The sequence below is a fragment of the Giraffa tippelskirchi genome, chromosome X (assembly GCF_054371585.1).
Source record: "Giraffa tippelskirchi isolate mGirTip1 chromosome X, T2T-mGirTip1v1.2.pri, whole genome shotgun sequence".
Classification (NCBI taxonomy): domain Eukaryota; kingdom Metazoa; phylum Chordata; class Mammalia; order Artiodactyla; family Giraffidae; genus Giraffa; species Giraffa tippelskirchi.
In genome coordinates, this window is record NC_137289.1 from 80,369,104 (window position 1) to 80,657,461 (window position 288,358).

The 288,358-nt window shown below is 37.5% G+C and overlaps 1 protein-coding gene and 1 pseudogene across 17 annotated transcripts; one reads left to right on the top strand and one right to left on the bottom strand.

The window, feature by feature from the left end:
- Window positions 1-74,897: 74,897 nt before the first annotated feature.
- Window positions 74,898-229,145, top strand: BRWD3 (bromodomain and WD repeat domain containing 3). 17 transcript variants are annotated; one of them, XR_014075866.1, is made up of 42 exons: window positions 74,898-75,121; window positions 75,248-75,306; window positions 75,510-75,539; window positions 75,944-76,003; window positions 87,431-87,581; window positions 89,246-89,344; window positions 126,802-126,962; window positions 128,308-128,529; window positions 135,170-135,270; window positions 136,194-136,264; window positions 137,231-137,331; window positions 139,561-139,601; window positions 143,034-143,138; window positions 144,132-144,285; window positions 147,610-147,744; window positions 148,982-149,110; window positions 150,016-150,241; window positions 153,664-153,831; window positions 156,114-156,297; window positions 159,660-159,753; window positions 161,731-161,880; window positions 164,175-164,251; window positions 164,840-165,008; window positions 166,421-166,534; window positions 178,106-178,213; window positions 182,878-183,002; window positions 185,191-185,273; window positions 186,650-186,761; window positions 187,722-187,783; window positions 187,887-188,042; window positions 188,724-188,844; window positions 190,164-190,289; window positions 190,377-190,455; window positions 194,782-194,838; window positions 201,732-201,872; window positions 202,749-202,823; window positions 204,244-204,396; window positions 205,716-205,879; window positions 206,253-206,350; window positions 210,259-210,417; window positions 217,403-217,611; window positions 220,246-220,379. XR_014075866.1 is itself a non-coding variant. In XM_081565929.1 (42 exons), exons 7-42 carry the CDS (start codon window positions 108,369-108,371, stop codon window positions 220,998-221,000), a joined length of 5,091 nt encoding a protein of 1,696 aa, XP_081422055.1. In that variant the 5' UTR covers window positions 74,898-75,121; window positions 75,248-75,306; window positions 75,510-75,539; window positions 75,944-76,003; window positions 87,431-87,581; window positions 89,246-89,344; window positions 108,365-108,368; the 3' UTR covers window positions 221,001-225,901. The 17 variants fall into 17 exon arrangements, 13 of the variants coding, with proteins under 13 accessions (XP_081422055.1, XP_081422053.1, XP_081422059.1 ...); XM_081565929.1 differs by lacking the exon at window positions 217,403-217,611 and adding an exon at window positions 108,365-108,486 and having other exon boundaries at window positions 148,982-149,114; window positions 150,023-150,241; window positions 220,246-225,901; XM_081565927.1 differs by lacking the exon at window positions 217,403-217,611 and adding an exon at window positions 108,365-108,486 and having other exon boundaries at window positions 220,246-225,901.
- Window positions 178,567-182,388, bottom strand: LOC145536478 (tubulin alpha-1B chain-like; annotated as a pseudogene).
- Window positions 229,146-288,358: the final 59,213 nt, after the last annotated feature.

Here is a 288,358-nt window from a genome sequence, read left to right on the forward strand (position 1 = left end):
AGCTAGATCTTAAAATAACATCACATAAATGAAAACATAAACCCAGATTGATCAAGGCCAAGAGGTATTCAATTCTTTTGGAATTATCAGACTATTAAGATCATTAATTTTTTTGTTGGAATCTAGACGAGTGATTCTTAACTAGTGTTAATTTTGCCCCCAGAGGACACTTGGCAATGTCTAAAGACTGAGATGTTACTGGCATCTAGTGGGTAGAAGAAAAGAATGCTGCTAAACATTCTACAATATACTGTAAGATATCCCCAACTATATATATATATATATATATAGTTGCATTATATGCATATAATGCAAAATGTCAATAGTTTGAGATGGAGAGAACCTGATTTAGACAAAAGGAGTGACTTATCAAACAAAAAAATTAGATAATAATCAGATTTTTCAATAGCTACAGACTTTCAAACAGCAAATTCTTTAAGACAGAACAATATACAGAAATGCATTTAAGATATTCAAAGAAAATTTCAGCCCATTTTTTTATATCTAGCAAAAAGTGACTTGCAAATCTAAAGGGCACAAAACTTATCAATGTGGAAAAACTCTATATTATTCCTATGTTCTCTTCCTGAAGAATCTTCTAGAGAAGACTTTTCTGACAGACTGTGTATAAACACAATGATATAAGGATTGTTGATGAGCACTAAGCATATAGAACATATAGTAACTTGTAGAGCTAATACAAAACAAGGGCTAAAATAAATGTAGTGTAAATTTTAACGAAATTTAAGGGCTATCTGCTCAACCAGTTTAGATATAGTATAGTTATTTATAAAGGGGTAAGAATAGATTCTTGGTGTAAAAAAAAGAAGATTTATGAGTTTATGATGATATCTTAAAAGCAAAAATAATTTTTCACTTTCACAGAATGATAGGGAATAAATTAACTACCTTGAAAACTCGTAAGTAAAGAGAAATAAGCATTTCTCCTATATTCCCCATGTGAAATGTATCTCTGTGTAATCAATTAGTAGATTAGACAAAGCAACTACATAAAGTATTCTATGTAATTTATAAAGAAATATAGAATTAGAATAAATCATTTTGTAGCACCCAATGAAGTAATGAATCTATGAAAAGGGACACAACCAGATATTATATGCATTCTAGTGAAAGAATACAACATTATACATAGGCTTGCTGAAGAGATCCAACATGAGTCAGATGAAGCCTCTAAAACCAGCTGCCAATTTGTGGAAAATATAGATAAAAGAAGTACATGTAGCACTCCACCAGACTATCAAATAGTCCAATACGTTCAAAAGAGAGATTGTAAGGAAAAGAATGAATGGAAACATATAGATTAAAAGAGGCTTTTTAAGGCTGAGTAATATTTCATTGTATATGTGTATCACAACTTCTTTATCTATACATCTGTTGATGAACATTGTGGTTGCTTCCATGTCCTGGCTATTGTAAATAATGCTACAATGGACACTGGGGTACATATGTCTTTTAAAGTTGTCGTTTTCTCCCAGCATATGCCCAGTGGTGGGATTGCTGGATCATATGTTAGCTTTTGGATCTTCCCTGGTGGCTCAGCAGTAAAGAATCTGCCTGCAATGCAAGAGCCACAGGAGACATGGGTTTGACCCCTAGGTCAGGAAGATACCCTGGAGGAGGGCATGGCAACCCACTCTAGTAGTCTTGTCTGGAGAATCCCTTGGACAGAGGAGCCTGGAGGGTTATAGTCTGTAGAGTCTCAAAGAGTTGGACACGACTGAAGCGACTTAGCACGCATGCACACACACATGGTAGCTTTATTCCTAGTTTTTGAAGGAATACTGTTCTCCATAGTGGTTATATCAATTTACATTCCCACCAACAGTATAAGAGGGTTCCCTTTTCTCCACATCCTCTCCAGCTTTTATTGTTTGTAAATTTTTGGTTGATGGCCCTTCTGACTGATGTGGGGTGATACCTCACTGGAGTTTTGGATTTGCATTTCTCTAATAATGAGCAATGTTGAGCATCATTTCATGTGTTTGTAGGCCATCTGTATGTCTTCTTTGGAGAAATGTCTGTTCAGGTGTTCTACCCATTGTTTTATTGGGTTGTTGGTTTTTCTTATATTGAGTTCCATATAATTTGAGTCAACTAAACTGAGGTGGGTGAGCCTAGAGCCTGTTATGCAAAGGGAAGTAAGTCAGGAAGAGAGAAACAAATATAATATATTAATGCATTTATATAGAATCTAGAAAATGGTTCTGGTGAATTTATTTGCAGCACAGTAGTAAAGATGTAGACATAGAGAATGGACTTGTGAATATAGCAGGGGAAGAAGAAGGTGGGATGAATTGAGAGAGTAACATTGAAATACATACCTTACCATGTGTAATATAAATAGCCAGTGGGAAGTTGCTGTATAACACAGTGAACTCAACCTGGTGCTCTGTGATGACCTAGAGGGGTAGGATGGGTATGGAAGGAGGGTCAAAAGGGAGGGGATGTATGCATTCCTATGGCTGATTCAGGTTGTTGAATGGCAGAAACCAACACAACATTGTAAAGTACTCATCCTCCAATTAAAAATAAATAGACTTAAAAGGTATAGTATTTTTAAATGGACATGACTGAACTAGACTTTAAACTGCATATTCACGAATGTTAGCCAATACAAAATCAGCACCTCCTTCACTGAGAACAAATTACTGTCAAATCTCGCTAATCATAAATCTTCATTCATTCAGTTAATATTATGTGTTTCTCCAAATTCATATTGGAAATAATTTCCTCTTAAAAATTTTAAAGGTCTTAATTCAGGAGATGAAATAGCCTTAAAATTATTCTTTTCAATAGAAAGGTCATATATTTACTTCAAGTTCTGCATCTAACAACCAATTTCTCTGTGTAAGTTTTATACTTAAGGGATATCATTTTGTTACATGGGACCAGTAAGAGTTTTAATTTTGCTAAGCTATGAAACAAGAAATGTCATAATAATAAAAATTAAAATCATATCTTCATTTTGGTGGTGATAAAACAAAGCTACTGATGTAACAAAATCACATAGAGTCACACACACACACGCACACACAGTGTATGTATATCGGGACTGGGAGAATAGCATTGAAACACGTATATTATCATATGTGAAACAGAACACCATTCCATGTTCGATGCATGAGACAAGGGCTCAGGGCCGGGGCAATGGGATGACCCAGAGGGATGGGATGGGGAGGGAGGTGGGTGGGGGGTCCAGGAAGGGGAACACATGTAAACCCATGGCTGATTCATGTCAATGTATGGCAAAAACTATTACAATATTGTAAAGTAATTAGCCCCCAACTAAAATAAATAAATTTATAAAAATAAATAAATTAATTAATTTAAAAAATCACTAAAAAAAAAAAAGTAAAATCAAAGTACCAATGTCAATTTCTTGGTTTCAATATTATACTGTTGTTCTCTGAGATGTTGGTATGAGGTGGTGAGAAGAAAGCATAAGACTTTCCTATGCATTTATCTGCAACCTGCTGTGAATCCATACTTAATTCAAAATAAGAATCTTTTTGAAAAGTCAATTCAATGAGGCTCTTAGAATTTATTGACAGCTGATTTTACTACCAAACTCCTTATTCAAATTATAAGAAGTTCTAAAATTTTTCAGTGGCAATTGTTGTACAGAGTGACAGATATCACTAAAATAATTAACTGAATGTATTTTGCTTCAGTGGTCACAAAAACTAGTGATGAACAGACACTTGAGGAGAACAGGATTTTTCAATGATTAGGAGGAAAAATGCACTTAACACAAAACAGGGATCATATAATGGAGACAAAATGAGCACAATGAAGCTTTGAAAAACACACCATCAAATGAAGACAAACTGGATCCACAGCAGAATTACAAAAAAGAAAGGGAATTTTGTAGCAGTTGTTACTCAGTTTTCATAAAACATACAGCAGCTTAGTAATAGAGTTTGGCCCATAAAAGCACCAGTGATGCCATGTGAAATCATCTGAAATAACAAATTATTGCCTTAAAAGCCTTGTACTGAAGTAAGTGAACTTGAGGCTGCTGATCTGGTATGGAAAATGTCTGGCTGAAATAAGGGGCAGAGGGAATTAAGCTAATTCTGTCCATCATGTTTGTATACTGGTTACCTTAGGTTCTGGCCAACATGGAGTAACAAGGACCAATTTTACTCTCTCATGACAAATGAAAAAAATAAGGGACTATTGTTGTTATTCAGTCTCTCAGTTATGTTTGACTTTTTGTGACCCCACGAACTGTAGCAGGCCAGGATCCTCTACCCTTCACTATCTCCCGGAGTTTGCTTAAATTCATGTCCATTGAGTTGGTGATGCTAGCTAACCATCTCATCCTCTGCTGCCCCATTCACCTTTTGCCTTCAATCTTTACCAGCATCAGGGTCTTTTCCAATGAGTCAGGTCTTCGCATCAGGTGCCCAAAGTATTGGAGTTTCAGCTTCAACATCAGTTCTTCCAATGAACACCCAGGACTGATCTCCTTTAGGATGAACTGCTTGGATCTCCTTGCAGTACAAGGGACTCTCAAGAGTCTTCTCCAATACCATGGTTCAAAAGCACCAATTCTTCGGTGCTCAACTTTCTTTATAGTCCAACTCTCGCATCCATACGTGACCACTGGAAAAACCATAGCTTTGACCACACAGACCTTTGTTGGCAAAGAAATGTCTCTGCTTTTTAATATGCTATCTATGTTGGTCATAACTTTCCTTCCAAGGAGTAAGTGTCTTTTAATTTCATGGCTGCAGTCACCATCTGCAGTGATTTTGGAGCCTAGAAAAATAAAGTCAGCCACTGTTTCCACTGTTTCCCCACCTATCTGCCATGAAGTGATGGGATCTGATGCCATGATCTTAGTTTTCTGAATGTTGAGCTTTAAGCCAACATTTTCACTCTCCTCTTTCACTTTCATCAAGAGGCTCTTTAGTTCTTCTTCGCTTTCTACCATAAGGGTAGTGTCACCTGCATATCTGAGGTTATTGATATTTCTCCCGGCAATCTTGATTCCAGCTTGTGCTTCATTCAGCCCAGTGTTTCTCATGATGTACTCTGCATATAAGTTAAATAAGCAGGGTGACAATATACAGCCTTGACATACTCCTTTTCCTATTTGGAACCAATCTGTTGTTCCATGTCCAGTTCTAACTGTTGCCTCCTGACCTGCATACAGATTTCTCAAGAGGCAGGTCAGGTGGTCTGGTATTCCCATCTCTTTCAGGATTTTCCACAGTTTATTGTGATCCACACAGTCAAATGCTTTGGCATAGTCAATAAAGCAGAAATAGATGTTTTTCTGGAACTCTCTTGCTTTTTTGATGATCCATCAGATGTTGGCAATTTGATCTCTGGTTTCTCTGCCTTTTCTAAAACCAACTTGAACATCTGGAAGTTCACGGTTCATGTATTGCTGAAGCCTGGCTTGGAGGATTTTGAGTGTTACTTTATTAGTGTGTGATATGAGTGCTATTGTGCGGTAGGTTGAACATTCTTTCGCATTGGCTTTCTTTGGGAATGGAATGAAAACTGATGTTTTCCAGTCCTGTGGCCTCTGCTGAGTTTTCCAAATTTGCTGGCATATTGAGTGCAACAATTTCACAGCATCATCTTTCAGGATTTGAAATAGCTCAACTGGAATTCCATCTCCTCCACTAGCTTTGTTCATAGTGATGCTTTCTAAGGCCCACTTGACTTCACATTCCAGGATGTCTGGCTCTAGGTGAGTGATCACACCGTCGTGATTATCTAGGTCATGAAGATCTTTTTTGTACAGTTCTTCTGTGTATTCTTGCCACCTCTTCTTAATATCTTCTGCTTCTGTTAGGTCCGTACAATTTCTGTTCTTTATCAAGCCCATCTTTGCATGAAATGTTCCCTTGGTATCTCTAATATTCTTGAAGAGATCTCTGGTCTCTTCTCAAAATAGAAGAATTGCTTTTAAATCACGAAAGTGTTTGTTCTGTGCAAATAGTGTTTTTTTAATTTTTTTTTTTATTGTAGGATAATTGCTTTACAGAATTTTGTTGTTTTCTGTCAAACCTCAATATGAATCAGCCAGCCATAGGTATACATATATCCCCTCCCTTTTGAACCTCCCTCCCATTTCCCTCCCCATCCCATCCCTCTAGGTTGATACAGAATCCCTGTTTGAGTTTCCTGAGCCATACAGTAAATTCCAGTTGGCTATTTTGCATATGGTAATGGAAGTTTCCATGTTACTCTTTCCATACATCTCACTCTCTCCTCCCCTCTTCCCATGTCCATAAGTCTATTTTCTATATCTGTTTTTCCATTGCTGCTGTAAATTAATTCTTCAGAACCATTTTCCTAGATTCCGTATATGTGTGTTAGAATGCAATATTTATCTTTCTCTTTCTAAATCACTTAACTCTGTATAATAGGTTCTAGGTTCACCCACCTCATTAGAACTGACTCAAATGCATTCCTTTTTATGGCTGAGTAATATTCCATTGTGTATGTGTGCAAATAATTTTGACAATTGAGATTAAAAAATTCAAAAAATTGAGATTAAAAAAAATGGCCCAGCAATCCCACTGTTGGGCATACACACTGAGGAAACGAGACTTGAAAGAGACACGTGTACCCCAATGTTCATCACAGCACTGTTTATAATAGCCAGGACATGGAAGCAGCCTAGATGCCCATCAGCAGGTGAATGGATAAGGAAGCTGTGGTACATATACACAATGGAATATTGCTCAGCCATTAAAAAGAATACATTTGAATAAGTTCTAATGAGGTGGAAGAAACTGGAGCCTATTATACAGAGTGAAGTAAGCCAGAAAGAAAAACACCAATACAGTATACTAACACATATATATGGTATTTAGTCTATCAGTAAAGATAACCCTGTATGCGTGACATCAAAAGAGACACAGATAAATAGAACAGTATTATGGACTCTATCAGAGAGGGCAAGGGTGGGATGATATGGGAGAATGGCATGGAAGCATGTAAATTATCATATGTGAAAGGAATTGCCAGTCCAGGTTCAATGCATGATACAGTGTGCTCGGGACTGGTGCACCAAGATGACCCGGAGGGATGGGATGGGGAGGGAGGTGGAAGGGTGGTTCTGGAAGAGGAAAACATGTACACCCATGGTGGATTCATGTCAATGTATGGCAAAACAAATACAATATTTTAAAGTTAAAAAATAGAAAATAAACTAATAAAAAAAAAAAAAAAAACCTTTTTAATGCTACTTACCAAAATTGACCATAGTGGAGAAAGTCTAAGCTACTATAGAATAAATAGCTTGAAAAGACCCTCTGAAAACAACAAAAAACAAACTAGCCCATATGTATCACAGGGGGGATTCTAAGAATTCTAGTAAACTTTAAAAGATGTTTATTTCAATGTAAATTAAATAATTCAGAGCATAAAAAAAGAAAATTGTCAAATTAATTTTACAGAGTATAACACTGATTCTTAAACCTGAAAACGATTATACCAAAAATGAAAATCATAGACAAACATTAGGCCTAAATTTTGATGCAATGATATTTGATAAAATATTGGCAAATGAAATCCTACAGTCCACTTAAAGATTATATATATAAAACAACTGCTGCTACTGCTAAGTCGCTTCAGTCGTGTCTGACTCTGTGCGACCCCATAGACGGCAACCCACCAGGCTCCCCCCTCCCTGGGATTTTCCAGGCAAGAGTACTGGAGTGGGTTGCCATTGCCTTCTCCGATATCACAACTGAGTAGGGTTTATTTCATGAAAACAGGAGTGGTTCAATATTAGGAGATCCCCTCAATCCTTCCCAGCATCAGGGTCTTTTCCAATGAGTCAGGTCTTCGCATCAGGTGCCCAAAGTATTGGAGGTTCAGCTTCAACATCAATCCTTCCAATGAACACCCAGGACTGATCTCCTTTAGGATGGACTGGTTGGATCTCCTTGAAGTCCAAGGGACTCTCAAGAGTCTTCTCCAACACCACAGTTCAAAAGCATCAATTCTTCAGTGCTCAGCTTTCTTTGTGGTCCAAATCTCACATCCATACATGACTACTGGAAAAACCATAGCCTTGACTAGATGGACCTTTGATGGCAAAGTAATGTCTCTACTTTTTAGTATGCTATCTAGGTTGGTCATAACTTTCCTTCCAAGGAGTAAGAGTCTTTTAATTTCATGGCTGCAGTCACCATCTGCAGTGATTTTGGAGCCCAGAAAAATAAAGTCTGACACCGTTTCCCCATCTATCTGCCATGAAGTGATGGGATCTGATGCCATGATCTTAGTTTTCTGAATGTTGAGCTTTAAGCCAACATTTTCACTCTCCTCTCTCACTTTCATGAAGAGGCTCTTTAGTTCTTCTTCGCTTTCTACCATAAGGGTGGTGTCATCTGCATATCTGAGGTTATTGATATTTCTCCTGGCAATCTTGATTCCAGCTTGTGCTTCATCCAACCCAGTGTTTCTCATGATGTACTCTGCGTATAAGTTAAATAAGCAGGGTGACAATATACAGCCTTGACATACTCCTTTTCCTATTTGGAACCAATCTGTTGTTCCATGTCCAGTTCTAACTGTTGCTTCCTGACCTGCATACAGGTTTCTCAAGAGGCAGGTCAGGTGGTCTGGTATGCCCATCTCTTTCAGAATTATCCACAGTTTATTGTGATCCACATAGTCAAAGGCTTTGGCATAGTCAATAAAGCAGAGGTAGATGTTTTTCTGGAACTCTCTTGCTTTTTCGATGATCCATCGGATTTTGGCAATTTGATCTCTGGTTCCTCTGCTTTTTCTAAAACCAGCTTGAACATCTGGAAGTTCACGGTTCACGTATTGCTGAAGCCTGGCTTGGAGAATTTTAAGCATTACTTTACTAGCGTGTGAGATGAGTGCAATTGTGCAGTAGTTTGAGCTTTCTTTGGCTTTGCCTTTCTTTGGGATTGGAATGAAAACTGACCTTTTCCAGTCCTGTGCCCTCTGCTGGCTTTTCCATATTTACTGGCCTATTGAATGCAGTACTTTCACAGCATCATCTTTCAGGATTTGAAATAGCTCAACTGGAATTCCATCACCTCCACCAGCTTTGTTCGTAGTGATGCTTCCCAAGGCCAATTTGACTTCACATTCCAGGACCTCACACCAATCAGAAGGGCCATCATTAAAAAAAATCCACAAACAATAAGTACTAAAGATGGTATGGAGAAAAGGGAACCTGCCTACCCTTTTGGTGAGAATGTAAACTGTTACAACTAATATGGAGAACAGTGTGGAGGTTCCTTAAAAAACTAAAAATAAAACTACGATATGATCCAGTAATCCCACTCCTGGGCATATACCTAGAGAAAACCATAATTCAAAAAGACACATGTGCATCTATGTTCATTGAAGCACTATTTACAGTAACCAGACCTAGAAACAACTTAAATGTCCATCAACAGAGAAATGGATGAAGAAAATTCAGTACATATGTACAATGGAATATTACTCAGCCATTAAAAAGAACAAAATAATGCCATATGCAGCAACATGGATAGACCTAGTGATTGTCATACTGAATGAAGTAGGTCAAACACAGAAAGACAAATATCATATGATATTACTTATATGTGGAATCTGAAAACAGGACTAGAAATGAATTCATTTACAAAACAGAAGTAGAATCATGGATATAGAAAACAAACATGATTATCCCGAGTCTGGAGGGGGGTTAAATAGGGAGATTGGGGTTGACGTATACACACTACTCTGTATAAAATAGATAACTAATAGAACCTGCTGTAAGGCACAGGGAATTCTATTCAGTACTCTGTAATGGCCTTTATAGGAAAAGAATCTAAAAAAAAAAAAAAGAATTGATGCATGTATATGTATAACTGATTCACTTTGCTGTACAATTGAAACTAACCCAATATTGTAAATCAACCTTACTTCAATAAAAATTTTTAAGAAGAAAAAACTAATTACACTATATTTAAAATTATCTGACAATCAATAAACACAAAATTATAATGTCCAACACTGGTTACATTTAAACATTTCCTGAATTAGTAATTTATTAAAATGGCTGCTGCTGCTAAGTCACTTCAGTCGTGTCCGACTCTGTGCAACCCCATGGACTGCAGCCTACCAGGCTCCTCCATCCATAGGATTCTCCAGGCAAGAGCACTGGAGTGGGGTGCCGTTGTCTTCTCCTTTAAAATGGCAGCTAAATACAAAATTGTATGTGATAAAACTCACACACACACACACACACACACACAAAGGCTCAAAAAATTAAAAAGAAATATTCCGAGACAACTCATGTTATTTTCCAATTTGGTACTCTCAGTATGCTGAGATACCAAGGAACTGACATCATTGGCTTTAAGGGTTAAAGTGAGAAGCAGAGTGATGGCAAGAGATTAGAGTTACAGAGATAATTAGTTTCTTAAAGAGATTAGAGAACTAAAGAATGACAGAATACTTAAGAATAAAGACAGTAAATGCAACCGTAATTTTTCTTAATTAAATGACATTTATGACCTTTTGTAAAATGCAAGTCAAAAAATGTTTGATCTAAGATTTTTCCTATGTATAAAGTTGTAATATTTTTGTGAAATAATGAATATTATAATGAAAATAAATAACAAATAAAATATTTCCTTTAAAATATTCATTATGCATGGCTGATTCATGTCAACGTATGGCAAAAACTATTACAATATTGTAAAGTAATTAGCCCCCAACTAAAATTAATAAATTTATTAAAAAAATATTCATTATGTATCTATTGAATATGTGTAAAGAAAATTTAATTCAAGGTGTCTTATGTTTTTAAAAGTTTCATTTATTTATTTATTTAGGCCATGCTGCAGGGCTTCTGGGATCTTAGTTCCATGACCAGGGATTGAACTCATATCCCCTGTGTGGAAGCACAGTGTTCTAACCACTGTACCACCAGGGAATTCCCAAAAGCTTCATTTTTTAAATGATGTACCTATTGTTTAGCAGATCAACAGAATACTAAACATTGAACACCGATTAATGGCTGGTTTCCACTCTATGGGAGAGGGCGAGGGCGGGATGATATGGGAGAATGGCATGGAAGAAAGTAAATTATCATATGTGAAACGAATCACCAGTCCAGATTCAATGCATGATACAGGGTGCTGGTGCACCGGGATGACACGGAGGGATACGATGGGGAGGGAGGTGGAAAGAGGGTTCTGGAAGGGGAAAACATGTACACCCATGGTGGATTCATGTCAATGTATGGCAAAACAAATACAATATCGTAAAGTTAAAAAATAGAAAATAAACTAATTAAAAAAAAAAGAAAGGAGATCAGTACACAGCAAAACAGATGATAGTATTCCATGCAGATGGTGGCTTGTGCTTTATTAAATACATTTGTCAGATGTATTTATACATCTTAGAAAAATATATTTGTAGTACTGGTATCCTATAAATTGTGACACTGATAAAATATAGTAGAGAATTTGGAGCCAAAGAAGAATGCATTCTTGAATAAGAATGTTTATTAATAGCTTCTGGCCTAAAAGGAGTGATTTTGGGTTATGGAGCACCATCTAGAGGAAATATGTGAAAAAAGTCCTTAGGCAAGAATGGAGTTAAAATAACAATTATATCTAAAACAATTAAAAAACCTAAGGAATGAACAACTTTATGATTGTGAATATATAATTTTGAATTTCTACTTCCATCAAATTTTGATTATTTTTTACTTAAACAGTGACTCCTTAAAAGTGTCATATATGATATTTATGATTTCTATTTTTTTTCAGAGAAATTTTCTACAACACAGATCTTTTTAGAATGCCAGAGCCAAAAAAAGAGCTTAGAAATCATGTGGGCAAGTTAGGAGCCTGAGGTCCAGCGTAGAGAAATAACTTATTCAGGGTCTTAATTACATTAAAAACCAAGACTAAATCTCTGAAGTCTCCTGATTCCCAGAATAGCACTTTCTCATTCTACTACACACCAATTAAACTATATCATAAGCAAATACATGCTACTGTTGACTAGGGGGAAAAAACTCTGCAATAGTACTGAAGTGTTTACCACAGAGTGATTAGATCTTTATCCTTCCAACAACTTTGATTTCAGTTCAGTTCGGTTGCTCAGTCGTTTCTGACTCTTTGCGACCCCACAGACGGCAGCACGGCAGCAATTCCTGTCCATCAACAAGTCCCTGAGCTTACTGAAACTCATGTCCATTAAGTTGGTGATGCCTTCCAACCACCTTATCCTCTGTCATCCCCTTCAACTCCTGCCTTCAATCTTATGCAGCATCAGTGTCTTTCCCAAAGAGTCAGTTCTTCACATCACGTGGCCAAAGTGTTGGACCTTCAGCATCAGTCCTTCCAATGAATATTCAGGACTGATTTCCTTTAGAATCTCCTCGCAGTCCAAGGGACTCTCAAGAATCTTCTCCAACACCACAGTTTAAAAGCATCAATTCTTCAGCACTCAGCTTTCTTTATGGTCCAGTTCTCACATCCATACGTGACTACTGGGAAAATCACAGATTTGACTGCTGCTGCTGCTAAGTCACTTCAGTCGTGTCCGACTCTGTGCGACCCCATAGATGGCAGCCCACCAGGCTCCCCCATCCCTGGGATTATCCAGGCAAGAATACTGGAGTGGGTTGCCATTTCCTTCTCCAGTGCATGAAAGTGAAAAGTCGAAGTGAAGTTGCTTAGTCGTGTCCGACTCATAGCGACCCCATGGACTGCAGCCTACCAAGCTCCTCCATCCACGGGATTTTCCAGGCAAGAGTACTGGAGTGGGGTGCCATTGCCTTCTCCGACAGATTTGACTAGATGGATCTTGGTAGGCAAAGTAATGTCCCTGCTTTTTACTATGCTGTCTAAGTTGGCCATAGCTTTTCTTCCAAGGAGCAATTGTCTTATAAATTCCTGGATTCATTCACCATCTATAGTGATTTTGGAGCCCAAGAAAATAAAGTCTGTCACTGTTTCCACTGTTTCCCCGTCTATTTGCCATGAAGTGATGGGACCAGATGCCAAGACCTTCATTTTTCAAACGTTGAGTTTTAAGCCAGGTTTTTCACTCTCCTCTTTCACTTTCATCAAGAGGCTCTTCTGTTCCTCTTCACTTTCTACCGTGAGGGTGGTGTCATCTGCATATCTGAAGTTATTGATATTTCTCCCAGCAATCTTGATTCCAGCTTGTGCTTCATCCAGCCCGGCATTTTGCATGATGTACTCTGCATATGAGTTAAATAAGCAGGGTGACAATATACAGCCTTGACATACTCCTTTCTCAATTTGGAACCAGTCTGTTTTTCCATGTCCAGTTCTAACTGTTGCTGCTTGACCTGCATACAGATTTCTCATGAGGCAGGTTAAGGTGGTCTGGTATTCCCATCACTTGAAGAATCTTCCACAGTTTGTTGTGATCCACACAAATGCTTTGATGTAGTCAATAAAGCAGAACTAGATGTTTTTCTGGAACTCTGCTGCTGTTTCCATGATCCAACAGATGTTGTTAATTTGATCTCAGGTTCCTCTATCTTCTCTAAATACAGCTGGAATATCTGGAAGTTCTTGGTTCACCTACTGTTGAAGCCTCGCTTGAAGTATTTTCAGCATAACTTTTCTAACATGTGATATGAGTGCAATTGTACAGTAATTTGAACATTCTTTGGCATTGCCAATCTTTGGGATTGAAATGAAAACTGACCTTTTCCAGTCCTGTGGCCACTGCTGAGTTTTCCAGATTTGCTGGCATAATGAGTGCAGCACTTTCACAGCATCATCTTTTAGAACTTGGAGTAGTCAGCTGGAATTCCATCACCTCCAAAAGCATTCTTCATAATGATGCTTCCTAAGGCCCACCTGGCTTCAGATTCCAGGATGTCTGGCTCTAGGTGAGTGATCACGCCATTGTGGTTATCTGGGTCACGAAGATCTTTTTTTGTATAGTTCTTCTGTGTATTCTTGCCACCTCTTCTTAATATCTTCTGCTTCTATTTGGTCTATACTGTTTCTGTCCTTTATTGTGTCCAGCTTTTCATGAAAAGTTCCCTTGGTATCTCTAATTTTCTTAAAGAGATCTCTACTCTTTCCCATTCTATTGTTTTCCTCTATTTCTTTGCATTGATTACTGAGGAAGGGTATACAAAGGTATACCTATTTGAAAGATATTCAAATGGGTATATCTTTCCTTTCCTCCTTTGCCTTTCACTTCTCTTCTTTTCTCAGCTATTTGTAATGCCTTTTCAGACAAGCATTTTGCCTTTTTGCATTTCTTTTTCTTGGGGATGGTCTTGATCACTGCCTCCTATACAATGTCATGAACCTCCATCCATAGTTCTTCAAGCACTCTGTCTATCAGATCTAATCCCTTGAATCTGTTTGTCACTTCCACTGTATAATCATAAGGGATTTGATTTAGGTCATACCTGAATGGTCTAGTGGTTTTCCCTACTTTCTTCAATTTAAGCATGAATTTTGCAATATGGAATTCATAATCTGAGCCACAGTCAGCTCCTGGTCTTGTTTTTGCTGACTGTATAGAGCTTCTCCAACTTTGGCTGCAAAGAATATAATCAATCTGATTTCAGTGTTGACCATCTGGTGATGTCCATGTATAGAGTCATCTCCTGTGTTGTTGGAAGAGGGTGTTTGCTATGACCAGTGCGTTCTCTTGGCAAAACCCTATTAGCCTTCACCTTGCTTCCTTTCATACTTCAAGGCCAAACTTGTCTGTTACTTCAGGTATCTCTTGACTTCCAACTTTTGCATTCCAGTCCCCTATGATGAAAAAGACATCTTTTTTTTTTTTAGTGTCAGTTCTAGCAGGTCTTGTAGACCTTCATATAACCATTCAACTTCAGCTTCTTCAGCATTAGTGGCTGAGGCATAAACTTGGATTACTGTGATATTGACTCGGTTGCCTTGGAAACAAACAGAGATCATTCAGTTGTTTTTGAGATTGCACCCAAATAATGCTTTTGCGACTCTTTTGTTGACTATGAGAGCTACTCCATTTTTTTCTAAGGGATTCTTTCCCACAGTAGTAGATATAATGGTCATCTGAATTAAATTCACCCATTCCAATCCATTTTAGTTCACTGATTCCTAAAATGTTGATGTTCACTCTTGTCAGCTCCTGTTTGACCACTTCCAACTTACCTTGACTCATGGGCCTAACAGTCCAGGTTCCTATGCAATATTGTTCTTTATAACATCAGACTTTACTTCCATCACCAGTCACATCCACAACTGGGTGTTGTTTTTGCTTTGGCTCCATCTCTTCATTCTTTCTGGAATTATTTCTCCACCTCTCTCCAGTAGAATATTGCACACCTACCAACCTGGGGAATTCACCTTTCAGTGTCCTAGCTTTTTGCCTTTTCATACTTTTCATGGGATTCTCAAGGCAAGAATACTAAAGTGGCTTTCCATTCCCTTCTCCTGGTGACTACATTTCATCAGAACTCTCCACCATGATCCGTCAATCTTGGGTGGTCCTACAAGACATGGCTCATAGTTTCATTGACTTCAACAAGGCTATGGTCCATGTGATCAGTTTGGTTAGTTTTCTGTGATTGTGGTTTTCATTTTGTCTGCCCCCTGACGAATAAGGATAAGAAGCTTATGGAAGTTTCCTGATGGGAGAGACTAACTGTGTGGGAAACTGGGTCTTGTTCTGATGGCCGGGGCCATGCTCAGTAAATCTTTAATCCAATTTTCTGTTGATGGATGGGGCTTCATTCTCTCCTTGTTTGGCCTGAAGCCAAAATGTTGACCCATGCCTCTGCCGGAGACTCCTGGACACTCATACGTAAGTCTGGCTCAGTCTCTTATGGGGACGCTGCTCCTTTCTCCTGGCTCCTGGTGTGCACAAGGTTTTGTTTGTGCCCTCCAATAGTCTGTTTCCCCAGTCCTGTGGATGTTCTGTAACAAATCCCACTGGCCTCCAAAGTCAAATTCCCTGGTGGTTCTCAGTCCCTTTGCCAGATCCCCAGGTTGGGAAATCTGTTGTGGGTCCTAGAACTTTCTTAACAGTGCAAGAATTTCTTTGGTATAACTGTTCTGCAGTTTGTAGGTCATCTGCTCAGTAGCTCTATGGTGAAGCTAATGGCGACATTCTCCAAGAGGGCTGATGCCACATGCAGCATGGGTCCTGGTGTGCACAAAGTTTTGGTTGAGCCCTCCGAGCATCTCTGGTGGGTATGGGGTTTGATTCTAAATGCGATTTTGCCCCTACTACCAACTTGTTGGGGCTTCTCCTTTGCCCTTGAACAAGGGGTATCTTTTTTTGGTTGGATCCAGCATTCTCCTGTTGATGGTTGTTCAACAATGAGTTGCAATTTTAGAGTTCTCACAGGAGAAGATGACCGCAAGTAAACTCTTGATGTACTTGCATGAAATGGAAATCTCTTTCCCCTTCTAGTTTAGAAAACTGTTATCAAAAGCTGATTAGTTTTTGATAGTTTATATCACTAAGCAACATGAAATTGAAATAGTGGGACATAGAACTGAGAACATTAAGAACTGTTCCCCCAAAGTAAGAACGGAAATTTTTTGACCCACCAGCTTCTGCTGGTATTAAAATTTACTCTATAACTCATTCCTAGTGGTGAATTACTCAGATGAAAGAAAGATCAATAAATGTGAAAGTAAATGATTTCTGTTATCAGAGTTTTGGATTTGAAACCCATTTACATGATGAGCTACATAAATTTAGATAAATTATTTGAGTTTTCTAAAAGACAAGTCCTGATCACATGGACCACAGCCTTGTCTAACTCAGTGAATCTATGAGCCATGCTGGGTAGGGCGACCCAAGACGGATGGATCACGGTGGAGAGTTCTGACAAAATGTGGTCCCCAGGAGAAGAGAATGGCAAACCTCTTCAGTATTCTAGCCTTGAGAACCCCATGAACAGTATGAAAAGGCAAAAAACTAGAACACTGAAAGATGAACTCCCCAGATCAGCAGGTGCCCCATTTGCTACTGGAGAGAAGTGGAGAAATAATTCCAGAAAGAATGAAGAGATGGAGCCAAAGCAAAAACAACACCCAGTTGTGGATGTGACTGGTGATGGAAGTAAAGTTTGATGCTGTAAATAACAGTATTTCATAGGAACTTGGAATGTTAGGTACATGAATCAAGGTAAATTTTTCTCTCTCTTTCTCTTTAGTTACTAAGTCATGTCCGACTCTTGTGACCCCATAGACTGTAGCCTGTCAGACTCCTCTGTCCATAGGATTCTCCAGGCAACAGTACTGTAGTGAGTTGCCATTTCTTTCTCCAGGGAATGTTCCTGACCCAGGAATCGAACCCCGGTCTCCTGCATTGCAGGCAGATTCTTTACCAATTGAGCTATGAGGAGAAGCCCTAAATATTGTATGAAAGTGAAAGTCATTCAATCATATTCAACTCTTTCCAACCACATGGACTACACAGTCCATGGAATTCTCTGGGCAAGAATACTGGGGTGGGTAGCTTTGCCCTTCTCCAGGCAATCTTGCCAATCCAAAAATAGAACCTGGTTCTCCTGCATTGCAGGCGAATTCTTTATCACCTGAGCAACAAGGGAAGCCTGAAATATATAGGGCAATCAAGTGAAGTGAAAGTTGCTCAGTGCTGTCTGACTCTTTCTGACTCAAACCAGGATATTGGAGTGGGTAGCCTTTCCCTTCTCCAGGGGATCTTTCCAACGCAGGGACTGAACCAGGGTCTCATGCATTGCAGGCACATTTTTTTACCAACAGAGCTATGAGGGAAGCTTCAAAGTAAATTGGAATTGGTCAAACAGGAGATGGCAAGAGTGAATATCGACATTTTAGGAATCAGTGAACTAAAATGGACTGGAATGGGTGAATTTAACTCAGGTGACCATTATATCTACTACTATGGGAAAGAATCCCTTAGGAAAAATGGAGTATCCCTCATAGTCAACAAAAGACTCTGAAATGCAGTACTTGTATACAGTCTCAAAAATGACTGAATGATCTCTGTTCGTTTCTAAGGCAAACCATTCAATACCAGAGTAATCCAAGTCTATGCCCCAACCAATAATGCTGAAGAAACTGAAGTTGAATGGTTCTATGTAGACCTACAAAACCTTCTAGAACTAACACCCCCAAAAGATGTTCCTTTCATTATAGGAGACTGGAATGCAAAAGTAGGAAGTCAAAAGATACCTGGAGTAACAGACAAGTTTGGCCTTGGAGTAGAAAATGAAACAGCATGAAGGCTAACAGAGCTTTGCCAAGGTAATGCACTGGTCATAGCAAACACACTCTTCCAATAACACAAAATAATTCTCTACTCATGGACATCACCAGATGGTCAACAGACAAATCAGATTGGTTTAACTACTGCACAATTGCCCTCATCTCACACGCTAGTAAAGTTATGCTCAAAATTCTCCAAGCCAGGCTTCAGCAATACATGAACCGTGAACTTCCAGACGTTCAAGCGGGTTTTAGAAAAGGCAGAGGAACCAGAGATCAAATTGCCAACATACGATGGATCATCAAAAAAGCAAGAGAGTTCCAGAAAAACATCTATTTCTGCTTTATTGACTATGCCAAAGCCTTTGACTGTGTGGATCACAATAAACTGTGGAAAATTCTGAAAGAGATGGGAATACCAGACCATCTGACCTGTCTCTTGAGAAACCTGTATGCAGGTCAGGAAGCAACAGTTAGAACTGGACATGGAACAACAGACTGGTTCCAAATAGGAAAAGGAGTATGTCAAGGCTGTATATTGTCACCCTGCTTATTGAACTTATATGCAGAGTATATCGTGAGAAACACTGGGCTGGAAGAAACACAAGCTGGAATCAAGATTGCTGGGAGAAATATCAATAACCTCAGATATGCAGATGACACCATCGTTATGGCAGAAAGCAAAGAAGAACTAAAGAGCCTCCTGATGAAAGTGAAAGAGGAGAGTGAAAATGTTGGCTTAAAGCTCACCATTCTGAAAATTAAGATCATGGCATCTGGTCCCATCACTTCATGGGAAATAGATGGGGAAACAGTGGAAACAGTGTCAGACTTTATTTTTGGGGGCTCCAAAATCACTGCTGATGGTGATTGCAGCCATGAAATTAAAAGACGCTTACTCCTTGGAAGGAAGGTTATGACCAACCTAGATAGCATATTTTAAAGCAGAGACATTACTTTGCCAACCAAAGTCCGTCTAGTCAAGGCTATGGTTTTTCCAGTGGTCATGTATCGATATGAAAGTTGGATGGCGAAGAAAGCTGAGCAGCGAAGAATTGATGCTTTTGAACTGTGGTGTTGGAGAAGACTCTTGAGAGTCCCTTGGACTGCTAGAAGGTCCAACCAATCCATCCTAAAGGAGATCAGTCCTGGGTGTTCATTGGAAGGACTGATGTTGAAGCTGAAACTCCAATATTTGCCACCTCATGAGAAGAGTTGACTCATTGGAAAATACCCTGATGCTGGGAAGGATTGGGGGCAGGAGGAGAAGGAGACGACAGAGGATGAGATGGTTGGAAGGCATCACCGATTCGATGAACATGGGTTTGCGTAAACTCCGGGAGTTGGTGATGGACAGGGAGGCCTTGCATGCTGCAATTCATGGGGTCGCAAAGAGTCGGACACGAATGAGCGACTGAACTGAACTGAACTGATAGTCTTTGTAGCCGAAGATGGAGAAGCTCTATACAGTCAGCAAAAACAAGACCAGGAGATGACTGTGGCTCAGATTATGAATTCCATATTGCAAAATTCATGCTTAAATTGAAGAAAGTAGGGAAAACCACTAGACCATTCAGGTATGACCTAAATCAAATCCCTTATGATTATACAGTGGAAGTGACAAACAGATTCAAGGGATTAGATCTGATAGACAGAGTGCCTGAAGAACTATGGATGGAGGTTTGGGACATTGTACAGGAGGTTGTGATCAAGACCATCCCCAAGAAAAAGAAATACAAAGAGGCAAAATGCTTGTCTGAGGAAGCGTTACAAATAGCTGAGGAAAGAAGAGAAGTGAAAAGCAAAGGAGGAAAGGAAAGATATACCCATTTGAATGCAGAGTTCCAAAAAAGAGCAAGGAGAGATAAGAAAGCTTTTCTCAGTAATCAATGCAAAGAAATAGAGGAAAACAATAGAATGGGAAAGACTAGAGATCTCTTCAAGAAAATTAGAGATACCAAGGGAACTTTTCATACAAAGCTGGACACAATAAAGGACAGAAACAGTATAGCCCAAATAGAAGCAGAAGATATTAAGAAGAGGTTGCAAGAATACACAGAAGAACTATACAAAAAAGATCTTTATGATCCAGATAACCACAATGATGTGATCACTCACCTAGAGCCAGATGTCCTGAAATGTGAAGTCAAGTGATGCGAACAAAGCTACTGGAGGTGATGAAATTCCAGCAGAGCTATTTCAAATCCTAAAAGATGATGCTGTGAAAGTGCTGCACTCATTATGCCAGCAAATCTGGAAAACTCAGCAGTGGCTGCAAAAGGTCAGTTTTCTTTCCAATCCCAAAGAAAGGGAACACCAAAAAATATTCAAACTACTGCACAATTGCCATCATTTCACATGCCAGTAAGATAATGTTCAAAATTCTCCAAGCGAGGCTTCAACAGTATGTGTACCTTAAGCTTCCAGATGTTCAAGCTAGATTTAGAAAAGGCAGAGTAACCAGAGATCAAATTGACAACATCCGTTTGATCATACAAAAAGCAAGAGAGTTCCAGAAAAATATCTACTTTTGCTTTATTGACTATGCCAAATCCTTTGACTGTGTGGATCACTACAAACTGTGGAAAATTCTTCAAGAGATGGGAATACCAGACCACCTTACCTGCCTCCTGAGAAATTTGTATGCAAGTCAAGAAGTGACAGTTACAACTGGACATGGAACAACAGACTGGTTCCAAATCGGGAAAGGAGTACATCAAGGCTGTATATTGTCACCCTGCTTATTTAACTTATATGCAGAGTTCATCATGTGAAATGCCAGGCTGGATGAAGCACAAAGTTAAATCAAGATTTCCAGGAGAAGTATCAATAACCTCATATGTAGATGACACCACACTTATGGCAGAAAGCAAGGAAGAACTAAAGAGCCTCTTGATGAAAGTGAAAGAGGAAAGTGAAAAAGTTGGTTTAAAATTCAACCCTCAGAAAACTAAGATCATGACATCAGGTGCCATCACTTCATGGCAAATAGATGGGGAAACAATGGAAACAGTGTCAGACTTTATTTCTTTGGGCTCTAGTATCACTGCTGATTGTGATTGCAGCCATGAAATTAAAAGACTTTTGCTCTTTGGGAGAAAAGTTATGACCAACCTAGACAGCATATTAAAAAGCAGAGACATTACTTTGCCAACAAAGGTCCGTCTAGTCAAATCTATGGTTTTTCCAGTAGTCATGTACGGATATGAGATTTGGACCATAAAGAAAGCTGAGTGCTGCAAAATTGATGCTTTTGAACTGTGCTGTTGGAGAAGACTCTTGAGAGTCCCTTGGGCTACAAGGAGATCAAGCAATTCAATCCTAAAGGAAATCAGTCCTGAATATTCATTGGAAGGACTGATGTTGAAGCTGAAGCTCCAATACTTTGGCCACCTGATGTGAAGAACTGACTCATTAGAAAAGACCCTGATACTGGGAAAGATTGAATGCACGAGGAGAAGGGGACAACAGAAGATGAGATGTTTGGTTAGCATCACCAACTCGATGGATATGAGTTTGAGCAAGCTCCAGGAGTTGGTGATGGACAGGGAAGCCTGTCTTGCTATAATCCATGGGGTCACAAAGAGTCAGACACGACCAAGCGACTGAACTGAACTGAAAAGACAAGTCAGTGGGCATAACTGTCCCAGGCTTCAGACAATACTAAAAAGATACAGTGATCAAAACAGGGTAGTACTGGCACAAAAACAGCAATAAAAATCATTGGAACATCATAGAGAGTTCAGAATTAAACTCACAAACCTAAGGTCAATTTAAATTTAACAAAAGAGGCAAGAATACAGTATGGGGAAAAGGCAGTCTCTTCAGCAAGCAGTGCTGCTGATTTACAGCACGTAAATCAATGAAGTTACAACATATTCTCACACCATGCACAAAAATAAACTCAAAATGACTTAACAATTTAAACATAGAACATAACATCTTGAAACTCCTAAAAGAGATCATAAGCAAAACATTCTCTGACATAAATTGTACCAATGTTTTCTTATGTCAGTCTCTGAATGCAATAGAAATAAAAACAAAAATAAACAAATGGGACTTAAACTTATGAGTTTTTGCACAGCAAAGGAAACCATAAACAAGATAAAAAGACAACCTACAGCATGGGAGAAAATATTTGCAAACAATGCCTCTGACAAAGGCTTAATTTCAAATATATACAACAGCTCATACAACTCAGCAACAACAAAAACATGCAGTCATATGAAAAGATGTTCAACATTGTTAATTATTAGATAAATGCAAGTCAAAACTACAATGAGGAACCATCTCATACCGATCACAATGGCTATCTTTAAAGTTTACAAATAAATGCTGGAAAGGGTGTGGAGAAAAGGGAACTCTCCTACACTGTTGGTGGGAATGTAAGTTGATGCAGCCACTATGAAAAACAGAATGGAGGTTCCTCAAAAAACTGAAAATATATTTACCATATGATCCAGCAATCCCACTCTTGGGCATATATCTGAAGAAAACTATAATTCACAAAGACACATTCACCCCTATGTTCATAGCAACACTATTCATGATAGCCAAGACATGGAAACAACCTAAATGTCCACTGACAGATGAACAGATAAAGAAGATGTGGTACATATAGTCAAAGCTATGGTTTTTCCAATAGTCGTATATGGATGTGAGAGTTGGACCATAAAAATAGACGAAAGAATTGATGCTTTCAAACTGTGGTGCTGGAGAAGACTCTTGAAAGCCCCTTGGACTGTAAGGAGATCCAACCAGTCAATCCTAAAGGAAATCAGTCCTGAATACTCATTAGAAGGACTGATGCCAAAGCTGAAGCTCCAAAATTTTGGCCAGCTGATGCAAAGAGCCAACTCATTGGAAAAGACCCTAATTATGGGAAAGATTGAAGGCGGGAGTAGAAGGGGATGACAGAGGATGAGATGGTTGGATGGCATCACTGACTTAATGGACATGAGTTTGAGCCAGCTCTGGGAGACTGTGAAGGACAGGGAAGCCTAGAGTGCTACAGCCCATGGGATTGCAAAGAGTCGCACATGACTTAGTGACTGAAAAACAACAAAGTACTTGTATACAATGGAATACAACTCAGCCACAAAAAGAACAAAATAATGCTACTTGCAGCAACATGAATGCAACTAGAGATTTTCATACTTTGTGAAGTAAGTCAGAAAGAGAAAGGCAAATACCATATGGTATTACTAATATGTAGAATCTAAACTACAGCACAACTGAACCTATCTATGAAACAGACTCACAGACATAGAGAACAGACCTGTGGAGAGAAACAGGGGGAGAGGAGGAGCAGAGGGATGGACTGGGAGTTTGGGGTTAGTAGATGCAAATATATTACATATAGAATGTATGAACAACAAGGTCCTACTGTATAGCACAGGGAAATATATTCAATATCCTGGAATAAACCATAATGAAGAAGCATATGAAAAAGAATATATATGTATGTATAACTGGGCCACTTTGCTGTATAGCAGAAATTAGTAAACATCATAAATCGAGTATACTTCATTAATTTTTAAAAATTATTTGAATTCCCTGAACCTCAGTTTTATCTGCAGATATAATACCAATTTCTCAGAGTTGTCATGGGAATTAAAGTGAGATAATACATGTATAACACTTGTCACAGTGTGTAGCTAATAAATGTGAGTTTTTACCTGAAAGATAAGTAATGTCAAAAAAGGAGTAAATTCCACACTCATTTCTAAATATATAAACCTTTCTTGTGTATAATATACTCTGTATAAAAAGGAACTGCAATTTGTGTGTGGGGAATTCTCAGATCTCTTCTCAAATGCAAATACAGTGGTCTTATTTTGAATATTGGAGTAAAGGTCACTGTATTAATTTTTACCATGAATCTCAGAATAAGGTTGCAGTGTTTCTGAACTAGGATTATTTTGCTCCATAGGGAACATTTGTTAATATCTGGAGACATTTTTGGTTGTCACAACTGGGTTAGGGGTTGCTACACACAACTGGAAGGAAGAAGCCAGAGATGCTCTTAAACATTCTACAATGCACCAGCAGCCCTCACCCAACATACAAACACATCACAAACAATGTCAGCTCTGGGCCAGATAATTTAAAGTGGGCTTCTCTGGTAATTCATATGGTAAAGAATCTACATGCAATGCAGGAGACCTGGGTTTGATCCCTGGGTTGGGAAGATCACCTGGAGGAGGGCATGGCAATCCACTTCAGTATTCTTACCTGGAGAATCCCCATGGATAGAGGAGCCTGGCGGTCTACAGTCCATGGGGTTGCAAAGAGTAGGACATGACTGAGTGACTAAGCACACAGCACAAAATGTCAATAATGATGAGGTTGAATTAATGAAATGAAGTTAGAGTTTATTAAAGCTAATAGATGAATATATGTTTAATTGATAAATGTTTAAGATATTTGCTGTGATTTGCACTTGTAAAAAATGAGTGTTCATCTGTAAATTATTTGAAAATCAGAATACATTATGTCCTAGATAAACGTCCCATTTTCTACAATATGTGTCCACATTACCTAGGGATATTTTTAGGAATGTTACTAAATTTAAGCCTTTCAGATGTTCTTTTTTTTTCATTTCTATTATTTTGAGCTCAGACACATTTATCACAAATTTTAGATCATAGCCCTTGACTTCAAGGAGCTTACAGTATAGCTGAAAAGGAAAGAAATGCATTCAGAAAACTCTACTATATTATCAGCCCCACGACAGCAAGAGTCCTATCTATCTTGTTCACTCCTGTGTCTCTTGTGCTCAGCACAGCACCCAGAAATATATGAATAAAGCAATCAGTGAACAAGGTACAAGAGGTGATGTGAAATAAATAGTTAATGATATAGGATTGAGAAAAGGGAAAAATAGAATATAAGTATGATTTCATACTGAACAGGTCATAAAGGTTTCCTTTAAAGAGGAAGATACCAAATAAATGATAAAATTGAGTCACTAGAAGTCAGACAGAGAAGGAGAAATATTGTATGACATCCCTTATATGTAGAATCTAAAAAGAAATGATACAAATTAACTTATTTACAAAACAGAGAGAGACTCACAGACTTAGAGAATGAATTTATGATTGCCAGGGGGAAGGATGGGGGGTAAGGGAGAGTTAGGGAGTTTGGGAAGGACATGTATACAGTGTTATATTTAAAATGGATAACTAACAAAAACCTACTGTATAGCACATGGAACTCTGCTCAATGTCATGTGGTAGTCTGGATGGGAGTGGAGTTTGGGCGAGAATGGATACATATACATGTATGGCTGAGTCCCTTTGCTGTTCACCTGAAGCTATCACAACATTGTTAATCAGCTATACCCCAATACAAAACTAAAAGATTTAAAAAGATTGAGTTACTTGAGAAGATGAGAGTGGGTATTTCAGAATAGAGGCAATATAGTCAAAGCAAAGGAATAGCAATGATCTTGATAGTAGAAAAATGGCATAAAAGGGTATGATTTCTATAGAGAAACAGAAAAATAAGAGGTCAGAAGTTGAAAGGATGAACAATTTAAGAAAAAAATGTTGAACTGTTTTTTATCATTCATACATAGTGATTGACATTTGCAGAACATCACAAGAGAAATGTCTAAGAATTAGACTATCTGAATTTCTGATTTCTGCTTCATTTGAGTCACTTTCCCCTTAAACTTTATAGTCTGGCTCATTGATTTATAATTTTATTATCTGAACTAAGTGAAGCCCCCCCAAAACACTATGCTTTCTAGAATACTTAGGCTTTTAAACATACTGTTCATTCTGCTTGAAACTATCTTTCTAATCTCTTATTCCTTTTCAAGCCCTCTCCCTTGGTTAACTCCTACTCATCCTTCAGGTCTCTGATTACATCATTCCTCTGGGAAGTCCTCCCTGACCTCCTCCAAGATTAGGTTGGATGTTCTTTTATGCTCCCATAGTACTCTCTACTTCAATTGCAGCACTTACCACACTGGATAGTAATATTCTGTTTACTGTTTTTATTTACCACCAGTCAATAAACCTGTTGTATGCAGGAACTGTGCCTTGTTCACTTTTGTATGTCCAGTATCTGCCAAAGTCTGGCACATAGTCAGAACTCAGTAAATATTTGTTGAATAAAAGAATGAATGATATAGAATTGAAGTTAGAAGAAGTGAAATGACTAAAACATAGGTTGAAAGTAACTATATCAGAGATGGTAGCTGAAGCCATGAGAATATGAGTTATCTAAAGAAAAGAAATAAACTGAAAGTAGCCAAAGACTAGTCAGACTTTAATAGTGACGGCTAAGAATGTGAGGACTAATTAGAGATAATAAAGAAAACACAGAAGGGAATATTGGAAATTTTGGAAGACAATTGGAACAACAAAACATCATGGAAGCCAAGGTAGGAGTTTTAAGAAGTTTCTGCCATAAGCAGCAAAAAAAGGGGGATGGAGAAAGATGATTGGGTTTCACAGTTTTTCAGTAGCAGTTGGAATAGAAGCCTGACTGCAAATAATTAAGGACTGAATTAAGCTACAAACAAATAGAATCATCTGCATCAGTTCAGGCCCACACAGCAATTTGAATAGGGAAAATTGAGAGTAAAGAATTATTAGCTATAAGAGTGAATGGTAATGAAGGGATTGGCTAGTAAGAAGTAAAGCCTTTAAAGACACAAGCTCCCCCAACCAGGAAACCTTGACAAGCCACCTGTCCAACCCCAACCGCAGTGAGGAACCTCCACAACAAAGAGGAACTTCATACTACCAGAATACAGAAGGGCCACGCCTAACACAGCAATCTAAACAAGATGAAAAGGCAGAGAAATACTCAGCAAGTAAAGGAAAATGAGAAATGCCCACAAAGCCAAACAAAAGAGGAGGAGATAGGGAATCTATCTGAAAAAGAATTTAGAATAAGGATAATAAAAATGATCCAAAATCTTGAAAGCAAAATGGAGTTACAGATAAATAGCCTGGAGACAAAGATTGAGAAGATGCAAGAAATGTTTATCAAGGACTTAGAAGAAATAAAAAGGAATCAATATAGAATGAATAATGAAATAAAGGAGATAAAAGACACTCTGGAGGGAACCAACAGTAGAATAACGGAGGCAGAAGATAGGATAAGTGAGGTAGAAGATAGAATGATGGAAATAAACGAAGCAGAGAGGAAAAAAGAAAAAAGAATCAAAAGAAATGAGGAAAACCTCCGGGACCTCTGGGACAATATGAAACGCCCCAACATTCGAATCATAGGAGTCCCAGAAGAAGAAGATAAAAGGAAAGGCCATGAAAAAATACTCGAGGAGATAATAGTTGAGAATTTCCCTAAATTGAGGAAAGAAATAGTCACAGAAGTCCAAGAAACCCAGAGAGTTCCAAACAGGATAAACCCAAGGCGAAACACCCCAAGACACATATTAATCAAATTAACAAAGATCAAACACAAAGAACAAATATTAAAAGCAGCAAGGGAAAAACAACAAATAACACACAAGGGGATCCCCATAAGGATAACAGCTGATCTTTCAATAGAAACCCTTCAGGCTAGAAGGGAATGGCAGGACATACTTAAAGTAATGAAAGAGAATAATCTACAACCCAGATTACTGTACCCAGCAAGGATCTCATTCAGATATGAAGGAGAATTCAAAAGCTTTACAGACAAGCAAGAGCTGAGGGAATTCAGCACCACCAAACCAGCTCTCCAGCAAATGCTAAAGGATCTTCTCTAAACAGGAAACACAGAAAGGATGTTTCAACACGAACTCAAAACAACAAAGTAAATGGCAACGGGATCATACTTATCAATAATTACTTTAAAGAATGTTTTTAAGGAATATTCTTAAATAAAGAATAGCAGAAATAAGGAATAACTACTACTCCTAGGGCTGAGATAGAGCACCCAAAGTAAAACATGCCTATCCCACACCCTGGCCAGTGTTGAGATCCAGACCTCATTGGACTGGGCACTACCATGACAAAGAAGTCACTGTGGTGGTATGCTGATGGAACTTGCTGGAAATTTTCCCTCAAAGGTTTACCAGAAACCACCCTCTAAATTACCTAAGAAAGTTGATTATGTGTAAGTATCACTAGAAAAATGCCCATGGGGAATGGGGTCAAGGGAAGCTGTGGGAACTGAACACTGAAGAAGCATCTCTGCTGAAGGAGCTAAGTACTTGGGAGGCTACACGTGCTACAGGAGCCAAGTACTGGAGAAACTGCCCATATGCTGCATAAGCTAGGCACCAGGGAGGCCACATGCACTGAAGTCTACCTGTGAAATCTCCAGTGAGGCAAATCTGGAGAGAAACTGATATCCTCTTGTGAGAACCAGATTTTGTTAGGCTGATAAAAGATTTAGAAAGAAGTAGAATTTGCCTACAACCATCGGGGTCTCCATAAAGCACCCTAGAAGAGAGGAAAGGGGGAAAATGCAGAATTGAGAGCACTATAGAGTAGGGTAGGGACATGTTGGATGAGTATTTGTATCTTAAAGGAGGTAATAGAAATAAGAGATTGCATCTTCACTAGATGGATATTGAAAACTGAAATGGATAAAGTAATGGAGTAGAAGCAAAGATTATAGTCACAGAATTTTAGAGTTAGAAGAAATACACTCACTATATAATTGTTTTCTTAAAGCCTAAATAAGTTAAATGATTTGCCTAAGTTCATGCAGTTAATGACAGAGCCAGAATTAGAACAAAATTTTTCTGCCACTCACACTATTCATTACTGTTTGAACAGCATCATGCTGGAAAGATCTATTAATATTTTGAGAGAAATAAAGCTACTAACAAATTCATAAGAATTTCAAAGGACAAAGTGTATTTTGATGTCATTAGCTCAGGTAGAAAACAAGTTTACTCAGAATAAGAAATTCACATTGTCAGGAATTTTTGTTTGTGATGCACGTAGAAGAAAGAATAGATATTTGGGGATTAGGTGATTTAACTTGGGCTATACCATGTAAAAATGTAAAACAATAAATTTAATGGGCAACATGGACTTTAATGCATCTAAAGTTAATTACAGTGAATTTTCAGTTTAATCAGAGAGCTGGGGAAAAGAGGAATTATGGCTCATAGTACCTGATTAATCAGAATTATCCAAAATGTAATGTGAAAATTTTGTCTTACAGTAGTAAATAATAATGCTAAAATCAACAATATTTCTTTGAAGACTAAAAATTCTATACTGGGGTTTTATATTATCACTTTTAGTGGAACATTTTACAGACTCGTTGCATATACAGAGATTGAACTATATTATCCTGACCCTCAGACATTCCCTAAAAGTATAAAACAAAATTACTTCTTTATTTTGCTAAAGGTAAAAAGTTATATAAATACATGTTTATAATGAAGGTTCTCAATTAGCTGGATATGAATGCAAATTTAGTATGACTTGTTCTGTTCATATTTGTAGACAACATCAATTAATAGTTAAATAAGTGGACAATTTTTAAGGGTTCTTTAAGTTGTGGTTATAATTTTTTAATAACACTATATAATTTGTCCCCAAGTAAAGAAAGAAACTAGGCAAAATTCAAAAAAAGAAATCCTCTATTCCAGAGACAGAAAACTGGCAGTTATAAGCCAAACCCAGCCCTCAGATTCTCTGGGGATTTGTGTTGTCTTGTTTTATTTTGATTTTCCTATACAGATTTTTAAAACAATTAGAATTAGATGTTAATATTTAAAATCTAAGAAATTTAGCATAAAATTCTAGATTCACGGCATCTCAAAAAATCATATCTGACCACACTGGGTCTACATTCCTGCTTTACAACAATCAACTGGCACTGAGTTATGGCTGTTCCATTTAGACAGGGTATGAGTTATTTTGTTTGTCACAGCCCCCATCACTTTCTTTGCTACAGTTACAGAGTTTCAGCCTTCATGCATCATGCAGTTATATAATAGACCCACCTTACTTAAGAATACAGGTGCAAAATTCCTTATGCAACAGTATATTATACACTATGCTATATGCTAATATCATATGCAATTTAATATATAATAATATGCCATTCACAAATAGGGTTTAATCCAAGAATGGAAGGATCATTTTATATTAGGAAATCCATTAATATATAACGTCATATCTGGAGAAGGAAATGGCAACCCACTCCAATATTCTTGCCTGGAGAATCCCTTGGACAGAGGCACCCGGTAGGCTACAGTCCATGGAGTCACAAGAGTCAGATATGACTTAGCAACCAAACCACCACCACCATATCTATATTATTCATGGAAAGATTTTTATGTGGCTCAAGAGAGTACAGCTGATAAGATAAATGAAAAATGAGCAGAAAAAAAGGAAAACAAAGGATATAAAATGACACCAACACTATCAGCTCAATAAGTACCATAAAAATCTATTCTTGATTTATAAAAACAAACCCTTCCAGACAGAGTAGGGGAAGGAGTAGGTGGGACAAATTGAGAGAGTAGCGTTGACATGTATACACTACCATGCGTAAAATATTAACTAGTGAGAAGCTTCTATATAACACATAGAGTTCAGCCAGATGCTCTGTGACAACCTAGATGGGTGAGATGGCAGGGGGAGGCTCAAGAGGGAGGGCTGATTGGCATTGTTGTACAGCAGAAACCAACACAACATTTTAAAGCAATTATCCTCCAATTAAATAAATAAATAGAAACTCTTCTTAGAAAATGAAGAATAAGCATGCTTTTTTAATCTGACAAAGAATAGCAACCTTAAATCAATAGTCAATATTATATTGAACACTAGAAATACTCCTAATAAAACTGAATTTTTAACTGTTATAACCATATTATTATTAAACATAGCTTGGAAAGTTTTGATCATTATACTAAAAAGACGTGAATTAAAAGACTTCCCTGGTAGTCCAGTGGTTAAGACTCTGTGCTTCCAACGCAGGGTGCATGGATTTGATTCCTAGTCAGGGAACTAAGATCCCGCTTGCCATGCTAGGTGAGGGGGGAGACATGAATCAGAAATAAGTATGGGGAGTTCCCTCGTGGTCCAGTGGTTAGGACTTGGCACGTTCACTGTCCTGGCCCAGGTTCAATCCTTGGTCTGGGAATTAAGATCCCTCAGGCTGCATGGTGTGGCCAAAAAAAAAAAAAAGTTATAAAGATAGAAAAGGAGATTAAACCATGATTAATAGATAAATAAACTACCTAGAAAGCCCATCAATTGTAAAATTATTATAATGCCAATAATAATAAATAACAATTTTTTAGTGCTTACATGTGCTAGGTGGGTTTCCCAGGTGGCTCAACAGTAAAGAATCCTCCTACAATACAGGAGACATAGGCTGGATCCTTGGGTTGGGAAGATCCCCTGGAAGAGGAAATGGTAACCCATTCCAGTATTCTTGCCTGGAGAATCCCATGGGCCAATGACCCTGGCGGGCTACAGTCCATGGGGTCATAAAGAGTCAGACACAACTGAACCAACTTAGCATGCACATGGATAGATATACAGATAGATAGATAGGCTGGATGAAGGATTTTTAAAATAGCATTCCCAACTCCAAGTAATAACCAACTAAAACAATACAAAGCATGTGTGGAAAGACCTCATTCACAATAACAAGAAAATTAACTACTTAATCAAGAGAGTCCTGACACTTAGTAGTTTTGTGTACTTGGCAAGCCACTTTAGTCTCTTAGAGTCCTCATTTCCTTATCTCTAAAGTGGGGATGATAAGGGACTTCCCTGCTGGTCCAGTGGTTAAGACTCCATGCTTCTATTGCAGAGGAGCAAGTTTGATCCCTAGTTGGGGAACTAAGGTCCTTCATACTGCACAGCACAACCAAAAATAAATTAAAATTTATTAATTAATTAAATGGGGATGATAAATCCCTATTATGCATGGTTCTTGTGAGGACTACCCATAATACATATGAAGATCTAGCCCAGTGCTTATTAGCACATAATAGGAACAATACAAAATTTTTACCTGGATTTATCTGGATTCCAGAGGAACTAAGATGAGACAAACTGAGAAAGAAACATTGAACATATACATTACCATATGTAAAATAGATAGCCAGTGGGAGTTTACTGTATGACGCACGGAATTCAAATCCAGTACTCTGTGACAACCTAGAGAGGTGGGATGGGGTGGGAGAGAGGTTCAAAAGAGAGAGGACACATGTATATTTACAGCTGATTCATGTTTATGTATAGCAGAAACCAACACAATATTGTAAAGCAATTATCCTCCAATTAAAAATAAATACATTTTTAAAAAAGGTTTTAGACTGAATAATTTTAACAGAGACTATATGGAGTCTTAAAGAAAATTTACTTAAGAAATATATATATATATATAATTGAGTTAAGAAAAATGGTATACATAGCACAATTGCAGTCGATAGTCCAACTTAAAATTTTGCAGTAAAAAGCGAAAATGTGACAAATTTTTTATGAAATCCCCCTGGGAAATTAAATAAGAGACAGCTTAAAAATGGAAGACAGAAAAAAATGATGTGTGAAGGCTAGTTGTGTCAGATGCTAAAATTTAATATAATGTAAAAATTAAATCAACTTGATACTGACACAAGAATGACAAGACAGATCAATGCAATAGAACAAATAGCAAAGAAATAAACTTTATTATAATGTTTTAATAGATGATAAAGGCAATAGGATACTATTTTGAAAGTAAAGCTAGTCAATAAATAATGATAGAACACTGGTTAGCTATTTGTAAACAATCCTTTCACATCACACAAAATAAATTCCCAGTTGGGAAAAAAAATTGGTTATACGTTTAAAAAGGAAAATTATTACAAAAAAAGAACAAAACTGGGGGAAAAAAACTTGCAAAAAATATGACAGAAAGGTTGTCATATTCTTGATATACAAGTGATTCATACAAAGTGATAAGAAAAATACCAAAGATTCAGTAGATAAATGAATGAAGGATATAGGTGGTTCAGACAATCCATAGAAGATGAAACATAAAAGGCTAATAAACACATAATAAATGTTTAATTTCACTAAACGAAAGAATTTCAGTAACTAACAAATTAGAAAATTAAGTTTAGTGATACAGGAAATTTCATGAACTGCTGGAAGGAATATTACAATTAGTGGGAGTATAAATTAATACATTTTGGAAGGAATTCCTTGGCAGTCCAGTGATTAGGACTCTGAGCTTTCACTGTAAGTATAACTAAGTCACTTTGCTTTACACCTGAAATTAACATAACATTTAAATCAACTATACTTCAATTAAAAAATTAAAAAGATAGTATTGTTTTTACAAGTTTACTTGAAAATATAAATGAATGTACAATAGCTTTCAAAATGAATTTATGAGAAATTGATGATCTTTTTTACCTTCAATTTTGTGTACAAATATTTACATGAGACCTTCTTTGTAATGCAGGTGACACAGTTTCAATCCTTGGTCTGAGAACTAAGATGCCATGTCCCACATGCCATGGTGCAGCTAAACCCACCTGCCACAACTACTGAGCCTGCCAGCCACAGCTAGAGTCCACATCACAATGAAAGATCCCACATGACACAATGAAGATTCTGCATGCTGCAACTAAGACCTAACACAGCCAAATAAATAAGCAAATTTCTCTACTACATTTCCGTTTTGTTTTTCTGAATCTTGGATTCTCTCTAGTATTTTAGACTTCTGGGTGATATCTAATATTGACAATAGAGGGAAGCATCAAGAGTAGAGTAGATTTTGTCCTGTTGTTGATTGTAAAGGCCATTTTAATTAAGCTGGGCCTGGCTTAATATACAGTAATTAACTTCTAGGGAATTCCTGTCAGTCCAGTAGTTAGGACTCAGTGTTTTCACTGTGATGGTCAGAGTCCAATCTCTGGTTGGGAAACTAAAATCCCCCAAGATGTGTGTCTTGACAAAAAAGAAAAAAGAAATTAACTCCTAAATTAGGTCTTCTTTTACAATTGATTCACAAATTGTCCACTTGCCATGAAATTAGTTCCCAAATTTAAACTTGCATTTTCATAATCACTATTTTTTCATGATACAATTATCATATTAAGCAAAAATCATAATAGTAGAAGACATTTATCAGTTTTCAGAATCAATATCTAGACAAAAAAATAGAAGATCACTATAATTGCAAGCCATAATGGAAACATGATTAACCTAACAATATAAAATAATTACATACAATTTGAGGGGTCAACTAGAGTGATGTGGTAAGTGGAAGTGGATACATGCACATGTTTTCATATGCCCAGCCAATTTATTTCTTTTGGTTTCAGCATTTAATCCATTTACATTTAAGATAATTATCAATAAGTATAATCTTATTACCATTTTCTTAATTATTTAGGGTTTATTTTGTGTAGGTCTTTTCCTTGTGTTTCCTGCTTAAAGTTCCTGTAGCATTTGTTAAAGCTGGTTTGGTGGTACTGAATTCTCTAAGCTTTTGTTTGTCTGGAAAGTTTTTGATTTCTCTGTCAGATCTGAATGAGAGTCTTGCTGAGTAGAGTATTATTGGTTCTAGGTTCTTCTCTTTTATCACTTTAAATATATCATGCCATTCCCTTCTGACTTGTAGAGTTTCTGTTGAGAAATCAGCTGACAACCTTACAGGAGTTCCCTTGTATGTTGTCTTTTCCTTTTTGTTTTTAAAATTTTGTCTTTGTCTTTAATCGTTATCAGTTTGATTACTATGTGTCTTGGTGTGTTCCTCCTTGGGTTTATACTTCGTAGGACTCTCTGTGCTTCCTGGACTTGGTTGACTATTTATTTCTTTGCCCCACATCAGCTATTATCTCTTTAAACATTTTATCAGGTCCTTTCTCTTCTCCTTCCAGGACCTTGAATCTTGGTGTGTTTAATGTTGTCCCAGAGGTCACTTAGGCTTTCTTCATTTTTTTCATTCTTTTTTCTATATTCTGTTCTGCCACAGTGATTTCCACCATTAAGTCCTCTATGTCATTCATTTGTTCTTCTGCCTCAGTTATTCTGCTACTAATTCCTTCTAGTGTATTATTCTTCTCTGTCCTTTAGTCCTTCTAGGTCTTTGCATCTTCTCCATTGTTTTCCTGAGACCCAGAATCATCTTCACTATCAGTATTCTAAATTCTTTTTCTGAAATGCTGCCTATTTCTCAAACATTTAGTTGTTTTTTGGGGTTTTATCATGTCCTTTCTAGGACACACAACACACAACAGATTTCCCAACCTGGGGACGCGGCAAAGGGACTGAGAAACCCCAGGGAAATTGACTTTGGAGGATAGTGGGAGACTGAACCATACTTGGCTGTGAGCGTCCAGGAAGCTCCTGCAGAGGTCCACAGTTTTGGCCTCAGCCCAAACAAGGAGGGAAAGAAGCCCCACCCATCAACAGAAAATAGGATTAAAGACCTACTGAGCATGGCCCCGCCCATCAGAACAACACGAGTCTCCCCCTCAGTCAGTCTCTCCCATCAGGAAGTTTCCATAAGCTTCTTATCCTTATTCATCAGAGGGCAGACAGAATGAAAACCACAATCACAGAAAACTAACCAAACTGATCACATGGAACACAGCCTTGTCTAAGTCAATGAAACTATGAGCCATGCCATGTAGGACCACCCAAGACGGACAGGTCATGGTGGAGAGTTCTGACAAAATGTGGTCCCCAAGAGAAGGCAATGGCAAGCCACTTTAGTAGTCTTGTCTTGAGAATCCCATGAAAAGTATGAAAAGACAAAAAGCTAGGACACTGAAAGATGAATTCCCCAGATTGGTAGGTGTGCAATATCCTACTGGAGAACAGTGGAGAAATAACTCCAGAAAGAATGAAGAGATGGAGCCAAAGCAAAAACAACACCCAGTTGTGGATGTGACTGGTGATGGAAGTAAAGTTTGATGCTATAAAGAACAATATTGCAAAGAAACCTGGAATTTAAGGTCCATGAATCAAGGCAAATTGGAAGTGGTCAAACAGGAGATGGCAAGAGTGAATATCAACATTTTAGGAAATCAGTGAACTAAAATGGACTGAAGTGGGTGAATTTAATTCAAATAACCGTTATATCTACTGTGGGCAAGAATCCCTTAGAAGAAATGGAGTAGCCCTCATGGTCAACAAAAGAGTCCGAAATGCAGTAGTTGGGCACAAATCTCAAAAACGACTGAATGATCTCTGTTTGGTTCCAATGCAAACCATTCAATAACACAAGTCTATGCCTTAACCACTAATGCTGAAGAAGCTGAAGTTGAACGGTTCTGTGAAGACCTACAAACCTTCTAGAACTAACACCAAAAACAGATGTCTTTTTCATCATAGGGGACTGGAATGCAAAAGTAGGAAGTAAACAGAGAACTGGAGTAACAGGCAAATTTGGCCTTGGAGTACAAAATGAAGCAGGGTGAAGGTTAACAAAGCTTTGGCAAGAGAATGCACCGGTCATAGCAAACACCCCCTTCCAACAATGCAAGAGACGATGCTACACGTGGGCATCACCACACGGTCAATACCTAAATCAGGTTGATTATGTTCTTTGCAGCCAAAGATGGAGAAGCTCTATACAGTCAGCAAAAACAAGACTGGGAGCTGACTGTGGCTCAAATCATGAACTCCATATGGCAAAATTCATGTTTAAATTGAAGAAAGTAAGGAAAATCACTAGACCATTCAGGTATGAGCTAAATCAAATCCCTCATTATTATGCAGTGAAAGTGACAAATAGATTCAAGAGATTAGATCTGATAGACAGGGTGCCTGAAGAACTATGGATGGAGGTTTGTGACATTGTACAGGAGGCAGTGGTCAAGACCATCCCCAAGAAAAAGAAATACAAAGAGGCAAAATGCTTGTCTGAGGAGGCCTCACAAATAGCTGAGAAAAGAAAGAAGTAAAAGGCAAAGGAGGACAGGAAAGGTATATCCATTTGAAAGCACAGTTCCAAAGAATAGCAAGGAGAAATAAGAAAGCTTTTCTCCGTGATCAATGCAAAGAAATAGAGGAAAACAATAGAATGGGAAAGACTAGAGATCTCTTCAAGAAAATTAGAGATACCAAGGGAACATTTCCTGCAAAGATGGGCTCAATAAAGGACAGAAATGGTAGGGACCAAATAGAAGCAGAAGATGTTAAGAAGAGGTGGCAAGAATACACAGAAGAACTATACAAAAAAGATCTTTATGACCCAGATAACCACGACAGTGTGATCACTCACCTAGAGCCAGACATCCTCGAATGTGAAGTCAAGTGATGCGAACAAAGCTAGTGGAGGTGATGGAATTCCAGCTGAGTTATTCCAAATCCTAGAATATGATGCTGTGAAAGTGCTGCACTCAATATACCAGCTAATTTGGAAAACTCAGCAGTGGCCACAGGACTGGGAAAAGGTCAGTTTTCATCTAATCCCAAAGAAATGCAATGCCAAAGAATGTTCAAACTACCACACAATTGCCCTCATCTCACATGCTAGCAGAATAATGCTAAAAATTCTCCAAGCGACGCTTCAACAGTATGTGAACCAAGAACTTCCAGATGTTCAAGCTGGATTTAGAAAAGGCAGAGGAACCTGAGATCAAATTTCCAACATCTGTTGGATCATAGAAAAAAACAAGAGAATTCCAGAAAAACATCTACTTCTTCTTCATTGACTACATCAAAGCCTTCGACTGTGTGGATCACAACAAATTGTGGAAGATTCTTCGAGTGATGGGAATACCAGACCACCATACCTATCTCCTGATAAATCTGTATGCAGGTCAAGAAGCAACAGTTAGAACTGACATGGAACAATGGACTGGTTCCAAATTGTCACTCTGCTTGTTTAACTTATCTGCAGATTACATCATGCAAAATGTCAGGCTGGATGAAGCACAAGCTGGAATCAAGATTGCCGGGAGAAATATCAATAACTTCAGATACACAGATGACACCACCCTTATGGCAGAAAGTGAAGAGGAACAGAAGAGCCTCTTGATGAAAGTGAAAGAGGAGAGTGAAAAAGCTGGCTTACAGCTCAACATTCGAAAAATGAAGATCATGGCCTCTGGTCCCAGCATTTCATGGCATATAGATAGGGAAACAATGGAAACAGTGACAGACTTTATTTTCTTGGGCTCCAAAATCAGTGCAGTTGGTGACTACAGCCATAAAATTAAAAGATGTTTGCTCCTTGGAAGGAAAGCTATGACCAACCTAGACAGCATATTAAAAAGCAGAGACAGTCTCATCACAGAGACTGGCCAACAAAGGTCTGTCTAGTCAAAGCTAAAGTTTTTCCAGTAGTAATGTATGAATATGAGAGTTGGACTATAAAGAAAGCTGAGCGTTGAAGAACTGACTCTTTTGAACTGTGGTGTTAGAGAAGACTCTTGAGAGTCCCTTGGACTGCAAGGAGATCAAACCATTCAATTCTAAAGAAAATCAGTCCTGAATATTCTTTGGAAGGACTGATGCTGAAGTTGAAGCTTCAACACTTTGCCACCTGATGTGAAGAACTGACACATTTGAAAAGACCCTGATGCTGGGAAATATTGAAGTCAGGAGGAGAAGGGGATGACAGAAGTTGAGAGGGTTGGATGGCATCACCGACTCAATGGACATGAGTTTGAGCAAGCTCTGGGACTTGTTTATGGACAGGGAAGCTTGGTGTGCTGCAGTCCTCAGGGGTCACAAAGAGTCAGACACGACTGAACGACTGACCTGAACTGTTCATGTCCTTTCATCTAGGACATAACTTTTTGCTTTTTCATGCTGATTAAGCTTCTGTAATGTGTTTTTGTTCTATCTACTGTAGGATGGTTGTTCTTACTTCTATAGTCTGCTTTCTGATGGAGGAGGCTAAGAGGCTTGTGTAAGCTTCTGTGGTGGGGGAGTGGGGACTGAGTCTTGCTCTTGTGGGCAGGGCTGTGCTCAGTAATGTCTTAATCCAATTATCTGCTGATAGGTTGGGTTGTGCTCCTTCCCTGTTAATTTTTTAGCCTGACACGACCCAGCCCTGGGGTCTATGGTCTCTATGGTAGGGTTAATGGAGACTTCCAAGAGGACTTACGCCAAAGGGCCCCTTTCAGGACTGTTGCTACCAGTGCCCCCTGTCCCTGCAGTGAGCCACTGCTGACCAGTGCCTCCACATGAGACACTCCAGCACTAGCAAGTAGGTATGGTTCAGTCTCCTGTATGATCTCTGCTTCTTTCCTCTGGGTCTTGGTGCATGCAAGATTTTGTTTGTGCCCTCCAAGTGTGGAGTCTGTTTCCCCTAGTCCTGTGGAAGTCATGTAATCAAATCCCACTGGCCTTCAAAGTCAGATTCCCTGGGAGATTGCCTGTCCCTTTGTTGGGTCCCCAGGCTGGGAAGTCTGATGTGGGGCTCAGAATCTTCACAACAGTGGAAGAACATCTTTGGTATTATAGTTTTCCAGTTTGTGGGTCACCCACCTGGCAGATATAGGATTGACTTTGTCATTATTGTGCCCCTGCTACCGTCTCACTATGGGGTTATCATGTTTAATGCTGATATAAACATTCAAATACAAATTTTTGAGTAGACATACATTTTCAGTTCTTTGGAGTACATATCTAGGAGTAGAATTGTTTTAACTCTGTGTTTAGATTATTGGGGAACTGTTGATCAGTTTTTCAAAACAGATTCCACATTTTATGTTCTCACCAGCAGGGTATGAGGGTTCCAATTTCTCCATATCTTTGTCAACATTGTAAATTCCAGTCCAAGGTCAGGGCAGGATGAGATGAGATGTCCCAGCTTAACAATAAGACAGGGAAAAACAGATAAATTTCTCTTTCTTCTGCCTTTGTTCTATTTAGATTATCAAGGGATTAGATAATCCCCATCTAAAGTTCACAGATTGAAATGTTAGTCTCATCCAGAAACACCCTCCCAGACACACCTAGTTTTTATTGTTGTTGTTCAGTCACTAAGTCATGTCTGACTCTTTGTGACCCCATGGACTGCAGCATGCCAGGTTTCCCTGTCCTTCACTGTCTTCCGGAGTTTGCTAAAACTCATATCCATTGAGTCAGTGATGCCATTTAACCATCTCATTCTCTGTCACTCCCTTTCCCCTCCTGCCCACAATCTGTCCCAGCATCAGGGTTTTTTCCAATGAGCTGGCTCTTCTCATCAGGTGGCCAAAGCATTGGAGCTTCAGCTTTAGCATCAGTCCTTCCAATGAGTTTTCAGGTTTGATTTCCTTAAGGATTGACTGCTTTGATCTCCTTGCAGTCCAAGGGCGGAGAAGGCAATGGCACCCCACTCCAGTACTCTTGCCTGGAAAATCCCATGGACAGAGGAGCCTGGTAGGCTGCAGTCCATGGGGTCGCTAAGAGTCGACCACGATTGGGCGACTTCACTTTCACTTTTCACTTTCATGCACTGGAGAAGGAAATGGCAACCCACTCCAGTGTTCTTGCCTGGAGAATCCCAGGGACGGCGGAGCCTGGTGGGCTGCCGTCTGTGGGGTCTCGCAGAGTCGGACACGACTGAAGCGACTTAGCTGCAGCAGCAGCAGTCCAAGGGACTCTCAAGAGTCTTCTCCAGCATCATGGTTCGAAAGCATCAATTCTTTGGCATTCAGCCTTCTATATGGTCCAACTCTCCCATCTGTACATGACTCCTGGAAAGACCATAACTTTGACTATATAGTCCTTTGTTGGCAAAGTGATATTTTTGCTTTTTAATATGCTGTCTAGATTTGGCATAGCTATATTTGAAGCTTTTGAACTGTGGTGTGGAGAAGACTCTTGAGAGTCCCTTGGACTGCAAGGAGATCAAATCAGTCAATCCTAAAGGAAATCAGTCCTGACTATTCACTGGGAAGACTGATGCTGAAGCTGAAGCTTCAACATTTTGGCCACCTGACGCGAAGAATGGACTCATTGGAAAAGACCCTGATGCTTGGAAAGAGTGAAGGCAGGAGGAGAGGGGTGCGACAGAGGATGAGGTGGTTGGATGGCATCACCAACTCGATGGACATAAGTTTGAGCAAGCTGTTGGAGTTGGTGATGGACAGGGAAGCCTGGCATGCTGCAGTCCATGGGGTCACAAAGAGTCGGACACGACTGAGTGATTGAACTGAACTGAACTGAGATTTGACACACCTAGAAGTAGTGTTTAATCTGGGCACCCCTAGGCCATTCAAGTTGACACACAAAATTAACCATTAAAACCCCACCCCTGTCAGTTTAAAACCATATTTAACTACCAAATAAAGACAATAACAAGACCTTATTTCTAACATGATAAAAATATCCTGCAAATAACTGAAAACATACTGACACCTAAAGAGGAAATAGTCTTTGAGTGATGTTTAGTCCTCTTAATTTCCCATTATTTAAATGTTATAATGTAAAATTCACAATACTTAAATACTATGATATAAAATCAATACACCTTACATACATACACACACACACCTGCATTCATAGCAAAATAAGTAGAAAATCATCCATGATAATTACAGTTCTTGTTTCTGTCAATTATCAGTGGACATAGCTGGTATTTTATAATTACCTTCTTCTGCTATCCATTTTGTATTCCCTTTGTCTTCTCTAAGTACTTCAGCTGGTCAGGGTTCTTTACCTGGTAGGATGATTCAAACCTTCATTCCTGAAAGATCTGGGGCATTACTAATTTTGCCTGGATTTGTTTGTTGTAGTTTTCCATTGATCTTAACCACAGAACATGGTAAACAAGAGAAGCACTAAGGGATCTCCTGTATACCAGACATACTCCTCTTTACCTCCATTCTGGAGTAACAGTCCAATATTCCCTTCGTATTCATGGTCAAACACCTCAGTCAGTCTAATAATTCCCTTATTTGCCTGTTGATTTAGAGGCATTAGGGGAAATTCCCTTTCAGTCAGTGGTTAGGACTCCCTGCTTTCACTGCCAAGGTCCTGGGTTTGATCCCTGGTTGGAGAACAAAGATCCCACAAGCCACACAGCATGGCCAAATAAATAAATAAGTAGAGGCATTAGGAGCCCAAAGTGCCTGGGTGACAGTCTTAATTTTCTTTTTAGCGGAAACATTGTGTCTACTAGTGGAAGCGTTCTTCCATTTGGAACTAAGATCTCCGGCCCAACAAAGCATAATATCATGGTAACAAGAATCAAAAATCTTGCTAACAGACCACTAAGGGTAATCGTAAGTGATGCCACTCCTATTTTTACCCCTTGATTCTTGGATCCATAAATCCTGGCTATTGGAGCAACAGTTATCATATATTGGATGTTGATTCAAAGCATATACAGGTTTCTGGAGAACATTACGCTCTGAAAGATATCGCCATCTAGTGGGCACTGTAACTGAATTTTCAAAAGTCATTACACTGTACTATCAAGCAAGCTTGCACAGTGATAAAGAATTAGCCTGCCAAAACAGGAGATGCAAGAGACCTGGGTTTGATCCCTGCATCGAGAAGATCCCCTGGAGTAGGAAATGGCAACCCGCTCCAGTATTCTTGCCTGGAAAATTCCATGGACAAAGGAGTCTCACAGGCTGCAGTCCATGAGGTCTCAAAGACTTGAACATGGCAGAGTGACTAAGCAAGCATTAAGCCAGCTGCCTCAGGATAGCAGGTAACATGATAAGATCAGTGAATTCCATGAGCACGGGCTCATTGACACACTTATTTACTGTTTCTTGATCAGAAACAATGCTGTGTAGTATACCATGATGGTGGATAAGGCATTCTGTTAAGTCCAGAGATGATACTGATGACAGAAGCATTGTATGCTGGAAAGTCAAATCCACATTCACAGTATGCTATTTGAGAAAGAACAAAATGCTTTTACTTCCATGATAGAAGTGGTCTGATGTGATCAACCTGCCACCGGGAAGCTGGCTGATCAACCCAAGGAATGGCTTCATAGCAGGAGCTCGGTGTTGTTCTCTGTTGCTGGCAGATTGGGCAATTCAGTGGTGGCCATAGTCAGACTGACGTTGGTGGGTAGAAATCTATGTTACTTAGCACACCTACAACCTCCATCCCTGCTCGTTTTGTTCATGAGCCCATTGTGCAATGATAGGTCTGACTGGTAGCCAGGGAATGGATCATACTATCAATTAGGTTATTAAAATCATGCTCTGCTAAGGTTACTCTTTGGTAACAATTCATATAAAACACAGATATGTTCACATTTTTTGCCCATTCAGAGAGTTCTATCCACATAGCGTTAGTCACCCAACTGTCAGTGATCCCATGAACTGTAGCCTGCCAGGCTCCTCTGTATGGAATTATCCAGGCAAGAATACTGCAGTGGGTAGCCATTCCCTTCTCTAAAGGATCTTCCCTACCCAAGGATCAAATCCAGGTGTCCTGCATTGCAGACAGATTCTTTACAGTCTGAGCCACCGGGGAAGCCCTCTTTCCACATACCTCTTCCCCAAATGCCTTTGTTACCATTTTCCTGATCATGTTCCTTCCAAGCCCCAGACAATCCAGCCAAATCAGTGGTTACAGCCCATCAATTTATATATAATCACACATTTGACCATGACTCCTACCAAGTTAAGTGAACAACCAGGTGCACTGATCAAAATTCTGCACACTGGGAGAATGTCACTTTATTAGTGGTCTTCAGCAATGTCTCAGAAAGGGCCTGTAGTGCTGTATTTCTCCACTTTCAGGTGGTTCCTTTATGTTGTCTAGAACCATTTGTAAACCAGGCTGGAGTCTTCTCTTTTTCTGTCAACTTATCTTATAGAACTCCCCATAAGGCCAAATGGATCAGAACGGGAGAAAGAAAGTAATTTAAAAGGAATGGATTAAAAAAAAAGAGGAGTGGAGGCCATGGGCATTTGGGCCACTTCACATAACTTACTTGTGCCTCTAAAGCCTGCTTCAGCCCAATCTTGTATATACCACTTACACTTGATAATGGTGTGTTGCTGTGAATTCCCAACTTTATAGCTTTGTGTGTCAGATAACACCAAGTTCATGATTGGCAGCTTAGGGAACATGGTAACTTGGTGGCCCATAGTAAAGCATGTAGTCTCTGCTAAGGCCCAGGAGCAGGACAAGAACTAGTTCTCAAATGGAGAGCAGCTATCTGCAGATGATGGCAAGATCTTGTTCCAAAATCCTAAAGTTCTGTGCTACAATTCACCTAGACAGGCCTCTCAAAGGCTTTAAAGATTATCCCTACCTGCTTTAAGCACCACTGAATATGCAGGATAATATAGTCCAAGTGGCAGAGCAGTTTTCACAGCAGCCAGGACCTGTTGTAGAGTCTTCCCTTGTTCTGGGCCCCACTTAAAAGTAGCAACTTTTTTGTTGACTTGGTAAATGGACCAGAGAAATACACCGAAATAGGAATATGCTACCTCCATAATACAAAAAAGCTCACTAGGTGTTATGCCTCTTTCTTGGTTTTAGGAGGGGCCAAATGCAACAATATATCTTTCACCTAGAAAGGAATTCTCAACATCTCATATCACAAGACTCCTAGAAATTTCACTGAGGTAGAAGTCACCTGAATTTTAGTCAGGTGTATTACCCATTCTCTGACATACAAATGTCTTACCAAGTTTATAGTAGTTGCTATCTCTTGCTCTCTGGGTCCAATCAACATAATGTTATCAATGTAATGGAATAGTGTAGTATCTTGTGGACAGGAAAGTTGATCAAGGCCACTGAGAACTAAATTATCACATAGGGGTGGAGAGTCCATGCACTTCAGAGAAAGAACAGTGAAAGTATATATTTGGCCTTCTCAGATGAAAGCAAAATGCTTCTGGTAGATTTTTATGTCCAAATATGTAGAAAAAGACATTTGACAGATCTATAGCTGTATATCAGGTACCAGGGGATATGTTAATTTGCTCAAGCAATGAAACTACATTTGGTATAGCATCTGCAATTAGAGTCATCGCCTGATTAAGCTTATCACGATCTATTGTCATTCTCCAAAACCCATCTGTCTTCCTCAAAAGCCAAAGAGGAGAGATGAATGGGGATATGGTAGGAATTACCACTCAGATGTCTTTCAATTCCATGTTGGTGGCACAAATCTCTGCAGTCCTTCCAGGAATGTGGTATTGCTTTAGATACACTGTTTTTCTAGGTAGAAGCAGTTCTAAGGGCTTCCATGTGGGCTTTCACATCATGATAACCCTCATTCCACAGATTATAGAGAACCAATGTGGGAATTCTACCATTTACTAAGTATGTCTATTCTAATTATGCATTCTGAAGCTGGGGAAATAACCACAGGGTATGTTTTGGGACACACTGTGAGATGGATCTAAGCTAAAACACTATTGATCACCTGACCTCCATAAGCTCCTACTCTGACGAGAGGACCACAGTGACATTTTGGGTCTCCTGGAATCAATATCAGTTCAGAGCCAGAGCCCAGTAGTCAACAAAGGTCTAATTATTTCCTTTTCTTCAGTACACAGTTATTGTGGTAAAAGGCCATAGGTCCTGTTGGGTAAGGTTGAGAGAAAAAATAACAGTATCATTTTTAGTGGTGTACTAGTCTTTCGTTGAAGCAATGTGCCTTTCCCTTTATTCAAGGGTCTCTGGGTCTGTAAACTGGCTTGTCTGGTAATTGATTGAGTGACTATGACTCCATTTCTATGACTTAAGTTGGACTTTGGTTTACCTGACTTAGAACTTTTCTGCTCATATAGATCAAGTCAGGTTTTAGTAGGTTTCCTATCACTTTTACTTCTAAGAACACTATGATCAATTAGCCAATGCTATAGGTCTGGCAATCATACTTTTGTAATTGCAGCTTTAAAATCACTGCAGGTGGTGATTGCAGCCATGAAATTAAAAAATGCTTACTCCTTGGAAGGAAAGTTATGACCAACCTAGACAGCACATTAAAAAGCAGAGACATTACTTTGCCAACAAAGGTCCGTCTAGTCAAGGTTATGGTTTTTCCAGTAGTCGTGTATGGATGTGACAGTTGGACTGTGAAGAAAGCTGAGTGCCAAAGAATTGATGCTTTTGAACTGTGGTGTTGGAGAAGACTCTTGAGAGTTCCTTGGACTGCAAGGAGATCCAACCAGTCCATCCTAAAGGAGATCAGCCCTGGGTGTTCATTGGAAGGACTGATGTTGAAGCTGAAACTCCAATACTTTGGCCACCTGATGCAAAGAACTGACTCATTGGAAAAGACCCTGATGATGGGAAGGATTGGGGGAAGGAGGAAAAGGGGACAACAGAGGATGAGATGGCTGGATGGCATCACTGACTCGATGGGCATGAGTTTGGGTAAACTCCGGGAGTTGCTGGTGGACAGGGAGGCCTGGCGTGCTGCCATTCATGGGGCGGCAAAGAGTCGGACATGACTGAGTGACTGAACTGAACTGAGTACAGTAAACTGTAGTTCCCACTGTGAGGTGTGGCCTACAAAGAAGAGTGACCACAGAGCTCTTCAAGGATGCTGCGGGTCTCCTTACAAATATATGCCTCACAACGTTGGTAAAATGTATGTCTTTTGAACCATCTCAGTTTGGGTGGGTTGGTCTTTAATGACAACCTCCACCATTCCAACCTCTTTAAGCCCTAAGTCTTTGTAGCCCTTCCTCTGTTAAACCAAAGCATGTCTAGCATTTTCAGCTCACTCATGCTGGCTACCTTTTAGTTCTACCAAACAACAAACTAAACAAACTGTTAAGAGTCCTCTCTAACTTCCTGGGCTGCAACATTAAACATGTAATTTCTGTTTAATGAGTCCATATCAAAAAATTTGTCTTGATTCATTATGTTCCATTCATTATTATCCACACCCTTCCTATCCATTTCTACATAGGTTCCCAGAATTTTGGTTTGTATAATTAGAAAAGTCAAGTAGCTCTTTTGGAATACATACACCTCCTTATGGGTCACACACACTGTACCTCATCTTTAGGGGCCTACAGGTATTCCAGTCTAGTTATAGGTATAGAAGTAAAGAGTGGTGGTGGAGGTGGGTCCTTAGGAGAATCACCATTGTCTTACATGGCAACTGCCTTAGAAGGGATCTTTACAATTTCTTTTGGCAAATGCATGATTAATTCCTTTAGGTGGAAGAGGAAACCCTGATACTGCTATTGATGGAAAAGCTGATACCAATCAAGGTTGAGATGTTGCTGCTGCTGGAGGTAAAAGACTGCTTCTGACAGGAGTTGGGAAGCCAATTCTGCTGGGATTGAGGAGGGCACTTTCCACTGTGGAAAGGTGTCCCTTGGACTAGTAAATAAAATTAATCAGAATTTAGGGGCCCAGTGTCCTCAGCTTCTTCAGGATCTTCCCACATTTCCCTATTTGAATTTATGAGATCTCATTCTTTCAGAATCTATGTCCTCACTTGAACCTTGCAATGCTTGGAGTTCAACTTGCATTGTAAGTCAGCCAGTCACAAGATGGCATTCTGTATTTGATTTTCAGCAATTTCAGCTCTACAGCTACAAGAAATAAGAGTTCCCTCATGGCACATGTACACCTTCTTAGGTCATTTCTGTGCCTTTTTTTTAAATTAAATTTATTTATTTTTAATTAAAGGATAATTGCTTTACAGTATTGTGTTGATTTCTGCCAAGCATCAATATCAATCAACCATAGGCATACTTATGTCCCCTCCCTCTTGAACAACCCCCCCACTTCCCTCCTCCTGCCACCCCTCTAGGTTGTTACACAGCCCCAGTTCGAGTTTCCTGAATTATACAGCAAATTCCCATTGGCTATCTATTTTACTTATGGTAGTCTATGTTTCCATGTTACCCTCTCCATACATCCCACCATCTCCTTCCTTCTCCCCAGCCCCATGTCCATAAGTCTTTTCTCTATGTGTCTCTGTTTCTACCCTGCAAATAGGTTAATCAGTACTGTCTTTCTCTATTCCGTATATATTCATTAAGTATATGATGTTTATTTTTCACTTTCTGACTTCATTCTGTACAATAGGCTCTAGGATCACCCACGTAATTAGGACTGACTCAAATGCATTCCTTCTTATGGTTGAGTAATATTACATTGTATGTATGTACCACAGCTTCTTTATGCATTCGTCTGTTGATGGATATATAGGTTGCTTCCATTTCCTAGATATTATAAATAATGTTGTAATAAACATTGGGGTACATTTGTCTTTTTCAACTTTGGTTTCTTCAGGATATATGCCTAGTAGTGGGATTTCTGGGTCATATGGTGGTTTCCTAGTTTTTTAAGGAATCTCCATACTCACTTCCATAGTGGCTGCATCAATTTACGTTCCCACCAACAGGGCAAGAGGGTTCCCTTTGCTCCACACCCTCTCCAGAATTTATTGTTTGTAGATTTTTTGATGGTGGCCATTCTGATCAGTGTGAGGTGATATCTCATTGTAGTTTTGATTTGCATTTCTCTGATAATGAGGGATGTTGAACATCTTTTCATGTGTTTATTAGTCTTCTGTGCGTCTTTTTTGGAAAAATGTCTGTTTAGGTCTTTTGCCCACTTTTTGATTGGGTTGTTTACTTTTCTAGTATTGACTTGTATGAGCTGCTTGTATACTTTTTAAATTAATCCTTTGTCAGTTGTTACATTTGTTATTATTTTTTCCCATTCTGAGAGTTGTCTTTTCACCTTGTTTATAGTTTCCTTTGCTATGCAAAAGCTTTTAAGTTTAATTAGGTCCCATTTGTTTATTTTTGTTTTTATTTTCATTAATCTAGGAGGTGGGTCATAGAGAATCTTGCTATGATTTATGTCATAGAGTGTTCAGCTTATTTTTTCCTCCAAGAATTTAACAGTTTCTGGTCTTAAATTAAGGTCTCTAAACCATTTTGAGCTTATCTTTGTATATGGTTTTAGAAAGTATTCTAATTTCATTATTTTACATGTAGCTGTCCTGTTTCCCCAGCACCACTTATTGAAGAGGCTGTCTTTGCCCCATTGCAGATTCTGTCTCCTTCATCAAAAATAAGCTACCCATGGTGCATTGGTTTATCTCTGGGATTTCTATCTTGTTCCACTGGTCTATATTTCTGTTTTTGTGCCAGTACCATACTGTCTTGATGACTGTAGCTTTGTAGTAGTGTCTGAAGTCAAGAAGGTTGACTCCTTCCAACTCCATTCTTCTTTCTCAAGATGGCTTTGGCTATTTGGGGTCTTTTGAGTTTCCATATAAATTGTGAGTTTTTTGTTCTAGTTCTGTGAAAAATGCCATTGATAATTTGATAGGGATTGCATTGAATCTGTAAATTGCACTTGGTAGTATAGTCATTTTCACAAGAGTGATTCTCCAACCCAGGAGCATGGATTGTCTCTCCATCTGTTTATGTCATCTTTGACTTCTTTCATCAGTGTCTTATAGTTTTCTTTATATAGCTCTTTTTTCTCCTTAGGTGAGTTTATTCCTAGATATTTTATTCTTTTTCTTGTAGTGGTAAATGGGATTGATTTATTAATTTCTCTTTCTGATATTTCATTGTAAGTGTATAGGAAAGCAAGTGATTTCTGTGTATTGATTTTGTATCATGTGACTTTGCTAAATTCATTGATTAGCTCTAGTAATTTTCTGATAGTACCTTTAGGGTTTTCTGTGTATAGTATCACGTTATCTGCAAAGAGTGAGAGTTTTGCTTCTTCTTTTCCAATTTGGATTACTTTTTGTTTTTCTTCTTCTCTGATTTCCATAGCCAGAACTTCCAAAACTATGTTGCATAATAGTGGTGAGAGTGGGCACCCTTGTCCTGCTCCTGATCTTAGAGGGAATGCTTTCAATTTTTCACCATTGAGAATAATGTTTGCTGTGGGTTTATCATATATGGCCTTTTTATGTTGAGGTATGTTCCTTCTATTGGAGAAGGAAATGGCAACCTGCCTCAGTATTCTTACCTGGAGAATCCCATGGACAGAAGAGCCTAGCAAGCCCCAGTCCATGGTGTTGCAAAGAGTTGGACATGACTGTGCTACTAACACTTCATTTCACTTCATGTTTCTTCTATGGGCTTCCCTGGTGGTGTTAGTGGTAAAGAATCTGTCTGCCAATGCAGGAGATACAAGAGATGTGGGTTTGATCCCTTGGTCGGGATGATCCCCTGAAGGAGGACATGGCAATCCACTTCAGTGTTCTTGCCTGGAGAATCCCATGGACAGAGGAGCCTGGTGGGCTACAATCTATGGGGTTGCAAAGAGTTGGACACAACTGAAGGGACTTAGCATGTTCCTTCTATGACCATTTTTTTGAAGAGTTTTTTTTTTTATAATAAATGGGTGTTGAATCTTGTTGAAAGCGTTTTCTGCATCTATTGAGATTACCATATTGTTTTAATCTCTCAATATGTTACTATGGTGTATCACATTAATTGATTTGTGTACATTGAAGAACCCTTGCATCCTTATAGTAAACCTGACTTGATTATAGAGTATGATCTTTTTATTGTGTTATTGAATTCTGTTTGCTAGAATTTTGTTGATGATTTTTGGATCTCTGTTCATCAGTTATACTGGCCTGTAATTTCTTTTCCTGTGTTGTTTTTGTTTGCTTTTGGTATCAGGGTGATGGTGGCTTCATAAAATGAGTTTGGAAGTGTTTCTTTCTCTGCAATTTTTTGAAAGAATTTTAGAAGGATAGAGATTAACTCATCTTTAAATGTTTGATAGAATTCACCTGTGAAGCCATCTGGCCCTGGGCTTTTGTTTTGGGGAGATGTTTGATCACAGTTTCAATTTCAGTGCTTGTAATTGGCTTGTTCATAATTTCTATTTATTCCTGGTTCAGTTTTAGAAGGTTGAACTTTTCTAAGAATCTGTCCATTTCTTCCAGGTTGTCCATTTTATTGGCATATAGTTGTTCATAATACTCTTTTATGATCCTTTGTATTTCTGCGTTGTCTGTTGTAACCTCTGCCTTTTCATTTCTAATTGTCTTGATTTGATTCTTCTCCTTTTTTCTCTTGATGAGTTTGGCAAGTGGTTCCTCCATTTTGTTTATCTTCTCAAAGAAACAGCTTTCAGTTGTATTAGTCTTTACTATTGTTTCCTTCATTTCTTTTTCTTTTATTTCTGCTCTGCTCTTTATGACTTTTTTTCCTTTTAAAAACTTTAGGGTTTTTTTCTTCTTTTTCCAGTTGTTTTAGGTGTAAAGTTAGATTTTCTATTCAATTTAGGCTTTGTTGATTCTTGAGATAGGATTTTATTGCTATAAACTTCCCTCTTAGAACTGCTTTCAATGCATACCATAGGTTTTGAGTTGTCATGTTTTCATTGTCATTTGTTTCCAGAAATTTTTATTTCCTTTTTGATTTCTTCAGTAACCTATTCACTATTTAGAAATGTTTTGTTTAATCTCCATGTGTTTGTGGTTGTTTTTTTTTTTTTTTTTTACAATTTTGTTCGCATAATTAATACCTAGTCTCCAGTACTCTTGCCTGGAAAATCCCATGGATGGAGGAGCCTGGTAAGCTGCAGTCCATGGGGTCGCTAAGAGTCGGACACGACTGAGCAACTTCACTTTCACTTTTCACTTTCATGCATTGGAGAAGGAAATGGCAACCCACTCCAGTGTTCTTGCCTGGAGAATCCCAGGGACGGGGAAGCCTGGTGGGCTGCCATCTATGGGGTCGCACAGAGTCGGATACGACTGAAGCGACTTAGCAGCAGCAGCAGCAGTCTCACAGTGTTGTGGTCAGAAGAGATGCTTGATATGATTTTGGATTTCTTAAATTTACTGAGGCTTGATTATTTGACCCAAGATGTGGTCTATCCTGGAGAATGTTCTATGTGCACTTGAGAAGAAAGTGTATCCTTCTGCTTTTGGGTGGAAAGTTCTAAAGATATCAATTATGTACATTTGGTCTAATGTTTCATTTAAGATCAGTGTTTCCTTATTAATTTTCTGTTTCGATGGTCTGTCCATTGGTGTAAGTGGGGGCTTAAAGTCTCCTACTATTATTGTGTTACTGTCAATTTCCCCTTTTGTGTCTGTTAGTGTTTGCCTTATATATGGAGGTGCTCCTGTGTTGTGTGCATAAATGTTTACAATTCTTATGCCTTCTTCTTGGATTGATCCCTTGATCATTACATAGTGTTCTTCCTTATCTCTTATAATATTCTTTATTTTAAGATCATTTTGTCTGCTATGAGATTTTCCATTCTGGCTTTCTTTTGATTTCCATTTGCATGGTATATCTTTTTCCATCCTTTTACTTTCAGTCTGTACGTGTCTCTAGGTCTGAAGTGGGTCTCTTGTAGACAGTATATATATGGGTCTTGCTCATATATCCATTCAGCCAGTCTGGGCCTTTTGGTTGGAGCATTTAATTCATTTACATTTAAAGTAATTATTGATATATATGTTCCTATTGCAATTTTCTTAATTGTTTTTGGTTTGTTTTTGTAGGTCTTTCCTTTGTCTTGTGTTTACTGCCTATATAAGTCCCTTTAATATTTTTTGTAAAGCTGGTTTGGTGGTGCTAAGTTCTTTTCACTTTTGCTTGTCTATAAAGTTTTTGATTTCTCTATCAATTTTGAATGAGATCCTTGCCATATAGAGTAATCTTTGTTGTAGATTTTTTTTTTCTTTCAGTACTTTAGATATATCATGCCATTCCCTTCTGGCCTGCAGAATTTCTGCTGAAAGATCAGCTGTTAGTTGTATGAGCTTTCCCTTGTATGTTGCTTGTTGCTTTTCCCTTGATGTGCTTAAAATTCTTTCTTTGTGTTTAGTCTCTGTTAGCTTGATTAGTATGTGTCTTGATGTGTTTCTCCTTGGGTTTATCCTGTATGAGACTGTGCTTCTTGGACTTGATTCAATATTTCCTTTCCCATATTGGGGAACTTTTTGACTATAATCTCTTCAAAAAATTTCTCAGTGCCTTTCTTGTTCTCTTCTTCCTCTGGGACCCCTATAACTCATATGTTGGTTCATTTAATATTGTCCAGGAGGTCTCTGAGGCTAGCCTCAATTCTTTCTTCTTTTTTCTGCTCTTCAGCATTTATTTCCACCACACTATCTTCCTGTTCACTTATCCATTCTTCTGTCTCAGTATTCTACTATTGGTTACTTCTACAGTATTTTTAATTTCAGCAACTGTGTTATTCATCTCTGTTTATTCTTTATTTCTTCTAGGTGCTTGCTAATTGTGTTAATTGTTTACGTTTTCTGCATTCTACTTTCAATGTTTTGGAACATCTTTATTATCATTACTCTGAATTCTTTTTCAGGTAATTTGCCTATTTCCTCTTCATTTATTTGGTCTTGTGTGTTTCTAGTTTCTTCCTTCATTTGTGCAACATCTTTATGCCTTTTCATTTTTTTAATTTATTGTATTTGAAGTCTCCTTTGCTTAGGATTCAAGGTAGAATTCTTTTCTCCTTATGGTTTCTGCCCTCGGTGGGTAAGGTTGGTCCAGCGGTTTGTGTAGGCTTCGTGTTGGGTGTGACTTGTGCTTTCATTTTGCTGCGAGGAAGTGAGTTTTTTCCCTCTGATGGGCAGACTTGTATGACATGGTAATCCTGTCTGATGGTGATTTGGTTTGTGTTTTTGTCTTGTTTGTTGTTTGGGTGAGGCTTCCTGCACAGGTTGCTTTGGGCAGTTGGGTGATGTCAGGTCTTGTATACACTTGTCAGGTCTTGTATACAGTTGGAGACCTTTGTGGGAGTTCTACCTAATTAATACTCCCTGGGGTTATGAGTTTTCCCGCAGTAAAGAGTCCTGTTGTCAGGGCTCCCACTCCTAAAGCTCAAGGCCCTATCTCTGGCTTGGAAACTGAGATTCCACAGGTGATTTGTTAATGGCATTAGAGGGGATTAATACACACAAAAATAATAAACTAAATACAAACCCCTGACACATGGGAAATACAATATCAGGCAAATAATAACAAAAATAATGGAATGTACACACATATATATACACATAAACAAAACCAAAACAGTCCAAAGAAAAAAAGAAAGCAGAAGTGATTGACCTAGTGAGCAAAGGAAGGCAAAAATGGTATCAACCAGTTAAAAACTAAACTAACTAAACCACAAACTGGAAAACAAAACCAAAGCAAGGTGCCAACTTGGGAATAAAGTAATGAAAGCAAAACAAACTAATAAATATAACAAGAAAAAGAAAAAAATAGAAGAGCAAAGTTAAATAGAGATGAAGATTTATATATATTAAAGAATAACTACAACAGGAAAGGGCTTCCCAGGTGGTGCTAGTGGTAAAGAACCTGCCTGCCATTACAACTTAGGCATAAGAGATGCCTGTTTAATCTCTGGGTTGGGAAGATCCTCTAGAGAAGGGAACAGCAATCCACTCCAGTATTCTTGTCTGGAGAATCCCATGGACAGAGGAGCCTAGTGGGCTACAGTCCATAGGGTCGCATAGAGTCAGACATGACTAAAGCAACTTAGCATGGCACACAGCACAACAGGAAAAGAACAATAAGAAAAGCCAACAAAATCATATATGTAGAAAAATAATAATAAATTTTAGAAATTCTAAAATAAAAAAAAAATGTTAAAAGATAAAAACCGCATAAACTCACAAATGGCCAACACAGAGGCAGAACTACTTAAAGGAAATAAAAAATGCGATTAAAAAATTCTCTAAAGCATAAATAGATTTAATAGTACTAATAAAATCAACAACTTCAGCAACAGAAGGGCAACAAAGAAAAGAAAAAAATTCAGAAGCAACAGCAGAGCAGGTCAAAATATAAGTATAATAAATGTTTTTCTTGGATCTCAGCTGCCAGTGTCCTTTTTCTTTGCTGTGAGTCACAGTCCACCTCACCTCCCTAGGATGCCCTTGGTCTGTGAACCTGCTGTGAGGGCAGCTCAGACTCTAATCTGGTCCTACTCCTGCATGTGCTTGCCTACAATGTCCACAAATACCAGGGCTAGGGCATTTGTTTTTTTTGTGTGTGTGGGATTTCTCATTTTCCTTTTATTTATCCCATAGACACAAAGTCTGCCAGGTTGATCATGTGGATTTAGTCTGCAGCTTGTACCACTGTTGTGAAGGTTTTAGGTCCTCTTCCTCAGCCACACTGTCCCTGGGTTTCAATTGCGGTTTTTAACTCCAAATCTTCATGCGAGTCATCCACAAGGTTTTGCTCCTGAGGCTGCCCTAGTGAGGACCGGGTGTTGTGGTGGTACAGCTGCTTGGATCACTGAGACCCTGGCAGCATCAGTTACTCAGGGAAGCTGGAGGCTAGGGCAGCAGGAAATATGGTGATCTTAGGGTCTTTTTCTAGCCTCTGGCAGCACTGTCCCAGTGGAGATTGAGTGTGGAGTTTGGGCAGTTGCTTGGATCATGGTGACCCTGCCAATGTGCCCCTTGAATGTGTGAATTTGAATCTCATCCTTTTCTTTCACCATTAGTTACATTAAGAGCAATAAACCAACATCATTATACTCATTAGTTTTCCAAAAATACTGGAAAGTATCATATGCCAGTTACCAAGCTCTTGCTCAGTGTCATCTTTCAATGTAATCGATTAGAGATTTGAAAAGCTTAAACCCTAGAACCAAGGAGGTTTGTAACATTGTATCGGAGGTGGTGACTAAAATCATCCCCAAGAAAAAGAAATGCAAGAAGGCAAAATGGTTGTCTGAGGAGACCTTAAGAATATCTGAGAAAGAAGGGAAGCAAAAGCAGAGGAGAAGAGGAAAGATATACCCATTTGAATGTAGAGTTCCAAAGAATAGCAGGGAGAGATACGAACGCCGTCTTAAGTGAACAATGCAAAGAAATAGAGGAAAATAATAGAATGGGAAAGATTAGATCTTCAAGAAAATTAGAGATACCAAGCGAATATTTCATCCAAAGATGTGCCCAGTAAAGGACAGAAATGGTATGGACAAAACAGAAGCAGAGGAGATTAAGAAGAGGTGACAAGAATACACAGAAGTACTGTACAAAAAAAAAAAAAATGTCTAAATGACCCAGATAACCATGGTGGTGTGGTCACCAAACAAGAGCCAAACATTCCAGAGTGTGAAGTCAAGTGGGCCTTAGGAAGCATCACTAAGAACAAAGCTAGCGGAGGTGATGGAATTCCAGCTGAGCTATTTCAAATTCTAAAAGTTGATGCTGTTAAAGTCCTGCACTCAATATGCCAGTAATTTGGAAAACTGAGCAGTGACCACAGGACTGGAAAAGGTCAATTTTCACCCCAATCCCAAAGAAAGGCAATGTCAAAAATGTTCAAACTACTGCACAATTGCACTTATTTCATATGCTAGCAAAGTTATACTCAGAATTCTTCAGGCTAGGCTTCAACAGTTATGTGAACTGAGAACTTCAGATGTACAAGCTGGATTTATAAAAGGCAGAGGAACCAGAGATCAAATTGCCAACATCTGTTGGATTGCAGAAAAAGCAAGAGAATTCCAGAAAAACATCTACTTCTGCTTCACTGATTATGCAAAAATCTTTGACTGTGTGTATCACAACAATCTGGAAAATTCTTAAAGAAATGGGAATACCAGACCACCTTACCTGCCTCCTGCAAAACCTGTATGCAGGTCAAGAAGCAACAGTTAGAACCAGACATGGAACAACAGACTGGTTCAAAATTGGGGAAGGATTACGTCAAGCCTGTACACTGTTACCCTGCTTATTTAACTTATTTGCAGAGTACATTATGCAAAATGCCAGGTTTGATGAGTGGCAAGCTGGAATCAAGATTGCCTGGAACAATATCAACAACCTTAGATATGCAGATGATACCACACTAATTGCAGAAAGGGAAAAGGGACTAAAGAACCTCTTGATGAAGGTGAAAGAGGAAAGTGAAAAAGCTGGCTTGAAACTCAACATTCAGAAAATTAAGATTGTGGCATTTGGTCCCATCACTTCATGGCAGTCAAAGGAGAAAAAATGGAAACAGTGACAGACTTTATTTTCTTTGGCTCCAAAATCACTGCAGATGGTGACTTCAGCCATGAAATTAAAAGACACTTGCTCCTTGGAAGAAAATCTATGACAAACCTAGACAGCATATTAAAAAGTAGAACCATTATTTGCTAACAAAGTTTCATCTAGTCAAAGCTATGGTTTTTCCAGTAGTCATGTATGGATGTGAGAGTTGGACCATAAAGTAGGCCGAGCATGGAGGAATTGATGCTTGCAAACTGTGGCACTGGAGAAGACTCTTGAGAGTCCCTTGAACAGCAAGGAAATCAAACCAGTCAATCCTAAAGGAAATCAACCCTGACTGTTCATTGGAAGGACTGATGCTGAAACTCCAATACTTTGGCCACCCATGGTGTTATTGAAGGAGCCTATGTGTGGAGTCTGGCTTCCATTGCTCAAAAGCCAGTAAGCAGGCCAGGTTGTGGAAAAGAAAGTTTGCTTTATTTCAGATGCTGGCAACTGGGGGGTGGGGGTTAGGGGGTGGGGAGGGTGACAGACATATGTCCAAAGGCCAACTCCCCCTACCTGACAAGCAGGGGGTGAGAGTTTTAATAGTGTGTGTGTGTGGGGGGGCGGTGCTACATGCAGAAACAGCACAGTCATGTCTATCCACCTGAGGTTTTAGTATCTGTAAGACATCTCACAGGATATGGCTCAGAATATTGTCTACAGACCTTAAAGAACCAAAGGTCCTTGATTATGCTTACTGACTACATTATTATTATTTAATCTCCTTTGGCTGTCTTCCTTTGTTTCAGCATTTCACACTTTGATTAAACTTATTCTTTTCCATAGACAAAAGCCAGGTAGAGGATGTGCTGTGGGGGGTGGAGGTATGGACAAAGTCCATATGATCCTGCTCTGTTTTAGTGGGAAGAGCCAACTCATTGGAAATGACCCTGATGTTGGGAAAGATTGAAGGCAGGGGAGGTGATGACAGGGTAAGGTGGTTGAATGACATCACCGACTCGATGGACATGAGTTTGAACAAACTCCAGGAGATGGTGAAGGACAGGGAAGTCTGATATGCTGCACTCCATGGGGTGGCAAAAAATCAGACACAACTTAGTGACTGAACAACAAACCCCATAACAACTTCAGAAAACAAACAGATTCATAAAATTCTGTTCCTCTAGGAATTGACTTACATGTTTACCAAGTCTTGAGAAATCCCAGTTGTCTCCAGTTTAGAGACTGTGGTATAATTCACTCTTAAGTCTGAAGCCCTGAGAATGAGGGAAGACAATGTTGTCATATTTATTCAGAGGGCAGGAGAAGATGAGATGAGATGCTCCAGCTTGAAGAGTAAAATGGGAAAAGGGGTCAATTTTCTGCATTCCCTGTCTTTGTTCCTTTTAAAGCTGTGAATGGATAGGATGATGCCTACCCACATTAGGAGGGGCAGTCCACTTTACTGAGCCTACCAATTCACAAGTTAATCTCATCCAGAAACAGCCTCAAAAACATACCCAGTATTGTTTAATCTGGTCACCTATTTCTAGTCAAGATGACACAGTAAATTAACTATCACAATATTCATAGGAGATACTGTCTATAGTTTTCTTGTGATGTGTTTGGTTGCTTTTGATGTCAGGGTAATTCCTCATATAATGATTTATAAAGTATTGTTTCCTCTACTATTTTTTGAGGAATTTGTGAAGAATCGCCATTAATAATTTAAATGTTTGTTAGAACTCAGGAGTAAAGTTAACTAGATCTGGGCTTTATTTTTTGAAAGTTTTTTGATTATTTTTTGTTTCTGTGAGTTTGGCAATAATGCTTCATCTTTCATTCTTGATTTTAGTAGTGTGATTCCTCTTTTTTTTCATTTTTTTTTCTTGGTCAGCCTATCTAATTTTCTCAGTTTTGTTGGTTTTTCACATTATTAAGTTTTTCTTTCATTGATTTTTCTCTACCATTTCCCTATTTTCCATTTCACTAATTTTTCTTTAATTTTTATCATTTCTTTCCTCCTGTGTGTTTTGTATTTCATTTGCTTTTCTTTTTCCAGTGTATTGTGGTATAAGGTTAGATTATTGATTTTGGAGTTTTCTTCTTTTTTAATATAGGCATTTACAACTTTAAATTTCCCTCTAAGCACTGCTTTAGATACATCTAATACGTTTTTGCTTCGTTGAGTTCATCTAAAATATTTTTAATGCAATTGAAGAAGCAACAAGACTATGGCTATGCACTTAGCATGGTAAAATCACCACTAGGACACATTCTAAAGTTTTTACAATGCTTTTCAAGCTTATGTTAAATAGTTTTGGACAGTCTCAATGAGAGGTGATACATTATCTTTTGTATAGTTCTTCTGTGTATTCTAGTCACCACTTCTTAGTCTCTTTTCCTTCTGCTAGGTCTTTGCCAAGTTTGTCCTTTATTGTTCTTATCCTTGTGTGAATTTTTCCCTTGGTATCTCCAGTTTTCTTGAAGAGATCTCTATACAAAAAAAAAAAAAATGTCTTAATGACCCGGATAACCATGATGGTGTGGTCACTCACCTAGAGCCAGACATCCTGGAGTGTAAAGTCAAGTGGGCCTTAGGAAGCATTACTATGAACGAAGCTAGTGGAGGTAATGAAATTTCAGCTGAGCTATTTTCAATCCTAAATGATGATGCTGTTAAAGTGCTGCACTCAATATGTCAGCAAATTGGGAAAATCGGCAGTGGCCACAGGACTGGAAAAGGTCAGTTTCATTCTAATCCCAAAGAAAGGCAATGCCAAATAATGTTCAAACTGCCAGACAGTTGTATGAGACTTCCAGATGTACAGGCTGGATTTAGAAAAGGAAGGGTCTTCTCAGGAGGTGTTAATGATAAAGAATTCACCTGCCAATTCAGGAGACATGAGACACAGTTTCCATCCCTGGGTCAAGAATATCCCCTGGAGAAGGACATGGCAACCCACTCCAGTATTGTTGCCTGGAGGATCCCATGGACAGAGGGGGCCTGATGGGCATAGGGTCACAAAGAGTCAGACATGACTGAAGTGACTTAGCATGCACAGAGACAACTTATTAAAAAGCAGAAACATTACTTTGCTGACAAAGGCCCATATAGTCAAAGCTATGGTTTTTTCCAGTAGTCATGTATGGATGTGAGAGTTGGACCATAAAGAAGGCTGAGCGCCAAAGTATTGATGCTTTCAAACTGTCGTGCTGGAGAAGACTCTTGAGAGTCCCTTGGACTCCAAGGAGATCAAACTAGTCAATACTAAAGGAAATCAACCCTGAATATTCATTGGAAGGACTGATTCTGAAGCTGAAACTCCAATACTTTGACCGTTTGATGCAAAGAGCCAACTCATTGGAAAAGACCCTGATGCTGGGAAAGATTGAAGGCAAAAGGAGAAGAGGGTGACAGAGGATGAAAAAGGTTAGATGGCAACACCGACTCAATGGACATGAGTTTCAGAAAACTCCTGGAGATAGTGAAGGACAGAGCAACCTGGCATGCTCCATACAGTTCATGGAGTTGCAAAGAGCTGGACATGACTTAGCAACTGAACAACATTATCTTTTGAAGGTGAAACTAGTTTTGGAGATATTTCAAAAGTAATTCAGAACCAAGTCTAGTGAACAACGTGTGTGTGTGTGTGTGTGTGTGTGTGTGTGTGTGTGTGTGTGTTAGTCACTCAGTCATGTCCAACTCTTTGCAAAGCCATGGACTGTAGCCTGCCAGGCTTCTACATCCATGGGATTCCCTGGGCAAGAATACTGGAGTGGATTGCCATTCCCTTCTTCAGAGGATCTTCCTGACCCAGGGATCAAACCCTGGTCTCCTGCATCGTAGGCAGATTCTTTACCATTTGAGCTACAAGGAAGTCTACAATGGGAAGAAGAAAGTGAACAATGAGGGTAACACTATTTTCGTTTGAAAATTATGTCATAGAGAGGACACTGTGAAAGCAGAGTAATACAATTCTAAAGTCAATCAATGATTTAAAGTATGTTTCTGTACTTCACAGATACCCTCGGATGTCTACAAAATGAACTTGAATGAAGTTTTGAGAAATTTTGTACAAAGACTACTACTGAAGTCGATGAAAAGAATCAATATTTTCTCTTCTTGTTCATCTAGTTAGCAATCATTTACTGAGTTTATAACTGCATGAAAGAAAATCTCAAGTTTCTACCGAAGGTGTTGATGTTCTTTGAAGTCATACTGTTCATGTGGTTCTCATACTTTTCATGGGCTTGCTCCTTGGAAGAAAAGCTGTCACCATCCTAGACAGCATATTAAAAAGCAGAGACAGTACTTCGCCAACAAAGGTCCGTCTAATCAAAGCTATTGTTTTTCCAGTAGTTATGTATGGATGTGAGAGTTAGACTATAAAGGAAGCTGAGAGCTGAAGAATTGATGCTTTTGAACTGTGGTGTTGGAGAAAACTTTTGAGAGTCCCTTGGACTGCAAGGAGATCCAACCAGTCCATCCCAAAGGAAATCATTCTTGAATATTCATTGGAAGGACTGATGCTGAAGCTACAACTCCAATACTTTGGCCACCTGATGCGAAGAACTGACTGATTGCAAAAGACCCTGATGCTGGGAAAGATTGAAGACGGGAGGAGAAGGGGACGACAGAGGATGAGATGGCTGGATGGCATCACCGACTCGATGGACATGAGTTTGAGCCAGCTCCGGGAGTTGGTGATGGACAGGGAACCCTGGCATGCTGCAGTCCATGGGATCACAAAGAGTTGGACATGACTGAGCGACTGAACTGAACTGAACTGAAGTCATACTATAAACATCTTGTTTTATCACTAGGTACTGATTTCCTCAAAGACTAGTTTCCTTAAAAGATCAGAATATCTGACATTTCACGTATATTACCTCTTGAAACATGGACAAGGACTGTCCCTAAAATCTGGTTCATAATAAAAGAGAAATGTAGCTCACATTTCAATTTCTTTTTAAAAGAAATCCAATTTATTTAAATGCAACAATCACTGGATAAATATTCTTTGGGAGAAATACAATTTCAGTGATTTCATCAAATAAATGAATAGATAAAATAGATTTAAAATTTCCCTTTTGGTTTCTTCTTCCATGGTAATATAGGAGTGTGCTGTTTAATTTCCACATATTTTTAAGTTTCACATTTTTTTAAATTTAAATTATTTATTTTAATTGGAGGATAATTACTTTACAATGTTGTTTGTTATTGACTTCTAATTTCATTCGATTGTGGTCAGAGAACATAATTTGTGTTACAGACCTTCCTTGACTTATGGTGGAGTTACATCCTAATAAACCCATTATAAGATGAAAATATTGCAAATCAAAAATGCATTTAATACATCTAAACTACTGAGCATCATAGCTTAGCCTAGCCTACCTTAAACACACTCAGGGCACTTGCATTATCCTACACTTGGGCAAAATTATTTAACACAAAGCTTATTTACAATGAAGTGTTGAATATCTCATGTATTTTCTTGAATACTGTACTGGAAGTGAAAAACAGAAGACTGTGTGGGTACAAAACCTTATGTCTCAGCTGTTTACCCTGGTGATTGCATGCCTGACTGGGAGCTGCAGCTCACTGCTGCTGACCGGCATCATGATAGAGTATTGTATTATATACTGCTTGCCCAGGAAAAGATCAAAATTCAGAATTCAAAGTATAGTTTTTTCTTTTGCACCGTTGATAATTTGAAAAATCATAAGTACCAACTTAAGTTGAGGACTGTTTGCATTTCTATCTTTTACAAATTATTGTTGTTCAGTCGCTCATTCATGTCTGACTGTATGTGACACCATGGACTGCAGCACATCAGGCTCCCCTGTCCTTCACTATCTCCCAGAGTTTGCTCAAACTCAGTGTCCATTAAGGTCAGTTTTATGGCCTAGAATATACTTCTTCCTGATGTATTGAAACTTCTATTATAAAATGTCCCTCTTTATCACTAGTAACATTTTTTGTTTTTAATTTTATTTCTTCTGATATTAGTATAGACTCCAACTTTTTTATGGTTGCTGTTTGCATGATATATATTTTTTCCATCCATTTCATTTTAATCTGTTTGTATCTTTGAATCAAAAATGTTTTACCTACAGACTACATAGAGTTGGATAATGTTCTTTTTAAATCCAGTATGACAAACTGCTTTTTCACTGGATTGTTTAATCCTTCATATTTAATGGCATTATTGATATATTTGGATTTACATATCATTTTAGTTTTTCCCCAGCTTTACTGACATATAACATTGTGTAAGTTTAAGATGTATAATGTGATGACTTGATACAAATATATATTGTGAAATGATTATCATATAAGATTAGTTAACACATCCTTTACATAATTACAATTTTTGTTGTTATGGTAAGAATGTTTTAGATTTATTTTCTTAGTAACTTTCAAGCATATAATACTGTATTGTTAACTATAATCACCATGTTGTACATTAGTGTGAGGGTTTAGTTCAAGTACTCTACAACATCGCTTCCTTGGTATCCATTTTGTGTAGCCAAGTGGCGTCCAGGGTCCCTGAACTGACACTAGGTCTTGGTCTTCCTGGGAGCATCTGCCCTAGAAACAACTTGCAGAGTCACAAGCAACTACAAGTTCCTGACATGACTGCCCTAAAGGCCCTTGTGATAAACAGTCCCCACCACCTCGCAGCACCTTCCCCTTGTGCACTCTTCAGATAAATCCCTTGTAAAACAGACCAAGCACCTTCTCTTTTTGGTTTGAATTGATCAGTCTGACTTTAGCCTGGAAATCTCAAAGCACTCCACCCTCGGACTCTGATAAAGGCATGGATCTTAGGTGTGCTACACATGATCCCTTGAGGCATGCGGTGTACCTCCTCCAGGACTTGTGAGGAATAAACTTCACTAGTTTTGTTTTTGTTTGATGGCTTCGAATTGCAAGGCTTGTGGGATCTTAGTTTCCAATCAGGAATTGAACCTGTGTATGGCAAAACAGATACAATATTGTAAAGTTAAAAAGTAGAAAATAAACTAATTTAAAAAATAAATAACTAAATAAATAAAATTTAAAAAAGGAATTGAACCTGTGCCCCCTGCTGTGGAAGGGCAGAGTATTAAACAGTAGACTGCCAGGGAAGCCTTCAAAACTTCTCTATTGTAATCCTCTTGTGGCCTTTTCTTGAGCTGAGGCTCACCACCTGACACTGAGGCTCTACTTAAAAATAACTTAACACAGCAATTAGATTCCCAGAACTTCGTTATCTTATAACTAGAAGTTTGTACCCTTTGACCAACATCTCCTTATATTCCTACTCCCTTGCTCCTGGCAGCCATCATCCCACTCTTATTTTTATGTTTAGCCTTTTTAGGTTCACATAAAATACGAGCTTATACAGTATTTGACTTTCTCTGCCTTCTTTCACTTAGCAAAAGGCCCTCAAGTTTTATTTATGCTGTTGAAAATGGCAGAATTTCCTTTTTTTTTATGGGTGAATAATGTTTTTTATGGATGAATAATGTTATATATATGTATACATCAGTTTGTTTTTTTTTTTTTCCATTTTTTTGGCTGCACTGTGTGGCATATAGGATCTTAGTTCTCCAAGCGGGGATCAAACCAGCATCCCCTGCATTGGAAGCGTGGGACACCTTCCTACTGGACAGCTAGGTAAGTCCCTATACCAGATATATTCTCTATCCTTTGTTGATTGACACTTATGATGTTTCCCTGTCTTGGCTATTGAGGATAATGTTATGAACATGAGAGTGCAGATATCTGCACAAGACAGTGATTTCATTTCCTTCAGATATATACACAGATGTGGGATTGCTGGATCATATGTTATTACTTTTTTTAATTTCCTGAGGAAACTTATACTGTTTTCCAGGCTGACTGCACTAATTTAGATTCCTACCAACAGTTGTGTCATTTTACTTTTTGTTCATTTTTGTCCCTCTACTCCTTATTTGTTTCTTTCTTTTGCATTAAAGTGAATATTTTCTGATGTAGCATTCAAATTTCTTTAATAATATTTTCACTGCATTTTGGGGAGTTATTTCCATAGTGATTCTGAAGCTTACTATGTACATTATAAATCATCAGAATTATCTTAAGATTTATACTGACTTAATTCTGTGGAGATATAGAAATGTTATGCCAATATGGCTCTACTCCATTCCCCCTTTGTGATGTTAAACATATTACATTTATAAATTTTTTAATCCACACAATATATTATTATAACCATTACTTTATGTAATTTAATCTTTTAAAGAAGTGAAGAGAAGAAGAACTAGTATATATTTATAGCTTTTGTTATATTAATGTGATTGTTTGTTATTTCTTGCACTCTGCATTTGTTCCTACAGATCTGACTTACCATGTGGTATTATATTCTTAACCCAATGCAGCTTTGTTCTCACCTTCTTTTTGCTGATATCTGCAAATATATTACACTTCTATATGTGATATGCTAAACATTTTATTTTATACAATCATAAAATAATTCAACAATGTAGGAGAAATATATATTTTGACTGTCTTTTGTAATTTACCCAGTTATCTTTGCCATTGAGTTTTGTTTTCTGTGTGGATTTGAAATTTTTTTTTCATCTGGAGTCAGTTGCTTTCAGCCCAAATAACTTCCCTTGATAGTTTTTGTAATATGGGTCTGCTAGCAACAAATTCTCTCACTTTTTATCTGGTAATTTCTTTATTTCACCTTCATTTTGAAAGATAGTTCTCTTGGATATAGTATTCGCTTTTAATTTTTTTTTTCCCTTTGAGCACATTAAATATGTTGTCCACTGCCTTCTGTCCTCCATTATTTCTGATGAGAAATCAGCTTTTAATCATCCTTTGTAAGATAGAAATCATTTTTTTTTTTTGCTGCTTTCAAGGCTTCCTCTTTGTCTTTATCTTTCAGAATTTGTACTATGATGTGACTATTTGTGGATCTCTTTGCATTTGTCCTAATTGCAGTTCACTAAGCTTCCTGCATGTTTTGAGTATTGTTTTTCAATAAACAGTCATCATTTTTCTAACTTTTTTATTCTCTGTTTTCTCACTCTTCTTTCCTTCTAATACTCCCAAGTCACATATGTTAGTACTGTTTCTTTAAAAAATTATTTATTTATTTATTTATATTGGGCTGCACTGGGTCTTCAGTGCTGCACGAGGGCTTTCTCTGGTTGTGGTGTGCAATTGTGGTGGCTTCCCTTGTTGCCCAGCTCTGGCTCTAGGTACACAGGCTCAGTAGTGGTGGCCCGCGGGGCTTAGTTACTCCAAGGCATGTGGAATTTTCCCAGACCAGGAATCAAATCCATATCCCCTGCGTTGGCCTGGAATTCTCCAGGCCAGAATACTGGAGTGGGTAGCCTTTCCCTTCTCCAAGGGATCTTCCCAACCCAGGGATCGAAACTGAGTCTCCAGCATTGCAGGCAGATTCTTTACCAGCTGAGCCACAAGGGAAGCCCAGCAAATGAACTTGGGGGTGCATATAACTTTTTGAAATAGTGGTTTCATTTTCTTCAGGTAAATACCCAGAAGCAGAATTTCTGGATCATATGCTAGCTCTGTGTTTAGCTTTTTAAAGAAAACTCTATACTGTTTTCCAAAGTGTCTGCACCAATTTACATTCCCCACAGCAGTGCACAAGGGCTCCCTTTTCTCCACATCCTAGCTAACACTTGTTATTTCTTTTCTTTTTGATGATAGCCATTCTAACAGGTGTGAAGTGATATCTCATTGTGTGTTTCTTTTTCTCATTGTGGTTTTGATTTGCATTTCCATGATGATTAGTAGTGTTGAGCATCTTTTCATGTACCTATTATGTCTTCTTTGGCATAATGTCTATTCAGATTCTCACCCCCCCCCCACTTTTCCCCCTGCATCCTGTGGCTTATGGGATCTTAGTTCCCTGATCAGGGATTGAATCCAGGCCCTGGAAGTGAAACCACTGAGTCTTAACCACTGGACCTCTAGGGAATTCCCTCCCTGCCCATTTTTAAGTCAAATTGTTTATTTTTTGTTAATGAATTGTATGAGTTCTTCATGTACTTGGATATTAACATATTATGAGATACATGACTTGCAAATATTTTCTCCCATTTAGTAGGTTGCCTTTTTAATTTGTTGATGGCTTCCTTTGCTGTGAAGAACCTTTTTAGTTTGATGTAGTCCTACTTGTTTATTTTTGTTTTGCTATTTTTTTATTCTGCCAGTTCAAATATACTTTTGTTCCCTCTAGTGAGTTTTACATTTTAGTTATTGTTCTGTTGAAATCCAAAGTCTCCATTTTTTATAAATATAAATTATCTTTATATTCTCTATTTGATGTGACATTGATGCCATACTTTCCTTCTTTAATCATGGCTTCCTTTAGTTTTTTGAGCATATTTATAATGGTTACTTTGAAGGCTTTGACTGTTAAGTCTAATATAACCTGATCATTTTCACAGGAAGTTTTTGTTGCCCCCCTTTTATTTCTGGTGTATGGTTCATACTTTCCTATTTTTTTTTTGCATGTCTTTTTTTTTTTGATGGAAACTGGACATTTTAGACATATTGCAGCAACTCTGGGTACTGGTTTTTTCCCCCACCTCCATGTCTTTGTTATGTGCTTGTTTACTTCCCTATGTGAAGACCTTGATGTTGACCCTCAGATGATGTAACTTTGAATATGCATACAATCACCCTGGGATGACACTAATTTTGGCAGGGCTCTCTTTGTCTTTCTCTGACCACTTCCAGCTCTTAAATTTCATTATTTGCCTGCTGTTTGCTCTACTGTTTTCAACAATACCCTTGGGTATTATTGCTTCACAGTCTGATCCAGTCAAATTGGGCTCCTTTGAAGAGATATTTCCCTAAGCTAGTGTTTGAAATTTGCTCTGACTTCAGGAGGGATTTTTTTTTTTTTTTTTGGCCTCACCACACAGCTTGTGGGATCTCAGTTCCCCAACTAGAGATCTAACCTGGGCCTTTTGCAGTGAAAGTGCAGAATCCTAGCCACTGGACCACCAGGGGATTCCCAAGAAGGCTTTTTTCAGTTGTCTTTGTCCTATGTTTCTTTTCTGCAAGCTAACCAGCCTATGGTTTAGCCCACAATTTCAAAGAATATACCAATTTTCTTAAAATCCTCTTTTACCACTATCTTCACTGTTTTTTAGAGTGCTCTTAGGTTTGAATTTCTTTATTATGTTGCAAATGAAATCAGTTCTTCTGGGTGAAGATTAAGAGCTCTCTATTCTTAGCCCAGTTTCTCCCCTGGGACAAAATTTCTGAGCTATAACTCTGGTAACTGAGGGCCAGGGCCAGGACACTTCTCTCTGACATCTCTGCTTTTGGCGATGAGTGCTCTGTGTAGGAAGGGAGCAACAGGCCTAGGTCTCTTTGCCTTGCCTATTTAGCATATATCTCCTGTGCCTCAATCTGGTGCAAGGGTGATTGAGGCCCCAATATTCTCATCGTGTCCAAGATGTAGTCCCATGACTGGGGGTTGGGTAAAAGAAGGGGGCTCCCACCTCTTGGTTATTCAGAAGGTAGCCTCAGCAATAGGTAGTTGGGAGAAGTATGAGAAATACTTATGTCCTTTCCCACACAAGAATATAGCCCTTCAACTGAGAAGCAAGGGGAGAGGGAGCCCTGCATTCTTGGCCATTCCACTCTGCAGTGATAAGCTTCAGTAGGCAGAGGAAGGGAGTGGGTCTTGGTTCAAATACCATAAACTTTCACTGTTCTTAAAGTTTTAGTAGATTTCTTCAACATGTGTTTTTTTTTTTAATTGTTTTATGCCATTAGGACCATTTTCAGAAATTTTAAATGATTGTTTACATTTTACAATTTTTACTAGTTTAACTGGGGAGCTGGTCTACAAAGCTCTTCATGCTATCATGCCAAAAGTGAAACTTATCCATCCACATGTAATGTTTTTATTGATGTAGTTAGACTTATGTCTACCATTTTAATATTTTTTTTCTATATGTCTCATGTCTTTTTTGTCCTACTCTTCCTTTTTCCCTTTCTTTTGCACTAAGCAAATACTTCTTAGTGGAACTTTACTATTTTTTTGAACTTTGAAAAATTTTTAATTTTTTTCACCATTTTAAAAGTTATTTTCTTAGTGGTTCATCTAGAGTTGACTGTGTACCTCTTAATAGAATACAGTTTGCTTTTATACCAAATTCACTCTTTTGAGATATACAAATGATACTGTTCTATAGTTCTATTCCCTCTTCTTTTTTCTCTATTTTTGTTATATTACACCTATGCATGTGTTAAAATATATTATTAATAACATATTATAATGCACATGATATGTTTTTAATGTAAGAGCATGTTATTTTAATTATCATACTATATAATTTTGTTATTTTAAGAAATGGAGACAGGAAAAGAAAGCAACTATTTATTTACAAAGTTTGTTACATTAATCTTCTTTTTTTTTTTTTTTTTTTAGCTTTTTTGGCAGTGCTGAGTTGCTTGCAGGATCTTAGTTCCCTGACCAGGGATTGAACCTGGGCCCACAGCAGTAGAAGCATGGTGTCCTAACCACTGGAAAGCCAGGAAAGTCCCTTAATCTCCTTATTTACCACTTCTGTCCCTCCATCTCAGAATTTCCTATTTTTTTTTCTTTTTCTTTTTTTTTTTGGCCATCCTGGGTAGAGCTATCAAACTTTCAACTTTGATTTTCCCTTAAAATGTGATTTTATAGAGTTAGAATAAAATAAATATTTTGTGGGTTTAGTTATTCATTATCCAAAAAACATGTCTATGCCTTATCCTCCAGTATCTGCGAATATGACCTTGTTTGAAAATAGAGTCTTTGCAGATGTAGCTACGTTAAGGTGCTCAAGACCCAATGACTGGTATTCTTGTAAGAGAAAAAAGAGAAGATTTAACACAGAGATACACAAGGAAGAAGGCCATGTGAAGCCAGAGGCAGAGATTTGACTTCATGCATGCTAAGTCTCTTCAGTGGTGTCCAGCTATTTGTGACCCTATTGCTGGTAGCTCGCCAGGCTCTTCTGTCCATGGGATTCTCCAGGCAATAATACTGGAGTGAGTTGTCATGCCCTTCCCCAGGGAATCTTCCTGACCCAGGGATCGAGTCCACATCTCTCTTAAGTCTCCAGCATTGGCAGGTAGGTTGTTTACCACCAGCACCACCTGGGAAGTCTGAGATATGAGTTAGAGGCAACCATAATTTCCAGGAATGCCAGGAACCATCAAAGCTGAAAAAAGGGTTCTTCACCAGAAATTTTGAGGAATTCTGGCCTGGTGACAGTTTAATTTCAGACTTCTGGCCTCCAGAACTCTCATAAAACAAGTTTCTGTTATTTCAAGCTGCCCAGTTTGTAGTATTGGGTTAAATACCACAAAAGGTTTGTTTGGTATTTTCCTTAATATGGCTCTCATAGTGCTTAGTTGTCTTTAACTTCATTTGGAACAATTTTGTTAGATTGTATTGCAATGGCTGTCATATCAGCATGAATTTAAAAAAAAAAACACATCAAAATACGTGAATTTTTGTGTAGCCATTTTAATATTGAAGATGGAAGAGAAAAAGCAACATTTTCAGCATATTATGCTTTATTATTCCAAGAAAGGTAAAAATGCAACTGAAACATACAAAAAGGATTTGTGCAGTGTATAGAGAAGGTGTTGTGACTAATTAAATGTGTCAAAAGTGGTATGCAAAGTTTCATGCTAGAGATTTCTGGTTGGAAAACACTCCATAGTCAGGTAGACCAGTTGAAGTTTATAATGATCAAATTGAGACATTAATTGAGAGCAATCGATGTTAGACAACACAGGATATAGCTGACATACCCAAAATATCCAAATCAGGTGTTGAAAATCATTTGCACCGGCTTGGTTTTGTTAATCGCTTTGATGCTTGGGTTGCAGTAAGTTAAGTTGGGGGGGGGATGGGGACATTCTTGACTGTTTTCACATATGATTCTCTATTGAAAGGTAGCAAAAACATTCCATTTTTAAAACAAACTGTGACCAGTGATGAAAAGTGGATACTGTACAACAATGTGGAATGGAAGAGATGGTGGGGAAAGTGAAATGAACTACCATCAACCACACCGAAGGCTGATCTTCATCCGGAGAAGGTGATGTTATGCATATGGTGGGCTTGGAAGGGAGCCCTCTATTATAAGCTCCTTCCAGAAAACCAAATGATTAATTCCAATAAGTACTGCTCCCAATTAGACTAACTGAAAGCAACACTTAATGATAAGCATCTGGAATTAGCAGAAAATGCATAATCTTCCACCAGGATAATGCAAGACCGCATGTTTCTTTGATGACTAAGCAAAAACTGTTCTAGTTTGGCTGGGAAGTTCTGATTCATCCACTGTATTTACCAGACACTGCACCTTCAGATATCCATTTAATTTCAGTCTTGACAAAATTCTCTTAATGGAAGAAATTTCAATTCCCTGGAAGACTGTAAAAAGGCACCTGGAACAGTTCTTTGCTCAAAAAGATAAAAAGTTTTGTGAAGACGGGATTATGACGTTACCTGAAACATGGCAGAAGGTAGTGGAACAAAACGGTGACACACTATTCAATAAAGTTCTTGGTAAAAATGAAAAATGTGTCTTTAATTTTTACTTAAAAATCAAAGGAACTTTTTGGTCAACCCAATAATTTGTTATGGCAGCCCTTGTAACTAACACAACCTATCAGGTAAACATTCCTGACTCTCTACATAAATTCACATTTGTTTTAATTTGTAAAAATTTCCTTCTCCTCCCAATTAAGCCTTTAGCTACAGGGTTAAAACTTTAGCCACAGGTGATTTTTTTTTAATAATTTTATTTATTTATTCATTTTTGTCTGTGGTGGGTCTTCTTGCAAAACACAGGCTCTAGGGCATGTGGCTTTGGTAGTTGTGGCTCCCAGGCTCTAGAGCACAGGCTCAATAGTTGTGGCACATGGGTTTAGTTGCTCTGAGGTGTGTGGGATCTTCTTGGATCAGGGATCGACCCTGTCTCCTTCACTGACAGGTGGATTCTTTACCACTGAGCCACCAGGGAAGCCCCACAGGTGATTTTAATTGCAACAAAATAATTCAAAGCATTAGCCTTTAGCCTTATTCTAAAAAATAGATGCAGGGATTCCCAGGTGGCTCAGTGGTAAAGAATCTGCCTGCCAATGCAGGAGACAGCAGGTCTGATCTCTGGGTTGGGAAGATCCCTTGGAGTAGGAAATCAAAACCAGCTCTAGTATTCGTGCCTGGAAAATTCCATGGACAGAAGAGCCTGGCAGGCCACAGTCCATGAGGTGGCAAAGAGCTGGACATGACTGAGCACATTATATTATATACTATGTCTTCTATATTTTTTTTGTTCTCATTACACCTTATTAGGTAATTCCTCATTATTCCAATCTTGTTATTGTTTATAATTTTGTATCTTAAACTTTTTCTATTCAAATTACTGTGTGCTTTTTCTCTCCAGTGTGCACCCAGATTGATACTGAGGATCATGGAAATAACAATGCCCTATAAAGTTTGAAATATGACACAAATATATTCACATTACTTTTACAGCAGTTCCTTTTAAGTGGGATGGCAAGTACTATTACATTTTATACATGAAGAATATGTAAGTGAGTTGTCCAAAGTCATACAGTATTTTTATCATTTGTAAAATGCAGATAACAATAGAAACTACCTTCTAGTGTCATTATAAAGATTAAATGAGATAAATTTGTAAAGTGCTTTGTACATGGTAATGGCTTTAATGTTAACTGTTATATACATTATACTTGATCTGTAAAATGTATTCAGTCTGGTGTTTTGCTGAGCTACTTGCAATCACTTATATAGGTCTTATATATTTTTGCAATATCTAATTTTTTTTTAGTTAATGGCATTTGTCTTATCAAGTACTGTAGCATAATGACCTAAGACAGACCTATCATATCACTTATCTTGTGTGGTTCTCTCTGAAGGGAAAATAATGGCCAGAGTGAGAGCTAACCAAGGTATGCTAAGTTTATGTCAGTATGATGTAATTCTAGGCCCACTGTGGTCACTGGCTGAGCTCTGTGGGAGGAAATCAAATTTCTAAGAATCTAGCCCTAACCTTATAAGGTGAACCTTCAAATCGGAATATTTCTTTGTAAATAGTACATGTAGCTTAAACAGCATTTCTGGTCTCATCAGGTTCAGCTTCCATTAAGTACATTTTGGTCAGGGCTTGAGGTGGGAACATGACATTACATAAGAGAAAATAAGAGCCTTGATGAACGTTAAAGAGGAGAGTGAAAAGGCTGGCTTAAAACTCAACATTCAGAAAACTAAGATCATGGCATCTGGTCCCATCACTTCATGGCAAATAGATGGGGAAACAATGGAAACAGTGACAGACTTTATTTTTTGGCATTCCAAAATCACTGCAGATGGTGACTGCAGCCATGAAATTAAAGCTATGACCAACCTAGACAGCATATTAAAAATCAGAGACATTACTTTGCCAACAAAGGTTCGTCTAGTCAAAGATATGGTTTTTCCAGTAGTTATGTATGGATGTGAGAGTTGGACTATAAAGAAAGCTGAGCTTAAAGAACTGATGCTTTTGAATTGTGGTGTTGGAGAAAACTTTTGAGAGTCCCTTAGACTGCAAGGAGATCCAACCAGTCCATTCTAAAGGAAATCAGTCCTGAATATTCATTGGAAGGACTGATGTTGAAGCTGCAACTCCAATACTTCGGCCACCTGATGTCAAGAACTGACTCATTGCAAAAGACCCTCATGCTGGGAAAGATTGAAGGCAGGAGAAGGGGACGAGAGGATGAGATGATCGGATGGCATCACTGACTCAATGGACATGAGTTTGAGTAAACTCCGGGAGATGGTGATGGACAGGGACGCCTGGTGTGCTGCAGTCCATGGGGTCGCAAAGAGTCAGAAACGACTGAGCGACTGAAATGAACTGAAAGAGAAAATAGGGAAGAAGACTGTTCATTATACGTGTCAATTACTCTACAAATCCTTTTTATCACTTAAGAGTTCAGTAACCAAATACTGAAAATCAGTATTATACTAAGAGTTTGGCGTTTTATATTAAATAACAAATGTTGCCCCAAACCTGTAAAATACCTTGCATACAGATATGAAATAATGCTTAAAAACCCATGGTTAACGTAAAAATATTTTGGCAGTATTTGAAGACACAACTGAAAATTATCCTATACGAAAGGGACAGATATGGCACGTGTTAAACTTTCAGAAGTGGAAAAATAAAATGCTTCTTGTCTGACAGCAAATTCTTCCTGAAATATTTATCAGAATCAGGGGACATTTGATAGCTGCTCTTTCTCTGTAACAATATGAGCCCTGCCCTCTGGACTGCTAACTTTTCATCTGGTACAAAAATCATTTTAAAGAAAAACAAGTGACCACGAAGTAGGGGATCCTTCTCTTTCTCAGTCACAAGATCCTTTAGCGGCTAACCTCCTTTCTTTAGAAGAGAGGCAAAAAAAATAAAGCCTCTTTGGTGCCGTGAGGAAATCTAAGAAAGAAGCTGAGTCAAGTTGGCTCCTCACAAGTCCCTCATCACAAAGCCAGAGGGAAAAGTCCTTAACAGGAAAGGACCTGATTGCTCTCACAGGAAGGGCAACGGATTCACGAGCTCGCGGAAGGGAACGTCACCACCGAGTTCTGCGGCGGCTGCCAGAGCGTCGGCCATCAGTTAGCACCTCCCCTTCCTTCTGGAGCAGTAGCTAGGCAACCGTGGCCATCTAGGAGAGAGGAGGACTGGCGGCTGCGTTAGTGCCCCTGGTGGCGAACAGGAGCGCTGCAGTTACCTCTTACAGTTTTTACCCTCCCCTCTCTCCACCCCCTTTGCCCCCGCCCACCCCTCCGCCACTTCGGCTCCTCCCTCCTCTTCTCTCTCTTGCTCTCCTTCCTCCTCCGCCTCCTCAGCTCTTGGGCTAGAATATCTATGGGTCGAAACGTGATGCGATGAATCCGAGAAAGACCGAAACTGGGACGCGGAGTGCGGCGGAAGCGGCGGGACTCCTGGGCATGGGGGCTTCACCACAATAGAGACAGCGCCCCCACTCTCTCCCGCCAGCCCCTCTGGAGCGAAGCCCCCAAACCCCCTCAGGAAAAGGATGGCGGCGGCACCTACCCAGATCGAAGCCGGTGGGTGGCTGTGTCCGGGGTTTAAGAGGATGGGGGCTTAGCGCGGCGGCTGTCAGTTTCTTTTGAAAAAGCTTCTATTTCTCTTTGCCTCCCTCTCAACCTCTCCCCCCCCCTCCTCTTCCTCAGAGCTGTATTACCTGATCGCTAGATTCTTGCAGTCCGGACCCTGCAACAAATCCGCTCAGGTGAGAAGGGGAAGGAGATCTGGAAGTCTTGGGGAATGGTCCCATTGGGGAAATCGAGGCAGCAGAGTGTGCGGTTTCGTTGTGGTTGAGGTAAAGGCCGGCCTTGAGTAGCTCTACAGTCAGCGGCTGGGTTCGAATTGGGGAGGGAGGAATGGGTGATGGCCCGAGCTGCTCGTCATAATCTGTGTTTCCCTTTTGCTCAGGTGCTAGTGCAGGAACTCGAGGAGCATCAGGTACGTGGCCCCTTTGGGAAGAGGTGGGTAGGGTTTGGGTGAGACTGGAGGAAGGGGAGGGCAAGTAAGGGGCGGAGGGCAAGGACTGGGAGGGAGCCTTGGATCTGGGCACTCATAGCTGTTGCTACAGGGGTGAACCGGCTTCTTCCCTCAAAGGGGGCGGATATCTCTGGGGTCCTAACTCACCCCATCTTTAAGCCTGTGGGAGGTGGTTTTTCAGGATTTCCTCCTCCTCGGCCTCCTTCCCCCCACACTCGTCTAGCTCTGAGACAACAGCTATCAGGCCAGAGAAATAAAGACGCCAAGGGTCGAGGACCCGGACCCAAGCTGGGTCGGATTGATGCGGAGCAGAGGCTTGGCCTTTATCGTTGCCCCCTCCACCCTTTCTTTTTGCCGGCCCCCAGCTTATTCCGCGCCGCTTAGATTGGGAGGGGAGAGAGCACCGAAGAAGCTTCGAGGATCTGGTGAGTAAAGTTTTCATTTCAACTCAACCCAACTCTTTCTTCACTCCCTTTCCACCACCTTGTACCCCCAACCTACCCCCGACCTTGCTACCGACGCGGCTCTAGAGCTCCGTGCTGAGCCGAAGAACGTCCCTTCCCCCCTCTTGCCGAGTCGGAGAAAGGGTATCTTGCCCTCCCCTTGGCCACGTTTGTTTCCACCCGAAAACTTTGAAGAATGTGAGTTGGTTATCACAGATGCCGTATTGTGGTTTATAAATATGTTACAAACATCAGGAAAGGCCCATTGTAGGAGGAAAAAGGAGAGAAACCCGGGGTTTATCTTAGGGCACGTACCAAGGACTGACGCTGGCCAATGACAGCGTTGGTAACAGCCGGGAGTTCCGGATTAGTGGAAGAAAACTGGTTTCTGGTTGGTCCTGGCTTAAAATACGGGAACTGAGGCCAGGCTTAGCCTTTTTTTTTTTTGGTGGGGGGGTGAGCAGTCGGGCGGCACGGCGAAGGGGCTTCCGAAGGGGAATTGACAGACCCAGAACTAGGGAAAAACGGCACAATAAAAAATAATAGGGAGCATCGAGCTAATTCCAAAATTTGCCAGGTTTAGATAATCGACTGCGGAATAATAGCATAATCGTTGTATATCTCAGATTTTAGAAAATAGCTTTAGTCATTATTAAATCGCGTTTGTGTAGTTAAAATTTCACTAGATAAGAACTATAGATTATGCGTTTTTTGAGGACTAATGAAACACGATTTGAGATTTACAAGGAGAAACCAATGGTTTTTAAAAATTTAAAATATAATATACTTTAGTAAAGGACCAAAAGCATTGGATTGACTGTTGTTTGTCTTATGGATATGATTCATAGTGTAAATGCACCTTCTGTTTGTCATTGACACACACAAAAAGGTGATCCTTTTTATTTGGGGGGGCGGAGGATGTTACCTTGTGTTATCCACTGGCACGGTCAGTTGGAAGGAAATGGTAGGAGAAAGGTATGATGTTACTAAAATCTAAATTCAGCTACTTTTCCTTCTGATAAGATCCCAATGGAGGAAAATTAAAGAAAGTTGGAGGGATATGGTAGACTCTAAAAATAAATAACATAACTAAAGTTTGCTTTCAGCAAGACAATATTTAAATTACTTTGGTGTTCATTTGATTTTTCTTTGTATTAAATTACAAGAATGAAGCCATGCTAATTACTGAATCTCAATTTTTTAGTTTTGCAAAGAACAGGAAATGGTATAATACTTGCGATAAGGATAAACTCCATCATCTGTACTATTATTAATGGCAAAAATTCTCAGATGGATAAAAATTATTTCTGAAAAACTGCATGTATTTCCGGTTTATTTAATTTGTAGTCAGACCTTTTTGTTGGACTGAAGTCCTGCCAAAAAGGCAAAAACAACAATGCCTACCAATATGTTTTAACACTTCATGACTAATGTGGTTTTGAAAATAGTGCTTCATACTAAGGTGTATCGACAAATTTTTTGGTTAACATTTATTTGTCTCTAAGTGTATCATTTTAAACAAGTAGCATTTTTTTAAAAGGAAAACACTTTTTAAAATTAACTTGATGTGGTAAAAAGTAAATGAGCATCAAAATTATTAAAAATACAGTCTTCTAACCACACACACATCTACACACAAACACACAGAAAAACAAAAAACTAAAAAAAGCCCAGTTTACTAGACTTCCTTTCCTTATATTGTAAAGGCATATTTTCATGTATTTGCAATCAGTATCCACTTCATGCTTTATATTTTCTTAACACTTTTACATATACTTATCTATATTTGAATAGCTATTGTTATTTTAATGGCAAGGAAAGATTCAGTTTTATTTAAGTTTCTGTGATTAGAACTCAATTGCTAGTTGAGCATTTGGGTTACTTGCAGTTTTTCACTAGTATCTTTGCATAGTTAAGTAGTCATTCTGCTTTTCCCCCCTCTTATTCCCCAGTTGTTTTCCTAGGCTATATTTCTGAAGTGGAGTTATCAGGTCAGGGGTCTCATCCATTTTATATATTATAAAATTGCTCTCCAGGAGATTGTACTAATTTATAATCTAACCATCTAGATACTTAGAATGAATTTTTAAAATCTTTTGGTGGCTTTAACAGGTGAAAATAATCCTCTTTATTTTATTTATTTAATTAGCTCTTTTCTCTGTTAGTGAGGCTTTAACTTTAGCAAGTTATTTTTTAATTATTGTTAATCCATTTGTATATTCCTGTGTATACTTTATTTTCACCTTTACTTTTTAATTTATTGTTTTTATAATTCCTTATACATTTTAAATTTTTATATACACAGAATTTCTCTATTAATATTATCCTTAGTTTAGATAGTGTTATCTTTTTCGTTTTTAACTTAATTTTTATTTTGTACATATAGGCTTTTATTTTTCCACACCAGGATCCAATTTTTCTAGGGATAATACATTTTGATAATATGGTTTTATTTTTAGTCATATGTCTGTTCTCTACCTATAGATTTCTTTGTAAGGGGAGATGAAGCAGAGCTGAATGAGAATTTGAACAGAAGGAAAATAAGTGGCTGAGAACTGAGTGTGTAGTGTTACATTGATTGCTAGTTCATCAGTTGTTGATAAAAATGATTTCAAATCTGATGTGAGATTTTGAGTGGCTTCATTGTAGGAGAGATGGATTTTTTCTTGGGGTATTTTTTAAAGTGCTGTTAGAACAATGGATTTAAATGGTGTGATTTTGATTTAGCTACATATTTTTGATTGAAATTTAAGACAAAGTGTTATTAATTAGTATAACCTTATATGTTAAATTATATTGCAGAATTTCAAACTTAAAATGTACTGGGATATTAAAAGGAAAGAATACAAATGCATAATGAAGAGGCAAAGGAGTATAAACAAGGATATCAAAATACTGAATTGAAGTTGCATAGTCATGTATACTACATACTTGAAACAAAAATCCTGCCTTTGTGTCCATATGTATATTTTTAATTGAATTGTAAAAAACTATACTGCTTAACTTGATTTATCCAGAAGAATATTAAGATAATATGTTGGGTTTCTTCAGCACCTATTACTACTGTTACTATTACATAGTCTAAAAATCCCTCTTTTTCTTTCTTAAATCTGATTTAGTGTTTTACTTATAATTTGGAACACCAGGAAAGGTGCTTTTTTTGTTAAACCTACTTGCAGCCAAATATCAACATGTTAGGATCTAAAGTGCCTTTTAAAAATGAGTCTTGGTGAAATGTTTGTCAGGATATATTGAACTGTAACATTTTTGATTATGACATTAGAAAATTCTAAATTAATTTTCAGAGTTTTGTAATGATACAGGGAGAGATTTGAAGTCAGGGTGTTTGTTTCTGAAATTTGATCTGAGTATTTTTCTTTATTTCTGTTGACTTATTTACAATATAATAGAATTAGATTTGCTTCTTACTTCTTAAGGTAGATAATTTAAGTAATTGCAAATGTCCTTTCCTTTGTGGTGACCCTGTTGAATTGTTCACTATTTTATTGCTTCCTCCTTGGAGCTTTACTGGGGATGATCATTGGGAATGACAGAGCAGTGAGGAGGGTGTGTGTGTGTGTGTGTGTGTGTGTGTGCGTGCGTGCGTGTGTGCGTGCGTGTGTGTGTTTAAATGAATCGTTTTTGTTAATATACAAAAACTTACATATTGGAAAGATGACTTGGAAACATTTTTAAAGACATACCTTAAGATTTTTGAATCATTTTGTGGGTACTTCTATCATAAGACTGAACCAGAGACATAATTATCTTTAGATGTGGTGTATTTTTACATTTATTCAGCATTTTTTATCCATAGAATTGAAAGCACCAATTAATGCTTACATTTGGAGTGGCATAGATTGTATTGCCTTTGTTTTATATGGAAAAGACTTGAAGAAGTTTTATGCTATTTTAAAAAAAAAGAAAACTTTATCAAGATTTTAATCTTCACTCGTATCTTTAAAAGTAATACATCTATGGTGATATATGCCATTATAAGAATTTACACCTGCATTTAACATATTTGAGTTTAAAAATGTTTTCACATTATCTCATTTGATCCTCACCAACTGCTTTAAAATACCATATTTGAATTCCAGACATACCTGTATTTTTTTCTCCTCTTAACCAGCTCTTTTTCTCTAGTTACTAGTAATAGCTTAAATTGTCTAGTAGAACTGTAGAATGATCTTTGAGTGCTAGTAGCATGGTTATTGCATCTCTAAGTGTGGAAGCAATTTAAGCATGTGTGACTTATTAACTGTTATGTGAACACACAGCCATAGTTAGGAACAGAATGCATCGTGGGAAACCAAAAGGCATGTGCTGCTTGACCCCCTTGTGGATATAATGCTAACTGACAGGTATGGCAGACAGCAATCAGTGTCTGGAAACTGGTATTCTTCGCTACTGATTTGCTTGAGCCACATCAGTTTTAGCTATTCATCTGGATTGATCCTTGGCTTTTTCCCCCCACACTTGGGCTCTAGGAATACATTTTTAGTGATTAAAATCCCTTTGGAGATTTCTCATCAGTCCTAGGAAAACTGGTATCTCAGTACAAATGAGATGGTATTAAGGAAATGAAGAGTGTAAGAATTTGGATTGGGTGAATGTTTCTTATAAAATTTTGTCCCGAAAGAACCTTTGTGACATTGACTATTAAATTTAGTTTGTGTGTTTTTGTTAAAGTTTTACTGATGTTGGTTAATGATTGATTAATAAATTTTTTGTAGTGATTAAATAATTAAATTAAATTAAATTAAATTAATTAAATATTTAATTAAATAATATAATTTTTTATAGTAATTTAATGTTTGTGTCATATTTTAGAAATGCCTTTAACATGTTTCAAATAGAATTTTGTGGGTAGTAGAAAAGGCCATAATATTTAGCCTGGGAGATAGCCATTACTTGCTGCACCACCCTGGGCAAGTTACTTAACCTCTCAGAGAATCAATTTCTTCATTTATAAAATAAGAACCCTTACCTGTTTTGCAAGGTTATGTGGACCAAATGAGTTAAATATGAAAGAATGCGAATGAGTGCAAATAAGTTGGTTAATACATTTTACTATATTTTAAAAATAGAACAGAAAGTTTGAATGGCCAGCATTAAAATCTGAAGAACTATAACTCCAGAATTTATGTTTTCTTAGCTAGCTAATTATCACTACCCAATCTTCCTAGTAATTTTTTTATAAGGTAAGGGGAATATAGAATAGTAACATTAAAAAAAGAGCATTTAGAAAGTGTCAGAATTGAGCCCAAAATGAGTGTTTTTGAAGTACATCTGTGTTAACTCAAAGAATGATCATTATGTCAAAAGATATTTAGTGTTATTTGCATTTTTATGAATTACAGAAAATAATTCAGTGTAATACTGGAACAGTATTCACTGATTTTTAAGAAGTGGGAGGTATATTTTTTTCATGTCTTGCTGCAGGGGTCCTCAACCCTTCTGGTTGATTTCCTCTTATCCTAATCTTATTTTCTACACATGATTGATAATTTATTTCTTGTACTTTATATTACCTTATTGAAAGTGTTTTTCTTATGCCTTTTAGTACCTACCATGGCACTTTATAACTAGCTAGTTCTTATTTGTTCAATTTTCTTAACTTTTTAAAAGCGTGTTTCATGGTATATACTTTTTACATATACTAATCTGCTAGCTGGTATGGAGTTCTTTTCATTGGACCTTTCTCTCCTGAGAAACTTCTAGAATGTGGGTGGGTCCCTAGATCTTGTCTTGATATCATCTGACCTCAAGGTTATAGTACTTTTAGTACTTTCTTGAGGCAGTATAACCCAGAGAATACTTGAGCCCTAGGTGTATTGCTCTGCCTGTTTCATTCCTGAGGAAATCTTAAAACTAATAAAAAGAAAAAGGTGCTATGAACAATGATTCATATTTTCAAAAGAAAGTGATAGGAAGTCGTAACACTGTAGCCCACCCTGTTAACCAATGATATTACTATAGTGGGGAAGCCTGTTTTCTTTCCTTTGCTGCCCAGTTTTTCATTTCTCCTTCAAATCCATCAAACGTTAAAACTAATTTTTTAAAATTATAAAGGTAATATTGGATTACTGTAGACATTTATATTTTACTGGAATGTATCAGGCAGAAAATAAGCTATTAATTTTTAATGTTCTCTTTCATTCTTCTTTTTTGTACAAGTATGTGCATTTTTTTTCTTCAAAATCAGATGGTACTCCGGATATTGTTTGATTTTTTTTTTTAACTTAATGTTGTGGAGGTGCATCTTAAACCTTGAGGAGATATATGTACTAGGCACTGTGCAAAGTGTTTTCTTTTTGCCTGGAATGCTTTCTCTTTGTCTCTCTTGTTAACTTTCGCTTAGAATCCAGGTGTGAAATTGGACATGAACCCCTACGCCCAGGGTGAATGGGGTACTGTACTTGATTCCTTTAGCTCTCTATACTAAACCTCTGGGCACTTGTAGATTTGATTTGTTTCTATCTACTAGTTTTCCCAACTCGGACTATGGATTCTCTTAGGGCAGCAGTTTAATCTTTCATTATATCCCTATACTTCAAACGTCTGAATAAATGAATGCCTAAGTGAATGGTTTTGTTTTTGTTTTACAAATAATATTAAGTAGCTATCATTACTCCCTGTTTTACAGATGAGGGAGCTCAGAGTCAGAGAGGCTGAATAACTTTGCAGGTCACATAAGTAGGAGCCTGGGGATGCTGGAAAAATTCAAATCCAAGTCTTTTCTACTGTATCACACTCCCAAAAGGAGTGACAGCTAGTCAGTTTTAGAACCTGAGTAATTCAGTCTCTTAGACTTAAGAGTACCATGCTTATCTTAAAGCCTTGCTGTGTTTTTCAAAATCTGTTTCGTTTTCTGTCCCTAGATATCAAAAAGTCCTGTGATAAACTGTGTATGTGCTTTTTCTCTTCCCCCTCCTCCACCAGAAAAAAGAACATTTTAAATCTCAGATAAAATGTTGCATTTTGCTTCTTCAGCATATGTTCTCAGTTTCATTCTTCATTTTTCCTGTGTAGTCATGATTTTAGTTAGAAAACAAGATACACAATTCTGTTTTCTTCGTTTTTTAGTTACTTGTCTGATCCTATTATTTCAAAACGCCAAAGTAAAAATACTGTCATGGCCATCTGAAAATTAGTATTTCAAATATAGCTCTTGGTGCAGGCCTGGCCCTCTGAGATTAGGGACCCTTTGTGTTTTATTCATTGCCCAGCTGGATTTCTTTTAACTAATTATGACTAGTAGGATCTCTCTGGTCTTCTCAGTTGTCATAATGATTCTGAAGTGTGGTAATTTCAGTTGTTAGATTTGCTCTTTAGGTCAGCCAGTCTTCCTGTTAAGAAGGTTTATAATCTAGGCTTCATTTAATTTCTTTCAGTTTATTCAGATTTATAGTTTTAATTTTCTGCAGTCTTTGTGTTAATTACCTTCATTTTTCAGCTGCCTTAATGGGACAGTAATAGAAATAACAGTGGACCCAGATTGCTATCCATTTATTGTGACCATTGGACATCACTTCTCTGAATCTGTTTTTCCTACTCAGATGTGGAATTAAGTTAATTATATTTAAGGATCCTTCCAGTTCAAAAGTTTTATAATGTAACTCTTTGGAGTTTTTTTTACAAAATAATACAGAAGTTTGTATTATACTCTTGAATTGTGTTTTTAGAGAATGGTTTTCTTCTTCCAATCTCAAAGCACTTGTCCTATTACATGTTGATCATTATATTCCAGAAAGATAAATTTGGTTAAATAATTGAAATTAGAATGCTTTGAGATTTAATCAAAAATGGCTTTTAATAAGGCATTAATTTCATAGAATATTTTTAATACATACTTTTGCTATTATATTTTATTATATATTGCATTATATTCACATGTAATTCTAATATAGAATTTTTTAAAAACTTAGAACTGTAATGTACTAATGTAATGTACTATCTACTAGTGTAGATAAGAGTTCTTATGTTTAAAAAGATCACCTTTAAGAAATTCCAGCTTTAATCAAAGAACATGGGTTGAAGTAAACGTTTATACCACTTATAAGTCCTGAAGTTTGATTTAGAAGAAACTATTATTGCAAGAACTGTGCTGATAAAGTCTGGAAGCCTGCTAATGTTATTTAAAGGTGAAGAGTATGTTCAAGCTCAAAAGTATTGTTATTGCCATTGTGTTGATAGAATCTATGTTCCTCTAGTACTGTTTTATAATCAAATTTTTTTTTATTTTAGAGGAATGAATTTTTGAATGGCACTGCCTAGAAGTTGAGTAATTTTTCTGTTGTATAGGGTGAAAAGCAAACTTGTGAACTTTATTTAATAGTTTATAATGCAAGTTTTCAAGGGGAAGAATTTGAGAGTAGATGAGCCTTGTTTTAGTTGCTTAATTAATGATTCTGTGTTTTAAAATAATTACTGAGGAAATGATAAAAAGTTTATATAATTGTTGGTGCAGATGGTAAAGAATCCACCTGCCAATGCAGCAGACACACACAAGAGGCGTAGGTTCAATCCCTGGATTGGAAAGATCCCCTGGAGGAGGAAATGGCAACCCATTCCAGTATTCTTGCCTGGAAAATTCCATGGACAGAGGAGCCTTGCAGGCTACAGTCTACAGGGTCACAAAGAGTCAGACAGAAATGAGCGTGCACATGCACACCTGCGTGCACACACACATACACACACACACACACACCTGAAAATCAAACATCGTTTTTTTTTAAAATTTGTTTTCATTATTTATTTGGGTGTACACACACATCCGTCTTAGTTGTGGCAGGCAGGATCTTTGATCTTTGTTGCTGCATGCTGGATCTGTAGTTGTAGCATTCAAACTCTTAGTTGTGGCATGTGGAAACTAGTTCTGACCAACGGTCAAACCTGGGGTCTTAGCCACTGGACCATCAGGGAAGTCCCTAAACATCATTGTTTTTATAAAATGAAGTAGCTAGGGGGCCTAGGATTTCAGTTTAAGACATGATTGTTAGAATATTCAACTTTAAGTAGTAAGGGTTTATTGAAGTAAGATTGTATTTATTTATTTTTGTCCTTTTCTTACTACTTGATTCTTAATAAAATTTGTATAATCATAAAAAAGACATAAATCTAACAGGTTTCTATAAGAGGGTAATTCTAAAAATTTATATCAGAGAGCTCCTATTTTCTGGGTATATATTATTGTGTATTGCAAGTTCTAGGGTAGTTAGCTCTTTGTAACTCTTGAGATGGTAATGAAATGAGGAAAAGAAAATTGATAGAATAGAAAATGCCACTGAAGACATCAACTACCATCATGTGTAAAGCCTTCTTATAACATTTACTTGGTGGAAAATGTTAACAGAAGCGCAGTTTATACAAGAGAGTTTTTTGGGGGAAAAAGCACAAACTATTATAGATGTTAATATGCTGAATTTTAAGGCTTTTTTCTTTGTGATGTATATATTTTTAGGAGTACTAATTATATTTGTGTGTAGGCCTATTTAGGAATGCCCTCTTGTGGAGAGGATGAATTACAAACTAGGATTCTAGGATATCAGTGTCTCTGAAAAGTGAAAGTCGCTCAGTTGTGTCCGACTCTTTGTGACCCCATGGACTATACAGTCCATGGAATTCTCCAGGCCAGAATACTGGAGTGGGTAGCCTTTCTCTTCTCCAGGGGATCTTCCCAACCCAGGGATTGAATCCAGGTGTCCAACCCAGGTCTTCCACATTGCAGGTGGATTCTTTAAGGGAAGCCCATCAGTGTCTCTAGGTAACAACAAAAAAAAAATGGCTTTTAAATTGGATCATCACCTGCTTTGACTTTAATATTACTTGTATTATTTTAGTTCTATGTAGTTAATTGCTTAGAAACACAACTAGAGTTGTGTGAAATAACTGAAAGAATTTACTTGATCCTTTGTCCCAATCCAGATGCAAATAAAAAGTAATCAGATTAAGTTACCATTCTTCCTGACCGTCATGACAGTTGCGCAGGCCCCAGTGATTTGGGTAGATCAAAATTGGTTTGTGGGGGCTTCTCCGATGGTCCAGTGGTTAATACTTCCACTGCAGGAGGCATGGGTTCTATCCCAGGTCTGGAACTAAGATCCCACATGGCATGTCATGTGGCAAAAAAAAAAAGTTTTCTGAGGGGGCTTGTAAAAAATAATTGGCAATAAATAATTTTTAAAAGTCATAGTAGATCACTTATCCCCAGATCCTACATACATATTGGATCGTAATTCTTCAACCTGTGTTTCCTAAGAAAACAATCTGATAGGAGAAACATTTTTCCTCTGTGAATTCTTCTGATATTGCTTATAGGTAGACTTTGGTTTTTATTTATTCATTGATTCAGTGAACCAATATTTATCAAGAGCACACATAATCTCTTCTCCTTGTGATCATTAAGGATGATTTACAAAATTATCTTTTGTACTATATTGTTCTTGATTTGGTGGTAATATATTGATGTGTGTCTTATGTGATGGCAGGTGTATATATACACACACACACACACACACGTGTTTCTCTCTCTCTATAGCACTTATAAAAATTGGCATTGTAACTGTATAACTAGATAGATTTTAGGACCTTTTTTCAAGATGAGAATGTAGAATCCTTTTTATCTAAAGATTTTTAATATTCTAGTTTACTCTGTTTACTGTTTTAATAATTAGGTATTTGTAAAACACATCAGTAACTTTAATGCTAGCTTATATAAAAAATGGAAACCACTTTTGTTGTTTTATTGTCTCATTCCTGTCTGCATTTGTTAACCATCTTCAAAAATTGTGTTTTAAAAATGAGTTGTTGCATTGAATTTTGAGTGCATAGCTTAGTTGTTTAGAACATGGTATATAAAATTATCATTAATTTTATACTCTTTTGAAAACCTATTAGCTTTTATAGGGAAAGAGTGCTGCTTTAATTAAGCAAATATGTACTGTTAATCCTAAAGGGGCTTAAGGAGGAGTTTTATGGAAGAAATACCTTTGTTTGCATTCTTATCATTTATATAGAATCTAGATTCTCTGATTCTTGATCGGTTTATCACTGCTGATCAAGTACTAGTAGAATTTTCCTACCATCTTTGTACTTCTTTGGGCTTTAGGCATGCTCATTTTTGCTGTTTTCTAACACTTATTGTATAAGATTAACAGCTAAGCAAATGATTTAATCAAAACATGTAAAAGTAAGTTAAACTGCCGTGTCATTTACATGTTAATATTTGTTTAAATGGTGCTTAATTCTTTGTAGCTGTTTCCTAAATTTGGTTGAAGTATTAAATATTTAAAATGTTATTTTCCTTGTTGTGTACTTTAAAATTGTACTTTGTTCCATGTTGCAGCAGTTTGGTAATGTTTTTAAACCAAATTTGTTTTCCTATATTTTATTTATGCTTTTTAGGTGGCAGCCAATGCACACATTCCTCCGGACTACCTCCTTAAAATTTGTGAGCGGATTGGTCCCTTACTAGATAAGGAGATCCCTCAGAGTGTTCCTGGGGTACAGACGTTGCTCGGTGTTGGTCGGCAGTCTCTGTTAAGGGATGCCAAAGGTAAGATTTTTACAGTTTTTAGAGAAAGGAGTATTTTTATGTGAATGAAATGTTCCCAGGCTTTTCTAAATACTAATTTTCTTCTAGTGTTTGTTATCTTGCCAATCTTGTTTTTATTTTCCTAGTGTACAAGTAAATTTCTAGAGGCCTAAATGGAGCCCTTTTCTGTAAAACAGTGAATACTGTAGAGGTAAAGAATATAAAATCTCTTTGTAATCCTGTGGAATAGGGATCTCAAAAGATCACTGCTCTGATTAGTACAGTATAAATGTGTAAAATATTCTTTCATTACATTTTGGTGTTCTTAATCTTTGAGTCTTGATATTCTAATCACAAGGGGTATTTCATAACAGGTAAATGAAAATTATGATCTGTCAAGGTGTTTATATTTAAAGATATTTAAACAAAAGTATCAATCCATCATTTTTCAGTAACAATTTCTCCACTCCACTGTTTTTCAGTCTTTTACAGATTTTCCCCAAAGTTATTTTTAATTTATTAATTGATTTATGGCTGCACTGGATCTTTGCTGCTGTGTGCAGGCTTTCTCTAGTTGCAGTGAATGGGGGCTCCTCTCTAGTTCTGGTGCTTGGGCTTCTTAATACAGCGGCTTCTCTTGTTGCGGATCACAGGCTCTAGGCTGTAGGACTTCAGTAGTTGTGGCATGCGAGCTCAGTAATTGTGGTACACAGGCTTAGTCGCCCTATGGGATGTGGAATCTTCCTGGACCAGGGATCGAATCTGTGTCCCCTGCATTGGCAGATGGATTCATAACCACTGGACTACCAGGGAAGTCCTCCCCAAAGTTTTACATGGAACCCCAGTATGTAAATTATATAGATAGAATATTCTGAACATAAAAGTGTGTAATTAGGTGTTAAGGATGCCTTAGTGAATTAAATACTTCAGGCCTATCTAGCAACCAATTTATTTCTGTTTTGCTTTTTTAGCATAATGCTTTTAAAAATCCTAATTCACAAAGATAAATAAATGGTTGCATAAATGATACCAGTTTTTTATTATCTCATTTTATAATTTAAGGAAATTCTTCAGTTAGCTTGACATCTTTCAGGAGATTAGTAGAATACTTTTGTTTCAAAGTTGAATTATTAAAAATATTTCATATTTGCTTGAATTTTGACATAAACATTGAAGACAAAAAACACAACTATTTTTACTCAGTTTTCATCTGACACATAGTGTTGTTACCTGTTACAGTACTGGCAGTCACTCCATAACATGAGCATACACAAAGTACAAATTTCTGAATTTTACTGGGCATACTTGTGCTGTATTCATTTCTGTGTTTATACAGTTTTATATGAGTAGATATGTGTAAGCCTAAAGATCCAGAAGGGGACCAATATAAACTTAAAACCTTGTTAATCCATGACATATTTACATAAGATTCAAATAATGTATAATAAGAGCTTTGATTCTAGATCAGCACAGAAAATAAAATATCCTGATGATAATATGAAGGCATTGGTGTTTACCTGTCATAATATAGATTATAGCATGTTTAAACATATGTGTTATTTTTTATTGTGGTTTTAATAGTTATAAATGTATTTCAACAAGTGAAATTGAAAATAGACATTTGCTTCCGAGGTACAGTTAAAAATATTCTATTCCTTGACTAACTTTTGAATCTTTTTGTATAGACTGTAAGAGTACACTGTGGAATGGCTCTGCTTTTGCAGCTCTACATAGAGGCAGACCTCCAGAACTACCTGTAAATTATGTGAAACCTCCAAATGTGGGTGAGTAATGTCCATGTGAGTTATAAACACATTCTTGATTTGTTCCTTCCTGAACTCATTATAAAGCCAAAAATAGGTACCAGAATTAAATTTGAAATGTAAATGAACTGCTTACATTTTGAGGTGTTTCATGGTTGGTCCAGAATTTTTTAAAAGCATTTTTACTTAAAGCAAATATAATCATAGTTTTGTAAAACATGACTTTCTAAAATTTATTTTCTTTCTTCCTCTCCCCTCTCTCCCCTCCCCCTCCCTCCCCTGTTCCCCTCCTTTTCCCCTCCTCTTCCATCCCCCTCCCTTCTTTTTTCCCTCCTCTCCCCTCTCCCTCCCCTCCCTCTTAAGACCCCTCCTTTTTCTCTCCTCTCCCCTCTCTGCCTCCCCTATCCTCCCCTCCCCTTCCACTTCTCTCCTCTCCTCTCCTGTCTTTTTCTTTCTTCTTAGCAGAATCATTTCCTTTTTTATATACTTCAGGTGTTTTTAGCCATATGGAAGTGTATTTGCATATTTCTGTGCCAAGCTCAAAGATTTTACAGGAAACTATGTAAAGACAGATTTTAGAAGGAAACAAAAGTACATTTTTCTTATATCTGCTTGCCAAACTTATAATAATGTAATAAGTTTTATCTTTATTAAGAGAAAGAAATATCACCTTTCCTATATGTAGTTTACTGAAATTCATATGTCCTTTTCATATTATCCTGGGTCATCTCTGGCCAGAACATTGTAAAGAAATGCTAGTAGTGGTTCCTGAGAAGATCTAGCTAACAAAACATTTATACTAAAGTTAACTCTTGCAAAGACTGTATAGAACCAAGCAGATAGATGAGTATCTGCCCTCTGTTTTCCTATTTTCTCACTCTTCTGAAAAATTAAATTATTTTTTTTAGTGCCTAATGCCTATAGAATATGCCTTAAATTCAAATTGAAAAATAAGAATACATAATTAGCTTATAGAGTTTATTTACCCAAAGAGTTTAAATAAATTTAGACTAGAAATAATTTTAAAAATATTTAGATGAAGTCATTGATAAAAGATTCATAAGCAATATTAAGATAATTTTGGATTCTTTGATCTATATTGCCAACAGTACTCTTTGATAGCCTGGATTTTACCAGAAAAAGTAGACTACTAGGTTGAATCTAATTTGACATGGTGTTTTTAACACTTTTTTTCATTTTCCGGGGTAGTTTGTTCACCATCCAGAATTTTCTGGTGTCCACTTTTCCCTTAAGCTTTATTGATAATTAATTGATTGAATTAAATTGAAATAGCTTTTATTATTCATGTATTTATTTATGTTCAAAAGATATAATAGTTTTAGCCACACTATCAATATTGTTTATATGCTTTTATGCTTCCTTCAGTGGTCACATGTGAAGCGCTGAAGAGCAGTCTTTAGAGTGTTAGGTTTTCAATATTTCCTTTCTTTTCTTTTAAAAAATTCTAATACTGCACATATGCATTTAAACTTCTGTTGGTTTTTTACAGTAATTTCATTGATTTAATCACTTTGTTATTCATAATGTTAATTGCTTAGGAATTTTAGTGTCCCTGTCATTGATGCTTTCACGTTCTTAAATCTGCCATGTTATTTGGGGAGGAGCTATTAGAATAGAGCTAGTTCAAATATGATATGTTTTCATGTAGTATATACTAGTCAAGATACTTAAGTTCAACATGTTTAGAATTCAGAACCTGATAAAAACTCAAGGGAGTTGACTAGGAAAGTAAATAAGATGAATAGGAGATCTTTTAAAATTTGTCCTTTTAAATAGTTTTCTCATGGTGGGGTATAGTTTTCCATAGCTACTTTTAAATCAGTTTTATAATTCCCCTATGTAAATAAATCTTAATCATTAAAGTAAGTCTTAAAGGTTTTATCAAAGAATCTTAGCACTAGAAAGAACTTTTATCAATATTATTTCTTATCTTGGTCAAGTAAATGTGAAAAACACTGAGTTTAAAAAATATGGGAAAAAATGACTACATGTAGGACTGCTCATATACTAAAATGCATTGTGAATCATCTTTGGGGGAACATTATCTAAATAATTTGACAGTGGTAATCCTTTTCCCTGTAACATTCTGAAAGTTTCCTGGTAACAAATTTGGGAAACTGGGTTGTAAACCCCTATTTACAGAAGAAAAATCCATAGCCCAGAGAAGTATGTGGCTGGCATACATTACACTGCTTGTCTTTCAGTTTATTTCTGAACCATTTCATGGGGAGGTCCCTGACAGTCCAGTGGTCAGGACTTTGTGCTGTCATTGTCAAGGTCCCGGTTCAATCCCAGTGCAAAAAAACAAACCAAAACCAAACAGATGTTACCAATACTTTGTAACAGATCTACACTTAGAGCCCTCAGAAGATTGAGAATTAGCCACATTACTTTTATTTTTTTTAAGTCAATAACATTACGGTGTATGTATGATTCACATAAAAAAGTTCTCCCCTTTTTTTCTTTCGGTCCCTGCCATGAGGCTTGTGGGATCTTAGTTCCACAACCAGGCCAGGGATTGAACCTGGCTGGCAGTGAAAGCTGAGTCCTAACCATTGGACCACCAGGGAATTCCCAAATTCAGCCTTTTTAAGTGTGCAGTTCAATGAGTTTTGACAAATGTATACATTTACGTAACCACCACTAGGACAATACAAATACAGAACATTTGTAACACTCCTTAAATTTCCTTCCTGCCTCCTTAGATTCAGTCCCCTATTCCTCAATCCCTAGAAACCACTAATCTCTATCTCTGTACTTTTGCCTTATTTAGAATGGCATCTTAATGCAGTTATACAGTATGTAGCCTTTTGTGCTTGTTTGATTTTCCTTAGACCGAATTCTTCTAATTCATGCATATCATTTCACCAAGTTGTATTCTGTTGTATGGATATACTACAGTCTGTTTGTTCATTCATCAGTTGATGGACATTTGGGTTCCGTATTTTGGCTGGTATAAATAAAGGCCTATAAATATACTTGTGCATGTTGTTGCATGAACATCTATTTTCATTTCTCTGGGTAAATAGTTAGGTAGTGGATTATTGGATCATATGGTAAGTGCAGGTTTAACTTTAAGACACTGTCAAATTATTTCAAAAGTAGCTATCATTTTGTATTCTACTAGCAAGGTATAATTTTAGAATTAGAGTATCAATTTCTATTAAAAAAAAGTGACGTGGATTTTGTTTGGGATTACTTTGAAGCTATAGATGAATTTTGGGAAAGTTAATATCTTAGCAACATTGAGCCTTCAATTCCAGGAACATAGTATAATTCTCCATTTATTTAGATCTTTTAAAATTTCTCACAGCAATGTTTTGTGAAATTTTTTTCCCTAAGAACTTCCTGGGTTTCTGATGGTATTTTAAATTCTGTATTTTAAAATTTCAGTTTTCAGTTGTTAGTAAATAGAAAATATATCATTAAATCCACAATTCCACTAACTACATCAAATAGCCTCTATTTTTTTGAGATTCTTTGGGATTCTCTACATGGATGATCATGTTGTCTGCAAATAAAAGCCGGTTCACTTTATCCTTTCTAATCTTGTTTGCCTTATAGTGATTTTTTGTTTTTACATTGAACTGCTAGTACCTCAAGTACGCTGGTGAATTGAAGTGATGAAACTGGATGTCCTTGCCTTGTTGCTGATCTTATAGGGAAAGTGGGCAATCTCACCATTAAGTATGATTATAGATGCTCTTTATCAGGTTGAGAATGTTCCCTTCTATTCCTACTTTCTTTAGAATTTTTATTGTAAATAGATATGTCCCATGTTTACAATTTTATTCAGTAATGTTAGAATTTTACTAGTCATTTCTTGGCACTCATTTTAACTGACATTTTATGTAGAATAGTGCTATCCAGTAGAACTTTCAGTGATAATGGAGATGTTCTATCCTGTGATATCTAAAACAGTAGACACTAGTCACATGTGGCTATTGTATCTGATGTCTAAGTTTTTGTTTTTAATTTTAGTTATTTTTTGGCGGGCTTTTCTCTAGTTGCAATGTGCAGGCTTCTCATTGCAGTGGCTTCTCTTGTTGTGGAGCACTGGCTCTAGAGCACAAGCTCAGTAGTTATAGCACATGGGCTTAGTTGCTCCACGGCATGTGGGATCTTCCTGCACCAGGTATAGAACCAGTGTCCCCTGCATTAGAAGGAGAATTTTTTTACCACTGTGCCACCAGGGAAGCCCCTAAGTTTTTAATTTTATGAAATTTTAAGTAATTTGACATTCTGTAAGAACATATAGCTAATGGACAGTGCATATCTAGACCTATGTGGGAACCAGTAAGCAGCCCTCTGGATAGGTGCATAATTTGTTAATAATCTATTGACTAATATTCACTCTACATTCTTAACCTGGAGTGTTTCCCATTTTTGTATTTAGAAGCTGACTTTAACTTTTCCTATTATGAGTTTAGTAATTCACTTTAAAAATCACATTGTGCCACTTTTTTCCAGTCAGAGTTTTACAGTTGTCTTTGGCCAAATCCAAGAAATTCTGACCTTATCTGGACTCTCTACTGTATTGGATTGTGTATTCAAATGTTTCCATCTTCTGTGCAGTTACTCAGCAACATTATTTAGTAATTTAATGAAATGGAGGGGAGGGAGCATGGAATGAAATTTGGGAGTTACTTCCCACATACTCTTCAGACTAACAACTGTAGCACTTTAAATGTATGTGACTTAAGTATATCAGGAGTAAATTTCCAAATTCCTTTAGAATAGGGACAGTGCCTATATTTACATTATCATAGGTCTAAGCTCCAGTCATTCTACCTCATTAACTGTATGCTTGACTAATCAAGTTGATTTTGCTTTGTGTCAAGTTAAATCAGAGGAAGAAACTTGAACTGAATTAAAAATAGTATTTTTTCATATTAAGTCTCTGTCTTAATCTTTTTTAACCTTTTTTTTAATTGAAGTATAGTTAATTTATAATGTTGTATTAGTTTCAGCAGTATAGCAAAGTGATTCAGTTATATGTATATTTATCTACTTCTCAGATTCTTTTCCATTATAGGTTAAGATACTGAATATAGTTCCCTGTGCTATACAGTAGGTCCTTATTTAATCTATTTTATGAATAGTAGTGTATATAGGTTAATCCCAATCTCCTAATTTTTCTCCCTTCCTGTCCACTATCCCTTTAGGTATTCATAAGTTTCCTATGTCTTTGAGTCCTTTTTTGTTCAAAACAGTATTAATACCTAATGCCACTCAAAGAAATCTTGGGGCATATGTAATTAATATTTGTAGTATTGTTTGAGATCTTACACTCTAGACACTATGTATTTTTACTTCTTTATCCCTTTAAAAATTAGTAGTTGTCTTGGAAACTGTGTAGTGGTCACACTAAAATTTGAAAATATAATTTCACACCAACACAAATCTGCTATGAGCTAGTTTTTCAGTACAGAAACAATTTTAAAAATCTGTTTCATGTCTGTTCAAAATGGGTATTTGGAAGAACTAGTATTATAGTTATTACCCATCATGGTAAAGATTTCAGAAATTGTCCTAATTATCACATTCTGAACAGTTTTCATAAAATTATAGAAATGGCAGCAAGATAGCTTGTTCATTTTAGTTTGCAGCTTAATGTATTACCCAAGGAACAAATGTACATTCTTGTATTTCTAAACTGAGTGAAGAGTATGATGCAGTAACACACTAAACCTTTTTTTGTTTTACCCCTTTTATCTTTAGTACAGTTGACATATAGCAGTGTCCTATAGTTTGCAGAGTAGTCCTGTAATTTATACCTTGCACAGCTCAGGAGACTTATATTAACTCTATAGACAAATTAATATTTATTTGTTTTCATAAGCTTCCATTTAGCATTGATTGGCTCTTGACTTATTGGCCATTGTATGATTATATGTCACACTTAAAGCCAGAATTCATCTAGAGGTGGGGAATCTGCCTCTTGTTAATATGTAAATATAAATTGAAAGAAAGGAAGGGGAACACATGTAAACCCATGGCTGATTCATGTCAATGTATGGCAAAAACTATTACAATATTGTAAAGTAATTAGCCCCCAACTAAAATAAATAAATTTATTAAAAAAAAAAAAAAAAGAAAGAAATATTTTCAGTAAAAAAAAAAAAAAAAAAAGAAAGGAGTCTAATTTATGCCTTATTTGGCTGAGGTGACAGGGTTTCTGCCAGGAATATTTGTCATCCTTCGTCTCTGATTTTATGTAGTTTTCATCTCTTGCCCATGGATCACTCTTTGGCTAGGCCTTGCTGTTTGTTGCTTGCTTCCCTCCACTTCACCTTCCTCCTTTTTTGTGCTTGATAATTGTGCATGAAGCAAGTTGCTTCTAAAGTTATTACTTTTTTTTTTGTATCTGGAGAGGAGCAAGGGATTCTTGTCACACCTGCAAGTGATTAGAAGTGTAATATAAACTCAGTCTTTTTGTATGTTCTACATTGTGAGTCCTCACTAAATATTAAATGAATGGAAGTGCTATAATTGCTGTTACAGTAGAAATGGAAGCATCCCTTTTAAAGGCATTTTTATGGTTTTTTATAGCTTATGTGAGTTTCTAGCCCCTTGTATCCATTTCTGGAATCAACGTTGTATTAATATTAGGGCAAATAATTTTATTTGCTTTATTTGAAGGAAAATAGATTTTATTGTCTTAGTATGATCATGTAAAGTATAATGAAAAAAGAGTTTCTGTTTAATTCTGTTATGAACACTTTTTCCATTCCTTATCATTCTTTGTCATTTCTTTAGCTTTTTCTTTCAACATACACAAAGTATTCTAAAAGGATCTTTTAGTACTTGTTATATACATTTTACTCAGTACCTTATAGAAATAGAATTTTATATTTATAGTTTACAAAAGGAAGCTGTAAACAGTTCCAGATTGGTTTACTTGGAGGAAAAGGCAGTCTAAAATGTCTGTGTATAATAACCAAATCAAATGAAATGGTTTAGAAGAATATAGTAAAATGAAGATTTAGAATATTTATTCTCAAATTATATTAAGTGAACTTTACAGAAAGGCTGAATGGAATTAGAAATACTGTTTCTTTGCCATATCTTAATATTATCTAGCAATAAGACTTTCAATGACCATGAATACCAATAGCCTTAGGACTTACTAGTTTTATTTAAATTGTACTGTGGATGGGTGTTAAGGGAGTGGGAATGGCATCAGCCTTAAAGATTGTAAAGCTGTTACTCTATGTGATTAAGGTTTCAGAGACCTAATTTGATTCATAGTAGCATCAAATCCATGAAAGAAATAGTTCTGTTTTGCTTCTACTACAGTTTTCAGGTTTTATTAAAATTCATTTTTCTTTTTTTCTGGCTTCTTTTGAGACTTTATGTTAATTTGCTTCTCAATTGACCCTAGTGGGAAAGAACCCGCCAGCCAATGCAGGAGACCTAAGAGGCATGGATTCGATCTTTGGGTTGGGAAGATGATCTAGAGGAGGTCATGCCAACCCACTTCAGTGTTCTTGCCTGGAGAATTCCATGGACAGAGGAGCCTGACAGGCTACAGTCCATGGGGTCGCAGAAGAGTTGGACTTTACTGAAGTGACTTAGCAGGCACTCATGCATGCAGAGCTATTTTGGGAAATCCCAAACCAAGCTTCACACAGAAAACACTACCAGTCATTTTAAATCTTGAGTTGACACTGAATTTCATGAGTCAATTTCCAATGTTCTTTTTTTATGTATACATTTTAAAATTTTACGTATACATTTTTAAATTATTTATTTATTTTGATTGCGCTGGTTCTTTGTTGCTGTGTGTGGGCTTTCTCTAGTTGTGAGGAGGATACTCTTCATTGTAGTGCATGGACTTTTCATTGCGGTGGCTTCTCTTGTTGTGAAGGACAGGCTCTAAGCACATGGGCTTCAGTAGTTGCACCTCTCAGGTCTCTAGAGTGTGCAGGCTTCAGTAGCTGTGGCACTTGGGCGGTTCACAGACTCTAGAGTTTTGTGGGCTTAGTAGTTTTGGCACAGGGGCTTAGTTGTTCCATGGCATGTGGGATCTTCCTTCCTAGTCCTGGGATCAAACCCATGTCACCTGCACTGGCAGGTGGATTCTTACCCATTTTACCACCAGGGAAGTCTGATGTTTTTGACAGAGTATTTTCTTGGTTTGTTATAGTCCTCTCTGTTTATAGGAGCTGATTGGTATGTTGAACTACATTTTAACCAATCAGAAAGTGGTATATATGCTATTATTCTATTTTCTAATTAAAATTAAAATATATAACTATAAATGTTAATCACGTGACTTTTTTTGTAAAAGAGAAAAGACTAATCCAAGAATATTTTAGCCCTCTTTAAATATGGCTTGCTTTCTGTAAAACTGTATTTGAAGATGTTGTTGATGGGTGTGGTATAAGGAGCCTGATCTGTGAACAATAATCTTTTCTGCCTTGTGTGTATAAAGCCTTAAGTCTTTTATTTGGTTAGCAGTTATTGGCTGAGCCTGGTACTGTTTTGACTCTCTTAAGCTTTTGCTGAAAGCAGGCTTCTCCCTGTTTCATCCTCTACCCTACCCCACGTTCCTGAAGTTTGTCTTTGAGGTAGATGTATAGTTACTATCTACTAGAAGGTCGCAACTTTGCTTTACTGTTATGGAGTTGTTTTAGTGGATTTTAAAACATTTCTTCTTGATGCTATAGGCATCATATTAGAGTGTGCTATCTCGAGCTTGATGCCAAGTTGAAGATACAGTGTTTTTTCTAGCAGATATAGTAGTTACCGGGCTTCCCAGGTGGTCCTAGTGGTAAAGGATCTGCCTACCAATGCAGGAGATGTATGAGATATGTGTTTGATTCCTGGGTCGGGAAGATCCCTGGAGGAGAACATGGCACCTCACTCCAGTGTTCTTGCCTGGAGAAGCCCATGGACAGAAGTGCCTGGCAGGCTACAGTCCATAGGGTCGCACAGAGTCAGACATGACTGAAGCGACTTAGCATGCACGCACGCATAGTAGTTACCTGGTTTTGGTTAAGCATCATTATCTCTTAGCATCATTGATATTTCCTGTGATATAAGGAGTAGAATTCAGTGTGTTGTTCATCTTTATTGGAAGTGGAAGTTTCTTGTGCTTAGTGATTTTCAGGTTTAGGTTCGTGAATTTTTTGTTTTGGAGTGGAGAGGGCTTTTGTCAGTACTAAACTGCTGAATGTGTAGGATAATTCAAAATAACTTACCTCGTTAAGGTCTCATCAGATGGAGACCACCAGGAACAAGTCTGACAAAAATCAAATTTACTGACTTATAGTGAGGGAGTGTATCCCTGAGGGACCATGGAAGGCCTTTGGACAAGAGGGAGGAGGGAAATGTCTTTTGTGAATTTTGGCTTACCACTGAAGAATTCTGAGGTCAATCTGAAGGAAGCCAGGACTAGTTCTGGATTGGTGGCTGCTTCTGAGGCAAATTGAGAGAAGTGGCGATTAACTAGGGGTTGGGTGCTGTCATGAAACAGGGCAGTATAGGAATTGGGTATCTCTTTCCAGTAAGAAATGAAAATACCAAAGTGAGGATGGGGGCATCATTGGTAAGAAAACAGTAATCACCCAAAGAAGGGGTCGTTTACAACTGCTGCATGACCTTGGGAGGAACAGTGTTTCCTGTAACTTTGCAGCTGGCTTTATCTGTGTCTGTCTTCACAGGATGATTAATTGCAGAGCTGCTTTTTTCTTTTTCAGCCCTAGCTGATAGTTTACTCTTTCAGTCCCAAATAGATTTTGATTCTTTCAACATTTGTTCTTATAAGTCTTTTAGAAACACATGGTCAGCATACAACGATTTGTTATTTTGTTTAAGGGCTTCTCTGGGCTTCCCTGTGGCTCAGATGGTAAAGAATCTGGTTGCAATGCAGGAAACCTGGGTTTAATCCCTGGATTGGGAAGATCCCCTGGAGAAGGGAATGACAACCCACTCCAGTATTCTTGCCTGGAGAATTACATGGACAGAGGAGCCTGGTGGGCTACAGTCCATGGGGTCACAACGAGTTGGACATGACTGAGTGAGCAACAAGGGCTTTTCTGGATGTTCTTGTTTGTTGAATCAAAAATCCGTTGTTTAGCCTAGAAATATTTTCTAGCACCAGTTCAATGTTCCATGCCAATGTAAAATAATTTTAAAACAAACAGATTTTTTTTCCAATGTAAATAGAGAATGAGTGGAGTAGAAGAGTGGTCTAACAACTCTGATGTGGCCGTTTCAGAATACTCTTTGGATCTTGGTAAACTCTCCAGTAAAACCCAATTTAGTAGATACCAGGATCCCTGCTGATTTTGTTCAGTGTCTTGCAGGTAGAGGGAATATTGGAGAATATAATATAGAATTTTTGATGTTAAAGTTATTTCCTATTTCAGGATTATATTAGGTTGTATTTCCTATAATGTCATTAAGTAAACAGCATTGAAATGTAAGAAGACTATTGAACTAGAATCAAGAGACCTGGATTGAACCAAGGGTCTGCCATGTATTGATGTTAGGCAAGACACTTAGTTCCTTTGGGCTTTAATTTCCTTATTTACAGATTGAACAGAATGCTTGCCTTCACATCTCACAGAATTACTGTGAACTCATGTAGAATTACTTTATAAGCTTTAAAATATTATGCAAATACAACATGTAATTAAGATTTTGGGTCGTGTGTGTGTGCTCAGTTGCTTGCTGCTGCTGCTGCTAAGTCGCTTCAGTTGTGTCTGACTCTCTGAGACCCCATGGACAGCAGCCCACCAAGCTCCTCTGTTCACAGGATTCTCCAGGCAAGAATACTGGAGTGGGTTGCCGTTTCCTTCTCCAGGCTCAGTTGCTTAGTTGGGTCCAATCCTTTGTGACCCCATAGACTGCAGCCCGCCAGGTTCCTCTGCCTATGGAATTTTGCAGGCAAGGATACTGGAGGGGGTTGCCATTTCTGACTCCATGGGATCTTCCTGACCCAGGAATTGAACCCCTGCATTGGCAGGTGGTTTCTTTACCACTGAGCCACTGGGGAAGCCCATAATATTGGGTCACTGATGCTGATAATAATGTTGATAATGACAATAATGACTGAAAGATTAAAGATCTAGTATTCAGGTTATCATCACATAAAGAATATCTAGCTCACGTGCAGCTGTAGTGTGGTGTTTTTTTAGTATTTAAACTTAAGTTTCGGGATCTGTTCTTTGTCTCCAAACCCAGTGCCCTTTCCACAAAAGTCTCAGCAAAGTAAGTAATATATATTTCCTAGTTGCCATAATAGAACCCCTTGTAAGAGCTTAGGGTTTGTAGTGGGAGGTGAAACTGGAAAGGGAGGTTTGTTGTTGTTTAGTCACTAAATTGTGTTCAACTCTTTTGCGACCCCATGGACTATAACCTGCCAGTCTCCTCTGCCCCTGGGATTTCCCAGGCAAGAATACTGGAGTGGGTTGCCATTTCCTTCTCCAGAGGATCTTTCAAACCCAGGGACTGAACCTACATCTCCTGCTTGACAGGCAGATTCTTTACCACTAAGCCATCTGGTGAGCCAAAGTGAGGTTCAGTTCAGTTCAGTTTAGTCTCTCAGTTGTTTCCGACTCTTTGCGACCCCATGAACTGCAGCATGCCAGGCCTCCCTGTCCATCACCAACTCCCTACATCCACCCAAACCCATGTCCATTGAGTCGGTGATGCCATCTAACCATCTCATCCTCTGTCGTCCCCTTCTCCTCCTGCCCTCAATCTTTCCCAGCATCAGGGTCTTTTCAAATGAGTCAGCTCTTTACATCAGGTGGCCAAAGTATTGGAGTTTCAGCTTCAACATCAGTCCTTCCAATGAATATTTAGGACTCATTTCCTTTAGGATGGACTGGTTGGATCTCCTTGCAGTCCAAGGGACTCTCAAGAGTCTTCCCCAACACCACAGTTCAAAAGCATCAATTCTTTGGCGCTCAGCTTTCTTTATAGTCCAGCTCTCATATCCATACATGACCACTGGAAAATCCATAGCCTTGACTAGATGGACCTTTGTTGACAAAGTAATGTCTCTGCTTTTTAATGTGCTGTCTAGGTTGGTCATAACTTTCCTTCCAAGGAGTAAGGGTCTTTTAATTTGATTGCTGCAATCAGCATCTGCAGTGATTTTGGAGCCCAGAAAAATAAAGTCAGCCACTGTTTCCACTGATTCCCCATCTATCTGCCATGAAGTGATGGGACCAGATGCCATGATCTTAGTTTTCTGAATGTTGAGCTTTAAGCCACCTTTTTCACTCTCCTCTTTCACTTTCATCAAGAGGCTCTTTAGTTCTTCTTCACTTTATGCCATAAGGGTGGTGTCACCTGCATATCTGAGTTTATTGATATTTCTCCCGGTAATCTTGGTTCCAGCTTGTTCTTCTTCCAGCCCACCATTTCTCATGATGTACTCTGCATATAAGTTAAATAAGCATGGTGACAATATACAGCCTTGACGTACTCCTTTTCCTATTTGGAACCAGTCTGTTGTTCCATGTCCAGTTCTAACTGTTGCTTCCTGACCTGCATACAGGTTTCTCAAGAGGCAGATCAGGTGGTCTGGTATGCTCATCTCTTTCAGAATTTTCCACAGTTTATTGTGATCCACACAGTCAAAGGCTTTGGCATAGTCAATAAAGCAGAAATAGATGTTTTTCTGGAACTCTTGCTTTTTCGATGATCCATCAGATGTTGGCAATTTGATCTCTGGTTTCTCTGCCTTTTCTAAAACCAGCTTGAACATCTGGAAGTTCATGGTTCACATATTGCTAAAGCCTAACTTGGAGAATTTTGAGCATTACTTTACTAGCCTGTGAGATGAGTGCAATTGTGTGGTAGTTTGAGCATTCTTTGGCATTGCCTTTCTTTGGGATTGGAATGAAAACTGACCTTTTCCAGTCCTGTGGCTACTGCTGAATTTTCCATATTTGCTGGCATATCGAGTGCAGCCCTTTAACAGCATCATCTTTCAGGATTCGAAATAGCCAACTGGAATTCCATCACCTCCACTAGCTTTGTTTGCAGTTATGCTTTGTAAGGCCCACTCGACTTCACATTCCAGGATGTCTGGCTCTAGATGAGTGATCACACGATCGTGATTATCTGGGTCGTGAAGATCTTTTTTGTACAGTTCTTCTGTGTATTCTTGCCACCTCTTCTTAATATCTTCTGCTTGTGTTAAGTCCATACCATTTCTGTCCTTTATTGAGCCCATCTTTGCATGAAATGTTCCCTTGCTATCTCTAATTTTCTTGAAGAGATCTCTAGCCTTTCCCACTCTATTGTTTTCCTCTATTTCTTTGCAGTGATCCCTGAGGAAGCCTTTCTTATCTCTCCTTGCTAGTCTCTGGTACTCTGCGTTCAAATGGGTATATCGTTCCTTTTCTCCTTTGCTTTTCACTTCTTTTCACAGCTATTTGTAAGGCCTCCTCAGACAGCCATTTTGCCTTTTTGCGTTTCTTTTTCTTGGGGATGGTCTTGATCCCTGTCTCCTGTACAATGTCATGAACCTCCGTCCATAGTTCATCAGGCACTCTGTCTATCAGATCTAGCCCCTTAAATCTATTTCTCACTTCCACTGTATAGTCAAAAGGGATTTGATTTAGGTCATACCTGAATGGTGTAGTGGTTTTCTCCACTTTCTTCAATTTCAGTCTGAATTTGGCAATAAGGAGTTCATGATCCGAGCCACAGTCAGCTCCTGGTCTTGTTTTTGCTGACTGTATAGAGATTCTTCATCTTTGGCTGCAAAGAATATAATCAGTCTGATTTCAGTGTCGACCATCTGGTGATGTCCATGTATAGAGTCTTCTCTTGTGTTGTTGTAAGAGGGTGTTTGCTATGACCAGTGTGTTCTCTTGGCAGAACTCTATTAGCCTTTGCCCTGCTTCATTCTGTACTCCAAGGCCAATTTTGCCTGTTACTCCAGGTGTTTCTTGACTTCCTACTTTTGCATTCCAGTCCCCTATAATGAAAAGGACATCTTTTTTGGATGTTAGTTCTAAAAGGTCTTGTAGGTCTTCAAAGAACTGTTCAACTTCAGCTTCTTCGGTGTTACTGGTCGGGGCATAGACTTGGATTACCGTGATATTGAATGATTTGCCTTGGAAATGAACAGAGATCATTCTGTCGTTTTTGAGATTGCATCCATGTACTGAGTTTCAGACTCTTTTGTTGACCATGATGGCTACTCCGTTTCTTCTAAGGGATTCCTGCCCACAGTAGTAGATATAATGGTCATCTGAGTTAAATTCACCCATTCCAGTCCATCTTAGTTCACTGCTTCCTAGAATGTCGATGTTCAGTCTTGCCATCTCCTGTTTGATCACTTCAATTTGCCTTGATTCATGGACCTAACGTTCCAGGTTCCTATGCAATATTGTTCTTTACAACATCGAACCTTGCTTCTATCACCAGTCCCATCCACAACTGGGTGTTGTTTTTGCTTTGGCTCCATCCCTTCATTCTTTCTGGAGTTATTTCTCCATCGACCCAATCCTGAACTGTCCATGTCAGGAGTCAGCAAAATTTTTGGATAAAAGGGCCAGCTAGTCTAATTTTTTGGCTTTCTGTTTCATTTGGTCTCTGTTAAAATTACTTGACTCTGCGGTAGTGTAAAAACAGCTCTAGATAATATGTAAATGAATGAGCATGGTGGTTGGCTGAATTTGGCCTACTCACCCTAGTTTGCCAACCCCTGTTCTACAATTATGAATTTAGATTTTATCTTTTAGGTACTGAGGAAATATTAGATACTTTTGAATGGGAAAATTATATGATTGAATTTTTTATTTTGATAAGGTAACTCAGGTGACAGAGGCAAAGTATAGGATAAATTGGAGAAGAGAGAGACTGGAGGAGGCAGGCTGGAAAATCAGAGAAGGCTGTTAGTGTAAATGTAGACAGACGATGATGAGTGTGGGGGCTGTAGCAATAGAAATTAAGATAAACAAATTGATTCAAGCAAAATTTTTGAGGTGAGATGAATAATACAGTTTGATTGGATATGGGGCACAAAGGAGAAGAGTAAAAAAAATCTATCAGTAACAAAATTAAGGAGAAGGAGAATATAGAAAACTTGTGATGAAATAATAATGAACTTAATTTGGGAACTCTCCATCTGTGGTACCTCTAGATAGAGGGGAAGAATGTCCATTAGGTAGTAGAAAATGTGGTTCTAGAGCTAAGGTGAAAGATAATGTTGTAGGTAAAAATTTCACAGTAATTAGTATGTGAGTAGGAAAGATTGTAGGGACAGCATGAAAACAGAGAAGGAAGCCCAGGATAAAATTCGAATGAATTCCAAGCATTTCATCAAGAGTGAGTTGGAGTAGAAAAAAACAATATAAGAAAGTAAAAAGCCAAGGTTTAGAGAGGCAGAGGGAGAAGCAGAAATGATATTTTGGAAGTCATAATACGAGAATTATAGATTTGATCAGTATTCCCTATAAAATTCGCTATTAAATTTATATTCTCAGTGGTTTTGGAAGGTTTAACACTAGAAATAATTTTTATTCAATTCAGCAAACACTTGAACACCAAATTGACACAATACCTTTTCTAAGTGTTCAGGGCAGCACTTGCTTTCAAGGATTTGACTCTTTGGGAATGTTTAGACATATGCTGGAGTATGATTATAGTACAAGGCATTGTCTCAGTCCTTCTAGATGCTATAACAAAATAGTATAGACAAAGTTGTTTATAAACAACATTTATTTCTGACTGTTCTGGAGCTTGAGAAGTCTAAAATTAGGCTCTAGCAGATTTATTGTCTGATTAGGACCAGTTTTCTGGTTCATAGATACCTCACATGGAGGAAGGAGCAAGGGAACTTTCTTAGGCCTCTTTTATAAGGCCACTAATTTACCTCCCTGAAGGTTCCGCATCCTTTGTTCAGTCACTAAGTCATGTCTGACTCTTTGTGACTCCATGAACTGCAGCACACTAGGCTTCTCTGTCCTTCACTGTCTCCTGGAGTTTGCTCAAACTCATGCCCATTGAGTTGGGGATGCCATCCCACCATCTCATCCTCTGTCACCTCCTTCTCCTCCTGCCCTCAGTCTTTCCCAGCATCAGGGTCTTTTCCATTGAGTTGGCTCTTCACATCAGGTGGCCAAAATATTGGAATTTCAGCTTCAGCATCAGTCCTTCCAATGAATATTCGAGACTGATTTCCTTTAGGATTGACTGGTTTGATCTCTTTGCTGTCCAAGGGACTGTCACAAAAGTTCAGTCTAAAGCAGACACAGACTAACTGATTTAAGGGAAATATAATAATGAACATTAAGGAAGAAGAGATGAAACTGATTAAGAGAAATAAGGAAAGATATTAAGGAATAAGTGATCTTTGAAATGAACTTAGAAGGATAAATTATAACTGAAAGAGGGGAACATTCCAGGTGAGAGTATATCTGCATAGGACAGAAAAAAAGGCTTGTCTGATTTTAAATGGAAAATTTATACCTTGGAGTAGTGTGAATTATGGTTGGATATTTTGGGAAAGATGGGACTGGATTAATTAAACAAATGTTTGAGTGTTTTTTGCTTCCAAGGGACTGAGCTCAATCAATTACATGATACATTAGACATTAATCTCTGTCCTTAAAGTGCTGGTAATTAATCTTAGATCAGAGATGTACACAAATAACTAATATTAGGACTATGATAAGTGAAGCTGGAGAGTTTACTTTTGGTTGAAGTGATTGAAAAATATTTCATGAAAAATAATGGTTTTAGGTTGTTCCTTCAAGGATAAGGATCTTGACAAGCTGAAATGGCTGAAGTTTGGCATAAGACTAAGGGAATAGCATAAGCAAAGGTGCTGGGTTGGTAAACTGGGAGAAGTTTAGGTTTGAAGTTGAGGTGAAAGTTAATCTTTTTTAATCAATAGATGTCTAGTTGCTCCAGCACCATTTATTTAAAATTATATCCTCTTCCATTGCATTTGATTAGTACTTTTTTAAAACATCAGTTAAGAATATTTGTGTGAATCTACTTCTTGGTCCTCTATTCTGTTCCATTGACCTCTGTATTTAACTCTTTATCAGTACTGCATTGTTTTGATTACTGTAGTTACATAGTAAGCGTTAACATTGGAAAGAGTAATCCCTCCCACTTTATTTCTCGAGAGTGTTTTCAGCATGCTAGGGCCTTCTAGGGCCAGCCAGTGCCATTCCATATAAATTTTAGGACAAGGATATTAATGTCTGTAAAAGCCTTTGGAAAGGAATTGCAGTAAGAGCTTACTTAATTGCAGTAAGATCATTTTGGGAGAATAGACGTTTACTTTGTGGAGACTTCCAATCCATGAGCATGGTATGTCTCTATTGAGGTCTCCTTTTATTTCTTTTATCAGAATTTTATAATTACAGCATACAGATATTGTACATGTTAAGTATATATCTAAGTATTTTTCAAGTGATCAAAAATGGTAATGCATTTTTAATTTTGGTTTCTGCATATTCATTATTAGTGTGTAGAAATGCATTTGATTTGTGTGTATCTTCTTTCCTAATGACCTTGCTGAGTCCACCTATTTCTAGGAGTTTTCAATCTCTTTTTAAACATATTCTATCTTGCTTTCTTATACTATAGTTTTGGGATTGGATGATTTGGCAGATCTAATTATGTTCTGAGTTTGTTTGGACTAGAAGTTAAGGTTTGTGGTGAAACCTATTACAGTCATTGTAGCATAGTTTACCTATTGGGGCAAATGATAATTTAAAAAAGTTTTTTCTCTTCTTCAGAAGAGCTATTATAGAATATTGGTGAAGAGATCAGCCTCTGAGGTCAGATTGAATCTTGTCTGTATTGCTTACTAGCTTGGGACCTGGGAGAAGTTGTTTAACTCCTTTATGCCTCAGTTTCCGTGTCTTAAAAAGGGGATATTAATAGTAATCATGGGGTTAAGTAAGTTAAACATATAATGTAGATGTGCTACAAAAATCACTTCACTTAATTTTCAAGATAGGTGGTATTATGCTTATAGATTTTATAGGTAAGGAAGAAGATAGGCCACTTGTTCTTTTCTCAATACTGTGTTACCTTTTTACTTCATCATTCTGCCAAAATAGGGGGATTAGCAGAACCCATTCTGCCAACACCTGTTGACCTACATGCCTGGCTCTTTGATTTTCCCATAGGATTACTGATGTATATATCCTTACCCTTGCTCTCCTTGCCCGTCAGACACATGTCCTCATTGTTTACCATTTTGTATTGAATAGTGACTTGGTACCCAAAAAAACAAGGAGATGAGTTCACTGCTTTGATCATCAATATCTTTTATTTGGTGGGAGATAAGTATTGCTGATACATTTAAACATAAAGCACTAACTGAAGAGGCAGCTATCATATAAGAAGAAAGAACATTGGACCCAAGTTCAAGCACCCTCCTTCTCTGTTTATTATCACCTGTATGACTTTGGAAAACTTGCTTCACCAACCTGAATCACAGTTTATTTATATGTAAAATGAGTGGTTGGACTAAAAATTAATCTTTATAAAGTCCTTTCAAGCTCTGGCAAAATTCTATAATGTACACTGATTCAAAGAGAGAAAGGTAGAGCATGGTTGCTTGTAGATTACTTTCTAGGGCCTCAGAGATGGTGATTAGCCTCTCAGAATCTTCACTAGTGTTGGTTTGCATTTTTCCTTTTCATTTTTGACAGATACATATTGTATACATTTAAGTTGTACAATATGGTGTTTTGATATATGTCTGTGATATGAAACGATTACCACATTTGTATGTGTGATGAGAACACTTAAGATCTACTTTCTTACCAAATTTCATGTATACACTAGATTATTATTGTTAATTATTGTCACTAAGTTATATATTAGATCTCCAGAATTTTTTCATCTTAAAACTGAATGTTTGTACCCCTTGAATAGTATCTCCTTTTCTGTCTCCCCCAAGCTTCTGGCAGCAACCATTCTACTTTATTGTTAGTATGAATTCAATATTTTTAAAAAAGATTCTACGTATGAGTGAACTCATGTAATATTTATCTTTTTCTGGCTTATTTCATTTAGCATAATGTCCACCAGATTCATCCATGTTGTCATAGATGGCAGGTTTGCATTTTCTCATTGCAAAAGGCAGCTGTTTTCCCTCTCTCCTGCATTTCCTATATCGAGAATTAAAGAGCACAAAGGTCAGTTACTTTTTAAATGTAAATCTCAATGAAAAATTTCATAAGACAGAAAATGATTACAAATATTAAATTTCTAATTGTACCTGTGGGAAAATGTTTCTTCATGTGGTTGAATCCAAAGCTTATTTGAGCCTATGCTTTTTACAAAAATGGACATTTTTAATGCACATTTTTAAAATTGAAGCAATTTGTTACACATATAGTGTAAATTTAAGGACTGCAACATGTTGATATGATACATTTACATATTGTAATAAGATGTCCATTGTAAGGATATTTAACACCTCTATCACATTACATAATTATCATTTTATTTTAGCGATTGGAATAATTAAGTTCTAGTCTTTTAGCAAGTTTGATGATTATAAATCAATTCTGTTGTCCGTATTTGCTGTACTGTGCATTACTCCCCTAGGACTTATTTACTACTTATTAGAAGTTTATGCCCTTAAATATCTGTCCTATCCTCCTAGTCCCCAGCCCCCGATAACCACCATTTTACTGTCTTTATGAATTTGGCTTTTTTAAGATTCTGCTTATAAGTGATATTGTATAGTACTTATCTTTCTCTGAGTTATCACACTTTTATTAAAGTCTTCAGGGTCTATACCTGTTGTCACAAATGGCAAGATGTCCTTCTTTATCATGGCTGAATAATATTCCACTGTGTATATATTTATATACCACAACTTCTTTATCCATTTGTCTGTTGATAGGTAGGTACATAGATTGTTTCCATGTCATGGCTATTGTGAATAATACCACAGTAAACATGGAAGTGAATCTCTTCAATGTCCTCTTTTCATTTCCTTTGGGTATATAATGAGAAGTGGAATTGCTGGATCATATTGTAATTCTTTTTGACTGCACCATGCAGCATGCAGAATCTTAGTTCCCCGAACAGGAGTTGAACTTGTGCCCCTGCAGTGGAAGCGCAGAGTCCTAATCCCTGGACTGCCAGGGAATTCCCTGGTAGTTCTATTTTTAATTTATTGAGAAACCTCCATATTGTTTTCCATAGTGACTGAACCAATTTATATTCTCACCAACAGTGGACAAGGGTTCCCTTTTCACCTCATCCTTGCCAATTCATGTTTTCTCTTGTCTTCTTGATGATAGCGTTTCTAACAGGTGTGAGGTGATATCTCATTGTAGTTTTGCTTTGCATTTCCCTGGTGATTAGTGATGTTGAACCTCTTTTCATTTACCTGGTGCACATTTGGATGTCTTTTTTGGTTTTAGTTCCTCTGCCTATTTTTTTTCCTCTGCCCACTTTTTAATAATATTTTTTTGTTATTGAGTTTGAGTTCTTTACATATATTGGATATTAACCCCTTATCAGATATATGGTTTGCAAAAAATGTTTTCCATTCTGTAGTTTGTCTTTTCATCTTGTTGATTACTTTGCTGAGCAGGAGCTTTTAAGTTTGAAGTCCCAGCTGTTAAATTTTGTTTTTGTTGTTTATACTTTTGGTGTCATGTCTGAATAATCATTGCCACAACCAATATCAAGGAGCTGCTTCCCTATATTTTCTTTTTAGAAGTTTTATAGTATCAGATTTTTGATACATTTTGAGTTAATTTTTGTGAGTGATGCAAGGTAGGGGTCTGGTTTCATTTTGTTGTTGTTGTTGGCCTGTGTTACCCAGTTTTCTTCGCACCATTTGTTGAAGAAACTGTCCTTTCCCCATTGAGTGTCCTTGGTTCCACTGACTTTGTTTTTGAACATTAGTTAACTGTACATGTGAGAGAATTAATTCTTATGTACGTTGATAAGAAGTCTCAGAGGAGGAGGAGGAGGAAAGGGGTCTGGGGTGCTCAAGGAAGAGAAAAGGACAAACTTTTTTTTCTACATTGCTTTGTCTTACTCATTAAAAGTAAAAAAAAAAAAAAAAAGACCTTAGTCAAAAAAAGACATTTTTTTCTAAAACTCTTGAGTTGTTATGCAACAATCTTTAAGACTAACTTTCTTTAACCTCAGAGCTAATGATTATACAAGTTCAGTTCAATTCAGTCACTCAGTCATGTCCGACTCTTTGCAACCCCATGAATTTCAGCACGCCAGGCCTCCCTGTCCATCACCAACTCCCGGAGTTTACCCAAACCCATGTCCATCGAGTCAGTGATGCCATCCAACCATCTCATCCTCTGTCGTCCCCTTCTCCTCCTGCCCCCAATCCTACCCAGCATCAGGGTCTTTTCCAATGAGTCAGCTCTTCGCATCAGGTGGCCAAAGTATTGGAGTTTCAGCTTCAACATCAGTCCTTCCAATGAACACCCAGGATTGATCTCCTTTAGGATGGATTGATTGGATCTCCTTGCAGTCCAAGGGACTCTCAAGAGTCTTCTCCAACACCACAGTTCAAAAGCATCAATTCCTCGGCGCTCAGCTTTCTTCACCATCCAACTCTCACATCCATACATGACCACTGGAAAAACCATAGCCTTGACTAGAAGGACCTTTGTTGGCAAAGTAACGTCTCTGCTTTTAAATATGCTACCTAGGTTGGACATAACCTTCCTTCCAAGGAGTAAGCGTCTTTTAATTTCATGGCTGCAATCACCATCAGCAGTGATTTTGGAGCCCCAAAAAATAAAGTCTGACACTGTTTCCACTGTTTCTCCATCTATTTCCCATGAAGTGATGGGACCAGATGCCATGATCTTAGTTTTCTGAACATTGAGCTTTAAGCCAACCTTTTCTCTCTCCTCTTTCACTTTCATCAAGAGGCTCTTTAGTTCTAATTCACTTTCTGCCAAAAGGGTGGTGTCATCTGCATATCTGAGGTTATTGATATTTCTCCCAGCAATCTTGATTCCAGCTTGTGTTTCTTCCAGCCCAGCGTTTCTCATGATGTACTCTGCATAGAAGTTCAATAAGCAGGGTGACAATATACAGCCTTGACGTACTCCTTTTCCTATTTGGAACCAGTCTGTTGTTCCATGTCCAGTTGTAACTGTTGCTTCCTGACCTGCATACAGGTTTCTCAAGAGACAGGTCAGATGGTCTGGTATTCCCATCTCTTTCAGAATTTTCCACAGTTTATTGTGATCCACACAGTCAAAGGCTTTGGCATAGTCAATGAAGCAGAAATAGATGTTTTTCTGGAACTCTCTTTCTTTTTCGATGATCCAGCGGATATTGGCAATTTGATCTCTGGTTCCTCTGCCTTTTCTAAAACCAGCTTGAACATCTGGAAGTTCACGGTTGACGTATTGCTGAAGCCTGACTTGGAGAATGTTGAGCATTACTTTACTAGCCTGTGAGATGAGTGCGATTGTGCGGTAGTTTGAGCATTCTTTGGCATTGCCTTTCTTTGGGATTGGAGTGAAAACTGACCTTTTCCAGTCCTGTGGCCACTGCTGAGTTTTCCAAATTTGCTGGCATATCAAGTGCAGCACTTTCACAACATCATCTTTCAGGAGTTGAAATAGCTCAACTGTAATTCCATCACCTCCACTAGCTTTGTTCGTAGTGATGCCTTCTAAGGCCCACTTGACTTCACATTCCAGGATGTCTGGCTCTAGGTGAGTGATCACACCATCGTGATTATCTGGGTCGTGAAGATCTTTTTTGTACAGTTCTTCTGTGTATTCTTGCCACCTTTTCTTAATATCTTCTGCTTCTGTTAGGTCCATGCCTTTTCTGTCCTTTATTGAGCCCATCTTTGCATGAAATGTTCCCTTGGTGTCTCTAATTTTCTTGAAGAGATCTCTAGTCTTTCCCATTCTGTTGTTTTCCTCTATTTCTTTGCATTGATTGCTGAGGAAGGCTTTCTTATCTCTCCTTGATATTCTTTGGAACTCTGCATTCAGATGAGAATATCTTTCCTTTTCTCCTTTGCTTTTCGTTTCTCTTCCCTTTGTAGCTATCTGTAAGGCCTCCTCAGACAGCCATTTTGTTTTTTTGCATTTCTTTTCCATGGGGATTGTCTTGATCCCTGTCTCCTGTACAATGTCACAAACCTCTGTCCATAGTTCATAAGGCACTCTGTCTATCAGATCTAGTCCCTTAAATCTATTTGTCACTTCTACTGTATATTCATAAGGGATTTGATCTAGGTCATACCTGAATGGACTGGTGATTTTCCCTACTTTCTTCAATTTAAGTCTCAATTTGGCAGTAAGGAGTTCATGATCTGAGCCGCAGTCTGCTCCTGGTCTTGTTTTTGCTGACTGTATAGAGCTTCTCCATCTTTGGCTGGAAAGAATATAATCAGTCTGATTTCGGTATTGACCATCTGATGATGTCCACGTGTAGAGTCTTCCCTTGTGTTGTTGGAAGAGGGTGTTTGCTATGACCAGTGCGTTCTCTTGGCAAAATTCTATTAGCCTTTGCCCTGCTTCATTCTGTATTCCAAGGGCAAATTTGGCTGTTATGCCAGGTGTTTCCTGACTTCTACTTTTGCTTTCCAGTCCCCTATAATGAAAAGGGCATCTTTTTTGGGTGTTAGTTCTAGAAGGTCTTGTAGGTCTTCATAGAACCGTTCAACTTCAGCTTGTTCGGCATTACTGGTAGGGGCATAGACTTGCATTACTGTGATATTGAATGGTTTGCCTTGGAAACAGAGGTCATTCTGCCGTTTTTGAGATTGCATCCGAGTACTGCATTTTGGACTCTTTTGTTGACCATGATGGCTACTCCATTTCTTCTAAGGGATTCTTGCCCACAGTAGTAGATATAACGGTCATCTGAGTTAAATTCACCCATTCCAGTCCATCTTATTTCGTTGATTCCTAGAATGTCGACGTTCACTCTTGCCATCTCCTGTTTGACCACTTCCAATTTGCCTTGATTCATGGACCTAACATTCCAGGTTCCTATGCAATATTGCTCTTTACAGCATCGGACTTTGCTTGTATCACCAGTCACATCCACAGCTGGGTATTGTTTTTGCTTCGGCTCCATCCCATCATTCTTTCCGGAGTTATTTCTCCACTGATCTCCAGTAGCATATTGGGCACTTACTGACCTGGGGAGTTCATCTTTCCATGTCCTATCTTTTTGCCTTTTCATACTGTTCATTGTTTTCTCAAGAAAACAGTGCATTTTCCTCAAGAGTATGTTTTTCCTTAAGCTCTGTACTAATCATTATGTAGCAACAGTGTATCTTGCTCAAGGACATGTTTCTCCTTCTTATCAAGAACCTTCTTACTAATCTTATTTGCTTAAGAAATGTTGTGGGACTGGGTCTGGTAAGGCCTTTCTATTGTTATTTCTAATCTTGTTCACTTAAGATGTATGTTGTGGGAGTGGGTCTGGTAAAAGTGTATAAGGCCTTGATAAGACTAGCAAGTAGGGCATTCTCCATCCTCCTTCTGATATCTGTGTCAGAAGCTTTCTCTGTCCTTTTTCACTGTAATAAAACTTCTGCCACACAAAAGCTCTGCGTAATCAAACCTGGTCCCTGATCCCAAAGCTAAATCTTTGGAGGTCACAAATCCAGAGCCATTCACCATAAGTTATCACATGGAGGCTTATTTCTGGATTCTCAATATGTTCCATTTGTATGTGGGTGTGTGTTTATACCAGTGCTGTACTGTTTTAATTGCTATAGCTTAGTAGTATAGTTTGAAATCAGTGTGGTACATCTGGCTTTGTTCTTTCTCAGGCTTGCTTTGGTTATTCTTCTGTTTTTGTGGTTCCTGTACAAATTTTAGGATTGCCTTTTCTATATCTTTGAACTATGACATTAGAATTTTGATAGTGGTTGCATTGAATCTATAGATAGCTTTGCGTGGCATGGACACTTTAACAATCTTTCCATCCATGAACATGGGATTTCTTTCCATTTGTTTGTTCTTCAATTCTTTTCACCAAAGTCTTACAGTATTTTTTTTGCATAGATCTTTTACATTATTGGTTAAATTTATTCCACATATTTTGTTGTTTTTGATGCTGTTGTGAATGGAATAAGTTTGTTTATAGATGTTTCATTAATTTTTGTGTTTAGAAGTGAAACTTTTATCTTTATGTTGATTTTGTATCCTGCAACTTTACAGAATGTGTTGATTTATTCTAACATGTATAAAATCATACCATCTCAAAAAAAAAAAGAAAAATCATATTATCTGCTAATAACAACTGTTATACTTCTTCCTTTCCCATTTGGATGTCTTTTGTTTCTTTGTCTTAGGTAATTTCTCTATCTAGGACTTCAGTACTAAACTGAATAAAAGTAGTGAGAGTAGGCATCCTTGTCTTGCTCCTAGTCTTAGAGGGAAAAACTTTTGATATTTACCATTGAATATGATGTTAACTATGGATTTGTTGCATATGGCCTTTATTATGTTGGTATGCTGTTTCTATATCCAATGTATTGAAAATTTTTACCATGAAAGTGTGTTGGATTTTTCAATGCTTTTTCTTCATCTTTTGAGATGATTATGTGATTTTTATATTTTATTATATTATTGTTGTACATTACATTTACTGATTTGCATATGTTGAACCATCCTTGTATCCTAGGGATAAATTCCACTTGATCATTGTATATGATTCTTTTAATGTTTTCTTGAATTCAGTTTGCTGATATTTTGTTGAGAATTTTTTGAATCTGTGTTCATTAAGATATTGATCTGCAGTTTTCCTATAGTGTCATTATCTGACTTTAGTATCAGAATAATCCTGGCCTTGTAGAATGAATTTGAAAGTGTTCACTTTTCTACACTTTGAAAGCGTTTGAGAAGAAATGATATTAATTCTTCTTGAAAGTTTTGATGGAATTGGCCTGTGAAACCACCTGTTCTAGGGTTTTCTGTTTTGAGAGCTATTTGATTACTGATTGAGTCTGTTTACTCATTATTGATCTGTTCAGATTTTCTGTTTATTCCTGCTTCAATGTTGGTAGGTTATGTGGTTCTAGATATTTATCCATTTCTTCTAGGTTATCTAAATGTTGGCACGTAATTGTTCATTGTAGTCTCTTATGAACCTCTGTGTTGGGTTGGCCAAAAAGTTCTATCATTTTTTTCCCATAAGATGGTTCTTAGTTGTCTTTAACTTGATTTGAAACAGTTTTGTTAGATTATTTTGTTAATAATGATGCTGTCATATCAGCATGCATTAAAAAGAACTTACCAAAATTGGTGAATTTTTGTGTAGCCATTTTAATATTGAAGATGAAGTAAAAAAGCAACATTTTTGGCATATGTTGCTTTATTATTTCAAGAAAGGTAAAAATGCAACTTAAACACACAAAAAAAGATTTGTGCAGTATATTGAGAAGGTGCTGTGACCGATCAAATGTGTCAAAAGTGATTTGTGAAATTTTGTCCCGGATTTTTTTCTCACTGCATGATGTTCCATGGTTGCAGAGACGAGTCAAAAATGATAATGATCAAATTGAGACGTTAATTGAGAACAGTCAATGTTATACCACATAGGAGATAGTTGACATACTCAGAATATCCAAATCAAGTGTTGAAAATCCTTTACACTAGCTTGGTAAATTAATCACTTTGATGTTTGGGTTCCACATAAATTCAGTGAAAAAACTTTCTTGACCATATTTCCTCATGTTATTCTCTTCTGAAACATAACAGAAATGTTCTGTTTTTTAAAACAAATTATGACAGATGATGAAAAGTAGATACTGTATAATAATGTAGAATGGAAGAGAGTGTGGGGCAAATGAAATAAACTACCACCAACCAGACCAAAGGCTGGTTTTCATCCAAAGAAAGTGATGTGCATATAGTGGGATTGGAAGGGGTTCCTCTATCATGAGCACCTTCTGGAAAACCAAATATTAACTCCAACAAGTACTGCTCCCATTTAGACCATGGAAAGCAGCACTTGATGAAAAGCGTCTGGAATTAGTCAGCAGAAAATGCATTGCCTTTCACCAGGCTCTTGTAAGACCATATGTGTCTTTGATGACCAGGGAAAAACTGTTACAGCTTGACTGAGAAATTCTGATTAATCTGCCATATTGATCAGACATTGAACCTTTGGATTTCCATTTATTTTGATCTTGACAAAATTCTCTTAATGGAAAAAATTTCAATTCCTTGGAAGACTGTTAAAAGGCACCTGGAATAGTTCTTTGCTTAAAAATATAAAGTTTTGTGAAGATGGAATTATGAAGTTGCCTGAAAAATGGCAGAAGGTAGTGGAACAAAACAATGATACACTGTGCAATAAAGTTCTTGGTGAAAATGAAAAAATGTGTCTTTAATCCAAAATCAAAGGAACTTTTTGGCCAACCAAATATTTCTGCAGTATCATTTATATAATGTCTCTTTCATTTCTAGTATTATTTGAGTCTTCTCTTTTTTTTCTTAGTCTAATTACAGTTGTCAATTTTGTTTATCTTTTTGAAGAACCAGCTCTTGGTTTTGTTGGACCTTTCTACTGTTTTTCTTGTCTGTTTCACTTATTTTTCCTCTGATCTCTTATTTCCTTCCTTCTGCTGTTGGGTTTTACTTTGTTCTTTCTAGTTTCTTGAAGTGATGTTGTCTATTCCCAACTGTTCTAATTTGTTGATATATTCTGCAGCATCTCATAGGATTTGATATGTTTCCATTTTCATTTATTTACATATAGTTTTTCATTTCCTTCTGGTTTTTCCCTTTTACAATTGGTTGTTCAGAAGTGTGTTGTTTAGTTTTCACATGTTTGTAGACTTTCCAGTTTTCCTCTTTTTGTTGATTTGTAGTTTCATACCATTATGGTCAGAAAAGATAGTCAAAATTATTTCAGTCTTCTTAAGTTTACTAGGACTTGTTTTGTGTCCTGTCATATGATCTAAGAAACAAGCGTCCTTTTTAATAGTCTTTTCCTTTAACCTGTATACTAAAGTTAAGTGGTTAACATACCATTCTAATGTGGAATTATAGTTTTCTAACTGTCCATTTTTCACATTTACGAGAGTGTTTCATATGTTATCATCTTGCTTTTTAGTGTTTTTCTTTTCTCAGCTTGAAGAACTCCTTTTAGCATATCTTTTCAAAGCAAGTATACTGTTGTTGAACTCCCTCAGCTTTTGTTTGCCTTAGAAATCCTTTATTTCTCCTTTACTTTTGAAGGATAACTTTACTGGGTAAAGTATTCTTGGCTGGCAATTTTTATTTTTCAATAATTTGAATATATCATTCCACACTCTCCTGACCTATAGAGTTTCTGCTGAGAAATCTGCTGATAGCCTAATAGGATTTCCTTTGTAGATTATCTTTTTTCCTTTTGCTGCAATTAATATTTTTTCTTTATCATTGATTTCTGAAATTTTCATTATAATGTGTCTTATAGAAGGTCTTTTTGAATTGTGGTAATAGGGTTTTCTATTAGCTTCATGTACTTGCATGTCCTTTCCTATGATTGCAGTGTTCTCAGCTATTATTGTCCAATTAGTTTTTCATCAAAGGGGAGAGAAAAAAAGAAAAAAAGTAAACCGCTACAATGCTGACATCAACCCCCTAGTGCATTTTAAATTTGGATTCTGCTATTGACAGCCGTATCCTAGCAAGAAATCATGTTTACTATGAGATTTAAAAGAAATACTCATTTTATTTATTTATTTTTAAGAAATGTTCATTTTAATTCAACATTTTGTTTATTAAGTATGTAAAATATAAAACCTTAAATTTAGTATACGATAAATATTTTATACTTTATTACTAATTTCCCCAATTTTAAAATTATTAGCTACTTTGTAGTCTTTGTCTGCTATCTGTTATACGATTGTTTCAACATGTTTTAGCAGAGGTGTCCTAATCTTTTTTTTTTGGTCTAATAATATTCTATTTTTCATGTATGGAGATAATAGAAGGAAATGTACTTTGAGGTTTGTTTTTTTTTCCCCACAGAATTTGTGCATTTTCAATTGCAATGATCCTTTTCTTTCTTCCTGCTTACTGACCTAGGTGCTTTGATATGATTGACTGGATTTAGGAGAACAGACTGTGTTGTCTTGAACAATTGTAGAAATAAGCTGATGTACTAATTAAAATTTTCTTGATACAACCACCCTGTAATAAGTCCTTGATTTGGATTTGCTGTCTTTGTTATTGATTCTTCTGATGTTTTTTAGGTCTTTTTTTTACCATTTAATATTTGAAGGTCTAGTACTGACCTTTGAAGTGAAGATAATAAATAGTACATGCTGTGCTATACTCAACAAATGTTCTAAAATATGCACACTTTTTCTAACAGTAGAATTTTACCAGTTATTGATACTTTTTAATTTTTTTTTCATATGAAATGATGGATGGATCACTTTATGGAGAGGACAGTGAAGAAAAGAGTAACATAAGAAAAGAAGCACATCCTTATAAAAAATTGAGGATGTCACAGCATGAGGAAGTTCAAGCTATTATTGAAGACTAGATGAAAAAAGTCAGTGTGATTCTAACTTTACTAATTTGGAATACAGTGTTCTGTATTGTACTTTTGAAACAAATAGAACTTGATTATATGAAATGGTGCATTAATATCCAACATACAGTAGAATATTATATGCTTTGTTTGCATTATGAGATTTTGTTTTTTTTCAAAGACCGTTATTCATTTCTCAATATAACTAAATAACATTTAAAATGTTAATAGAATAAAATGACAGATTTTAAGAGAACCTTTATGTGAATTTTATTCAGTTTTAATTAATTCTTTAATATGTTCTTCATAAAATTTTAGGCTTCTTAGGGGATTACTGTGTCCTTGTATTCTCTCCCTTTTACTCTTCATTACCACTTCTAACTGATGTTGAGAAAGCACAGTATATTAAGCCAAAATAAGTTTAAGTTACTGTGTTTTAGTGACACTAGTAAAGTTACCTTTAAGAAAATTACCCAATGATATGATTAAGTATACCAGGTATAACATGAGGAAAAGACCTATACAGCAGAAAGTGACCAGTAATTCACAATAGAAAACATTTAAGTTAGGCAGGATGTTTTTAAATATTGGATATAATGCAACAGAGTGAACTAGAAGTTTTAACATTTTAAAGAGATTCAAAGCTTGAAATAATATTAGAGCTTAAAATGTGATGAGTGGCTATATTTGGTCCTAAACAAACATATCTATTGGAAAGGTGAGGCATAGTAGTGCAAGTTAAATGTATTTACAAATCCATGGACCAAAATTTGGGTAGAAATTGAGTGATAAATTTATACAGGATTATATTACAGACTGGGCAGTATGAACGATGCTTTCCTAGTAGAGAGGTAAAAAAGCAGGATATCTAAATCAAACTAAAAATGAATGTCCCCCATTCCTCCCAATTCCAATTTAGTTATTATGTTGAGGCATTTAAAACTACTACTTCTGTTTGTAGAAAATGATTGAATATTAACAATTTCATATGGTTAATCCATGTAAGAATACCCCCAAAACACATTTAAAGTTCTAGTTAGCATATGGGGAAGGAATTTATAGATTTATTAAAAAGGAATAGATGGGATAAATTAACTACTAAAGTTTTAAGTGTTGGAGATAATTATATTTTGCTTTAGTCTTTTCTATCCAAGAGAAAGTTTTCTAAACTGTAAAGGGTAGAGCTAGTGTGGTGAAAAAAAATCTCAAGATACATGAGTGAGTACCTGGCTACTTTAAGAGTCCCAAACAAATTAAGTCCTGGTATACTGAACTAGTTTTCACTAGCAGGTATTCTTTGTGCAATCAGAGTAGACAAAAGAAATGGGAATACCCAATGAACAGGTATACAAAAGGCAACAAAGAATAGATCTTGAAATTATTGACTGGTGAATTTAGCTTTAACCCCAAGAAAATTTTAGACAGGCTTATTTAATAACTGTGTACTTTTATTTTTTAATTTTAATTTTTCATTGGAGTATAATTGCTTTAGAATGTTGTATTTCTGCTGTACAACAAAATGAAACAGCTGTATGTATACATATATTCCCTCCCACTTGAACCTCCCTCCTACCTCCCCCATCCTACCCATCTAAGTCATCAAAGAGCACTGAGCTGAGCTCCCTGTACTATATAGCAGGTTCCCACGGTAGTGTATATATGTCAATCTTAATCTCCCAATTTGTCTCACCTTCCCCTTCTGCCTCTGTGTCCACATGTCCATTCTCAATGTCTGTGTCTCTATTCCTGCCCTGGAAATAGGTTCTGCAGAAGACCTAAATAGACCTCTCTCCAAAGAAGACATACAGATGGCCAAGAGTCACATGAAAAGATGCTCAACATCACTAATTATTAGAGAAATGCAAATCAAAACTACAATGAGGTATCACCTCACACCGGTCAGAATGACCATCATCAAAAATAACTACAAACAATAAATGCTGGAGAGGATATGGAGAAAAGGGAACCCTCTTGCACTGTTGGTGGGAATGTAAATTGTGGAGAACAGTATGAAGGTTCCTTAGAAAACTAAAAGTAGAACTATATATGACCCAGCAATCCCACTTTTGGGCATATACCCTGAATAAAACATAATTCAAAATGACATATGTACTCCAATGTTCATTGCAGCACTATTTACAATAGCCAGGACATGGAAACCACCAAAATGTCCAATGACAGATGAATGGATAAAGAAGATATACATAAATACAGTGGAATATTACTCAGCCATAAAAAGGAATGAATTTGAGGCTTTTATAGAGATGTGGATGGACCTAGAGTCTGTCATACAGAGTGAAGTAAGTCAGAAAGAGAAAAAACAAATATCATATATTAATGCATATATGTGAAATCTAGAAAAATGGTACAGATGTGTACTTTAAGGAGGTTGTCACTGGAACTTAAATATGTATCCTAAAAAGGAATGTCTGACTAATCTGGCTAATGGGTAGTGTAAGGCAGCTGTTTTAGAAATCTAATGTAGTCTTTGCAATCTTAAATTGCATTTGTAGAGGTGTAGCTGGAAATGATCCCTTGTATTCTGTGCTGATTAGACTGCCGGGATATTTTGCTCAGTTCTTACTGTTTTAAGAGGCTCAGATATTGATGAACTAGGTATTTCCAAGAAAAAAAAAGCAAACACAGTAGTGTTTATAGTTAAAGTGTTTTTTCTATAGGGAATGATAGGAAAGAAAGGTGTTTGTAAATTGTTGCTGTGAGTAATGTAAAGGGGGACCTCACATGTTGAGAGACAAAATTAAGGTACAAATCATAGTTATGTTTAAATATTTCATGAATTACCATATAGCAAAGGTATTTGACTTGTCTTTTATGTGTAGCTCTCAAGGGCTAAATTGTTATTCTCTGGAAGTTATGGGGAAAGCAATTGAGTTCAGTTAAAGATAGAGTCTCTCCAAAATTAGAGCAAAGTTTGAGAAATAATAATCTCTTCTTTATTAGAAGTGTATAGGAAGAGTCTGAAAGGCCTTCAAACAGATATGTTATAGAAAGGACAATTTTGTGGGGAGAGAATTTGAGTAGAATTGGTAGTTCCCTAATTGGGCACAGTATCAGCATCACTTGCAGAGCTTATTAGAAAAACATTTTGAGAGCTATATATATTTCTGTAGATAATTTCATTAAAATATCTTATTCATTCCTATAGTTGAGTAAATGATTAAAGCTTTTGCCCAGTAGAATAATGTAAATTCCACAAGGATAGGGATCTTGTTTGACTTATAAGTTGTATTTCCTGCATCTATCACAGTGCTTAGCTCATAGTAGGTTGTGAACAAATATGTTTTAAGAAATAGAGCAATAACTTTATTTGTAGCTGTTTATTAATTTTTGTGACTTAAAAAGTTTATAAATACAGTAAGCCTTATCTTGTTATTACTTGAATCTTTAAGCATTTTGGTCTCTTATTGAGTTAGTTCATATATCATTTTTTTAGAGAACAGTTTGGAAGCTTATTCTACAAAAATTTAAAGAAAAAATTTAGGAGACATAATGGATTCTGAATATAATATTTTGTACTTAAATACATTTTATGCATATGTATATTTGACTAATTTGTCAACATTTTATTGTGACATCAAAGATGTTTCTCTCAAAAATTCTTAATATATTTCAAGACAAAGTTGGCACGTTCACATCACTACTCAAGAGAAAAATACTCTGTGGTTGATTGTTCGGACCTGACTATAACCATTTTAGCTCCCTAGATTGAAAGGTATCCTAATTAATGTGTGTTATTTTTCAAAGGTTGCCAAATCCTTTACAACAGTGGATGAAGAAGCAGACATTTTGTTCTGACTAAAATTATGTTGCTTGATTGCCCTGTTCTTACCAGTGTTTTGAGTGTTGTAATCTGAGTGTTTTAACTTTGAGAGCTAAATTCCTTTGTAAATAGAGGCTGAGATAACATTTACTCTTATAGTGATTTTAAAATACTTTAATCAAGATAATTAATTATATATATTAAAGCTGCTTTTGAAATACTGTAGATATTAGAAGGCTAAATATTGAGAATGTAATAATGAATACTGGATATATTGGTATAGAGTTTGTGGTAATTTTTTATTTGTAGTTGTTTTTCACTAATACATCGTTTTACTTTTTAGAGTGAAAGTTTAAATTGCTCATCTCTTATCTTGTGCTTATAATAGAAGAAGAAGCAATGTAGTGTTTTAATCATAACTGCCAATATCTTTATCTAAAGGCCTGTTGCCATTTTTATCTTTTCTGAAATTTTTGTCACCAACAAAGGCAGGATTACATTTTTTTCCTTCCAGATTGAGTTGGTGTAGTGTATTCTTGGTTATCAAAATACTCATAGCTTTGGGACTTTGGAATGGTAAATATTTATGATGTGTGAAACAGCATGATACTTAACTGTAAGGTCTTAATTACATAAAAATGGATGCTTAGTTGTGAAAATACAAAAATGATTCCTAGAAGAACACATCAAGTGGTAATCTGCTTGTGATTATGAATGACTTTGTCTTTTGCTTCTTGTATTATTTGGTTTCCTATTATGCACATGTTAACTTTTAAGAAATAAATGTTATTTTAAAAACCTTAACAAAAAGAATCAATGTGTTCAAATAGTGCATTTAATAGACATTTACTTTTAAAAATTTGGTATATACTTCTTATTTTTGACTGTTTTATTTTTATTTATTTTTAGTTGACATATAATTGATTTATAATATTAGTTGCAGGTATATAATTGATTCAAAAATTGTATTGATTGTACTGCATTTATAGTTATTATAAAATATCGGTGATATTGCCCTGTGCTGTACAATATATATCCTTGTGGCTTATATACATTGTAGTTTGTATCTTTTAATCTCCTATCCCTAAATTGCCCTTACCCCCTTTCCTCTCTTCATTGGTAACCGCTAGTTTGGTTACTGATGGACTATTCATATTTTCTGTTTCCTCCTGGTTTAATCTTAGGAGATTGTACATTTCTAGGAATTTGTCCATTTCTTCTAGGTTGTCCATATTATTGGCATATAGTTTTTCATAGTAATCTTGATAGATACATTTAAATTGCAACACAGTAATAATTGTGTATGTGTGTCCCTTTATTTTATTATTACTTTTAAGAAAAGGAACTTTGAGGATCCTTCTCCCCCAAAGGAGCTATATATATATATTCATACTAGAAGAATGAGATTCACTTCTTTCTAGTAAAATACTCAAGGATTGGTCAAAAGTGAACTCTTTGTAATTGTATTTTTATAGGCATTTATCAGCCATTACAAATTTCAGAAAATGTTCTCGATAAAATGCTCTTTAAAAATGTGAGAAAAACAAAAAGCATCAGTGCTGAAAAATAGTGGCTAAATGGAGAATACATGCAGAAGAGTGTTGACAGAACTCCTTATTGAATATAGAGCCTAAGGCCTGTTGACATTACCAAATGTCTGAGAAAAATGTACAAATATTATCATTTCACGTTACTATATATATATATATCATTTTATATATAAAAAAGATTGCTGAGTTAGGAAACAAGGAATATTTGATGATTATGCTGTCAAATATGCAATATACCTTATACTGGAATTTTTTGAATAGCTGTTAGTGGACTACAGAACCTAATAGAAAACTTGTGTTTAAGATAAAAATGTATGTTAAAAGAGTGTTAGTGAAAGTGCAAGTCGCTCAGTTGTATTCAACTCTTTGCGACCCCATGGACTGTAGCCTGCCAGGCTCCTCTGTCCACAGAATTCTCCAGGCAAGAATACTGGAGTGGGTAGCTGTCCCCTTCTTCATGGGATCTTCCCAACCTAGGGATTGAACTGATGTCTCCTGCACTGCAGTCGTATTCTTTCCTTCTGAGCCACCAGGGAAGCCCATAGACGAGTGTTTAAATGAAACTTAAAAAAAAATATACACTTTTGTCACAAAGTGGTTGGTTTCCTTTTTCTTTTTCTTTCTAGTGTTTATGCATATATATATGTATTTTTATATAATTTAAGTCATCATATATTTAGAAATTCATATTTTTTGCTTTGTAGTTCATAATTGTTCCACACTGAGGTCATTTCCAATTTTAATTATTAATTTTTATAGAATAATTTATCATATATTCTGTAATTCTGATTCTTTCTCTGTCTGCTTTCCTGGTTTATTCTTCATGTTGATGATGTTGCCTTTAGTTCTTAAACTTCAAATTGATTTTAACCAGGGGCAATTTTTTCCCCCAGGAGATGTTTGGCAATATCTGGGGATGTTTTTGCATGTCACAAGTTTTTGGTGATGGGGTGTTAATAGCATCTGTTTGGTAGAGGCCAGGTATGCTGCTAAACATTGTACAATAGACAGGTAGCCCCCCTACAACAAAGATTCACCAGTCTCAAAGTTCCTAAGTCCAGTAGTTCCAAGGTTGAGAAATCCTTCCTTAAAGTAATACACCTTTTCCTCTATTTACTTAAAAAATATGAATGTAGAAAAGCAAAGCAGAAGTAATGGTTGATTATTTCAAGGAACTCAGAGCAGTAAGAAATGTTTGACTAGAGAAGGAAGATAAACTTCTATAATTTTCAGACTTTAGTGCCTGCTCTTCCCAACTTAAGAGTTGTGGATATTTCTAGAGTTTGGGATGGGAAGCAACCGCCAAAAAGGAATCTTCTTATGAAATGGCAACCCACTCCAGCATTCTTGCCTCGAAAATCCCGCAGACAGAGGAGCCTAGTAGGCTACATTCCACGGGTTCCCAAAGAGTGGGACACGACTGAGCGACTTCACTTCACTTCTTATATAGTACTGATGGTTATGGATTTTATACCACTATTTACTTAGCATCTCGATATAAATACTCAGATCTCTAATGTGTTCTTATGTTTTGCATTCAAAGTTGGATTTTGCTATTCATTCATTTTTTATCATTTTGTCAATTTAAGGTGACTGATAAGGTGACCTCTGCCTGAGAAAAGATTGAGATGTTGAAAGGTTTTTTATTTTTAATTGTGGCATGGTTCTAATTGTATTAATCACAGTTCTTGCCTTAATTTTGCCTCGCTTCAACATGAAGGTATTATTATTTGTACTGTTATTTATGCAGTATGGTAAAATTTTGCCTTGCCTCAAGATCAGAAGGTTTATATGTTTTGATTAAAATACAGTTTGTAGGATGTGGAATACTATAGGAATTTCGCAGAGCAAGTAGATGCTGTATATACTTACATAGGGAACGAGATCTTTGTTTTAGGGAAGTGAGGAGAATCCAGGTAGTATTTGGAGGAGAATTGTGCAGATGTATGCTTTATTCTGGCTGCTTTTTAAGAAAATTAGTAGATCACAAAACAAAAAAGGAGACAGGCTCTAAATGATCTTATAGGAGATGAAACCTCAAAAGTTCATTGATAACTAGAGGGGTAGTCTATAGTTTTTGAAACCAGAAATGGGGAAAACCTATAGATAAGTCTAGAAAGCATTGTTACTGAAAACCTATGGTGTTATAGGCTTCTTCCTCTTTTTACTGTATGAATCTCTTGTAATACTCTTAATAAATTTTTAGGGACAACTGTTTATGATGTGGATAGGTGTGAGAAGGTAGGACAGGAGTTCATAAAATTTCCTGTATAGTTTTTTTAAGATGAGTTATACTTAACCAAATGCTGTCTTTATTCTAAAATTCCTTCATGATATAGTAAGATTTATTTATATATTTAAAGTTACAGTTTCTTTGACTATAGTGAACCAAGGAAGGCAAAATGGGATTGTACTTGAGAAACCATAGGAAGGCAAACAGAAAATCAGACTTCTGGGATTTAAAAGAAAAGTATTCTTAGGGCTTTGTGGTAATGAACTTGAGTTTGTAAAATCGTGAAATGTGTGATGGAATTTAGACTTCTCACAGCATAGAATTGCTGTTGTGTGTGTACCCTCTTTTGTTTCATCATAATATTGATGATTTAACTTTAAATGTAGGTTTTGCTTTTAGGTTTTAAGAAGTGAATCTTCTGTTTTATGTTTTTCAGTGAATATCACCTCAGCCAGGCAATTAACCGGATGTAGTCGTTTCAGCCATATTTTCCCTTCAGCTGCTTACCAGCACATTAAGATGCATAAGAGAATTCTGGGTCACTTGTCATCTGTCTACTGTGTAGCATTTGACAGAAGTGGGAGAAGAATTTTTACAGTGAGTTTAAAATTTATGACACTTGCATATTAGAGATTTACAACAATGGAAGCTAGGCTTCATGGCATTGAATTATGCTTTGTAAGCAGTTCTTCCTTTTTAGACACATGTATGCAAGAAAAAAATAAATGGAAATTGAAAATCTTTTCTCTTTTTATGTAAGTAAATGGATGAACTATAATGACTTCTATCATTTGAGAAATCTAATTTTTAAAAAAATTAAATCATCAGAAGGCCTTATATTCTAGAGGTGGTTAATTTATGTGAATCAAGTTTTATCTACTTAATTTGATTTCATTCTATTTTAGCAAACATTAAAATGCAGTTTTCATTTGCCATTTAGCATAATTGGTACCAGTTCTGCTTAATTAATGATTACATCATCCTTATAGTTGAGTAGTTGAACTACACAGTTAGTAACAAAGATTATATATTGTAACATTGTACATATCTCTCTTTGAATTCAGTACTATTTTTAAAATTGGATTTTTTTACCTAGATCATATTGTATGCTTTTTTGTACAAAATTGTAGCACACTAATGTTTCCAAGTTAAGGCTTAGTCTCATTATTTCAGTACTAAATTAATGTAAAAGTGTAGGTAATGACATAATTTTCTTTTTAAATTCCTATGCTAAAACAAAGGAAGTGGTTTTGTACTTTGAGAAGTTCAACTTCTTGGAGTTCATTACTCTTGGAGTTCAAGACTCTTCCAGTGATGTTTTCATGACTTCAAAATGAGTATATGGATGTTGTTGATGATGAGGAGGATGATGATTTTAATTTTTTTTATAAACAGATAGCTTATCTACCACATTAGAGTAGAGTTGCTTTTTACTATTTTAAAGCTCTTTTGAAATTCTCATGAGGAAGTTCATAATAGCTTCACCAGAGGTTATAACAAAGCCTCATGTTTACTGAGAAATGCATGTAGATTTTAGGTTAAAGCTTTAAGTATTTGTAGAGAAAAAAATATTCAAAATATTCAAGCAATTAAGAAAAAAGGCTGTCAGGTGTAAGGAAAGAAATAATGGCAGATATACTTAATGCCACCACACTTAAATGTGAGTTAAAAATGTTTTGAATTGTCAGAATTGGTAGTAGCTTTGAGGAATTCTTCACATATGCCATTATCATTTTAGACTCTCAGTGCTATTATTTGGACATCTTTTATATTTGCTATTAGATCCATATTATATGAAGAAAAGAGACTAATAAGTAAATGCTTAGAAGCAACCTTAATACAATCCTGACTTTGTTTTTGCTTTTTTTTTTTTTTTGACCCCTTTGTGAGGGGGTGAATTTCTGTTTCATTGTAAATCTTCTGTCCTTTTGTGTTGCTGTAGGGTTCCGATGACTGTTTGGTGAAAATCTGGGCAACAGATGATGGACGCCTTCTTGCTACACTTCGAGGGCACTCTGCTGAAATTTCTGATATGGCTGTTAACTATGAAAATACTCTGATTGCCGCAGGCAGCTGTGATAAAGTTGTAAGAGTGTGGTGTCTTCGAACTTGTGCGCCAGTTGCAGTCCTTCAGGGACATTCAGCTTCTATCACTTCCATACAGGTAAGAAAAATACAAAGATACCTCTAATATATATAATAAGAATGAGAATTTTCTTGTTTTTTGTTGCATTGTGTGGATAATATAAAGAATGGCAACAGAAAAATTTTCATCTCTTAGGGGCTTTGTCCCTATCTTCAGACAGGTATTTTTTTTTTAAGTTCCTTTTTCATATAAATCTGTTCCCTTTAGAAACAAGTAAAAAGGTTATTGAAAAGGTTTTTTGAGTACAGTGTAAGACATCTTATTTATTTCATTTGTATTTGTAAAAAAGGGGCAAGACTTGGAATTGCCTTAAGGAACACTGATAACTTTTAGGCAGGATATAAATAGGTTCTAACTTGAATATTGGCATGCTTTGTGTTAATATTTAATGCAAAATATTTGTCAGTTCAGATTTTGTGTGTGTGTAGTTTAATATTAGCGAAATTTTCATTCTTATTTTCAGTAATTTATTATTTCAACTTGATGTTTGACATGCATCAGCTTTTTAAATATTTGTCCATATAGTGTTTTTACCAGACGTTGGTAGTGAAAGTCCTGGATACTCCCCAAAGAACTTTGTTTTCTTCTTTGTGTTGACAGCAAAACAGAGGAATCCTTTTGACACTGTCTTTTAGTTTGGTCAAGGAGACCACTTTTGTGATGAGATAATTACTCCCATTTAATTTTCTTTGTTCTTTAGTCACTAATAAGTATGCCAGGCAATTTTTGTTATTAATATTTAAATAATATAACACCTGTTTATGAGACACTAGCAAGAATTGGGTTCAATGTGTATTGGATTTGAAAATTTATACATCAAATTTTTGATTGGTTGAAATTATCTATTGGATTTTGTTTTGGGGTATACTAGTTATTTGTGTTCTCACCATCCTGTCTGACAGACTATTTCTGAAATTTGGAGATAGTCTCATACAACATGAAAAATATGAATATTTGTTACTACTGAAAATGTTTATGGAACTGTTTTGCTCCTTCATAGTTTCATTTGCTAGTTTCTGTCTCATTTCGTTTGTGTGTGTAAGTGCCCTAGAGATCCATGGGCCTCTTTTGTTTTTGTTTTTTGTGTTGTTTTTGTATGGACCTCTTTTCTATAACATTCTTTCCCTTAGTGATCGCATCAAGTTTCATGGCTTTAAATTTCATCTATAAGCTGATGACTCCAAATGTGTACTTCCATTTTGGGGCCTATCTTTTAGCTCTATACTTGTACATTCAGTTACCTAGTTGTCATCATCACATGAATGTCTGCAAGGCATCTCAAACTCAACATCTTCAAAATTGAACCCCTGTCTTCCTTCCTCAGATTTGCTCCTCCCAAACCTTTTCCCATATAAACAAGTGACAACTTCATCCTTCCAGTTGCTCAGAGTAGTCATCCCTGACTTTTTGTTTCTTATATTACATATCTAACTTGTTAGCAAATTATGTTGACTCTACCCTCAAAATATATCCAGAATCTGAACAAATTCTCATGACCTTTGTCATTACTACCCTATTTCAAATCACCATCATCTGTGACCTAAATTATTGAAACAGACTTCTAACTGATCTTCCTGTTTCTTCCCATCCCTCTTTCCTGCCCGAGTCTAGCCTTTGCATAGCCGCATAAGTGATTTTAAGATGGAGGTTTAAAAAAAGGAAATTAAATCATGTCACTGGTGCTCAGAACCTTTAACAGCCTCCCAGCTCAGAGTTAAAGCTGAAGGTTTTACAGTGACCCACAAAGCCTTACATTCTCAGCCCCTTGCTCTCTTTGACCATATCTCCTACTGCTTGTTCTCATTCTGCTTTAGCTGCTTCTTTAAACCACTCAGGCTACTCCCCTGCCCTTGCTTTTGCTGTTTTATGTCTCTGAAATGGTCCTCTTTTGATTGTCATATGACTTATTCCCTTACTTTCTAAGTGATGGAAATGTCTGTCACTTTTCCCAGGCAGACCTTCTCTGACTAACTTAATATTTTAAAATTGTAAATCATTACCCCTACCAGCACTCTTTCATTTTGTTCATAGTAATAATCATCATTTAGCATGCATTCTATATGCTTTATTCTTTGCTAATTGTCTCTGTTAACGTTGTAGTATATTATTATTTTTTCGGTTTCTTTCTTTTTTTAATAAAATTGAAGTAAAATGGTATGGTGTTAATAGTGGTTGCCTCTGGATAGTGGGATTATGAATAGCTTTTGTTCTGTTTTTCTATATTTCCTAGCTTTTCTTCAATAACTATGTATTAAAATAAAATTGTAATTGTAATAAAAATTATATTCAGAAGTGCACATTTAAGTGTTTTAAATTTTATAATCTTAAACATGATTTCTCATTTAAAAACAATTCAATGGTTATCTCAATAGATGCAGAAAAAGCCTTTGACAAAATTCAGCATCCATTTATGATTAAAACCCTCCAGAAAGCAGGAATAGAAGGAACATATCTCAACATAATAAAAGCTATATATGACAAACCCACAGCAAACATTATCCTCAATGGTGAAAAATTGAAAGCATTTCCCCTAAAGTCAGGAACAAGGCAAGAATGCCCACTTTCACCACTACTATTCAACATAGTTTTGGAAGTTTTGGCCACAGCAATCAGAGCTGAAAAAGAAATAAAAGGAATACCGATAGGAAAAGAAGAAGTAAAACTCTCACTGTTTGCAGATGACATGATCCTCTACATAGAAAACCCTAAAGACTCTACTAGAAAATTACTAGAGTTGATCAATGAATATAGTAAAGTTGCAGGATATAAAATTAACACACAGAAATCCCTTGCATTCCTATACTCCAATAATGAGAAAACAGAAAGAGAAATTAAGGAAACAATACCATTCACCATTGCATCAAAAAGAATAAAATACTTAGGAATATATCTACCTAAAGAAACAAAAGACTTATATATAGAAAACTATAAAACACTGATGAAAGAAATCAAAGAGGACACAAACAGATGGAGAAATATACCGTGTTCATGGATTGGAAGAATTAATATAGTGAAAATGAGTATTCTACCCAAAGCAATCTACAGATTCAATGCAATCCCTATCAAGCTACCAATGGTATTTTTCACAGAACTAGAACAAATCATCTCACAATTTGTATGGAAATATAAGAAACCTCGAATAGCCAAAGCAATCTTGAGGAAGAAGAATGGAACTGGAGGAATCAACCTGCCTGACTTCAGGCTCTACTACAAAGCCACAGTCATCAAGACAGTATGGTACTGGCACAAAGATAGAAATATAGATCAATGGAACAAAATAGAAAGCCCAGAGATAAACCCACGCACATATGGACACCTTATCTTCGACAAAGGAGGCAAGAATCTACAATGGAGAAAAGACAATCTCTTTAACAAGTGGTGCTGGGAAAACTGGTCAACCACTTGTAAAAGAATGAAACTAGAACACTTCCTAACACCGTAGACAAAAATAAACTCAAAATGGATTAAAGATCTAAACGTAAGACCAGAAACAATAAAACTCCTAGAGGAAAACATAGGCAAAACACTCTCCGACATAAATCACAGCAGGATCCTCCATGACCCACCTCCCAGAATATTGGAAATAAAAGCAAAAATAAACAAATGGGACCTAATTAAAATTAAAAGCTTTTGCACAACAAAGGAAACTATAAACAAGGTGAAAAGACAGCCTTCAGAATGGGAGAAAATAATAGCAAATGAAGCAACAGACAAACAATTAATCTCAAAAATATACAAGCAACTTCTGCAGCTGAATTCCCGAAAAATAAACGACCCAATCAAAAAATGGGCCAAAGAACTAAACAGACATTTCTCCAAAGAAGACATACAGATGGCTAACAAACACATGAAAAGATGCTCAACATCACTCATTATTAGAGAAATGCAAATCAAAACCACAATGAGGTATCATTTCACACCAGTCAGAATGGCTGCTATCCAAAAGTCTACAAGCAATAAATGCTGGAGAGGGTGTGGAGAAAAGGGAACCCTCTTACACTGTTGGTGGGAATGCAAACTAGTACAGCCACTATGGAGAAGAGTGTGGAGATTCCTTAAAAAACTGGGAATAGAACTGCCATATGACCCAGCAATCCCACTGCTGGGCATATACACCGAGGAAACCAGAATTGAAAGAGACGCGTGTACCCCAATGTTCATCGCAGCACTGTTTACAATAGCCAGGACATGGAAGCAACCTAGATGTCCATCAGCAGATGAATGGATAAGGAAGCTGTGGTACATATACACAATGGAATATTACTCAGCCATTAAAAAAAATACATTTGAACCGGTTCTACTGAGATGGATGAAACTGGAGCCCATTATACAGAGTGAAGTAAGCCAGAAAGAAAAACAACAATACAGTATACTAATGCATATATATGGAATCTGAAAGATGGTAACGATAACCCTATATGCGAGACAGAATAAGAGACACAGATGCATGGAACAATTTTATGGACTCTGAGGGAGAAGGTGAGGGTGGGACGTTCTGGGAGAATGGCATTGAGACATGTGTATTGTCATATGTGAAACAGAGCACCATTCCATGTTCGATGCATGTGACAAGGGCTCAGGGCCGGGGCAATGGGATGATCCAGAAGGATGAGAGGGGGAGGGAGGTGGGTGGGGGGTCCGGGAAGGGGAACACATGTAAACCCATGGCTGATTCTTGTCAATGTATGGCAAAAACTATTACAATATTGTAAAGTAATTAGCCCCCAACTAAAATAAATAAATTTATTAAAAAAAAAAAAAAGAGAAAAAAAAATAAAAATAAAAACAATTCAAAAATGGGTCTTCCCTGGTAGTCCAGTGGTTGGGAGTCTGCCTGTCAAGGCAGGGAACATGAGTTCAGTCCTTGGTCCCAGAAGATCCCACATTCTGCAGGGCAACTAAGCCCAGGTGCCACAACTACTGAGTCCACACTCTAGAGCCTGCAAACTGCAATTACTGAAACCCACATGCCTAGATCCTGTGCTCTACAAGAGAAGCCACTATGATGAGAAGCCTATGCACTATAACGAAGGGTAGTCCCCGCTTGCTGCAACTAGAGAAAGCCCATGCGTAGTAATGAAGACCCAGTGTAGCCAAAAATAATAAATTAATTAATTAATTAAAAATGCATTAAATACAAAAATAGATACATTTACGGACTTACTTCCCCTTTGTGATTGAAAAAGTTAAAGTATAATGAGGATAATAAAGGTTTTGGTGTTTCTTCAAACTTAATAAAATCATACTGTTTCATATTTTATTGTCTCATTCCTGTAGATCCTAGATCAGCATATTTACCAGCCAGATAGTAAATATATTAGGCTTTGCAGACCATATGGCCTCTATTGCAGACTGAGTGACTTCACTTTCACTTTCATGCCTTGGAGAAGGAAATGGCAACCCACTCCAGTGTTCTTGCCTGGAGAATCCCAGGTTCAGGGGAGCCTGGTGGGCTGCCGTCTATGAGATTGTACAGAGTCGGACACGACTGAAGCGACTTAGCAGCAGCAGCAGCAGCAGCAACATATAAGAGTACTACCTGAGCACTGGTTTCTTTACTGTTCATCAGCTCTTAATGGATAATATTAATTGGTATTTTTTGTTTGATTTAAGCTTTGTAGTCTTTAGAAGTTCTGTGCTTCCAAACAAGAAAACTAAATAAATGACTTCTAATATCTATAATGATTATTTGCTTTTGATTTGAGTTTAAAATTTATTCAAGTCATATTCATCTTGATCCTTAATCTTCTACTCAGTGGAAGGTATTCATTATGTTTACTTGGAATTTTTATTTTTTTTTAAATTATTTATTTGGCCATGCTGCATGGCTTATAGGATCTTAGTTCCCCAAACAGGAATTGAACCCAGGATACAGAAGTGAAAGCACTGAGTCCTAACCACTGGACTGCCAGGAAATTCCCTATTTGGGATTTGTAAAACTCATGGGCATGCTCGAGACCCTGGTTTGATTTTCAGTCTTTTCCTATGTCCCAGATATCAGGAGCACAGTTAACTTTTCCCTTATTCTCTTCTGAGGATGTGTAAAATACTGACAGTTAGAGCTTGAGAATCCTATGTGACTAAGACCATCTGTGGTCTATCTAGGATAGTAGTCATACTTCAAACTGGCAACTCAATTTGTATTTTTAAATCTTTTTTCCACAATGATACATACAGACATTTGACTTATGTTATCCATGTACATGAAAATGATTTAGATTTAAAAATGCCAAAATTTCCCTTGTACTTCATTGAAGTTAAGGGTTTAAAATGTTAAAACCCAAATGCTTAGACTTGTAACTTTCTAGTTACTACTGATTTTTAGATTTTCTTTTGATGCCTTTTTTGGGTGGACTATAAAAATTTTATGTTGTTGCTATATAAGCATGTATTCAGCAGATTTATAATGGTTTAACTAGTAATGACTTTGTGAAATAATAATTTTTAAGTGTTATATTGAATAATTTTAAAATAATTGTCTTTAGGACTAAAATATTTCATCCTGAATTAAATGACTAATTTTTCTCTACAGTGTTTTGATATTTTAATTTTTAATAAGATATCCATTAATCTAGGAAATTTAAATAACTAATTTCTTGAAACTGAAATTAAGTTGGAACATGAAAGGTTTCTATTTTAATTAGAATTTTTTTTCCAGTTTTGTCCATCAACTAAAGGCACAACCAGATACCTCACTTCTACTGGTGCTGATGGAACAATCTGTTTCTGGCAATGGCATGTGAAAACAATGAAGTTTAAGTAAGTTTAGAATTTGGTTAAAAATTTTATGAAAAGAATGTTCATTTTTCTTTATTATCTTCAGATATTCTTGATAGTTCATGTATTAAATATGTAAATTATGTGTGCATGGGTGTGTGTGTGTACACATCCATACTGACTTCAATTGGGTGTTAGAGATTTTAGAGTAAATTTTTTATGAAGCCAATGTTGAAGAGACTATACACAAAATTTTGATAAGGAATATTTGTTTCATTTCTTACTGTGGTAAGAACATCTTGAACTTTTCTTCATGATGGTAATAAGTAACGTGGTAACTTATTTGTAAAGCTAAAATGACAATACCTATAGCATAAAGTATGTTTGTAAGTTTAAATGCATTTTTAACTTCAATAGTGGAAATAGTACCTATTGACTACTTCAGTTTTATGGTTTCTATAATATTGATGATAAATCTGTCAATGTCTAGCAGTGTGCTAAAATTCTTGTACTTGAAAAGAACATGATGAAAAATAAATATGGAATTTGAAAGATGGTAACGATAACCCTATATGCGAGAAAGAATAAGAGACACAGATGCATGGAACAATTTTATGGACTCTGAGGGAGAAGGTGAGGGTGGGACGTTCTGGGAGAATAGCATTGAAACATGTATATTATCGTATGTCAAACAGAACACCATTCCATGTTCAATGCATGAGACAAGGGCTCAGGGCCGGGGCAATGGGATGACCCAGAGGGATGGGATGGGGAGGGAGGTGGGTGGGGGGTCCAGGAAGGGGAACACATGTAAACCCATGGCTGATTCATGTCAATGTATGGCAAAAACTATTACAATATTGTGAAGTAATTAGCCCCCAACTAAAATAAATAAATTTATAAAATAAAATAAAAAAAAAAAAGAAGTGAGGCTGAAAAATAAAAACATCTTACTTTTCTCTTAGAGATCGCCCAGTGAAATTTACTGAGAGATCTAGACCTGGAGTTCAGATATCTTGTTCATCTTTCAGTTCTGGTATGTATAAAAATTGAGTGTTTTGAGTACCTAAAATATTGAATAATCCAGTTATAAAAGATTTTTCAATTGTAAAATATTTTTCAGTTTTGTGGAGAAAAACGCCTATGTTCGAGAATTAATAGACGTGTACTAAAAATGTGAACCATGTTATAATAGACCTTTGTGGATTCTAATTAACATATAATAGAATTTGAGCTTTTTTCTTATTTACAATTAATGTGTTTTTATGTAACAATGAATTTAGTTGGTAAAAAGTTCAGCCTTCTCCCAACACTCACACACAATTCAACATGAAAATCCTACCCTGACTTTTCAGAAAAAATGTACTGTGGCTCCGTATAGAAGACCCGTTCTCAGTATGTAAACAGTGCTTTTCTACTGTTGTTAAGAATTGTATGCTAATTAACCTTCTATTTTTTTGTTTGGTAAAATATAGCATTAAATTTACCATTTTAAGAAACATTTTTAAGTGTACAGTTCTATGACATTAAGTGCATTCACATTGTTTTGCATACATTACCACCATCCATCTCTAGAATTTTTTTCATCATCCCAAAAGCTGCTGAGTTTTCACCCTTAACCACTATAGCTACTATACAGAGAATTGTAAATATAGATTATTTTATAAATAATTTTGGAACATTATGTTTTTATAAGATATAAAGAAATGAATTCCTCAAGGCTTTTAATGTTTATGATCCAAAGGCCTGTATTTGGTGTAAAAGTTGTGTTTTTATTGGGTGAGTGATATAGTTGTTCCTTAAATATTCCTCTTGTTTTTCTTGAATTTTACTTATTTTTCTCTGAAATATTAATATGCCTTTAATAGTTAGAAGATAACCTTGTGTTGGTTGAAGACTTTTTTATTAATAAGGTAAAGTATAACTAAGGAAGCAGTCAGAGGGTTTTTAAAGTTTCTTGGTAGAATTTTCTTAAATGTTTGTTTATTTTTTAATCTTCTAGGTGGTATGTTCATTACAACAGGTAGCACTGACCATGTGATTAGGATATATTATTTGGGTTCTGAGATCCCTGAGAAAATTGCTGAATTAGAGTCACATACGGTAAGAACAAAGTGAAAAACTTAAATATCATGCTTTCTTTTTAAATGCCCATGGAAAGCTGGTTTTATTTCTTTGATGATCTCTAATCTAATATAGATTGGTCCTGAAACCTGTATGGTAAGATGTCTCTTTAGTGGTGAAGATTAGTATGAAATTCTGAATTTAGTATGCTTATAGTATTTAAGACAATTTCTGACTATATGAGAAGGGAAAAATATATGTTGCAGTAATAATTTATTAAAAAAATCATCTTTTAGCCTGCTTTATTAATCATATAAGTGTTTGTTACTTTGAAGTCTACTTACTAAAAGACATATTAAGGTACATCTTAGGAAAAAAATTCTTTTTACTGAATTTAGCTCATTGGTCTTAGTTTGATTATTTTCAGAATGCCATCAGACTCCTGAAATCTAATCCCACTTAATTGTCAACAACAGCCTTCCATACAGGGAAGAGTTTTATACCAGGGTGACATCCATTGGTGCCTGGGACTTTTCTTCTCAAGCTCTCTCCACTGTTGTGTGATATTTACAAGAAATTTTGGAGCCATTATTGTTTATTTATATCCCTGTATACCTTTTACTTCTTCCTTCTCTTTATTTCCTTATCTTCTTCTCCAGACCGTTGTTTACTGTTGAATATGGGAGTATTTGTTTCAACTCATTGTAGATCTTGTGTTCCTCATTGTCAAAGCTGTATAGTCTGCATCTGAAAGTACTCAGCTTTACAAGTCTTACTATTACTGCCTACTACTTTTGATGCTTAATTGATTTGGAATAGTATTAGTCCATATAAGTAAAACACAAAATTTCCCTGAAAGATAACTTTTTTAAAAAGATACTTTGTGAGTTCCAGAATCACTCATGTTCCTGAAATTTGAGTAAAACAGAGACCCCTGTTCGAAACTTTTCCTTGAACTTTTGAAAACAGCCTCCTGCTTTTGTCTTATCATATGAACATAATTGGATATTCAGGTTATGAAGAGTTACTGAACCAAGCTGAGCTCTCACCTTGCTGTAACTTATTCCTAGATACTAAAATCCTGGAATATTTTTTAAATTGTGGAATACAAAAACTTAGGAAGTATATAACAATCTCAATCTTGAGACTATCCAGTGGGAAAAATCCACTTGTGCTAGAGCACACAAAGGAGGCATCTTTACAGTTACCACCAAAGCAAGGTGTGTATACAGTGTGGTCAAATTTATTGAGAGCTGAGAAAAGAGGAAGTCATAAATAAATGGGAAATAATTGAGGAGGAAAAGATGAAGAAAAATTGATTGGTAGAGAGTTTTTGGCAAAGGCCCAGATAAAAAAAGTCAGAAAACTTAAACATTCCCTGTTGAAATTAGTGGCAGCTGTTAGTCATTGAAAATAAGATGTCCTTTCAGAACATCTAAAACCAGTTATTGGAACTGGCAGTGAGAGTCCTGAATTTATCAGATAAGAATTACTCAGTGAAATCATGGAACAGTGTGAATCACAGATTTGTCTGAACATATGAAGATGGTTTAATGTGCTTTTAAAATGAAAAAATAACTAAATATGAAGATATTTAGTATCTGAGCTTTTTATTAAAATTTAAGTTCAAATAAAAAAAGAAAATTAAAAGAAATTAAGTTCAAATGTAGTTCAATAATTGTGGTTTGTGAAAATGTTTACCACATTTGAAGGTACATTACTATAGTATAATCACTACAGTACACATTATATTTGTAATAAGTGTAGTTTAGTCATAAAGGAAGATTCAAACAGCAGTATCTAAATTAAGATACCTAAAGACTGTCAAATGAATTCATTGTAAAATAATTAAATAAACCATGTGAGAAAGAGCAAATGACTGATTTGTTTTCTGAAATTAAAAAAATGTTAAGTGAAAAATTTAATTCAACTACTATTAAATGAATTATTTTAAAGTGGCATTTTAGTGTGTTGTTTTATTATGGGGAATATAATAAACTAATATCTATTCAGAACTATCTTGTCTCCTGAGATTATGGTTTAGAAACAGATTTGCTTATGTTTATAAACAAGTTTGTCTCAAATTACTGCTGATAACTATTCCTCCTTAGTTAATAATTTCAGTCTTCATTAATTTTTTAAAGAAAATTATAGCATTAAAAAAATCTGCTTAATGATACTTTTGTGTGCGAATTTGAAGAAAAGAGTACTTTATTCATTTTAAAAATAAATTAATTCTAATCACAAACCTTTTGTTTTATGTCTTAGGACAAAGTTGTTGCTGTTCAATTCTGTAACAATGGAGACAGGTAATTATGTAGTACATATTTGTATAAACAGATGTTTCACATATTTTACCTCTATGTCTTCAGAAAAAGCTACTTCTGCTATAGATGTTTTATTTCTGTCTAGTTAATTAAACTGAAAGCCGTTGTCTATTTTTGATGACATTCTCATCCCAGATCTTCTAAGCTCCCATCCAAATAGTAACCATAGTCTATCAGTTCTTCCTATATGAATGATTTCTTTTTTTTTTATTTTGCTTTTTCCCTTTCTGTTATCATTCACTTTGGTCAAGAATTCCATTATTTGACCTTCAATATTCTTCTCCCTTCTAAATGTGTGTTATCCATCTCTGTCAGATTAACTTTGCTCTATTCAGAAATTTTTAGTGTTTCCTCTTTGTCTGTAGGATAGAATTCAGATATTTTAGCCTGGCATTCAGAATTCTCTACAACTTGACTTAGGCCTACATTCTTTTCTCATCTACTATTCCCTATTTAAATACTCAGATCCAGCCCAATTGACTTAGTCATCATTATTATTATAGTCCATATGCATTCTCTCATCCATTCTTTTGCTTGTACTTTACCTCATACCAGGAATAATCATATCCTACTTCCTTTCATTCTTGTTCTATCCCTCTTATGTCCTCCCTTTCCCTTCTGCTCTCCTTCCTTTTATTTCCTTCTCCTTCCTGTCTCTTTTTCTTCTCTAAGTTCTGTCCATCTTTTAAGGTTCATATCCTACCCAAAGCCTTTCCTGACTCCTTGAGATTTTAGCTATCTTGTCTTCCTCTGAATATCTAGATTGCTTACTGTCTCGACTTCTCATATGATACACATTTCCTATGTCTGTTAACTCAGAAATTATATACAAGTATTCTTGCACCCTCTCAAATGTCTCATCCCCGGAAGGTGATAACTTTCTGCCTTGGCCTACAGATTGACCTAGAATAGATTTTAAAATTTATCCACTTGGCATAAATTTGTATCCATATCTGTCTATAAGGACATTATGTGAGTGACCATGTTTTACTATTAAATACTTTTCAAACACCGGGTGATTACTATGGTGAATGTGTTCATCTTAATTCAATGCAAGAGTAAATAATAATGATCCACCAAGAGTGATGTTTTTATTAGGAGTGAAAAAACCTTCAAATAATTTTTAAGGTTATTTTATTGTAACATACTGAGTATACATGTAAAGGCTTGTATAGCTACTCTTCTTTCATACTAGGAGTATCTGAATTTTTAAAATTCTTTACTTTTTTCCTTAAATGCAAAACATTATTTTATCTAAGTTATGTGGCCAGTACATAATAAATCAAAAGATGTCCAATTTTACTAATAATCAAGAGAAATGCAATTTAGAATAACAATAACAATTTTTTCTTTCAGAATGACAAGATATTGAAGAATCATAGCATCCAATATCGCCAAGGGTTTAGGAAAATAGGCACTGTCCCACAACCTTGATGATAACTGTAAATTGTTTTTTAAAAAAGAATTTTTTAGGGAAATAATTTGGCAGTATTCAAAAGCTTTCAAAATGTGCCTGAAGGGGGAATATTAGGGAGAAAAGATGCAGAAAGAGTATAAATTCTTCATGAAAGAGTCCATTATACCATTAAACTAGGAAAATGTCCTTGATTTGACAGCTCCTAGTGTGTGCATCTGTGGCCAAATCTGAAGCTGGAACAAGCTTTTCTTTCTTTAAAAGAAAATGTGCCTGCCCTTTGACTCAGCAAAGATATATATAAGGTTTTACAAAGATGTGTATAGAGATATTCATCACAGCATTATTTATAATGGCAAAGACTGGAAATAGTAAAAATGTTCATTATTAAGAGGTTGATTAAATAAATTTTCATAGATCCATATTGTTGAACAGTTATTGAAAGGGATGGTAATTTTTATATTTGTAAACAGAGAAATACATCTACAAAATACAGTTGACCTTTGAAAAACAGGTTTGAACTGTGCAGGTCCACTTATTCATACTTTTTTTCAATTAATACATTAGAAAACTTTCTGGAGATTTGTGACAACCTGAAAAAACTCAGACAAATCACATAGCTTAGAAATATTGAAAATATTAAGAGAAAGGTATGTCATGAATGCATAAGATATATGTAGATATATGTATAACACATAAGATATGGGGTCTTCCATCTTTGTTGGGACGTGTGATCTTCCATCTTCATTGTGGCATGCAAACTCTAGTTGCAGCATCTGGAAAAACACTATAAATCATTGTGTGTGTGTGTGTGTGTGTGTGGGTGTGTGTGGTAAGTCGCTTCAGTCAGGTTCGACTCTTTGCAACTCTATGGACTGTAGCCCGCCAGGCTCCTCTGTCCATGGGATCCTCCAGGCAAGAATACTGGAGTAGATTGCCATGTTCTCCTCCAAGGGATCTTCCTTTGTATTGTAATTCTATTCCCTGTAGTGGGAATATATAAATGTGTGTGTCTATATAAAGTCTGAATGAATAGAAACTAAGTTACGGATAGTGGTAGGTTATAGGTTATAGTTATAGGTTAATGAATGTATTTTTATTCAGTTTTATTGAGATGCATTCCACATAAAATTCAATGTTTTAAGTATATTCCCAGGGCTGTGCAGCCTTCACTATGATCACTTTTATTTTATTTTTTAATTAAAATATTTTTGATTTACAAGATATTAATTTCAGGTATAAAAGATGGTGATTCAATATTTTTATAGATTATGCTCCATTTAAAATTATTATAAAGTAATCACTATATTTCTCCATGCTCTACTCTTATATCCTTATTGCTTATCTATTTTATACATAATAGTTTGCATCTCTTAATCCCATATCGCTAGAACATTGTCATAGCCCCCAAAAGAATTCTCATATCCATACCCTTTAGCTTTCAATTTCCCATCTTTCTACACCCCTACACTCAGCTCTGAAAAACCATTAATCCACTTTTTATTTTTGCAGATATGCCTATTCTGGACATTTCATATAAATGGAATCATACAGTATTTGGTCTTTTGTGACTTTTTTTTACTTAGCATGATGTTTTCAGGATTCATCCATGTTGAAGCATGTATAGGAATTTGATTTCCTTTTTATGGCTGTCAATTTGATTGTATGGCTATACAATATGTTTATCCATCTATCAGTTGATCGACATTTCGGTTGTCATCACTTTTGGAATATAATGAATAATACAACGAATATTTGTGTACATGTTTTTCTGTGGACTTAGGTTTTCATTGCTCTTGTATACTTATGGAGGAGTAGAATTGTTGAGTCACGTGATACTGTTTATCATTTTGCGGAACTGCCAAACTGCTTCCCAAAGTATACCATTTTCATTATCCACAGAAGTGTATGAGGATGAATGTATTACTTTTATAATTAGAAAAGTAGTGATTTCCATTTTAGAGAAAGGCAATAAGAATATTTTAACTGTTTCTTTGCAGTTTAAGATTTGTTAGTGGAAGTAGAGATGGAACAGCAAGAATTTGGCAATATCAGCAACAAGAATGGAAGAGTATAGTACTAGATATGGCTACTAAAATGACTGGGTAAGATTGGATGTTAGATGTTTTAGTGATTCTCATATGGTATAGTATCTTTTACATTATTGTGTTCTATTTAATAATGAAAATAAATATCTTTTTAATTTGGAGTTAGTTGGTAGAAATTTGGTCTCTAAGATGATAGGAACATACCTGACTCATTCAAACTTCTGGTCTCTTGTAATCCAAAGATCTCTGTGCTTTACTAATGCCTATAGAATCATTCTCTGCCCTAGTTTTCTATAAGTCATTTTTATATTTATTTATACTATACAACTTTGAGGGTTGTCAGTATTAAATGTCATCATATTTTTAGATATTTCTCTGACTTTACTGAGAATACTTTTATGTTTCATATTGTTAGCATTCCTACTCAACATTATAAATACAGTTAATCAGAATTACATTTCATCATCTTCACTGTTAACTGGAAGATACATAATTACCTCTTTAGTATACAACAGTTTCTTTAGGGTATGACCCTGAAATTAATTATTTTCCCATTAATAACAATATAGAATTAACTTTGTAGTCATAGTCAGCTACTGATAATGTCATTTGATTAAATCAATTAACTGAATTTCATACTGCTTTTTTGTATAATACCTATTTTAGTTTCAAAAAATGAATATTTAAAGGAATAAAGTGTCCATTTAATTATGTTTTCTTCATATTTTCTGGTAGCCAACCTGACCTTGTATTTTACTTTTCAAGGTATCTGAAGATTCCTTTCTAACTTCACTTTTTTGTTGCTCTTATTTAACTAACTATAAAATTTTTGTCATTTTGTGTTTTTTTTCCTCCCTAAAATAAGCCTATAGATGTTGCCCTATGTGATATTAATACTTTTATTATTTTATTTCATGTGTAGTTAAAGATAGAGTTTAGGATTTTTTTAATCTAGAAAGTTGCATGCTCCTAGAGAGATTGTTTTTCATAATTTGCTATTTAGATGCACCTTTGTTCAATATCTATTAACCCTGAAATTATTTTGTTTAGGAACAATTTGCCATCTGGAGAAGACAAGGTCACTAAACTTAAGGTAACTATGGTTGCCTGGGATCGATATGACACCACAGTTATTACTGCAGTGAACAATTTCCTTTTGAAAGTATGGAATTCTATCACAGGCCAGCTTCTTCATACTTTATCCGTAAGTATTCTATTTTTGGAATAATTAAGAATGATCTAAAAGGGCATTATTCTAGAAGACAGGAAATTTAAGTGTTCTAGTTTGCTTTGTATGGCTTACTGTTCCTTGGAGAATTATTCAAAGTACCTTTGTTGACATATCTGCAAAATAAGGATGGCACATGGTGTAATTATTAAAAGCAGGTATGAAAACTTTTCAGGATCTTCTCCCACATTTATTTACCCATTATGTTATCATGCAGTCAAGGGTATATAAGTTATTTGTTCATAGCACGAGTTGGGATTTTTTGTTGTTATTTTTAAGGGTAGAGCTGGCTTTATTTAACCCAGTATATACAAAATAGTAGCTTTTCAACATGATATAAGAAATATTAATGAAATTGTTGACATTTTTTCATTCTAAATCTTTGAAATCTAGTGTGTATTTTAAGTTTACAGATCATCTCAGTTTCCACTAGCCACATTTCATATGCTTAGTAGCCACATGTGGCTACAGGTCTTTATCTCTAAAAATCACAACTTCAAAGGCCATTTTGTAGCCATTGTTTTTATAAAATCCATGTAAAACTTTTTCTTAATTAGTATCATAATTTACAGTTCTGTTCAATGGTACTCTTCCCATGGGCTGATTTATGGGTCATCTTTCCAGTGAATTTTACTGAAGAAATTTTAAAACAGACTATTTTTAGCCCTTGTAACAGTTATATCTGCTTAGTTTTGGTATAGAATTTATATTTTATATGTTAAGAATTTGTGTACCAGAGTCTTACTAGGGTGTGAAGTTCTTCAATTCAACTGAGTATCCATTGTTCCGGCCACTGAGATAGGTTTAAATAGTAGATTAAAGAGTCCCCATCCTCCTGGAGTTGATAGCCTATTAAATAAAACAAAGAAACAAGCATTTAATCAAATAAATGCTAAGAAGAGCACAATGCAAGTTTCTAATAGGATAACCAAACTTGGTCTGGAAGGGTCAGAGAAAGCTTCCTTAGAAGGTGAAGCTTGTGTTAAGATTTGTAAGATAGGTAAAAATCACCCAGCTCTCATCCTAAATGTCACCTCCTTGACAAGGCCTTCCTTGAGCAAACAATCTTGGGTAGCCTCCCAGTCATCATCTTGCTTTATTTTCATCGTAGTGTTGATCACTACCTAGTATTTTCTTACTGTATTTTTTGTTTGTTTATTTTCTGTCTCAGCTTGGTAAGGGATCAATAAATATTTGGTAAATTAGATGTGTAAGGAGGTTGAAAGTTCCCTCCAAGAAGAGGGAAAAGCATGTACAAAGGTCTTGAGGTAGAAAGGAGGTGAAAGCCAATTTTTTGGCTAAAGCACAGAGAGCAGAAAGAGTATCACCTGATAGAAGGAGAAATAGGCAGGGGCCAGACCATGCAAGGTCTTATAGGATCTATCCTGAGACCAATAGGTACCATGAACAGGTTTAAAAGCAAAGGAATAGCATGTGAATTTTGCTTTTGAAAACTGCCTCCTAATTGTAGCAACAGAGTAGAGAGAATAGATTGGAATGAGATAAGGATGACTCTGAGTATACTGTAGGATTCTATGATAGGATGGGCCTTAATGATAATTTGGATATGTATGGTAGTGGTGGAAATAGAGATGTGCTTAATAAATAAAAATAGGGCAGATGATAAATCTTAAGACATTACTTAATCTGACTAGGTTTTGTTTCCCATGACCAAGGACCAAAAATGGAACCCCCTATTTAAAAGTCTCTCTTTCCTAATGTACACTAATGTAGTTGTATCATTATCATTTGACTTTAACAGAGTAATTTTACTGCTTACTGATTAGGAACCTGAGAAAGTATTTACTATATCAAATTGGATATTCAGTAAGAGATTTTGTTACAACAAAGAAATAATTTTTTTGATAGTCACTGGGAAAAAAGTTTTTTGTTGGTATTTATTGAAATGGATTTTACTTCTTCATCTTCCACTTTTCATTTTGAGTCATTCTGAAGTTACTTTTTAATAAGCTACATTTTTTAACATAATGGTAGTAGGGCAGGATACTCTTCTATTTTTTATGCAATGATTTGGGGTAAAATGCACTTTTTAGTTTCACAACATGTGATTATTTCTGGAAGCTCCTGATATGTAATATGCTGATATGTTCCTAAGTGAAATGCAATTTCAGGATGTCCTGCATGCTTCTCTAAAACTTGGAGCTTGTACTCTCTAGCCAGAAATTAACGAAAATGAATAGTGATCTAAATTAGGTGTTGACAAACTTTTTCTTTAAGAGGCCAGATATTAAATATTTTAGGCTCTGCAGGCCACATATGGTCTCTGTTGAATATTCTTTCATTTTTTACCACCTTTTAAAAAATGTAAAAATCATTCCTTAGGCTGTCTGTCCAGAAACATTGGGGAGCTAGTTGGCATAAAGTTTCCAGACTCCTGATCTAAAGTCTGTAGAGATGCTGATATTGATTTATTGTTGGGGAAATATAGGAACATATTTTTTTTTAGCAGCATGCCCATTTTTCAGGTAGAATATTAAATGAAACCTTCAACTATAAAGTAAATAAAGGTAAAAAAGACAAACTATACTTTGTTGTTTGAACATATCATGGATCCTCCCATGATACAATATGAATATCAGTGAGTACTGGATGAAGAATAATGAAGGTTTGTCTGTTATCACTGTGTCAGAATTGGGTGTTAATAAAAGATTTTGTTTGTCACATATTCTGTGACCTTTTAATAGCAAAGTCCTAGAAATATGAATTCCACTTCAGGGGTCTGATTTTGGATTGTATTTCAAATACCTTTCAGGTGTTCTGTCTATTGAATATTTTATGAAGTGAAAGTCGCTCAATTGTGTCCGACTCTTTGAGACCCCTTGGACTATATAGTCCCTGGAATTCTCCAGGCCAGAATACTGGAGTAGGGAAGATCTCCAGGGGATCTTCCCAACCCAGGGATGGAACCCAGGTCTCCCACATTGCAGGCAGATTCTTAACCAGCTGAGCCACAAGGGAAGCCCAAGAATACTGGAGTGGATAGCCTGTCTCTTCTCCAGTGGATCTTCTTGACCCAGGAATTGAACTGGCGTCTCCTGTGTTGCAGGGGAATTCTTTACCAACTGAGCTATCAGGGAAGCCATATTTTATGAAATCAGCATTTAAACACATAAGGAACTCTAACAACTATTTCTTGTAGTGTCCATGTTTGTAAATGCTGTTAAATTTGCATACATGAATTCATCTGAATCAGATTGATAGGATACTCCTGAGATCTTTTAACCAAATAAGACAGATATTCAATGTTGCTTTTCATTTTTAATATTGATTTTATCACAGGGACATGATGATGAAGTATTTGTTTTGGAAGCACATCCATTTGATCAAAGGATCATACTTTCAGCAGGTCATGATGGGAACATTTTTATTTGGGACCTTGACCGGGGGACCAAAATTCGGAATTATTTTAACATGGTAAGGGAAATCTATGCTTGTGAAAGTCGCTCAGTCGTGTCCAACTCTTTGCAACCCCATGTTCTATACAGTCCATGGAATTCTCCAGGCCAGAATACTGGAGTGGGTAGCCTTTCCCTTCTCCATGGGATCTTCCCAACCCGAGGATCAAACCCAGGTCTCCTACATTGCAGGCAGATTCTTTACCAGTTGAGCCACAAGGGAAGCCCAATCTATGCTTAGTTGATATAAAAGCAGACTATGATAATTTGGTAATTAAAGTATACTTAGTGCCAAGGAACCTCTTGCCCTCTGTTTAAATCCATATAATAACTTAGAGAATGATTCAAGATCTGAGAGTAAGGCCAATTGAGAATTACGCCTTTCAGGTGTCTCTGTTTTGTGGTGTTAACATTTTCCAAATTCTGTTTCCCAACTCTTAATTCTAGAAACTTAAATTGAATAAGCATTTGGATTTAACACTAAACAAAATTACAAAAAAGTTAACGTTTAAACTATAATCCTAATGAATGAATCACAACAATGACTGTATTGTATATGTCTCTGGTAAATCCTGTATAGCTTAGTTAGTAATCAGGAAGTTGTTTGGCACACATGGAATTGGAGATGTGGATACTCCTAAGATATACTTCATGCAAACAATGGAAAAATATGGTGAGGTATCTCTTCTCCCCGTTGAACACCCTCCTATGGTGATGGGAATACTCATATTTCCCATATTTATTGTTCCTTTATGAAAAATAATTCTGACTAAACATTTCTAAATTGTTGGCCTTTGAGCTCCCTTTTATAGGCTTTATACAGATTCAGAGTGTTAATAATAACCCTCTGTCTTTTGTCAATGAGATTGATTTGTGTGCTTTAATTTTAGGATGGTTCTTTTAAAGTTTGCATTACAGTTTAAATATGAAGATAATATCTTGACTTTCCTGAAATAGCACCTTTGTCAACTTGGTTGTGTTTAGGTCTTTTTTATTCTCCTCAGTCATTCATTCATGCAGTCCTTCTTCAGTTAGGGCATTGCTAGTAATGTTTGTTGTGATGCATTGCATATTGAATCTCCCTAATTTCTTTCAGAGCTTTACTATTACAGTAGGGTTCTGGCTACAGAAGTCAGAGAGTACATTGGAATGTTGATGTATCACAGAATCCACGATATTAGCAAGCAGAAGCTATTGACTACTTATTATTTGAAAATTACCTCCTAAGGTGACTTAAAGTGACTTCTAAATTTCAGATTGAAGGCCAAGGCCATGGTGCAGTGTTTGACTGTAAATTTTCACCAGATGGAAACCATTTTGCCTGCACTGATTCGCATGGGCATTTGCTGCTTTTTGGATTTGGATGCAGTAAATACTATGAAAAGGTTTGTATACTTAATTGTTGTTATAGATTGCGATTTTTGATAGTATCATTCATACACCTTATTTGAAGCTTTACGGTTAAGAAGTGTCAATAGATATAAAATAACAAAGTAGCTTTTTTTTTGGTAAAATTTTTTATCACTGCCAGAATATAAGGCTTGGCACTTCAAATTACTATTAAGATATAGGGTGATGTAGATATAAAAATTCATTGGAAAATACTCTTGCTTAGTACATATTCTCTCTCTGTACTGCCTTTTAGGTGTAATAAGAATAACTTGACCAGGTTACATCCTCTACTTATCCTAAATTAGGAATAAACAGCTCATTGCTGAATGTTTATTTTACCTATTATTGATCTTGTTAAAATACTTTGGAAGCTAATTTAATTGGTTTCTTTTATTTTATTAGCTGTGAGTTTAGGATAGATGATAGAATTTTGGAGTTAGAAAAGAACTAGAATCTTTGAGTTCATCTCGACACTTAATCACCTTTGTGTCCTTCATGCATTGATATTTACCTGTCTCACCATTTGTATTATACTCTGTCTATTCTTGTTTGAATAAAAACAAGCAAGAAAAATAATTATTAAAGTTTGTATGTTTTTTGCAACTAAAAAATAACTAACTTTATCTACTTCATTGTTGTTTTGGTTCTTCTTATCCTAATGGGAGAAATATGATAGGGAAGGGCCAGAAAATAATATATATTATAGGGTTTTGTGGAGAAAAATAGGATTATGATCTAGGTGATTCACTTCTACCTAGGGAGAAAACATGGCAATAGAGGAGTATATAGATCATGCAAAAATTGTCTGATTTGAAAAATAAACATTCTCTAGGAATGAAAATAAATGCTTGTTAATAAATTTCCTGTGCACATTAAATACTAAAAGTCTATCATAAAGATTCCAGATCAGATGTTCTTCCATACTGATTATCGACCTCTTATCCGTGATGCCAACAACTATGTATTGGATGAACAAACCCAACAAGCTCCTCATCTCATGCCTCCACCATTCTTGGTGGATGTTGATGGAAATCCTCATCCCACAAAATTTCAAAGACTGGTACCAGGACGGGAAAATTGTAAAGATGAACAACTTATACCACAGCTGGGATATGTGGCTAATGGTATGTTATCAACAAAATTAAATTTAAAACATTTTGTAAAGTGTTAAACTTACTGTTCTTTCTGTAATATATCCCCATGCTAAACTATGTAGTAGGTTATAATATATTTTACCTGAAAGTGAAAAGTGTTAGTCACTCAGTCATGTCCAAATCTTTGTGACCCCATGGACTGTTACCCACCAGGCTCCTCTGTCTATGGAATTTTCCAGACAAGAATATTGGAGTGGGTTGCCATTCCCTTCTCCAGGGGATCTTCCTGACCCGGGTTTTGCAGGCAGATTTTTTACATCTGAGCCACCAGGGAAGCCCCATATTTTACCTGATACCTTATTAATTTTCAGTGCCATAGAACTTTTTACCTTACCAATGTACTTTTGCATTGTTTATCTCATCTGGAAACAGATAAATAGATTAGGGCAAACAAGAGTACACTCAAGCAGAGAATGTATTGACCTGCTTCCTTAGAAACCTGAACATGTGTATTATCCTGATGCTTTTAGTATTGACTTCTAGTGATGATTTAAGCTGGTTTAAAACTCAACATTCAAAAAACTAAGATCATGGCATGTGGTCCCATCACTGCATGGCAAATAGATGGGGAAACAAAGGAAAACAGTGACAGACTTTATTTTCTTGGGCTCCAAAATCACTGCAGACAGGAACTGCAGCCATAAAATGAAAAGATGATTGCTTCTTGGAAGGAAAGCTATGACAAACATAGAAAGCACATTAAAAAGCAGAGACATTACTTTGCCTACAAAGGTCCGTATAGTCAAAGCTATGGTTTTTCCAGTAGTCATGTATGGATGTGAGAGTTGGACTGTAAAAGAAGACCAAGTGCTGAAGAATTGATGCTTTTGAACTGTGGTGTTGGAGAAGACTCTTGAGAGTCCCTTGGACTGCAAGGAGATCAAACCATTCAATTCTAGAGGAAATCAGTCCTGAATATTCATTGGAAGGACTGATGCTGAAGCTCCAATACTTTGGCCATCTGATGTGAAGAACCAACTCATTGGAAGAAACCCTGATGTTGGGAAAATTTGAGGGCAGGAGGAGAAGAGAGCGACAAAAGATGAGGTGGTTCGATGACATCACTGACTCAATGGACATGAATTTGAGCACACTCCAGGAGATGGTGAAGGACAGGGAAGTCTGTGCTTCCTGCAGTCCATGTGGGTGCAATCCATGGGTTTGCAAAGAGTCAGACACGACTGAGTGACTGAACCACAAAAGTGATGATTAAATTTACTAACTTTAATGTGTCAAGCTTTTATAATTGGTGAAATTCTACTGCTCTTACTATTGGTATTTTAATTTGAGAGTAGATAGTTAATGGACTGAAGAAGAGGAAATTTCAAGAACTATAAATTGGAAGGTGGCTGTTTACCCACCCTCATGTTTGAAATGTAAAGAATTATTGAGTGTTGGGGAGGAGAATGCTAAGTATTTAAATAACAATAGTATTGGAGGATATTGGAGATGCAGTGATGAGTGTGATGCATGATGGGAGCATAGTAGAAAAAGACATTAAAAAACAACTCTTTTGGTTGACATGTTTCCCTTAGGTATACTGCCTCCATCCCACCCTGACACCAGAATGCCTTCATATGTTAGTTTGTTACTTGTGGGTTTTCTTCCAAGTCTGAGGCAATGAGTTATTTATTTGCAAATGGAATTTTATATCCTTATTTGCAAATTAAGACTTGACCTTTATAGAATGAAATGTTACATATCCTTTTTATATTCTCTCATAAAGATTTGTAGAGCCATGAAATGGTGTTACACATGTGATAATAGTTACTTTGTTGATGTCATATTTAATTAAACAAGGGGGAAATGTATGAATATTAAATAGAAGGTAGAGCTGAAAACATATGAATTAAAAAATCTATACTTTATCATATTTTGTTTCCTGTAAGATCAGATCACTTGGCTACTCTTATCAGATACCGTTTACTCTGACTAGAAGACAAGATGAAAAACAGGTCTAAGATATAGTTAAGAAAGAAAAAGATCATAGAAATAAATAAAATTTTCATTCAGACGTAATAATTGAATTTCATCATAAGAAATAATTTTTATACACATCTGTATGAAAAGTGAAAGTGAATGTTGCTCAGTCATGTCCGACTTTTGGGACTCCATGGACTGTAAGGTCCATGGAATTCTCCAGGTCAGAATACTGGAGTGGGTAAGCCTTTTCCTTCTCCAGGGGATCTTCCCAACCCAGGCATGGAACCCAGGTCTCCCAAATTGCAGGTGGATGCTTTACCAGCTGAGCCACAAGGGAAGCCCAAGAATACTGGAGTGGGTAGCCTATCCCTTCTCCAGGGGAATCTTGGCCAACCCAGGAATCAAACCAGGGCCTCCTGCATTGCAGGTGAATTCTTCAACAACTGAGCTATCAGGGAAGCCCTCACATCTGTCTACTTAGATGTTATCAAAAGAGACAATATTTTAAAGACCATAGTTTTGATTTCGTTCATGATGGAAGTTCTCATGAAAGATGCAAAGCATTTTCGGTATTTGCAGTTGAACTTATTAAAACCTTACTCAAATATTTACTCCTAATTTTTAGCTTCAGAGGAGCCTGATGGGCTTCAGTCCATAGGATCACAAAGAGTCAGACATGACTGGGCAAATGAGTACGCACACAACTTTTAGCTTTGAATATTCCATAGAGAAAATTCATTCTTAAATTAATAAATCACTTTTTTTTTCGTGTACGATGAGAAGGCCCTCATCACAATGTCTAATTTGGGGACATTGGTTAAGTTAAACACACAAGCTGACGTACTTAAAAGTTCTTTAAAAATATTTTGTTTGCTATGTGCTTTATTTTCATTTTATTTTATTTTATTTTTTTAATAAATTTATTTATTTTAGTTGGGGGCTAATTACTTTACAATATTGTAATAGTTTTTGCCATACATTGACATGAATCAGCCATGGGTTTACATGTGTTCCCCTTCCTGGACCCCCCACCCACCTCCCTCCCCATCCCATCCCTCTGGGTCATCCCATTGCCCCGGCCCTGAGCCCTTGTCTCATGCATCGAACATGGAATGGTGTTCGGTTTCACATATGATAATATACATGTTTCAATGCTATTCTCCCAGAATGTCCCACCCTCACCTTCTCCCTCAGAGTCCATAAAATTGTTCTATGCATCTGTGCCTCTTATTCTGTCTCGCATATAGGGTTATCGTTACCGTCTTTCAAATTCCATATATATGCATTAGTATACTGTATTGTTGTTTTTCTTTCTGGCTTACTTCACTCTGTATAATGGGCTCCAGTTTCATTTTAATCCTTTAAAAATTATTTGTCTAGCAACTTATAGATTGACCTTGATTTTACTCTACTTATGGTATACAAAAATGTAAATAATTTTGTGGCTTTATATCTTTGGTCTGATTTAGGTGATGGTGAAGTAGTAGAACAGGTAATTGGGCAACAAACCAATGATCAAGATGAGAGCATTCTTGATGGAATAATCAGGGAGTTACAAAGAGAACAAGATCTGAGGCTAATTAACGAAGGAGATGCTCCACATTTTCCAATTAATAGATCATATTCTGCTAATGGTGGTAAGTATGTATATATTTGTAAAAGATATGATGAAATGTACTTTATTTTATCTGTACCAAATAATTATGAGGAACATTTTAGGTTTTTAAATAAAAGCAACATTTTGTTAAAGATTTGATATCAGATACACCAAAGTGCCATGATCTCATTATCATTTGGGAGTAAAGTGATTTAGCATGTTCTAAGGAATACAGACTGTGTATTTTAATATACTATTTTCTTTTAACTTAGTAATATATTTGCAGTCTTGTTCTAATAAGCAAGGTGCTATAACAAGTCCAGTCCCTTTTAGGGGACCCAACCTATAAAGTTTTCAAAATTAAAATCACTTTAAATTTAAAAATTACTTTCGGAAATATTTGCCCTCATTTGTTGAAAAAGTGGGCTTCCCTGGTGGCTCAGACGGTAAAGAATCAAAACAGCAACATATCATCTGTCTCTCTTGAGTTTACAAAAACACACTGGCAGACAACAAGCCCTCTTCTTAGGGAATACAGTTTCTTAATTGACTCTCACAACTTTGATCTCATAGTATTATTCTAATCTATTGTAGGTCTTCCTTCACTTGACATGAAATGTGTTTATGCATCTGAGTTTTATATAATCTTAGGCTATGTTAGTTTTACTTTTGTTAAGAACTGTTCCGACTTTAAAAATTCGTCCTCTTATGAGATTTTGGCACATGTTTCTTTTTATGTTTACATAATTGCAGTCATTTATTTGGGTAGTGGATCGTTTTGGAGTCCACAGAAATGTGATCTAAATTTGAGGTGATTCACAGGGTCTTTTACTCACTTTCTGATTTGTTTAGTATCCTATAAAATTAAAATAAAAATATTCTTTGTTCATGTCATTTGGAGCACCTATCTCATATAACTTTCCTTAACCTGGAATAAGGTAAGACGTGGACTGATGATCCTATATGTCCAAGCCTTTTGTTCCTAAGACATAAAAGTTTCTTAGAACCCTGATTTAAAGATCAGTAACTTCATTACTAGGTTTGCATGAATAGATTTGAATGCTGTTAAGCAAAGAGATCCCATTGTCTTCTCTTTGCAGTGTTCATTTGTTTTGAGTTTTTTCTGATGCATACTCTAATAGTTTAGTGTTTCAGTTTCCATTTTTGTTTTATTTGCAAATAGAACAAAATAATCAGAAACCTTTGTAGAGGATTAAAAAGAAAAATAACATTTCTATTACTTATTTCCCTTTTCTTTCCTTCCTTATCAATTTTGAAACTGAAATTTTGATAGTTTAAATTTTTTTATAATTTTATATTTTATTTTATTGTTTTATTTTTAAATCTTTGGCTGCCCTGGATCTTCACTGCTGTGTGAGGGCTTTTCTCTAGTTGTAGCAAGCAGGGGCTCCTACTCATTGCAGTGCACGGACTTCTCATTGTGGTGGATTCTCTCTTTGTTGCAGAGCACAGACTCTAGGTGTGCGGGCTTCAGTAGTTGCCACGTGTGGGCTCAGTAGCAGTTATGGGCTGTAGAGCATGGACTCAGTAGTTGTGCACAGTTTCTCCTTTTTCCTTCAGCTATTTTTTTTAATAAATGATATTTATGTTATTTAATTGTTTATTTATTTATTTATTTTTGGCTGCAGTAAGTCTTCATTGCTTTGCCTGAATTTTCTCTAGTTGGAGCGAGTAGAGGCTACTCTTTGTTGCAGTGTTCAGGCTTCTCATTGCTATGGCTTCTCTTGTTGCAGAGTGTGGACTTTAGGCACAAGAGTTTAAGTAAAACTGTGGCCCGCAGGCTCAGTAGTCATGGCTTATGGGCTTAGTTGTTCCACAGCATATGGAATCTTCCTGTACCAGGGATAGAACCCATGTCACCTGCAGTTGCAGGCTGATTCCCAAACACTGGACCACACAGGATGTCCTATAATTTTTTTCATCCTATTTTTGAAAAGTTTGTTGGGGTTTTATTCAGAAACCTTTTAATGGGTTAAAGGTAGAATTTAGATTAAAAAGCTGCTTTCTGAACTAGTACTAATAACATGTATAAATCTACCAAGTGCATTAAATATACTTTTTATATTTACTGAGCGTTTAGTAGATGACAGATGTGAAAGTACTTTGAAAAAAATTAAAAGAGCTATAGAGACAATAAACATTTATTGAGTGCCTGCTTTATTTATAAGACTATAAAAGGAACAGCAATATTGTCTAGCAGTATTATCTTTGAATCTCTTATTTTATTTAGAGCTCTGATCTGGAAAAGTTTGGTGTCTTTCTTTGCTCAGAGTGTGGAGCATTCCTTTGTTTTTGTTTTAGCTCTGAGAAATCCAGATATGGACATATCTTCTTCCCCAAATATTGGACTGCGACGTAGTGGTCAGATTGAAGGTGTCCGACAAATGCATAACAATGCTCCTAGAAGCCAGATGGCCACTGAACGAGATCTCATGGCATGGAGCAGAAGAGTGGTAGTCAATGAGCTAAATAATGGGGTTAGTAGGTGAGTCAATATGGTAACATTCATAAGAACATTGAGAGTTTTCTTTTTAGTAAATAAATTAAAATGTACTGTGTTAGGCTAATAACTAAGTTTTTTTTTTTTAATTTAGCTGAGTCATGCGTTATTTTTTCCACATTCTTCCATTAGTTCATTCCATAATAACTATTTAAAGATTATCTTAAATTTTCTTAGCTTGTTGCTAAATGGTTTGGGGAATAATGAAAAGTGAAAAACATGATCTCTGTCTTCTTTGAGTTTACAGTCTAGGTTAGAAGATAAGAAGATATTATTAAGTAAGAACATGAGGCAATATGTGAGTAAATATGTCAGTGATATATGGACCCAAAAATTCAACAGTGGTTCTGAGGAAACTCAGAATTGGAACAGTTTGGTAGTGCAGTGTAGATATATAGTAGAGCCCAGTGCATAGTGTAGTTTTAGAAATATATTTAAGTAGACCTCTTTGGATGAAAGGATTTCATTAGGGTGAATTTCAAACTTGGAATCCCTATCTTTATCTGTAAACCTTAACATTTACTATAATATTGACTTCAAATAATGCACAACAACTGGAAATAGATTTGGAAAAGAGAAAGCATTTTGACAGAGGACCTATAAAATCCATTTAAATCATGATATCTTCCCAGTAGACCTTTTCACAAACTGAGCCAACAAGTAGCAAAATTAATTTGGTTTCACATTATTCTTTCTTGAGCAGTAATAAGAAAAAGGGAGACATGGCTAATTTATAAACTGAATGCTACCCCCCTGGCAGTAGAACAATTTAATGTAATTCTCTGCTCAAAGTGTTAAAAGCAGAATTGAAAACAGGGACTCATATTTATATGCCAATATTTATTGTAACATTATTCATAATACCTGAATGGTAGAAAAAATTCAAATATATGTCAATGGATGAATAGATAAATAAAATGTGATAGATCTGATACAGTGCCTGAAGTACTATGGATAGAGGTTCATAACATTGTACAGTAGGCGGTGATCAAAACCATCCCCAAGAAAAAGAAATGCAACAAGACAAAATGGTTGTCTGAGGAGACATTAACATAGAACTGAGAAAAGAGACCGGAAAGGCAAAGAAGGAAAGGAAAGATATACCCTACTAAATGTAGTTCCAGAAAATAGCAAGGAGAGGTAAGAAAGACTTCCTAAGTGATCAATGCAAAGAAATAGAGGAAAACAATAGAATAGGAAAGACTAGAGATCTCTTCAAGAAAATTAAAGGACCAAAGGAACATTTCATCCAAAGATGGGCACAATAAAGGGCAGAAACAGTATGGACCTAATCGAAGCAGAAGATGTTAAGAAGAGGTGGCAAGATTACACAGAAAAACTATTCAAAAAGATCTTAATGACCCATATAGCCACAATGGTGTGATCACTCATCTAGAGCCAGACATCTTGGAGTGTGAAGTCAAGTAGGCCTTAGGAAGCATCACTACAGACAAAGCTAGTGGAGGTGATGGAATTCCAGTTGAGCTATTTCAAATCCTAAAAGATGATGTTGTTAAAGTGCTGCGCTCAATATGCCAGCAAATTTGGAAAACTCAGCAGTGGCCACAAGATTGGAAAAATTCAGTTTGCATGCTAATTCTAAAGAAGGGCAGTGCCAAAGAATGTTCACACTGCCACACAATTGCACACATTTCACATGCTAGCAAAGTAATGTTCAAAATTCTCCAAGCTAGGTTTCAACAGTACGTGAACTGAGAACTCCCAGATGTTCAACCTGGGTTTAGAAAAGACAGAGGAACCAGATAACAAATTACCAACATCCACTGGATCATAGAAAAAGCAAGAGAATTCCAGAAAAACATCTACTTCTGCTTCTTTGACTACGCTAAAACCTTGACTGTGTGGATCACAACAAGCTGTGGAAAATTCTTGAAGAGATGGGAATACCAGACCACCTTACCTGCCTCCTATGAAACCTGTATGCAGGTCAAGAAGCAACAATTAGATCCGAACATGGAACAACGGAATGGTTTAAAATTGGCAAAGGAGTATGTCAAGGCTATATATTGTCACCCTGCTTATTTAACTTATATGCACAGTACATATCATGTGAAATGCTGGACTGGATGAAGCTCAAACTGGAATCAAGCTTGCAGGGAGAAATATCAATAACCTCAGATACGCAGATGGCACCACCCTTATGGCAGAAAGTGAAGAGGAACTAAAGAGCCTCTTGATGAAAGTGAAAGAGGAGAGTGAAAAAGCTGGCTTAAGCGTTTAAAAAAACTAAGATCGTGCCATCGGGTCCCATCACTTCATGGCAAATAGATGGGGAAACAATGGAAACACTGAGAGACTTTATCTTCCTGGGCTCTAAAATCACTGCAGATGGTGACTGCAGCCGTGAAATTAAAAGATGCTCCTTGGAAACAAAGCTATGATGAATGTAGACAATGTATTAAAAAGCATAGACATTACTTTGCTGCCAAAGTCCATCTAGTCAAAGCTATGGTTTTTCCAGCAGTCCTATATGGATGGGAGAGTTGGACCATAAAGAAGGCTGACTGCCAAAAAAATTGATACTTTTGAATGTGGTGTTGGAGAAGACTCTTGAAAGTCCCTTGGACTCCAAGGAGATCAAAGCAGTCAATCCTAAAGGAAATCAGTCCTGAATATTCACTGGAAGGACTGATACTGAAGCTCAAGCTCCAATACTTTGGCCATGTGATGCAAAGAGCTGACTCATTGGAAAAGACTGATGCTGGGAAAGATTGAAGGCAGGAGGAGAAGGGGACAACAGAGAATGAGATGGTTGGTTGGCATCAACTTCCCAATGGACATGAGTTTGAGCAAGCTCTGGGAGTTGGTGAAGGACATGGAAGCCTGTCATGCTGCAGTCCTTGGGGTCGCAAAGAGTCAGACATGACTGAGCGACTGAACAACAACAGTGTACTTCAGTGGAATGAAATTCAGCCACAAAACTTCTCATACTTGCTACATGCTTGAACACCAAAAACATTATGCTAAGTGAAATAAGCAAGACACAAAGGAACAAATAATGTATAATTCTACTTATATAAAATATCTAAAGTAGACAAATTGATAGCGGCATAAAGTAGATTGGCAGTTGATAGGCACTGGTAGGAGGAAAGATAAAGTTATTGCTTAATGGTTACAAAGTTTATGTTTGGAGTGATGAAAAAGTTTTGGAAATAGTGATGATGGTTACACAACTTTGTAAATGTCAATAGCACCACTGAATTATACACCTAAAATGGTTAAGATGTCCAATTTTACATTTAAAAATGTTTTTATTATCTGATTTTAAACCATTTGGTTTGCTTTTTCATGATTTTTTATTACTTTGACCTTCAATTTATTACTAGGGTTCAGGAAGAATGTCGAACTGTAAAAGGTGACATAGAAATCAGTCTTTATACAGTTGAAAAGAAGAAAAAACCATCTTATACTACCCAAAGGGTAAGTTTGGCTACAAAGTACTCTGCAATACACTATTTGCAAATACCAAGTGTTTGAAAGGTGGCCATTATGTATTAAGTGATTATTTTGATAGGTATCTGTATATAGGGAAACTTTTTTGAACCCCATATTGAGATATGATTATTATTAATAAGGATAAAATTGCACAGCATTAGGACTATCCCCCCATGTCTAGGACGTGGTTATTGTAAGTATAAGATATTTGGATTAAAATACCATTTTCATTTGGTTAAAGTAGAACCTTAAAATTATTGCCTGATCACTAATCACAATGTAAAACAAATGCTGAGATACCCTAGGCCAGAGGTTGACCAGCTACTGCCCATGGGCTAAATCCGGTCTACTGCCTGTTCCTATTAATAAAGTTTTATTGGAACACAGCTATACCTATTCATTTATATATTGTCTGTGGCTGCTTTCATGCTCTATGGAGTTGAGTAGTTACCACAGAGATCATATCACCTGCAAAGCCAAAATATTTATACTCTGACCCTTCACAGAAAAAGTTTGCTCACCCCTGCTGTAGGCTTACTTCTGGCCTACCTAAACAGGTACAAAATCTGATCTATACATTAGGAAGATTAATATTCCCAGTAGAAACTTGTAAGCAGGGAGTGAGATCCTATACTCCATTAGGTACATAGTAAAACTCTTACTAGGGCTTCTCAAGTGGCTCAGTGCTAAAAAAAAAAAAAAAAAAAAATCCGCCTGCCAATACAGGAGACATGAGTTCCATCCCTGGGTTGGAAATATCCCCTGGAGAAGGGCATGGGTATCCACTTCAGTATTCTTGCCTGGGAAATCCCATGGACAAAGAAACCTGGTGGTCCACAGCCCATGGGGTCACAAAGAGTTGGACACGACTTAACAACTGAACAATAACAACAGGAAAACCCCTTACTAGTTCTTAGAGGTTGAACAAACTAGGGGCATAAGAATATATAGTTTTGTTCCCAGATCTAATAAGTCTAACTCCTAAAGAGTATGATAAATAGGGAAGTCTAGGTTGATTTTAATTTTATTAAACAAATATAGGGGGTGGATGCTGAATTTTAAATGTCTTTCAGTATCAATAAACACAATTTTAAGTAGTGTATTCTATCTCTAAATATTCTTAGATCATTTTGATACCCACTTTCTTAATTTCTATTGAGATTTTATTAGCTTATTTGATGTTCTCTGATAAGATTATTTTCTTAGAGATTATGAATAACTCATATCCATGATTTATATTCTTTTTTCCTGCTAAGCTGATTTATTAGACATCAGACTTGTCTAAGACTAATAAACAGGGTAGTTGACTCTGTAAGCACTTTTATTTATACGGAAAATGAGAAACATTTACACACAAGATAAAAACCTGGCCCTTGATACTGATTTATAAGAACTTTAAAATTGTTTACTTCTGATGACATATTAGGGTTATAGATTTGACATATGATATATCGATAATAATATTTTATACTTGTAAAGTTTAGAATAAAACAGTTTTTACGTTTTAGTTGTTAAAAATTACATTTTTATTTTGACTTGTTTACTGAATGTAGTTTTTATAGAACTAAAGAAATACATGTTATATTAAGAATTATATATATAGATATGATATACATAGCTTGCTTTATCCTATAATAATTTGTAGATAATATGATATATGTAAATTCTGGGTAAATTCTTGTAGCTTAGAGTTTCAGCACTGTCTAATTTGATCACAATGTTTTCAAGATAGGAAAGTATTCAATATTAATGGAAATGGGTTAAATATATAGAAATGAAATATATTGTATATAAAAATGTAGTATAAAAGTGTATCTTGGGTTTTCTTTTGAGGATTCATTCCTGTCTTTCACCTCTACCCTTACTCTACCCCTGCCCAATTGATTAGCTTTATATATATTCTTTTGTGCATATTCACTGAGCTTTTCATTTTTTTAAATTTGTTTTCCTTCTGTTTTACAGAGTGATTATCAGCCTAGCTATGGGCGGTCTTTACGAAGGACACAACGCAAACGACAGCATACTTACCAAACACGATCCAACATAGAGCATAATTCACGAGCATCATGTCAAAATTCAGGTGTACAGGAAGACTCAGATAGCTCCTCAGAGGTTAGATATCTGCTATTATTTTTTCAGTGTAATTTTTTGTTTCCCAGTTAGTATCATCACTTTGGATTTACTTTTTGTTTTTTTTTTGCTTTGTCAATATTGCTTTTTCAATTAGATTTAATAACATGATACCATCAATGAAGTCAATACCTGAGATCTTGTAAAATCACGAAGAAGTTAATGAATATCTGATACCTAGATTCCTTTTCAAAGTTCGTTTTATCTATGAAAGGCTGAAGATCTACTCATCACAAAAGAAACAGCAATTTGATAAAATCTGTATTTACTTTTAAGGGTCACCTTAATAGAAAATTATTTAATAACTTTCTTACAAGAGGATTATTCATTAATAAGGCATTTAGTAGGCAAATTTGAGCATTATATCAAATTCCTTTAGATATCTTCTCTTACTTGTATCTAAGATATTATGTTGGTTGAGGGTATTAAACATGCCAGGGAAAGTTTGACTTTGGGACAGTGAGAAAAGAGAGTGAGAGCAAATCTGCCTAGAAATGAAAAAAAGTAAATATTAACAGAGATAACTAGTTATACAGTCCCAGAACTTGTTCACTGGGTAATCATAATATACATGTTTTCTGTTATTGTTGACTTGACTCGTCATGAAGATTACTGAGTAATGATTTTTCTCAGACCTAACCCTTTTCATGGTAATGGAATAAAGACCATAGCAGTTCTTTTCTTCCCATTCCTCTCTTCTTCAGTCAGTCCTTTGCTTTTGCTCTTTTAAACAACTGTCATTGTTAAGTGAACAATGAAGGTTTCATTATGTACTGACAGTATATGGTACCCCCATTCTTCTCCCAGCATTCACAGTTCTTTAATTCTTATCAATGATATGCCTCCTCTTCTACCCCTGTTCATGAAAATCGTGATCTGAAAAGAATGATCACTTATTCAGGAATTAATATAGTCTTTTTAATATAATAGACTTCCCTGGTGGCTCAGAGGTTAAAGCGTCTGCCTCCAATGCGGGAGACCTGGGTTCGATCCCTGGGTCGGGAAGATCCCCTGGAGAAGGAAATGGCAAACCACTCCAGTGTTCTTGCCTGGAGAATCCCATGGACGGAGGAGCCTGGCAGGCTACAGTCCACGGGGTCGCAAAGAGTCGGACACGACTGAGTGACTTTCCTTCCTTCCTTTAATATAATATTCTTTAAAAAGGTTCTTTAAAAACGTTTCATGGTCTTAATAAATATTTATAGTAGAAATGCTTCCCCCCGCCAAATAATCCCTGAGTTGGTAAGAGTATATATACAATAAAATATATATATATACACTATATATATATATTGTATATATACAATATATATATAGTGTATATATATATATTGTATATATACAATATATATACAATAAAATAGGCAATGTGATACTTTCTAAACTGGTGATTGTATATACAAGGGTGTTATCTATTTCCTCTACTTTAGTATGTTTGAAATCTTATATAATAAAAGGCTTATTAACTTTTTTATAGAAAGTAATTATACTAACTTGGTAGAGGGATATAAGTATTTTTATCTTTTGTTATAGAGATATTTTTTAAAATAATGGTTTTCTATAAGAAAAGAATCTGAACAAGAATCTATTTTTACATGTATATACAAACATATATATGTATATGAAACTGAATCACTGTGTTGTATACCTGAAACTAATACAACATTGTAAATCAGCTGTACTTAAATTGAAAAAAAAATTTTTAACAAAATTTAAGAGAGTTATATTTGAGATTCTTAAGGAATCTACTGAACCTTTAAAATAATAATAAATGCCTCATATCAATAAGATAGTAGATGCTGCTGCTGCTGCTGCTAAGTCGCTTCAGTCATGTCCGACTCTGTGCAACCCCATAGACGGCAGCCCACCAGGCTCCCCCGTCCCTGGGATTCTCCAGGCAAGAACACTGGAGTGGGTTGCCATTTCCTTCTCCAGTGCATGAAAGTGAAAAGTGAAAGTGAAGTCACTCAGTCGTGTCTGACTTTTAGCGACCCTGTGGACTGCAGCCTACCAGGCTTCTCTGTCCATGGGATTTTCCAGGCAAGAGTACTGGAGTGGGTTGCCATTGCCTTCTCCGTAGTAGATGCTAGAAATCTTTAAATATTTGGTAGGCTTAGTTGTGAATTACATAGAATAATGATTATGTACATTTTAACCAGAACTTTTTTTTTGGAGGGAGGAATACAAAAAGTTTTATGAAACAAGTAGTATGTGCTAATTAATAATATACTAGTTAATAATAACCGTATATCTCAATTGCTGGTTCTTTCTTCCAGGAAGATGAAACAGTTGGCACGAGTGATGCTTCTATAGAGGATCCTGTTATTGAATGGCAAAGTGAAAGTTCCTCCAGGTAGTGTTAATGGTTTTGATTTGGTCAAAATTATTTGATGGTTTTAATGTGAAATTATGTATGTTCTTATAGAAATTTGGTAAATCCAGTTAAAATAGTGTTTTATAGTAGAAAGACTACTAGGTTTAAAGCCCAGAAATCTGTTGTGTTATCCTGGCTCTACCAATATCTTTTCGCGCATGAAATTTAGTTCCCTCATCCTTAAAGTAAGATTCTTTGTAAATCCAAGATTCAACATCTTGGCAGGCTATATCTGTATTTATTTTAGGGTTAAAACAACTATATATAATCATTTCTAGGGATAAGGAACATCTTTTTTTAAAGAAGTTTTTGTTGTTTGGACAGGAATTTTGAATTTTAAATACTGTTATGGAAAATTAAGCATTATACTTTATCTAAGAATCATTTCATTAAAATCACTTAGGTAATGGTCAAAATTCTATATTGATTTATTTTGTCTTTGGTTAGAATGAAATCAAACAATGTCATTTATAATACTGTTTGATTACAAAATGATCATCTTTCAATCATGAGGCAAAACTATTCCTTTTCTAAACTTATGTATTCATAATTTTGATTTATTTACAGTGATTCATCAAGTGAATATTCTGATTGGACAGCAGATGCTGGAATAAATTTGCAACCTCCAAAAAGGCAAACGAGACAGGCAACACAGAAAATATGCAGCAGCTCTGAGGAGGAAAATTTGAAGTCACTTGAAGAAAGGCAGAAGAAACCTAAACAGACTAGAAAGAAGGTTTGTGAGTTTACAGTTTTTTTTTGGGGGGAGGTTGTTGATTTTGTCTTTCATATTTGAATATTTCGGCTTCCCTAGTGGCTCATATAGGCTTCCCTGGTAGCTCAGCTGGTAAAGAATCCACTTGCAATGCAGGAGACCCCAGTTCAATTCCTGAGTCAGGAAGATCCCCTGGAGAAGGGATAGGCTACCCACTCCAATATTCCTGGGCTTCCCTGGTGGCTCAGACAGTAAAGAATCTGCCTATACCACAGGAGACCTGGGTTCAATCTCTGATTTGGGAAGATCCCCTGAAGGAAGGCATGGCAGCTCACTCCAGCATTCTTGCCTGGAGAATCCCCATGGACAGAGGAGCCTGGTGGGCTACAGTCCATGGGGGTTACAAAGAGTCAAACTAAGCACACAGCACAGTGGCCCAGATAGTAAAGAATCTGCCTGCAATGCAGGAAACCGGGGTTCGATCCTTGGGTTGGGAAGATACCCTGGAGAAGGGAATGGCTACCCGCTCCAGTATTCTTGCCTAGAGAATTCCATGGACAGAGGAGCCTGTTGGGCCCCAGTCCATGGGGTCACAAAAAGTTGGGCATGACTGAGCAACTAACACTTTCACTTTCTTTCACTTAAATATTTAGCAATAACACTTCACTTTTCTCTAAAAATAATATCCCATCTGAGAAACTAAGTAAAATTGTATATAGTGACTTTGAAATGTAAAGACTTTTTGAAATTTGTCCAAAGTAGAGGCTGGAATATTTTCATTATTTTAATTATTAAATTAAAACATATTGACAGTTTGTTAAAATGTAGTCGAGTTTTAAATAAGCTATGAAAGGCTTGTTCTTGTCAATGTTACGAGTAATACATTTCTGTACATTGTTGACTTGTAAAATGGAAGGAGGTTGTAAATCCTGTAGGCTCTTATATTTCTTTGTGTTTTTATTTCACCCCAGTGATGGATTTTTCTCCACTATAATTTCATTTGAATGATATGAAAACTTAATCCATATAATTCTTTGAATACTAATTTAAATATGTATTCTGTGTGCATGCTCTAACTTCTTGCTTTAGTAGACAGAATTATATTCTTGATGGTCACCATTTTATTGGCAAAAAGTTATTGTGTTACTTGTGTTTGAATTCATATGATATACTAGGGGCATGAAGAGTAACGTTTATGGTTTTTAGATAGTATATAGTGTCATATTATCTGTCAACCAAAATTGAGCAACGTGCTACTCACTTGACTGTTTTATTGGTACAAACATTGTACATAATTAATTGGTAAATAAAATGTTTAAAATGTATATATTTTGTTTTATTATAACCTGATTTTTTTTTAACATTTTCTACTTGTGATTTTTCCTTTAACTGTTCATATATTAAAGTTTATATATTTGTGAACTATATTTTAGAAAGGAGGATTAGTTTCTATGGCAGGAGAGCCCAATGAAGAATGGTTTGCCCCTCAGTGGATCTTGGATACCATACCACGACGTTCACCATTTGTCCCACAGATGGGAGATGAGGTAATTGTTTCCTATTGTAACATTTTTCTCTTGTAATCACAAGAGCACTCACTTTAATCAGTCTTAGTTTATTTATATTCTCAATTCTATTATAGTTATATGTATGCCATCTTAAGTGTGCTGCTCAATTATATATTTCTTGTGTACAGTGACTGAATCTTACTAATTTTTGTGTCCTTTGTAGGACCTGACACAGAATCTTTAATTTAGTGTATGCTCAATGAACATTGAGATAAATTGATTGGCTTGTGATGCCATGAACATAATTGTCTTTGTTTTTATCTTAATTGCCACATAGTTAAATTGAATGGTATTTTGAATCCTAATCAAGTCCTAATATTGTTTTTTTAATATTTATTTATTTTTTATTGAAGGATAATTGCTTTACAGACTTGTGTTGATTTCTGCCAAATATTAACATGAATCAGCCATAGATATACATATATCCCCTCTCTCTTGAACCTCCTTCCCATCTCCCTCCCCACCCCACCCCTCTAGGTTGTTACAGAACCCTGGTTTGAGTTCCCTGAGTCATACAGCAAATTCCCACTGGGTATCATTTTTACATATAGTAATAATAAGTTTCCATGTTACTCTCTCCATACAGCCCACCCTCTCCTTCCCCCACACATGTCCCTAAGTCTCCATTGCTGCCTTGCAAATAATTTCATTAGTACCATCTTTCTAGATTTCATAAATATGTCTTAGTATATGATATTTGCTTTTCTCTTTCTGACTTACTTTACTTTGTATAATAGGTTCATCCTAGGTTCATCCACCTTTAGAACTGACTCAGTATTTCCTTTTTATAGTTGAGTAATATTCATTTGTATATATGTACCACAGGTTCTTTATCCATTCATATGTCAATGGACATCTAGGTTGCTTCCAAGTTATAGCTATTGTAAACAGTGCTACAGTGAACATTGGGGTGCATGTGCCTTTTTCAATTTTGATTTCCTCAGAGTATATGCATAGTAGTGGTATTGCTGCATCATATGGTAGTTTTATTCCTAGTTTTTAAAGGAGTCTCCATACTGTTCTCCATAGTGGCTGGACCAGTTTGCATTCCCACCAACAGTGTAAGAGGGTTCCCTCTTCTCCACACCCTCTCCAGTACTTGTTTGTAGACTTTTTGATGATGGCCATTCTGACCAGTGTGAGGTGATATCCCTTTATAGTTTTGATTTGTATTTCTCTAATAATGAGGAATGTTGAGCATCTTTTCATGTGTTTGTTATCCTTCTGTATGTGTGCTTTGGAGAAATATCTGTTTAGGTCTTTTGCCCACTTTTTGATTGGGTTGTTTGTTTTTCTGGTATTGAGTTGTATGAGCTGTTTGTATGTTTTGGAAATTAATCATTTGTCAGTTGTTTCATTTGCTATTATTTTCTCCCATTATGAGGGTTGCCTTTTCACCTTGTTTATGACCTGCCTCTTGAGAAACCTGTATGCAGGTCAGGAAGCAACAGTTAGAAATGGACATGGAACAACAGATTGGTTCCAAATAAGAAAAGGAGTACGTCAAGGCTGTATATTGTTACCCTACTTATTTAACTTATATGCAGAGTACATCATGAGAAACACTGGGCTGGAAGAAGCACAAGCTGGAATCAAGATTTCTGGGAGAAATATCAATAACCTCAGATATGCAGATGACACCACCCTTATGGCAGAAAGTGAAGAAGAACTTAAAAAGCCTCTTAATGAAAGTGAAAGAGGAGAGTGAAAAAGTTGGCTTAAAGCTCAACATTCAGAAAACTAAGATCATGGCATCTGGTCCCATCACTTCATGGGAAATGGATAGGGAAACAGTGGAAACAGTGGCAGACTTATATTTTTGGGCTTCAAAATCACTGCAGATGGTGATTGCAGCCATGAAATTAAAAGACACTCCTTGGAAGGAAAATTATGACCAACCTAGATAACATATTAAAAAGCAGAGACACTACTTTGCTAACAAAGGTCCGTCTAGTCAAGGATACTGTTTTTCCAGTAGTCATGTATGGATGTGAGAGTTGGATGGTGAAGAAAGCTGAGCGCCAAAGAATGATGCTTTTGAACTGTGGTGTTGGAGAAGACTCTTGAGAGTCCCTTGGACTGCAAGGAGATCCAACCAGTCCATCCTAAAGGAGATCAGTCCTGGGTGTTCATTGGAAGGACTGATGTTGAAGCTGAAACTCCAATACTTTGTCCACCTCATGTGAAGAGTTGACTCCTTGGAAAAGACCCTGATGGTGGGAAGGATTGGGGGCAGGAGGAGAAGGGGACGACAGAGGATGAGATGGCTAGATGGCATCACCGACTCGATGGACATGAGTTTGGGTAAACTCCAGGAGTTGGTGATGGACAGGGAGGCCTGGCATGCTGCGGTTGATGGGGTCGCGAAGAGTCAGACACGACTGAGTGACAGAACTGAACTGAACTGAACTGATAGTTTCTTTTGCTATGCAAAAGCTTTTGAGTTTAATTAGGTACCACTTGTTCATTTTTGTTCTTTATTTCCATTACTCTAGGAGGTGAGTCATAGAGGACCTTGCTGTGATTTATGTCATAGAGTGTTCTGCCTATGTTTTCCTCTAGCAGTTTAATTGTTTCTGGTCTTATATTTAGGTCTTTAATCCATTTTGAATTTATCTTTGTGCATGGTGTTAAGAAGTGTTCTAATTTCACTCTTTTACAAATAGCTGTCCAGTTTTCCCAGCACCACTCACTGAAGAGGCTATCTTTGTCCCATTGTATATTCATGCCTCCTTTGTCAAAAATAAGGTACCCATTGGTGCACTGGCTTATCTCTGGGCTTTCTATCTTTTCCATTGTTCTTTATTTCTGTTTTTGTGCCAGTACCATACTGTCTTGATAGCTTTGTGATAGTGTCTGAAGTAGGGAAGGTTGCTTCCTCCAGCTCCATTCTTCTTTCTCAAGATTGCTTTGACTGTTCAGGATCTTTTGTGTTTCCATATGAATTGTGAAATTTTTTTGTTCTAGTTCTGTAAAAAATGCCATTGGTAATTTGATAGGGATCACATTGAATCTGTAGATTGCATTTGGTACTATAGTCATTTTCACAATAGTGATTCTTCCAGCCCAGAAACATGGAGTATCTCTCTATCTGTTTATGTTGTCTTTGATTTCTTTCATCAGTGTCTTACAGTTTTCAGTATACAGTTCTTTTGTCTCCTTAGGTAGGTTTATTCCTAGGTATTTAATCTTTTTGTTCCAGTGCTGAATGGGATTGAATCCTTAATTTCTCTTTCTGATTTTTCATTGTCAATGTGTTTTGAATCCTAATCAAGTCCTAATATTTTTTTTTTAAAGAAGCCGATAGTCAACCTAATAGAAAATATTATAGCAGATAATCACCCCTTTCAGTGCTCAGGAGAATGTCATTTCACAAACAAGGCCTTCCTACTGAACCTACGATCGAGTAACAGCCATATTTATGATTGGTCAGTCAAAAATTGATTTAAATTCTATATAGTTACAGAATTAGATTTTCTTGTCAAAATTATGGTAGCATTATTATATTTTGAGCCCTAGTTGACTTGTATAGTTTCTGGTACATTGACTAATCATTCCTTTTTTGAATCATTAAATGTTTACCCGCAGTTTTCAACTTAAGAGCAATAGTAGGAATGCAATATTATCATTGTAACAAAGAAGGAGCAAAACCTTGGAAATGGTTCTAAATGTCTTGGGCCATATAACAACTTCCCCAAACATTTCTATAATTGTCTTTTATAGGTACTTTGAGAGACAGCTGTGGAGTAACGTTACAATTAAGCTATTACTTGCTGACTATGTTTTGATATTATTAAAATGTCTCCTTGCTTAAGTGTGTTTTTTAATAAGTGTTGGACTTTTGAGCAGTGCTTGTTTGTGTGGTTATTTTAGTAAAACATGCTCTGAATGAATATTGTATAAAAAAAGTTAGAAGAGCTTTTTAGGGGCATATCCAAAATCAAGTTTCTTGTATTTATTGCCTTTTACATGGGAGCTTAAGAGAAATATTTTTGAATTAATCTTAGAACAGAATAAGGATCTGTATACTCTGTGATCTGAGGCTCCTTTCTCTTTTATAGGAATGTATTTACCTTTCCTTCTATTTTATTAAACTTAGCACATGCTTATATGTTTCAAGACTAATGTGTGTTAGGTAATGACAGTTGTTCAGGTGATCGGAAAGGTGTATAAGTGAATCAAACAATGAAATGTGTGAATTAAAGAATGTTTTTAAAGAACTCATAAAGGCAGAAATATACTTTTTATATAATCATTCTCTTAATGACAGCATTACTTTTTAAATGTTAAGTCTTCATTATTTTGCCTGTAATATTCCTACCCACACATCTCAAAGTGCTCATTTTTCAAGGTTTAACTTAAATGCCAACTTCTTCTGCATGTTATCCTTACTTTCCATTTGCTTCCACTCCTTCTTCATGAACTTTTCCATCTAAATTATTTCTCTCATGATATATATTACTTTCTGCCGTGTATTGTATATCTACATGTGTGTCCATATCCTTGAGGGGAAAGATTTTATTTTGATGATGTGCTTTGTTCATACATACATATTTGTTCAATATTTAATAATAATAAAGGATAACTGAATAACATGCTTATCATGTTATTGGTAAGCATGGTAATGACTTTCTTTCTTAACCACTGCGGTTGTGTTTATGTGTGCATGGGTGTTAGTCATTCAGTTGTGTCTCACTCTTTGTGACCCCATGGACTATAGCCTGCCAGGCTCTTCTGTCCTTGGAATTCTCCAGGCAAGAATATTGGAGTAGGTAGCCATTCCCTTCTCCAGGGCATCTTCCTGACCCAGGGATTTAACCTGAGTCTCCTGCATTGTAGGCAGATTCTTACCATCTGAGCCACCAGGGAAGCCCCTGTGTTTGTATACTAATATTTAAACCTTTAAAAATTTACCTGTATTTTTAACTATTAGAAATTCTGACTTAGTGTTGATAGATATATGTCAGAGTATTTTAGAAATCTCCATAGTATGGTATTTTTTGTGTTACTTTCTTCTATTTATCTCTACCACCACTTTAAAATTATTGTAGAAACATAAGATTTTTTTTAACTTTTTAAAAGTTTTTATTGGAGTATAGTTGACTTACAATGTTGTGTTAGCTTCAAGTGTACAGCAAAGTGAATCAGTTATACATATACATATATCCACTTTTCTTGTCAGATTCTTTTTCCATATAGACTATTACAGAGTACTGAGTAGTGTTTCCTGTGCTATACAGCAGGTTCTTATTAGTTATCTATATTATATATAATATATGTATATGTCAGTCCTGATCTCCCAATTTATCCATTTCCTTCTTATCCCTGATAACCATAAGTTTGTTTTCTGTATCCATGACTTTACTTCTGTTTTGTAAATAAGTTCATTTGTATCTTTTTTAGATTCCACAAATAAGTGATATGATATTCGCCTTTCTCTGTTTGACTTACTTCACTGAGTATAATCTCTAGGTCCATACATGTTGCTGCAAATGGCATTATTTCAGTCTTTTTTATAAATGATTAATATTCCATTGTATATATGTACCACATCTTCTTAATCCATTCCACTGTTGATGGGCATTTAGTTTGCTTCCATGTTCTGGCTATTGTAAATTGTGCTTCAGTGAACATTGAGGTGCATGAAACATAAGATTTTGACCAATTTTTGACCAATTACTTAACCTCTCTGTGCCCTAGTTTCCTCAACTGTACAATGGGGATAAAGGTATCTACCTTATAGGGTTCTGAGAAGGATTAAATTAATGGATTTTTGTAAGGCATTAGGATAGTACCTGAGGCATGCTTCTCTATCTCTTGTTATTGTTATTAATCTTTAAAACACACCTGGCAGCAGAATGTTCTCTTCATTTGATAGGTGAGCATGTGAAAGACCAGAGTCACATGGCCTATAAAGGTAGCACCAACAGCAGTCAGGTCTCCTGACTTTTTGCCTGTCCCCAGAGTTGCCTCTGTGTAATGATGTGAGGTGTTTGGAGTAATAATAAATCAAGGAAGTAGAGTGGGAAAAACTCCTCCAAAATAGGTCTGCTGTTTGGGAGTAGCTACGCGTACAAGAAGGGTAGAACTACTTACCTATTCTACATGCAAGCTGATCTTTAGCTTCTCAGGTACAGAGTGCTCCCAGGGGTATTTGAGGACCAATACTGTGCAAGGCCATTCACTCTGGCATTGTTCCACCCTGGTGGGCACATGCTTGGGACAATAAGCTGTATCCAGGGTGGCACTCACTTGTGAAATGCTTGCTGATTGTTTAGTCAGATCTAGTATTCGTAGCTTTAAAGGAAACTAAGACTTTTGTGGTTGGGAGGTGATTCAAACCTGTCAGTAGGGTGTGAGGTTGAAAAAAGAATAATTGTGGGAAAGAAACTTTTTAAATGAATCTATATGGTAGTGAATGCTTAAGGAGGCGAAGGGTTTTGCCAAACACTTGGATTCATTTTTCTTTCATACCATGGCAGTTCTGATGTTAATTTTTGAAAAAGAAAAGTTTTAATTTGGAAATTACTGTATTTAGCAGTAGATTGTGGTATACACACACACAGACAGGCTTCCCTGGTGGCTCAGATGGTAAAAGAATCTGCCTACAGTGCAGGAGACCCTGGTTCAATCCCTGGGTTGGAAAGATCCCCTGGAGAAGGGAATAGCTACCCACACTAGTATTCTTTTTTTAAAATAATTTTTAATTGGAGAATAATTACTTTACAATATTATAGCGGTTTTTGCTATACAACAACATGAATCAGCCACAGGTGCACATGTGTCCCACCATCCTAAACCCCCCCACCTCCCTCCTCCCCCCATCCCTCTGGATTTTCCCAGAGCACCAGCTTTGAGTGCTCTGCTTCATGAATCAAACTTGCATTGGTCATCTATTTTACATACAGTAATATACATGTTTCAATGCTATTCTATCATATCATCCTACCCTCGCCTTCTCCCACATAATCCAAAAGTCTGTTCTTTACATCTGTGTCTCTTTTGCTGCCTAGCATATAGGATCGTCATTACCATCTTTCTGAATTCATATATGTGCGTTATTATACTGTATTGATGTTTCTCTATCTGACTTACTTTCACTCTGTATAATAGGCTCCAGTCTCATCCACCTCATTAGAACTGATTCAAATGTGTTCTTTTTTATAGCTGGGTAATATTCCATTGTGTATATGTATGTACAACTTCCTTATCCATTCATCTGCTGATGGACATCTAGGGTGCTTCCATGTCCTAGCTATTGTAAATAGTGTTGCAATGAACACTGGGGTATGTGTGTCTCTTTCAGTTCTGGTTTCCTCGATGTGTATGCCTAGCAGTGGGATTGCTGGATTATATGGCAGTTCTGTTTCCAGTTTTTTAAGGAATCTCCATACTGTTCTCTATATTGGCTGTGCCAGTTTGCATTCCCACCAACAGTGTAAGAGGATTCCCTTTTCTCCACACCCTCTCCAGCATTTATTTTTTGTAGACTTTTTGATTGCGGCCATTCTGACCAGCATGAGATGATACCTCATTGTGGTTTTGATTTACATTTCTCTAATAATGAGTGATGTTGAGGATGTTTTCATGTGTTTATTAGACATCTGTATGTTTTCTTTGGAGAAATGTCTGTTTAGGTCTTTTGCCCACTTTTTGATTGGGTTGTTTGTTTTTCTGGTATTGAGCTGCATGAGCTACTTGTATATTTTTGAGATTAATTCTTTGTCAGTTGTTTCGTTTACTATTTGTCCCATCCTGAAAGCTGTCTTTTCACCTTGCTTATAGTTTCCTTTGTTGTGCAAAAGCTTTAAAGTTTAATTAGGTCCCATTTGTTTATTTTTGTTTTTATTTCCATTACTCTGGGAGGTGAGTCATAGAGGACTTGCTGTGATTTATGTCAGAGAGTGTTCTTCCTATGTTTTCCTCTAAGAGTTTTGTAGTTTCTGTCCTTACATTTAGATCTTTACTCCATTTTGAGTTTATTTTCATGTATGGTGTTAGACAGTGTTCTAGTGTCATTCTTTTACACATGGTTGACCAGTTTTCCCAGCACCACTTGTTAAAGAGATTGTCTTTTCTCCATTGTATATTTTTGCTTCCTTTGTCAAAGATAAGGTGTCCATAGGTGCACGGATTTCTCTCTGGGCTTTCTATTTTGTTCCATTGATCTATAGTTCTGTCTTTGTGCCAGTACCATACTGTCTTGATGACTGTGTTTGTCATATAGTCTGAAGTCAGGAAGCTTGATTCCTCCAGTTCCATTCTTTCTTCTCAAGATTGCTTTGGCTATTCAAGGTTTTTTGTGTTTCCATAAAAATTGTGAAATTATTTGTTGTAGTTCTGTGAAAAATACTATTGGTAGCTTGATAGCAATTGCATTGAATCTATAGATTGCTTTGTGTAGTATATTCATTTTCACTATATTGATTCTTCCGATCCATGAACATGGTATATTTCTCCATCTATTTGTGTCATCTTTGATTTCTTTTTTTTTATTTATTTTTTTATTTTTTATTTTTTTTTTATTTTTATTTTTTTTATAAATTTATTTATTTTAGTTGGGGGCTAATTACTTTACAATATTGTAATAGTTTTTGCCATACATTGACATGTATCAGCCATGGGTTTACATGTGTTCCCCTTCCTGGACCCCCCACCCACCTCCCTCCCCATCCCATCCTTCTGGATCATCCCATTGCCCCGGCCCTGAGCCCTTGTCACATGCATCGAACATGGAATGGTGTTCTGTTTCACATATGATAATATACATGTTTCAATGCTATTCTCCCAGAACGTCCCACCCTCACCTTCTCCCTCAGAGTCCATAAAATTGTTCCATGCTGTGTCTCTTATTCTGTCTCGCATATAGGTTTATCGTTACCATCTTTCAAATTCCATATATATGCATTAGTATACTGTATTGTTGTTTTTCTTTCTGGCTTACTTCACTCTGTATAATGGGTTCCAGTTTCATCCATCTCAGTAGAACCGATTCAAATGTATTTTTTTTAATGGCTGAGTAATATTCCATTGTGTATATGTACCACAGCTTCCTTATCCATTCGTCTGCTGATGGACATCTAGGTTGCTTCCATGTCCTGGCTATTGTAAACAGTGCTGCGATGAACATTGGGGTACACGCGTCTCTTTCAATTCTGGTTTCCTCGGTGTATATGCCCAGCAGTGGGATTGCTGGGTCATATGGCAGTTCTATTCCCAGTTTTTTAAGGAATCTCCACACTGTTCTCCATAGTGGCTGTACTAGTTTGCATTCCCACCAACAGTGTAAGAGGGTTCCCTTTTCTCCACACCCTCTCCAGCATTTATTGCTTGTAGACTTTTGGATAGCAGCCATTCTGACTGGTGTGAAATGATACCTCATTGTGGTTTTGATTTGCATTTCTCTAATAATGAGTGATGTTGAGCATCTTTTCATGTGTTTGTTAGCCATCTGTATGTCTTCTTTGGAGAAATGTCTGTTTAGTTCTTTGGCCCATTTTTTGATTGGGTCGTTTATGTTTCGGGAATTCAGCTGCAGAAGTTGCTTGTATATTTTTGATATTAATTGTTTGTCTGTTGCTTCATTTGCTATTATTTTCTCCCATTCTGAAGGCTGTCTTTTCACCTTGTTTATAGTTTCCTTTGTTGTGCAAAAGCTTTTAATTTTAATTAGGTCCCATTTGTTTATTTTTGCTTTTATTTCCAATATTCTGGGAGGTGGGTCATGGAGGATCCTGCTGTGATTTATGTCGGAGAGTGTTTTGCCTATGTTTTCCTCTAGGAGTTTTATTGTTTCTGGTGTTACGTTTAGATCTTTAATCCATTTTGAGTTTATTTTTGTGTACGGTGTTAGGAAGTGTTCTAGTTTCATTCTTTTACACGTGGTTGACCAGTTTTCCCAGCACCACTTGTTAAAGAGATTGTCTTTTCTCCATTGTATATTCTTGCCTCCTTTGTCGAAGATAAGGTGTCCATAGGTGCATGGGTTTATCTCTGGGCTTTCTATTTTGTTCCATTGATCTATATTTCTATCTTTGTGCCAGTACCATACTGTCTTGATGACTGTGGCTTTGTAGTAGAGCCTGAAGTCAGGCACGTTGATTCCTCCAGTTCCATTCTTCTTCCTCAAGATTGCTTTGGCTATTCGAGGTTTCTTATATTTCCATACAAATTGTGAGATGATTTGTTCTAGTTCTGTGAAAAATACCATTGGTAGCTTGATAGGGATTGCATTGAATCTATAGATTGCTTTGGGTAGTATACTCATTTTCACTATATTAATTCTTCCAATCCATGAACACGGTATATTTCTCCATCTGTTTGTGTCCTCTTTGATTTCTTTCATCAGTGTTTTATAGTTTTCTATATATAGGTCTTTTGTTTCTTTAGGTACAATTATTTCTAAGTATTTTATTCTTTTTGTTGCAATGGTGAATGGGATTGTTTCCTTTTCTCTATTTTTTCCACTCTAGTATTCTTGCCTGAAGAATTCCATGGACAAAGGGGCCTGGTGGGCTACAGACCATGGGATCACAAAGAGTTGGACACGACTGAATGACTAACACACACACACACACACACACACACACACACACACATATATATATACTTCCTAGGTAGCTCAGTGGTAAAGAACTCCCCCTGTGTCAGTGCAGAAGACAAAATAGACACAGGTTCAATCCCCGAGTTGGGAAGATTCCCTTTAGGAGGAAATGGCAACCCACTCCAGTATTCTTGCCAGGAAGATCCCGTGGAGAGCAAAGCCTTGTGGGCTACAGTCCATGGAGTCGGAGAGAGAAGCCTGGTGGGCTACAGTCCATGGGGTCACAAAAGAGTCAGACAAGACTTAGAGACTAAACAACAAATGTGTGCATTCACACACATACATAGGCTCACTATTAAGATGTTGATGTTTTAGAATGTCAATTATAGTTTGAAATATATTATTTTAAAAGATGACTGCTTTTGTGTACATTTGTCATTAGTCTGTTTCTTCAGAAATTTATGTAGGAGGACTGTGTTTTGGGGCTTCCCTGATAGCTCAGTTGGTAAAGAATCTACCTGCAATGCAGGAGACCCCAGTTCAATTCCTGGGTCAGGAAGGTCCCCTGGAGAAGGGATAGGCTACCCACTCCAGTATTCTTGGGCTTTTCTGGTGGCTCAGCTGGTAAAGAATCCACCTGAAATGCAGGAGTTTGATCCCTGGGTTGGAAAGATCCCCTGAAGAAGGGAAAGGCTACCCACTCCAGTATTCTGGCCTAGAGAATTCCATGGACTGTATAGTCCATGGGGTTGCAAAGAGTTGGGCATGACTGAGCAACTTTCACTTTCTCTGTGTTTTTATTATGCAGTGCTTAGTGCAGGGATGCATAGGCATACGTACTAAATGAACATTATTTGACACTGACAAGTAACTTTATTGTATAATTTTTTCAAAATTATAATTATATTTTTTGTTAATAGAAGAGAACATTTGTGGGAATATATTGGGATGTATAGAGTGGTTAAATGGGATTCTGCTGTTTAATAACTCATTCTTTTTTGTTTTAGCTTATATATTTTAGGCAAGGACATGAAGCTTATGTACGGGCTGTAAGAAAATCAAAAACATACAGTGTTAATTTACAAAAACAGCCATGGAATAAAATGGATCTCAGGGTAAGTTTGTAAGTTAATAAGCTATGCACTTGAAGTATCTTGGAATTAAGTTACTTTCCTGTATGCTTATTCTCAGTTTCTGGATATTTCAGTGTTGATTGTATGTCCAGGATAAGATGATGTACCATACTCCTGTACACCTGAATGTTGTGGCCCGCATTTTGTTTCCTGGAATTTGTGTGCCACCTATTGTCTTGGTTATTTGACCTAATTTCCTTCAAGCTTCAGGTTCTCTGGTGTATACCATATACTTGGAGCAGTGCAGTAGTTTCATGGTGTGGATATTTTCCTTAGCAGCTTTGTACTTTCTGGAGGCTCTATAAATTGACCGCATGTGTGATCTACAGACACCCTCAAGATTCTGGCAGCTTTAGGATATAGTAAATGTCATAAATCCTAAGAAACTTGTAACTTTGTGGTTATTGTTGTTGTTCTGTCACCTAGTCGTGTCCAACTCTTTGCGACCTCATGGACGATGGCAGCATGCCAGGGCTCTCTATCCCTCACCATCTTCCAAAGTTTGCCCAAGTTCATGTCCATTGCATCGGTGATGCCATCCAACCATCTCATCCTCTGATGCCCTCTTTTCCTTCTGCTCTTGATCTTTCCCAGCATCAGGGACTTTTCCAATGAGACAGCTATTCACATCAGATGACCAAAACAGAGGAATTTCAACTTCAGCATCAGTCCTTCCAATGAGTATTCAGGGTTGATTTCCCTTAAGATTGACTGGTTTGATCTTGCTGTCCATGGGACTCTCAGGAGTCTTCTCCAGCACCGTAGTTCGAAGGCATCAATTTTTCAGTGCTCCGCCTTCTTTATGGTCCAGCTCTCATAACTGTACATGACCACTGGGAAGATCATAGCCTTGACTGTATGGACCTTTGTCAGCAGAGTACTGTCTCTGCTTTTCAACATACTGTCTAGGTTTGTCATAGCTTTCCTGTCAAGAAGCAAATTTCTTTTGATATCATGGCTGCAGTCATCATCTGCAATCATTTTAGAGCCCAAGGGGAAATCTGTCACTGCTTCCACCTTTCCCCCTATATTTACCATGAAGTAATGGGGCTGGATGCTATGATCTTAGTTTTTTTAACATTTAGTTTTAAGCCAGTTCTTTCACTCTCCTCCTTCACCCTCATGAAGAGGCTCATTAGTTTCTCTTCACTTTCTGCCATTAGAGTGGTATCATCCGCATATCTGAGGTTGTTGATGTTTCTCCCACCCATCTTGATTCCAGCTTGTAACTCATCCAACATGGTATTTCTCATGATGTGCTCAGCATATAGATTACGCTAACAGGGTAACAGCAGACAGCCCTGTTGTACTCCTTTCTCAATCTTGGATCTACCAGTTGTTCCATACAGGGTTCTAATTGTTGCTTCTTGACACGCATACAGGTTTCTCAGGAGACAGGTGAGATGGTTTGATATTCCCATCTCTTTTAAGAGCTTTCCACAGTTTATCATGATCCACATAGTCAAATGCTTTGACATAGTCATTGAAACAGAGGTAGATTTTTTTTTTTTTTTGTAATTCTCTGGCTTTCTCTATAATCCAGTGAGTGTTGGCAATTTGATCTCTGGTTCCTCTTCCTTTTCTAAATCCAGCTTGGACATCTGGAAGTTCTTGGTTCACATAATGCTGAAGCCTAGCATGCAAGATTTTAAGCATGACCTTACTAGTATGGGAGATGAGTGCATTTGTCCAATGATTAGCACATTCTTTAGTTGTTTTGTAATGATGCTTAACAGGAAGGATAGAAGAGAGGATGTGTGTATTTATTGAAATAAAGATTTAGGCACTTCTAAAAATTGTATTAAGGTTATAAGGTGCTAAAATATCAAGTGAGCTTTACATAATCATCTCCTGGGAAACAGGAGTGCTACCATCTATTGTAAATTAGGTGAAAAATAAGATATTTTTTTAGAGTTATAGGAATGAATAAACCATATGTTTTCTTTTTTTTTTTTTTTTTTGGCTTTTATACATTTATATTTGACACTTGACCACACTTTCAGTCACCATAATACCTTCTCTCCAGGCTTAAAAAATAGTATGCTGATTTCTATAACAAAGCTTTTTTTTGTACAAAAATCAAATAATGGCCAACAAGTCACAACAGTGCAATAGGTAGAAAATAAAACACCACATTAACAAAGTGCTGAAATAAATACTAACCAGGAGAGGGTGCACCCTCATGGGATGTTTCTGTCACCGGGATGTGTGGGGTTTGTCTTCACAGCCCAGAGCCCATAGCCTCATGGAGCCACATCCTCAGACTGAGTGGCATTGGTCCCAGTGCCTGCAAGTTGGATGCCTCGGGTCACCAAGGTCGTGGTGGGGTCAGGACCACGCTGACTCCCAAGGAAGGCCATTTCCTAGTGCTCAGCCTGGCCTACTGGGCATCCAGCAGCAGTTCACTGAGCCTGTGTGATTTCTTATTTTAAATTCTCACCCTGTGATTATAGGAAATTTTAGAAGTCAACTTACTTGTGGTATAAGACCCTGGACTTTGGAATAAGATCTGAATTTCAATCCCAACTCTGCTATATACAAGTGTATAACTCTAAAAACATCACTGTACCCATGAGGCTCTGTTTTGTCATCATTGTGACTAATAACAGTGTTTAAGGATGGTATTTAAAATAATATTGTAGCACTCAAAAATGTAAGTCCTTTTCCCAAACATATACATAATATGTTCACCTGCCTAATTACAGACTGTATTTCTGCTAGAGAAATGATTTTTTTTAATAGAAGTATCAATAGAATTTAATATTATTGATAAGATAGGGCCAGCTCCACAGAACACAAATAAGACAACCCCAAGAGTGTAAAATTGTAATAGGTTGATATTTTCTAACCTCATCCTCTCCCTCAGCCCTATGCACTGCAACCTCCTCATAATCCTTCTCAAAGGCAGCCATGTCCTCATGGGCCTCAGAAAATTCTTCTTTCTCCATGTCTTCACCCACATACCAGTGAACAAAGGCAAGCTTGGCATACATCAGGGCAAATTTGTGATCCAGGTGAGCCCAGGCCTCAGCATGCACACAGTTCGCTGTACTTTAGCTTGGTCTCCACCAGGTAGCACAGTGGGAGACTGGTAATTAATGCCAACTTTGAATCCAGTGGGGCACTGGTCCACAAACTGGATGCTGCACTTGGTCTTGATGGTGGCAGTGGCAGCACTGACATCTTTTGGAATCATGTCACCACGGTACAACAGGCAGCAAGCCATGTATTTACCTTGGTGAGGGTTACATTTCACCATCTGGTTGGCTGGCTGAAAACAAGCATTGGTGATCTCTGCTACAGAAAGCTGTTCATTTTAGGCTTTCTCACCAGAGATGGCAGGAGCATATGTGGCCAGAGGGAAGTGGATGCAGGGATAGGGTACCAGGTTGGTCTGTAATTCTGTCAGATCTACATTCAGGGCTCCATCAGATCTCAGGGAACTAATGATGGAAGACACTACTTGTTGGCTTATGAGACAATTAAGACTAGTGTAGATTGGGTGCTCAATATCGGGGTTTGTACGACAGATGTCATAGATGGCCTCATTGTCTACCATGAAGATACAGAGTGCTCCAGGGTGGTGTGGTTGGTGAGGGTGGAGTTGTAGGGTTGAACTATAGCTGTGGAAACCTGGGGGCTGGGTAAATGGAGAACTCCAGCATGGACTTCCTGCCATAACTGACAGAGAGATGTTCCAATGGCAGGAAGGTAAACCCAGAACCAGTTCCCCCACCAAAGCTGTGGAAAAGCAAGAAGCCCTAAAGACCTGTGCATTGGTCAGCCAGTTTCTGAATTCAGTCCAAGACGAGGTCAATGATCTTCTTGCCAATCATATACTGACTGCAAACATAGTTATTGGCAGCATCTTCCTTGCCCTGATGAGCTTCTTTGTGTGAAAGAACGGGCGGTAGGTGCCAGTACCAGCTTCATCAGTGACTGTGGGTTCCATGTCTACAAACACTTCCCTGTGCACATGCTTGCCAGTGTCTCTCACTGAACAAGCTGTTGAAGGAGTCTTTTCCTCCTCCAGTGGTCTTATCACTTGACATCTGGCCATCAGACTAGATGCCATGTTCCAAGCAGTAGAGCTCCCAATAGGCATTGCCAGTCTGTACACCAGCCTGGCCAATGTGGATTAAGATGTACTCACACATGAATGAAACTTGTAGGGTTCTGTAGGACTTGAGGAGGTGAGGAGATGGCCACAAAGATTTCACACCAACAGACTACCAAGGAATCCAAGGGAGAAGTAGTGACTAGAGGAGTGATTCTTAACCACCAGAAAAATTCTTAACTCTCCAGAGGAAGACCTGGGGAGTTTGTTCAAAATATATATGACTGAGCTTTACCCTAGACATAGTGAACTCAGTTCCATAGTAGTAGGGTTTAGGAACATGAATTTTAAAAAGATTACCAAGGGGATTCTTCTGCTTATCCTTGGTTTAGAGCCATGCACTAAGCTACAAATTGCTGTTAAGAGGTCAAGAGCCATGTCTTATTACCTTTAACACTTAGTGGAATGCCTCAAATCTGGTGGGTATTCAGATAATTTTTAAATTGGTCAAAGAATAATGAAATAATATGCAAATGTTAGGCAATTATTTATATTGAAATTAATAATTTTTTGGTATTCTCATGAATAGGAACAAGAGTTTGTTAAGATTGTAGGAATCAAATATGAGGTTGGACCACCTACACTATGCTGCTTGAAGCTTGCATTTCTGGACCCCATTTCAGGCAAAATGACTGGAGAATCTTTTTCCATTAAGTGAGTATCTATGCTGGATTGTGTGTGTGTATGTATTTTAATTCCTAACATGTATTCTTGTTGGTAAAAAAAAACATGACAGCACTACAGGCTTTAGAGTTTTAAAGACCATGGTTTAATGTTTAATTCTTGTTTTGTTTTTCCACTTAATAGGGTCACAAAGAGTCGGACATGACTGAAGCGACTTAGCATGCACATATATCTCAACTGAAATAAAAACATACAACATGAGACCTATGGGTTTCAGTTTTATTTGGGAGTTTGCTGAGGACTATAGTCTGGGAGATAGCCTTAGAAAACTCTGACAAGATGTTCTCAAGAGATAGCAGGGGCAGAGCCAGGGTATATTTGAATTTTTTTTGGCTGGGAAATACATGTAGTCAAGCATACATCTTGCTAGTTATTGGTAGTCACAAGGATCAAATATCTCAGTGATTTTAGTGTTCTATATATGGAAAGATGCAAGAGTCCAGGGTCATTGAAATTCTTCCTTACATATGCATCTTAACTATCTAAGAGTCCATATATCCAAAACACAGAATGCTTCATCTTGAATTCCTTTCAGGGTGAGCTGTAGGTCAACAACTACAGTGGCTAATGACTTGATTCTTATATTGGGATAGCCAGAGTTCTTTAGTTTTTTGTTTTTTTTTTCCATAAGATGACTCTAGTTGTCTTTAACTTCATTCAGAACAGTTTTGTTAGGTTGTATTGTGACAGCTGTCATATCAGTGAGCATTAAAAAAAAAATCAAAATTGGTGAATTTTTGTGTAGCCATTATAATATTGAAGATGGAAGAAAAAGAGGAACATTTTTGGCATAAGATACTTTATTGTTTCAAGAAAGGTAAAAACAACTGGGATGCAAAAAAAATGATTTGTGCAACATATGGAGGAGGTGCTGTGACTGATCAAACGTGTCAAATGTGGTTTGCAAAGTTTTGTTCTGAAGATTTCTTGCTGGACAATGCTGCATGGTCGGATAGACCAATTGAAGTTGATAGTGATCAAATTTAGACGTTAATTGAGAACAATCAAAGTTACACCACACAGGAAATAGCTGACATTCTCAAAATATCCAAATCAAGTGTTGAAAATTGTTTGCACCAGCTTGGTAATGTTAATCACTCTGATGTTTGGGTTCCACATAAGTGAAAAAAACCTTTTTGACTGTATTTCTGCATGTGATTCTGTACTGAAACAAAGCAAAAATGTTCCGCTTTTAAAACAAATTGGGACAGACGATGAAAAGTGGGTACTGTACAATAATATGGAATAGAAGCGATCATGGGGAAAGTGAAATGAACTAGCATACAACCACACCAAAGGCTGGTCTTCATTCCAAAGAAGGTGATGTACATATAGTGAAATTGGAAGGGAATTATGAGCTCCTTCCAGAAAACCAAATGATTAATTCCAACAGGTACTATTTCCAATTAGACCAACTGAAAGCAGCACATGACAAAAAGCTTCCAGAATTAGCAGAAAACGCATAATTTTCCATCAGGATAACTCAAGACCACATGTTCCATTGATGACCAGGCAAAAACTATTACAGCTTGGCTGGAAAGTTCTGATTTATCCACTGTATTCACCAGACATCGCACCTTCAGATGTCCATTTATTTCTGTCTTTACAAAATTATCTGAATGGAAAATATTTCAATTCCTGGAATACTGTAAAAGTCATCTGAAACATTTTTTTGTTCAAAAAAATGAAAAGTTTTGGGAAAATGGAATTATCAAGTTGCCTGAAAAATGGCAGAAGGTAGTGGGACAAAATGGTGATAACACTTTAAGTTCTTGGTGAAAATGAAAAATGTGCCTTTAATTTTTACTTTAAAACTGAAGGATTTTGGCCAACACAGTATATGATCATCCCAAGACATTTAGGCATCATTATTTTTGTTGGAGATATGCTTACACATTGGATAATGTAAGAAAAAACAGTCTTGCAAGATAGGATTAAAGTAATATAGCTAGTGATTTAAGGTCATAAGTAAATATTTAAGACAAACAGATCAAACACATGGGGTTTAATTTAATTAAAAGCATTTGTAAGGACCTTGAGGTTTGCAACAGTTTGCTCAATAGCTCCACATGAAGCATATATATCCCTGGATATTTAGAAAATGACATATACTGTTGTATCTGTATACTGAATCACATGTACTTTATTTTCTCTTCAGGTATCATGACATGCCAGATGTCATTGACTTCCTTGTGCTACATCAGTTTTATAATGAAGCCAAAGAAAGGAACTGGCAGATAGGTAAATATAGAATTCCCACTTAAATATTGTTTGAAGTAGAGTAACTTTTAAACTGAATTAACATTGAGAAACTTTAGACTGAAAAAGTTCAGTTCAGTTCAGTCTCTCAGTTGTGTCTGACTCTTTGCGACACCATGAACCGCAACACGCCAGGCCTCCCTGTCCATCACCAACTCCCTGAGTCCACCCAAACCCATGTCCATTGAGTCCGTGATGCCATCCAACCATCTCATCCTCTGTCGTCCCCTTCTCCTCCTGCCTTCAATCTTTCCCAGCATAAGGGTCTTTTCCAATGAGTCAGCTTTTCGCATCAGGTGGCCAAAGTATTGGAGTTTCAGCTTCAACATCAGTCCTTCCAGTGAACATCCAGGACTGATCTCCTTTAGGATGGACTGGTTGGATCTCCTTGCAGTCCAAGGGACTCTCAAGAGTCTTCTCCAACACCACAGTTCAAAAGCATTAATTCTTCGCCGCTCAGCTTTCTTTATAGTCCAACTCTCACATCCATACATGACCACTGGAAAAAGGCTGAAAAAGCTGTTAGCCAAATTAGAAAAATTAAATTTTTCTTTTCAGTTATGTTTAGGTGATTTTATGTACTTTGTATGAGTTATAAAACCTTTTCTGTGAATATCTATTCTATTAGAATACAAATCTAAATTAAAATGAAAATCTGAAGTTTCAATTGCCTTCACATGGAGTACTTAACACTTGGGCTCTTAACAGACCTTTACTGATAGTGGCTTTCTCTCTCTCTCTCTCCTCTTCCACCTCTCTCCCTTTTTCTCCCCTTCTCTCTTTACCCCTCCTATTGTCTCCCTGTCTATTCCTTCCACCTTCTCTAGCTATTTAATTGTGGGCACGATTTTAACCTCTCTGTGCCTCACTTCCATTATCTGCAAAATGGGAATCACATCTGAACATACATATAAGGTTGATATGAATGATAAATAATATGTAGAAAGAACTTAAAATGTACCAGACACAGAGCAAACACTGTATAATTATCTTCTATTAGTAGTTTTTTTTTTCTATTAGTATCTTCTATCTTTTCTAATGTGAAAGTAAGAGGAAGAAAAAAATAAGAAACAACTGTGGTATCATATGTGCAGTACAAAAAGCAGACTGTCTAATGATGATCGCAAGTAATTGAAAGAAGTTAAATTATATGTGGTAATATGTGATTTTATTTCATAATAATTATTAGCACTTGGAAATCAAAATCCTTGAAGAGAATAATATGGAATACTCAGATTGAAATCTGTAATAATGCTGGATACACTGATGCTATTGTATTCATCAAAATGTACAGTTTAGACTGGGAACATAGCAATTATTCTCAAGAGCACTCTTAAGAATTTTTAAAAACATTGTAGGTGATAGATTCCGCAGTATAATAGATGACGCCTGGTGGTTTGGGACCGTGGAAAGTCAGCAACCTTTTCAACCAGAGTATCCTGATAGTTCTTTCCAGTGTTACAGTGTTCAGTAAGTACAGTTATGGTCTTTTACACCTGATAAAATACTTTAGTACTATATGGACTTTCTACAAACCCTGCCTTACCTAGTCTTATAAGACCTGTACCTGTAAGGAAGGAATCATAGTACTTTTAAGGAAGGAATTTGATGATAAACCTTCTGGTGCAATATGCATGCTAAAACAAAGCAGGAACTGAATACTTATTTCTGCCTCCTTGATTCCTGTGTTTTCTCTTAAATATTTCTATTTTAGACAAGAATTACAACTATTATTTCATAAAGAATACTGAAATTAATTCAGTGTTTAAAGTAATTGTTTCAGCTGGAATATAATAGTGAATATTTATATAGTCTTTTATTTGATGGTATAAGTTCTAGTCAAGGGTGAGTGCATTACTTTTGGATATATTGATACTATTTGTCTACATTTACTTTTGTTCTTCATGAAACACCAGAGTTGTAAGATTCCTAATAAATAAAACTTTCTTCTTAAGAATGATAAAACTTATGTTTATTCTGTGAAGATTGACTTTTAGTCTTCACATTGTAGATCAAAAGGGAATATTAAACTTCTGGAGAAGCTATAATACTCAGCCTGGTAGAAAAAAGTAGGTTATCTCACAGAAATAAGTGATGTATCAAATTGATTTTTTAGCCTAAAAGGAATTTTCCAGTGAGATCTTTTTATTCTGTACCCTGGCTTAACATTGAATGTATGCTTGGTTGGAAATGAAAAAAAAAAAAAAAAAAAAAACAGAACTAAGAATAAGCTTAGGGTTTCTAACTTTCATATTAGTGGACCATGTTTTCTCTGTTAGAGGGTTATTGTTATCTTTGTGTAAGCAAAGTTATACTTTAAAGAAAGTGTACTGCTCCTTTCCAGATTTCACCCCCAAGAAGTCCTCCAAATTATGCTAGTATGTAAAAGTATCATGTGAATTTGATTTGTATCTTATTATTTTTTAATAGCTGGGACAATAATGAGAGAGAAAAGATGAGCCCCTGGGATATGGAGCCAATTCCAGAAGGAAGTAAATATGCTTTTAAAAAATGAATTATAATTTTTCTAAAAGAAGAATGGCAATAGCATTATTCTGAAAACTAATTATTTCTGATTTTTCACCTTATGCATAGCTGCCTTTCCAGATGAAGTTGGTGCTGGTGTTCCTGTGTCCCAGGAGGAACTGACTGCTTTGCTATACAAACCTCAGGAAGGAGAGTGGGGGGCTCATTCCAGAGATGAGGAATGTGAACGAGTTATTCAGGGAATCAACCACCTTCTTTCCCTGGGTATGGTGAATGTGAAAGAATATTAAGAAGATGAGAAAAGAATATTAGGAAGATGAGAAGGAATAAGGAAAACCACCAGAATTTTAAGTTCTGTAAAAGGAAATGCAGTTTTTCACTGTGTACTTCTAACTCAAGAGGCACAGTGATTCTAGTTTTAATAATACTTTTGTATGCTTGGCCAAAGTAATGACTTGCAAACCTTTTCAGTTCTGGGGTTGTAATAGTGAAGGCATATAAGTGTCTTTTACTTTTGTGAACCATCTTGGCTCTCTAGCTATTCCCTGAGCCTAACTTTGGATGGATTTTTTTGGTAAAGACTGTGTGTGGAGTAATCAGTTTTACTCCATGACTAGTTATATTTTCTGAAGTATATAACATGAGACATTTGGCATTTATCCAGAAAAGACATAAATTTGAAGTTAAAAACAGTTCTCCAATAATTTTGTCTTGTTTTTATCTGATTTGAACCAGTGTATCATGCACGATTCATAGATAATATGTCCAAATAAAAAGAATAACATTATAATAGTATTGGTCTAATTTTTGTGTAATTTAATCATCTCATTTTAGTAATATAGTTTTATGTTGCCCACACTTCTTGTTTATATGTGGTTTTTGTTTGTTAACATGAGATGTTAGTGTTGTTTATAACCATCTTTTCTGATTTTGTAAATATCGTAGATTTTGCCAGCCCTTTTGCTGTTCCAGTGGATCTCAGTGCCTACCCCTTGTATTGTACTGTAGTTGCTTATCCAACTGACCTCAACACCATCAGGCGGAGACTTGAAAATCGCTTTTACAGGTTTGTCTAGTTTTTACTATTTCCTATAAAGCTTATAGCTCTGTCTTTTGCTTTCGTTTTTGCATGATGATACACTGAGATCTTTGTTTTCATAGTGTAAAATAACCACTCGGAGACCCACCTCAAAATTTCTTTTGAAAATTTGGAACAATTGATTTTCTTTCCTTCAGAAGATTCTCAGTCTTCCAGGATAAAAAGGAGTATGGACAGGGAAAAAATTATGACTAGTACAAGTCACATATGAAACAATAATTACAGTTAACTTTTAGTTTATTAAAGGCAGATTAAGTGGTTTGTGGATTCATCCTGATTATGGTGCTCCGGAGTCTTTGAGCATGTTTTAAATCCCCTGTTGGGAAATTGCTGCTGCTGCTGCTGCTGCTAAGTCGCTTCAGTCGTGTCCAACCCTATGCGACCTCATAGACGGCAGCCCACCAGGCTCCCCCGTCCCTGGGATTCTCCAGGTGAGAACACTGGAGTGGGCTGCCATTTCCTTCTGCAATGCATGAAAGTGAAAAGTGAAAGTGAAGTTGCTCAGTCGTGCCCGACTCTTAGCGACCCCATGGACTGCAGCCTACCAGGCTCCTCCGTCCATGGGATTTTCCAGGCAAGAGTACTGGAGTGGGTTGCCATTGCCTTCTCCGGTTGGGAACTCAGGCAGCAGTTAATTAGATTTAATCACCAGCCCCAAAATGTAAAGAAAAAAATCAAGTTATTTTTTTCTTTGGTTTTGCTGGAAGTTATGCAATTATGGGGAGGCGGTGGAGGGCAGCCTTTGTTATCTCTCACCCTCAAGTCTACTGTGTCCTAACCACAATTATTCCATGAAATGGTTATAAATAATACCATTTGGGTGTATTTTATAACATTACCTATAATTTCTTTAGTAGTATATTATCATAACAGCAACTGCATTAAAATATCTGTCCTTTTCTACAACCTCGCTTCTTGATTTTTGGTCTTCTCTGAAAACTAAACATTTTTTTTGTTGACTTTATCAAAGCACTGTTTGTTTCTATTTGTTTCTTTGTATTTGGTCAAATTACTATTTACCCATAATGTCATGGGTCAGTTCTCTTCCAGGTTTTAATATCCAAGTTTATAATCCAGTGGTTCTGAACTCTTGCCTATGCTTCAAATACTGTAACTATATACTTTTATTGGTGCATATTAGTCACACAGATATATTGAGTCACATACATATATTTGAACACCTTTGACATATCATGATTAAATGCCTAGTTGTTCTATATTGTCTAATTCTAGAATAGACTTTAAATGTATTGACCAAGAGTAACAGGGTATTTTTGCTTTCATAGGAGAATATCAGCATTAATGTGGGAAGTACGCTATATTGAGCATAATGCTAGGACTTTCAATGAGCCAGACAGTCCTATAGTTAAAGCAGCCAAAATTGTAACTGATGTCTTACTTCGATTTATTGGGTAAGAAGCAGTTTTATCTTCCATAGAGGCTGACTTCTGAGTTTTTAAAATTTATTGAAGTGTATTTTAACTTATCTTGTTTCTCAGGGATCAGAGCTGTACTGATATACTGGATACTTACAATAAAATTAAAGCAGAAGAACTAAACAGTACTGATGCAGAGGAGGTAAGAATCACATCATGACCAGTAGGTATTAATTCCTTTTCTGTCACTTAAAGTACATTAGGTATTATACATGAGTGTTGTAACTGGGTATTAGCAATGAATCTGATTTCTGAAAGCTCGCTGAACAACTGCATCTTTTTATATTAAGCTCTTTAACCTATATTTAGATAGTGTATACCAAAAATGTAGTGATGCTGCAGTGTTTGGTCAGAGAGAAGTGGCCTTTCATCCTTTTGGACACAGTGGGTTTCAGTGTTGAGAAATCAATACTTTATTTTCCAGCCCTTGAAAACAGGACAAAGCACTAAACTGTGTTTTTAAAGAATGGTTAGTTGATGGAAATTTTAGTACGGATTAATTTTCTATACTACATACATATATATACATGTATATATATATATATGTATATACATATAATATTAAAGTATTTTATAATTTTAGACTTGAAAGTCTCTATTTTTAGTAGTTTCATGGAATTGCTGTTTGATTTTCTTTGTGGAAATTTATAAACATATACCAGTTTTTCTTAATGAAATGAAATTAGTATCGTCAGCAGACCCTCATGTATCTTATTTCCCCACCCAGTCATATCCCTAATTTACATTAAGTTATTTTTGACTAGAGGCTATGATAGAAACAAAAACCAGGTTAAGAGGCTGAAACAATAATGGAAAGTGACAATTCAAAAATATTTTATGGAACACAATTCATCCCAGGGATAAGTTAACTCAAATATGCTGGATTTTATTGCAGATTATACAGAGGTATTTTACATGTTTATATTTTCTGTACTGTTAATTCTCAGAATGGTAAATTTCTAATAGTTTTTAAATTTCACAAAAATGTGTTTGACTATAAAATGTTGTAAGTATTATTGAAGTTAAATGCTATTTACATATTAAAGAAAACTCAGATATGCCAGTTAGATATTATCCTCCTGAAACTAATAAAAAATTTATCATTCTTATACCTGATATTTTCTCTAACCTTTAATATAAATGCATTTTGACTCAGAATTTGATGTAGCAAGAATTTCTCCTCAAAATAACATAACTTGGATTAGAATAGGAAAGTAAAGTAAAATATAATTCAGCAAGCTTATTTTTTCTTTTTCTTTCTCTCCCTTCCTTCCTTCCAACATTTAAGTTCTACACTTTAAACAAATTGCAGTTATACAATACAGTGTTATCCACTAGAGTCACCATGTTTTACATTAGATCCTTATATTCTCAGACTTTATTCAACTTATAGCTAGAAGTTTGTGTCCATTTACCACCTTCTCCCTGCCCCCTCCCACCATCAGTCCACTACCCAACAACTTTTCTGTATTCTGTTTCTGAGTTTGACCTTAAAAAAACAAATTCTACATATTTGTGATAAACCATGCTGTGTTTGTCTTTCTGTGTCTGACTTAGTTCACTTAGCAAAATGCCCTCAAGTTCCATCTGCATTGTCACAAATGGCAGAATTACCTTCTTTCTTATGGCTGAATAATATTCCATTGTTTGTGTGTGTGTGTGTGTGTGTGTGTATATATATATATATATATATATATACACCATATTTTCTTTGTCCGTTTATCTGTTGGCAGACACTTAGATTGTTTCCATAACTTGGCTGTTGTGACTAATGCTTCAGTGAACATGGGAGTGCAACTTTATATCTTTGATATCGTTATTATTTACAGAAGTGAAATTGCTGGATCAAATGGTGTGAATAGTTCTATTTTTAATTTTTTGAGGAACTACCATACTGTCTTCCATAGTGGCTGTACCAATTTGTATTCCCACCAACAGTGCACAAGGGCTCTCTTTTCTCCACATCCTCATCAACACTTCTTATTTCTTTGTCTTTCTGATAATAACCATCCTAACAGATGAGGTGATATTTCATTGTGGTTTTTATTTGCTTTTCCCTGATGATCAGAGATGTTGAGTACCTTTTCAGGTACCTATTGGCCATTTGGATGTCTCCTTTGTAAAAACGTCTATTCAGTTTCTCTGTGCATCTTTCACTAGGTTATGTGTTCTCCTGCTATCAAGTTGTTTATATATTTTAGGAATTAACTCCCTGTATATGATTTGCAAATATTTTATCCCATTTGGTATATTGTCTTCAATTTGTTGATGGTTATTTTTTGCTGTGAAGAAGCTTTGTAGTTTGATGTAGTCCCAATTTTTTATTTTTGCTTTTGTTGCCTTTTATTACCTTTTTATTTTGTTAAATCCAAAAAAAATCATTGCCAAGACCAATGTCAAGCAGCTTACCCCTGTGTTTTCTTTTAGGAGTTTTATGGTTTCATGTCTTACGTCCAAGTCTTTAATCCATTTTGAGTTGTGTTTAATGTATGGTGTAAGATAGGGGTCCAGTTTCATTCTTTTGCAGGTGGATATCCAGTTTTTACAGCACAATTTATTGATGAAACTATCCTTTTTTCATTTTATATTCTTGGTTCCTCTGTTGTAAATTAATCGACCAATATGCAGGGTTTATTTCTGTGTACTTTCTGTTCCCTTGATGTATATATTTTATGTCAATACCATACATTGTGATTACAATAACTTTGTAAGACAGTTTGGTATCAGGAAGTGTGATGCCTCCAACTTTATTCTTCTTTCTCAAGATGGTTATTAGAATTCTTTTTTGTAGTTCTATATGAGTTTTAGGATTGTTTTTCTATTTCTGCAAATACTGTTGGGATTTTGATAGGGATTACATTGAATCTGTATATTGCTTTAAATAGTACAGATGTTTTAACAGCATTAATTTTTCATATCTGTGAGCATGTAATATCTTTCCATTTATTTGTGTATTCTTCTGTTTCATCAATGTCTTATAGTTTTCAGTGTACAGATCTTTCAACTCCTTGGTTAAATTTATTCCTAGTATTTTATTCTTTTTGATGTAAGTATAAATGACGTTGTTTTCTTAATTTTTCTTTCTGATAGTCCATTGTTAGCGTATAGAAACACAACTTATTTTTGTATGATGGTTTTGTATCCTGCAATTTTACTGAATTTGTTGATTAGTTCTAATTGCTTTATGGTGGAGTATTTAGACTTTTCTATATATAATATCATGTCATCTGTTAATAGAGACAGTATCAATTTTTCCTTTTTGATTTGAATTTTTTTGTTTTTCTTGACTAATTGTTCCAGCTAAGACTTTCAATACTATGTTAAATAAAATAAAAGAGTGAGCATTCATGTCTTGTTCCTTATCTTAGACAGAAAGCTTTTAGCTTTTTACAATTGACCATAAATAGTGGTGGGTTTTTCATATATGGCCTTTTTTATGTTGAGATACAGTCTCTCTATACCTATTTTATTGAGAGTTTATATCATGGATGGATATTTCTCTCCTCAGAGTAGCAGTCTGGGTTAGAATAGAAAATTAAACTAAAATGTAATTCAGCAACTTCAGAAATGGAAACTAATAGCTTGTGAGCTACTTCTCTTCTTTTTGAAAAAAAAATTCATTAAGGTATAGTTGATTTACATACAATGTGTTATTTTCAGGTATACAACAAAGTGAATCTGTCATACATATATGTAGACCCACTCTTTTTTAGATTCTTTTTCCATATAGGCCATTTCAGAGTATTGAATAGAGTTCCCTGTGCTATACAATAGATCCTTATTAGTTATCTATTATATATATAGTAGTGTGTATATGTCAATCCCAATCTTCCAATTTATCCCACTCCTTTACCCCTGGTAACCATAAATTTATTTTCTACACCTATAGCTCTATTTCTGTTTTGTAGATAAGCTCATTTGTAGCATTTTTTAAGATTTTCCTAGGCATTACCTATGTGCTTCACCATCACCAGGTTAGTAGTGGTGTGTGTGACTTGTCTCTTTGTATTAAAAAACTATCCCTTAGAGTGATACTTCACTGAATCTTATTTTTTAATACATATTCTTATTTTCCCTATAGAGAAGCGGTTTGTTTCTTGAAGTAGCAAAAGATTAATCATGAGCAATTCATGATTATAGTATATTAAATTAGCATGTTGTATAAAATAAGGTTTTTTTAAATACTAACACTTAGGTACAACTTTAGAGACCAGTCACTCTACTTTCCCCCTCGTTTCCTGTTCTGAGTTAAAGAGAAACCTTGCTTATTTCTTCTCCCAGTGTATTTTCCAACTTGTATATAGCATGCAGCTGAAGTTTAGAGTGAATCTTTCTCCCACCTTTGTTCTGCTGCCTGCTTCAATGAGGGAGTTAATTATGATTGTATTTGCCGTTTCTTTGTAAATGTTTATCTAGTTATAAGACAAAATATAACAATATCTTTTCCCACTCTTCCCTTTAATTTTAGGATACAGAAATGGTTGATTTAGATTCAGATGGACCTTGTACTTCATCTGGAAGAAGGGTGAGTGGATAAATGAACTGCTAATAAGAAAAATTCAAGCTTCCTGCATCAGGGATCCCTAAGACCAACTCCACAAATTTGGAGAGTTGCTAGAAAGACTTATAGAACTTAGTATATATACTTGTTGTTGCTGTTGTTTAGTTACCAAGTCATGTCTGAGTCTTTTGTGACCCCGTGGATTCTAGCCTGACAGACTCCTCTATCCATGGGATTTCCCAAGCAAGAATACAGGAGTGGGTTGCCATTTCCTTCTCCAGGGGATCTTCTTGACCCAGCGATTGAGCCCATGTCTCCTCCGTTGGCAGGTGGATTCTTTACCACTGAACCACCAGGGAAGCCCCATGTATACGTGTTAACTCATTGCTAAGGTTTATGACAGTGACAAAGTAAAGTTACACAGCTGGACCACAGGGAAAAAGCTACTGGCAGAGCCTGGAGGAATCTATGTGCAGGTTTCCTTATGTACTCTCTCTCCTCTGAAAGGCCGCACAGAGTACGCTCTTTCCCCACAATGAAAATGTAGCAATATGTGAGTGACTAGACTCAGTTCCGAAAGAATTTACTGGGAACTTGTTATGTCTACCTCATCTGACTAGTCCATGCAGACTCTCAGAAAGCAGGAAAGCACTGGAAATGTACAGGGAAGTGGGTATTCAGCACAAATAACATTGTTTGTACCAACTTGGGCACAGTAAACTACTTTTATCATTTAAAAAAGAGTTCAAGTCCCAAGTTCCTAGACACCAATCAAGGGCTAACCTGACAAGCAAGGCCTGTTAAAGATAGCCTCAGGTCTTTATGTTAACTCTGTTCTGCACACTTCTACTCTATGATAATTAGACAAACATTTGTTGTATATAAGGAAAATGTTTCCTTTCAAATACTGAAAGAGAATGTATACTAAAGACATCAAAATAGTAAAGGCTAGAGTACATTCTGATGACAAAGAATTTACTTTAAAAATATTGTTCAAGTGTTATTTTGAGAAAATTATGGTGCCATTGTCAAATATTCTTAACTACCAGCAAAGATTAAGGTATTAAAATTATTGCCCTTATACAGGAAAAATTTCTTCCTCTGTGTTTAAGATTTGGATTTTCTCAAAATGAGAATTCAGAATACTAGAGTTCTTCCTGTTTCCATGAATATAATAATCTAGTTTTTGTTTATATTTTTGCCAGGGGGAATGATGTTTAATCAAAACTAAGACACTTTTAAATGGGTGTTGTAAGACAAGTGCAGACAAAAAGAGAGCAAGCCGGGCAGTCAGGCAAGAAAAGGGAATTTATTAGAGGGAAAAGAGAGGGTGACTGGCTCTTAAGGAGAACCAGCGTTCTCCCTTTCTGACAGAGTCCTTCTTATACCCCACAAATGAAAAATTCTCTGACGGGGTGGTCACCTAGCCAGAGCTCTGAAATCTGGCGGTCTCGCAGCTTTGAGAAGATAGGCGCCAGTGAGATAACAGGATGCCATTTGGGCAATTTGGTCAGTCTCACAGATCACTGTGATTTATTCTTTGTTTGTGAAGTCAACATAATGAGCCATCTTATCAATGAGACCCCATGTGGGCCCTATCATTCCAGTCTTTTTGGTTTAGGATAAGGGCTGAAGGTCAATCTTCTGTAACTGCCTCCTTCGGGACAGGGGCTTAGTGGGGGTAAGATAAGAAAAGGCTGAATTGCGGATCAAGGAGATTTGTGTTGAGTCAAAGTTTTTGATAATCTGAGTGAGTTAGAAGTAGCTCGTGGATGGTTCGGTTGGTGAAGGCTTGTAAGTGGGCCTGAAGAAATTTTGAAAAAAGATTCATTAAACATGGGCCAAAAGTTAGAATAAGGGTAAGTAGAGGGAGAGGGCCTAGAAAAGGTAGGACCCAGGGCATCCAATTCCAATTGCTTAACCAGTTTTCCCATGAATTACTGAGGTGTTGGTGTATTCTCGAGGCTCTCTTTGTTAGATTTCTTGCTGCTTCCTTTACAGTGCCTGATTTATCGGCATAAAAACAGCAGGCTTCCTCGAAAAATAGGCATAGGCCTCCTTTTTCTGCTGTGAGGAGGCCTAATCCTCTTCTGATTTGGAGGACCACGGCTGCCAGGGAATCTAGCTGGTTTTGGATAGTGATATGGCTGTTAGGTATTTCTTCTAGGCTGTCAGTGAGGTCTTTAGAAAGGCTTTGATGGTAATTTAAAGAAGTTGTGAGTCCTGTGGTCCCTGTCCTAATCACAGTGGCTATTCCTAAACTGATTAATAGAGGAATGAATTGAATTGCCTGTCTGGGTAGGTTATGAGTTAGTGGGATAGGAAGGGTCTCATTGTTAGGGGCAATAGAAATATCTGGGGCCAGATATACCAGGGTGCCTGTTCCTGTCCAGTTAGTGGGAAGACATAAATAAATAGTAGTTCCACATAAGAAAAAAAATTCCAGGAGTAAGAAGACAACAGCTGAAATCAATAGCAAATAGGAGTCTTTCTGGGAATTTGTTAGTAGTCTCTGAAACTGACAGTGAACTCACCAGTGTAGCCCCTACAAGAGGAGTATTTACACCATGTGCAGAAGGGACTCTCCCAGAGAAAGTAAGAAAATGTCCTGCAGTTCCTGAGACACAATAGAGAGATGTGAAGTGTGATTACAGAGGTGTGGCAGTATAGTTCCTAGTTGAGGGTAAGAATTGTTTATAGAGTTTTGTCCAGTAAAACAGAAAGGAGCCTACTGTTGTAGACAAACGTCAGAAGTGGTGGGTGTTAAGGAGCAGTAACCAGGCTAGATCAGAGGGTGGGCTTGGGATAGTAATAGAGGCTTTGAATTTTGAGAGAGGGTCCCTCCCAAGAATAGGAGTGGGGCATTTTGGGAGTATGAGAAAAGAATGTGAAAATGGGCTATCTTAATGTGTGCAAGGTAGAGGCTCCGTTATTAGTGGTATAGATATTAAATAGTCAACCCCCATAACAGACCTGAGAGACCTTGGTTTCTCCGGAGTAGGCAGGCATAGCGGAGTAAGTGGCCCCCGGGTCAATGAGAAAGGAGATCGGCTTACCTGCCACTGTAAGAGTTACCCTGGGCTCCGTAGAGGTGATGAAAGTTGGGGACTGGGGCCCTGGGCACCTTCAGTCTTCAGCAGCAAGTCCAAGGATTCTGAGCAGAGCTGGGTTGGAGGACTCCTGCTCAAGACCAGGAGCAGATGTCGGATCCCTGGAGGGGAATTTGGGCAGTCGACCTTCCAGTGTCCCTTTATGCCATAGCTGGGACATGGACCTAGAGGGGGCCTTAGCTTTAGGCATGAGCGGGCTCAGTGGCCTTCTTTGCTGCATTTGAAGCAGGGCCCAGGTGGCTTCCTTTCTTTGTTGGTTGATGGAGGCTTGGAGCCACGTAGGGCAGTGGCTAAAAGGTGGTATTTGGCCTGATCTCATTGGGTCTTCTCTAACTTTGCCTGTTCTTCCCGGTTATTGAAAATCATAAAGGCTAAATTTAAAAGGTCTTGTTGAGGGGTTTGAGGGCCGCCTTCTGCCTTTTTTAGTTTCCTTCAGATATCTGGGGAAGACTGGGCGATAAAATGGGTGTTAAGGACAATGGTGCCCTCTGCTGAAGTGGGGTATAATTTTGTATATTTTTGTAGCGCTTCCGTTAACCTGGCTAGAAATTGTGCTGGGTTTTCGTCTAGCCCTTGAGTTATTTCCTGGAGCTTATCAAAGTTGATGGCTTTATGCCCTGCCTTTTGAAGGCCCACAATGAGACAAGCAACCATGTGACTACGGGATGCTCATCCAGGTCTTCCTGCCTGATAATCCCAGTTGGGATCTTCTCAGGGGACAGCCATTGCCCCTACGGGCTTAGTGTTGTCTGTCCTGTGTATCTCATCAGCATGTGCCTGAGAGACTTGCCATACTCGTTCCTTCTCTTCTGGGAGAAAAGTGAGGAAAGGATGGTGTAAATATCATGCCAAGTTAAGTCATAGACTGGATAAGATACTTGAATTCTTTTAGATAATTAACTGGGTCTGAGGAGAAGGAGCCAAGACGCTTTTCAATCTGAGATAGATCGGTGAGGGAGAATGGGACATGAACCCAAACAATGCCTTCTGCTCCAGCTACTTCCGGTAAAGGGAGGAGTGGAGCAGAGGAAGGAGCGGGATCCTGTGGTGAAGTTTAAAGTTTAAAGTTGTTCAGGACCAGGTACAGGGAGGAGATCTAGGTAGGTCAGGGTAAAGCCTTGGGACGCTTGGGGTCGAGGGTGAAGCTGAGGTCTCAGAGCTTATCTCAGGCACAGGCTGGGGAGGGGTTTGGGAGCTTCAGCAGTGGCAGAGGCCTGAACTTGAGAAGGAGGGAGGGAGGAGAGGACGTAGGTAGGGTGGAGGTTGTGGAACTGGATCTATGGCTGCAAGGGGATTGGGAGCGATAGGGGTTGAGCTGCGATCAGAAGTACTTGAAGGAAGAAGAAGAGTCGGAACAGAGATGGGGAGGCATTGTATTAGGAGGATGTGGCCCAGAGTGGGCTAAGAGTATTTGAGTAGTAGAACAGGATTCACAGAGAGAGGATTGAGAGCAAAGAGCAAAGAGCCTGAACATAAGGGATTTCTAACCACTTGCCATTGCATCTACAGAAGTTACCAAGGTCCCGTAGAATATTACAATTGAGAGTTCCGTTTTCTGACCATTGGGACCTGTTATCAATCTGTATTGCAGCCAGACAGTGTTAGAATAGTAAATAAGTCTTTTTGGTCTCATCGCCCCTTGGAAGCCCAAGGCTTTTCAGGTTTCGTAGAAGACATCCTTCAGTTCAGTTCAGTTCAGTTCAGTCGCTCAGTCATGTCCCACTCTTTGCAACCCCATGAATTGCAGCACGGCAGGCCTCTCTGTCCATCACCAACTCCCGGAGTCTACCCAAACCCATGTCCATCAAGTCAGTGATGCCATCCAACCATCTCATCCTCTGTTGTCCCCTTCTCCTCCTGCCCCCAATCCTACCCAGTATTAGGGTCTTTTGCAATGAGTCAACTCTTCGCATGAGGTGGCCAAAGTATTGGAGTTTCAGCTTCAACATCAGTCTTTTCAATGAACACCCAGGATTGATCTCCTTTAGGATGGATTGATTGGATCTCCTTGCAGTCCAAGGGACTCTCAAGAGTCTTCTCCAACACCACAGTTCAAAAGCATCAATTCTGTGGCACTCCGCTTTCTTCATTGTCCAACTCTCACATCCACACATGACTACTGGAAAAACCATAGCCTTGACTAGACGGACTTTTGTTGGCAAAGTAATGTCTCTGCTTTTAAATATGCTATCTAGGTTGGCCATAACCTTCCTTCCAAGGAGTAAGCGTCTTTTAATTTCATGGCTGCAATCACCATCTGCAGTGATATTGGAGCCCCCAAAAATAAAGTCTGACACTGTTTCCACTGTTTCCCCATCTATTTCCCATGAAGTGATGGGACCAGATGCCATGATCTTAGTTTTCTGAACGTTGAGCTTTAAGCCAACTTTTTCACTCTCCTCTTTCACTTTCATCAAGAAGCTCTTTAGTTCTTCTTCACTTTCTGCCATAAGGGTGGTGTCATCTGCATATCTGAGGTTATTGATATTTCTCTTGATTCCAGCTTGTGTTTCTTCCAGCCCAGCGTTTCTCATGATGTACTCTGCATAGAAGTTCAATAAGCAGGGTGACAATATACAGCCTTGACGTACTCCTTTTCCTATTTGGAACCAGTCTGTTGTTCCATGTCCAGTTCTAACTGTTGCTTCCTGATCTGCATACAGGTTTCTCAAGAGACAGGTCAGATGGTCTGGTATTCCCATCTCTTTCAGAATTTTCCACAGTTTATTGTGATCCACACAGTCAAATGCTGTGGCATAGTCAATAAAGCAGAAATAGATGTTTTTTTGGAACTCTCTTGCTTTTTCGATGATCCAGCGGATATTGGCAATTTGATCTCTGGTTCCTCTGCCTTTTCTAAAACCATCCTAGAGGAGTAGATTTTGACGGCTCGGGTTGAGAATTTCCCATTGCAGCCAAATAGGGAGGTTAGACAAGGGCAAGAGAAAGCAAGGAGAAAGGTCTGAGAGAAAAGACGTCCCCATTCTCAGGACTTTATCAGACAGTAATAATAGTCTGCTTTGAAATGGGCGTCCCCTATTTCAAAGTGAGACAAGGCGCAAGGCAGAGGGCCTGAGGGCCATGGGGATCCTCCCGCCTAGCCCTAGGACTTGGAAACCAGGCAAGAGAGAGAGGATCCGAGGGAGTGGGATTTCACTCACCCTTGTAACCAATGGATGAAATGTGGGCCGGTGTGTGAATGTCAATCCAGCAAGGCAAGTGGAGAGTCCCGTCCCGGAGCTCGTCTCAGTTTCTCCGCAAGGTCCAAGGAAGGGGACCACTGCAGGTGGGCTCATGAGAGGAGCCCACTCAGTTGCGGTGGATCTTCCCTCCCGGGGTTTCAGCACCAGAATGTAAGGCGAGTGTGGAGAAAAAGAGAGCTAGCCGGGCAGTCAGGCAAGAAAAGGGAATTTATTAGAGGGAAAAGAGAGGGTGACTGGCTCTTAAGGAAAACCAGCATTCTTCCTTTCTGATGGAGTCCTTCTTATACCCAACCAATGAAAAATTCTCTGAAGGGATGGTCACGTAGCTGGAGGTCTGGAATCTGGTGATCTCGCAGCTTTAAGAAGATAGGCGCCAGTGAGATAACAGGATGCCATTTGGGTAATTTGGTCAGTCTCACAGATCGCTATGATTTATTCTTTGTTTGCGAGGTCAACATAATGAGCCATCTTATCAATGAGACCCCATGTGGGCCCTATCAGGTGCTCTATCTTATATAGATATATTAACATCAGGAAGACAGGAGAAAAATCAATGAAGACTTAAGGAAAGAGCTTTAAAATATAATTCTTTAAAAATCTACAGGTCAAATGCCGAGGCAGAAGACAGTCTTTAAGGTGTAATCCTGATGCTTGGAGAAAACAGTGCAAAGAACTGTTGGGCCTCATTTATGAACGTGAAGACTCAGAGCCATTTCGACAACCATCTGATCCTCTTTCCTACCCAGTAAGCATAGTTATTTAAATAATTACCAATATGTATTTTAATTTCCCATAAATGACTATGCTGTCTAGTTAAGAGCTCTTCCTCCCCTTTCTTCTTTCCTTCCTTCTTTGTTAGTGCATCTCTGAATTGTGAAAGTGAGTAGTGTTATTAGTCCTGACTTTTTAAAATGGCTGACATACTTTGTGTATAAATACACAGTTGTAAACGAAATTTTAACCTAAATATCTTTGCATTTCCTTCCTGCTTTTATTTTGGATATTTATTTAATGCTTTTTACTAACTTCTAATACACTCCTACACACTGGAGACCATTCATAACATGTCAGCCTTATTTAATTTGTAATAAACATGTTATTCAATATGGTCATTTATTGAGTAACCGGTATACCATGTTACTTTTCATCAAAGATAAAAGCATGAGATCTTTAAATTATAGAATTCCTTTTCTAGGAGTTTATCTATTTATATGCTGAATAACCTTTTATTATGGATAGCAAATCTGTTTTAACTTTTTCAGAAAAATGATACAGCAAAATTTCAGAAATACATCAGACCATCCTCTGAAATTAGCAAGCATCAGTATTTTCTCTGTATACACAGGTTTCAGTTGGGGAAAAATATCATTTGAATAAGGATCAAAATTATGTTCAACAAAGCTTGATTTGTTTTTTGTAGTAGATTTAGGTAGAATAAATTAGTCCTGTGTTTTTCATAGTAGAGAATGGTGAATGTAGAATTCCTCCTTCATCTTAAATTATAGTCAGTAAAAACATTCCAATTTATGGATCTTTGTGCATTAAATCATAATTGCATTATAAATTGTGATATTTTGTTGTGGTAGTCTGGAAACACAATATATCTTTTTTACCCTAATAGGGCCATCAAGAGCAAGAGGGTGAATCCTCTGAGTCTGTTATTCCAGGACAACAACAAGATTCATCTCTTTGTGAGGTATGCTTAGTAATCTCTTAAAAGGTATATATGTTCTGATTGTTTTTGTGTTATTTTACCTTTTTAAATCTCCATACTGTAAATAAACCTTTTGTAATTTGTAAAGCTATTTTCCAACTTCGCTCACTGTCTTTTTACCTTTGCTTAAGCCTTTGGTTGGTTGTTACTTTTTTTTTAAATAAGGCATGTTCTCAAAAGTTCTTTGTAGCATCTAGGCAGGTGTTTGTTTCTATAGGTCTAAAGCTACTGTAGCAGAGTAGAAAACATCAATTATACAACATAACTATGTACGTAATTGCAGCTGATTATTCTGACTAGGACTTCATTCAACAGGCTGACTGGGGCTTTTGAATTTTGGCCATCATGTTATACAAAGTACCTATAATTTTTCTCTATGAGAAATCTTTGTTTCATAAACCATATTATATTGGAATACACTTTTTTATTTAAGCCAAAAAACTGAAAATATATTAATGCATTAAGATCAATTGTGTTTTCTTGTACTTAGAAAAATATTTTTGCCCTCTTTTTATAATACCTTTCTTCTGCCCTGTCTTCTGGCCCTTTGGCTTCTCCTTTGAGAGAAATGTGCTTTTACTTCTTAATGATTCTAAATAGGATGAAGGAGCAAATATTGGCTGTGGTTTTCACTCCAAAACATGTTTATTATTGGTGGTTGTGGTATATATAAGATATAAATTCCAGATGTAGTTCCATATGATAATCCTAGGAACATCTTAAGTAAACTTGAAATATTTAGGCTAAAATAGAGAGAATCTTCTCCCACCCCTAACTATTGGGTTGGCCAAAAAGTTTGTCTGGGTTTTCCATAAGGTGTTACAAAAAACTTGAACGAACTTTTTGGCAAACCAAATAAAAATCAAACTAATTATGAATCTGAGACTGAAGACTTTAGATGAAGCAAAAGTGTCACATTTATTAAAAAAAAACAAGGAGAAATACACAGACATGACCAATTTGATTATAACCTTCCATTAATGACAGTTTAGGGAGAATGCCCTCATTCCAACTCCCTGGCAAATTGCTCAATGAAAGTAGAAAATGGGATTATTCACACAGAATTAAATAATTTGATGTCACAAATTAACTACCCATTTTCAAGATACTCTAAACTATGTAGTGATGAAGTCAGGGGCTGTGGATTTTCTGCTCTGTCCCTTGAGGGAGTCATAATGGTTTTTCATTGAAGGGTGAGGGCTAAGGCTCTTCCACAGAACCCTACTATTTCCCTGAGCCACCAAAAGACCTCTATTAAATAGATGACTTGGGGGCTAGGAAGAGGTAACTGGCAGATTAAAGAGCAGTATATTTATTTCATGGTGATGCAAATCTCAGTCCCATTGTTTTGTGTAGTATTGTTACTTAGCCTTTGTGTTTAATAACACATTCTTCTTTGTAGGATTATCATGATGTTATAGACACTCCTATGGACTTCAGCACTGTGAAAGAAACATTGGAAACAGGAAACTATGGTAGTCCTCTGGAATTTTATAAGGATGTTCGTCAAATATTCAGCAACTCCAAAGCTTACACCTCTAATAAAAAGTCACGGGTATGAAGAACCATTATTAGTTGGATTAATTACCTAAGCATTTAGTTATATATCAGGCAATTTTCTATAACCACTTTTAAAATTGCTAAACAAGTATATACTGTCATTCTGATGTAGTTTCTAAAGTTTGATTCTCAGTACTTTCTCTGAAACAGTTTATCAAGCAAACATTAAAGAGAAATTAAGCTGCCCCTTTTGCTTTCTCCTACTTGCCTCTTCTTGACTCTTAAATAACATCTATATTTGCCAAAAAGAAGTCAAAGAGAGGAATAGTAGAAATTTGAGTATTCTTTAATATGTTCAATAAATAATTTAATAAAAATGGTTGGCAGGATTAATTTATATGAAGTATTTAGATTAGCTCTGAATATTTATGTTCCCTTTATTATAACAAATTAGTGATCTATATTGGGAAATTATAACTTTATTCATACTCACATTTAATGTAATACTTTTTTATGTTCTATCATAACTTAAACATCTTAAGAATAATAAGGTAATTTTCATGTTTTTTATCACTCGTATCTGATTAACTTTTAAATCAGTTGCACAGTAGGTGTATACATGGTCGCTTCTACTTCATATAAAATAAATTTTTACTGATTTCTGCACACATAACTTTTCATACTTTTTTCCCTATGTTGTCTGCATATTTCTAGAATAAATGTAGATTTATTTTCTACACTTACATGTGTACTTATAAATGTTTATATATCTTTTAGTAAGTTTTACATTTTGAAGCCTTTCTAAAAATATATAATGAACATTTTCCCATTTTATCATTAATTTTTGAAAACAGAAGTTTTAACGTCTCCATTGTATTCCACCATACAGGTGGTTTTGTGTTGTTTAACCAGCATCCTATTGCTAGAGATACAGATTGTTTTTAATTTTTCACTCTAAATGGATAATGCTGTGGCTAACATCTTTAACATCCTTGAACATAATGAGCATGTATAATTCTCTGATATTATCTTAGGATAAATTCCTAGTGAAGAAATTATCAGCCAAAGGATGTGTATATTTTAAGGGTTTTGGCATGCACAGCCAATTGTCTTTAGAAAGTTGTTCAGGTTAAAATATCCACTGGCAATGTATAAGAATGTTTTTTCCTACCCTTCCCAACACTGGATATTATCTTTTAAAAATCCTTATTTGTGGGTGAAAATGGTTTCTTGTTTTAATTCTTCAGGAAGAATTTTTCAAGTGTAGAAGTAGCACATATATTATGTCTGAAAGGATGATGCTGATGTTGCTAACCTTTTATTTTTATATAATTGAACTAGTTGGTAAAACAAGGCTAATTTCTACCTTTGCAGATCTATAGCATGACACTGCGATTGTCTGCCTTATTTGAAAGTCGTATTAAAAATATCATCTCTGAATATAAGTCAGCAGTCCAGAGCCAGAAGAGGAGAAGACCACGGTACAGAAAACGTCTAAGAAGCAGCAGCAGTTCATTATCTAGTAGCAGAGCTCCTAGGTATATTACACTGATGTAGCAGTTTAGTTTTCAAAACATTTTAGATGTATTACCTTACTACTTAAAGTTTATTAACTACTTTGAGGGAAACTTAAGACCCAAGAGATTTTTTTTTTAAGAACTCTTAAACTTGTGTAAAGATGGAGCTGGTAACCTAAAGCTTTGTTTATATGAATTTTACTATACCAAAACCTTTTTTAAAAAATTTTTAATGATTGAAATTTAACTTTGTCCTATTACTAGTTTGAAATATTTCACTTAAATTACATTGCATTTCTTCTATGCTTAGCTTAACCATTTTGTAACATGCTATCTATGATAACAGATTGCTACTAGAAAAAAACTGCTCATTATTATATATTTTCACTTATAGTCCAAAAGGGAAACAGAAGCAAATGAAGCTGCAGCCTAAAAATGACCAGAATACCTCAGTGTCTTATGCCAGGACTAGCTCTCCTTTCTCATCTCCTGGTAAATATGTCTTTTATTTTTGGTGTTCTGTATTTTAGCTAAATACTAAGGATATAGAAGAGGCAGCGTGGTTTATAATGCAAAGGGCAGTGGATTTGGATATAGAAAAGTTGCATTTTACCCCCAGTTCTTCTATCTCTGTGGCCCTAGGTAAGATATTAAGTCACAGTTTCTTTATTTTTAAAGTGAGGGTGTTAAGACTAGATGAATTTTAAAATAACTTAGTTTTAAAATTATGTGATTTTATGATTTTTAACATCTGTAATATCTCAGACCACTCATCTGCAATATATTTTCCAACATAAAAATTGAAAAGTCATTATGTGAGGAAGTAGTTTTCTTGGAAACATTTTTTTGACATTCTGTGCTTGAAACTTTCAGTTTAGTTCAGCTCAGTTGTGTCCTACTCTTTGCGACCCTATGGACTGCACCACGCCAGGCCTCCTTGTCTATCACCAACTCCTAGAGTTTACTCAAACTCAAATCCATTGAGTCGGTGATGGCATCGAACCATCTCATCTCCTGTTGGCCCCTTCTCCTCCTGCCTTCAGTCTTTCCCAGCATCAGGGTCTTTTCAAATGAGTCAGCTCTTCGCATCAGAACGCCAAAGTGTTTTAGTTTCAGCTTTAGCATCCGTCCTTCCAATGAATATTCAGGACTGATTTCCTTTATGATGGTCTGGTTGGATCTCCTTGCAGTCCAGGGACTCTCAAGAGTTTTTTTCAATACCACAGTTCAAAAGCATCAATTCTTCAGTGCTCAGCTTTCCCTATAGTCCAATTCTCACATCCATACACGACTACTGGAAAAACCATAGCTTTGACTAGATGGACCTTTGCTGGCAAAGTGATATCTCTGCTTTTTAATATGCTGTCTAGGTTGGTCATAACTTTTCTTCCAGGGAGTAAGCATCTTTTACTTTCATGCTGCAGTCACCATCTGCAGTGATATTGGAGCCCCCCAAAAATAAACTCTGTCACTGTTTCAACTGTTTCCCTGTCTATTTGCCATGAAGTGATGGGACTGGATGCCATGATCTTAGTTTTCTGAATGTTGAGCTTTAAGCCAACTTTTTCACTCTCCTCTTTCATCAAGAAGCTCTTTAGTTTTTCTTCTTTCTGCCATAAAGGTGGTGTCATCTGGCATGTCTGAGGTTATTGATATTTCTCCTGGTAATCTTGATTCCAGCTTGTGCTTCATACAGCCCAGCATTTCTCATGATGTACTCTGCATATAAGTTAAATAAGCAGGGTGACAATATACAGCCTTGACGTACTCCTTTTCCTATTTGGAACCAGTCTATTGTTCCATGTCCAGTTCTAGCTATTGCTTCCTGACCTGCATACAGATTTCTCAAGAGGCAGATCAGGTGGTCTGGTATTCCCATCTCTTGAAGAATTTTCCACACTTTTTTGTGATCCACACAGTCAAAGGCTTTGGCATAGTCAATAAAGCAGAAATAGATGTTTTTATGCAACTCTCTTGCTTTTTGGATGATCCGGTGGATGTTGTCAATTTGATCTCTGGTTCCTCTGCCTTTTCTAAATCCAGATGGAATATCTGGACCTACTTCATCTGGAAGTACTGTTGGAGCCTGGCTTGGAGAATTTTGAGCATTACTTTACTAGCATGTGAGATGAGTGCAATTGTGTGGTAGTTTGAGCATTCTTTGGCATTGCCTTTCTTTGGGATTGGAATGAAAACTGACCTTTTCCAGTCTTGTGGCCACTGCTGAGTTTTCCAAATTTGCTGGCATATTGAGTGCAGCACTTTCACAGCATCATCTTTTAGAATTTGAAATAGCTCAACTGGAATTCCATCACCTCCACTAGCTTTGATCGTAGTGATGCTTCCCTAAGGCCCACTGGACTTTGCATTCCAGGATGTCTGGCTTTAGGTGAGTGATCACACCATCATGATTATCTGGGTCATGAAGATCTTTTTTGTACAGTTCTTCTGTGTATTCTTGCCACCTCTTCTTAATATTTAGGTCCATACCATTTCTGTCCTTTATTGAGCCCATCTTTGCATGATATGTTCCCTTGGTATCTCTAATTTTCTTGAAGAGATCTCTAGCTTTTCCCATTCTATTGTTTTCCTCTATTTCTTTGCACTGATCATTGAGGAAGGGTTTCTTATCTCTCCTTGTTATTCTTTGGAACTCTGCATTCAAATGGGTATATCTTTCCTTTTCTCCTTTGCCTTTCATTACTCTTATTTTCTCAGCTATTTGTAAGGCCTCCTCAGACAGCCATTTTGCTTTTTTGCATTTCTTTTTCTTGGGGATGTTCTTGATGCCTGAATCCTGTACAATGTCATGAACCCCCATCGATGGTTCTTCAGGCACTCTGTCTATCAGATCTAATCCCTTGAATCTATTTTTCACTTCCACTGTATAATCGTAAGGGATTTGGTTTAGATCATACCTGAATGATCTAGTGGTTTTCCCTACTTCAACTTAAGTCTCAATTTGGCAATAAGGATTTCATGATCTGAGCCACAGTCAGCTCCCAGTCTTCTTTTTGCTGACTGTATAGAGCTTTTCCATCTTTGGCTGCAAAGAATATAATCAGTCTGATTTTGGTGTTGACCATCTGGTGATGTCCATGTGTAGAGTCTTCTCTTGTGTTGTTGGAAGAGGGCATTTGCTATGACCTTGCGTTCTCTTGGCAAAACTCTGTTAGCCTTTGCCCTGCTTCATTCTGTACTCTAAGGACAAATTTGCCTGTTACTCCAATTCGCTCTTGACTTCCTACTTTTGCATTCTAGTCCCCTATAATGAAAAGGACATCTTTTTTGAGTGTTAGCTCTAGAAGGTCCTGTAGGTCTTCATAGAATGGTTCAACTTCAGCTTCTTCAGCATTGCTGGTTGGGACATAGACTTGGATTACCGTGATAGTGAATGGTTTGCCTTGGAAATGAACAGAGATCATTCTGTCATTTTTGAGATTGCATCCAAGTACTACATTTCGGACTCTTTTGTTGAGTATGATGGCTACTCCATTTCTTCTAAGGGATTCTTGCCCACACTAATAGATATAATGATCATCTGAGTTAAATTCACCCATTCCAGTCCATTTTAGTTCTCTGATTCCTAAAATGTCGACCTTCACTCTTGCCATCTCCTGTCTGACCACTTCCAGTTTACCTTGATTGGTGGACCTAAGATTCCAGGTTCCTATGCAGCATTGCTGTTAACAGCATCAGACTTTGCTTCCATCACCAGTCACATCCACAACTGGGTGTTGTTTTTGCTTTGGCTCTGTCTCTTCATTCTTTCTGGAGGTATTTCCCCACTGATCTCCAGGAGCATATTGGGGACCTACCGACCTGAGGAGTTCATCTTTCAGTGTCCTGTCTTTTAGCCTTTTCATACTATTCATGGGGTTCTCAAGGCAAGAATACTGAAGTGGTTTGCTATTCCCTTCTCCAGTGGACCACATTTTGTCAGAACTTTCCACTATGACCCGTCCATCTTGGGTTGCCCTACACGGCATGACTCATAGTTTCACTGAGTTAAACAAGGCTGTGGTCCATGTGATTAGATTGGTTAGTTTTCTGTGATCGTGGTTTTCAGTCTGTCTGCCCTCTGATGGAGAAGAATCAGAGGCTTTTGGAAGCTTCCTAATGGGAGAGACTGACTGAAGGTGAAACTGGGTCTTGTTCTGATGTGGGGAGCTATGCTTAGTAAATCTTTAATCCAATTTTCTGTTGATGGGTGGAGCTTGAAAGTTTAATGATGTAATAAACCACTTGTTCTCAAAATACTCATATTTTCTCCTTCAAATAACTTGTAATTTTGATGTTAGAGTGAAATAACTGAGTGAGCTATAGTTTTAAAAGCAGCCTTTTTAGTTTTTATGAGAGCATAATTATGTTAACATTATGGTCTTTTTTTAAACGTTAAGTTTCAGATGCTGCTGAAGGGCTTTCAGTGTATTTACTTGATGATGAACCGGATGGGCCATTTTCTTCATCGAGCTTCAGTGGATATAACCGAAGTGGAAATAGCCATGACCCAGGGAAAGCCAAATCATTTCGAAATAGAGTTTTGCCGATTAAGCCAGGTAAGAAATAAATATGAACAGGGCATTTATCCTTTGTTTATTTATGACAAATCATTTAAAAGCTGATATATTTAGGTAGTAAAAATTAGCATGTCCTTAAAATTAATGAGGATTTCAATATTGTCAAATTTGAGTCAGATAGGATTTCATATGCACATTTCTAAATATATCTTAGTCTTTTAAAATAAAATTTAAAATGAGTAGGGGAGAAAAACTAAATAAAGTGGTCTTTCCCTGAGCATATAAAACCCAGACTGTTTGACATATTTAACATTGTTAATTTTATTAAAACACATTAAGAAAAAAGGAAAAAAATTCCAATATCATCTTTAAATAGGCCTAATATTTCTAAGGGCTACCCATATTTTACAAAGGGTTTATGTTGAAAAATGAGCCTTCTTTCAGTCAACACCCACTTCTGAAACCTTCTTTTTGTTTTCCAGTTATATAACTCAGATATTCTCTTTCTCCGGGGCCTGCTGTCTCAATAATTCAGGGGTTTTCAGACTGCTCTACCTATTTCTGGGTAATCCACAGAGGTACTTCAGAAAATCTCAGAAGAACTTTCTCCATTCAACCAGAACAACTCTTTTTTTTTTTTATTTCATGTGATGAGCTTTCATATAACTTTCATTTGAAGAATAATTTTCATTGCTAAAAAAGAAATCACTGACCTAATAATTCATTATCATGTACATCCAGTTTGGACCATGTCTGGGGGCATCAGTTATAAATACTGAATGTTATGCAAACTTTATGTTGTAGACCCTGACCATGTTCAAAGGAAGTTCTGATGTAGTCATCCGTTTGAAGTTTGGAAGAATGATTAATATTCTTTTACAAATATCTTTTTTGGAATATATACATTCTAATTTATATAAATTTTAATGAAAGATTAAGTAGTTTATTATTATTGAAGTATTAAATAACTTAAAAATATATATTCTAAAGTTATATTTTGTGTTATATGACAAATATTGAAGCATCTGATTACTTTAAAATAATTAGTACCTTATTTTTCCCAGTATATATCATTACCTTCACCTTTGATCCTGCTATACATTGCAAATTCATTGCCACTTCTCTTTTTGTCCTTTCCTTCACTGTCAAGCTTTTAGAAAGAATAGCTTCTACTTTCCACCTCTGTTTTCTTTTCATCTAAACATCCCTTTATCCTTTGTAGTCTGACCTCTGCTGCCACCACTCCCCAAAAGCTATTCTCCTCAGAATCACCAGTAATCTTCAGTGACCAACCAGTGTCCTTTTCTTAGTACCCCACCTCCTCGATCTCTCTATATCTTTGCATGCTATTGACTACCCACTCTAGGAACTCCACTGCTTGGCTTGTATACTCTACTGATTGTATATCTCTGTTTCGCCCATATTTCTATATTTTGTCTTTTCTTTGGCCCCTCATGCTTCCTATTTGCAGTTTTTCACTTTTTTTTTGTCTTCTACAAATAAAGGAATCTAATAACTATGGCAATAATCTTTATGCTAATGACTCCAAATTCATGTATCTAGCCCTAACATCTGTTTGTTCTATCAGTATAATTTATACTACTTCCTAAAAAAAGTTTCCTCCCTTGTGTGCTTAGCATCCATTTTTCTGTTTCAAGTGTGCTTCTTTCTCTGCACTCACTATTTTAGTTAATGACACTGTCATCTTCTGAGTCATCCAGCTTAAAATCTTACAACATTCTTTGACTCACCTCTTATCCCTCATATGTGTCACTTTCTAAGTTTTGCAAATTCTACAACTTTTTAATATCACTTAAATCTCTTGTCTACAGTTCATGTTGCTATCCCCATAGTTTCTCGCCTAGTCTAGTAGTCAACGTGGGTGGTCACAATGAGATACTATAGACTGGGTAGCTTAAACAACAGATACTCATCTTTTAGCAGTTTTATTGAGATACCATTTGACATTTAAAAATTGTATGTTTAAAGTGTACCACTTGATATTTTGTTATATATATGCACTGAGAAATGGCCACCAGAGTCAAGCTTAACATTATCCATCACCTCTACATAGCCACGATGTGTGTGTGTGTGTGTGTGTGTGTGTGTGTGTGCGCGCGCGTGCATGTGTGCATGTGTGGAAAAGATTTAAAGTCTGGCCTCTTAGTGAATTTCAGGTATACATTGCAGTATTAACTGTTGTCACCATGCTGTATATTTGATATCCAGAATTTATTCATCCAGAATAACTGAATCTCTGTACCCTTTTACCAACACCTCCACATTTTTCCTCCCTCCAACTCCTCCAACTCCTGGCAGCCACCATCCTACTCTTTGCCTCTATGAGTATGACTATTTTAAATTATGCATATAAGTGATATTGTGCAATATTTCTTTTTCTATATGCTGCTTATTTTGCTCAGCCTAATGTCTTCCAGTTCTATGCATGTTGTAAATGGCAGGATTTCTTTCTTTTATCCATTCACCTGTAGGAAGATAGGCTGTTTCCATGTTTTACCTCTTATGAATACAGCTATATTGAACATGGGAATGCAGACATCTCTTCAAGATCCTGATTTCTATTTCTTTGGATATTTGCCCAGAAGTAGGATTGCTGAATCAAATGGTAGGTCTGTTTTAGGGAACATCTGTACTGATTTCCATAATGGCTGTACTGACTTACTTTCTCTCCTACAGTGTGCGAGGGTTCCCTTTTCTCTTTATCCTCACTAACACTTGTTATCTTTTTTTCAATTTTGTATTTTATTATTTAGTTTTTAAAGTTTTTTGGCTGTGCTGCACAACATGTGGGTTCTTAGTTCCCCAACCAGGGATTGAACCTACACCCCCTGCATTGGAAGTGTGTAGTCTTAACCACTGCCAGTCTTTATCTTTTCAATATTAGCCATCCTAACAGCTGTGAGTTCAGTTCAGTTCAGTCTCTCAGTCGTGTCCGACTCTTTGTGACCCAATGAACCGCAGCACACCAGGCCTCCCTGTCCATCACCAACTCCTAGAGTTTACCCAAACTCATATCCATTGAGTCGGTGATGCCATCCAACCATCTCATCCTCTGTCGTCCCCTTCTCCTCCTGCCTTCAATCTTTCCCAACATCAGGGTCTTTTCAAATGAGTTAGCTCTTCGCATCAGGTGGCCAAAATATTGGAGTTTCAGCTTCAACATCAGTCTTTCCAGTGAACACCCAGGACTGATTTTCTTTAGGATGGACTGGTTTGGTCTCCTTGCATTCCAAGGGACTCTCAAGAGTCTTCTCCAACACCACAGTTCAAAAGCATCAGTTCTTCAGTGCTCACCTTTCTTTATAGTCTAACTCTCACATCCATACATGACTACTGGAAAAACCATAACCTTGACTAGATGGACCTTTGTTGACAAAGCAATGTCTCTGCTTTTTAATATGCTGTCTAGGTTGGTCATGACTTTCCTTCCAAGGAGTAAGCGTCCTTTAATTTCATGGCTGCAGTCACATCTGTAGTGATTTTGGAGCCCAAAAAATAAAGTCAGCCACTGTTTCCCTGTCTATTTGCCATGAAGTGATGGGACTGGATGCCATGATCTTAGTTTTCTAAATGTTGAGCTTTAAGCCAACTTTTTCACTCTCCTCTTTCACTTTCATCAAGAGGCTCTTTAGTTCTTCTTCACTTTCAGCCATAAGGGCGGGGTCATCTGCATATCTGAGGTTATTGATATTTCTCCCGGCAATCTTGATTCCAGCTTGTGCTTCATCCAGCCCAGTGTTTCTCATGATGTACTCTGCATATAAGTTAAATAAGCAGGGTGACAATATACAGCCTTGATGTATTGTTTTTCCTATTTGGAACCAGTCTGTTGTTCCATGTCCAGTTCTAACTGTTGCTTCCTGACCTGCATACAGGTTTCTCAAGAAGCAGATCAGGTGGTCTAGTATTCCCATCTCTTTCAGAATTTTAACAGCTGTGAACTGATACCTGATTGTGGTTTTGATTTGCATTGCCCTGATGATTAAAGATGTGCACCTTTTCATAAATCTGCAATAGACATTATTTTCTCATAGTTCTGAAGGCTCAAAATCCAAGATCAAGGTGCCAGCAGGATTGGTGTCTGGTGAGGACTTTCTTCCTGACATGCTGATGGCTACCTTCTCCCTGTGTCCTCATGTGGCTTTTTCTCTCTATACACAGTCAGGGAGAGCCAGCAAGCACTGGAATATCTTTCTCTTATAAGGATGCCAGTCCTAGTTCATTAGGGCCCATCTACCCTTATGATTTCATTTAATTTTAATTATTTATATAAGGGCCCTGTCTCTAAATACAGTTATATTGGGGGCTAGGGCTTCAACATATGTATTTGGCAAAGGTGGGGAGGGCACACAAATTATAGTCCATAACACTTAGATTATTATACCAATCTTGTAATTATTGTCACCATGCAACCCTACTCTGTTCTCTCCAGTGTTTCCAGTCCACTCTCCTGTTTTCCTCCTACCCTGTTTATCTTTGCCAATATTTTTTACCTTTAAATGTTGAAATATACCAAGTCTCAGTTCTCAGCCACCTTCTTGCTCTCTTGGTGAGCTTTCTCAGTTCTCTTCACCCTAAATGTTACCTCTTTACTGAAAATTTCCAAAACTGTATCTCCAGCTCTATCCAGGTCTCCCTTGATTTCTAGACTGCTATCTCTACCTGATTTTCTTTTTCTTCTTAAAATGCCTTAAGATTTCTAGTAGTATTTTAAATCTGGAATATCTGTTTTTTTCCAACAGCTTCCCCAAACCTATTCTTCATTGTTCTCTAACCGAGCAAAATATTTCCACCATCCACCAACTTATTCAGGCCATAAAACCTTGGAGTTGACTTTCCTTTTTGCTTAGCATTTCATATTCAGCCAGTCAACAATTCCTGTCAGTTCGAACTATAAATGTTGGTTCTGATAGCTCCTCCAGAAGGAAATATGTAAATCCAATCACTTCTCATCACCTTGATTGATAAATTTCTCATATCTTACCTATCATGTCTATTACAGTGTACTGCCAATTAATCTCTGCTTCCAATCTTGCCCCTTCTTTATTCTGTTCTCTGTACAGCAACCATTGTTGTTCAGTCGCTCAGCCATGTCCAACTCTTTGCAGTCCCATGGACTGCACCATGCCAGGCTTCCCTGTCATTCATAATCTCCTGGACCTTGCTCAAACTCATGTCCATTGACTCAGTGATGATGCCATCCAACCAGCTCGTCCTCTGTCATCCCCTTCTCCAGCCTTCAATCTTTCCCAGCATCAGGCTCTTTTCTAAAGAGTTGGCTCTTCGAATCACGTGGCCACAGTATTGGAATTTCAGTGTCAGCATCAGTCCTTCCAATGAATATTCCAGGGTTGATTGCCTTTAGGATTGACTGGTTTGATCTCCTTGCTGTCTAAGTCTTCTCCAACACTACACTTCGAAGGCATCAATTCTTAGGCACTCAACCTTCTTTATGATTTAACTCTCACATCCATACATGACTACTGGAAAAACCATAACTTTGACTAAATGGACCTTTGTCGGCAAAGTAATATCTCTGCTTTTTAATATGCTGTCTAGGTTGTTCATAGCTTTCCTTCCAAGGAGCAACTGTCTTTTAATTTCATGACTGCAGTCCATGAAAATAAAGCCTGTCACTGTTTCCATTGTTTCCCCATCTATTTACCATAGTACAGCAACCATCAGTTCATTTCAGTTCAGTTCAGTCACTCAGTTGTGTCCGACTCTTTGTGACCCGATGGACTGCATCATGCTGGGCCTCCCTGTCCATCACCAACTCCCAGAGTTTACTCAAACTCATGTCCATTGATTGGTGATGCCATCCAGCCATGTCATCCTCTGTCATCCCCTTCTCCTCCTGCTCTCAATCTTTCCCAGCATCAGGGTCTTTTCCGTTGAGTCAGTTCTTGGCATCAGGTGGCCAAAATATTGGGGTTTCAGCTTCAACATCAGTCCTTCCAATGAATATTCAGGACTGATTTCTTTAGGATGGACTGGTTGGATCTCGTTGCATTCCAGGGACTCTCAAGACTCTTCTCCAACAACATAGTTCAAAAGCATCAATTCTTCAGCACTCGGCTTTCTTTATAGTCCAACTCTCACATCCGTAAATGACTACTGGAAAAACCATAGCTTTCACTAGATGAAACTTTGTTGGCAAAGTGATATCTCTGCTTTTTAATATGCTGTCTAGGTTGCTCATAATTTTTCTCCCAAGGAGTAAGCATCTTTTAATTTCATGCTGCAGTCACCATTTGCAGTGATTTTGAGCCCAAAAAAGTAAAGTCTGCCACTCTTTCCACTGTTTCCCCATCTATTTCCCATGAAGTGATGGGACCGGATGCCATGATCTTAGTTTTCTGAATGTTAAGCTTTAAGCCAACTTTTTCACTCTCCTCTTTCACTTTCATCAAGAGGCTCTTTAGTTCTTCACTTTCTGCCATAAGGGTGGTGTCATCTGCATATCTGAGGTTATTGATATTTCTCCCAACAATCTTGATTCCAGCTTGTGCTTCATCCTGCCCAGTGTTTCTCCTGATGTGCTCTGCATGTAAGTTAAATAAGCAGGGTGACAATATAGAGAATTGACGTACTCCTTTTCATATTTTGAACCAGTCTGTTGTTCCCTGTCCTGTTCCAACTGTTGCTTCCTGACTTGCATACAGGTTTCTCAAGAAGCAGGTCAGGTGTTCTGGTATTCCCATCTCTTTCAGGATTTTCCACAGTTTATTGTGATCCACACAGTCAAAGGCTTTGGCATAGTCAATAAAGCAGAAGGAGATGTTTTTCTGGAACTCTCTTGCTTTTTCAATTATCCAGAAGATGTTGGCAATTTGATCTCTGGTTCCTCTGCCTTTTCTAAAACCAGCTTGAACATTTGGAAGTTCACAGTTCACGTATTGTTGAAGCCTGGCTTGGAGAATTTTGAGCATTACTTTACTAGCGTGTGAGATGAATGCAATTCTGCGGTAGTTTGAGCATTCTTTGGCATTGCCTTTCTTAGGGATTGGAATGAAAACCGACCTTTTCCAGTCCTGTGGCCACTGCTGAGTTTTCCAAATTTGCTGGCATATTGAGTGCAGCACTTTCACAGCATCATCGTTTAGGATTTGAAATAGCTCAACTGGAATTCCGTCACCTCCACTAGCTTTGATCATAGTGATGCTTCCTAAGGCCCATTTGACTTCACATTCCAGGGATGTCTGGCTCTAGGTGAGTGATCACACCATTGTGATTATCTGGGTCGTGAGGATCTTTTTTGTACAGTTCTTCTGTGAATTCTTGCCACCTCTTCTTAATATCTTCTGCTTCTGTTATGTCCATACCATTTCTGTCCTTTATTAAGTCCATCTTTGTATAAAATGTTCCCTTGTTATCTCTAATTTTCTTGAAGAGATCTCTAGACTTTCCATTCTATTGTTTTCCTCTGTTTCTTTGCACTGATCCCTGAGGAAGGCTTTCTCATCTCTCCTTGCTATTCTTTGGAACTTTGCATTCAGATGGGTATATCTTTCCTTTTCTCCTTTGCTTTTGCTTCTCTTCTTTTCACAGCTATTTGTAAGTCCTCCTCAGACAGCCATTTTTCTGTTTTGCATTTCTTTTTCTTGGGAATAGTCTTGATCCCTGTCTCCTGTACAGTGTCGCAAACCTCCGTCCATAGTTCATCAGGCACTCTATCAGATTTAGTCCCGTAAATCTATTTCTCATTTCCACTGTATAATTGTTAGGAATTTGATTTAGGTCATACCTGAATGGTCTAGTGGTTTTCCCTACTTTCTTCAATTTAAGTCTGAATTTGGCAATAAGGAATTCATGATTTCAGCCACAGTCAGCTCCCAGTCTTCATTTTGCTGACTGTATAGAGCTTCTCCATCTTTGGCTGCAAAGAATATAATCAGTTTGATTTTCGTGTTGACCATCTGGTGATGTCCATGTGTAGAATCTTCTCTTGTGTTGCTGGAAGAGGGTGTTTGCTATGACCAGTGTGTTCTCTTGGTAAAACTCTATTAGCCTTTGCCCTGCTTCATTCTGTATTCCAAGGCCAAATTTGCCTGTTACTTCAGTTCGCTCTTGACTTCCTACTTTTGCATTCTAGTCCCCTATAATGAAAAGGACATCTTTTTTGAGTGTTAGTTCTAAAAAGTCTTGTAGGTCTTCATAGAACCGTTCAACGTCAGCTTCTTCAGCATTACTGGTCGGGACATAGACTTGGATTACAGTGATATTGAATGGCTTGCCTTGGAAACGAACAGAGATCACTCTGTCGTTTTTGAGATTGCATTCAAGCACTGCATTTCGGACTCTTTTGTTGACTATGATGGCTACTCCATTTCTTCTAAGGGATTCTTGCCCACAATCACAGAAAACTAACCAATCTAATCACATGGACCACAGCCTTGTCTAACTCAATGAAACTGAATCATGCCACGTAGGGCCATCCAAGACAGACGGGTCATGGTGGAGAGTTCTGACAAATGTGGTCCACTGGAGAAGGGAATGGCAAAACACCTCAGTATTCTTGCCTTGAGAACCCCATGAACAGTATGAAAAGGCAAAAAGATAGGACACTGAAAGATGATCTCCCCAGGTTGGTAGGTCCCCAATATGCTCCTGGAGATCAGTGGGCAAATAACTACAGAAAGAGTGAAGATACGGAACCAAAGCAACACCCAGTTGTGGATGTGAGTGGTGATGGAAGCAGAGTCCGATGCTGTAAAGAGCAATATTGCATAGGAACCTGGAATGTTAGGTCCATGAATCAAGGCAAATTGGAAGTGCTCAAACAGGAAATGGCAGAAGTGAACTCGACATTTTAGGAATCAGAGAAGTAAAATGGACTGGAATGAGTAAATTTAACTTAGATGACAGCAACCATAGCACTCTTTTAATGTAAATTGAATCCTGTCATTCTCTATCTTTAAAATTCTACATTGGCTGTCATCTCCTACTTATTTCCTAATTTTCTCTTCTACTCTTAATTTTACTGGTTTCTGTTTCCTCCAGTGGAAGTCCAGGTATCACCTCATTCAGTTTTTTTTTCCTCAAATACTACCTCTGCCATAAAGTCTTCCCTAGCTATTATACATACATTCACACTCTTTTCTTTACCCACTTTTCCTTTTCTTTATAACCCATTTTAGTACTTGAAATTATTTATTTGTCTGCTTCATTGTCTATGAGGGTTTCCACACTAAAATATAAATTCAAAGAGCAAATACTTTGTCTCATCATTGCCATATTCCAAGGTCCAAACAGTGCCCAGTTGATAGTAAGTAGTTAGTAATAATTGTTGAATGAATGCATAAAATTATTCTGAACATGTTCCCATGTTCCCTTCTAGAGTTCCAAGCCCTCAAATGTTTACCTAGCTTTTTCATTCCCCATCATCCCTACACAGTCCCTTCATCCCCTGCAAAATTAGTCAGAGAAAGATAAAAACCTTAGTATCTTCCATTTCAGGAGCTTCCCTGGTGGCTTAGTGATAAAGAATCTGCCTGCCAATGCAAGAGATATGGGTTCGATCCCTGGGTTAGGAAGACCCTCTGGAGAAGGAAATGGCAACCCACTCCAGTATTCTTGCCTTGGAAATCCCGTGGACAGAGGAGCCTGTCAGGCTGCAGTCCACGGGGTTGCAAAAGAGTCAGACATGACTTAGTGTCTAAACAACAACAACATCTTCCATTTCAAACAGATTTAAATTCATACCCCAACACTCTGTATGGTTTTACCCCATCTGTATTTGGGCACCAAATATTTTTTGACAGATTGTTTCTTTACTTTTGAACCTAAATAATCATCTTATCAATGTCAAAGCTTAACTTTAAAAAATTATTCGTCTTGATTTAGATCACTCCCTTGATGGACCCCTTACAAATGGTGATGGCAGAGAGCCCCGGACAGGAATCAAGAGAAAACTACTTAGTGCATCAGAAGAAGATGAAAGCATGGGAAGAGAAGAGAAAGAGAAAAAAGAAACAAAAGAGAAATCACATTTATCCTCCTCAGAGAGTGGAGAGTTAGAATCCAGTTTAAGTTCTGAAAGTACCTGTGGTTCTGATTCTGACTCTGAATCTACTTCCAGAACAGATCAAGATTATGTAGATGGAGACCATGATTATAGCAAATTCATACAAACTAGGCCTAAAAGAAAACTCAGAAAGCAATATGCCAATGGAAAAAGAAACTGGAAAACGAGAGGCACGGGAGGAAGGGGCAGATGGGGCAGATGGGGTAGATGGAGTAGAGGAGGCAGAGGAAGAGGAGGCAGGGGACGAGGCAGTCGAGGAAGAGGTGGAGGTGGTGGGAGAGGGAGAGGAAGAGGGAGAGGAGGAAGAGGTGCTTCTAGAGGAGCCACCAGAGCCAAACGTGCACGTATTACAGATGATGAATTTGATACTATGTTTTCAGGACGTTTCAGTAGACTGCCTCGAATTAAAACAAGAAACCAAGGCAGGAGGACTGTTTTATATAATGATGATTCTGATAATGACAATTTTGTGTCCACTGAAGATCCTCTGAATCTTGGTACATCCAGATCAGGCAGAGTGCGTAAAATGACAGAAAAAGCCAGGGTTAGCCATCTCATGGGATGGAATTATTAGCAGTTAATAAATTTAGAATAATTTTAAAAATTCAATGGCCTTCTACTGCAGGGAATTTACCAGGAAATCTACAAAGCAAGTTGTGTGGGGACTTCTGCTTCCTTTCACATTGGTGCTTTTCCATTATGCCAGTATACATTTCTTTCAAGACTTTTGATCTCCACACTTCATTTGTTCAAACAAGCCTTATTCATTAGGCCTTAAATTTTAAAAAAATTACACACACACACACACACACACACACACACACACAAACCACAGACACACTACAGATTTACTACATTAAGGGAGCATTCAGCTTCTTAAGAGTAGCATGACATTTTTATCTAAATGGAATATCCCTCTTTTGCTTTTGTATCACAGAAGTATAGCACCTTCTTACAGAGTTTTATATAGTTTGTTTTTGCCATTTTGATTCTTGTACCAGTAATAATAACTTTTGCACAATACACCAATCCTAAAGGCAGCTATTAAATGTTTACAGTTTCTATATTGTAAGAACGATCTGGATTATTTTACTCTTCCCAGGCCAAACTTTCATGAATTGTACTGAACTGAAGTATATATTTATACTACAGTTTTTTTTGGGGGGGTTGGGGGTTCTTAATATGCTTTTCATTGATTTGCTTAATTCATGTTAAAGGTGAGAAAGGGTTGGTGCCTTGTAAATATGTAGCAAATCTTTGTGGTGTGTCCTGATGTGTGCATTAACTTTATTAAAAAAGAATACTTGAGGTATCAATCTAGACAAGGTGCCAAATGCAAAAGTTTCTTGCATCCATTTTCTTTTTTCTGTTATATTTTATTGCATTAATAGAACTTGTGTAGCTTAAAGAATAACTTAAACATTTGAAGAATCCTCATCCACAAAGAATAACTGAATAGTAGCTCAGCTACCTCTATTAACTACAACTACTGGAAACATTAAGAAAAATAGATGCTGTTATTCATTACTGACTAAAGAGAAATAGAACAAGCTTGGTAGGAATGAATACTCATAAGTTATAAGCTGAGAGGTTGTTAATAATTGTATTGGCTCTCAAATTAATAGTTGTAATTAAATTTTCTCAAGTATCAAAAGCTCTACCTTATTAGGCTTTTCTTAGAGCATATTTGTGTAAGTAGACTTGATCTACTGCTTATATATCTCTGCTACCACTTGCTACTTAACAGCTGTGAGTGACTGGTATTGAATTTTAAAATGTAGCACAGCACTTAGTTTGAGTTGGAATGTTTTAGCTAGCTAATATTTTGAATCAATGTAGGTTCTGCTCATACCATTCCAAAGGGTTCTTCTGTTAATCTTTCAGAATAGAACCTGGTTGCACTGCACATTGATATTTTGAGTCATTATTTTATAGATTAAAAATAATCTTTAAACCCTATGGTCTTGTTTACAGCAGTAGAGTGCACATTGGTTCCATAAGTGAGCTTGAGTTCCAAGATCAATTTTACTCCTCAAATTTGAGAGATTGCAAATTTGCTAATTCATTAGATACCTAGATTTTTGACGTAAGAATAATATTGATCTCTGTTTTTGTAACAACCAATTTGCCCATAGATCAAACTTATGGAATAAAAGGAACTTCTTAATATATGCTTAGTAATCCCAGGATATTCCTTAAGCTAATGTATTTGTCTCATGTTTTCAATCATTTCACGCATCTGAAAATCCTTAAGTGCAGAGGAAGGAGTACACACATAGCATTGCTTTTTTGGTTGGGTTGAGTGGGGGGTTTTCTTGGACTAACATCTTTAAGCAATTTTCACTTGCAATAGAAATGATGTTCAGGCTTTAAGAAAGTATTGTGAATTATTAATGGAACTAATTTCTATTTCCTGACAGTAGATCAAGTTTATTTTTGGTTGTTGTAGTCTACTTTTCACTAAACCAAAATTACTTCTGGTTGTAACTCAGCTGCCACTTTTAACCCATAATACAGATTTAAAAACATTCATGTTTAAAACTCTACATTTGATTTTTGGTAAAATGTACTATTTTAGTTATTCATATCTTGGACATTTAGACTAAATTTGTGCCTGTGTTTTCCTGGAATCGATGGCACTTTGGCCTACCCTATTCAAAGTAACATAGTTACTTAAATTCATGGATATATCCAAACGTGTATCATGTATATCGTTTTAGTGTGAAATTTTTTTTCACATTCTTCTATGAAGAGCTGACCTCTTGAAATGTAGAAGAATTGCCATTTGTGTGATTTAGCTATCTCAAGCTTTATTTATAATTTATTTTGAAAGAAAATGGCACATTTATTTCCCAAATGTCAAGATTTTCTAGGTTTAGATAATTAGAATAAAAAGGGTGAAGACATTTTAAAGAATATTTTATATGTAGTGAGATACTGTGAAAATACTAGTGAACAGCATTTTGCTGTAATGTTGATTTCAGTTATTAGGATGTAAAGAGTTAGTCACCAGGGTATGTTAGATGAGCATAGTTTTCACTTACTACATAACAAACAGATAATTTTCTGTTTGCATGCAAATTATTTTAATAAGTGTAAAAATAAAAGTTTGGGAGACAGTGTTTTTACCTTTATATCTGGATTCCTACCCCCCAATTTATACTTTGCTTTTTTTTTTGTAATTAATACCACCTCCTGTGAATGTGTTGTAATTTGTATCACATTGATATTTTATCACTTTAATTTTTTAGAGGTTCTTTAAACCTAAATAAGATCTGGGTTTAGCTATAGCAAAGCAAGTAGGAAGTGAGCTAAGAAATTTGAAAACAAAAGTCCTAAATTTTAAATGACTTTCTAAGAAAAAAGTTACATTTAGGTCCATGAGAGCATATACATGTACAAGCCTATTCCCGTTCTAGATATTAATAGTCAATGAATTGTAATATTTCTCATGAATGCTAATAATGTTTAAATTCCCAGCTTTAAGATTCTAGCATGTGTATCTGTTTATGAAACAGACTGCGTTGCTTCTATGGCTTGCTGTGTGTATCTCTTCCAGCAATAGGATGCTCTCTAAAACATTCACTGGCCTCTTAGTGTAATGACTAAATTTGTGTGTGTGTGTGTGTGTGTGTGTGCACACACATGCACTCATGTGTGCACGTGCACACATCTATATGTAGATTTTTTCCCTCAACTTGACATGTTTTATCTCAGACATAAAAAAAAAAAGTTGTATGGAAGACAGCTGTGTTCACTGTCTACAAGTTCATTGCTTCTGTTGTAAAGCACTTACCCTGTATATATACTGCTTGATTATCCATATCATTATGCCTTCTAGATAAACAGTCTAGGTTTTGTTGTGTACATATGCCCTATTTTTAAAATTTAATTTGCCCTTCTTTCATATGTTTCTTTGTCCGCTTCCTTTCCCAGAGATCAGGCTTGTGCTAGAATTCTTCCATACAGCACTTTGTTTCACCCAGAGGCTAGGAAACTGAGTAAAATTATTAAATCTTATTCTGCACAACTGTGTGCTCAGATATCTAACTCAGCCTTCCAATATTTTAAAGTAAATTTGAGTGATTTATCTTTGTCATTGCTCTTGTTGTAATCCTAGATTGTCATCAGATAATAGCAGAATGATTGAAATAGAAAGATGTGTATGCCACTTCTAACTTTTGATAAAAACTTTTTGGAGAATTTTTCAAAATTTGTATCTTGTAGTGATAAAATTAAACATCTATTACTTGCTTATATATCTCGGGAATTATTTATGCACATTTATCAACTGGTACTTAAGTTTAAAGTTGGCATTTTCTTTTTAAGTTGGAATTTTCACATCCACAGAAGGGAGACTTACTACATAATTTTCAGTATACTTTGATATCCCGCCTTTTAAACAATAACCAACATTTTGAGTTGGGAAATAAATAATTACTTCTGGGGGAAGAAATGGAACTTTCAGCATTTAAAGTTCATTGTTTTAAATGTTAATTCCATCCCCAACATTTTTGTGTTATGTGAGGCTTTATGAAAGTTATTGAAAGTAGAATATTCAAAGATCATTTTCCCAAATTTAACAAGTTTTGATTAAATTTTAATTATGAAGTTAAATTATATTTACGGTGCTGTATTTTGTATAATATGTATTGTCCTCAAATTTCTTGACATTAATTTCTCATATAGTCTTATCCTTATTTCCTGTTCTATCATTTCTCTCCTGCTTGCTCTTACCTTCATTTATCTTTCTGCAATGAAGACTGCGCCTAGTTTAGCAAACTTCAACAAAACTGGCAATTTATGATTCTTTGATGGGAGAAGTACAGTAGAAAGGCCCTGCAGTTTAGAGTTAAGATGTGTTTGTTTATTTATATGTGTGCCCATTTGTTACTCTTTAGACCTATCCTAATTAAATTTAGAATATGATACTTTGACATAAAAGCATTGTAAGTATTTTCTAAAAAAATAAAACTATTGATACATGTTAAAATTGCCATTGGTAATTGACTTTTGAAATCACATACAAGAATATTTAGAAACCCACTTGGGAAATGTGGTTTACATGTGTCACCAGAAACATATTAGGCAGTACTACAAATGTTAATCCTTTAAACAATACTGTGGTGATGGCAATCAGTAATTTATTTCTTTGTCCTGTAACTTATCATCCTTGTCTTTTGTAATTCCTAACAAGTATTAACAAAATTGTACCTTATGTTTGTTCTTAGTATCCGTAAATTTTAAGGTGGAAAATCATTCAGTTAATAGTTGATGTGATGTTGTATATGGACAAAATGTCCATTAAACTAAAATTCAGTAAAGAAAGGTAAACTAAACTGGCTTGGTTTATAAAAGATGTTTTGTTTGGCAGTTATTAGTCATTATAAGCAATTATCTTCAAAGAAAAAAACTGGACTAATTTGTTGCCATTCTTTATGGGATGTTTACAATAAAATTCCAAGTTGTTTGGAATCAGTTGCACTCTTGCTGCTTTGTGCTTCAACTCAGATACTGGAGATAAATTAACAAGAAGAAAGAAATGTGGAGTTACCTTTTCATTATCCAGCTTCAGAGACTGTAACATGTAACTCTTAAGCCTTTCCTTTCTTGTTTCTTGTCATATAGTATTTTGTTGTTATTATTTTAGTCTGAGAAACTAGGGTGCTTCTTCCTATCAAAGAAAATTAAGGGTTTTTTTTTGTTTTTCCTTAGTTGTTTCAGATAATCTTTGGGTCATTTTTAGGTAATAACTATGTTAACATTTCAAATGTGGGCTGTTTGGTACATTAAAAAACAGCCTGCAAAGCTTTATTTAACATTCTGTTTTATAGAGAGAGCTCTTTGAAATGAATAGATTTCTAATGTGTTTAAAGCTTCTTACAAGTTGTAGCAGCTGAGCTTATGAATCGCCACCATTCTCATTTAAATTGCCCACAGAGGCTTAACTATATTATAAATGGTGCTTTGATTCAATGTAGGTGAAGGAGGTAGAGAAGTTAAGGTTAGAGGTAACTTTTGAGCCAGGAAGTGAAGGCTCGTTTAACAAGAATATTCCACTTCTGCAATTAAATGGTTGCTGAGAATTTTCTTCCCAATGGTCAGAACTCCATTTGGTTCAAGGTAAGTAAGCTGGCTAAAGACTGGACTGAATGTTTTATACATACACTGTCTATTTTGTGCATTTAGAATTAAGAAATAAGGTATTTAGAAAAAAATACTACCTTTGCCTTCTAGCATCATCCTATGGCTATGAGAGTAGTCCACATTTTTGCAATATTTGGAGATTGAAGTGGAGATACATTGTTTGCTATTTATGTGTAGTTGCTTGATTGGTTAAAGATAGTCCACTTTAAAGATACAGAAGTGTACATTAAAAATTATTTATTAGCAGGCTCGGATGTTTTCTGACTTCACCTGATAGGTTTTTTAAGATTGTTGTTATTAAGTCGCTAAGTCTTGTTAGACTCTTCTGTGACCCCATGCACTGTAGCCCACCACCTCTGTCCATGGGATTTCCCAGGCAAAAATACTGGAGTAGGTTGCCATTTCTTTCTCCAAGGTATCTTCCTGACCCAGGGATTGAACCCTGCCCTCTCCTGCATTGCAGGTAGATTCTTTACCTCTGAGCCACCAAGGAAGCCTTTTTAAGATAGAAGAAGTAAATAATTTTTTATAACAAAATTTTACAGCAGTATTCAGAGGATCCATTTTTTTCCTAGTTGGGAAGGTCAAGGACAGAGTGCTCTCTACCCTATAGTCTTGAGTTATATGTCCCTGACAATTTAAAACTACTTTTGATAAATGCACAAAATAAATTAAAACCTATGTATTGAGCTGTGGGTTGGTTTTCTTTGGACACTTACGGTTGCTTTCTTACGGATTTTATATAAGTACTTAAAAGGATTTTTTTAATGCTACATATTGTCAGTAAACCAAATATATCATTAAATAAAAAAGAACTTTTTATGGCATCAATGTTTTACTGAATTTTGAAGAAACTTTTTTTCCATTTTTTTGTAACTTTAGTATGTTTTTCCTTTGCCAGCTGTGTCAGTTGCCTTAATGAAGTTACCTCTCACCTATCAATTATAAAACATCTAATAGATAATTCTTTTATTAATTATTAACAAATTAAGCCTTAATTTGACATTGGAGCACTTTTAAAAACAACTTTGAAGCTAGTATCCTTTAATTTGTAAACTTTATGTACTGTAGTTAGATTGCCTTCTCAGCATCTTTATGTTTCTCTTCAGAGAATAAGTTTTATAGTAAATATATGAAGAAATAAAAACATTTTAAATTGCTTGATTTAGGTTACTAATATTACTTGGTGGGATTTATTCATTTTTAAGAATGCTTTTGTGGTTGATTTTTGTCATGTTACAGTTCTAAGTAGTATTTGTATAGCACAATGTTAATTTATATTTGGTATTTTGTGTATTCTGTCAAGTAATTTAAGGCAGTAAAACTCTGAAGGTGTTTTTTAATTTCATTTTTCTTTGCTTTTTAGAAAAAGTTTAGAATATCATGCTAAAATGAGATTTTTCAGCCCAAGTTATACATTAACTCATTTTTTAGAGGATATTTTTGTAAGTATTGGGTATTGTTCACCTAAAACATTAATAATGATATGCTAGTCGTTCTGAATTGTTTCTGTCTGTTAACATTTTTTTTTTCAATTTGGCTGCTCCACATCTTAGTTGAGACATGTGAGATCTAGTTCCCTGATCAGGGATCGAACCCAGGCCCTTGCATTGAGAGCACAGAGTCTTAACCATCAGACCACCAGGGAAGTCCCTATTTGTTAAATTTTCATTTAAAAATTAGAGCAAATCTTGTATACAAGAACATAAGTGTTAATTTTGTCTGATGGTATGGAGTAATAAATGCTTGATCATAGTCACATTGCCTTTCACTTTTGAAGGATGCTATTCATTTTTATTGTTAATTGTGTTGAGTAGTTATCATAGAAAAATACTTATTAAGTGATATATTTCTACTCTCCAGTCACCTCAAAAATATGACTGGTAAATACAATAAGTTTCAACATTGTCAAAATATTAATCTTTTATCACTTTGCTTAATTATTCAGGTAAAAATTGTTGGAAAAAAATCTGAGATAATGAGTTACATTCTTTTTCCAGATACGTATGAAGATCTCCTTCATAAAAGAAGATACTTAACACCAGGAATTTGTAGCCTATATTCTTCGTATCAATGATAAGAGGTGGCTAAAGGAAGACTGGTTTATTCCTTCTCAGACTTGTTTATTTGTTCGTTTTATTAATTCAGTCAATGTGTATTAATTAATCTCAGCCTTTACTGAGTACTTGTTATGTGCCAAGCATTGTGATTTTTTTTAAAGAGCTTTGCAATTTACAAATTTCATCTTTAAGTATATACTCAAGCACCAGAATGACACTATCAGTAAATTCTGTTTTTCAGATCGGAAAAAGTGAGTTTCAGTGAAATCTAGTAATTTGCTGAAGGTCACATGGCTAGTAAACAGAAAAGCCTTGATTAATGCAGACTATCTGCTTCCAGGTTTCTAATCTTAACTTTTGTATTTTATTAATGGGATGATATTTGGTTCCATTTTCCTCTTTTCCATTGTCCATGAAATGAAGGCTGCAAAGTCATACAGTGTGTACTTTGAAGGTCACATTTCTTTTTGCTTATGGCTAAGATTATTTAATAAAGGAGACATTAAGATGTGGATCTTTATGCCTCTTAGTACTTTGGGGAGGTAGTTAGGAGCTAAAAATTTTAAAGATATCAGATTTATAAGTAGGAAAATACATATCTTATGCATACTTACACAAAGGTAATATCTAAGGAAAATCAAAGAATTTACTTATATCTTATTTTGAGGATTAATTCTGCTAATAGTCTATACAAGTGTCCTTTTCAGTGCATGATACAAAATTTATTGGTTATCACTACTTTACACACTGTGGTCTCATAATCTTTGCTTATATTAGGATAATATAACCTAGAAACCTGGGTTGAGGCCTTGTGCTGTGGTTGGACACCATTCTGTGGCCTAGCTTGTATGCTTAACATGTGTTTTGATGCAAAGAGTCTGACTCGAGTCAGGTACTGTGGTTATGGTGGAGGGTAAGGGGAGAAAGGGAAGCTGAGGGGAAACTTACAAATTTCTAAAATCATCTTAACTAGAGGAGAGAGAGCAATGGGATTTGGTGGGTTAATGAGAAATAAAATTCTCTAGTGTTAAGGTTGCCAATGATGCCAGATAAGATAGCAACCTAAAATATGCAGATGATACCACTCTTAATTGCAGAAAGTGAAGAGGAACTTCAGAACCTCTTCAGAGCCTCTTGATGGGGTGAAAGAGGAGAGTGAAAAAGTTGGCTTGAAACTCAGCATTAAAAAACTAAGATCATGGCATCTGGTCCCATCACTTCATGAAAAATAGAAGGGGGAAAAGTGGAAGCAGTGACAGATTTTATTTTCTTGGGCTCCGACATCACTGTGGATAGTGACTGAAGCCATGAAATTAAAAAGATGCTTACTACCTTGGAAGGAAAGCTATGACAAAGCTAGAAAGCATATTAAAAAGCAGAGACATCACTTTGCTGACAAAGGTCTAGCTAGTCAAAGCTATATTTTTTCTAGTAGTCGTGTACAGATGTGAGAGTTGGACCAAAAAGAAGGCTAAGCACCCAAGAATTGATGTTTTCAAATTATGGTACTGGAGAAGACTCCTTGGACTGCAAGGAGATCAAACCAGTCAATCTTAAAGGAAATCAACCCTGAATATTTATTGGAAGGACTGATGCTGAAGCTCCAATACTGTGACCACCTGATGCAAATAGCTGACTCATTGGAAAAGACCCTGATGCTGGGAAAGACCAAAGGCAAAAGGAGAAGGGGGTAGCAGAGGATGAGGTGATTAGATAGCATCAATATCTAACTCAATGGACATGAATTTGAGCAAACCCCAGGAGCTAGTGAAGGACAGGGGAGCCTGGCGTGCTGCAGTCCATAGGTTTGCAGAGTCGGACACGACTTTGCAACTGAACACCAAGTGTTTAGGATTTGAGTACCTAAGGATACTTGTACCTTCAAGTACAGCAGCCTCAGAAACAGGTTTGGGGAAGCTCCACCTGAGTTTTATTTTTTTGAGGGGAGTGAGTTGGAAAGGGATTGTTTGTGATAGGTGAGATTTTAATGTCAGAATTGATACATTAGTGATCGATTTCTTGAGAGCTCAACACTACTGAGAAGGTATTATTAGCCCTATCTTGCAAATGAGGAAACTTGAGGTGTAGAAAAGCAAACAACTTGCCCAATATCACACAGCTAATAAATGGCAGGGTTTACACTCAGTTCTGTTTCCAAAGCCTGTATGTATATTTAACTGTTATTACACATGCCACTTCCCATTAGTCTATTTTAACCCTAGATCTGTCAGAGACTGACTGAGTGGCTTTGGCCAATTTCCTTTTCTTTCTTGGTTTCAGTTGTCTTTAGCTATACAAGGGTGAAGTTGATCATTAAATGATTTCTAAGGTCCTTATGAGTTTATTCTCTTAATTTTTTGCATATTTATGCATTTTCCTAATCTCCAAAATATACTTTCATTGGAGACTTGATTTTCTTAGATTTTTGATAACCCTTATATTGTATGGATTAAAGTTATTCATTTGAAGACAAATATCTTATCCGAACTACTTTAGGATGTTTCCATTTTCATAAAGGAAGGCTTACAAAATACAATTTTAAGTGTAAAGAAAGAATTTAAAAGGTTAATTTTTAGCATGACAGTGGGAGGCTCAAAAGGGAGAGAAATATGTATACATATAGCTGATTCACGTTGTAGAGCAGAAACTAACACTATATTGTAAAGCAATTATACTCAAATAAAAAATTAAAATAACAGGACTCGGGTGGAAAAAAAAAAAAAAAACAGGCCAATATGTAGGCAGGCTAGTTTGCAGGAGAGAGCTGGGGAATGAGAATTCTTCAGGTCACGGCAAATATCAAACACAGACTTCAAAACCTTTAGTTTGTAGAGCAATTTATGCAAATAGGCATTGTTTTTTTTTTTTTTTTTTTTTATAAATTTATTTATTTTAGTTGGGGGCCAATCACTTCACAACATTGCAATAGTTTTTGCCATATATTGACATGAATCAGCCATGGGTTTACATGTGTTCCCCCTCCTGGACCCCCCACCCACCTCCCTCCCCATCCCATCCTTCTGGATCATCCCATTGCCCCGGCCCTGAGCCCTTGTCTCATGCATCGAACATGGAATGGTGTTCTGTTTCACATATGATAATATACATGTTTCAATGCTATTCTCCCAGAACGTCCCACCCTCACCTTCTCCCTCAGAGTCCATAAGATTGTTCCATGCATCTGTGTTGAAAAGAATTAAACCATCAGTCTGTAATTAATGGAGTTTAACAGCTGGGTGCAGTCAGTAAAAGAGGAAGAGACCCCTTCTCAAATCACTGTCATCCCAGACTGATTATAGGCATACTAGAAACTGAAACTCCCTGAGGTACAACGTTAGACTCTTAACACTGTGGGAGGAGAAATGGACCTCATTAAAATCATCTAATCAGTTACTAAACAAATAAGCAAATAACAATAATAAGCCCAGAGTTGCTACAATATATTGTTTTAAATGTCCAGTTGCCAACAAAATAGTCATGAGACAAAAAGTGAAGGCAAACGGCAAAAGTAAACTCAACTGTATATGTGACCTTAGATGTGAAAGGATTAAACAATACAATCAAAAGGTAGATATGCTGGACTAGATTAAAAAACACAACAACAACTATACATTGTATACAGGAAATATTTTAGATTTAAAGATACAAATAGGTGTAAAGTAGAAGGATGGCAAAAAGAGAGGGTAGAGTAAATATAAGCAAAAGTAGACTTTAAGACAAAAACGTACTAGCAATAAAAGGTATATTTTAGAATAAAAGGGTCAATCTTTAAGGAAGATCATTATAAATCTTCGTGTACCTAACAACAGCCCCAAACACATGCAGCAAAAAGTGACAGAATTAAAGGATAGTTAAAACAGTATTTGGGGACTCAGTTTCCCACCTTCAATAATGAGTAGACTAACTAGGAAGAAAATTAAAGATACAAAAGGTTCAAGCAACACTCTACTCCAACTAGACCTAACATATGTAGAACACCATCTAGTAATAGCAGAATACACATTATTTTCAAGAACACATGGGGTATTCTCCAGAATACACCATATTCAATGCCATAAAACAAGTTTTGATAGGTTTAAAGGATTAAATCATGCTAAGTATGTCTTCCCATTGTAGTGGAATGAAATTGAAAGCAAACAACAGGAGGGAATTGGAAAATTATGTAAAACAACACTCTGTTAAATAACCAATAGACCAAAGGAAATTATAGGAGAAATTGGAAAATAATTGATATGAGAAAAAATAAAACACAAAACCAGCAAAAGGAGTACTCAAAGCAAAATTTATAGTTGTAAATACCTATATAAAATGGAAGAGGGTGTTTACTGGCAGTTCAGTGGTTAAGACTTCATATTCCCAATGCAAAGGGCATGGATGCAATACTAGGTTGCAGGACTAAGAACATGCGTGCTGCACAGTGATGCCAAAAATAATATATATAAAATGGAAGAAGGCTCTCAAGTTAATAACCTAACCTTTCACTTTAGCAAATTAGAAAAAGAACAATCTAAACCCAAAACAAGGGGGAGGAAGGGTATGGTAAAGATTAGAGTGGAAATAAATGAAATAGAGAATAGAAAAACAATAGAGAATATTTTAAAAAGTCAACTCTATGAATGGATCAACAAAACTGAAAAATCTTTAGTCACACTAAGAAAAAAATGAGACTCAAATTACTAAAATCAAAAGTGTAAGACTTTACCTTCTACCTTAAAGAAATCCAAAGGATTATTAGGGAATACCAATACACCATGAATAATGGTGTATTAGTCTGCTATGTCTGCCATAACAAAATACCACAGACCATGGACTTTAAACAATAGAAATTTCACAGCTGTAGAGAGTAGAAGACCACAGTGCTGGCAGATATGTTTTCTTCTGAGGCCTCTCTCTTTCACTTACAAATGGAAGACCTCTTGCTCTTTCCTCACACAGAGGAGCGTGCATCCCTTGTGGCTCTTTCTCATCTTAGGAGGGCACCAATCATACTGGATTAGAGCCCCATCCTTGTGACCTCATTTGACAATTGCCTCCTTAAAGACTCTTTCAAAATACAGTCATATTAGGGGTTAGAGCCTCAACATACGGGGCAGAAGTCCACAATTGAGTCCATAACAACTGCATACCAACAAATTAGATAACACATGAAATGCACAAATTCTTAAAATGACACAAACTGCCCAAACTGACAGAATAAACAGAAAATCCAAACAGAACTTTAGCAAGTGTTATGGACTTAATGTTTCTGACTCCCAAAAGTTCATATGTTGAAACCACAACTCCCAGCAGGATGATATTAAGAGGTGATGCTTTTAGGAGGTAATTAGGTTTAGGTGAGGTGATTAGGGTGAGGCCCTCATGATAATAATAGAGTCCTTATAAAAGTTGTTTTTTTGGGCTTCAAAATCACTGCAGATGGTGATTGCAGCCATGAAATTTAAAAGACGCTTACTCCTTGGAAGAAAAGTTATAACCAACATAGACAGCATATTAAAAAGCAGAGACATTACTTTGCCAACAAAGGTCCGTCTAGTCAAGGCTATGGTTTTTCCAGGAGTCATGTATGGATGTGAGAGTTGGACAGTGAAGAAAGCTGAGCACCGCAGAATTGATGCTTTTGAACTGTGGTGTTGGAGAAGACTCTTGAGAGTCCCTTGGACTGCAAGGAGATCCAATCAATCCATCCTAAAGGAGATCAGTCCTGGGTGTTCATTGGAAGGACTGATGTTGAAGCTGAAACTCCAATACTTTGGCCACCTGATGCAAAGAGCTTACTCATCTGAAAAGACCCTGATGCTGGGAAAGATTGAGAGCAGGAGGAGAAGGGGACGACAGAGGATGAGATGGTTGGATGGCATCACCGACTCAATGGACATGAGTTTGAGCAAGCTCTGGGAGTTGGTGATGAACAGGGAGGCCTGGCGTGCTGCAGTTCATGGGGTTGCAAAGAGTCAGACACGACTGAGCAACTGAACTGAATTGAACTGAAGAGTTGTTTGGCCTGAGGAGAGCCAACCCTGGAGTCTACAGGCTCTATAGTAGGTGGTGACTCCCAAGAGGATGTATGCCAGGGGTCACCTCCCAGGACTGCTGCTGCCAGTGCCCCTGTCCCCGAAGTGAGTCACTGCCAACCCATGCCTCCACAGGAGACCCTCCAACACTAGCAATCAGAATCCCAGAAGACACTGAAATCTCTTTTCAACTGAAGCTTGTTGCTGTTCAGTTGCTCAGTCACGTCCAACTATTTGCGACCCCATAGACTGCAGCACACCAGGCTTCCCTGTCCTTCACTATCTCTCTCGGAGTTTGCTCAAACTCATATCCATCAAGTCAGTGATGCCATCCAACTATCTCATCCTCTGTCACCTCCTTCTCCTGCCTTCAATTTGTCCCAGTATCAGGGACTTTTTCAGCGAGCCAGCTCTTCATATCAGCTGGCAAAGTATTGGAGCTTCAGCTTCAGCATTAGTCCTTCCAATGAATATTCAGGGTTGATTTCCTTTAGGATTGACTGGTTTGATCTCCTTTCTGTCCAAGGAACTCTCAAGAGTCTTCTCTAGCACCAGTTTGAAAGCATCAGTTCTTTGGTGCTTAGCCTTCTTTATGGTCCAACTCTCACATCCATACATGACTACTGGAAAAACCATAGCTTTGTCTAGACGAATCTTGGTCAGCAAAGTGGTGTCTGCTTTTTAATACACTGTCTAGTATTTAATACACTGTCTAATATGCTGTCAGTTGAAGCTACTTCAGGTTATTCCTATCTTCTAGATACCTTTTGATTCAAAGAACACCTGACTTGAGTTCAGTTTATTAAACTGAACTTAAAAGTTTTGAGAGAGATTAATTAAACTTTGAGTCAGCCAAAGAAAAAGCAGCAACAGATGGGGGATTTACTTTAAGTGATTTTTGTTACCAGGCAAGACAAGACTGGCAACAACATGAGCCTGAAGGGGTTCAGAATGAACCTCCCAAAAATGCAGCACATTGGGATGTAGACTATTTTGAGCTGAAGGCAATCAAGAACTAGAAGACTTAAAAAATGTTACCTCTCCCTTAGATACCTAAAGTAATTTAGATAATGGGCCTGTCCTGTGAAAGAATTATTTCCAAGAGATCACTTTTTCTCTGAATGACTGATTTGTATGGCAGAATAAACATCTAGTTACCAATCATCTTCTTCCCATATAGTACTGTGAATCACCCACCTCCCCTTTGAAGCTCCAGGGCCCTAATCCCATTTCTTAGCTCAACATGACATATGCTCTGTTGCTCTGTTGAGTCCAACTCTTTGTGACCCCATGGAATGTAGCCCACCAGGCTCCTCTGTCCATGACTTTTTCCTGTCAATATTATTGGAGTTGCCATTTCCTCTTCGAGGGGATCTTCCTGACCCAGGGATTGAACCTAAGTCTCCTACATTGGCAGGTGGATTCTTTACCACTGAGCCACTTGGGAATCCCTCAACATGGCATATAAACCTCAACTGCCCAACTTGTCCTTAGGTCTCCTTGTCTTTGTGGAGCCCCTTGTGCATGCTAAGTCACTTCAGTCATGTCTGACTCTGTGACCCTATGAACTGTAGCCTGCCAGGCTCCTCTGTCCGTGGGATTTTTCAGGAAAGAATACTGTACATGTGCAATTAAATTTTAATCTGTTGGGACTTCCTTGGTGGTCTAGTGGTTAAGAATCCAACCTTGCAATGCAGAAGATGTGGGTTCAGTCCCTGGTCAGGGAACTAAGATTCTACCTACCACAGAGAAGCTAAACCTGTGCCTCACACCTACTGAAGCTCATGCACCACACCTACTGAAACCCATGCACTACACCTAGAGAGTTCATATGCCACAACAAAAAATCCTGCATTATGTGATGAAGATCTCAAGTGCCTCAACTAAGACCTGATGTAGCCCAAAAAATAAATATAATTTTAACCTGTTAAAAAACAGTGTCCTTATAAGATGAGAGACTAGAGCCTTGCTCTATATACATGTAAGGATACAATAAGAAGATGGCTGTTGAAAGCCAGGAAAATGATGCTCACCAGCTATTGAATTTCCCATTACATTGATCTTAGACTTTCCAGCCTCCAGAACTGTGAGAAATAAATGTTTGCTGTTTAAGTTATCCGCTCTGGTATTCTTGATGTAGAAGCCTGAACTCAGACAAGTAAACTTAATTCAAAATTTTAACATCCCACAGAGAAAACCCGTTTTGCAGTTGAGCTATTTCAAATCCTAAAAGATGGTGCTCTTAAAGTGCTACACTCATTATGCCAGCAAATATGGCAAACTCAGCAGTGGCCACAGGACTGGAAAAGGTCAGTTTTCATTCCAATCCCAAAGAAAGGCAATGCCAAAGAATGCCCAAACTACTGCACAGTTGCACTCATCTCACACACTAGCAAATAATGCTCAAAATTCTCCAAGCGAGGCTTCAACAGTATGTGAACCATGAACTTCCAGATGTTCAAGCTGTGTTTAGAAAAGGCAGAGGAACCAGAGGTCAAATTGCCAACATCAGTTGGATCATCAAAAAAGCAAGAGAGTTCCAGGAAAACATCTCCTTCTGCTTTATTGACTATGCCAAAGCCTCTGACTGTGTGGATGACAACAAACTTTGGAAAATTCTCAAAGAGATGGGAATACCAAACCACCTTACCTGCCTGCTGGGAAATCTGTATGCAGGTCAAGAAGCAACAGTTAGAACCAGACATGGAACAATGGACTGCTTCCAAGTGGGGAAAGGAGTACATCAAGGCTGTATATTGTCACCCTGCTTATTTAACTTATATGCAGAGTATATCATGCAAAATGCCTGGCTAGGTGAAGCACAAGCTGGAGTCAAGATTGCTGGGAGAAATATCACTAACCTCAGATACACAGATGACACACGCTTATGGCAGAAAGCAAAGAAGAACTAAAGAGCCTCTTGATGAATGTGAAAGAGGAGAGTGAAAAAGTTGGCTTAAACTAAACATTCAAAAAATTCAGATCATGGCATCCAGTCCCATTGCTTCATGGCAAATATATGGGGAAACGATGGAAACAATGACAGATTTTATTTTGGGGGGCTCCAAAATCACTGCAGGTGGTGACTGCAGCATGAAATTAAAAGACGCTTGCTCCTTGGAATAAAAGCCATGATAAACCTCAGTTCAGTTCAGTCGCTCAGTTGTGTCTGACTCTTTGCGACCCCATGAACTGCAGCACGCCAGGCCTCCCTGTCCATCACCAACTCCCGGAATCCACCCAAGCCCATGTCCATCGAGTCGGTGACGCCATCCAACCATTTCATCCTCTGTCGTCCCCTTCTCCTCCTGCCCTCAATCTTTTTTTTTTTTTTTTGCCAATGAGAAAGATGTTTATTTCTTTTTTTTTTTTTAATAAATTTATTTATTTTAGTTGGGGGCTAATTACTTTACAATATTGTAATATTTTTTGCCATACATTGACATGAATCAGCCATGGGTTTACATGTGTTCCCCTTCCTGGACCCCCCACCCACCTCCCTCCCCATCCCATCCCTCTGGGTCATCCCATTGCCCCGGCCCTGAGCCCTTGTCACATGCATCGAACATGGAATGGTGTTCTGTTTCACATATGATAATATACATGTTTCAATGCTATTCTCCCAGAACGTCCCACCCTCACCTTCTCCCTCAGAGTCCATAAAATTGTTCTATGCATCTGTGTCTCTTATTCTGTCTCGCATATAGGGTTATCGTTACCATCTTTCAAATTCCATATATATGCATTAGTATACTGTATTGTTGTTTTTCTTTCTGGCTTACTTCACTCTGTATAATGGGCTCCAGTTTCATCCATCTCAGTAGAACCGATTCAAGTGTATTTTTTTAATGGCTGAGTAATATTCCATCGTGTATATGTACCACAGCTTCCTTATCCATTCGTCTGCTGATGGACATCTAGGTTGCTTCCATGTCCTGGCTATTGTAAACAGTGCTGCGATGAACATTGGGGTACACGCGTCTCTTTCAATTCTGGTTTCCTCGGTATATATGCCCAGCAGGGGGATTGCTGGGTCATATGGCAGTTCTATTCCCAGTTTTTTAAGGAATCTCCACACTGTTCTCCATAGTGGCTGTACTAGTTTGCATTCCCACCAACAGTGTGAGAGGGTTCCCTTTTCTCCACACCCTCTCCAGCATTTATTGCTTGTAGACTTTTGGATAGCAGCCGTTCTGACTGGTGTGAAATGATACCTCATTGTGGTTTTGATTTGCATTTCTCTAATAATGAGTGATGTTGAGCATCTTTTCATGTGTTTGTTAGCCATCTGTATGTCTTCTTTGGAGAAATGTCTGTTTAGTTCTTTGGCCCATTTTTTGATTGGGTCGTTTATTTTTCTGGAATTCAGCTGCAGGAGTTGCTTGTATATTTTTGAGATTAATTGTTTGTCTGTTGCTTCGTTTGCTATTATTTTCTCCCATTCTGAAGGCTGTCTTTTCACCTTGCTTATAGTTTCCTTTGTTGTGCAAAAGCTTTTAATTTTAATTAGGTCCCATTTGTTTATTTTTGCTTTTATTTCCAATATTCTGGGAGGTGGGTCATGGAGGATCCTGCTGTGATTTATGTCGGAGAGTGTTTTGCCTATGTTTTCCTCTAGGAGTTTTATAGTTTCTGGTCTTACGTTTAGATCTTTAATCCATTTTGAGTTTATTTTTGTCTACGGTGTTAGGAAGTGTTCTAGTTTCATTCTTTTACAAGTGGTTGACCAGTTTTCCCAGCACCACTTGTTAAAGAGATTGTGTTTTCTCCATTGTATATTCTTGCCTCCTTTGTCGAAGATAAGGTGTCCATATGTGCGTGGGTTTATCTCTGGGCTTTCTATTTTGTTCCATTGATCTATATTTCTATCTTTGTGCCAGTACCATACTGTCTTGATGACTGTGGCTTTGTAGTAGAGCCTGAAGTCAGGCAGGTTGATTCCTCCAGTTCCATTCTTCTTCCTCAAGATTGCTTTGACTATTCGAGGTTTCTTATATTTCCATACAAATTGTGAGATGATTTGTCCTAGTTCTGTGAAAAATACCATTGGTAGCTTGATAGGGATTGCATTGAATCTATAGATTGCTTTGGGTAGTATACTCATTTTCACTATATTAATTCTTCCAATCCATGAACACGGTATATTTCTCCATCTGTTTGTGTCCTCTTTGATTTCTTTCATCAGTGTTTTATAGTTTTCTATATATAAGTCTTTTGTTTCTTTAGGTAGATATATTCCTAAGTATTTTATTCTTTTTGTTGCAATGGTGAATGGTATTGTTTCCTTGATTTCTCTTTCTGTTTTCTCATTATTGGAGTATGGGAATGCAAGGGATTTCTGTGTGTTAATTTTATATCCTGCAACTTTACTATATTCATTGATCAACTCTAGTAATTTTCTAGTAGAGTCTTTAGGGTTTTCTATGTAGAGGATCATGTCATCTGCAAACAGTGAGAGTTTTACTTCTTTTCCTATCTGTATTCCTTTTATTTCTTTTTCCGCTCTGATTGCTGTGGCCAAAACTTCCAAAACTACGTTGAATAGTAGTGGTGAAAGTGGGCATCCTTGCCTTGTTCCTGACTTTAGGGGAAATGCTTTCAATTTTTCACCATTGAGGATAATGTTTGCTGTGGGTTTGTCATATATAGCTTTTATTATGTTGAGATATGTTCCTTCTATTCCTGCTTTCTGGAGGGTTTTTATCATAAATGGATGCTGGATTTTGTCAAAGGCTTTTTCTGCATCTATTGAGATAACCATATGTTTTTTTTCTTTCAATTTGTTAATGTGGTGTATTACATCGATTGATTTGCGGATGTTAAACAAACCTTGCATTCCTGGGATAAAGCCCACTTGGTCATGATGTATGATCTTTTTAATATGATGTTGGATTCTGTTTGCTAGAATTTTATTAAGGATTTTTGCATCTATGTTCATCAGTGATATTGGCCTGTAGTTTTCCTTTTTTGTGACATCTTTGTCTGGTTTTGGAATTAGGGTGATGGTGGCCTCATAGAATGAGTTTGGAAGTTTACCATCTTCTGCAATTTTCTGGAAGAGTTTGAGTAGGATAGGTGTTAGCTCTTCTCTAAATTTTTGGTAGAATTCCACTGTGAAGCCGTCTGGTCCGGGGCTTTTGTTTGCTGGAAGATTTCTGATTACAGTTTCGATTTCCGTGCTTGTGATGAGTCTGTTAAGATCTTCTATTTCTTTCTGGTTCAGTTTTGGAAAGTTATACTTTTCTAAGAATTTGTCCATTTCTTCCAAGTTGTCCATTTTATTGGCATATAGCTGTTGGTAGTAGTCTCTTATGATCTTTGTATTTCTGTGCAGTCTGTTGTGATCTCTCCATTTTCATTTCTAATTTTGTTGATCTGATTCTTCTCCCTTTGTTTCTTGATGAGTCTGGCTAATGGCTTGTCAATTTTGTTTATCTTCTCGAAAAACCAGCTTTTAGTTTTGTTGATTTTTGCTATGGTCTCTTTTGTTTCTTTTGCATTTATTTCTGCCCTAATTTTTAAGATTTCTTTCCTTCTACTGACCCTGGGGTTTTTCATTTCTTCCTTCTCTAGTTGCTTTAGGTGTAGAGTTAGTTGATTTATTTGATTTTTTTCTTGTTTCTTGAGGTACGCCTGTATTGCTATGAACCTCCCCCTTAGTATTGCTTTTACAGTGTCCCATAGGTTTTGGGTTGTTGTGTTTTCATTTTCATTCGTTTCTATGCATAATTTGATTTCTTTTTTGATTTCTTCTGTGATTTGTTGGTTATTCAGAAGCGTGTTGTTTAGCCTCCATATGTTGGAATTTTTAATAGTTTTTTTCCTGTAATTGAGGTCTAATCTTACTGCATTGTGGTCAGAGAAGATGGCTGGGATGATTTCAATTTTTTTGAATTTACCAAGGCTAGATTTATGGCCCAGGATGTGATCTATCCTGGAGAAAGTTCCATGTGCACTTGAGAAAAAGGTAAAATTGATTGTTTTGGGGTGGAAAGTCCTGTAAATATCAATTAAATCTAATTTGTCTATTGTATCATTTAAAGTTTGTGTTTCCTTGTTAATTTTCTGTTTAGTTGATCTATCCATATGCGTGAGTGGAGGATTAAAGTCTCCCACTATTATTGTGTTATTGTTAATTTCCCCTTTCATACTTGTTAGTATTTGCCTTATATATTGTGGTGCTCCTATGTTGGGTGCATATATATTTATGATTGTTACGTCTTCTTCTTGGATTGATCCTTTGATCTTTATGTAGTGTCCTTCTTTGTCCCTTTTCACATCCTTTATTTTAAAGTCTATTTTATCTGAAATGAGTATTGCGACTCCTGCTTTCTTTTGGTCTCCGTTTGCATGAAATATGTTTTTCCATCCCTTCACTTTCAGCCTGTGTGTGTCCCTAGTTTTGAGGTGGGTCTCTTGCAGACAGCATATATAGGGGTCTTGTTTTTGTATCCATTCAGCAACACTTTGTCTTTTGGTTGGGGCATTCAACCCATTTACATTTAAGGTAATTATTGATAAGTATGATCCCGTTGCCATTTACTTTGTTGTTTTGAGTTCGTGTTGAAACATCCTTTCTGTGTTTCCTGTTTAGAGAAGATCCTTTAGCATTTGTTGGAGAGCTGGTTTGGTGGTGCTGAATTCCCTCAGCTCTTGCTTGTCTGTAAAGCTTTTGAATTCTCCTTCAAATCTGAATGAGACCCTTGCTGGGTACAGTAATCTGGGTTGTAGATTATTCTCTTTCATTACTTTAAGTATGCCCTGCCATTCCCTTCTAGCCTGAAGGGTTTCTATTGAAAGATCAGCTGTTATCCTTATGGGGATCCCCTTGTGTGTTATTTGTTGTTTTTCCGTTGCTGCTTTTAATATTTGTTCTTTGTGTTTGATCTTTGTTAATTTGATTAATATGTGTCTTGGGGTGTTTCGCCTTGGGTTTATCCTGTTTGGGACTCTCTGGGTTTCTTGGACTTCTGTGACTATTTCTTTCCTCATTTTAGGGAAATTTTCAACTATTATCTCCTCGAGTATTTTTTCATGGCCTTTCCTTTTATCTTCTTCTTCTGGGACTCCTATGATTCGAATGTTGGGGCGTTTCATATTGTCCCAGAGGTCCTGGAGGTTTTCCTCATTTCTTTTGATTCTTTTTTCTTTTTTCCTCTCTGCTTCGTTTATTTCCATCATTCTATCTTCTACCTCACTTATCCTATCTTCTGCCTCCGTTATTCTACTGTTGGTTCCCTCCAGAGTGTCTTTTATCTCCTTTATTTCATTATTCATTCTATATTGACTCCTTTTTATTTCTTCTAAGTCCTTGATAAACATTTCTTGCATCTTCTCAATCTTTGTCTCCAGGCTATTTATCTGTAACTCCATTTTGCTTTCAAGATTTTGGATCATTTTTATTATCATTATTCTAAATTCTTTTTCAGATAGATTCCCTATCTCCTCCTCTTTTGTTTGGCTTTGTGGGCATTTCTCATTTTCCTTTGCTTGCTGAGTATTTCTCTGTCTTTTCATCTTGTTTAGATTGCTGTGTTAGGCGTGGCCCTTCTGTATTCTGGTAGTATGAAGTTCCTCTTTATTGTGGAGGTTCCTCACTGCGGTTGGGGTTGGACAGGTGGCTTGTCAAGGCTTCCTGGTTGGGGGAGCTTGTGTCGGTGTTCTGGTGGGTGGAGCTGGATTTCTGCTCTCTAGAGTGTAATGGAGTGACCAGTATTAATTTTTGAGATGTCTATGGATTTGGTGTGCCTCTGGGAAGCCTGTATATTGATGCTCAGGCCTATGTTCCTGCATTGCTGGAGAATTTGCGTGGTATGTCTTGCTCTGGAACTTATTGGCTCTTGGGTGGAGCTTGGTTTCAGTGTATATATGGAAGCTATTTGGTGTTCTCTTATTAATTAATGTTTCCCCTGGCTTTCAGTCTTATTCTTGCAGTAGCCTCAAGACTTCTCCTTCCATACAGCCTCAATAATAAAACTTTTAGGTTAATGGTGAAAAGATTCTCCACAGTGAGGGATACCCAGAAAGGTTCAATGAGTTACATGGAGAGATGAGGCGGGGGGGGTTGAGGTGACCAGGCGGGGAAGAGGGGAATTCAAATGTGGAGAGAGCAATCTAGCCAGTAAGCACTTCCCTCTGTGCTTTCCACAGTTTGGAACCCTCAGAGTGGTTCACAGAGATACATAGAGAGGGCGGAGGAAGGTAATAGAGGTGAGCATGAGTAGAAAGGGAGGAATCAAGAGGGGAGAGAGAGATCTGGGCAGTATCCTGTTCCTGAAGTGTTCACCGGTACCCAGAGCACCCTCAGAGATTCACAGAATTGGGTTGAGAAGAGAAGGAGGAGGATGGGAGATAGAGGTTCCCTGGGGGAGAAGAAAGAGCATCAATAGGGGGAGAGAGTAATCAGGCCAGTGATCACACTCCTGAGTAAAAATGGGTCCTAAAGATTGGGTTCTTAAATGTACAAAATTGATATCAAATATGTAAAACAAAGATTAAAAATCTAGAGTAGAGGTTAGACTCTTATAAAACTTACATTATAAAAAAAAGAAAAAAAGGAAACAGTGTAAAAAGAAAATAAAACAGTAAAACAGTAAAAAAAAAAAAAGGAAACAGTAAAAAAAAGTAAAACAGGAAAAAAAACATTAAAAAAAGAAAACACAAAAGGTATAAGATATATGTATGTAGTTTGCTTCGAAAATAGGGTTTTTTTTTTTTCCAAGTTAATAGTGGGTTTTGAAAATGAAAGTTAAAGGTGTAATAGAGGACTTGAAGAAAAAGGAAGAGAAAAAAAATTTTTTTTAATTAAAAAAAAAAATAATAATAGTAAAAAAATATATATCCCGGACTTTCTCTGGAGCTGTTGTGAGCAGTGTGGGATCTGCTCAATTTCAGATAGATCCTTATTCCTGCTTATACTTTTCAAGATCTATAGGTCCTTTTCAATGCAGTCGGTATTAACTACCGGGATTTTAATCTGTTGGCCTGTCCCTTCCAAAGTGCTTCCCTCTGTTTGTTTGGCTTCTGTTTGGAGATCTCTTCAGTATCTAATTTCCGCCCTGCAACAAAGCGGTGGAGGTGATCTCTTTAGGTTCGCTTGTTCAATCGTGCTGTGGGGAGGAAGGAACACTGCAAATCTGGCGTGTGTGTGGTAAGCTTGCAGTGTCTCGGCTGCACTGGGTTCCCCCCGCTCACGGCGTGTGTGCTTTCCCCGTCTACCCTGCTCAGGCTTCAGGTTACTCGGCCGGGGAGCAGGCCCTGAGCTGCGTGCACTTCCCAGGTCTAAGCCGCTCAGGTTCAGGCTCCCGGTTACTCCACAAAGGCGCAGACTCGGTTTCGCCCGCGGCTTGTGCCGTTCCCGGTCGGAGCTGCTCAGGCGGCCAGGAGTTTGGCGAGGGCGCTCTCCCCTGTTGGGGCGGTGCGGCTTATCACCTCCCAGGTCCCCGCCTCGGTTTACGGGCGCGCCCGGCTCCGGTGTGCTTTGTGTCGCTTCTGGGGAGCTGGTCTCTGGCTGCGACCCTCCCGGCGGCTGTCGACCCTCCGGGATCTCAGGCAGTCTTTGCTTAGAAACTGGGAGCCTGTTTGCAGTATGGTAGGGGGTGCCCTCTCTGGAGCCGAGTTTGCCCCTTTCCGGCTCTGGCGGGCCCCGCCTGCCCGCTGTGTCCGGCGGGGGATGGGGCGGTCCGCAGGCGGCTAGCTCTCCTCTGGTATCGCTCAGTCCTTTGTTCTGTGAGCGGGCCGGCAGTGCCTTAGAGTTGGGCTTTTCGCGGGATAGTTCTCTCTCTCTGGCTGTCCCACATTTTAGGTTGCTATCTCACGTTAGCTCCCTCAGATTGGCCTCGGGGCACTCGGGCCCGGTCCTTACCCTAGGCAGTGCCGCCCGCTCCTCTCCGTTCAGCCCCCACTTGCTGGTGGCGGATGATGCGAGCATCTGGGGTTCTTTGCTGGGAGTTGCTTTAGGCACGTAATCTGTGGATTTTATTTATTTTTTCCTCCCAGTTACGTTGCCCTCCGAGATAAGAAATCTTCCCCCACACCCGCCGGTGAGAGGGTTTCCTGGTGCTTGGAAATTCCTCCTCTTTTACGACTCCCTCCCCGGGACGGGTCTCCGTCCCTAACTCTTTTGTCTCTCTTTTTATCTTTTATAATTTCTCCTACCTCTTTTGAAGATAATGCGCTGTCTGTGTGGAGGCCTGACGTCCTCTGCCAGCCTTCAGAAGTAGTTTTGTGAAGTTTGGTCAGCGTTCAGATGTTCTTTCGATAAATTTGTGGAGGAGAGAGTGGTCTCCCCGTCCTATTCCTCTGCCATCTTAGCCCCCTCCCCCTGCCCTCAATCTTTCTCAGCATCAAGGTCTTTTCAAATGAGTCAGCTCTTCACATGAGGTGGCCAAAGTATTGGAGTTTCAGCTTCAACATCAGTCCTTCCAATGAACACCCAGGACTGATTTCCTTTAGGATGGACTGGTTGTATCTCCTTGCAGTCCAAGGAACTCTCAAGAGTCTTCTCCAACACCACAGTTCAAAAGCGTCAGTTCCTTCCTGCTCAGCTTTCTTTATAGTCCAACTCTCACATTCATACATGACCACTGGAAAAACCATAGCCTTGACTAGATGGACCTTTGTTGGTGAAGTAATGTCTCTGCTTTTTAATATGCTGTCTAGGTTGGTCATAACTTTCCTTCCAAGGAGTAAGCATCTTTAAATTTCATGGTTGCAATCACCATCTGCAGTGATTTTGGAGCCCCCAAAAATAAATTCAGCCACTCTTTCCACTGTTTGCCCATCTATCTGCCATGAAGTGATGGGACCGGATGCCATGATCTTAGTTTTCTGAATGTTGAGCTTTAAGCCAACATTTTCACTCTCCTCTTTCACTTTCATCAAGAAGCTCTTTAGTTCTTCTTCACTTTCTGCCATAAGGGTGGTGTCATCTGCATATCTGAGGTTATTGATATTTCTCCAAGAAATCTTGATTCCAGCTTGTGCTTCATCCAGCCCAGCATTTCTCATGGTGTACTCTACATATAAGTTGAAATGACAGGGTGACAATATACAGCCCTGACGTTCTCCTTTCCCTACTTGGAACCAGTCTGTTGTTCCACGTCCAGTTCTAACTGTTCTTTCCTGACCTGCATACAGTTTTCTAAAGAGGCGGGTCAGGTGGTCTGCTATGCCCATCTCTTTCAGAATTTTCCACAGTTTATTGTGATCCACACAGTCAAAGGCTTTGGCTTAGTCAATAAAGCAGAGGTTGATGTTTTTCTGGAACTCTCTTGCTTTTTCGATGATCCAGCAGATGTTGGCAATTTGACCTCTGGTTCCTCTGCCTTTTCTAAAACCAGCTTGAACATCTGGAAGTTCCCGGTTCACGTATTGCTGAAGCCTGGCTTCGAGAATTTTAATCATTACTTTACAGCGTGTGAGATGAGTGCAATTGTGTGGTAGTTTGAGCATTCTTTGGCATTGCCTTTCTTTGGGATTGGAATGAAAATTGACCTTTTCCAGTCCTGTGGCCACTGCTGAGTTTTCCGTATTTGCTGGCCTATTGAGTGCAGCACTTTCACAGTGTCATCTTTCAGGATTTGAAATAGCTCAACTGGAATTCCATCACCTCCATTAGCTTTGTTTGTAGTGATTCTTCCTAAGGCCCACTTGACTTCACATTCCAGGATGTCTGGCTCTAGGTGAGTGATCACACTACCGTGATTATCTGGGTGGTGAAGATCTTTTTTGTACAGTTCTCCTGTGAATTCTTGCCACCTCTTCTTAATATCTTCTGCTTCTGTTAGGTCCATACCATTTCCGTCCTTTATCGAGCCTATCTTTGCATGAAATGTTCCCTTGGTATCTCTAATTTTCTTGAAGAGATCTCTAGTCTTTCCCATTCTGTTGTTTTCCTCTATTTCTTTGCATTGATCCCTGAGGAAGGCTTTCTTATCTCTTCTTGCTATTCTTTGGGACTCTGCATTCAAATGCGTATATCTTTCCTTTTCTCCTTGGCTAGATAAAACTAGACAGCATATTAAAAAGCAGAGACATTACTTTGCTGACAAAAGTCTATCTAGTCATAGCTATGGTTTTTCCAGTAGTCATGCATGGATGTGAGAGTTGGACCATAAAGAAGGCTGAATGCCAAAGAATTGATGCTTTTGAACTGTGATGTTGGATAAGACTCTTGAGAGTCCCTTGGACTGCAAGGAGACCAAACCAGTCCATCCAGAAGGAAATCAGTCCTGAATATTCGTTGGAAGGACTGATGCTGAAGCTGAAACTCCAATACTTTGGCCACCTGATGAGAAGAACTGACTCATTGGAAAAGACTCTGATGCTGGGAAAGATTGAAAGCAGGAGGAGAAGGGGACAACAGAGGATGAGGAGATTGGATGGCATCACTGACTCGATGGACATGAGTTTGAGCAAGTTCCTGGAGTTGTGATGGACTGGGAAGCCTAGCATGCTGCAGTCCATAGGGTCACAAAGATTTGGACATGACCGTGCGACTGAACTGAACAGAGAAAACTCCAGTCCTACAGGATTCACTGATGAATTCTACCAAGTAAAATTAACACTAATCATTCAAAAACTGAGAAAAGGACATGTTCCAATATATGAGCCCAGTGTTACAAAGATACTAAAATCTGACAAAGACAACACAAGAAAACTACAGACTGATATTCCTTAGGTTCAAAATATCCATTGGTTCAAAAATACTACTAGACTGTAAGCCAAATCCTGCAACATATATAAAGGTATATATGTCATGATCAAGAGAGCTTTATCCCAGAAAAGCAGTTTGGTTTAAAAGCTGAAAATCAATTAATGTAATGCACCATATTAATACAATAAAATGAAAACTACATTATCTTGTCATTAGAATTAGAAAAATCATTTGATAAAATTCAACACCAATTTTTGACAAAAATGTGCAGCAAATAAAAGGGAACTTCCTCACCCTGATAAAGGGTATCTATGAAAAAACCTAGTTAATATCATAATTAATAGAGAAATACTGAATACATTCCACTTAAGATCAAGAAGAAAGGATTTATGCCTCTTCCACTTCTATTCAACATTGTCCTCTATGTCCTCACATGGGTATTTGGGTAAGAAAAAAAAGGCAACCAGAGTGGAAAAGAAGTAAAACTATCTCCATTTTCAAATTACATCATTCTATATATTAAAAATCCTAATGAATATAAAAAGTATTAGAACGAATGAGTACAGCAAGTGTGCATGATACATGGTAAGTATTAAAAAAGTTATATTTCTGAGGGGCAGTCCTAAGATGGCAGAGGAATAGGATGGGGAGAACAATTTCTCCCTCAGAAATTCATCAAAAGATCATTTGAATGCTGAGCAACTTGCACAAAACAATTTCTAAACACTGGCAGAGGACACCAAACACCCAAAAAGGCAGCCCATTCTCTTGGAAAGGAGGTAGGACAAAATACAAAAAACAAAAAGAGAGACAAAAGAGTTAAGGATGGATACCCGTCCCGGGGAGGGAGTCATGAAGGAGAAGTTTCCAAACAGCTGGTCTGTGAGGAGTTTTGGAATCTAAGAGGGCAACATAAGTGGGAGGAAAAAAAAAAAAAAAACACGAAATACACACCTAACCACAACTCTGAGCGGAGAAGTAGCCCAGACACTCTTGTCAGCCTCCAGCGAGTGGGAGCTGAACAGGGAGGCATGGGTTGCATGCTTAGGGTAAGGACCGGGCCTGAATGCCTAGAGGACAATCTGAGGGAGCTAACGTGAGGTAGCAACCCAAACCGTGGGATAGCCAGAGAGAGAGAAAAAAAGAGAGTGAGAGAACTTACCTGTGAAAAGCTCTAACCTAAGGCACATCCGGGCCCACTCACAGAACAAAGGATTGAGCAAACACCAAAGGAGAGCTAGCTGGCTGTGGACCGGCCTATTCCCCCACCAGAGGCAGACAAGCAGGTGGGCAACAGCCAGAGCCAGAAGGCAAGGGGCAATCTTGGCCCCAGTGATGGCATCCCCCACCAAACTGTGAGCAGGCACCCAGTTGCTAACCAAGTCTTCCTGGAATCGTGGACGGTTGACATCCACCAGGAGGGTCGTAGCCAGAGATTAGCTCCCCAAAGGAGACACTCAGCACACCTGAGACGGTGCTCTTGCAGCACACCCAGGAAACCAGGCATCTGGGACTGGGGAGGTGATTAAGATGCACAGCCCACCTGGGACAGTGTGCTCGCCAAGCACCTGGTCACCCGAGCTCCTCGCACCTGTGAAGGGCACAAAATGCATGCCCAACCAAGTCTGTACCTTTGTGGAATACCTGAGAACCTGAACCTGAGCAGCTCAGACCTGGGAAGTGCACAAAACCCAGAGCCTGCTTTGGACAGCTCCCCTGCAGAGCACCCTGGAGCCTGAAAAATGTAGACTGGGAAAGCACACGTGCCGTGAGCTGGGGCAAATCCAGTGTGGTCCATACACTGCAAGCACTCCCCACATACACCAGTGATATCCGTTTGCAGTGTCCCTCCCTCCCCACAGCACAACTGAACAAGTGAGCCTAAATAAGTGACCACCTTCGCCCCCTTGTGTCAGGGTCGAAATAAGACGCTGAAGAGACTTGCAAACAGAGGAAGCCAAAATAAACAAAGAGGAGGGAACCGCTCTGGAAGTGACAGCTTCAACAGATTAAAACCCTGCAGTTAGCATAGACCAAGCATTGGAAGAGGCCTATAGACCTTGAGAAGAACAAGGAACAAGGAAATATCTGGAAATGAAATGACCCCACATTGTTCTCAACAGGGCCAGAGAAATTCCTAGATATATTTGTATTATTATAATTTTTAATTTTTTAAAAATTTAAGTTCTTTATTACTCCTTTAATTTTCATTTTTATAAACTACTATAACCTTGCCCGGAGAAGGCAATGGCACCCCACTCCAGTATTCTTGCCTGGAGAATCCCAGGGATGGAGGAGCCTGGTGGGCTGCCGTCTATGGGGTCACACAGAGTCAGACACGACTGACGCGACTTAGCAGCAGCAGCATAACCTTGCCAAAAAAGACCCTATTTTTAAAGCAAATTTCATATATATATATTGTATAATTTTTGTGATTGATTTTGATTTGTATTTTTAATATTGTATTTTTGAGAGTCTAAACTTTACTCTAGATTTCTAATCTTGGCTTTTTGATATTTGTTATCAATTTTGTATCTTTAAGAATCTAATCTTCAGTACCCATTTTTACTTAGGGATGTGATTACTGGCTTGATTGCGATCTCCCCTTTGGACTCTCCCTTTTCTCCCCTAGGTCCCCTATCTCCTCCCTCCCCCTCTCTTCTCTACTTAACTGTGTGAACCTCTCTGGGTGTTCTTGGCTGTGGAGAACACTTAGGGAACTGATTGCTGGCTAGATTGGTCTCTCCCCTTTTGACTCCCCCTCCTCTCCTCCTGGTCACCTCTATCTCCTTCCTCCCTCTTCTCTTCTCTATGTAACTCTGTGAACTTCTCTGGGTGTCTCTCACTGTGGAGAATCTTTTCACCATTAACCTAGATGTTTTATCATCAGTGCTGCATGGATGGAGAAGTCTTGAGGCTACTGTAAATATAAAACTGAAAGCCAGAGGCAGGAGGCTTAAATCCAAAACTTGAGAACACCAGAAAATTTCTAACTCCAGGGAACATCAATAGACAAGAGTTCATCCAAAAACCTCCATACCTACACTGAAACCAAGCTCCACCCAAGAGCCAACAAGTTCCAGAGCAAGACATACCATGCTAATTCTTCTGCAACGCAGAATATAGCCTTGAGCATTAAAACACATGCTGCCCAAAGTCACAGCAAACCCATAGACACCTCAAAACTCACTACTGGACACTTCATTGCACTCCAGAGAGAAGAAATTCAGCTCCTCCCACCAGAACACAGACGCAAGTTTCCCTATCCAGGAAACCTTGACAAGCCACTAGTCCAACACCACCCACAGGGAGGAACCTCCACAATAAAGAAGAATCACAAACTTCTAGCATACAGAAAGGCCACCCAAAACAGCAATCTAAACAAAATGAAAAAGCAGAGAAATATTCAGCAGATAAAGGAACATGATAAATGCCCACAAAACCAAAGAAAAGAGGAGGAGATAGGGAGTCTACCTGAAAAAGAATTCAGAATAATGATAGTAAAGATGATCCAAAATCTTGAAAACGAAATGGAGAGACAGATAAATAGACTAGAGACAAGGATTGAGAAGATGCAAGAAATGTTTAACAAGGACCTAGAAGAAATAAAAAAAGAGTCAATCAATAATGAATAATGCAATAAGTGAGATCAAAAGCACTCTGGAGGGAACTAACAGTAGAATAACTGAGGCAGAAGAGAGGATAGGTGAGGTGGAAGATAGAATGGTGGAAATAAATGAAGCAGAGAGGAAAAAAGAAAAACGAATTTAAAGAAATGAGGACAACGTTAAACGCCCCAACATTTGAAATATAGGAGTCCCAGAAGAAGACAAAAAGAAAGGCCATGAGAAAATACTTGAGGAGATAATAGTTGAAAACTTCCCTAAAATGGGGAAGGATATAGGCACCGAAGTTCGAGAAACCCAGAAAGTCGCAAACAGGATAAACCCAAGGTGAAACACCCCAAGACACATATTAATCAAAATAACAAAGATCAAACACAAAGATCAAATATTAAAAGCAGCAAGGGAAAAGCAACAAATAACACACAAGGGGATTCCCATAAGGATAACAGCTGATCTTTTAATAGAAACTCTTCAGGCCAGAAGGGAATGGCAGGGCATACTTAAAGTGATGAACGAGAAAAACCTGCAGCCCACATTACTATACCCAGCAAGGATCTCATTCCAATATGAAGGAGAAATCAAAAGCTTTACAGACAAGCAAAAGCTGAGACAATTCAGCACCCCCAAACCAGCTCTTCAACAAATGCTAAAGGATCTTGTCTAGGCAGGAAACACAGAAAAGGTTTATAAACTCGAACCCAAAACAACAAAGAAAATGGCAATGGGGTCATACTTATCAATAATTACCTTAAATGTAAATGGGTTGAATGCCCCAACCAAAAGACAAAGACTGGCTGAATGGATACAAAAACAAGACCCCTATATATGCTGTCTACACCTCAAAATAAGGGACACATACAGACTGAAAGTGAAGTGCTGGAAAAAGATATTTCACGCAAATGGAGACCAAAAGAAAGCAGGAGTAGCAATATTCATTTCAGATAAACTAAGCTTTGAAATAAAGGCTGTGAAAAGAGACAAAGAAGGACACTATATAATGATCAAAGGATCAATCCAAGAAGAAAATATAACAATTATAAACATATATACACCCAATGTTGGAGCACCCCAATAAATAAGGCAAATGCTAACAAATATGAAGGGGGAAATTAACAGTAACACAATAATAGTGGGAGACTTTAATACACCACTCACACCTAAGGATAGATCAACTAAACAGAAAATTAGCAAGGAAACACAAACTTTAAATGATGCAATGGACCAGTTAGACCTAATTTATATCTGGAGGATATTTCACCCCCAAACAATGAATTTCACCTTTTTCTCAAGTGCACATGGAACATTCTCCAGGAGAGATCACATCCTGGGCCATAAATCTAGCCTTGGTAAATTTTAAAATATTTAAATCATTCCAAGCATCTTTTCTGATCACAATGCAGTAAGATTAGATGCCAACCACAGGAAAAAAAAAACTATTAAAAATATAAAAATATGGAGGCTAAACAACATGCTTCTGAATAACCAACAAATCACAGAAGAAATCAAAAAAGAAATAAAAATATGCATAGAAAAAAGTGAAAATGAAAGCATTACAACCTAAAACCTATGGGAATCAGTAAAAGCAGTGCTAAGGGGAAGGTTCATAGCAATATAAGCTTACCTCAAGAAACAAGAGAAAAATCAAATAAATAACCTAACTTTACACCTAAAGCAAATAGAAAAAGAAGAAATGAAGAACTCCAGGGTTAGTAGAAGGAAAGAAATCCTAAAAATTAGGGCAGAAATAATTGAAATAGAAACAAAGGAGACTATAGCAAAAATCAACAAAAGTAAAAGCTGGTTCTTTGAGAAGATAAATAAAATAGACAAACCATTAGCCAGATTCATCAAGGAAAAAAGGGAGAAGAATCAAATCAACAAAATTAGAAATGAAAATGGAGAAATCACAACAGACACCACATAAATACAATGGATCATAAGAGACAACTATCAGCAACTATATGCCAATAAAATGGACAACTTGGAAGAAATGGACAAATTCTTAGAAAAGTATAACTTTCAAAAACTCAACCAGGAACATATAGAAAATCTTAACAGACCCATCACAAGCTCGGAAATCAAAATTGTAATAAAAAATCTCCCAACAAACAAAAGCCAAGCACCAGATGTCTTCACAGGTGAATTCTACTAAAAATTTAGAGAAGAGCTAACATCTATCCTACTCAAACTCTTCCAGAAAATTGCAGAGGAAGGTAAACTTCCAAACTCTTTCTATGAGGCTACCATCACCCTTATACCAAAATCAGGCAAGGAGGCCACAAAAAAAGAAAACTACAGGCCAATATCACTGATGAACATAGATGCAAAAATCATTAAAAATATCCTAGCAAACAGAATCCAACAACATTAAAATGATCATACATCATGACCAGGTGGGCTTTATCCCAGGAATGCAAGGATTCTTCAATATTTGCAAATCAATCAATGTGATATACCACATTAACAAATTGAAATATGAGAACCATACGATTATCTCAATAGATGCAGAGAAAGCCTTTGACAAGATTCAACATCCATTTATGATAAAAACCCTCCAGAAAGCAAGCATAGATGGAACATACTTAAACATGATAAAAGCCGTATGTGACAAACCCACAGCAAACATTATCTTCAATGGTGAAAAATTGAAAGCATTTTCCCTAAAGTCAGGAACAAGACAAGGGTGCCCACTCTCACCACTACTATTAAACATAATTTTGGAAGTTTCACTCATAACAATCAGAGAAGAAAAAGAAATCGAAGGAATTCAGATTGGAAAAGAAGAAGTAAAACTCTCCCTGTTTGCAGATGACATGATCTACATAGAAAACCCTGAAGACATCACCAGAAAATTACTAGAGCTAATAAACGAATACAGTAAAGCTGCAGGATATAAAATTAACACACACAAATACCTTGCATTCCTATACACTAACAATGAGAAAACAAATAGAAATTAAGGAAACAATTTCATTCACCATTGCAACGAAAAGAATAAAATACTTAGAAATAAATCTACGTAAAGAAACAAAGATGGCAAGAATACACAGAAGAACTGTACAAAAAAAGATCTTCACGACCCAGATAATCACGATGGTGTGATCACTCACCTAGAGCCAGACATCCTGGAATATGAAATCAAGTGGGCCACTACGAACAAAGCTAGTGGAAGTGATGGAATTCCAGTTGAGCTATTTCAAATCCTCAAAGGTGATGCTGTGAAAGTGCTGCACTCGATATGCCAGCAAATTTGGAAAACTCAGCAGTGGCCACAGGACTGGAAAAGGTCAGTTTTCGTTCCAATCCCAAAGAAAGGCAATGCCAAAGAATGCTCAAACTACCACACAATTGCACTCATCTCACATGCTAGTAAAGTAATGCTCAAAATTCTCCAAGCAAGGCTTCAGCAATACATGAACTGTGAACTTCCAGATGTTCAAGCTGGTTTTAGAAAAGGCAGAGGAACCAGAGATCAAATTGCCAATATCCGCTGGATCATCGAAAAAGAAAGAGAGTTCCAGAAAAACATCTATTTCTGCTTTACTGACTATGCTAAAGCCTTTGACTGTGTGGACCACAATAAACTGTGGAGGATTCTGAAAGAGATGGGAATACAAGGCCATCTGACCTGTCTCTTGAGAAACCTGTATGCAGGTCAGGAAGCAACAGTTAGAACTGGACATGGAACAACAGACTGGTTCCAAATAGGAAAAGGAGTCCGTCAAGGCTGTATAATGTCACCCTGCTTATTGAACTTCTATGCAGAGTACATCATGAGAAACGCTGGGCTGGAAGAAACACAAGCTGGAATCAAGATTGCTGGGAGAAATATCAATAACCTCAGATATGCGGATGACACCACCCTTATGGCAGAAAGTGAAGAAGAACTAAAGAGCCTCTTGCTGAAGGTGAAGGCAATGGCACCCCACTCCAGTACTCTTGCCTGGAAAATCCCATGGACGGAGAAGCCTCGTAGGCTACAGTCCATGGGGTCGCTAAGAGTCGGTCACGACTGAGCGACTTCACTTTCACTTTTCCCTTTCATGCACTGGAGAAGGAAATGGCAATCCACTCCAGTAGTCTTGCCTGGAGAATCCCAAGGATGGCAGAGCCTGGTGGGCTGCCGTCTATGGGGTCGCACAGAGTCAGACACGACTGGAGCGACTTAGCAGCAGCAGCTAAAGGTGAAAGAGGAGAGTGAAAAAGCTGGCTTAAAGCTCAACGTTCAGAAAACTAAGATCATGGCATCTGGTCCCATCACTTCATGGGAAATAGATGGGGAAACAGTGGAAACAGTGTCAGACTTTATTTTGGGGGGCTCCAGAATCACTGCTGATGGTGATTGCAGCCATGAAATTAAAAGACGCTTACTCCTTGGAAGGAAGGTTATGGCCAACCTAGATAGCATATTTAAAAGCAGAGACATTACTTTGCCAACAAAAGTCCGTCTAGTCAAGGCTATGGTTTTTCCAGTGGTCATGTATGGATGTGAGAGTTGGATGGTGAAGAAAGCTGAGCACCGCAGAATTGATGCTTTTGAACTGTGGTGTTGGAGAAGACTCTTGAGACTCCCTTGGACTGCAAGGCGATCCAATCAATCCATCCTAAAAGAGATCAATCCTGGGTGTTCATTGGAAGGTCTGATGTTGAAGCTGAAACTGCAATACTTTGACCACCTCATGCAAAGAGTTGACTCATTGGAAAAGACCCTAATACTGGGTAGGATTGGGGGCGGGAGGAGAAGGGGACGACGGAGGATGAGATGTTTGGATGGCATCACCGACTCGATGGACATGGGTTTGGGTAGACTCCAGGAGTTGGTGCTGCAATTCATGGGGTCGCAAAGAGTCAGACACGACTTAGCGACTGAACTGAACTGAAACAAACAAAAGACCTGTTATATATATACAACTATAAAACACTGATGACATTCTCCCATATCATCCCGCCCTTGCCCTCTCCCATAGAGTCCATAATACTGTTCTATACATCTGTGTCTCTTGCATGATACAGGGTGCTCGGGGCTGGTGCACCAGGATGACCCAGAGGGATGGGATGGGAAGGGAAGTTGGGAGGGGGGTTCTGGAAGGGGAATACATGTACACTCATGGTGGATTCATGTCAATGTATGGCAAAACAAATACAATATTGTAAAGAAAAAAATAGATAAATAAACTAATTTAAAAAAAAAACACTGATGAAAGAAATCAAAGATTATACAAATAGACGGAGAAATATACCATGTTCATGGACCAGAAGAATCAATATAGTGAAAATGAGTATACTACCCAAAGCAATCTATAGATTCAATGCAATCCCTATCAAGCTACCAATGGTTATTTTTCAGAGAACTAGAACAAATAATTTCAGTTTGTATGGAAATACAAAAACCTCGAATAGCCAAAGCAATCTTGAGAAAGAAGAATGGAACTGGAAGAATCAACCTACCTGACTTCAGACTATACTACAAAGCTACAGTCAGTAAGACAGTATGGTACTGGCACAAAGACAGAAATATAGATCAATGGAACAAAATAGAAAGCCCAGAGATAAATCTACGCACATATGGACACCTTATCTTTGACAAAGGAGGCAAGAATATACAATGGAGAAAGAAAATCTCTTTAACAAGTGGTGCTGGGAAAACTGGTCAACTACTTGTAAAAGAATGAAACGAGAACACTTTCTAACACCATACACAAAAATAAACTCAAAATAGATTAAAGATCTAAATGTAAGACAAGAAACTATAAAACTCCTAGAGGAAAACATAGGCAAAACACTCTGACATACATCACCTCAGGATCCTCTATGACCCACCTCCCAGAGTAATGGAAATAAAAGTAAAAATAAACAAATGGGACCTAATTAAACTTAAAAGCTTTTTCACAAAAAAAAGGAAACTATAAGCAAGGTGAAAAGATGGCCTTCAGAATGGGAGAAAATAATAGCAAAGCAAGCAACTGACAAAGAATTAATCTCAAAAATATACAAGCAGCTCATGCAGCTCAAAACAAGAGAAATAAATGACCTAATCAAAATATGGGCCAAAGAACTAAACAATTTTTTCTCCAAAGAAGACATAGAGGTGGCTAACAAACACATGAAAAGATGCTCAACATCACTCATTATCAGAGAAATGCAAATCAAAACCACGATGAGGTACCATCTCACGCCAGTCAGAATAGCTGCTATCAAAAAGTCTACAAACAATAAATGCTGGAGAGGTTGTGGAGAAAAGGGAACCCTCTTACACTATTGGTGGGAATGCAAACTAGTACAGCCACTATGGAGAACAGTGTGGAGATTCCTTAAAAAACTGGAAATAGAACTGCCATATGACCCAGCAATCCCACTGCTGGGCATACACACTGAGGAAACCAGAATTGAAAGAGACACATGTACCCCAATGTTCATTGCAGCACTGTTTACATAGCTAGGACATGGAAGCCACCTAGATGTCCATCACCAGACGAATGGATTAGAAAGCTGTGGTACATGTGCACAGTGGAATATTACTTAGCTATTTAAAATAATGCATTTGAATCAGTTCTAATGAGGTGGTTGAAACTGGAGCCTATTATACAGAATGAAGTAAGTCGGAGAGAAAAACACCAATACAGTATATAATGGCATTTATATGAAATTTAGAAAGATGTTAACGATGACCCTATATGTGAGACAGCAAAAGTGATACAGATGTAAAGAACAGACTTTTGGACTCTGTAGGAGAAGGTGAGCGTGGGATGATTTGAGAGAATAGTATTGAAACATGTATATTACCATATATGAAATAGATCGCCAGTCCAGGTTTGATGTATGAGACAGGGTGCTCAGGGCTGGCGCACTGGGATGACCTTGAGGGATGGGATCGGGAGGGTGTTAGTAGTGGGGCTCGGGATGGGGAACACATGTACACCCATGGCTGATTCATGTCAATGTATGGTAAAAACCACTACAATATTGTAAAGTAATTAGCCTTCAGTTAAAATAAATTAATTAATTTAAAATAAAAAATAGTTCTATTTCTATAGATTATCAGTGAAGAATTCAAAACTAAAATCAAGAAAGCTATCCCATTTACAACAGCATCATAGTTAATAAAATACTTCAGAATAAGTTTAACAAAAGTATGGAGATGTACACTGAAAACTACAGAATACTGTTGAAGGAAAATTAAAGATCTAAACAAGTGGAAAGACCTTGCATTCATGATTTAGAAGACACAATATTAAATGGCAATATTCTCAAATTGATCTACAGATTCAACACAATCTCTAGCAAAATCCTAACTGGCTTTTGTTCAGAAACTTAAGAAATCCTTTGGAAATGAAAAGCACCTAGAATAGCCAAAAAATCTTGAATAGAACAAAGTTATAGGATTCACACTCCTCAGTTTCAAGTCTTACTAAAAATTACTATAAAGTAAAACTGTGGTATGGATGCAAAGATAGACATATAAATGAGTGGAATAGAATTCAGGGTCCAGAAATAAACTGTACGTCTATTATCAATTGATTTTTCACAGTGGTTCCAAGGTAATTCAATCAGAGTAAGAATAGTGCTGTGACAAAGGGATTGTTGTTGTGTTCATTTACTAAGTCATGACCAATTCTTTGCAACCCCATGAGCTGAAGTATGCTGGGCTTCTCTATATCCCCGAGATTGCTCAAACTCATGTCCACTGAGTCAGTGATGTCATCCAACCATCTCATCCTCTGTCACCCTTTCTCTTGCTCTCAATCTTTCCCAGTATCAGGTTCTTTACCAATGATTCAGCTATTCGCATCAGGTGGCCAAAGTATTGGAGCTTCAGCTTCAGCATCAGTCCTTCCAATGAATATCCAGGGTTGATTTCTTTTAGGATGGACTGGTTTGATCTCCTTGCTGTCCAAGAGACTCTCAAGAATCTTCTCCACCACCACAGTTTGAACTCATCAATTCTTTGGTGCTCAGCCTTCTTTATGGTCCAATTCTCACATCTGTACACGACTACTGGAAAATCCACAGCTTGGACTAGATGGGCCTTTGTTGGCAAAGTGATGTCTCTGCTTCTTAATAGGCTGTCTAGGTTTGTCATAGCTTTTCTTCCAAGGAGCCAGCGTCTTTTAATTTCATGGCTGCAGTTACCATTCACAGTGATTTTGAAGCCCAAGAAAATGAAATCTGTCACTGTTTCCACATTTTCCCATGAAGTGATGGGATCAGATGCCATGATCTTTGTTTTTCTTTTAATTTAATTTATATATTTTCCTTGCTGCACTGAGTCCTCTTGCTGCATGAAGGCTTTCTCTAGTTGCCACGCACAGGTTTCTCATCGTGGTGGCTTCTCCTGTTGCAGTGCACTGGCTCTAGGTGCATGGGCTCAACAGCCATGGCACAGGGGCTTAGCTGCTCCAAGGCATGTGGGATCTTCCGAAACCAGGTATCAAACCCATGTCCCTTGCATTGGCAGGCCAATTCCCAACCACTGGACCACCAGGGAAGCCCTGATCTTCGTTTTTTGAATGTTGAGTTTTAAGCCAGCTTTTTAATTCTCCTCTTTCACCTTCATCAAGAGGCTCTGTAGTTCCTCTTCACTTTCTGCCATTAAAGTGATATCATCTGCATATCTGAGGCTGTTGCTATTTCTCTGGCAAACTTGATTTCAGCTTGTGAGTCATCTAGGCCATGACTCAGATGGTAAAGTGCTGCTGCTGCTGCTAAGTCACTTCAGTCGTGTCTGACTCTGTGCGACCCCATAGACGGCAGCCCACCAGGCTCCCCCGTCCCTGGGATTTTCCAGGCAAGAGTACTGGAGTGGGGTGCCATTGCCTTCTCCGAGATGGTAAAGTATCTGCCTGCAATTCAGGAGACCAGGGTTAAATCACTGGAACAGGAAGATCACCTGGAGAAGGGAATAGCAACCCACTCCAGCATCCTTGCCTGGAGAATTACATGGACAGAGGAGCCCGAGAGGCTACAGTCCATGGGATTGCAAAGAGTCAGACATGACTGAGGGACTAATGCTTCCACTTTTTACTCTGCATATAATTTAAATAAGCAGGGTGATAATATACAGCCTGGACATATTCCTTTCCCAATTTTGAACCAGTCTGTTGTTCCATGTCCAATTCTAACTGTTGTTTCTTGTCCTGCATACAGATTTCTCAGGAGGCAGGTAAGGTGGTCTCGTATTGTTGCAGAAACCAGTACTCGAGAAACCAAGCACCACACTCAGAGAGTTGGAGAACTCAGGTTTATTACACCAGCAGGCCCAGAGGAGTTAACACCCCAAGCTCTAAGCCGTGAACAAAGGGATTACAGAGTTTTTATACATGGACAGGCATGATTAAGCAGGTTTGCAGGTTTGCAGAGGCTAGGGCAATTGCAAAGAGTAGGACAAGGGTGAGTGAGATAAGCTCCAGTTCCTAGTACTGTGAGTCCCACTTTCTGAGATCTACATGATCGGAGCAAGCTTAGTTACAGAGGCAGAAAGAGCAGGAGGTTATGTAAAAATTTTAACTTTTCCTCTTCATTCCCCCCTCTTGATGCTTCTAGCACTCATTGTAGAAAGCACCATCTCATGTTTTAGTAGGACATTTAGAGCTCCCCATTGTTTAGGGGGCTATACTGAGCTATTACCATTTGCAATTTTATGGATTCAATCCAAGAGGTTATGAACTGGGTAATTGAATTCAGAATACAAGGGCCAAACAAGAGCGCCACAAAGAACATGAAGAGAGGACAGGTTAAAGGGAGAAGGCATGATGGCCAGCTCCAGATACTGTTCCAATTACCCCAGGAATTTGCTAGTTCCTCTCTCCTTTTCATGATTTGTTCCCTTAGCTGTTGGGCCATGTCCCTGACTATTCTTGATTGGTTTACATAAAAGCAGCATTCTTCATTTAAGAAGAGGCAGAGTCCTCCCTTTTCAGCTGTCAGTAGGTCTAGCCCTCTCCTATTCTGTAAAACCACCTCATCCAGGGAATCTAGTTGGTCCTGTAAGGCCACTAAAGATTTGGCTACTCTTTCAATGTCGTCTGTGAAGTCTTTGGATAGTGTATGGTAAAAGGTAGTTGATGAAACAATTCCTCCTATTCCTATACTTATCCCAGCCATGGTTCCTAGACCAACTAGTAGGGGTATAAACTGGATAGCTCTTTTTGACCATATATGTGCTGCCAGAGGTATGGTGAGAGTCTGGTTGTTAGGGACAATATTTATCTGGGGAGTGAGGAAAGCTAAGGTGCACATACCCATCCAATTGACTGGTAGACATAAGTAAGCATCTGCCCCACAAACAAAAAGGCCTTGGTGGGAGAGGAACCACATTGTGTTTGTGGGAGGATGAGTGGGCCACTCACCTTTTAAAGTTTGATTACATTGGTCCTTGGATAAACTGCCTACCGGTTCAGTTCCTCCATCATTTGTAAAGCATTCTGTAGCCTTTTGAGTTAACTCAATTGCCCTTAAGACTGGCCCTTGTCAGGATGAATCTATAGGAGTTCCCATGGCTGTTGCATTTTTAGTACTGGTGTAGCTAAGTACCATGGAGCTCCTAAGGATAAGCAAATCCAGCAATCCTTGGCCAGCTGGGGGTTGGTGTCATTAAGAAGGTGATGAGTTGCGTTGAGAACCAGGTACAGACTAAGGTCTAAGGGGGAGTTAACTCTGTAACCTGGGCTATACTGCCAACAGATAGAGCCTGATTTTTTAGGGCAAAGGTGGTCTGTGATTTTGTTTGTCTGCATTATTGTCCCTGTCCAGTAGGTTTTTCCATTTATTTGACAGACACCTGTACTGGGTTGTAACATCTGAGTGGCATTTGGGGGTAGATGGAGGCACAGGAGCATGATGGCAATGTCATCTTGTCAGGATACTACCCAGGGTTTGGATCCCCTAGTGGGGGAAAGGTAGTGGCAGTGGGGGGCATGACTGGGAAACATTTTTGGCACCCAGGCCCCTGGATACACATCACATGGTTATGAAGGCAGTAGGTGATTGGCCTATAGGATTGGCTATCTATACATTGTTCTAGCTGATGGTTAAGTAAGCGATTTTCCAAGGGTAGACTGTAATGTTGACAGGTGCATGATGGATAAGGAACAGGACCATCTGTTACAGCAAGGGACACCAAAAGGCTGCAAAGCAGCCTGCACATAACAGATAACTGAACACTAGCAAAAGGTTTTCTCCCCATCTTTGGGTTTTCACGGCTATAGCAACTGAGCCTATCGTGAAGGGGGGTCAGCTACACTGTGGAGCAATTTAGTTAGTAGGGAGAATTGATCATAAGCTACATCTAATAAGAATGAGGCTTCCCACTACAGTGAGATAATAGACAGCTAACCACAGCTTCTGACCCAAATTCCAGTCCTGGGGTGTGACTGAAGCTAGTCCTGTAATGAGGAGCACAGCAATAATACCAATCAGGGATAGAGTTCAGGGTTGACAATGAAAATCCATTGATATTTTGATAGCTGGATCCTCAAGCTTCCACTGTGCACTGCCCAGCCAGCTGCCAGAATGTGGCTGGAGCAAGGCTGAAGAATCCTCAAGCTTCTGCCATGCATTGAATAGCCAGCTTCTGGAGTGACTAGAGCAGGGCTCAGCATCCTTCGTGGGTGAGGATCATTGTTTTTGGAACCAGGCCTTGAGGGGGTTTCCGGGGTCCTGAACTATTTTCCAGGTGTCCTCATTACAGGAAGCCGCTGCCTTCTTGACTCTGGTGTGGTAGATCCAAGGGATGACACCCATAACTTTAACAGTAGTAGGGGTTGCCAGGACGACCATATGAGGGCCTGTCCAAACTGGCTGAAGTGGTTCTTTTTTCCAATCTTTAACCCATTCCTCATCTCCTGGCTGACAGGGATGAACCCAGTTGCCCAAAGGAATGTGTGTCCTTTCTAAGGTTTCTCGGGCGATATGGTGGAAGACTTTTCCCAGGGCCTGGAGGTGTCAAGACATCTCCAGTTCAGCTAGTTGTTGGGGGTTTCTCTTGAGTTTTCCTATCACTGGGGGCATTCTTCCATATAAGATCTTAAAGGGAGAATAGCCTGAGGACCTTGGAGTACATCAGGCTCGGAGTAAGGCTAGGGGTAAAATGTCAACCCAAGATAACTGGGTCTCCTGACAGAGTTTAGCTAATGTAGTCTTGAGGGTCCAATTCATGCGTTTGACTTTCCCTGAGCTCTGTGGCCTATAAGCAGTGTGAAGCTTCCATTTGATTCCCAGTGTTCTGGATAAAGTTTGGATTATCTCAGACACAAACGCTGGCCCATTGTCAGACCCTATGGAGAGAGGCAGCCCATATCTTGGGATTATGTCTCTTAGTAAGGCCTTGGCCACTTCTCGTGCCCGTTCAGTGTGTGGAGGGTAGGCTTCAGCCCATCCTGAGTAGGTTGCAGACTACCACAAGTAAATACTTATAACCCCTATCAGGCTTGACTTCAGTAAAGTCCAATTCTAGATCTTCAAAGGGCAGTGTCCCAACTGTCTGCACCCCTGGGTTGTGTCTTGGTCCTTGGCTGATGTTGTTTTGCGCACAAGTCACACATCTAGCACTGATCTGGGCACACAGGGATGGGAGCTTAGGAATGAAATAGTAGCAGCTCAGTAAACTCTTCAGAGCAGTTTTTCCTAAATGAGTTGTCTCATGATGTTGTTTTACCAGCTGGATTGCTATATTGCTGGAGACAAAGAGTCTTTAGTCTGGGAGCTTCCACCAGCCCTCCTTTTCTTTGATTCCTCCCTCATTGATCTCTTCCTCGCCCACTGATCTTCTTCCTTGGTGTATCTCAGGGATGGAGGCAATTCTGGTGCCAAGAGGACCTTAAAGATTGACTTGGGGGCCACTGTGGGGCTTGGTTGGGTTGCTGTCTCCTTGGCTGCCTGGTCTGCCAATGGATTTCCTTTGCTGATTGGATCAGTCCCTAGTTGATGGCCTTTACAATGGATGACTTCCACTTGGGAAGGCTTCCAGACTGCTTCCAACAGCTGAAGGATTTCTTTTTTGTTTTTAATCTCCTTTTCCCCTGCTGTCAATAGTCCCCTTTCTTTATAAATGGCTCCATGTACATGTAAAGTAGCAAAGGCATCCCTTGAATCAGTATAGATGTTGACTTGTTTCTCTTCAGCATACCTTAGCACCTGGGTGAGTGCCCATAGGTTAGCCCTTTGTGGTGACCATCCTTGTGGCAAGGCCTCAGCCTTCACTATCTCATCAGTTGTTATTATGGCATAGCCTGCTTTGCATTGCCCATCTTGGATGAAACTGCTTCCATCAGTGAACAGTTCTAGTTCTGGGTTCTGGAGGGGAATGTCCATCAGGCCCAGCTTGATCGAGTAAATTTCATCTATGACCTCATCACAGTCATGATCAGAGATTCCTGCTTCTGTAGGTAAAAAGGTGGCAGGGTTCAACATCTGCACAGTCTCAAGTTGGACCTGTGGATTTTCACAAAGCAGTACTTGATAGTGAGTCATCCTGACGTTGTTCAGCCACTTATGCCCCTGGCTGCTCATCAGGGCAGTAACAGCATAGGGAAACTTTACATTTAAATTTTGTCCTAGAGTAAGCTTATCTGCTTCTCTGACCAAAACCACAGTGGCGGCTAATGCCCAGAGGCATGGCGGCCATCTCATGGCCACTGGATCCAGTTGTTTGGACAGGTATGAGACTGGGTCCTGCCATGACCCAATTGTTTGTGTGAGGACCCCCTAGTGCAGTGTGATTTTTCTCATGTATAAAGAGGTTAAAGTCCTGAGTCACATCTGTCAGCCCTAATGCTGGAGCGTTGGTTAAGAGTCTTCTTTATTTTCTCGAAGGCCTTTTCTTGTTCAGGTCCCCACTCTAGGGGATCCTTATCAGACCCTGCTGTGGCTTTAAACAAAAGCTTGGCAATTTCAGAGAAACCTGGTATCCAGATCTGACAGAATCTAGCAGCCCCGAGGAACTCACAGACTTCTTTCTTGGTGTTCAGCTTGTTTCCTCTCATATGCGAGCGCCTGATGATCTTTTGAGATGACAAACCCCAGGTACTTGATCTCCTGTCTTCAGATCTGAGACTTTTTCCATGACACCTTGTACCCTGCTGTGGTGAGTAGAGCCAGCAGGGCTTCGGTGCCTCTCCAGCAGTCCCCTTGGGTGGGACTGGCTAGCAACAAGTCATCCACATACTGGAGTAGGCTGCAGTTTAAAGTTTCTCTGGGAAAGGGAGTAGGTCCGCAGCCAGGGCTTCACCGAACAGGGTAGGTGAGTTTTTGAAGTCTTGTGGCAGTTGAGTCCAAGTCAGCTGTGTCTTTCTCCCAGTGTCTTTCCATTCAAAGGCAAGCAAGGGCTGGTTGGCTGGTGACAGCCAGAGGCAGAAAAATGCATCCCTGAGATCGAGGCAGGTGAACCAGCTTGCCTGAGTGGGCAAGAGACTCAGGAGAGTGTAGGGATTTGGGACCATTGGATGGATTGTGATCACTGCACTGTTGACTGAGCGGAGGTCCTGGACGGGGTGGTAGTCATTTCCTCCAGACTTTTTGACTAATAAGAGTGGAGCGTTCCAAGGAGACTGACATTTGGTTAGGATCTCGGCATCTTGTAGGCACCGGATGTGGTCCTGAATTCTCAGGTGTGCCTCCCATGGTACTGGATATTGTTTTTGTCCAACAGGAGTGGCTCCTGGCCTCAGGTCCACTACAATGGGGGCATGGTTTTTGGCCAAACCTGGGGTCTCCTTCTCTGCCCAGACATCAGGGAATTCTTTTAGCAGTCTGGGGGGATTTATTTGTTCCCTTCCTGAGGAATAGAGATGCCAGTCATCTTCCCTGGGCACAGTCATGGCCATCATTAGACCCGATTGGATCCCCAAGGTGAGGCCTACAGGCTTTCTGGGGGTAAAGGTGATTTGTGCCCCCAGTTTTGTCAGTAAGTCTCTACCCAGCAGGGGAATGGGGCATTCTAGTAAGTACAGAAATTTCATGAATCACCAGATGGCCCCCTACCTGACATGAATGGGCCTTGCAAAATGAGCGGGCTGCCATGTCCCCTGTGGCCCCAACAATAGTTGCTGTTCGGCCTGTGAGGGGAGCCACAGGTGTGTTTACCACAGAGTGCTCAGCTTCGGTATCCACCGTAAAAGTCACTGATTGCCCCCCTACTTTCATCATGACCGTGGGCTCCTGGGGGCTCAGGATCAAGGAGGTCAGTCTTCCCTAGTCTGATTCTATTCCAGCCAGGCTGATAATGTTTTGGACAGCCGGCTCAGGCTGGTACCTTTCTTTGTTGGGTTGACTGAACTTCTTTGATCCTTTAGATGTCCCTCTGCAATGGAGGCATTCATTCCTCCAGTGTCTGGTCTCTTTGTGATAGGTGCACTGGTCGTAGCGTAGTGGTGGTCTCTTCTTAGTTTCCCCTTTCCATAAGGGAACAGTCTGTTTCACTGGATCTGAGCTCCTCAATGCTGCTGCTAGCAGGGCTGCTTTCTGTTTCATTTTTTAATCTACTTCTCATTGGGCTTCATGGTCTTGGTTCACAAAGAATTTATTTGCTACTTCCAGGAGCTGTGTGGCGTTCACCGCAGCAAAGCCTTCCAGCTTTTGGAGCTTTAGTTGGATGTCTGCACAGAATTAAGCCACAAAGGCAATGTTAATCATCTGTTGATTCTCGGCTGTCTCAGGGTTGAATGGGATGTATGTCCAGAACGCTTCACACAATCTCTCATAAAATTCGGTGGGGGGGGGGGGTCTCATCCGCTTTTTGGATTATTATTGTAATTTTGGACATATTGGTGGGCTTTTTGGCTCCCGCTCAAGGTCCATGTAGAAGGGCATCACGGTATTGACCCAGGGTTTCTTGTCCTTCTCTGGTATTGAAATCTCAATTAGGTCTCATCTCCAGCATCGCTTCTCATGCACATCCTTCCCCATCTAAGACCTCTGTAGGGGTTTGTCCTTGGAGCCATTTTTGGGCTTCTGTTGAGATGCATTGCCTTTCCTTAGTGGTGAAGAGAGACATAAGGAGCTGGCGACAGTCGTCCCATGTAGGCTGATGGGTATGGAAAATGGACTCTAGGAGGTCAATCATAGCCTGTGGTTTATCAGGGTATGCTGGATTCTAAGGTGTTTCCAGTTTAGGAGATCAGTAGTGTTGAAGGGAAGTAATAGAGGATGGAGTGACCAGGATAGACTGAGCCACCCTCATTCACTTGTTGAGGACCTTGAGTTTCTCGCAGTGGCATCTGATGGGCTGTGGTCAGCAGGTTAGATTGCCTGGCCGAGCATAGCCACTTCCCTACTGGCTCGGGGCTGGAGTCTTGCTCATGAGGTGGTGCAGGGGACAGAGAAGGAGGTGGAATGTCCGGCAATGGGTCCGGTGCTGACTGTGCTGGGGCTTGTGGAATCGGGGGAACCTATGGCTGAAGCAGTAGTGGGTCTTCCACTGGATCTCCCTGGAATATAGGGTTTTTTTTTTTCCCCTTCTTCTTTCTTTTTTTTTCTGAGTCGATGGGCCACAAATACCCTACTCTGTCCCTGTCCGTTCGTGCAAAATCTTGCCCATGGGGGCAGGGTCTGTGCCATTAGAAGCCCGGAGTCTATGTATGGAGACTGATTTGGATGTCCTGGAGTCTCAGTGACTACCTGGTGTACTTCTGGGACAGTGGGCAGGTCGAGAGTGCCCTCCAGCGGCCATCCAACGTCAAAGGATGGCCAATTGAGCGCACATAAATTACAAAGCTTCCTGGGGGTCATCTTGACTCCATAATCTCCTACCAAGCCCTTCTTAAAGTTCTTTATCATGCAATCTAAAACAGCTGGCTTAGAGGAACTTCCCCTCCATGTTGACAAATGTAATCTACCTGGCAGGGTTTTGAGGAAAACCTAATCTCTTAGATGTCAGCTCAAGGAGTCAGTCAACAGAATAACAGGTAACCAATAATTTCTCCCTCCCTGTGTATCCCGCCCTGAGTTGGTAGTGCAAAGACAAACAAGGGTGGGTGCCCTCTCAAAAGAGGACACCATTCAGGTGCCCACTTGGCCACGTCCCCAGGGGGAAATTAGGTGTCTCTTAGCATTGGCGGATCAGTATAAAACCCTGATCAGGATCTGTCTCGCAGGGAGGGGCTGGGTCCCCCAGAGGTAGACACTGCCTTGAGCCGTATGAGGTCACCATGGAACCGCAAGCTAAGACCCACTTGGATTCCATAGCTACGAAGGCCATGAAGCCACACAATCGAGCCTGAAGCACAAGCGAGTCAGACCACATACTCATTCACATTCATTTTTCTTCCACCTGGCCACTCTTCTGAGGGAGATTTAAGATGCCTCTTAGCATTGGCAAGTCGGTATAAACCCCAGACCTGGACCAGCCTCACAGGGAGGGATCAAATTCCCCAGAGACTGGCATCGCCTTTCAGCCTTACAAGGTTGTCATGGAACCGCAGGCTTTGGATCCTCTCAGATTCCATAGTCCGAGGACTGTGGAGCTCATTTTCACTTCCTTCAATCAGCAAGCATGCATACATCATCACTCAGAGGTTGTCACAATCCCTCCCTTTTCCCGAGTCCCCAAGTCTCCCTATCTGATGCTTCCTTCCTGGGAGCCCAAGGAGGTGATCAGTCTCTTCTTCTACCCGTTGGGGTAGGTTCCTGCCTGGGAACCAGCCCCAGGGCCTTACCTTATCCTGTGGCCGTTCCTGGTGAGTTGGTCCATCCCTCCAATGAGTCCAGTCGGGGCTCGACCATCCAGAGAGTTGGAACACCAGTCCAAAAGAGAACCCGGAATACTGTCAGGTGGCATGCCTCCTCGTTCGTCTCAGGGCTCCTCTGCTCTGACCCTGCCAAGCCACCAGTCTGGTGGCTCAAGGGGCCGGCATGGTTGGAATCTTTCTGGGGCCTCCAGAAATGCTGCAGAAACCAGTTCTTAAGTAACCAAGCACCACACTCAGAGAGTTGGAGAACTCAGGTTTATTACACTGGCAGAGCCCTGAACAAAGGGGTTACAGTGTTTTTATACATGGACAGGCATAATTAAGTGGGTTTGAGGGTTTGCAATGGCTAGGGTGATTGCAAAGAGTAGGACAAGGGTGAGTGAGATAAGCTCCAGTTCCTAGTATTGTGAGTCTCCACTTTCTAAGACCTACATAATATAGACTTTGTAAGGAGCAAGCTGAGTTACAGAGACAAAAAGAGCAAGATGTTATGTAAAAATTTGAACTTTTCCTCTTCAGTATTCCCATCTCTTTAAGAACTTTCCACAGAGAATTTCAGTTGAAGATGGTGGAGTAGAAGGACGTGCACTCATCTCCTGTGAGAGCACCAAAATCACAACTAGATGTTGAACAATCATCAACAGGAGGATGCTGGAACTGACCAAAAAAAGATACCCCACATCCAAAGACAAAGAAGCAGCAGCACTGAGATGGTAGGAGGGGCACAATCATGATAAAATCAAATCCCATACCTGCCAAGTGGGTGACCCAGAAACTGGAGGGCAATAATACCAAAGAATTTCTCCCACTTTTGTGAAGGTTATGAACACCACATTAGGCTTCCCAGCCTGGGGTTCTGACAAAGGGACTGGGGATCCCCAGGGAATCTGACCTTGAAGGCCAGCAGGACTTGCTTGTAAGACTTCCACAGGACTGGGGGTAACAGAGACTCCAGTCTTGGATGGCACAAACAAAACACTGCCCGCACCAAGACTCAGAGAGAAAGAACAGTGACTCCATAGGAGACTGAACCAAAAGTACCTGCTAGTATTGGAGGGTCTCCTGTGGAAGCGTGGGTTGGAAAGAGCTCACCATAGGGATGGGGGCACTGGCACCAGCAGCCTAGGAAGGTACCCCCTTGGTGTAAACCTTCTTGGAGGTCTCCATAGAGCCATAGGGCTGGGTCATCTCAGGCCAAAAAACTACCAGAGTACGAATCCTACCCATCAGCAGATAATTGGATTTAAAGCTTTACTGAACAAGGCCCTACCCACCAAAGCAAGACTCAGGTTTTCCCATCACTAGTCCCTCCCATCAGGATGCTTACACAAGCATCTTAGCCTCCTCCATCAGAGGAGAGAGAGAAGCAGCAAGAAGAACCACAGTCCCAGAGTGACTGAAACAAAAACCACATTACAGAAAGTTAATCATCACAAAAAAGCAGAAAGATATGTCCCAGATGAAGGGACAAGATAAAACCCCAGAAAAACAATTAAATGAAGTGAAGATAGGCAACCTTTCAGAAAAAGAATTCAGAATAATGATAGTGAAGATGATTCAGGATCTTGGGAAAATAATGGAGGCAAAGATTGAGTAGACACAAGAAATGTTTATCAAAGACCTACAAGAACTAAAGAACAAACAGAGCTGAATAATACATTAGAAGGAATCTACAGCAGAATAACTGAAGCAGAAGAATGGATAAATGACCCAGAGGACAGAATGGTGGAAATCACAGCTTCAGAACAGAATATAGAAAAAGAATGAAAAGAAATGAAGGCAGCCTAAGAGACCACTGGGACAACATTAAACATACCAAAAGTCCTGAACAGGAGATGGCAAGAGTGAACTTCGATATTTCAGGAATCAGCGAACTAAAATGGACTGGAATGGGTGAATTTAACTCAGATGACCATTATAGCTATTATTGTTGGCAAGAATCCCTTAGAAGAAATGGAGTAGCCATCATACTCAACAAAAAAGTCCGAAATGCAGTACTTGGATGCAATCTTAAGAACGACAAAATGATCTCTGTTCGTTTCCAAGGCAAGCCATTCAATATCAATCACAGGAATTCAAGTATATGTCCCGACTAGTAATGCTGAAGAAGCTGAAGTTAAACGGTTCTATGAAGACCTACAAGACCTTCTAGAACTAATACCCAAAAAAGATGTCCTTTTCATTAAAGGAGACTGGAATGCAAAAGAGGGAAGAGAGAACTGGAGTAACAGGCAAATTTGACCTTGGAGTACAGAATGAAGCAGGGCAAAGGCTAACAGAGTTTTGCCAAGAGAATGCACTTGTCATAGCAAACACCCGTTTCCAACAACACAAGAGAAGACTCTACACATTGACTTCACCAGACGGTCAACACCGAAATCAGATTGATTATATTATTTGCAGCCAAAGATGGAGAAGCTCTATACAGTCAGCAAAAAGAAGACTGGGAGCTGACTGTGGCTCAGATCATGCATTCCTTATTGCCAAATTCAGACTTAAATTGAAGACAGTAGGGAAAACCACTAGATCATTCAGGTATGACCTAAATCAAATCCCTAACGATTATATAGTGGAAGTGAGAAATAGACTTAAGGGACTAGATCTGATAGACAGAGTGCCTGATTAACTATGGATGGAGGTTCGTGACACTGTACAGGAGACAGGGATCAAGACCATCCCCATGGAAAAGAAATGCAAAAAAGAAAAATGGCTGTCTGAGGAGGCCTTACAAATAGCTTTGAAAAGAAGAGAAGTGAAAAGCAAAGGAGAAGAGGAAAAATATATGCATTTGAATGCAGAGTATTCAAGAATAGCAAGGAGAGATAAGAAAGCCTTCCTCAGTGACCAATGCAAATAAATAGAGGAAAACAATAGAATGGAAAGTCTAGAGATCTCTTCAAGAAAATTAGAGACCAAGGGAACATGTCATACAAAGATGGGCACAATGAAGGACAGAAATGATATGGACTTAACAGAAGCAGAAGATATTAAGAAGAGGTGGCAAGAATAAACAGAAGAACTGTACAAAAAAGGTCTTCATGACCCAGATATTCACGATGGTGTGATCACTCACCCAGAGCCAGACATCCTGGACTGTGAAATCAAGTGGGCCTTAGGATGCATCACTATGAACAAAGCTAGTGGAGGTGATGGAATTCCAGTTGAGCTATTTCAAATCCTGAAAGATTATGCTGGAAAGTGCTGCACTCAATATGCCAGCACATTTGGAAAGCTCAGCAGTGGCCACAGGACTGGAAAAGGTAAGTTTTCATTCCAATCCCAAAGAAGGGTAATGCCAAAGAATGCTCAGACTACTGCACAATTGCACTCATCTCACATGCTAGTAAAGTAATGCTAAAAATTCTCCAAGCGAAGCTTCAGCAATACGTGAACTGTGAACGTCAGATATTCAAGCTGGTTTTAGAAAAGGCAGAGGAACCAGAGATCAAATTGCCAACATCTGTTGGATCATCATAAAATCAAGAGAGTTCCATAAAAACATCTATTTCTGCTTTATTGACCATGCCAAAGCCTTTGACTGTGTGGATCACAATAAACTGTGGAAAATTCTTCAAGAGATTGGAATACCAGACCACCTTACCTGCCTCCTGAGAAATCTGTATGCAGGTCAGGAAGCAACAGTTAGAACTGGACATGGAACAACAGACTGGTTCCAAATAGGAAAAGGAGTATGTCAAGGCTATATATTGTCACCCTGCTTATTTAACTTATATGCAGAGCACATCACGAGAAATGCTGGGCTGGATGAAGCACAAGCTGGAATCAAGATTTCTGGGACAAATATCAATAACCTCAGATATGCAGATGACACCACCCTTGTGGCAGAAAGTGAAGAAGAACTAAAGGGCCTCTTGATGAAAGTGAAAGAGGAAAGTGAAAAAGTTGGCTTAAAGCTCAAAATTCAGAAAACTAAGATCATGGCATCTGGTCCCAGCACTTCATGGCAAATAGATGGGGAAACAGTGAAAACAGTGTCAGACTTTATTTTGGGGGCTCCAAAATCACTGCAGGAGAAAAGTTATGACCAACCTAGACAGCATATTAAAAAGCAGAGACAATACTTTGCCAACAAATGTCTGTCTAGTCAAGGCTATGTTTTTTCCAGTAGTCATGTATGGATGTGAGAGTTGGACTATAAAGAAAGCTGAGTGACAAGGAATTTATGCTTTTGAACTGTGGTGTTGACGAAGACTCTTGAGAGTCCCTTGGACTGCAAGGAGATCAAACCAGTCCATCCCAAAGGAAATCAGTGCTGGGTGTTCATTGGAATGTCTGATATTGAAGCTGAAACTCCAATACTTTGGACACCTGATGTGAAGAACTGACTCATTTGAAAAGACCCTGATGCTGGGAAAGATTGAACGTGGGAGGAGAAGGGGACAACAGAGGATGAGATGGTTGGGTGGCTTCACCGACTCAATAGACAAGAGTTTGGGTAAACTCTGGGATTTGGTGATTGACAGGGAGGCCTGGTGTGCTGCAGTCCATGGGTTCGCAAAGAGTTGGACACGACTGAGTGACTGCAGTGAACTGAACTGAGAAGGAGAAAAGAGAGAGAGAAAGGGCCCGATAAAGTTTTTGAAATGATAATAGCTGAAAGCTTTCCTAATATGGGAAAAGAAATAGTCAACCAAGTCCAAGAAACACAGAGTCCTAGGCAGGATAAACCCAAGGAAGAACTCACTGAAAAACATAGTGATGAAACTGACAAAAATTAAAGAAAGAGATAAAATATTAAAAGCAACAAGGGAAGAAGGACAAATAACAGGCAAGGAACTCCAACCAGGCTATTAGTTGATTTCTCAAAAGAAACTCCACAGTCAGAAGGGAATGGCATGATATATTTAAAGTGATGAAAGGGAAGAACCAGCAACCAAGAATAACTTTATCCAGCAGGACTCTCCTTCAGATTTGATGGAAAAATCAAGTTTTGCAGACAATCAAAAGTTAAGAGAATTCAACACCACCAAACAAGTTTCATGTGAATGCTAAAGAACTTCTCTAGGTAAGACACAAGAGAAGGAAAAGACCTACTTACAGAAAATAAACCCAAAGCAATTAAGAAAACGGCAATAGGATCATACATATCAATAATTACCTTAAATGTAAATGGATTAAATGCACCAATCAAATACATAGACTGGCTGAACAGATGAAAACATGTGGATGTATGCACTTCCACTTACCACATCACTCTGCTTGACCCCTCAAATTGCATGTAATTACTTTATATTGTTAGGTTAATCATGTCCTCATTATGGCTTGCAATTGTAATTATCTTTTATTTTTTGTCTGGCTATTGATTGTGCAAACTGATAAACACCTCTCGCTATTGTGATTATGTAACTATTACGTGAACCGTAAACTTCCAGATGCTCAAGTTGGATTTGTAAGAGGCAGAGGATCCAGAGATCAAATTGCCAACATCTGTTGGATCATCATAAAAGCAAGAGAGTTCCAGAAAAACATCTATTTCTGCTTTATTGACTATGCCAAAGCCTTTGACTGTGTGGATCACAACATACTGTGGAAGATTCTTCAAGAGATGGGCATACCAGACCACCTGACCTGCCTCTTGAGAAATCTGTATGCAGGTCAAGAAGCAACAGTCAGAACCGGACATGGAACAATAGACTGGTTCCAAACTGGGAAAGGAGTATGTCAAGGCTATATATTGTCACCCTGCTTATTTAACTTATATGCAGAGTACATCATGTGAAATGCTGGGCTGGGTGAAACATAGGTTGGAATCAAGATTGCCGGGAGAAATATCAGTAACCTCAGATACTCAGATGACACCACACTTTCGGCAGAAAGGGAGGAAGAACTAAAGAGCCACTTAATGAAAATGAAAGAGAAGAGTGAAAAATGTGGCTTAAAACTCAACATTCAAAAAACTAACATCATGGCATCTGGTCCCATCACTTCATGGCAAATATATGGGGAAGCAGTGACTCCAAAAGTGGGCCAAAAATGATTTTTTTGGCTCCAAAAATCACTGCAGGTGGTGACTGGAGCCATGAACTTAAAAGATGCTTGCTCCTTGGAAGAAAAGCTATGACCAACCTAGACAGCGTATTAAAAAGCAGAGACATTACTTTGCAAACAAAAGTCCATCTAGTCAAAGCTATGGTTTTTCCAGTAGTCATGTATGGATGTGCGAGTTGGACCATAAAGAAAGCTGAGGGCTGAAGAATTGATGCGTTTGAATTGTGGTATTGGAGAAGACTCTTGAGAGTCCCTTGGGCTGCAAGGAGACCAAACCAGTCAATCCTAAAGGAAATCAGTCCTGAATATTCATTGGGAGGACTAATGCTGAAGGTGAAACTCAATACTTAGGCCACCTGATGCAAAGAAATGACTCATTGGAAAAGACCATAATGCTGGGAAAGATTGAAAGCAGGAGGAGAAGGGAATGGCAGAGGATGAGATGGTTGGATGGCATCACCGACTCAATGGACATGAGTTTGAGCAAGCTCCGGGAGTTGGTGATGGACAGGGAAGGCTGGCGTGCTGCAGTCCATGGGGTTGCAACAAGTCGGACATGAGTGAGTAACTGAATTGAACTCAATGAACTATTATTCACTTAATACCACTGTATCATGATTGATCAACAGAAAAATAACAGAATTCTGTGTCACTAAAACTACCATTTAATAGAAAAACCTGTAATCACTTTAAAAAATCCAGATGCATATCAGAATTATCTTGGAATTTGTTGAAAAATACAAATGCCCGAGTATTGCTTTTTTTGGCTACAGCTCCAGATATGTTTCTAGAGATCAGCCACATTTAAAAACAACTGGACTATATGAGGATATTTTACTTTCATTTACTTTGTTTCACTTTTTATATTTCATTCTGTGATCCCATTTCATTTAGTTTATGCTTTCCAATTTCATTTTATGTTCTTTCTCAAACCTTTATCAAACATAGTAGAAATGCTCTTCTGCATCTACATATAAACAATATATATAACATATATATATTAGAAAACATGAATTTTTTCCTAAGTAAAAAAATTATGACACTTGGATTCTACTTGTTTGACTTAGTGTGGATAGAATGTTTGATTTCTAATTTAAAAAATCAATATGCAACAAACAACAAAGGTTTACTGTATAGCACAAGGAACTATAGTCAATATCTTGTAATAACCTATAATGGAAAATAATTTCAAAAATAATATATCTGTATAACTGAATCAAAAAAAAGAATTCTACTTTTTGAAATTTAGTAGTTTATCTTTTTGCCAGTTTTTCTAAACATCTTATGGAAACCTAATCACAATGTATGCGATACAAAATTTTAAGTATATTTGTGTAGGATATAAGATTAATACAAATTAATATAAATAGAAATCTACTACAGTTAAATTATTAATGACATCATTCAAGATGATCCTAGTCTTATTTTTTCTACACTTTATAAAATATTCTCAGATTTTGCTTTCACATGTTTATATATTTTTCTTTCATTTTATATTTCTTCTGATTTTTGTATCATCAAGAAGGACACATAAAGCAAAAATCAGAAGACATATAAGGGGCTTCCCTTGTGGCTCAGCTGGTAAAAGTATCTACCTGCAGTGCGGGAGACCTGGGTTCGATCCCTGGGTTGGGAAGATCCCCTGGAGAAGGGAAAGGCTACCCACCCCAGTATTCTGCCATGGAGAATTGGGTCACAAATAGTTGGACACAACTGAGTGGCTTTCACTTCACTTTCTTTTCATCATGTATATATTCATCTTTGTTTCATTTAAAAATAGATACTAAATTTACTTTTAAAAAATAAGAAGAGGAAATTTGGACACAAAAGAGATACCAAGGACACGAGGTTCATAGAGCACTTCAAGGTCCATCATCCCAACTTAGATATTTTTATGGTACCATATTTTAGTTCTACTTAACTCTTTAACCTTCAAATTGGACATTATCATGCTTCTTTATTCAATGTTTATCTTTATTTACTCACATACTTCTCAGTATTTTACTCAAAATTTCTTCTTGTATGTCAGACATTCTTTCTAGAATCTTATTCCTTAAGGAGGCAAGCTGTAGGTTTCTGAATCTGAGGATCAGCGACTTTCAACATATATTTCTTGAATGTTATATGTTTCTATTCCCTTCACTATCTCCTCTAATCCTGGTTAGAATTTATTACACCTTCATATTCTGTTCTCCATGTCTCTTAAATTGAATTTTACTGGGAACTCTTTGAGGCCCAACTTGAAATTCCATTCCCTAGTGAGAATTTGTCTTTCCTTTTCCCAGTGCCTTCTGGTCACTATCAACCTGGGTCCACATTAAAGAAGAAAGTCTGGCTGTGGTTTGTCTGGAGTATAATCCTAGCTGAAAGCTCACATGAGGGCCAATTTGTGGTTATTATTTCAAAAGGATGATATTTTCCTTTCCCCTATCCAGAACCATAGTTGTATCAGGTAAGTTTTGTTACTGTTCTTTCTGCAGAGAGAGTTGCTTTCTCATGTATCCTAACACCAAGGGTATAGTGTTAAAATGTCTGTAATACCCCAAAACATCTATAGAGTCAATGCAATTCCTGTCCACATCCCAGGCGTTTTTTATAGGAATAGAGCAAACAACCCTAAAATTCACATGGAACCACAAAACACCCCAAAGAGCCAAAGCAACCTCAAGATATAAGAGCAAAGCCAGAAGTATCACACCTCATGATTTCAAACCATGTTACAAATTGATAGTAATTAGAACAGGATGGTACTAGCATGAAAATAGACATGTAGACCAATGGAACAGAATTGAGAGCCCAGAAATGGATCCATGCATATTCATCAACTAATATTGACAACAGAGCCAAGAATACTCAATGGAGAAATGATAGTTTCTCCAATTAATGGCTCTGGGCAAACTGGATTGTCACATTCAAAAGAATAAAATTGGACCCCTATCTTACATCACTCAGAAAAGTTAACGCAAATGGATTAAATAGTGTAAATGTGTATACATACAATATGCACATATATATGAATACTATTTAGCCATAAAAAGAAAAAATCCTGACATTTGCAACAAATTGGATGCACTTTGAAGGCATTATATTAAGTGAAATAAGTCAAACAGAGAAAGACAAATACTGTATGATTTCTCTTATACATGGAGTCTGAAAAGGTTGAACTCATAGAAACAGAGAATAGAATGATAGTTATGAGGAGCTGAAGAGTGGAGGAAATCAAGAAATACTGATTAAGCGGTGCAACTTTCCAGATATAAGATGAATAATTTCTGAGGACTCTAATGTATAGTATGCTTACTATAGTTAACAATACTTTCAAGTTGCTAAGACAATAGATCTTAAATGTATTCACTATGAAATATTGTAATTATGTGAGGCGATGGAAGTGTTAATTAACCTTGTTGTGGTAATTATTTCACAAAGGACACATGTATCAAATCATCACATTATGTACTTTTAACTTACACAATGTTATATGTCAATTAGATCTTAATAAAACTAGGGAAAAAGAAAAAAAAAAGAATTTTCCCAAGATTGTTGTGATCCATACAGTCAAAGACTTTAGCATAGTCAATGAAGAAGAAGGTTTTTTTGAAATTCTCTTGCTTTTTCTATGGTTCAGCAGATGTTGGCAATTTGATCTCTGGTTCCTCTGCCTTTTCTAAATCCAGATTGAACATCTGGAAGTTCTCCATTCAGGTTCTGCTGAAGCTTAGCTTGAAGGATTTTGAGCATAACTTTTCTAGCATATGATATGAGTGTAATTGTACAGTAATTTGAATATTATTTGGCATTGCCTTTCTTTGGGATTGGGATGAAAGCTGATCTTTTCTAGTCCTGTGGCCACTGCTGAGTTTTCCAGATTTGCTGGCATATTTAGTGTAGCAATTTCACAGCATCATCTTTTAGGGTTTGAAATAGTTCAGCTGGAATTCCATCACCTCCATTAGCTTTGTTTGTAGTAATGCTTCCTAAGGCCCACTTGATTTCACAGTCCAGGATGTCTGGCTCTAGTTGAGTGACCACACCATGTGGTTATCCAGTTAATTAAGATTTTTTGTATAGTTCTTCTGTGTATTCTTGCCACCTCTTCTTAATATCTTCTGCTTCTGTTAGGTCCTTGCTGTTTCTGTCCTTTACTGTGCCCATCTTTGCATGAAATGTTCCCTTGGTATCTCTAATTTTCTTGAAGAGATCTCTAGTCTTTCCCATTCTGTTGTTTTCCTCTACTTCTTTGCATTGTTCACTTAACAAGGCTTTCTTATCTCTCTTGCTATTCTTTGGAACTCTACATTCAGTTGGATATATCATTCCCATTCTCCTTTGCCTTTTGCTTCTCTTCTTTTCTTAGTTATGTGTAAAGCCTCCCCAGACAACCACTTTACCTTTTTGAATTTCTTTTTCTTGGGGACAGTTTTGGTCACCACCTCCTGTACAATGTTATGAACCTCTATCCAAAGTTCTTCAGGCACTCTGTCTACCAGATCTAGTCCCTTGAATCTATTTGTCATCTCCACTGTATAATCATAAGGGATTTGATTTAGATCATACCTGAATGGCCTAGTGGCTTTCCCTACTTTCTTCAAGTTAAGCCTGAATTTTGCAATAAGGAGTTCATGATCTGAGCCACAGTCAGCTCCAGGTCTTGTTTTTGCTGACTGTATAGAGTTTCTCCATCTTCTGCTGTGAAGAATATATTCAATCTGATTTTGGTATTGACCAAATAAATGGTGATGTTCCTGTGTAGAGTCATCTCTTTTGTTCTTGCAAGAGTGTGTTTGCTATGACCAGTATGTTCTGTTGGTGAAACTCTGTTAGCCTTTGCCCTGCTTTATTTTGTACTCCAAGGCCAAACTTTCTTGCTACTCCATGTATCTCTTGACTTCCTACTTTTGCAATCCAGTCCCCTATGATGAAAGGGACAACTTTTATTTTGGTGTGAGTTCTAGGACATCTTGTAGGTCTTCATATAATCATTCAACTTCATCTTCTTCAGCATTAGTGGTTGGGGCATAGACTTGGATTACTGTGATGTTGAATGCTTTTCCTTGGAAATGAACCAAGATCATTCTGTCACTTTTGAGACTGCAACCAATTACTGCAGTGTTATCCCATTGTATATATGTACCAGAAATTCTTTATCCATTCATCTATTGATGGACATCTAGGTTGATTTTACGTCCTGGCTACTGTATATATTGCTGCAATGAACATTGGAGTACATGTGTCTTTTTGAATTATGATTTTCTCAGGGTATATGTCCCATAGTGGTATTGCTGGGTGATATGGTAGTTTTATTCCTAGATTTTAAAGGAATTGCCATATTGTTCTCCATAGTGGCTATGCCATTTTACATTTCCTCTAACAGTTTCAGGATGGTTCGCTTTTCTCCACATACTTGCTGCATTTACTATTTGTAGATTTTTTTGATGATGGCCATTTGGACTTGTGTGAGGTGAACCACATTGCAGTTTTGATTTGCATTTCTCTAACAGTAAGTGATGCTGAGCATCTTTTCATGTGTTTGTTGGCCATCTGTATGTCATCTTTCGGAGAAATGTCTGTTCAGGTCTTTTGTCCATTTTTTTGATTGAGTTGTTTGCTTTTCTGATTTTGAACTGCATGAACTGCTTGTATATTTTGGAGATTAATCTTTGCCAGTTGCTTCATTTGCAATTATTTTCTCCCATTGTAAGGGTTGTCTTTTCATCTTGTTTGTGGTTTCCTTTGATGTGCAAAAGCTTTTAAGTTTAATAAGGTCCCATTTGTGTATTTCTGTTTTTATTTCCATTACTCTAGTAGGTAAGTCATAGAGGATATTGCTGCAATTTATGTCAAAGACTGTTTTGCCTGTGTTTTCCTCTAAGAATTTTATAGTTTCTGGTCTTACATCTAGGCCTTAATCAGATGAAGTGACATTTCTTTAAGGCCTACACACTTCCATCATTTTTCTGTAGTTGTTGTTCAATTGCTCAATCATGTTCAACCCTTTGTGACCCCATGGACTGCATCACGCCAGGCTTCCCTGTCCTTCACCATCAGCCAGAGCTTTCTCAAACCCTTGTCCATTGAGTCAGTGATGCCATCCAGCCATGTCATCCTCCATCGTTCCCTTCTCCTCCTGCCTTCAATCTTTCCCAGCATCAGGGTATTTTCCAATGAGTCAGTTCTTCACATCAGGTAGCCAAAGTATTAGAGCTTCAGCTTCAGCATCAGTCCTTCTAATGAATATTCAAGATTGATTTCCTTTAAGATTGACTAGTTTGATCTCCTTGCAGTCCAAGGGTTTCTAGAGTCCAGTTCAGTTCAGTTCAGTCACTCAGTTGTGTCCGACTCTTTGTGACCAGATGAACTGCAGCATGCCAGGCCTCCCTGTCCATCACCAACTCCCTGACTCCACCCAAACCCATGCCCATCGAGTCAGTGATGCCATCCAACCATCTCATCCTCTGTCGTCCCCTTCTCCTCCTGCCCTCAATCTTTCCCAGCATCAGGGTCTTTTCAAATGAGTCAGCTCTTCGCATCAGGTGGCCAAAGTATTAGAATTTCAGCTTCAACATCAGTCCTTCCAATGAACACCCAGGGCTTATCTCCTTTAGGATGGACTGGCTGGATCTCCTTGCAGTCCAAGGGACTCTCAAGAGTCTTTGCCAACACCACAGTTCAAAAGCATCAATTCTAGTACCCCACCTCAAAAGCATCAATTCTTCAGTGTTTAGCCTTCTTTATGGTCCAACTCTCACATCCATACATGATTACTGGAAAAAACATGGCTTTGACTATACAGACTATTGGCAAAGTAATGTCTCTGCTTTTTAATATTCTGTCTATGTTTGTTATAGCTTTTCTTCCAAGGAGCAAGCATCTTTTAATTTCATGGCTGGAGTCACCATCGGCAGTGATTTTGGAGTCCCCCAAAATAAAGTCTCTCAATGTTCCCATTGTTTCCCCATCTATTTGCCATGAAGTGATGGGACCAGACACCATGATCTTCGTCTTTTGAATGCTGGCTTTTAAGGCAACTTTTTCACTCTCCTCTTTCACTTTCATCAAGAAGCTCTTTAGTTCTTCTTCACTTTCTGCCATAATGGTGGTGTCATCTGCATATCTGAGGTTATTGATATTTCTCCCAGAAATCTTGATTACAGATTGTGCTTCATCCAGCCTGGCATTTTGCATGATGTGCTTTGCATATAAGTTAAATAAGCAGGGTGACAATATATAGCCTTGATGTTCTCCTTTCCCATTTTGAAACCGGTCGGTTTTTCTATGTCTGGTTCTAACTGTTGCTTCTTGACCTGCATGCAGGTTTCTCATGAGGCAGATAAGGTTGTCTGGTATTGCCATCTCTTGAAGAATTTTCCACAGTTTGTTGTGATCCACACAGTCAAAGGCTTTGGCATAGTCAATAAAACAAAGGCAGATATTTTTCTGGAACTCTGTTGTTTTTCTATGATCTAATGGATGTTGACAATTTGGTCTCTGGTTCTTCTCCTTTTTCTAAGTCCAGCTTGAACATCTGGAAGTTCATAGTTCACATACTTTTGAAGTCTGGCTTGGAGAATTTTGAGCATTACTTTACTAGTATGTGAAGTGAATGCAATTGTGTGGTAGTTTGAGCATTCTTTGGCATTACCCTTCTTTGGGATTGGAATGAAAACTGACCTTTTCCAGTCCTGTGGCCACTGCTGAGTTTTCCAGATTTGCTGGCATATTGAGTGCAGCACCTACACAGCATCATCTTTTAGGATTTGAAATAGTTCAGCTGGAATTCCATCACATCCACTAGCTTTGTTTGTAGTGATGTTTCTTAAGCCCACTTGACTTTGCACTCCAAGATGTCTGGTCCTAGGTGAATGATCACATTATCGTGGTTATCTGGGTCATTAAGATCTTTTTTGTACAGTTCTTCTGTGTATTCTTACCACTTCTTCTAATATCTCCTGCCTCTGTTAGGCCCACACCCTTTCTGTCCTTTATTGTGCTCGTCTTTGCATGAAATTTTCCCTTGGTATCTCTACTTATCTTGAAGTGATCGCTAGTCTTTCCCATTCTTTTGTTTTCCTCTATTTCTTTGTATTGTTCACTTAGGAAAGTTTTATTTCTCACTGGTATTCTTTGGAACTGTGCATTCAGATGAGTATATCTTTCCTTTTCTCCTTTGCCTTTCACTTCTCTTTTCAGCTATTTGTAAGGTCTCCTCATACAGCCATTTTGCCTCTTTGCTCTTCTTTTTCTTGGGGGTGGTTTTGATCACTGCCTCCTATACAATGTCATAAACCTCTGTCCACAGTTCTTCTGTCTACCAATCTGGGAGCATTCTGTCTACCAGATCTAATCCCTTGAATCTCTTTGTCACTTCTATTGTATAATCATAGGGGATTTGATTTAGGTCATACCTGAGTGGTCTAGTGGGTTTCCCTACTTTCTTCAATTTAAGTCTGAATTTTGCAATAAGGAGTTCATCATCTGAGCCACAGTCAGCTCCCAGTCTTGTTTTTGCTGAGTGTATAGCACTTCTCCATTTTCAACTGTGAAAAAATCATCCCTCTGGTTACTAGGAATTCTGGTCCTTTTCTAAGGTAACATTTTGACCTTTTTCCACTTTTTCTCCTGAAGCAGTATAGGAAGTAGGGAGCAGATTTGGGTGACAAGGTGGGAAAGTGCCATAAAAACAGCAAAACTCCAATTACTGTCTAGATTTCCTTTCACCAACTCCAAACCTCATTTGTTCCAAAGAACAATTTTTTTACCCTTTAGATTTGTGTTGAAATTCATAATTGGTTTACTATCTCCCCTTGGCCCAAAGTGTCTCAGGCTTGAACAATAAAATCATGTGGCTTTTAAAGTCTTTGAAATAAAATCTCCTGTTTTCTCTTATTGCACACACTTTACTTGAGAGCATCACAAAAATGCAGCAATACCACTGACCTATTTTCCTACCTTTTCATCAGTAGTGTCCAACCATAAATTTGTAGTAACAAAGGTACAAAGTTATGACCACTTTTTCAACTTAGAATTTACTTCTAATGACTTGTCCTACACCACAGGAATGAGGGAAATTGCAAAGTCTCCTGTAAAAGTCTGAATCAAGATTTATACTCTTTCATAGTAGATTATATACCTGGTGATTCTACTGTATTGATATAAATTGAACTGAGGTCAAAGTTTAAACTCTTTTTTGTGACTTTCAAGACTCTACATGAACTTGTAAATATGTATCTTTCCTCTCCTACCTCATGGTCTTTACACTTTCCATTCCCTCTGCCAGGATCATATTTTGCATGGCTGCCTCCTACTTGCCATTCAGGTGTCAGCTCAAATATTTCTTTAGAAAAGTCTTCCCTGGCCATCTTACGTAAAGAATAGCTCTTTCCATCTAGTACTTGTCACTATTTGAATCTATTTTTTACTTATTTGTGCTTTGTCTGTCTCATGGCACTAGACTAGAACCTCCATGAAAACAGGGATCTTCCTCTCTTGTTAACTCAGAAGATTAGTAGCTCTTAGGTAAACATATGGTTAATTAATTGCTTGAACCTGTTAGTATGTTGGCAGAATTATCTTTCAGGAATCAATTTATCTAGTAATACTTGCTTCAAGCAAATTTATTTTTGTCACATTCACTGATATTAGCAATAATGATGGAATTAATCCTGGTCAACTTGATTTCATATTATGTATCCGTTGGAAACTTTTCACATTATGTGCTGGGGTTAAAAATTAAAAGGACATTTGTACCACAAAGTTACTTCAGATAAGCAACATTGTGACATAATACTGTAAGTTGATCATTCAGTTCATTAATTACTGGATCCAAGTGAAAAAAAATTAATTTTAAAAATTATGCTTTAGAAAACCTGAAGACTTAACACTGAGAAAGGGACATTTAATTTATCTGCAGCAATTTCAAAAAAATGGAGTGATATATTAGTCTTATTCTTCCATCTTTTGGAGTCAGATGTGTTTAGATAAATTGTCAGAATTGCTATTAGATTAGGGCCTTGCCAAAATAAGTTAGGGAAGGTAGACAAAAAGGAAGAGATTGTAAAGAAATGCATCTTCATAGACAACATAAGACTTCTAACTTCAGCAATAATTATCAACAAAAACTTCAATTCATTGTAACTATATGGAGAGCAAGAGAATCTTTGTATAAGCAGTGATAAAAACCACATAAGGTGTTTTTTATTCTTTTAAATTTCTTTTTATTAAAGAATTAATTGTGGTAAAATGCACAGAACCTAAAATTTACCATCTTAACCATTTTTAAGTGTACAGTTCAGTACTAAGTACATTCATGTTGGTGTATAACCAACCTTGTGAATTCTTTTCATCTTGCAAAACTGAAACACTGTCCCACTAAACAACTCTTATCCCGTAAACCCCAGGAACTATCATTCTGTTTTCTGTCCCAAGAATCTGATTCCTCTAGATACCTCACCTGAGTGGACTCACACAATATTTTTCCTCTTGTGTCTGGCTTATTTGACTTATAAAAATGTCCCCAAGGTTTATCCATGTTGTAGATGTGCCAGAACTTCCTTCCTTTTTAAGGCTGAAAAATATTCCACTGTATATGTATACCACGTTTTGTTATCTGTTCATCCGTCAACGCTAAGGTGTCCTTGATTATAGACAAAAATGTTCTATGAAAAAACAGTTTAGCATAAAAGGAAAATCTTTATTGGCAGTGATAAATAAATTATTTGGAAAACATATTGTCTGAATTTATAATCCATTGCTTTTAAATACTTCAATATGTATATGTTAATTCTAATTTCCTAATTTATCACTTCTCCCCACATTTCCCCATAGGTAACCATAAATTTGAATTTGAGAACTGTGAGTCTTTTTTGTAAATAATTTCATTTGTATAATTTTTATTAGATTCCACATATAAGTAATATATAAAATAGATAATAAGGACCTACTGCATAGCACAGGGAAATGAAAAAGAATATATATATATACACATACACACACACATATATATATATATATACACACACACACATATACTGTTGTATTTTCCCAGTTGTATTCAACTCTTTGCGACCTCATGCACTGTAGCCCACCAGGCTCCTCTGTCCGTGGAATTTTCCAGGCAAGAATACTGGAGTGGGTGGTTGCCATTTCCTAGTGCAGGGGCTCTTCCTGACCCAGGGATCAAATATATTTACCCAGGGAAATATATATAAATATATATGAAAGTGAATGTCGCTCAGTCGTGTCCGACTCTTTGCGACCCCATGGACTATACAGTCCGTGGAGTTCTCCAGGCCGGAATACTGGAGTGAGTAGCCTTTCCCTTCTCCAGGGGATTTTCCCAACCCAGGGACCGAACCCAGGTCTCCCGTATTGCAGGCGGTTCTTTACCAGCTGAGCCACAAGGGAAGCCCAATAATATTGGAGTGGGTAGCTTATCCCTTCTTCAGCGGATCTTTCCAATCCAGGAATCGAACCACGGTCCCTTGCATTGCAGGTGAATTCTTTACCAACTGAACTATGAGGGAAGCTTTGCTATACACCTGAAACTAACACAACTTTGTATATAAACTATACTACAATTTTTTTAAATTAATAAAAGAAAAAATATACTTCAATGTGAAAAGCAATTTGGTAGTTTTGTAAAAAGTTAAATATAGAAGTACTGCATGATTGAGCAGTTTTATTCTCAGGTATAACCAAAGTAAATGAAATCAGGGAGTCACATATATTTGTACACCAATATTCATAGCAGTATTATTGACAACATTCAACAGCAGAGAACAGTCCAATGTTCATTTATGGATGAATGAATAAACAAAATATAGTATATAACATACAATGTAATATTACTCAGGCTTAAAAAAAGGGACTTCTGACACATGCTACAACGTGGGTGAACCTTGAAGACATTATGCTAAGTGAAATAAGTCAGTCACAGGTGGACAAATATTGTATAATTCCACTTATATGAGGTTCCTAGAGCAGTCAAATTCATAGACACAGAGAATAACTGTTGGTCTCCAGGGATTGGATCGAGAGGAGAATGGGGAGTTATTGATTAATGGGTATGGAGTTTCTATTTGGGATGACAAAAGAAGTTATGGAAATAGTGGTGAATTCAATGTGGATACACATTGTAAATGTACTTAATGACACTGAATTATAAACTTAAAATAATGATTAAAATGTTAAATTTTATGTTATGTATATTTTACCACAGTTTTTAAAGAGTCATCTGTTTGATCTTTCCTTCTTTCAACAATCTGGATTTAATCTACTTCATTCTAAGCAGCTCCATAGTCTGGGAAGCCAACTTGGGCCTTGGAATCAGACAGATTTTGCTCTGCTACTTATTAGCTGTGTGATCTTTGACTTATGACTGAAACTCTCTGAGATTCAGTTTTATCATCTGTATGAATTATCAATGTTTACTTTTAGGTAGTAGAATCCTGGCAGTGGACAAAACCTCATAGTGAAAAATAAAATCATATTAGTACCCAGATAGATAAAACATATAAATGAAATTGTGTTATATACAAAGAAGTTGTATTTTATGGTGGTATGAGTGAGGAGAGGAAGTCCCATTATCCCTGCCTCTACCCCCAAGTCATTTCTCTGAACCTCTAGGACAGAGAAAAACATGGCTTGAAAACCACTGGGCTAGCTCTATTCTAATATCTTTTCAGTTTTGACATTGTATGATTATTTGTTTTAGAGTATTTGTAGTCTCTGGATCATAGAAATGCT

Bases quoted from the DNA above. Each gene is read 5' to 3' on its own strand.
- BRWD3 (XM_081565923.1), top strand. From the start codon at position 75,091: ATGGCGGCGGCACCTACCCAGATCGAAGCCG. The intron at 147,745-148,981 runs GTAAGGGAAATC...TCTAAATTTCAG, and splicing joins TTCGGAATTATTTTAACATG to ATTGAAGGCCAAGGCCATGG. The intron at 150,242-153,663 runs GTATGTTATCAA...GGTCTGATTTAG, and splicing joins GCTGGGATATGTGGCTAATG to GTGATGGTGAAGTAGTAGAA.